The sequence below is a fragment of the Pelodiscus sinensis genome, chromosome 27 (assembly GCF_052426305.1).
Source record: "Pelodiscus sinensis isolate ZL-2025 chromosome 27, ASM5242630v1, whole genome shotgun sequence".
Taxonomy (NCBI): domain Eukaryota; kingdom Metazoa; phylum Chordata; order Testudines; family Trionychidae; genus Pelodiscus; species Pelodiscus sinensis.
Genome location: NC_143078.1, coordinates 13,355,033 through 13,615,209, shown reverse-complemented (window position 1 = coordinate 13,615,209; position 260,177 = coordinate 13,355,033). Strand labels below are relative to the sequence as shown.

Here is a 260,177-nt window from a genome sequence, read left to right as displayed (position 1 = left end):
CCTCATATGCTGAGCTGGACAGTGTCCCACTGGAGGTGGGTGTGCTGAAGGAGTACAGCCTGGGGTGTGTGGTCCCCCCCACCCCAGTGTGAAAAAGTGAAGGGCAACCTGGGGCTATGACTCCTAACCTCATATCTTGAGAGGGGTTGGGGTATCCCTTCTCCAGCTTTCTGAAGCTGGGGAGCAGCCTTGTAGGTGAACCCCATTCTCATCTACTGACAGGAAGTATCCTCACACCCTCACAGCTGAAGGGGGGTGTTCCAGCCTGGAGATGTCACTACAATCCCCATATACTGATTGACAGCCTTAGGGTGTGACAAGTTATCTTCCCACATGGCTACCCAACAACCTGGGGTTGTGTCTTCCCACTCCTCTCAAAATATGCTGTCGGGTCAAGCCTGATTTTTGTGCTCTGTGTGCTGACTGCTCAGCTTCCCACGTGCACCTGTTCCCAACCTTTCTGTTTCTTAAGGTTACCTAGATTAAACAAATGGTCCGAACAGTACAATCCACATTTATTTTGTAGCGCAATGTTTATACATTCACCTAAAGTATTGGGGAGTTAACACCAGAACAGCACTGAGAGTAAGAGTAATTAAGGCTTGGGCAAAGGAGAAAATAGGTATTGAGCTGGAAAGTTGGAGAGGTAGACCAAACATTTCTAATATATGGTACGCCCTATAAAAAGTATCCCATGGACACCCTATCACCCAGTAATGATTGTGCATATATTCCATACAGGGATACTAGTTAATAAAATTAACTGAAAAATAGATTGAATTTCAATAAAATAGAAATGAAAATTTTCATGATCCCCCACCCTCCATTTTCTGACCAATTCTGAGTTTTAGCTTTTATTGTGAATTAGCAGTGGAATATGAGTAGCAGCATCTGACATTTAACTTTGCAATGTACTCATGATCCAAGGACCCCAATTTAAGGAAACTGTTTAATGTTATAGAAAAGGATATCCATGATTTAGCGTATCAACTGCAAAATTTAAGCCAACTTTCTTTTCCAAGCCCTGGGTCAATGCATTCTTAAAAAAAAAAAACAGCAACATGCTGGAACTCACAATTCTTCGGTAAAACGCTGGGTTATAAGCTACACTTGGATCAGTGCATCAATGGGAGCTGTGGAAATAAAGGTTACAAAACTATCAATTTTAGTGGAATGACAATGAGCCCAAAATTAACATTTAATGGCCTAATCTTAATAACAAAGCATAGTAGTCTTCACAAAACAAATGTTTAAAATATTGGAAGCAGAGGTGCAGGGTAGAAAAGACTCTTTTATTTACTAGTAAAAAATAAAATCAACTCATTTCCCTATTTTTAAGTTAGAACTTCATTTTCATTCCAGACAAAGGTTTTGGTGTGTGTTTGCATATGTTTAGCATATACAGTGGTGAAACTTGCACTAACCATTTTACTATAGTTTCACTTCTGAGTGTATAGAGCAGTGGTGGGCAATCTGTGGCCCATTGGGGTTCTGTGTGTGACTCACAAGACATTTTGTTTACCATTGCCCGTTCTCAAATTCTTCTGGTTCCATGTAGGTTTTTTCCTAACGATATTACTCAAGTGACATGCAAGTGCACACGAAGTGAAGTGTGTAATGACTGCACACAACATTGACGGTAAGAGCCATGTGCTCCCTCTGCATCCAATCAAAGCGCTGCTACGGTTCAATCAGCACACCCAGAAAAGCTAGGTACACATGAACAATTAGCAAAACTACACTATTCTACTAGCACAGGAGACCATCTTGGTTACAAATATTTTGCAGCCCACCAAGATGGAGGGTCACTTATGTCCCACTCAATAGCCTAGGTTGTCCATCACTGGTTTAGAGTCAGACGCTTAGGCTACTTCTACATCATGTACTGGGGGTGTGAGCCCCAGTTTTCATAACATGCTTTTTCTAGCTCTCTTGTGAGTTAGCACACTAAAAAATAGTAATGGAGCCATGGTAGTATGGACTAGCTTCTCCAAGAGGGGTTCAGGCAAGTTTGTATACAGGGTATCAAGTATTGCTGTTCGCTAGTGCCTATGCTATCACAGCTACACTATTTTAGTGTGCTCAGAGGAGAGTGTGTATGAGTGTGTATTGGAGATGGGACTCACACCCTAGCTCATAGCGTAGATTTAGTGATAGAAATGTAGCCGTGTTAGTCTGGGGTAGCTGAAGCAAAATGCAGGACAATGTAGCACTTTAAAGACTAACAAGATGGTTTATTAGATGATGAGCTTTCGTGGGCCAGACCCACTTCCTCAGATCAAATAGTGGAAGAAAGTAGTCACAACCATATATACCAAAGGATACAATTAAAAAAATGAACACCTATGAAAAGGACAAATCACATTGTGTAGATTTAGTCTGACTTGCACTGAGATTGGTATCTTTACAAGGTTAGGCCCCAATCTTGCACAGATTTACACATCTAATATCAAATTTGTAAATAATCCCATGGAGTGCAGTAAAACTACTCATATGCATAAAGTTAAGCATATCCATAAACTGTTGCAAGATGAGGCCTTGCATTAGCAGGTTCTCCATCATTTAATTTTACAGTGTATATGTGGAACTAATGTGTTATTTTTAAAAACATTCAGACTTATCTCAATGTCCCAGAGGAACACTTTAATTCAATTTAGTCTCTCTATCTGTTTTTGAAGGGTGCAAGTTCAAAACTAATGCTGCTTCTTCAAAGAAAAACGACAGGCAGTGAAGATCAAGCAGAACTGTGCGCCTTCAGTTCCAAATCATAAATTTCTTCAGCTTCATTCTAGCACATTTGTATTCAAACACGAGGAGAGTTACAATTTGGAGTTGAAACTGTGCAGTTACATTGGTAAATAAAAAAACTGAAAATGAATATAAGTAGCAACTACTCAACTAAAATGTGCCATTTTTAAAATGTTCTTAAAACTGCCATTGCTAAAAGCTACCAGCACACATTAATGCTTGATATACAGAGTTGATTAATATACACAGCTCACATTTATGTCCAGCTGAAGATGTGAATGCTCAGTTAAGTTACACTTTTAAAATGACATTCTAAAGGCACTGATCTTGCATGTGCTATCTGAGAATCCACACCCAACAGGGCTTTGCTTATGCATGGAGATCCACCTGCACAGAGCAGTTTACAGGATCAGGGCCTAATTAATTAATGTATATGCCTGTAGACATCTTTTTGACATTAATAGGTACATTTTTATTTTAAACCAAACCTGTTTGTTCTGAGCTTGAATTTGTCTGCAAAAAAAGTCTGAATTTTGTGACTTCCATTTCTAAAATTCTGTAAAAAGGAGTTTGAAGGATTTAGGTCACTTTCATGAAATCAAAAATAGAATAGGGCTAAATACAAGTATGCTAAACTTGCAATAGGATTTAAAGCAGCAGAAATATGACCTTTCAAAATAAAGCAGTCATCAATCAACAGAAATGTTGATGGAATTGAATGTGAAACAGCACTGGCTATGCCATATTAGAAATGTGCAAACTTGACATGCTCAGAAAACGGCCCTTTGAACAAGTATTCTGTTAAAATATTACATCCATGTGTTCATCTGTATATACTGAAACTCTTATCCTGAAATCATGCTGACAGACAATCCTTCTAAATAAAGTGTGCTTAAACCTGTTGTGCAGACATAACCTCAAGTAATTTTCCCCCTTCGTTTGTCTGATTATACCAGTGAACAGATTCTTAACTGTGGACTGCCTCTTAACAGAGGTGTCTCAAAGACACCAGTGATGTGCCATTTATTGTAGCACGACATCCCAGTGGAAAGTATTATTGCATGGAAAATATTAGAGAAGTGTATTTTTAGTTGTCATTAATGCAATAAATATTTCTTTTGGGGGTGGAACTCTCACTGTTTTCCTTTTTTTCTATCCTCCTCTTCCACTTGTTTTGTTCCTTTGAGGTAGAAACAAGCAGAGTCAGTCCCAGTGACTAACTGAACCAGCACAGGCTATTAAGAATATACGAACATCCTTCGAATGTTTAAAGTTTAAATGTGAAAAAAAGATTAATCCTATGGGACAAAATAAAACCCATTTTCCAGGCAACTATATATTTTTTTCCAAAGATCCACATGAAAAGGAAATTAAATGACTTTTAGGTGGTCTCCAAGACAGAGGGAGTTCTGTCTCCCTTCATCCCAATAATGCAGCAGGTCCTTTTGAAAAAAAATTACCCTACACCCTCTTTTCCCAGAATAACAAAGTAACTATTCACAGATCAATTTAGAACAAAGAGTCAGACCAGAGGGCCATCTAGCCTAGTGGTGGGGAACCTTTTTTGGGTTTGGGGCCACTGGCCCATAGAAAAATCAGTTGGGGGCCCACACAAGTGAGAAGGAAAAAAGCCACACTTTCTCTGAATGATAGAGCTGGAAGTGACCTCAGGAGGTCATCAAGTCCAGCCCCTGCCCAAGGCAGGACCAATCCCAATTAAATCAACCCAGACAGGGATTTGTCAAGCCGAGACTTAAACACCTCTAGGGATGGAGATTCCACCACCTCCCTAGGGAACCCATCCCAGCTTCACCACCCTCCTGTGAAATAGTTTTTCCTAATATCCAACCTAGACCTCCCTCCTGCAACTTGAGACCATTGCTCCTTGTTCTACCATCCATCACTACTGTGAACAGCCTCTCTCCATCCTCTTTGGAACCTCCCTTCAGGAAGTGGAAGGCTGCTCTCAAATCCCCCCTCCCTCTTCTGCAGACTAAACAAACCCAAATCCCTCAACCTCTCCTCATAGGTCATGTGCGCCAGCCCCCTAATCATTTTGGTTGCCCTCTGCTGGACCCTCTCCAATGCATCCACATCTTTTCTGTAGTGGGGGGCCCGGAACTGGACACAGTACTCCAGATGTGGCCTCACCAGAGCTGAATAAAGGGGAATACAGCCACTCTCCGAGTTATGAACAAGTTACGGACCAACACTTGGTCCATAACTCGAAGTGTTTGTAACTCAGATCCCATAGAGTTACATGGCGATCGCACTGTTCGTAAGCGCGGATCACCGTTTGTAACTTGGATCCACATTTATGACCGCTTTGGTTGTAAGTGCGGATGGTCATAAGTGGAGGTGGTCGTAACTTGGGGAGCGGCTGTAATCACTTCCCTAGATCTGCTGGCAATGCTCCTCCTAATGCACCCCAATATGCCATCAGCCTTCTTGGCTACAAGGGCACACTGTTGAATCATATCCAGCTTCTCATCCACTGTAACCCCCAGGTCCTTTCCTGCAGAACAGCTTCTTAGCCAGTCATTCCCCAGCCCGTAACAATGCTTGGGATTCTTCCGTCCCAAGTGCAGGACTCTACACTTGTCCTTGTGGAACCTCATCAGATTTCTTTTGGCCCAATCCTCCAATCTGTCTAGGTCACTCTGGACCCGATCTCTGCCCTCCAGCATATCTACCTCTCCCCCTAGCTTTGTGTCATCTGCAAACTTGCTGAGGGTGCAATCCATCCCCTCATCCAGGTCATTAATAAAGATGTTGAACAAAATCGGTCCTAGAACCGATCCTTGGGGAACTCTGCTAAAAACTGACCGCCATCCTGACATCGAGCCATTGATTAGTATCTGCTGGGCCCGACATTGTAACCTGCTTTGACATGGCCCCTGACTGAGAAGGAAAAAGTGTTGGTCCGTAACTTGTTCATAACTCGGGGAGTGGCTGTATTCCCCTTTATTCGGCTCTGGTGAGGCCACATCTGGAGTATTGTGTCCAGTTCCGGGCCCCCCACTACAGAAAAGATGTGGACGCATTGGAGATGATTAGGGGGCTGGAGCACATGACCTATGAGGAGAGGTTGAGGGATTTGGGTTTGTTTAGTCTGCAGAAGAGAAGAATGAGGGGGGATTTGACAGCAACCTTCCACTTCCCATATTCCCTTGCATGCCAGAGCCTAGGGGGGCCCATCTTAGTAGATTTTGGGTGCTCCAGCCCTGTAGTGAGGCAGCAGAAGGCTGGTGGACCATGAACTCGGTGGTTCCCCATCCCTGATACAGCCCAATATTCTGTCTTCTCACAGTGACAGATGCTTCAGACAGAATGAACAGAACAGAGCAATTCATTCTCTGGTTTCCACTTCCCGTTTCTGGCAAGTTGGAAGTTTAGGATTATCAGGAGCCTGGGGTCATGTCCCTGATTTTCAGTAAGGAAAGTATCCGCAGAAAGATCACTTAACATAAAGGCTTCTTTTTTCAAACTAAAAAAAAGTGCTTTCTACTAGACATAAAAATATATGGAGTAGCAACAACCCAATAGGTCCAAACTCAGTATCTCATTATTTCAAGAGTGATGTACTGGGTGAGGGGTCTCTGTGAGAATCTGTACAGCTTTTGCGAACAGGGTTGTAATTTAATCTAAACATATTATTCACTGTTAAAATAGGCTAATAACAAAACATATTAAGGAATTACGAACATCCAGTTTTGTATTTAGCAGTATGTACACCACATCACTGCTGAGAGAGAAAACTAAGAAAACAAATGATATAACACGTAGCTTAAATTGCAACTGTGAAATGTCGAGGAAATCCAATAATACCATATCCAATTCACAACAACAAGTTATTTGTTATTGAAAATGGCACTCAGTAGCCACAGCTCGGAGTTTTCTGTGTGCATTACACAGGTTTCTTTATTTGCGACTGCACAGAAGAATCATAAAGCATCTGCAAGGAGTGAAGAAAGTTTTGAGGAAAGAGTGCTGACTACAAACAGTTGCATGTGACTTCTGAGATCCAGAAAGGCCTTTGAAGTTGGTGAAAGCAAAACTAGCTTTGTGAACAGAAGAGTAAGAAGTAGAACAATGCTAAAGTAAGAGTTCTGAAATAGCTACATAAATAGTGTGGCAACAGTTAAGCAAAACAAGGAGAATAAGACTGAGCAGAGGCATGGACTTAAAAAATGAGATACTGTTGCATCAAAATTATTCCTCTCCTTTCTGGATAAAACTTTCAGAAGCCTTGAATATGTAGAAGACCAAAATTGTGTTTCATATACTCAAGAGGAAATCACAATGAACGTAAAAGAATTTTAAATTATTAAAGAGTGTGTTATCCTAATCCAACTGATATCCGATAATTTTATACTAGGAAGATAAAGTAAATAGAGGATTTAGACTAAGGTTTTGAAGATTCAACAGGATAAGAAAGCAGTTTTTTCGCATCTTTAAAAATGAAGGTTGCCTGTGTCTGTCTTTTGATGGATGCGACATGGAACAAATCAAATGTTCCACAAGTACAAAGATGCCTCAATTGACTGGGAAGAAGAATTGACTATATTTTGTGACTATCTGGTATTTGTTGTGGTTATTTACCTTCAAGATACACTGAAAGCAAGATTGGCTTAGCCTTAGTGAAAATTATTTGGCCAACAGCAATCCTCTGCAGGCCAACCTAAAGCAGTCCTAGAAAACATACATACATACATAAATGTTTAGAAAAAAGGTAAACCAAAGGACTTGGATGAAAAGTGTGAACAGAAGTCTGAGTTATGCAAATTATCAAGTGGCAGAAGAAAACAGATGAACAACAGACTCAGTGTTTAGAAAAGTCTTTGGTCCACCAAGGTGGATAAACTTTGCTCATGACAGGTGAAAGTGACTATCTTGCTAACAGAGTATTCTATATTGATGATGCAACTCTTTAGGTGGCCTACTGAATTGTGAATCATCTATATGAAACTGTTAATGCAGGAAGTTTTTATAATATCCTGACCCATACTCCTAAATGTCCAGATTGTAAACCTTTTACTCATATGGTGTACGTTAGTTACATAAACACTGATGCACTGAAGTCAGTGGCTCTAGTTGTGTGAATAAAGTCTCCTCCATCTGAATGTTAAAGATGGACTTGATGACCTCCGGAGGTCTCTTCCAGCTCTAGGATTCTATGATTCTATGCCAGCCAGCACACACTCCAGAGAGCAAGTCCTTCCCAGCAGGGTCCCTAGTGCCCCCCACAGCCAGGTTTGTTGGATCCCCGCAGAGATGTCCAGGTCCCCACCTGGAGAATTGGGAGCAGACCCCAGCCCTGCCCGCTCGCTCTCCAGCACCCCGCAAGTTTATGCAGAGAGGGAGCAAAGGGTGTGAATGCATCCACTATAGCCCCCCTAGTAAGCATGAGCGGCTCTCTCAGTCTCTTAGGGGGAGGGGAGACTGCTGTGTTGCAGGGGGATGGGTGGGCAGAGCTGGTGGGGAAAGGTGCCTCTCCACCCCACCCCACCCAAGAGGAGCAACCTGATGTCTGGAAGCCCTGGACCTACACACTCAGCGATGGCCTCGCCAAATAGGTAGAGTAGCAGCAGGCAGAAGTGACTAAGGGAGCGGGGGCCATGGCAGTCATGTTGCCCACCATGACCCCAGCAGGTAATTTCTATAAAACCTTTATTACTGTGGAAATGTTAAGTATTTTATAACAAAATCATTTTACAAGTCGCTGTTTCCATTCACAAAAAGCACTTTTTGCGGAAAAGCGTCCGTGGCCAATCTAGATGCGCTTTTCCGCAAAAAAGCCCCGATCGCCATTTTCGCGATCGGGGCTTTTTTGCGGAAAACAGTACTGTGCTGTCAACACTGGCCCTTTTGTGCAAAAGTCTTTCGGAAAAAGACTTTTGCCCAAACGGGAGCAGCATAGTTTTTCCAGAAAAGCACTGATGATTTTACATGAGATCGTCAGTGCTTTTGTGGAAATTCAAGCGGCCAGTGTAGACAGCTGGCAAGTTTTTCCGGAAAAGCTGCTGATTTTCCGGAAAAACTTGCCAGTCTAGACACAGCCAAACAGTTTTATGTGGGTATAAGCTTTCATGGATAAAAAACCACTTGCGTTTAATGTTGCCTCAAACTAAGTGGTTTTTTTGGCATGAAAGCTTATGCCCAGATAAGATGTCCCAGGATTCCTCGTTCCCCTTAGATTTCACAGCTCCAAGAGACCTGATCATGAAAACTGTTGTTTGGGCTGCTTCTGGATCAAAGAAGAAGACCCCTATGCAAAAGATTTCGGTCTCAGGATCAGGTTCCAAGACTGCGGAAGAGACAGTTCCTAAATCATCAGATTTGACTTTGAAGTACTAAGATTTTGTCAGTATCAGCATCCAAGATAAGAGCCAAACCACAAAATGAATCATCAGTTCAGTTCCACCTAGATCAGTTCTGAAAAAGTCTGTAAGTACAAAAAGGCTCTGTAAAGCAGGCTAAATCATATTTATGAGACGTCTTGGGTCTGTCAGAGGAAGAGCCAAGAACAACTAATTCTAAACCAAAACAGCAGTACATCAAAGCACAATAGTATGTGGTAGCAAGGTCTACATCACAATTTAGCTTTCAGCATGCTGGTGTAAACTGTGGTGTAAGCAAGTTTCAGGCTTGCTGAGCACTAAGACTCCACAGAGACACGCCCAAAGAACAGGATCTCAGATGAGAGTACATCGTTGTGTAAAGCTCATTTTCCAGTTCCGAGGATGGATGTGAATCCAACGACATTCTGGAATCAGTGGTAGCTTCTTTGTTATCAGTTTACTCAGCTTCCACTCTTCCCCAAAATTCTGTTATTTCAAAATAAATTTGAAATAATGGACAGCTTATTCCGACTTCTGTAAACCCCATTCCACGAGGAATAACATCTCTTCTGAAATAGCTATTTTGCAATAGCTGTAGTGTGGATGCTCTACTGCTGCTATTTTGAAATAGCTCCTCCCCAGTGCCTCTCTAAATCGAGATAGCATTTCTACATTAGGGAAGCCTGCCTCGGACCAATTTTGAGGCTTCCCTGCAGTGTAGATGTGCTATTTCAAAATAAGCTATTTTGGAGTATTTCTTGCAGAATAGCTTATTTTGAAATAAGTGTGCAGTGTAGACTATATACCAGAGTCTACTGTACACCAGAGTCTACTGTGCTAGTTACCTGTGCTGAGCCAGGAGCACTCATATGCAGTCGAATGGTTATCAAAATTTGACAGAGCAAGACACCTGTCAGGACAACACATCAATCACATTGGTAATTTGACAACAACGTGAAGGCAGAGCATTTCTGCCTGAAGAATAATTCTGTAGCTTTAATCCACGACATGGGTGCTCCGAAGTCCGATCCAAAAAGTAATGCTGCTTCTAGGTCTCATGGCTTCAGCCATACGTCATACCAGGCTCAGAATGAGAACTTGCAGCCTTGGCTAATGTTACATTACAGACCAGGTACAAACAGCATGTTGACAAGGTTAACTATCCTGGAAGAAATGACAACTTCAGTCTTCCCAACCTAAATCTCTTTGCCACCAGACAGAATTCAAAGGGCCCCTGTTTTCATTTGTCCAGATTGGACACTTTGAGTCTGAATTGGGGGAGAGGTCTAGTCTATGCTCCCTCTCTCAACTTTCACTTTCCTTTCCAGAGAGTGATAAAAAGAAGATAACAGAATGGAGCCAAGATAACTCTAGTTGTCCCAACATGGCCTGCACAACCGTGGTAACACAGTCTTTCTTCATCTCTCCATGGGAGTGTACAAACTTCTTGCAGTAGTAGTAGACCACTATCTCAACAAGACAATAGCATTTATCAGTTGGACCCTCTATCACTACAACTGATTGCATGGGCTATACAGCTTTAATGACCTGGGAAAATATTGCCCTTTGGAAGAGCAGCAGGTATTGATTAACTCAAGAAGACGACAAAGTAGAAGGTCTTATCTCAAGTGGGCTAGTTTTGTGAGGCAGGTAAGCAAGAAATAGATCCATCACATGCACCAATTCAATATATTCTGGAGTGTTTGTTCAGTTAATGCTATCAGGATTTTCCATATCTTCTTTAAAAGAACATTTCATGCTATAATAGCACATCGTGCACTCATAGATACCAAATCTGTCTTTGCCCATAATGGAGTTAAGAGCTTAATAAAAGGACTTGCCAATATTTATCCATCAATAAGTCATCTGGTTCCATCATGAGACTCAAGTCCTAAAGCAGCTCACAAAGCCTCTATTTGAACTACGGCAGGTTGTTCTGTTTCGCCTCTCTGTTAAAAAAGTTTTTATAATAGCCATAACATCAGCCAAGTGAGTGAGTCAGAGTGGCACATGTTCATGGCAGCCCCACCCTTCTCTTTCATTAGGATAAAGTCGTACTTTATCCTTCCCAACATTGTATCAGATTTCCACATTAATCGGGCATTTAGCCAGTTTTCTTCCCTATCCCTCACACTCACAAAGGGAAATTAAAGTTGCACACTTAACCTGCTAAGAAATTTTAGATTACTATCGTTATAGTCAGGGTTAGGTTGTATCTTCACAGTCGTTACCTAAATAGACTCTGGATAGAGGAAAGTTGTAAGCTAGTGTCTGTAGCACATTAGTGGCCACATTTCAGTTACTGAGATCTGTAGTGCTGGTTCATGGGGGCTTGACACATATTTATCAGACTTCACTCCTTAGACTAAGCATCTAGATTGGATGCTCACTTTGTTAGGGCAGAACTTTAATCCAAAATCAAGCCTGTGGCTTGCTTAGTACCCCAACCATACATCTTACCCCAACACTGCCTGGCCTGGAGCTCCCTCCCCGAGCCAGAGTCCCCTTCTACACCTCCTCCTGCATCCAGATTTCCTCCCAGAGCTTGCACCTCTCACCCCTTCCCACCCCCAAATCCCTCATTCCCACCCCAGAGCCCACACGTCCTGTGACGGTACGGCTAGACTGCAGGAGTTTTTCAGGATTCTGGAGATATCCCAGAAAAACTCTTCTGCATCCAGGGTTGCGTTTGTTCTTCTGCTTTCTTTAGCAGAAGAGTAAACATGCTCTTTCAGTAACCCCTATATTCCTCTTTCCACGAGGAATAAGGGGGCTTCCAAAAGAAGGGTTTTTTCTGACATTTGATCCAGTCTAGACAAGCCAAATGTTGGAAAAACCTCTTCCTACAGAAGAATTGGGGGGAAAAAGCAGCAGTATAGAAGTTGGGGATAGCAAGTGATGGAGAGGAGGAGAATAGAGAGGGCGGGGCTTCAAGGAAGGGGTGGGGCTTTGGAGAAAGGATGGGGCGGTAGATCTTGGTTTGTTCTGTCATTTAAAAAGTGATCTTGGGTGTACAAAGGTTGGAGACCACTGATCTAGATTTCCCTGACAGGTGTCTGTCTAATCTGCTCCTAAATATCTCCAGCAATAGAGATTCTACAACCCCCCTAGGCAATTCATTCCAGTTCTTAACCACCCTGACAGGAAGTTTTACCTAATGTCCAACCTAAACCTCCCTGGCTGCAATTTAAGACCATTGCTTCTAGTCCTACCATCAGCGGTCAAGGAGAATATTTTTTCGCCTTCCTCCTTGTAACACCCTTTTAAATACTTGAAACCCGTTATGATGTCCCCTCTCAGTCTTCTTTTTTTTAAACTAAACAAGACCAAGTCTTTCAGTTTTCCCTCATAACTCATGTTTTCTAGACCTTTCATCATTTGTGTTGCTCTTCTCTGGACCTTCTCCAATTTCTCCACATCCTTCTTGAAATGTGCTGCCCAGAACTGGACACAAGACTCCAACGGAGGCCTAACCAGCGCAGAGTAGAGCGGAAGAATGACTCCTCGTGTCTTGCGCACAACACAACAGAGATTACTTGTCCAAGAATCACTTCTCATGTCTTGCTCACAACACATGCAGAGATGCATTTAATGTAGGGAACACAGTAGGGACAGAAAAGGAATCCATGGTGGGACCCGTGCAGGGGATCAGAAATGGAAGAAGGGCAGCCTTTTGCTTTGCAATATCCTGGAGGTTGAGTATGAGGCTATCAGAGAGATTCTTCCCCCCCACTCTGTGTCCTAGGACCCTTGGAGGAGAAGGCTACAGATGAAGGAGGGGAAGCTATTAGCTGCTGCCAACCTCCATTTGCTCCACGGAAGCATGACTTCAGTCCCTGGGTTCTCCCTCCTGTCCTCTCACCTGCCGGCTCCTGTGGGAAGGGGGTAAGTTGCACTCTCCTGGTAAGCGGGCTGTGCCGGACACAGATATCTGTCTTCTCTGAATCACACACACAGATGCTGATGCTGACTGAATGTGACCAGAAACCTGGACCTTATGCTGCAATGCTCTGTGCTGCAATGATGCCAGATCACGTTCTGGTGGCTTGGCATGGAAAGGTGGCCTACTCTGGAGGACTGAATAAGTCAGCTTCCCCAGAAACCAGGTGAGAAGGATGAAAGGGTTCCTGTGTGAGAGCTGCATGGAGACATGCAGGGAGGATTCCTGTTCCATCTCCAGACACGTTGACAAGCCCTTGCACAGTGACCATCACAGATCACACCCAATTGCCTTAACCCTCTTATAACTAGATTAAAAAAAGGAGCTCTCCAGAAGCACCCTCCCCGGGATCAGTGCCCAACCGTGAGACATCCTGGGAGGAAGAGGTTGTCTCCAAGGTGATGACAAGTTCTTGGCTCTTGCTACTTTTCTTCCTCCTCCTCCACACTGTCCTCCAAGCTGCTGCCCTGATGAGTGTTTTGGGGGGATTCCCCAGTCTTGGTTGGGAAGCGGGTTGGGTCCCCCCTACTCAGGATCAAATGCAGCTGCTCGTAGAAGCAGCATGTTTGCGGCAATGCTCCAGACCATCTGTTTGCCTCCTTTGTCTTGTGATAGGACTGCGTCGTGCCGTTATTTTCACATGGCACTGCTGGGCATCCCTGGTGGATCCTTTCTCTACTATGGAGTTTGTGATCTTTGCATAGATATGGGTGTTCAGAGCATCGTGAGAATGGATTCCTCTCCTCATACCTCGATGAGGTGCAAGCTTTCCTGCACACTCCATGCTGATGCTCGTCTGTGCCCCTGGGAACTGGAACTCATGGAACTTGAACTCATGGCCACATGTGCTGCTCAGATGTGCTGCAGAGTGTGCTCACCACGCTGCCCACACTGGAAATTAAATTCAAAGTTTCCCGGGACTTTTCCTGTTCACCTGGAGAACAGCAGAGTTGCAAGTCCTGGCCAGAGCTATCACAATGGGGCACTATGGGATGCCTCCTGGAAGCCAGGAACATCGACTTTTGCACTTCTGGGTCCACACTACAGTAAAGTCGAGCGTGCAAGGTTGAACTTAATGTTAGTCCTTCTGAAAAGCAGGAATATCGAAATCGGTTTTAGTGGCCCTTAAAGTCGATGGAATGGGCTTGTTTAGAATATCAATCTTATGCAGCTAAACTTGCCATAACCACCTAGTGCAGACCAGACCTTAGAAAAATATAAAGGTTCCTCATGTTCTAGTGCATCTGGTTTCCACTTATTGTGCAGCCACACCCCTTACTCAGGAGTTCAGATGTTCAAATAGCAATGTCCAATAAGGGTCATGCACGCATACTGTGAGTCCATGCATCTCTTTCCCCAAGATCAGCATGACCCATTCACCCCCCGTGCCTGCTAACTGCCCTTTGGCAGAGAGGCAGAACATTCTGAATATATTTACACATACTGCCCCCCAGCAATGCAGCTCACAGCCTGGGTCAACTGACTTGGGCTTGTCGGGCTCATGCTACTGGGCTAAATATAGATATGGAGGCCACAGAATCTCACCCACCCCCTCCTAGAATAATCTTCTCACCTATATCTCAGATATTGAAGCCTTCAAATAGTTTGAAGACCCCAAGATGCAGAGAATCCTCCAGCTGTGATCTGTACCCCATGCTACAGAGGAAGGCGAAAAACTTCCAGGGCCTCTGCCAATCTACCCTGGAGGAAAATTCCTTCCCGACCCCAAATATGGCGATCAGCTGAACCCTGAGCATGTGGGCAAGACTCACCAGCCAGACACCCAGAAAGTTCTCTATAGTAACTCCTATCATCCCTCCATTGACCTATTTCCCACTGATAATGAATGGTCAATTAGTTACCAAGATCATGTTATCTCATCAAACCATCCCCTTCATAAACCCATCTAGTTTAATCTTGAAGCCAGCTAGATCTTTTGCCCCCACTACTTCCCTTGGAAGGCCGTTCCAGAACGTCACTCCGCTAATAGTTAAAAACCTTCGTCTAAACTCAAGTCTAAACTTCCTACTAGCCAGCTTATATCCATTTGTTCTTGTGTCCACATTGATATTAAGCTTAAATAATTCCTCTCCCTCCCTGGTATTTATCCCTCTAATATATTTAAAGAGAGCAATCGTGTCCCCCCTCAGCCTTCTTTTGGTTAAGGTAAACAAGCCAAGCTCCTTGAGTCTCCTTTCATAAGACAGGTTTTCCATTCCTCCGATCATCCTAGTGGCCCTTCTTTGTACCTGTTCCAGTTTGAATTCATCCTTCTTAAACCTGGGAGACCAGAACTGCACAGCTGCGTCACTGCAGCGTTTGTCATGTAGACAAGCACACATGGATACGTTGGCCAGCAGAACCCACTGCCTGATGGCATGGTTGGATACATATGTGCAGGCCCTTTGGACACAGTGAAAAGTGTTAAGCATGGAGGAGTCATTGCCCAATCTTGGCTTGGGCTTTCCTTTGAGCAGTGTTATATCAAGTAATTTGTAATCTAGTCATGGGAATATTAGATTCCATACAGGCAAACTCTAATCACCTGCATTTGCCAACAAAGGTAAAGAAAAGTGTCTAGTTAGAGTCACACTTTATGGATGACTCTGCATTTGTAGCCAATTAAGAGCAAAACCTGCAGACTAAATCTTTTTTGCAGTGCTCTCTGTAAACTTTGGCGTAACAATTTGCATTTCCAAGATTGTCGTTATTATCCATGATTGAATCTGAAGGATGCGTGTGACATATTCAGGGGACCCTGATGCTTATTTGGTGATTTTGTGTAGGAGTTAAATACATTCATGTTGCAAAGAGGCAGAAATAAATGGCTGTCAGGGAAAATCTATGCTGCAGAATTGCAGAGGGAGATACATAGCCCTAAGGTCCTGTTGCATGTAGGAAGCCTTGGCAATCAACTATTTAGCATATTGCTTGGAAGTTGTCAAGGAGAAAAAAAAAGAGAAAAGTCTTTATATCTCCCAGATACAAGCTAGAGTTTTTTAATCACATCAGTCACATCAGAGAGTCATGATGTTGGCCAAACCAGAACAGTTATGTTACCTTAGAATAAGCTAAGTAAGCATATATGAGATCTATTTCAAGAGACTTAATGAGGACAAGCATCTACAATATCATAAAAGAGTCTCATTTTCGAAACGTAAGCCTATAGATTCTTGTGTCATATTTAAATGTAGGCTATAATGGACACCAGCGTAGGAACCTGGATAGGTACACGTGCTAGCACTGTGCTCACTTTTGGTTTCCATTGACTACTTTTATTTTTGTAGCTGTTTTCCCCTTATTTCTTTCTGGCAGTTATTAATAACCAGACATAGGTTGTAAATACTATGGCTCCAGATATTGTGGTTTGATGTGATGATCCAAAACAAAAACCTGTATGTAATCTCATAAGATCACAAGGCACCACATCTTCGTGGCCCACAATGCTTTGGGCCAATCACAGTATCTGCAAGGCCAAAGTGGTGAATCCAAGCTTCCTCTAGGACATATGGGTCGCCATTACATTTCAAGAGGGTGACCAGCTGTCTCCCCAGGTGGCTCTTAAGGAGCCAGTCACACATTTTTTGAATTGCCCTGGGTCACTAAGTCTTCCTGAATTGTCTAAATGGGTTCCCATCTGGAAAAGGCTGGGAACCGCTGCTCTAGGAAAGGGATTTGAGTGGTGGGAGAGTTAGCTGTACACCAAACAATGTGTGTTCAGTCATCTCTATTGTTCTCATCACCATGCTATCTCTGAGCTTCTCACACAGTTACTTAAATCCAGACAAGTGTTCAGTTACCAAGAACTTTCTCTTCTTTCTCTTATCCAAAACCAGAAAGGTTTTAACATTTACTTACTCCCAGATAAAAACCCTAGTCCGCTGCAGAGAAGATTGTGGGCCAGAGAATACCAGAACCCTCCAGAGTGTATGGACCCTGTGTATGCCATGCCAGTGTGCATTGTGCCGCCCTGAGTACTAGGAACTGAAAATTGCAATCAAGAGACACCAGCAACATTCCCTCTAGTCTTTTCCGTGCATGTGGAGAATACATTTGCATGTGAACCGAAGCATGTGCTAATCTGCATTACCAGTAGAACCAAAACCTAGCTGTGGGTGCTCTGCTAATCAGATGGATGACGTGAATCTCCTCTGACCGGCTGCACAAGCATCCAGCTCACAGGGAACACTGGATCTCAGGCAGGCGTGGCCCGAGGCGGGCTGCGGCAGCTGGTACCTCAGGCGGAACGTGTGATCGGCACCCCCGCCTGCATGGCAGTCAATGGTGTGACGTCATCATCGGGTGCCCCAGGCGCCCCGTGATGTCATCATCGGGTGCTCTGTTGAAGGCGGCGTCCTAGGCAACAGTCAAGTTGACCTATACTCATGGGCCGCCCCTGCCCTTAGGGTGCATATGAAATCCAGTTTGCCAACACACTTGCTCCACCTGAGCCCCCAAGAGAAACTCTGTTCTCATCCCATCCAGGCATTGTAACTCGTAAAGCAGGCAATGCATTGCAGCTGCCAAGCGTTGTTTGGCAAACGGAATGTATTTGAATTTATTTATACTAATGAGAAACACAAAACCCTACAGGAAAGTGCAGTTAAGGGAATCTACAAAGCTTTAACCCATTCAAGGGAGAGGAAAACACAGACTGTGCTTTTTATGTGGCATATTTTTCTTATCGTAAGCTTTTCTACAATGCAATTTTTAAAAAAAGATACTGGATGAGACACAAGGAGTCCTGAGGCACCTTATAGACTAACAGATGTATTGGAGCATAAGCTTTCGTGGGCAAAGACCCACTTCATCATGGATGGGAGAGTTAATTGAATACTAAGAAACTAAAAGGATCATTTACTTCATGCCCCTGTGTCAACTGGATTATTCATGCAATCTAGAACTTTATTCCCAAATGGTAGAATTTCCATTGCTTCCCTTGGAAGCCTATTCCACAGCCTAACACATCTGGCTGTCCAGAAGTGTTTCCTGATATTTGGCTTAAATTTTCCTTAGTGTCACAGGATGAGCTGTATCCTTACGAGGACTGAGGTTCAGCCTCAGCCCTTCTCGCCAGGTGGATAGAATGAGAATCCAAGGTTCATGGGGTAGGCGCATTTGTATGCATCTCTCAGCCAGTCCTGCTGGGTCAGAAGGCAGCTGGCAGGCAGGCAGGGGAAAGACTCTGGGATGGAGTGAATCCAGTTGTTTAGGATTTCAGGGCTGAGATCCCATAGCACTGGGTGAATGTGGGTTTCCTCATATTGCCAGCTTGTGAGGCACTACACTAGTGCCATTAGTCTGAGGCAGAACGGACTGATCAGAGCACAGGAAGGCCAGAAGCTGAACTAAAGAGATGGGCTAAAGATTGTCATAGGGGAGGAGACGCAGGTCCAGCAACAAAGACAAAGGGACAGTTGTCCAGAGGCCTGGTGTTTTAAACGAACCCGGAACTGCCAGCCACTGAATTCCCGGCCCCTTTGAATTGCCGCTGGAGTACCGTACTGTGCCAGGCACTCCAGGCAGCTTTGAGGGCGGAAGGGGGAGCCCAGCACCACACTCCAAATGGCGCTAAGGGATGACTGCCCTCAGCCCTACCCCTTCCAGGAGTATGGAGACCCCCCACACACACCTTGCTCCTGGGCCTTCAGTGGCTTTTGGCTGCACTGAGGACAGGCACTGAGATGAATGACTGCGCGGCTCGTCTGAGCCAGAAGATTTGGTTGGTTGTTTCCTTTGGAGGATTTTGATAAACTTTATGAAGGGATGGAATCCCATGACTTAGCTGGAGGACAAAGTTGTCTCAGTGACATCACTGCAATGGAAGCTGGTGGTCTCCCACCTGAGAGAGGAAACTGAGGCAATGGACGGGCCTCAGACCATGTGATCCCTGCTTAATGGAATGACTCCTCTTTGTAGCATTCTTGTACCTCACTAAATAATTGAATTTCTTTCTTGATAGCCTACACGGAGAATATCTAGTAAACTTTCCATATCGATTGTCAATAAGTCTCAGAATCCTGAGGAAGTTTCCGAAGAATGCGAACGTGCCAATTTTTAAGAAGAGTCAACAGGTTGACCTGAGTAATTATACATCTGCCAGCCTGACATCGATCCCAGACATGAATAGAGCTACAGCTATGGGAATCAGTTAGCAAAGAATTAAATGTCAGCAATGTAATTAATGGAAATCTATTTGGGTTTATGGAAAATAGATCCCGTCAGACTAACTTGGATCTATTTTTTTTTTTTTTTTTTTAAATGAGATAAGTTTGGTTTGGCGTCAGCTTCTAACCTTCTAACCACTGGATCATGTTAGACTTTTCACTGCTAGATTGTTCCTCAAGATTCCCATAGACTAATCAAATCACCCTTTACATTCTTTTTGTTAAACTAAATAGATTGAGCTCTTGGAACTTACACTTTAAGGCAGGCATGTCAAACTCGAAGCCTACTGAGGGCTGATAGCTTTCAGGGCCACCTAGGGTTCCCCGATAGTTTGTCGAGAAAAAAAAAAGGTACCAATACCGGTCACAGGGACACTTCGTCAAAAAGTAGTAGTTATTTATTATTATAGATTATGTTTTAGGTATATTTTATAATATTACAATATTGATGTGTAAAATTGTTATTTGCTCATATTAAATCATTTTAAAATTAATTTTACATCATTTTTAATTTAAATATACATATAAGGTACTTTTAAATGTTGCATATGATACGTAACTTGTTTTGTTGAAATAAAAACAAGGATAGACCATGGTTAATCAATTAGAACAGGCTTCTGTGCAAATTTCTGATACTTTGTAAGTTTGAGATTATGCATAAAGATATAATTATTCATGTACTTGCAAAAATTGACATATTTATTGATATAAAATTAATATACATTTTGTGATTTTTATTTGGGAATAAATAAACAAACAAAATAACCCCTTCCTCTCCGCCAGAGCTAGGCACTCCCATACCCCCATTCTAACCCAATCCCTCTCCACTCCCCCAGAGCCCCAACCGAATGCCTCCTTCCTCCCCCAGAGCCAGGCCCCCCCTCAACCTAATGCCTCCACCCCACCCCCAAAGCCAGGCTCTCCCAGCCTCCCCTAACCTAATGCCTCTCCCCTTCCCCAGAGCCAGCCCCCCCAACCTAATACCTGGGTCCTGGAGTCGACGTTGCCACCTGAGGCGTTGGGGCTGCATGAGCACAGTGGCTAGCTGTGAGCGCCCAACGCAGAGCACCCAGCCGGCTGTGAGCGCGTGCACAGAGCAGACCAGCCAGCCGTGAGCAGGCCCTCAGCCATGTGCTCCGAGCGGCCAGCGGGCCGCACTTCATTCTTTTATAAAAATGTTCTTGGGGGGGGGTCTCACAAAATTTAAATCGGGCTGCGTGCGGCCCCCCAAACATCAGTTTGACATGCCTGCTTTAAGCAATGGTTATTCCCCGAGCTGCCTTCAGCTCCTCTGCAGCTGTTCCAAACCCCTCATTATTTTAGTTGCCCATTTCTGAATTTTCCAATTCATTTTCCAATACCAAGATATTTTTTGAGATGAGGCAACCACACCTGTATGCAGTATTCAAGATGTGGACGTACCATGGATTTATATAGAGGGGACAAGATACTTTCTGTTTTATTCTCTATCCCTTTTTAAAGCATTCCTAGTTTTCTGTTTGCTTTTTTGACTGCCGCTGCACACTGAGTGGGTGTTTTCAGAGAACTATCCACATGACTCCAAGATCTCTCTCTTGGGCAGTAATAGCTAATTTAGTCTCCATCATTTTGTATGTATAGACACGGGTGGACACGGTGGAGGACTTTGCCTACGGCGGCTCCATCCTGGTAAGCCACACGGACCAGTTGGGATGATGTTTTCCCAGATGTATTACTTTGCATTTATCAACATTAAAATTCATCTGCCGTTTTTCAGGACCAAGGGTGGTCCCCTGCCATTGGCGTCCCAACCTGCCTCCCCTCATGGCCATGTTGACCTGGGGCTAGGGCCCTGGCCCCATCTACCCTGCCTCCTGCCTAGCTGGGGCCCCCCAGGACTGGCCGACTGTCGCCGAGGCTGCAGGGCCCTGACTGGGCCCAGCCCCCTGGCCAGGCTCAGAGCTGGGGGCCGGAGCTGGACTGATGCTCCAAAGCCGCAGGGAGCCAGAACTTCCTACTACACTGCCCACCCCCAACAACACCTGGATCCTGGCTGAGGTGCCAGTTCCCACTGCCAGACCTCCCTGTCCAGCATGGGGCCAGATCAGAGAGTCCCCACTGAGGGAGGTACAACCTGCATCTTGAGCAGTTTTGTATCATCTTCAGATTTTGCCACCTCACTACTCAGCCCATTCTCCAGATCATTCATGAAGACATTGAATAGGCTTGGTCCTAGTTCGGACCCCTGAGGACACTAGTTACCGCTCCACATTCTGAAAACGGACCATTTATTCCTACCCTGGGTTCCAGTCTCTACCAATCTTTAAGGGGGCCTTCCCCCTTATCCCATGACAGCGTACTTTGATTAAGAACCTTTGGTGAGGCACCTTGTCAAAGGCTTTCTGGATCCTCCTTGTCCACATGCTTGTGGACCCCTTCAAACAATTCTAGCAGATGAGTAAGGCATGATTTCTCTTTACAGCAGGAGTCGGCAACCTATGGCTTGGAAGCCAGATATGGCTCTTCTGGAGCCGCAGCTCCCTCCACAGCAAGGAGTCCACACTGGTGCTACGGCCTTATGGTCCCCCACAAGATTGGGATGCCAGCAGGCGGCGAAAACCCCGATCCTCCCCACCACATCCAGCGTGCAGGGATAAGTAGAGCCAAAAATAGCTCCGCGTGCATTGCCCTTTTCCTTCCCCCGGGACATACTTCCTGGAGGCTTCCTTCTGGCAAATGGGAGCAGTGGGAGGCTATGTTATATGGTCCCCTTGTTCCTGCTCTCTCCTTCTTGCCAGACACCTTACTCCCAGCCTGCTCGTGCATCCTCCCCTCCTGCCCAGACCTCACCCTCTCCTATACCCCACCTCCTGCCCAGTTCCTGCACCCCCCCATCCCTATTCCATTCACTGGCAGCCCTGTCATACTCACTTAACCCCTCATTTTTGGCCCCACCCCAGAACCTGGAAGGGGGCCACAAAATCCACTAACCCTGGAACCACAGAAGAGTAAATCTGGCCTGAGGCCTTGAAGCTCGTCTTCCCTGCCCCTTCCCACACCTTGTGGCTGGAGCATCAGGGGTGTGAGGTGTTTCAGTCGGGGGCCACATCAGTGAAGGTCGAGGGGTTTTTGAGGTTTTTTTTTTTTGCTTCTCACTTGTGTGGTCCCTGACTGATTTTTCTGTGGGTCAATGGCCCCTGACCCAAAAAAGGTTCCCCACAAATAAAGACAATAATGAAACCTTTTGTGTTGGACATAACATTTTACTTTATTTAAAAATGAAGCCTGGCCAACAAGCCCCCAACTGGGGCCCAGCCCCGCTCTGGATGTAGCATCATAACACTCCTGCACCCCAACCCTGAGCCCATCATACATCTGAACCCCCTGCCCCGAGTCTCTCATACCCCCCACATCTCCAAACTCCTGCACCCTCATATCCCCAGTGCCCTGCCATAACAATCCAGCACCTCCCACACACTCTTTTGAAAAAGAGCATCTAGACTACAACCAGTACTTTCGAAAAAGCAAGCCGCTTTTTCGAAAGAGAGCACCCAGGCAGTCTGGATGCTCTCTTTCGAAAAAGCACAGTTTGCATTACATAGGCCCTTTTTTTGAAAGAGCACTTTCGAAAAAAGTCACTCTTCCTCATAAAACGAGGTTTTCCGCGGTCGAAAAAACTGCCGCATTCTTTTGATTTATCATGTAAACCTGGCCTGACAAAGCTAAGAAGATACCTCCAGATTGCCAACTGCATGAATTTCTAAAAAAAATGTATTTTGAATTTCTTTCCAACTCTGGTGTAAAAAAGATTCAAATATATAACAACTCAATACATGCATTTTGTCAGTTTTTGTCTTTATACCTATATATTACATCATTTTAAAGCACAAAATGTACTTTTACAGCTGTTACAGAATCATTGATGGGAGACAAAACTTTTTTTGTACTTATTGATTACATTTTTTTAAGCTGATCTTGGAGCACTTCTGAATGTAAGGCCACTTTGAATTTGCTGCCTACATGAAAACACCCAAATTCAAAAAAGTTGGCTAAGATGTTTGAAGTTGGAAACAAAAGAATAGAGGGACCTAACATTAGAGGCCACTTTTGAAAACACCGTCGGTCCTAAGGACCTTGCCAACATTCACATAATGAGTTTGTGGTAGAGCCTGTTGGTTCTGACTTCCTGTCTCAATATCTATCTAGTAAATCTGCTGGTTGGCCTCTCATAAAAACTCTTTTCCTGCTTGACTCATTGTAATGCCACCTGCAAGGTCCTAATTGCTCTTCTGAGGAACTGGTAAAGGCACAAACAGGATATAGAACAGGGGAGGGCAATAATTTTCACAGGGGGGCCAGTTAATGAATTTCGGTACAGGTATGGTTGCCAGATAGTTTAACCAAATTCCCCCTCCCCACCCACACACACACAAAAAACGCCGGGAAAAAAATTTTGTTGAGAGAAAAAAAGGGGGAGACCAACGATGTTGAGCCAAAAAAAAAAATCAGCATGGCCTTTTAAGAAAAGGCTTTTTTGCCGGTGGCCATTTTGTTTTTCTGTTCCAGCCACAAGACAAGAACCAGGTAAACAGGAGGATGGGGGGGAAGGGGCATCTGGGAGAGCCTGGCAGAGGGACTGGGGGGGGGACCAGGGGCGGGGCCCGGTTGCTGAGTGTGTCGTAGGGTTGCCAGATGTCTGGTATTTTCGCCTCCTGGCCAGGGGGTGGGGAACCAGAAAATACCGGACATTTCAGTCCCCGGAAATATCATGGAGGCGATCCTCAAGGAATCCATTTTGAAGCATTTGGAAGAGGGGAAAGCGATCAGGAATAGTCAACATGGATTCATGAAGGGCAAGTCTTGACTAACCAATCTGATTAGCTTCTATGATGAGGTAACTGGCTCTGTGGACATGGGGAAGTCAGGGGATGTGATATACCCTGACTTTAGCAAAGCTTTTGATACGGTCTCCCACAATATTCTTGCCAGCAAGTTAAGGGAGTATGGATTAGATAAATGGATTGTAAGATGGATAGAAAGCTGGCCTGACTGTCGGGCGCAACGGGTAGTGATCAACGGCTCGATGTCAGGTTGGCAGTTGGTTTCTAGCGGAGTGCCCCAGCAATCGGTTCTTGGACCAGTTTTGTTCAACATCTTTCTTAATGACCTGAATGAGGGGATGGATTGGACCCTCAACAAGTTTGCAGATGACACTAAGCTAGGGGGAGATGTAGATACGCTGGAGGGCAGGGATAGGGTCCAGAGTGACCTAGACAGATTAGAGGATTGGGCCAAAAGAAATCTGATGAGGTTCAACAAGGACAAGTGCAGAGTCCTGCCCTTGGGATGGAAGAATCCCAAGCATTGTTACAGGCTGGGGACTGACTGGCTAAGTAGTAGTTCTGCAGAAAAGGACCTGGGGACTGCAGTGGATGAGAAGCTGGATATGAGTCAACAGGGCGCCCTTGTAGCCAAGAATGCTGATGGCATATTAGGGTGCATTAGGAGGAGCATTGCCAGCAGATCTAGAGATGTCATTATTCCCCTTTATTCGGCTCTGGTGAGACCACATCTGGAGTATTGTGGCCAGTTCTGGGCCCCCCACTCTAGAAAGGATGTGGACGCATTGGAGAGGGTCCAGCAGAGGGCGACCAAAATGATTAGGGGGCTGGAGCACATGACCTATGAAGAGAGGCTGAGGGATTTGGGTTTGTTCAGTCTGCAGAAGAGAAGAGTGAGGGGGGATTTGAGAGCAGCCTTCAACTTCCTGAAGGGAGGTTCCAAAGAGGATGGAGAGAGGCTGTTCTCAGTAGTGACAGATGGCAGAACAAGGAGCAATGGTCTCAAGTTGCAGTGGGGGAGGTCTAGATTGGCTATTAGGAAAAACTATTTCACTAGGAGAATGGTGAAGAACTGGGATGGGTTCCCTAGGGAGGGGGTGGAATTTCCATCCCTAAAGATGTTTAAGTCTCAGCTTGACAAATCCCCAGCTGAGTTGATTGAGTTGGGGTGGGTCTTGCCTTGGGCAGGGGGCTGGACTTGATGACCTCCTGAGGTCTCTTCCAGCCCCAGATTCTTTGATTCTATGAGGCAAAAATACCGGACTGTCCGGGACAATACTGGACACCTGGCAACCTTAGGTACAGAGTCATGGGCCAGCTCCACCCCTGGAAGGGGTGGGGCTGGGGCAGAAGGGGCGGGGCTGGGAATAGCCTCCCCCTACAGTTGTCTGGCCAGAGGCTTTGAATTAAAAACACTGGACGAGAGTGACACTGTACATCAGCAACACGGTGCTGGAGGCAGCCTACAGGCACACGGGTGACATCAGGCGTACTCAGCACATGTCTACTATGGGTGTGATGAAGTGGGGGATTTGTTGGGTTTTCCAACAGTTTGCCTGCAGAGAAAAGGGCTCGTGTCTCCTGGCCCCGCTGCTACTGTGTTGTATGGCAGCTGCGCATGTTGCTGTGGTAATTTTAAGAGCTCTCCGCTCCAGCCCCTGCCAAGGCAGCACTGTGACTGGGAGCCAGGAGCCATTTAAATAGCTGGAAATGTGTGGCACGGGAAGCAGATTATAAACAGAAGGCAGCCAGATGCAGCCCGTGGGCCAGATCAAAGTGTTAGGCAGGTTGGATTCAGTCCTGGCCCGGATATAGAAGGAACAGTAAGAAAGACCTACTGAAACACCAGGACACTTGCAACCAAGTTGAGAGTCATTAAAACCTGGTTCAGATGAGTAAGAAAATGAAGAAACACCAGGTAAAAGTCTACCACTCGGGGCTTTAATGAGAAATACATTCATCTTTGGCACTGATAGCGGTTTCTAGTGCCGTTTCCTCAAACAGGACAAAGTCCAACCCCCTTGTGTATCCATCCTTGTGTTCCTCTCACACCCACAGGAGTTCCACACGCCCGCGTTGATCAATCTCTAGTCTTGGTGTGGTCTGAATCCTGCGAGGCATCCTCTTTTGTGATGCAGCATGGGGAGTGAGCCCCTACCTTGGCCAGCCCAGCCACTACAATGACATACCGCTGCGCCTCTTGGAGTCCTTCCGGACAATCGGACTGAAGGCCTGAATCTCATTGTAAGTGTGCCCTTGAAAATAAACAACACGATAATGCATATCATTAGCGTATTGAAAATAATACTGTCGCGTTTCTCTAGGGTGCTAAAGAGAGTGTGATCAGAGTGTGATCTAGTCCACCTCAGCTGGGACTAGATTTCAGATGCAGGGACACACAACACGAGGCTGTGAAGAGGAGAAAGGAGCGAATCCAGCTGAGTGATGGGAAGATGAGGGAAGATGGTCTCTTCAGTGCGTGCTTAGAGACCAGGGAAGAGGGCAGGGGGGACACTGTACATCAGCAACATGGTGCAGGAGGCAGCCTACAGGCACGAGGGTGACATCAGCCACTCAGCACATGTGTACAGGTGTGATGAAGAGGGGGATTTGTTGGGTTTTCCAAGAGTTTGCCTGCAGAGCAGGTGGAACTCAGAGTCCTTGGGCGTTACTGGTCTAGCAAGGTGAGGGGAGAAGGGAGTTTGTTGCTACCGAGGGCCAGCACAGAACTTGGGACCCCAGCCTGTGGCCTGGAGAATGGAGACCTGGAGACTCAGCTCGGATGGCACAGCCGGTTCTGGCCAGTGGGAGGACCAGGGGCTTCAGGAGAGGACCCCAGTGACCTGATCAATTGGTTCCATCCAGGTGGAACAAAGGACGGAGGAGAGGAGAGGTGGAGAATAGAGGGGTCCCGGTGACCCTGTTTTCCTGGACAGAAGACAAAGGGGAGGAGCTGCTGGGAAAGGATATGGAAGCTGGGAAGGAAGGAGAGAGCTGGCAGGGCCCACCTAGCTGCAAGAGAGACTCAGATGTGCTGGGCTAGAGAACAGGGCTGCATTGTTCCCGCTGGGAGTGCAGGCCCTGGGGGTCAAAAGCGCGGGGACTCCCTGAGGGGCCCATAGTGAGAGACAGGGGTGCTGGCGATTCAGAGAGGTGTGGTCCCAGGACGTGAGGAAGCTTAAATCCCAAGAGTGTGAGGCCCCCCGAGAAGGGCTGTTGCACTGAAGGGGGTTCCTTCCAGGGACCGTATGGACATGACCTGTGAGTCTGGGACAATAGACAGTTGGAGGGGCTGGGAAGTTCCACCCAAACACTGACAGACTGAGGGCAACCCATAGAAATTCAACATCTTACGTCTCCACTCATCTATGGAAAGCTTCTCATGATCCAAGGAATCGTCATAGGACTGCTGGGCCTCAGTTTCTTCCTCAATGTCTCGGAATTGGTCGAAGTATGGGTGGGCCAGAGCGTCTGTGGCTGTGAGACGCTTTTCCACGTCCAGCTGCAGCATCTTGTCGAGCAAGTCCACAGCTGCGGACAAAGGAACACTCTGCGAGGTGAGTGAAACAATGATATTTAGGCTGTCCTGCACAAAGCCCTGCGGTTCAAGCTCTTAACCCCCAAGAATAGATTGGATTTCTACCAGGGAGGCATGCCCAACCGTCAAATCAAAAGGCCAACATCACCTAGTTCCTACCTCAAACTTCACTTTTGTTTCAAAGAATGGAAAGAGAAAGGGATACACAGGGGCGGATGAGAGTTTTGCGGGGCCCAGGGCAGCACAATTTCGCGGGGCCCCCCTTTGGAGAAAAACTAGAAAAAAGGCGTCCCCCCTGTGCCCACTCCTCCAGTAGCCCCACTCTGATCATGTGAGCTACCCCTCCTCATCCCCTCTCCTAACACCTCACTCGCCTCTCTCCTCTGGTGCTGGTCCCTCCTCTGTAGGTGTCTGCCCTTCTGCTTCACCCCAGAATCCCCCGGCACCAGCACCTTCCCTTCGCCCTGCACCCTCCTGATACCTCCCCTTCTCTCACTGCCCCTGCGCCCTTTGCCTTCTTTTTCCCTGATGATCACCCCCTCACCACCCTCTGCCCCCATTCGCCTCATGCCCCTGTGCCCTCACACATGCCTTGCTACATCCCCACCTTCTTCATGCCTACTCCTTCTTTCAAGCCTTCTCCCAGCACCTCCCCCTCCCCACTTTAGCCCCCAATGCCCTTACCCTCTCCTCTCCCAGCATCACCCTGTCCCCCTCCTACTGACACCTCCCCTCCTGCCCTTTTCCTCATTGTCTCCACTTGGCCCCCTGGCATTTGCCTCTCCTCCACGCTGTCCCTTGGTGCCTTCCCCTTTCTTCTCCTGACTTGTCCCCCTCCCCTCAGCACAAGCCCCTTCCTCTGCCATCCACCTTCTGCCTTCCAGTTTGCAGCCCAGGCTCCAGACCATGTGCCGAACCAAGTGGTGCAATGCTGGGCCGCGCGGTTTTAAAGTCCCGGGCCGTGACATCATGCCACTCCCGGGTGTCTCCCCTCTCAGCTGTTGTGCGCCCTTTCAGCATGCTGCACGTGCGCTCCCTCGGCCCCACCTGGCCCGTACTGGCCGGCGCTGGGGAATTTCAAGTGCAGGGCTGCGGTGCCCTGTCACAATCCCCCTCCTCCTCCAGCAGCCACCAGCCAGCATTTCGGCGGACGGCCCATTGGGGAAATTCCCGGTATCCCGCCAGGCCAGTCAGCCCTTGGCGCTGGCGCGGGGCCTATTGAAGTGCGGGGCCCGGGGCAGCTGCCCTGCTCACCCTGCCCTATATCGCCGCTGGGGATACAAAAACAAAGAGTGGAAATATTTCACCGTTTCATGGGGGTTTTTCTGTCATTTGAACCTTCCCCTGCAGTGTCACGAGCACAAACATAACAATGTCTTGTTAGTCTTGAAGGTGCTACTAGACCAGGGCTACTCAACACACGGGCCACATGCAGCCCGTTTGTTTGCAGCCCACAGTGCAGTTTGGGTTTACACAGAGCTCAACAAGTGGCCAAAACAAAAAAGTCAGTATAACGGTCTTCGGTTGATGTGTGTTTTCGTAGTTAAATTCCTGGACTGTCATTGCTCATTAAAAGTGCTGTCATATGGACGGAAATCGGGTAAATGTTGCATTTTATTAATATCTGCAGAACTGACTTAAACAGGGCCTGTGTGTTGTGTAGTCTCGCCTTAATCTTTGTATTCGTGCTCGTCAGCATGAAAGAAGCTATTTGCATATATTTGCATGTGTATGGAACCACACTTAAACTGCGGCCCTCAGCATGTGCTGTGAATATCATTGTGGCCCCTGGGGCTTCCCAAAGTTGAATAGTCCTGTCCTAGACTATTCGTTGTTTAAGTTTCTCCTGTTACAGACTAACTTGGCTCCCCCTTCTGAAGCTTTATAACAATGTTGTACGAATTATTGAAAATTAGGGAGGGAAAACGTAAAACGGGCCCAAAAGTGCTCCCTATGAGAAGAGAATCAGAAGAGAATCAGATTCAGCTGATTAGCAGACCACCCCAGATAGGTTTTGTTTCTACTGGTGGTGCACATACACACATGGCTCGGTGCACATAAAATTATTCTGCACTTGGATGGGAAAGACCAGTGGGAACACTGCCCATCAAACTTCAACTGTTGAAGCCAACTGTGCTTGAAGGACATAAATAGTGAGAAGCGACTTCAAATTTAACATTCTTTCAGTTCTGATCTAAGTCGTGGGGCTCTCTGCAGTATTTACAAAGCCACCCATCTAATCTATAGCAGACTCTGTAAACAGGAAGGCAGGAAATGCTGAAGTCAGGCTGATTTTCTTCTTGGCTTTACTGCCTTAATGCTTCCGATTTTGGAAGATCTCTGCTTACCCTCACTTGTGGCCTAGGAGGGGAAATGGTTCATTGTAGGCGGCTTGTTTTTACCATGAGCGAGTCAACAAATTTGAGTTACCAACTTAGTATCAAACTGTGCAGACCCTTGATATGTTATTGGGAAGTGGTTCATGTGTGTTCCCCGGTAAAAAGTGGCCTAAACAGAGAATGCAACTCTGTGCTCCTTGTCAGAGATCACACTGCCTTGGGTCTGGAAAAACAACAAAGGAAGCAGGGGGTTGGTTGGGTTAAACACAACTAATGTGGATACTACCTGCTTTGCTCTACTTGCTCCTGGAAGCCCGTTGTGGACACCATACAGCCAACTGGCCAAACGGGGCCCAGAGAGCTCTGTGGTGCCTCCACTCCATACGTGGGGGAGGGCAGCCGGCTCTCCGGCTTCCATTATGCTGCGTTCTCTCTATAGACAAGAAGCCATGCTGCTTGGCTTACCAGGGAGCACCCCGTGCTGTGAGAGAGCATTAACTGGAGGGGCTGGTGGCATCTGCTCCATGTGAAACAAATTAGATGTGGCCCTCAAGCTCCTAACAAAAAGCAACTGTAGCCTTCAGCATGGGCGTCTGGTGAAAGCCCCGCTGGGGAAGGCAAGATCCAGCTCTGCCCCTTCCACCTTTGCCCCTGCACCTGGAGCCAAGCCCCGCCCACCCTCAGCCCGATCCTTCCTGGCCATGTGGAGAGCTGGGGCTATGGTCATGCCCCCAGCCTGGCCCTCCCCAGCAGCCAACCACGCTGCCCCACCGCAGTTCTCAGCCTTCCCTGGCAGCAGCTCCAGCCTCAGGCAGTCGGGCGTGTAGGCGGTTTTGGGAAGGCTGTGCCTCCCCTCGCCTACATTGCCGCCAGCCCATGGCCTTCAGCTCAGTAACCCTACTGACCTCTGGATTCTGGGAAATCAAAGCTCATGATCCCATCGACATGTTTTGTGAGTCTATAAAGTGCTACCAGACCTTCGCTTGCTGTTTTTTTCTGTAACAGACTAACTCAGCTACCCCTGAAGCTCCTGGACTTGCATAGGCCTGTCTCCTTCCCCAGGCGCGTCTCTGTCCTGTCCTCACAAGTGTGTAAGACCAGACGTTTCCTTTGCTAAACCGGCTAATAGAATTGGAGTCCTTTGACTGCAGGAAAAAGTGAGTTTGGAAGAGGCTTGACAGAAATCTCCGGACCGACTATTTTACCAGTTAATTGGGATCCCACGGCAGGGAGCTGCTCCGGCCGGGCCGAGCCCACCATGTCACACCATGGACGGGGGCCTGTTCCAGCCTGGGTGGGCCCATCGTATCACACTATGGACAGAGACTGTGGCTATTCAAGTTGAGCCAGCAGGGCTGCAGGCAGATGAGCTGGACTGAACCAATCCTGCCACATGGCGCGGGAAGGCAGCTCTAACTGGACCAGGCAGAGACGGCGGCACTGCGCAGCAGGCGGGGGATGCTCCAGCCAGGCCACCGGTTAACTGGGAACCGCAGAAAGCATGCCAGTATGGGCAAGGCTAAGGCTTACTGGGTAACCAGTTAACCCTTTACATCCCTAAAACAGACGCGAAGTGGCGTGAGAGGAACACTGAAGAGGACTCACCCAGAGGGTTGGCTTTGGGGAAAAGCACAGATAAATCCATTTTGGGAATCTTGGGAAGGGACTGGATATACTTCTTAGCCTGGAAGAGACACAACAATGTACAAGACACAGACTTGCTGCAGGCAGGCAAAGGGGACCCCAGAAAAGTCCATTGGGTCTTCGTCTAGATGGCAGGGTAGCCGTAAATGATGGAAAATGCCACATTTCTACGGCCGCTTTCCTGGGAGGGACTGGGTTACAGGACAGCCCCCAACCCCCAGCAAGGTGCAAACATCTTGCAGACGGCCCCCCTGGGTTGCAGAGAGGTGGAATGGTCTGTCCAGGGTCACAGAGAGATCCGCTGGCTGCATCTGACCTAGATCTGAGGAGTCCTGACTCCTGTCTCCGGTATTCATCATCCCCCTACTTGGACTCATTGGTAAATGGACTTTCTTTCGAAGCCAGATACTTTGGAGGTACCCCTGTCAGGGACAGATGCCAAGGGCGCTGCCTTGCTGGGATGGTTTAGGGTACTAAAAGCCAAGCACATGCACATGGCAAAGACAATATAAAAATAACCAATTTTCATGTGATTTCCACTGCAAGGCATTCGGAAGTCCAGCCCTCGGCTGAATGTTTTCCTTACCGCTTTGTCCTCCAGTTTCTGCACAAACTCCTCTCCTGGGAGTCCGGTTATTTTCAAGATCTGGGTCAGCTGATCTAGATCTGGCAGGCTGAGTTAAAGGTTATTTAGGGCCAAAGCTTGGATCGAGCCAGCAACCAGGGTCAACTCATCCATTAGGCACAGTCGGCACAGTGCCTAGGGCCCACGATACTTTTAGGGGCCCATGCAAATGTTTTAATGTCTTTTAAAATCAGACGGGAAAAAAATGAACTTTTAGGGTCGAAGACAATGTTTTCATTTTTTTCTCACATCAGAAAAAAACGAAACTTTTAGGGCCCAGGAAAATCTATTACATTTTGCCTCAAACAGAAAAAAAAAAATGTTGAAGTATTTAAAGTTATATCAAAAATAATGTTTAATATTGATATTATTCGGGTGGGAGGGGCCCACGAAGCAAAAGTGCCTAGGGCCCACGGAAGTCATAATGCGGCCCTGACAGCAGCCCAAATATGTTGGCAGTGGCCTAGGAAGGCCTTTGGGGATTAAGGAGAATGAATCTTTACCCCCAAGTGGCTCCAGGACTCCTAATGCAATAGCTGTGGCTTCCCGAGGAAGGCTGTGTGGGATGGATCTGTGCAGCTGTAGATCCACAAGGGCTGCAAGCAGCCCTCACATTGCTGAGTTCTGCAGTGGGCCTGGGGCACTGTGTGTTAACCTCAGTTCCTCTCCTCAGCACACAATGCTCTCTGGTCAGGGAGCAAGTGGGCGCTGGGGCTGAATTTACCTCAGTGGGCCACTTTAACACCCTCCTTCCCTAGCATCCCTCCCCTCACATACCTGCATAAATGCCCAGTCACAAATACCCAGAGCATCCATTTTAGGCACAGTTAGAGAGTTCTCTCTCTCTCTCTCTCTCACTCACTCATTCACTCACTCACACACACTCACACTCACACTCACTCACTCACTCACTCACTCACTCACTCACTCACTCACTCACTCACTCACTCACTCACTCACTCACTCACTCACTCACACACACACACACACACACACACACACACACACACACACACACACACACACACACACACACACACACACACACACACACACACACCCCGAAGAGCCTACACCAGTTTGAAAGGATACAGTCCTTTCCTTTAAACAAGGTTTTCCCAGTCAGCATTTCTGCCATGATGCAGCCAACAGACCAGATGTCCACTGTGTGAGAAGAAACCAAGAGGAGCATGAGAAAGGAACAGGGCAGCGCAACAGCTTCAGTGGGCCTGGACAAGGTGGGGGGCCGGCTCCGTGCCCCTGGAAGGGGTGGGTCCTCAGTTCGAAGGGGTAGAGATGGGGCAGCCAGGCTTCAGTGCTGCCCCATGGTGCTAGAGCCTCCCCCCAGTTCTCAGCACCACGAGGAGTGGCGCTCTAGAGGAGATTTAAAAAGCCCGGGGCTCCGGCTGCTAGGCACTAGTAGCAACTGTGGCACCCAGCCCCCTTTGTATTGCTAGGCCCGAGGGCAGCTGCCCCCGTCTGTGGGCCTGCAAAGGAGCAAGGCTGGGAACGGGAGCAAACACACAGTTCTGGGGCATGCATGGTGGGCGGAGCCTGGGCTGGGGGATGCAGGCCCCGCCCCCTCCACTGAGGCCCCACCCCTATTGAGTGGAGGAGGCGGGGCAGCGTGCAGAGCGTGCTTGCGGCGAGGGAAAGAGCACATGTGCCCCAGTCTCCCCGGAGCACCAGGGAGGAAAAAGGCTGCGCAGCCCAACCTCCCCCAGCCCCTGGAGCACGGGGAGTGCAGGTAGCATGTGTCCACAGCTTCCCTGGCCTGGAGCGCAGGGAGGGCGGGCACCAGAGGGCAGCAACATACTGCCCCAGACCACCTAGAGCAGGCACTCTGGGGGCGGAGTGTGGGCGGGGCCATGCCTGGCGGTTTGGGAAAGCAAACCCGGATGCTCACGTTCTGGGGCCCTGTCGTGCTTTGGAAGCCCACAGTAACATTTGCTGAGTCCTTTAGTCATTGGCTTGGCTTTCCTCCCACTTTTAAACCCTCCCCCTCTCGCTACCAGGTGTAGTTCCTGGGTTACTACATGCTTGGGGTTCCTCTCTCCCCATGGTGATAGACTTGGGTGGAGCTATCTCCTGATGCTTGATCAGCATAACTGCTGCGGGAGAGGAGTGCTTTTATTCTTCCTCAACTTCACAGCCAACGGAGGAAGGCTGTGTGTGATCCTAGAATCCTGGGGCTGGAAGAGACCTCAGGAGGTCATCAAGTCCAGCCCCCTGCCCAAAGCAGGACCAATCCCAACTAAATCAACCCAACCAGGGATTTGTCAAGCTGAGACTTAAACATCTCCAGGGATGGAGATTCCACCCTCTCCCTAGGGAACCCATCCCAGTGCTTCCCCACCCTCCTAGTGGTCCATACTAACCTTCCTGAGGGCATCGCAGTGGTGGTCCCAAGAGAGCCGGAGGAAGCAATTTAACTCACCAGTTTGGTTGTAATGCATCCAGTTCAGAATGACTTCTGGGGCTCTGTACCAGCGCGTCACAACATAGCCAGTCATCTCAGCGTCCGTTTGTCTCGCCAAGCCAAAGTCCAGGATCTATAGATCAACAGGGCAGGGAGATGGTGAGGGAAGGAAAAGAGAGATCCTGAAAGTAGAAGAGAATCTGTTCCCCTCAGGAAACCATCAGCTACAGCTTTACCGCTACAGCAGAGCCATCCCAACCGCTTTGTCTTGGGCTATGTCTAGACTGCAAGCCTCTTTCGAAAAAGAGCGTCTAGACTGAAAGCAGTACTTTCGAAAAAGCAAGCCGCTTTTTCGAAAGAAAGCAGCGAGTGAGTCTGGATGCTCTCTTTCTAAAAAGCCCTATTGGCATTCAAGAACGCCTTTTTTCGAAAGCGCACTTTCGAAAAAAGGCGTTCTTCCTCGGGAAATGAGGTTTACCACCGTCGAAAGAAAAGCCGCGTTCTTTTGATTTCATTTCGAAAGAACGCAGCTGCAGTCTAGACGCAGGTGAAGTTTTTTCGAAAAAAGGCTACTTTTTTCGAAAAAACCCCTGAGTCTGGGCACAGCCTTGGTGTCCCTGGCCTCTGTTTGTCAGAGACTGGAGAAGGATGGCAGGAGACAAATCACTTGATCATTATCTTCGGTCCACCCTCTCTGGGGCACCTGGTGCTGGCCACTGTGGGCAGACAGGCTACTGGGCTAGATGGACCTTTGGTCTGACCCAGTATGGCCGTTCTTATGTCTTAACTGCACTGTGAATTACAGCCAGGCTGGATAGCCCATGTGGCCTGAAGACCCACAGGAGGAATCAGGAGTATGTGTGATGTGTAGGGTCACCCCCTTCTCTGAAACTCATGGTCTTATTTTTCACAGGACCTTTCCGTGCCATAGAAGCCATATACCTAAGCCATATATAGCTGGCTCCAAGGCCAGCTAGTGCCCACCTCTCCCACGAAAAACTAACAATGTTCCATTTGATCCCACCTTCAGCCGAGACAGGGCCAAAGTACTTTAAATACTTCCCAGGAAACAGGCCCTTCCTTCCCCCAGGGCTCTAAGAAGCCTTTTCTACCCTGAAAATGGCTTTGTCTGTAATACGGCTTCAACTCTAGCTGAGGCACGCCCAGGCAAGCTGTCGCTGCTCACAGTTATCAGCCTTGCAGGATCTCCCCAATGTAGATGTGACCCTAGGCTTTTGCATGTTTGCAGGGTGTTGAATTTGTTCTGCACCAGCACCAGGATATTCACTCCCGCCTCGGGCCCTGGTTCAGCAAGGTACTGATGCAGGACCTGCCTTCAAGCACATGATGCTACAGACAGGTGCTGAAATACCTTGCTGAACTGGGACCTCAAGAGGCAATAGCAACCTTGCTATCCGGATTCAGGCACTCAGAGCAGTTCACCAGTGGCTCAACCCGCTGCCCAGCTCACAAGCCGTGAAGTGGCACCTTCATCCCTACCTTTAGTTCGCAGTCTTCATTCACAGCCAGATTGCCTGGCTTCAGGTCCTGCGGCAGACGAAAGCAGATCAATCAGGACACAAGCAAATTACAATTCCACCCTGGAAATCTCCATCAAATTTCAGCGTGGCCTGTGCTGGGTTGGAACATTGCACCCTGAATCCACAGCAGCGAAGACAACGAGCCTGTTACATTTCAGACCAGTACTCGGATTATTTCCTTTTCCAAAGCATCTTCCATTCGGGAAGCATCCCCAGATGCTTCACAGTCTGTTGCAAAGTATCACGTTGCCCACCGAGCAAATCCAGCCCCACACAGGTAGGAAGGGAGCGAGGCAGCGAAAGAGAAGTGGGCTTAAGTTAGGGAGAGCTAAAGGCCAAAGCCTTTAGTGAGTGATGGTCAAGGATACGGGAGATGCAGGGAACTTTCTCGCTGAGCTGTTTCTCTTGGACTACAAGCAAATTAACAGTGCACATGAACTTACCCGGTGAATGATTCCAGCAGAATGAATGTACTGCAATGAAAAGGGAAGCCACAGTGTGAGCACCCACAAGCCAATTTTTCACTTCCCCAGAGGAGAAACATGTTAGCAACTGAGCCTGTCTGAGACCAAAGCAGCCTGGATTCTTCCTCTGTAAAATCCTTGCTCCCAACTCAATGACTTGACAGCTTATGTCACAAATAGGAAGAAATTTGCAGCTAAAAACTCAAGGGAACCCCCCTTCATACTTTACATTCCTTACAAGAGCTGGAATTAGAACACTCCTGAATTGGCATAGCTGATATGGCGTGAAAGTTACTTAAACCAGAAGCCTCAAACTTATCTAGGGAGCAGGTAAGAGCTCGTTGTAAGAAGAAACGTAATCACGAAGTTGCAGGAGTTGTGGTTATTCTGCCTGACAAGTCATATAGGAAGGAAACAGGCCGGTGGCTAAAGCACATGATTAGGAGCTGTAATAAAGGTTCTTGCCAAACCTCTCCCTAGGTTCGCAATGTGATTTTGGGCAAGTCTTTGAACCTCTTTTGTTCATCGGTTTTCCCTATCTGAGTTTCATAGTGATCTGGGGAAAGAGTTGTTGTGGCGCTTAAGTCCCTAATGCTTGTAAAGCATTGTGAGAATTGTAGCGGGAGGACAGTCTGGTGTGAAGTATTATTGACCATTAGTTGTACAGTTCAGTGTTCGACATGTTAGAAGGAGTTGCCTTATACCATTCCCCTGCATCCCTGTCAGTTTAAAAACTGACATTCTTGGCTCGTGGGAACTGAGAAAATTGCATTCCATGTGTTTTCTCTCAAAGCAGATGGAATCAGGAGATGGAACCAACAGACATGTCACTTCCTAAAAGCCTCATGCCACCCTTAATAATCATGCTATGGTGAGCTGAGCACAGCGAGCGAAGTGCTCCCCTAGCAAGAAATTGCATCACCTAGAACGGATTGAATTGGTTAAGTCGCCTGCTGACCAATATAAAAAACCAAAGCCACCTCGGACACCTCTCGGATACGTACTTTCCAAGAAAACAGGTCAGGGATTTTTTCAGTTAGTCGTTTTTGATTTGTTCAGAAAATCCACAAATTGTCAACACAAAAATGGCTCTGGGGGAGCAAATCAGCTTTCAATTAAACTTCTATCAGCAAACGTTTCTCAGGATAGGAAACTGGAGAGATTGATCCTTGAATAGCCAACCACTCAATGGTGAGAGCTATTAGCTAGGTCGGGTGGAGTTCCCTCTCTGGTTTTCCATGAAATAAACTTCGAAAAAAATCTCAGTTTCATCCCACTGCAGAACTGGAAAACGCTTCATCTCAGCATGTCAAGGGACATGATGACCACTTCCTGCCCACCTCTACTTCGGATTGATACATGGTAGATCCAATTAGTTCAGCAGGAAAAATGAATTTTGAATGAATAAGCATAAGACGTGAATTGTGTTATAAGGACGATGATCCCTCAGGTTAATCTGTCCCTGATTTAAGGATTCACTCAGATAATATTGAGCAAAATCTACTCTTAAGGGAGACCTGGTGAGTCAGTGTGTAAATCGGTCAGAAGCCTGTGGCTAGTCCAGGTTCACCTACCTTTAACCCTTTCAGCATTTGGTAGACGAGGTACTGGATCTTTTCATCACTGAACTCATGCCCCATGATCTTTTGTAAATCTGTCCGCATGTATGGCATCACCAGGTAGCTAAAAGGCAGTAAGACAAGTCCCTGAGTCTAGGAGAGAAACATAAGGAGCCACGCTAGCCTTGTCTCGCTCTGAAGAACAGCAGAGTTTAAGTATGTCACTGGATTAGTAGGACAACCAGCGAGGAAATTCAAGTTGCTACCTGCTCTGGAAAGTGCCATTTCTACTCCCTCCACCTTGGAAAAAAATCTGCCCTACTCCTGGGACCCATCGCAAGATACCAGAGATGAGAGAGAGAGCACGCTGCTCACAGCTGGACAGTCTTAGACCATCACCAACGTGCAAACGAGAGGTCTGAAATATTTCATGGATTTTTAAATGCGACACTGCTGTCTCAGGTCCCAGACTTATCCCCTCACAGCCTCTACCCTGGCCAGTCTAGCTGTTCCCTCTAAGCGGAAGATAATGCCCAGCTCCTGCCCCTAAAATCGACATAAAAGGCAAAAAAAAAAAAAAGATTTTTGAAAGTTTCATTTTTAGTAGTCTAGGACCGGACAATTTGCTATTGGTCCTCTGCCCCCTTAATACACCAAGATTACATTTAAAACACTGCACAAGCAGCCCTAGGTGGCAGGAACAATAGGCCAGGGCAGGCTAAGCCTTCCCTGAAGCAGCTTCCATTGCCTGACCCCGGGCCATGGTGTTCCTGCCGCATCCCCTCCCTGCTCTGCCCCTGCCGCCTGCTACAGCTGTGCTGCCTGGTGAGTTTTCCTCCTCCCCTCCACTCCTCTCCGGAGAGACCCACCGCTCACTGCATTCCTCCTCTCCCACACCTCATACTCTCAGTGCAGGGGCGAGGAGGGACGTGGCAGGCTGTGGGTAAGGAGGCAAGTGGTGGGGTCTCATGGCAGGCGAGGGGTGAACAGCGGTGGGGATGCTGTGGTGGAGCTACAAGTGGAAGAGACAGGACGAGGAGCTTGCTAGCTCCTAGGCAAGCTTCACCTGCCGCCTAGGCTAACAGGCATCGCTCGGTCTTAGGAGTATCTAAGGTGCCCATCACCATTCATCTGGGTGCCAGCACCTGGTGTGCTATTGACAGGATATAAATCAATACGTCTGATACATGCGCCTAGAACATGATGTGTGAGAGCCACTTGCCTCTATGTCTTTTGGGGATTTTAGCAACCAGGGATTTTAGTGATCTGTGCTTCTTGCCTCCTAATATACATTTATTTGGGGATCTCTGGCTTTAGAATCATAGAATCATAGAATAATAGGACTGGAAGGGACCTCAAGAGGTCATCGAGTCCAGCCCCCCACCCTCAAGGCAGGACCAAGCTCCGTCTACACCATCCCTTTAGATTGGCCCCTTTCCAAATCAACTCATGGGATTGCTTCTCAACAGGTCAAACTTCCGTCTTCAAGCTCTAAATCTGCAAACGTCCCAGGCAATCGCTGAGCCAATAGGGAATGCTAAACACTTGGTAAAACTCCACGAAACTTACAAGTCCTGGAATGCGGAGAAGGAGGTGGCCGAGGTGAAGACATCTAGCAAGCCAATGACCTGCAGGGGAAGCGGGGAAAGGTCAGACCGGAAGAGCAGTATTCTAACAGCTTGCAACTCCAGAGTCATGTGACCCTGTTGGATACCTTGCGAGGGTTTTAGAGCCTTGTCGTGGGGCTTTAAGGCTAGCTCCCCTCTTACAAACTGGACATTTGTCTGTGCTGCAAGTCCAACACCACGCTTGGAGCAGTGGCAGAGGCAGCATTAAAGACCCCCTCCCCCGAACAAACATGGAAACTGAATTGCCCTTTAATTCCCAGAGGGAGTGTGGTACCCCTACATCAGAATGGCCATTTCCAATGCAGCAGCTTCAGGAGAAACATCATGGCTTTGTCCCTGCATCACCACCACCTGACCTTACTCTGCAGCCCTCTTTCCACACGTCCGCGTACTCACATTCTCATGTTGCATGTGCTTCAGCAGCATCAGCTCCCTGTACGATCTCTTGGCAAAGATCTCTGACTGGAATGGTCGGCACAGCTTCTTGATGGCCACTTTCTCCCCTGTCTTCTTATCTATGGCCGAACTGCGACAAACAAACACAACCAATTCTGAGTTAGGAAAGGCCTTTTCAATCGTCGTCCAACAAGTGGCCTGACAAGGGAAGGATGGATGCAGGGGTCCAGAGCGGATCAAGGAAAAGGGGTCCTTTCCCCTGGATCTTTTTACACGCTGTGTGGAATGCAGTTGTAGATGCCAGCATTGTACTGCGATGTTCTCACGTCCTCTCTGGTGTGAGCAAGCTACTACCAATATTTTTACCAGCTCTAGCTGCTCTGAAGGAGATTAGATGACATGGAGGTCCATATGACCTATGAGGAGAAATTGAGGGAGTTGGGTCTGTTTAGTCTGCAGAAGCGAAGAGTGAGGGGGGATTTGAGAGCAGCCTTCAACTTCTGGAAGGGAGGTTCCAAAGAGGCTGGACAAAGGCTGTTCTCGGTGGTGACAGATGGCAGAGCAAGGAGCAATGGTCTCAAGTTACAGTGCGGGAGGTCCAGGTTGGATATGAGGAAAAACTATTTCCCTAGGAGAGTGGTGAAGCACTGGGATGGGTTACCTAGGGAGGTGATGGAGTCTCCATCCCTAGAGGTGTTTAAGTCTCGGCTTGACAAAGCCCTGTTCTGGTTGATTTAGCTGGAATTGGTCCTGCCTAGAGCAGGGGGCTGGACTTGATGATCTTCTGAGGTCTCTTCCAGCTCTATGATTCTAAGCCCACAAACTGGGTGGGCAATTGCACCAGGGCCCGGTGTTTCAAAGGGACCCAGAGCTCCTGGACGCTGCTTCTATGATGCTGGAACCCCAGGGCCTTCTGAATTCGCACCAGAATCGCCCTACCAGGTGCTCCATGAGGCTCTGAGTGCTGGAGGGGCATTGAGGGCTGGCTGCCCCGGCTCCACCTGAGGCCCAGCCCCTTCCAGGGATGCAGAGCCAGGCTCCCACACCTTGCCCGTGGGCCCATGCTGGTCCCACTGTGGAGGTTGCAATGCTCATGCTGTGGCACAGCCCCGTTGCTCCAGCCAATGAAGATGTGTTAGTGCTAAAGAAATGCCCTGTAATGTGAAGACAAAGGCTTGGCAGTCAGGGCTAACCCATCTCCTGCACCCGCACACAGGGCCCTTCCACTGGGTCTTGGAGATCCACTTCTTCCTTTCCTTCTGAGCTAACTGGCTTTTGGGAACCCTGCTGGCTGCTCTGAACCTCTCCTCCTGTACCCTTGCCCTCGTCTTGCCTGCTCAGGATTTCTGACATTTGGGGACGGTGTTTGTGGGAGAGGAGATCTACAGATAACAAATGATGTTTTCCTCCCTCTCCGTGAATGGTCCAGGATGCTCTTATTGCCTGGGAGAGAGTCATCCCTGGGGGGCATGGATCAGCACTCCCCAGCAGGACTCCGACCGGGCCAGGGAGGCTAATGAACCAGCCAGTGTACCAAATTCAGTGAAGAATCCTAGTCACATGCCACCTGAGGCACGTTGCACATATGCAGAGAAGAAGGGTCAGCACTGTGGAGCTATATAGGGGAAGGGCAAGAATCCACGAACATCCCCTTTTGGAAAGGATATGTTGCTTGAGTTGATTTCCCAGGATGCTGGATCTTGGGAGCGACAAGTATTTCTCAAGAAAGCCAGCACACAGCCTGTAGGTCAGACACAGAGCACACCAGGCCTAGCTGAGACAAGGTCAAGCTGGGTGTGTTTTCTAGTGCTTAGACTACAGGATGCGGGAATCCGAAGTGCTGTGTTCCTAGCTCTGCACTGACTCACAGCTTGACCTTCTTTATGAGCCATTTCATCTCTGTCTTAGTTCTGTGACCTGTATTCAAAATGCATTTTTTAAAATCAGGAAATGCCTATTCATCAACATCGATGTTTTTCTGGGTTGTGAACATTTTTGACATTTTGACTGTTCATCCTGATTCCAGAAGGGAACATTTTTTGCAATCTGTAATTTTCAGAGGATAGAAACATTTCCTACCCAGCTCTATTAATGCCTGTCTACTTCCAAGGACTGAGCACTCAAGTAAGTTAATTAACCACTGGAACAACTTATTTGGGGATGTGGCAGATTGTGTCTCATTTAATGTCTCAAAATGGAAATCAAGACTTGGATGGCTCTCTAACATATACACTTAAGCTCAAACAGAATGGATGGGCTTGATGCAGAAATTACTCGATGGAATTCTCTAGCCTGTGTTATGCAGGTGGTCAGACTAGATGGTCAATACAGAATCATAGAATATTACAACTGGAAGGGTCATCAAGTCCAGTCCCCTGCCCTCATGGCAAGACCAAGCACCAGCTGTTTGTCTAAACTGTTCTCCAGTGATGGAGATTCTACAATCTCCCTATAGGCAATTTATTCCAGTGCTTAACCACCCTGACTATTGGGAAGTTGTTTCTAATGTCCAACCTAAACCTCCCTTGCTGCAATTTAAGCCCATTGCTTTTTGTCCTATCCTCAGAAACCAAGGAGAACAATTTTCTCCCCTCCTCATTGTAACACCCTTTTAGATACTTGAAAACCACTATCATGTCTCCTCTCAGTCTTCTCTTTTCCAAACTAAACAAGCCCAATTCTTCCAGTCTTTCCTCATAGCTCGTGTTCTCTAGACCTTTCATCATTCTTGTTGCTCTTCTCTGGACCTTCTCCAATTTCTCCACATCTTTCCTGAAATGTGGAGCCCAGAACTGGATGCACTACTCCAACCGAGGCCTAATATAGTCTCCCAGGACCTTACACATCCATGAATTAATTTGATAATGTTTGTAAACTGTACTGCACATGAAAGTATTTTGTGCTGCACATTAATGGTGTATACAGTTTAAGACAGTGAATTTTATTGAACACTTGAAAGTGCTTTTCACTGTCAGAAATGTATCAATATTAGTAAATGATGTTTGCAATAAACCGACAAAGGTGATATTATCCCTGTTCGGTTAGTATGAAACTGATGCAACAAGGGCAGCCGAGGGACCCAGTGTCTGAAGCAGGATTAGCACTTTGGAGCCCTTGGCTGTTAGCCCCTCACTTTCAAAAGTAGCACAAGAGAGCCCCCCCCCATTCATGTTGGCTACTTATTTCTCCATATGAAACAATTCGGTAACCCCTCTTCTCTCAATGTTTCGTAGCCCAGTTGCAAAGAAGGCAGGCCCTCAATTTAACCAGCCACAGGAGGGAAAGAAAAGCCACGCAGGCTGCCAGACACTACAACGATGGAAGCATTTGAAGAGGAACCTCCATAATGAATTGCATCAGACCTCCCTGAGCCAGTCAGCCCTGGTCAGTTGTGAAAGGCTGCCTGTGTTCTACGGCTGACAGCTTCCAGCTGCTGCTTCTTGAAGGGCGAGAAGGCAGCAGGACTTTCCCGCCCAAGCCTCCTTGCTAGGCTGTGCACTTCCTGCCGTTTTGCAATTCACTCTCTCAATTAGTTAAACTGGAGAGCTGTAAATCACCTTGTATTTCCTGCTGTGATGGCTGGTGGTACAGCCTGACCAAACCCACATGAATTTCAGTGTTATCACATTGCACACTCCAGCCTATCCCCCTCCTGTTTGAAACCAGATGGTCCCTTTCCTTGTCTTATCGCCTTTGGAAGTAAAGAGTGGCTCCCCACCACTCATTCACAGACACAAAGGAGCTCCAGCTCCTACTCTGTCCCAGGTGACCAGTAGTGACTCTAGAATTTCCAAGGGTGATTGCAAATGAACTGCTTATAAACTACAATAGTCTGCCAGCAATGCCCCTCTGCCATGTACATTGGACAAGGTGGACTGTCTCTATGCAACAGAATAAATGGACACAAATCAGACATTAAGAATGGTAACATACACAAAACAGCGGGAGAACATTTAACTTCCCTGGACACAGTATTAAACTTGAAAGTTGCCATCTTCAAGCAAAAAAGCTTCAAAACCAGGCTGCAATGTGAAATCGCTGAGCTGGAATTCATGTGCAAATTTGACACAATCAGAGTGGGTCTGAATAGGGACTGGGAATAGCTCTCTCACTACAGTAAGTAACTTTCCACTTTAGATATTCTCCTCACCTTCTTATCCACATCCACTCTGAGTGAATTAGCTCTGATGTAACATTCCCATCTCTTAAAAAACAACGAATAGTCTAGTAGCACCTTAAAGACTAACAAAACATGTAGATGTGATCATGAGCTTCCGTGGGTACAGAGCACTTCTTCAGATGTGTATCTCATCTCTGTATCTGCTTCTTTTTTCCCTCACTCCATGCATCTGATGAAATGAATTGCAACTCACAAAACCTTGTGCCATAATAAAACTATTAGTCCTTAAGGTGACACAAGGCTCCTTGTTTTTATGATAACTAATGGTTCAGACAAGAGATTTTCCAAGATGTTGGCTGACTTGCTAAGTTAGTCAGTAACATTTTCATTCAGTCTGTCTCGGACCTCCTATGGATGCATCAATATCAGAATTACTCAGTTCCGAATCATTATCAATCATTGCTGTTCATTGAGACTTTTCAGGAAAGGAAGAGTGAAAAAAGCATGCCCCAGCAGCCATGGTACAAGCAGAATAACAAATATGCTTGTCAATGCATGGATTCTGTGAAAGAGCATTGGGTTCCACTGATTTACGTTAACTGGCACTGAAATGTGCTCAAACTTTCTTGCCACTTTCAGCTCCTTTGCCGGCACTAAATAGAGACAATGGGCCAGATTTGTAAGTGTATTTAAGTAGCCAAAGATGCAGATCAGTGTTCTGCAAATCCCATTAGGCACCTGTCTGCATCTCTGTCTGCCCAAGTACCTTAGTGATCTTGGCTCTAGTTCTCTACCATCAGATAAACACTCTACAACAGGCATGGCAAACTCAGAGCCTACTAAAGGCCACACAAATGAAAACAGATAGCTTTCAGGGCCTCCAATGTACTTCTATCGGAAAGTCGTAATTATTTATTATTATAGATTATACTTTAGGTATAATATTTTGTCAGGTCTTGTTTGAATATAATACAATAATTTGATGTGTAAAATTGTTATTTGCTCATATAATATTTTTTATATTTTTTAAATATAAATTTAAGGTACTTTTATCTTTTTTTATATGATACATAACTTGTTTTGTTGAAATAAAAACAAGTATAGACCAAAACAATAAAGGAGAGACTACATACTTCAGAATAATTGCTTCAGCCTGGCAAACAATAGTCTTTTAATTTTCTTTCAAGAAACACACTGTAAACAAGATACATGCTGATTCTTTTTTTGGCCTGGAATTTAAATATGACATCTGTGTTAGCTGTATTATTCTGCATCCATACCCTCCTCCACCGCCTGCTATAAGTGTCTATGTATCCCCAGAAGGATTACCAAAACGAATCGAGTGGCTTGCAAAGCTGGCCGTTATGCTATCCTTAGGATTTCTTAAACTTTGCACTTTCAAGATACATGTAATATTCTTACACAAATAATCCATGCAAGACTAACAAGTTAATTGCCCTTTGGCTGACAGATGTACAAGTGTACTTAGGCAGTAAAGCTGTAAAGCTTCCTGTTGATTCCAAGCATCCATACATGGAAGAAACAGCAAACAATGGCTACAATAATGCTCTGCCTACAGTGTCAAATGGTGTTTTCTGCTTGGCAACAAGCTTGAAGCGTTTGTCCTATACCCCCTCATTTTGACGCAATTCTCAAATGCTGTTATACCTCACTGGTAGGTACAAGTCAATCAGTTGTGGTCCCTGTTCCCTCTACCCCTTTCCATTCATATGCAGAATACATTTTTATACGCACAGAGGCAAGTGCCATGTGCACCCCCAGTAGAAACAAAACCAAGCTGTGGGCGCTCTGCCGATCAGCAGGGCGCCACTGGAATCTGTCCTGAGTGGCTGCACAGGCGCCCAGCTGTGGTGCTCTGGAGCCCAGTCTGATCGCTGTGCCTTGCCCAAGAATGCTAATTCTAATCTGTAAAGTAGGAAGGAGAATAATCGCACTGCCCTGTGTTCATTATTTGTGAATAAAACAGCATCAGTAGCTGGCTAACTGTCAGTAAATATCTGCTTGCAGTGCTGTGGTCATCTTCGTCCCAGGATATCAGACACACAAGGTGGGCGAGGCCAACTTCTTGCTGGACCAACTTCTGATGGTGAAGGAGATGAGCTTTGGCGTTACATAGAGCTCTTCTTTGGGTCAGTAAATATATGGAACTACTCACAGCGTGTCATCCTAAATAACAGAGCCATTTATTTGCTGCCTTTTACTCCCAGACGGGTTGCTCTTTTTGCTGGTTTACTGATGAATGCAATTTAACGTCACTGGATTCACTAGTCACCACATATAGGGATCTACCCAGTAAACAAACAGCGCTACTAGGAGCTCACTGCAAATAAGCACCTAGCCTCCTGCGTGTTGCACTAGCTCAATCGCAGCCCCAAGCCATAAGGTCATAGATATCCACCCCTACCGTTTCAGCTCAGTGTCTCTGCTGTGTTGCATCCAAGCCCACATGGAATTTTGTAAGTTTTTCTCTGAGGCTGCATTATGTCAGTACCTTCAGCAAAGGGTCAATTGTTCCTTGCAACTGTTGTCAGAGGTTTCATCTGCAAACCACAGTTAAGAAATGCCCCAACAATTCAAAGTTTTCTAGTGTCACTTCTTACCCAATACACTCCAGTAGATTAATAGCTGTGCTTGTGTACGTTGCAATTTTTGAACCAGATTTGAGAGGTTCTCTTATCAGCAGTGTCAACTGCTAGACAGGAAATCTCATTCAAGGTTTGATGATGCTGAGCTGGGCTAGTCTCTGACAGGACTATCATTGTCTGAAATGATGTGCCGCAGCACCACAGGGAGGAAGTGGCCACGTGGTTTGGTATGGTTTTGCTCTGCTAATCTGACTGTAAATATGGGAATTAATGATTAATGCCCATCATAAAGTTCTTTCTGAGCTGGGTGTGTGAGACGTTGATTTGCTGTGCTCTAAGACTATACCTTGCACTTCACTGAACTGTTAAAAGTTTGCATCAGGATCCCTGACTTTTGAGTCATAATCATCCAAAAAAAAACACTGCCCCAAAATGCTTGCAGAAGACTCCTTTCTGCACATCTGAGTAAAACGCCCAGAAAGATGTTCTTGCTGAAGGGACTCTCATTGTAAGACAACATATTTGATGGAGTAAGACACAAGACTGCTACAATCTGTGTGTGCAGGAGAACACCTGTCCCTAGTCAATGTGTTCAAGAACTCAACTCTCTTGAGAACACTACCCACTTGAATGCTGGCTCATCATTTGTCCATTTTAATCCAGTTCTGATGCAGTTGTAGATGGCAAGTGAGTAGCAAATAACGTGGTCAAGGAAGATGTAGGAAGCGTTGAAAAGATGCATCATTCCTGAAGATGGGATAACTCAGGAGAGCAATGTATGTCTTGGAAGGGACAGTTTTGATATGACAAGTGCAATGAGACAAGCACTATGGTATGGACATTCTACATGCCCTACCTTATCTACCTGCTTGCTTGCTATTGAGAGGTGACATTTGTCTGCAGTGAAGTGAACTGAAGAAAAAACTCAATCAACCAGCAGGAACAAATCAAGTCTTCTACTTCCCATTGAAAAAATGTTGGCAATGGTTTCTCTTTAAAAATTGAAAACCTTGGTTACAAACTAGAGTGCTTTCCTTTGAAAAAGGAAATAAATTGGTAGAACCAGCCATATCATGAATTGAAAAACATGCTAGGGAAACAAACAAAATTTCCCTCGGAAAAATGTAACTGTTTATGTCAATTCAAACAGATATCAGCTGGTCCCAAAACTGTCTCTTGTTTTCAAGGGAAAGGGAAAGCAATTCTTTAGAAAGGGGAGTGTGCTCGCAATATAAAGTAGTAAGAACATGGCAATATGATCAAAACTAACCATAAAGATATGTGAAATCTGCTATAGAAATGATTAAACAAATATTTTAACAAAGGAATTCGTTTTTCAGGGCCAATTGGGGACGCTTTGGTAACTTGCTATATTTGCTTCCATAACAGCACATAGAGTTTTAAAGAGACCCAGATATATGGACTATTGTAGAAAGAACCATGCCAGTGGTTCCCAGCAGAGGACAGCAAATCCTAATTCCACAAGCTTCCACTTGTACTTCACCCAGGAATCAGCACCAAAACCAGCAAGCATGCGTCATCCATGGAGTTCTGGCATAATTTAGGGCAAACAAGCTGCTGTGTTTTAATTGGAGAGTTTCCACATCAGCTGAGCTAGAGATTGGTTTCCTTTAAAAGGAGCAGTAAAGGGTTTATTCTGTGTTTTCCTTATTGCTTTAGGATGTATAAAGAAGGTCTGGAAGGATCATTTCTTTCTCTAGTCTTTTGCTCATCCCCTTTTAATTTTTTTTTAACCTTTATAATGTCAAGAATAAAAAATCTGGGTTTCTCTGTTTTCGCTGGAGATGCCTATTTAGGAGCATGCACATAGTACATGAAGGAGCAAATGTGTCGAATCATTAACAAAAAAATGAATATTTTGGAGAAACTGTTGGCTATTGAAGTTAAATAGATATGACCCAAAATACAATTTCAAACCCTAAGAGTGACTGTCTCTTGCTGCCATAATTCTACTCCATCTCCAGGGACCAGATGTCTTTTAAAGTCAACAAAATCTACTCCATCTCCAGGGACCCGATGTCTTTTAAAGTCAACAAAATCTACTCCATCTCCAGGGACCTGATGTCTTTTAAAGTCAACAAAATCTCTATGTATAATGTGAAGAACAAGTAGAGAAAACATGTCTTTCGGACTTTACGCACCAAAAAGCAGCCTACCAAGGCGCAAGTCCTATGGTCCCAGGGCTATGAATGGGATATGTTACATGATCTTTTTAATGACAATCAGGCAGGATATTTCCTGTGGAATACCGAGTGCAGTGAATAAGTCTCTCTTTTGCCTTCGAGTATTTGTGCAAGGGATAGATTCTGATCTCGTAAGGACATAAACTGGAAGTAACTCCTTAAAGTTACACACATGCAACTGAGCAGAATCTGACCCTATTCATTCATTTTATACTGGTTGCCTTTGCTCAGATGTTGGGACTCAACGACTATGGATTATTTTTCCATTTGTCCAGTCCCTTCTTTGGCTCAGATTTCATCATTAAAATGGCAGTAGGTTCCAGTCTGTCCTATTTAAACCAGGATATTAGTAGAGGACTAGCAGCAGAATCTGTCTTTTTTCAGGGGAAGAAGCAGGCTGTACAAGGCCCAGGAATCTTTGGCGGAGGAGTAACAATCTCACTCACTCCTATGAAAAAAGATTATTTTTCTGCTAAGCTCGGCTTAGTTCTTCCCGCTGAGATAGACGATCGTTCATCATTAACCGAGAGGAAACCCATGGACTGAACAAATAAAACCAGACAGAACAGGTGAGCCTCTAGTCCCTTGTCACCTGGAGGGCAATCCATACAGAAGCAACCTCTTCCCAAAATGTAGTACATTTAGGTTTAGGGAGGCCCAGCTTTTCAGGCAGTTAACACCCACTTTCAGCACAAGCAGATGTTTTGCTGTGACTTTAGTTATGGCAGGATGAAAACAAACCCTCCTCCAACATGCAAATTTCATAATGGAGGACAGCTAAGAGGCACCTCCCCTGTTTTCTTCCCATAAGCCATGCTTCAAATACCACCTATTCCTCCCTGCTAGGACCCTTGACAGAAGGAAGGCCAAAACCCACTCACCAGACAGAGCCATACGCCCCGGATCCCACTGGATTGAGGGAAGTATATCTTCTGGGCAGCTCCCAGACGGTTTTGTTTACGTCTTGCCTGTAAAAACCTTTGCGCCAGGTTAAGCTCATTTTCTCTTGGCTCTGGATTGACTCCTCCAGAGCACAAGGGTAGGACGAGACTTAAGGGGAAAGTGCTGAAAAGACTCCCCTTTTTCCTTTCTTCAGCCACGGAAGTAAGTCCTGGACAGTTTCTCTCTCTCTCTTCATTAGCTGTGTACACGAAGGAACATGTCCTTCCTCCCTCTTCCTCCCTCCACCCCCACATCAGTTTAAGAATGAGGCATCAGATTTCAGTCTTGACACACCCCTACCTCACACAGGTACCTATGAGACAGCTCTACCGGAAGCAGGGAACACAGTCCTCTGTTGTCCAAGGAGCTAACTAGTAAGAGACTCACCTGGAAAAACGCAGTCCTGGAAATTGCTGCTAAAACTAGGGAATACCATGTCTCTGGCTTCCTACAAAGAGAGATTACTGGAGCCACTCTAGTGCACCAATGCACATTTTCTTCATTTTAAAATCGTGTAGTTCAATGGGTCTTGTAAAAGGAGCTGTACTTTGGTAGATGAGGATTATTTTGAATCAGGAAATCCAGATTCTATTCCCAGCTCTAGCACTAGACCTCAGTGACTTTGATCAAATCACTTTGATTCCCTTCCCTTCCCCTGCTGCAAGTGTATGTAAAGAGCAGCAGTGAAAATAACTCAAAATAGCTTACAGGTGCTGCCCTATTGCAACTGGTCCCGGACAGCCCTTTCTACAGCTCCCTGCTGGCTTTCGCTGCAGCTCAGACAGCATCAGCGCGCCCCCGCTTCTGTTCACCTTGGTAAAGAGGATAAAACTGACCTACCTTACAGCTAACGAGGCTCACACTCGCATTAGTATTTGAGAGCCTTACGTGGAAGGAATTATGTACAATATTGATATTAAACCTGCCTGTCCTCCTCAGCAGACCCATTTCTGTTTGGGAAGGCTTGATCACGATAGAGAAGAACTAAGAGAGAGGGAGGGTTTGAACTCCTAATATTGAAGAGAATAGGGCAGCTGATTCTGCCCTCAAAAACCATGAAGTAATTTCCCCGCTAACTGAAAAGAAAAAAAAAAAAAAAAAAAAAAAAAAAGGACTATGTAGCTCTTTAAAGACTAACAAGATGGTTTATTAGGTGATGAGCTTTCGTGGGCCAGACCCACTTCCTCAGATCCAATAGTGGAAGAAAATTGGCATGGCCATATATACCAAAGGGATACAAACAAAAAAAGTGAACACATAAAAAGGACAAATCACATTTCAGAACAGAGGGGGAATGAGGGGGGGAGGTTAGTGTCTGTGAGCTAATGATATTAGAGGTGATAATTGGGGAAGCTATCTTTGTAATGGGTAAGGTAATTAGCATCTTTGTTGAGACCCAGGCCTAAAGTGTCCAATTTAAGCATGAATGACAGTTCAGAGGTTTCTCTTTCAAGTCTGGTGTTAAAATGTCTTTGAAGCAGGATGCAGGTAGTAAGGTCGTTGAGACAATGTCCTTTCTGGTTGAAATGGCAAGAAACTGTTTTTTCTTTGTGATCCTGTCTGATATCTGTTTTGTGTGCATGGATTCTTTGGCAACGTGTCTGAGACGTTTGTCCGATGTACATCGCAGACGGACACTGTCGGCACATAATAGCATAAATTATATTTCTGGATGAGCAGGAATATGTGTTCTTGATCTTATAACTCAATTGGTTAGGTCCAATAATGGTGTCAGCAGAGCAAATATGTGGACAAAGCTGGCAACGGGGTTTGTTGCAAGGGAAAGTTCCAAGGTGGTATTAGGAAGGGAGCCTGGGAGATACAAGGCCATCGGGCGGATATCCACCCCAATGTAAAGTTCCCACAGGTGAATCACCTCAAAGCACAGGCAAGGGGAACAGGCCCACTTTGCTTGTTTATGTACGCCACCGCTGTCGTATTGTCCAATAGGATGAGGACAGACTTGCCCCTGAGGTGGGGAAGGAAAACCACACAAGCCAGTCAGACTGCCTGGAGCTCCCGGATGTTGATATGCAGGGAGATCTCGTCCGCAGACCACATACCTTGCATGTGAAGGTTTCCCAGGTGGGCTCCCCAGCCAGTGTCCGACGCATCTGTGACGAGTCAGGTGGATGGTCCCGGCTTGGAAAATGGTACCCCCGTGGAGACCTCTGCCTGGTTGGCCCACCAGTTCAGCGCGAGGAGGACGGAAGTGGGGACCGTCACCACTCTGTTCCATGAATGGATGACCGGGTTGTGGGCTTGCAATAGCCACATCTGTAGTGGGCGCATGCACAGCCTGGCGTGTTGCACTATGTAAGTGCAGGCGGCCATGAGACCCAGGAAGCACATGCAAGTCCGTGCGGTGGTCACTGGAAAGCTCCCTGACCGCTGCCTGTACCGCGATAGACCAGGAGTTGGGTAGGGAGGCTCTGGCCAAGGTAGAGTCCAGGGTGGCTCCCACAAACTCTATTATCGGAGTGGGCGTTATGGATGACTTGTCCAGGTTTAACAAAAGATCTAGATCGTCAAAGAGTGCGCGCACTACGGTGATGTGTGTTCGCACCTGTGACTCCGAGCTCCCCTTCAGGAGCCAGTCATCTAGATAGGGGAACACCTGGATACCCTTTTTCTGAGTGCAGCGGTTATTACTGCCATACACTTAGTGAAGACCCGAGGGGCTGTGGAAATACCAAATGGGAGGGCCATGAATTGGGAGTGGTCCGGGCCCACAGTAAATCTGAGGCATTTGCGGTGGTGGGGGTCAATGGAAATGTGAAAAGAAGCGTCTTTCAAGTCGAGGGCAGCGTACCAGTCTCCGGGGGCTAGTGAGGGAATTATGGACGCCAATGTTACCATTTTGCGCAAAAGGGCCAGTGTAGACAGCTCAATTTGTTTTGCGCAAAAAAGCCCCGATTGCGAAAATGGCGATCGGGGCTTTTTTGTGCAAAAGTGCATCTAGATTGGCACGGACGCTTTTCCGCAAAAGCACTTTTTGCGGAGAAGCGTCTGTGCTAATCTAGACGCTCTTTTCCGCAAATGCTTTTAACGGAAAACTTTTCCGTTAAAAGCATTTGCGGAAAATCATGCCAGTCTAGACGCAGCCCACAGTTTTAGACAATAATAATGAGCTTTCCTTAGGAGTGTCTGACATCGAGATAACAGGTTAATATGTGCCTCAGAAGAAGCCAAAAGAGATGAGAGCGAGTTGACTATCTAATGGGGCTACAAACGGAGAGCTTGAAGGTCAGAGCTAGACTCACTGTATTTGGAATGGAGTGGCTTCAGCAGCCAGCCTCAGATACATCCCTAGGAGGACTGTAAAGCTGCTAGACCCATGGTATCCAACATGCCAGCCACTAGCCACATGTGGCTATTTGACCAGTTGAGTGTGACTAGTTGGCTTGAACAATGTGGCTGTTTGGCCAGTTGAGTGTAGCTCGTTCGCTATAGCAATAGCCACGGTAGTGGCTACTGCTTCAGAACTGGTTGGACACCACGGTGCTATCCATAGGCTTCTTTACACCTTGCACAAACAGGAACATACTACAGTGTTTGAGACAGCGGGCAACGTGCAGCCCATCAGAGTTCTATGCGTGGGCAGCAAGACATTTTGATCACTGTTGCCCACGTGCAAGATCATCTTCAGATTCCACTGGTTTCCATCTACATCGGGGTGGGCAAAAGGGCCACCGCGGGCCGGATCCAGCCCACCAAGCAGGTGGATCCGGCTAGAGGACTGTCAGTAGAAGTCACCAGGACCAGAAAAGATTCATTCAAGGAACTGTTATATGAAACTGCAGCACTACTAAATGTAGTATGTAACCTATCATTTAAATCAGTCTCTCTACCAGATGGCTGGAGGATAGCTAATGTGATACTTTTTAAAAAAAGGTTCTAGAGATGATCCTGTAAATTATAGGCGAGTAAGCTTGACTTCAGTACCTGGTAAATTGGTTGAAATTGTAGCAAACAAAATGATCAGACAAATAGATAACACAATTTGTTGGAGAAGAATCAACACTGTTTTTATTACTGCACAATCTATTTCAATTCTTTTAGGAGGGGTCAAGACTGATTGAGTGACAATAATGTACGTAGGCTTTCAGAAAGCCTTTGACAAGGTTCTTCACCAAAGGCTCTTCTTAAGCAAAGTAAGCAGTCATGGGACAAGAGCAGGGGTAGGCAAAAGGGCCTCCATGGGCCGGATGTGGCCCGCCAAGTGGGTTGATCCAGTCTGCAGAGGTCCTGCTGTTCCCCCATCCCCAGGCCAGTCAGGGCCTAAGGATGGGGAGCGCATAGCACTTAAGAGTCAACCCTGGCAGCTGACTAAGCACCGCATATTGGAGAGCAGGGAGAGAGAGACTTCGTGCTCCCCGCTCCCAAACCAATCAGGGCCTGGAGGCGGGGAAAATACGCAAAGTCTCCTCCCACCCTACCCCTGCTCTGCAAGGAGTGGGCGGTGCTTAGAAGTGCTGCACACTCCTTGCAGGATGGGGGCAGAGCTGGAGGAGACTTCGCACACTCCCCTCGCCTCCAAGCCCTGCTTGGCCTGGGGGCAGGAGGGAGCATGAACAAAGTCTCCTTCCGCCCTGCAAGGGGTTTGGGTGCCTATTGGGAACTGCCAGCTGTTCAGAACAGCTGGCAGTTCTCTCTGGGGGAGTGCAGGGGCAAAGACTTCATGCGCTCCCCCAACCCCAAACCAAATAGGGTCTGCAGGTGGGGACGCACACAAGTGTCCTGGCCCTGCCCAGTTTGAAAATTTCTGAATTGGCCCCTGGTGAAAAATTATTGCCCACCCCGGGGTAAGAGGGAAGGTTCTCTTCTGGATCAGTAACTGGTTAAAAAAAGACGAGAAACGAAAGGGTAGGAAAAATCAGTATTCAGAATGGAGAGAGCTAAGTACTGGTATCCACCAGGGATCTGTAACGAGACCTGTGCTGTTCAACATACAGCCTCTTCCCAACTTACGAACCAGTTACGGACCGAGCAATTGGTCGTCACTCAGGTCATTCGTAAGTCGGACCCCATTGAGTTACACGTGACTGCGCTGTTCGTAATCGCGGATCGCGTTCATAACTTGGGGTCCACCATTTACACAGCTTTGGTTGTAACTGCGAACGGTCGTAAGCTGACCGTTGGCAACTCAGGGACCGGCTGTACTCATAAATAATCTGGAAAAAGGAAGAGAGAGAGTTTGCAAAATTTGCAGAAGATACAAAATTACTAAAAGAAAGTCCAAAGCTAACAGCAAAAAGTTACAAAGGGCTCTCACTAAACTGGATGTATAGGCAAGAAAATGGCAGACAACATTCAATTCTGCTAAATTCAAACTAATGTTCATTGGAAAACATAATCCCAATTATACATACAAAATGATGAGATCTAAATTATCTGTTCCATTCAAGGAAGATCTTGGAGTGATTGTGGATAGTTCTCTGAAAATATCTGCTCACTGGGCAGCAACAACAACAAAAAAGATAACAATGCTAGGAACTACTAGGAAAGGGATGGATAAGAAGACAGAAAAATAAGAACATAAGAACAGCCATAGTGGGTCAGACCAAAGGTCCATCCAGCCCAGTATCCTGTCTGCCGACAGTGGCCAATACCAGATGCCTCAGAGGAAGGGATCACAACAGGCAATCCTCACGTGATCCCTCCCCTATCACCCACCTCCAGAGAAACAGAGGCTAGGGACACCATTCCTAACCATCCTGGCTAATAGTCATGGAGGTTAGGTCCATCACTGGCTATCTAGCTCTTTTTTAACCCTGTTGAAGTCCTAGCCTTCACTGCATCCTCTGGCAAGGAGTTCCACAGGTTGACTGTGCGCTGAGTGAAGGAAAACTTCCTTTTGTTTGTGTTAAACCTGCTGCCTATTAATTTCATTTAGTGATCCCTAGTTCTTATATTGTGGGAATAAGTAAATAACTTTTTCTTATTCACTTTTTCCACACCAGTCATGATTTTATAGACCTCTATCATATCCCCCCTTAGATTCCTCTTTTCAAAGCTGAAAAGTTCAAATCTTTTTCATCTCTCTTTATATTGCAGCCATTCCAAACCCCTAATAATTTTTGTTGACCTTTTCTAAATTTTTTCCAATGCCAAGATATCATTTTTGAGATGAGGTGACCACATCTATTCGCAGTATTCAAGATGTGGGTGTACCATGGTTTTTTATAGAGGCATTAACATATTTTCTGTCTTATTTTCTATCCTTTTAATTATTCCTAACGTTCTATTTACTTTGACTGCCGCTATACACTGAGTGGATGTTTTCAGAGAACCATCCACAATGACTCCAAGATCTCTCTCGAGTAGTTGTAGCCAAATTAGCCCCCATCATATTGTACATATAGTTGGGATTATTTTTCCCAATGTGCATCACTTTACATTTATCAACATTAAATTTCATTTGCCATTTTGTTGCCCAATCACTTAGTTTGGGGAGATCTTTTTGAAGCTCTTCACAGTCTGCTTTGGTCTTAACTATCTGGAGCAGTTTGGTATCATCCACAAATTTTGCCACTTCACTATTTACCCCTTTCTCTAGATCATTTATAAATAAGTTGAATAGGATGGGTCCTTTGGGGGACCCCACTAGTTACCTCTCTCCACTCTGAAAACTTACCATTTTATCCCTACCCTTTTTTTCCTGTATTTTAAGCAGCTATCAATCCATGAAAGGACCTTCCCTCTTATCCCGTGATAACTTACTTTACTTAAGAGCCTTTGGTGAGAGACCTTGTCAAAGGCTTTCTGGAACTCTAAGTATACTATATCTACTAGATCCCATATCATAATGACACTATATACACATCAATCACACCTTGAATACACTGTGCAGTTTTGGTCACTACAGCTCAAAAGAGAAGTATGAATTGGAAAAAGTACAGAGAAGTGCAACAAAAATGATTCCATACAAGGAGACATTAAAAAGCCCGAGACTTTTCAGCTTGGAAAAGAGATGGCCACAATATGGGACAATATGATAGAAGTCTATAAAATCATGAATGATGTGCAGAAAACAAGTGTTATTTACCCTTTCATGTAACACAAGAAGCAGGGGTCACCCAATGAAATAAATAAGCAGCAGGTTTAACACAATCAGAAGGATGTACTTCTTCACAAGTCAACTTGTGGAACTCATTGCTAGGGGATTCTGAAAGCCAAAACTATTATTGGGTTAAAAAAAAAAGATCCTAAAGGACAAGTCTACCCATGGCTATTATCCAAGGTGGTCAAGGATACAACCACATGCTCTGGGTGTTCCTAGCCTGATTGCCAGAAGCTGGGCTTCCAGATGGATAACTGCCTGTTCTGTACAGTCTCTCTGGGGTACCTGGCATTGGCCTATGTGCAAAGACAGGATACTGGGCTAGCTGGACCATTGGTATGAATCACTATGGCCATTACTATGTTTTATTTAAGCGGATACAACATATGTGTAAGGTTGAGAGAGCGTGAGGCATGGATCACCTACTGGAGGATTCTCTGCATCTTGGGGTCTTTAAAACATTGTTTGAGGACTTCAATATCTGAGATATAGATAAAAGGATTATTCTAGGAGTTGGTGGGTAAAATTTTGTGGCCTGCATTGTGCAGAGGGTCAGACTATATGATAATGGTGGTCCCTTCTGACCTTAAAGTCTATGAGAGAGGGAAATACGCGGAACACTGGTTGTATAAATACACAGGTGAGTAAAGAAGTTATTACAAAATATAAAAGATTGCTTGTGCGTGCAAGTCCCCAGCTTGCATACCTAAGCAAAACTAGACAACTCTCAAGCAATCGTGTGTAGATATGGGTTGCTAGGTACGTGATTAGGACTTTACAAATGTCTACCATGTTTCACGATTACAGGATTTTGTTGTTGAGCCTGTTTGGTCTAGGGATAGGTCCTAATTTGTCTAATTATTTTCTAGTTAGTAAGTGTACCTCTCTGTAACAGATATGCCTACTCAGTGATTTCAGCTAATCTCAATAGCTTCTGCCCTTTCAACACCAGAGAATTACAGCACCTGAGATGCCACCCATTTTCCTACAGTTGTATAATCAGTTCTCAATGAATGAGAAGGCATAATATTTCAAGGGAATTTCCTGAAATTGATTAGTCTCAAAACAATTTGGACCATTTAATTTGAATACTGCAGTATTTTAAAAAGAATGTCTGCTCACAAAGATATGGCGGCCAGAGGAACAGACTGTCCCTTTAACATATGGGGTCTCCACTCGCAATGATGTTCCTGGAAGCCTCCTCAGAACCTGGGCTGTGAAGTATCCCTGCTCTGATAATGGAATAGATCTTAGAGACTTTATATGCTGAACAGGATTTTCAGTCATTCTTTTTGCAAGTTTCAGCAAGAGCCACCCTTAGCATCTGCCCCAGACTGCATCTTACTGCAGTCCATACATGCAGTGATTTTTCAGTGATAGTTGCAATCCAGGCACTAGTTCTACTAGAAACAAACCTACTAAACTGATCTGTCCACAGAAAGTAAATAAAAAGTATAAAATCCAAGATATTTAATCACTGAAAGGCAAGTCTTCGGGGCTGACCTCATTCATGAAGTAGCTGCCTGGAGAAGACGCTGCAGCTTTAAAGCCAAACTGGTCTGCCTTACAAACGTATATGCTCTTCTTTATACTCAATAGCGCAAAAGCACCTTTAGTCTCTTAGATGGACCAGACTACAAATCTCTCAGAAGGGTATAGATAGCACCTTAGAGACTAAAAATTATAGACAGATATTAACAAAAAATCTATCCTAAGGTGCTACAGACAAGAAATGACAGAAATATTTGAAATGGGAGGTCTTATGCTACTGTGGCTGGCCAGAATGGAGCATCCATTGAAGGTTGGAAGAATGTCTCAAGGAGAGTTGATGGCTTTGAAAATTCTTTGTAGCGACCCCTTTTTCCATTAATTCTGAGACCAGACTCCAGCAGCTTCCACTACAATGGCCTTTTCACTTGCTTTTCAGAGAATCCCACTTTGGAAATGGTTAGAACCTTTTTATGGCTAGTTGGATTTTGCAGCTTCTAGCAACACATGTATGCACTGAGCAGATTTGTTAAAAATTAAATTACAATAGTAGACTTGGTGTTCAAAATACTTCATATGCTGTAATGCATATGAGCGTACCACGGTGCAGCAACAGTAGAAACTGTAGTCAAGGGCCAGGCTTTGACCACTGTTATTCTAAGCCAGGAACACATAACACTATAATAAAAATACCTGAGCCCTGTCTATACTACTGCTGCCTTCTTGTCACCAAAAGGACAGCTATGAAATTTTCTAGTGTAGAAAAATATGAGGACTGACCATGGAAATCTTTTATCCAGTACAGACAATTCCCCAACTTGTCGTTCCATTTGATTTGGTACAGGTAAGCTCTAACAGTAGGTCTGTCCACCTGTCAGTTCACCTAACCTATTCCTGTACAGGTCAACTGTCCCATACAGTTCATTCTTCAGTACTTTGGGATACATTTGTTTGTTTGCATAGAGCATCTATTGAATGAGTTTGCTCTTTACATTTGTGTAATAAAATTTCCCCATGAAGTGTTCTGTTTAGTAATAGCCAGATATTGTGAAGCTCTTACTAGAGATTTCCAAAAATGTAGTTTGATTTGATAAACTCCTCTGCAAAAGTGACATTCTAGGAAACCTTGTATCCTACAATTATAGGAGCAGCAAGACTATGCTCCCATGATTCCTTGCAGTAAATCAGCAGTATCTAAATGACAATGTAAGAACCAGAGAACACTTTTACTTCTAAACAGCAAGAAAACAAAACGAAAATCAGATCTACTGAGGAGAGGGGCAGGTTTAAGGCAGAAATGTCAGTTCTGGAACAGAGGTAAAACTGAACTATCATACTGGACAAACACTTTTAAAGTTTCCACTAACAGAGCTGCTTGTAGACTTTTCACTGCCAGATGACATTCATGGTCAACTCTAAAACGGTCTTTGTGTCATGTAGAGAAGACAGGTCAAAGGAATGTGGACACCGATTTCAGAGTTTGTGGAGGAAAGGAAGGCATTCTCAGGCTTTATATCTCTTAGGATCCAGTATGAGACTGAACATTATGCAATCTGTTGGAAAAGCCAAATTCATGTAAATGAAATACTTAACATTACAAGTTTGTAAGCACCAGCAGCCAGTAAATCTGAAAAATAGGTTTTATTTTAAATCAGTGGTATTGTGTGACATCCTATATGGCATAACCGATTACAGCAAAGTTCATGGATACAAACAAAATAGCAGAATTTCTTTTTTGAAGTGTGTACTTCTGTTTAAGCAGCAGCATAGCACTGCTCTGAAAACGGAGTGCATGCCCCACGGGCTCCCATTAGAGTCTAGACTTGGAAACATTTCCACTCATACATGCGATGTCTATAGTTAAAAAATCTTTAGCAATATTTCTGCATGAAATCACACTGTAGCATCTGCACATAACATGGCTGATAAAAATAGTCTTGCTGTAGGTTTACAGATTATATCTACATTTCCATTTAAATACCTGGACTGTAAATCCAGCAGAGGAAGAGATTTTCTACTGTCAATTTCATTTGGTCATGGGGAGAGTTCTGTACCCAAGGCATGAAAGAATTACTCTCCCCACACCATCCCAGGCTTCTCTAAGAGGGTCTGACCTGAAGAGAGATCGCCGAAAAGTGTACTAGGAAAAAATGATGGCTTTGTCATCCACCTCCCAACTCTTTTGTGCTGCCTCTTTATGCATATAGGAATAAATACATTAAAACAGCCGCTCTCCACTCCTACATCAAAGGAGTGGAGATCCACCAGAATACAAAATACTGCAAAAGCCCAGCTCTTCCCACACAGGAGATGCCTGCAATACATGAACTTATGAAAATGCCTTTTCCCCTATAGCCTAAAAAAAGGCATCTGAGCCACACCGGACAGCTGCAATATACAAAATACTGAAAGACACTTTCCTCCCACCCAGTCCCTGAAGTTGGCCATTTCATTCACACAGGCTCCCTGTCAAATAAAAAATATTTTAATCAACTTTATCTTGAAACATACTCCCTTTTTCTGTTTCCTCAGGCAGAAATCAACCCACTAAAATAGCCAAAAAGCTCTTTTCCAGGAGCGTAAAAAATAACCTTATTAACGTTTTAATTATACACACATACAGATACAGACCGCAAAAGGGAGGTTCTGACTTCATGCGTGCTTATTCTTTGTTTTGGACTCCAAGCATTTCTTTTTGGGGGCAAAATAACTTCTAAGTTTGGACAATTAAATTGTCTCGTGTTCAGCTGCTCCTTTGAAAGACTTTAGCCTTTACTGTATAAATACACAAATATTTTGAAAACAAAAAGACCAGGACAAAGAAATATGTGCATGTTTATCTATCCCATATATTTTATCCTTTTTTTATCAAAGCACCTTGAATGGCAGATATGTTCACAATGAGTTGTGCTACAAGAGGGAGGATTCTGTGATTTTTCTACAGAAAAACTCAGTACAGTACTTCACTGGCAGCCTTAAAGCCCCAGTGCTCTCCTCCAAGATAATGAAACAAAAGTAGGTGTACATGCTCATATAGCTACAACATGCAAAAAATACCTCATCTTGTTTGGAATAAAGTATATAAGCACATAGACACAGCATGAATCCTCTCCAGCCTCTGCCTGTACCAACTGGCCGTGAATGACAGGAAGCCTCAGAAGGAGAGGAACAGGAGACATGGTGATTGCCAATCCGGGGGCAAAGAGGCTGTTCCCTGGATATACTTTCTGGTTATAGTGTTCATGCCTGGCTACCTGCAACCCATGGAAAACAATGGGCCCAGAATTCCATTCAAGAATGTTAACTCCAGACTCACTTTTGCTTTTTTCATTCATTTAAGGCACAAAACATATTTACATTGTCAGACAAATTCTTCTCGTGTTTCAAGAACCAAACAGATATTCAGACTTTTTGCTGGTATACAATACTGGAAAGAGGCAAAGACATCCCTCGCCCCAAATCTGTTGCTGTAGAAAGCTGTTCAAGTATACAGCTACTTTCCATTATCTGGAGAGTCACTTCCTCATAGGAAAACCATTTTAATGGCAAAAAAATGTGACTTGAGAATTAACTGAGCTTCCTTGCATGATGTCTGCCTTACCCCAGCAGCAGTGAAAATTGGCTGCTGTTACTCTGGAAGGGCTAAAAAAAACGTGAGTCACAATTAGGTATTCAGAGGCTTGCCATAAGCTGTACACAGAATACAAGATAGCATGCAGCATGTTTACATACAGTCAGCCTTCCTCCCTCCCCCCATTCAATACACACACAAACACACACCCACACACCACCCTTCCACCAAGGAGAATATCTTTGTGACAAGAGGCACTTGAATGATATTTGGAGAGTTCCTATGAAAAGGCCTTCCCCTCACAGTGAAGTGGGACAAACAGAAGAGAGACAGTTTCTCAGGACTCCATCTCCTCTTGGTCAAGCGGGGGTGGCACAAAGCTGACTACTTCATCATAGGTCAGACCTGCAAGGGGAAAGAATGACAGAGATTTAATACTGCAAGAGAACTACAGTTTTATAACACAGCCCCTGTTGGAGTCTAACCCTCAAAGCCCTATTTCAAGGAGAGAACATGCTATAGATGTGCTGAGCAAACAAAAGCCTATGGCTTGGTATGCTAAATGAGTCTAACATCATAATGGTACTTCCAGAATGCCAGAAAGGTATACTTTAGAAGTCTCCAAAGTGTTGAAGTCTCCATAATTTGTCTGCATGAGCTGATATTTGTATAACCAGCTAGCAGAAGACTGTATTCATTCTGCACAAAGTAAGTCACCAGAACAATTCAAGGTATTTCCAATGAATGAAGAGGAACAAACTAATGAGACCTTTTGTCAGCGCACACATTTCCAGCAGCTCCATCTCGTGCTCTCCACCTCCAAAAGTTTACTTCAACCAACCATAAAAGCTGTTGTTCAATGTTAGCGTGTGGCATCTGCCTTTAGAAATGCAGTTTGCCTCAGTGACTCCACCTTTCACTGGACTCACTTTTCCATTCCTCAATCTCGAGTTCTCTGCTTTCAAAAGACTGGTCATAGGGGTCTGCCACTGGTTCGTCATCTGGGTCATGGTACTGAGAGAAATAGCCATGGGCCAATGCCTCAGCTGCAGTAATTCGCTTGTCTGTGTCCAGCACCAGCATCTTCTCCAGCAAGTCCACAGCTGTCAAAGCCCAGAGACAGAAAAGAAAGGTTTTTACACACATGGTGAGCCAGCATAATACTAAGGCTCAAGTTTATATAAGCACCACCTATGGAATTTGGTAGTTTTTCAGGAACCTCCCTCCTCAACTATTTTAAGGTCTGAGGCATCACCATATTCAACTACTCTGTAGTCAAAAACAAAACATGAGTGAACAAGTATCAGTATTCTAAGACACGCCAGAACTGAGCTTCACACTTCCTCAATATAAGATTTTATAGCCAGCAGGAGAGAGAGAGCCTAAAATAGCAATAAAAAAATACATAGCAGTGGATTCTAGTTTTAATATAGACGCCACAAGGTAGCTTGGTGGGGCAATGCCAAAAACAAGGTTTTTCTCCCTCTCCTGAGCAATTACTCTGGATTACAATTAAGATCTGTAGTAACAAAATAAAGAAGCAGCTTCCTGGAAGTCAATGCCAAGCAGCTAGTTAAAATATTAACTGGTAAGGCTCCCAAAAGTACCAAGGACTTTAAATTTTATATTTAATCAGTGAGTTATACCAGGGATTATTAATATTGCTTGCAGGTTGCAATGCTTATTTCATACCCCTAACTGTAGGAAAAACTTAAAAACAACAACAAATAATCTGGTAGCACTTTAAAGACTAACAAAATATGTAGATGCTATCATGAGCTTTTGTGGGCATAGCCCACTTCTTCAGAAGTTCATAATGGTCTATTAGAATGGTAAAGAGAAGGCTGTCTCATTCACTTCTACTTCAACACCAAAAACCCACCTAAATATAAATCCATCCTCACACTAACCCGAAGGGAAAATCCCAAGTCTTCAAATCAATGAGCAAGACCTAATAACATCTTCCACAAAATGCCCTACCCAGAAATGCTGCAAGTCTTACCCAGTGGATTGGCACCAATAAACACATTTTCAAAATTCATCTTTGGCATGTAGGACAAAGACTGGATGTAGTTTCTTGCCTGTGGAAAAAAATGTTTTGTTAAAGAACGTCTCCCAGCCACCAGGATATGGAGTGCACCTCAATTTGTTGGAAGTATTTTGTTGTGTACACACTGCTTGCCTACTTTGGTTCTCTTGCTCTCATCAGGCTCATCAATTTTCCTACTAACCATCTATGGTGGGGGAGGAAAGAAAGGATATGGATAATGACAATCAAGATTTGCTCCATGGTTTGTGCAAAAGTGGAAACACAAAATACAGCCCAGAAATCCGTTGGAAAAGCTTACTGCCTCCTCTACGAGGCATGAGAAGCATGTCATATACTGCTATGGTATATAAACATCTTCATGATGACCAGGTAAATTATTCAACTGTTAAGTGATACTCTAAAAACAACTCATTCAGGTTCTCCTATGTCCCAGAGGCCAACAGTTTAGTGTGCACTGTTCTAATTTGATATTTGCTTTAGACTTGTTTAAAAATCTGGGGTGCAGCAGGCAGTTATTAAGTGCCCATCCCATGCCTCATGCAAGCAGTTAGCGAACCCAAGAAGCGGTGACCTGAATTGCAAACCTCTGTACATCCTGTCAGGTCTCACCTCATGACTGGGCATCCTGTTAATCAGATATGCAGGGGGTGTTCCTGTCAGACGCATGATCTGCTGAAGCTGGTTAATATCTTAGGTGCCTAGTCAAGGGCTTTGTTAAGATCAGTGCAAAAAAATTTTTTTTAAACATAAAAACACAGCTGCACACAAACCATTTCTTCTGTCTACCACAAAGCACAGATCAAATAAGCAAGTACCACTCAATCTGTCAGACATACTTGTGGGGTTTAGTGATGTGGACTAGTGAGCAGTTAAAGCAAATTGATTCCTAATTCTCAATTGTGAACAGCCTGTCAGCACAAACAGGCACATATTTAATAGCCAAACTCAAACTTAATTTACAGATTTGTCTTCTTGAAACTTCTCAACAGTTTTCCCAGGCAGCTACATTCACATATGGCTTCTGAACAAACTGATTCTCTGAACTGGCTTTTGAGAGCATAGCTTTACTGACTTACTGCACAGGAAGCAGTTAAGACCCTTGTGGCCTAGATGCTGGTGATATTAGCTCCGCCTGGCACCTTCCTTCTGAATAGCTATGAGGGGAGTGTGATATGTGGGTGCGGAGATGAAAGACGACAAACGCAGGGCTAGCAAGACATTAACATTGCACAAAATATTAGCGGATGTCATTGCACAGAAGTGAGAGACTTTAATGGCAACTAAAATGAGGCAGAAAACTTTGCATGGGACAAGTAAAAAGAAAAAAAGCAACTCTAGAGCTTGTAATAGGATCATCATCATTGCCCCACACCTAAATAGAAGTATTTCTTTTAAAATACTTTCCAGTATTTTATAAGGGATTCTTAATGAGGACTTAGCCTCTACCACACCAAATTCTCTCAAGCTATTGGCACCGAGGGTAGCATCACAATTTTCAAACCATGCCTCCTCCATCCCATTTTCTTCCTTCCCAAATACGGCTTGCTGTGTTTAACCAGAACATTAGAGACAAGGTGAGTGAGGTAATCTCTTTTATTGGAGTTGGTCGAAGAAAAACAAGGATATTACCTCATCCATCTGGTCTTTCCAATATCTGTCACTTTCTCTTAATGCGCTCTCTAAATCTAAAATTCAGGGCTTTTTCACAAGGCAACTTAGTTCACAGCAACTTCATATGTGTCAATCTATCATGCATTAAGCTTCCACTGACAACTGTCCATGAAGACCCCACTGAGGTCCATTAATAGTTGGTTAATGAGCTCTGATCTAGTTCTCATTGAAACAGGACTGATCAAAGTACATTAACAAACTATTAGTGTGCATCAGCAATATCCATGCAGAGAGTCAAGTCTATGGCAGATTAAAATTTTACCTTGCTGCATATTAATCCTGAATTGTTCACCTAATCTTTCCTTCCTTCATCTTGCATCCAGCTTCTCAGCCTGCAGGCAATAGTTTCAATGACAGCCAAAATATTCTCTTCCACTTGGCACTTTTAATGTCTCCTGGTGGTAACCCCAAACAAAATCAACCACCTTATTGGCCAGATCAGTAATTTCTCCAGCAAGATTGACTTTAGTCTTCGATGAATTCTCCAGTTCACTAAAAACTTCCCTCTTTTCCACACTTCAATAGCTGTCACCTCAAGTATCCTATACTTTCTGCACTTTGGGTCAAATCCTACCCCTGGGTTCTTGCTGTCCCAAACTGCCCCAGCACAGAAATCTACAATAAGCTACTTTGACAATCTAGGTACACAGTCTACCTAGGGATGTTAAATATCGGTTAATTGAATAGTCGAGTAACCTCATGAATCCTTGTTAATTGACTATTCTATAATTCCCAGGAGAGGGGCCAGCAGTCAGTACACTCCCGAGGAACCCCCTGCCACTGGTGCCAGACAGGAGCTGGACTGCAAGGGGGGGCCAGTCTAAAAACCAGCTCCCACCGTGGACCGGCTGCCTGTTGCCCTGCACTGCTGCCTCTGACAAGAAGGCAGCAGCGCAGGGAGGCAGCAGCTCCTGTCTGAGTAGGGGCTGATCTTCCATCCCTAAATCTCCCCAATCATAAATTTGAGTATAACATTAAACTTCAACCCTGCAGGACTGAGGTCATAAACAGGGGAATTATTGATTCACCAAACAAAAAAAAAAGTTGTAGTTTAGTTTAGTGAGAGGTTTGGAAAGGCCACTTAGACCTACAAGACCCTGACTAACCTGCAACATTCTAATCATTCTGCAATTTCTCAAGTCATCGAAAATCCTCACTCTTCAATGCTCTCATTGCATACCTTCATTTACCTGCCTCCTATGAAGAGTTAGATATTTTCCTCCATGTAAACAGCAGCCATTCATAGAATCATAGAATAATAGGACTGGAAGGGACCTCAAGAGGTCATCGAGTCCAGCCCCCCGTCCTCAAGGCAGGACCAAGCTCAATCACATCTCAATCATATCTAGCCTCCTAACTTTATTTCTCTTCAAGTAGCTCTACCAGAAGGAAATATGGGGATAATTAGTTGAACCCAAGAGTTCTCTTGCATGAAGTTCAGCAGGATCCTAAAATCTATTACCTCTCTTATTCAACATTTATGTGAGACTGATGAAGAAGCTAGCGAGATGTCAATGGGTTGCAACCCACATACTACATCCTTGAAATTTAGCTCCACATCATTCATCAGTTCTAGAAAGTTCAATCGCACTGCTATTTTAGTGTCTGGCTGAGAAACACAGCTAACAGGGTAAAATCCATTCCAAATACTTCTGAGGGGATAATAGTAGTTGGAAGAAAACTATCAAAGGAAATAAAGAAGATGATATTTCAGCTGAGTGGGACGATCCAACCATGTTGTGTTAGATTTGCTTAGATTTGTTACCAAGGATCCTTATTCGATCCTGGGCTGCTTCTACATATTCAGATATGCAAGCATATCCAAACAGGCTTCATCTCATGTCAGAGGTGAAATTTTTGAGTGGCCAGTCTGTAAATGAGAGGCCAGGAGCTGGTGACTATGGAGGGCCTTCAAGCTTGGAATTCAAGTCTTTGATGTAGCCCTGGCTAAACTATGAAGAGAGTTTTGTTTAAAAATGTGTTAGATTTTTAAACACGAAGAAATTAAGGTGGACAATGATAAAGTAACACGTTTTAAAAGTATAAAATCTTGTCTAAACTGTTTTAAATCATGTTAACACCTAATGTATTTAAAAACAACCTATTTCTGTAGTCTAGACAAGGCTAGTGTTTTTAATTAATGATCCTCTCAAGATCCTAAAAGGTACATGTATTCAAGCGTTTTCTGGAGGGCCATTTTCATGCCATTTTCCCCACATATTCATTTAAGCTGTGATGTAGTTTTTAAATTCCACCCAGGTCCTACCAAAATTGCCAGTATCTCCCTACCAAAACTGCTTACTCTAAGATAGCCATTTCTACTCGATACATACCTTTACATTCCTTCATCACTCCCATAAGCAGAGCTATCCCTGTCATGCTAAAAATCATCTATCGTATCACAAATAAAGCCACCAAATCAAATAGTTATTTACTATCTCAGCACAATACTAGAGAAAAATCTCTCTTCTATAGCTTCACCATGTAAGGCATCCTTGAATGCCAGTAGGTTACTGCACCTTTCCTTCAGTCTTCAACCATAATGTGATGTTTGATACTTCTGACCATACTATGTTCCTAGAACACTATATCTGGTATATCTGCCTCCCAGCCTTCCTTCAGTTAGTTTTGCTTTGCTCAAAGAAGACAATACTACACCCCGTATTTATGGTATAGGACCCCATAAAGCTTTGTTCTCAACCCTTTCCCTCTCCATCTAGCACCCCTTATTAGTATTCAGCATTTCATAAACACTCCAGTACTATTTGTATGTTAAGGTCAGTGAAAACTTGAGCAAAGAGTCCCTTCTCAATTTACACTCTGCCTACCTGCTCAAACACATTATTCAACTCTAGCTTAATTTACTTGAATCACCATAAAAGATGGCTATTATCTTACTTGACATGGGGATACCATTACTTACATCTCAATTCTGAACACAAGTTCACTTCTTGGATTTGGAATACTGTAGTCACTCAGATAGATTTTCTTTGCACCTCAAACTGCTACAACTCTTAAGTATTGCAACTTCTTAAAAAAAAATCACAGCTACGGTGACATTCATTCTATGAATAGCTCATCGATTTCATGCCTTATTGTAGGTCCTGTTATATCCTCCCCCAAATTTGCCCATACCCAGTGTTCTGTAGATTCACAATGTTTCAGCCCACTATATCTTTAGGACATGTCTTGGCCACCCAGTTCTAGCTATCACTATACCTGATGTGCTCATCTGCTCATTCTGGCCCCATCTGACTTCTTACATGTCTGACAGATATCACGCTGCTCCCACACCAGGTATCTGACATAGTCTACTGATTCTCCAATTTTTTAACAAGTACCTCATTTTACTGCAGCATGGAACTACATACAGGCAGTCCCCGGGTTACATGGATCCAACTTACATCGGATCCCTACTTACAAACAGGGTGAGGCAACCCCGCACTAGTTGCTTCCCCTCAGCAGACCAGGGAGACACGAAGCTAGCGCCCCCACTCCCCCAGCAGACCAGGGAGACGCGGAGCTGCTTTTCTCAGCAGACACCTCAGCTTGAGAATAAAGGACTGAGGGAAGTGAGGTGTGGGAGAATAAAACTGAGCTCTGGAGAAATGTTTGGCTAGAGTTTCCCCTACAATATGTACCAGTTCCGACTTACATACAAATTCAACTTAAGAACAAACCTACATTCCCTATCTTGTACGTAACCAGGGGACTGCCTGCACCTGTAAGCCAGTTCATTACATCAATACTTACTATGCATTAGTGACTCATTTGCTTCTGCTGCTCCCTCCTTTCCCCATATAACCGTTTTTGTTGTTGTTGTATTCCTTGATATAACTTCTGTGTATTTTAATTATGTGAAGAGGTAAAATTGATTCTAATTTATTTTATACTTTGCCTTCCTAAAGAGGTTCACAATTCAGGAACAAACATTTTTATATGACAAAGGTGGTAGAAAAGACTGAAGAAATTAGTCACCATTTAAATAGGAATCTGTCTAAATCAAGCTTCAGTGGTCATAGATAACACATGCTGGCAAAAGTACAGTGCAAATTAACACACATTAGCACAGCATGATCATTTGAAGTAGCTAGATTGGCTGCGTACTACTACCATGGTGGCTCTCTCTTTCATAATTTAGCCACTACAATGCAATTTTTGTTTTCAGAATATAAAACCCAGGAGTCTCAGTGGTGGCAGCAGCCGTAACTCATTCTGCTGTCATAGGAGAGACTGCTTTAGGAAGAATACACAAACTCCCCTAGAGAAATTGCACATTTTAATGTCATGTTCATTATTGGACGAGATCTTTTGCTCCAGAGTCCTTGCACAGGCAATCTAGAGAAACAGTGATTGGTGTAAGTCCCAAAATCCCAACCATAAGAGGTGCTTCTCCAGTAGTGTCTGCCTGTGTGATCCTTTGTGAAGTACAGACCCGTAAAAAGAAGTCAGGAAAACATAAAATGGGATGGCAAAGGGGCGTTCACGCCGTAGAGCAAGAGGAAGAGATAGCAGGCAAAATATGAACTCAAAGATACCCCAAGAGAGAAAACTGAAAAAGGAAGAGACCAAAAACCCAGAAAAAAGATTAAAGTACAGCCAAACTATAAGTGGGCAGAACAGAGGCAGAAAACACGCTGACTCCGAAAAGGGCAGATATTACAATCAAAGTATAAACTCACAGACTCTGAGGAGATTTTCTTCAAAAGCTCAGGACCTGGGGTTCCAACGAGTCTCAAAATGAGCTTCAACTGATCAATATCTAATGGTGAACCATAAAGGAAAATGCTGGGACAAATCAAAATGAAAAAAAAAAAAAAATCAGAGCATCAGCCTAATGAAGCTGGAAAGTTAAGGTCTAACAAGACCTTGCCTGAACAGTCATTTTAAGCAAACTTTATACACTCCTTCTGTATAAAGTTAAACATCCCCACACAATGCTGTTGTGTCTAAATCATTCATATTAAAACAACTGGACCACAAGTGTGCACACATGGATTGAGCATAGTTGATCACTTACGCTGTGCACTTGACTGACATGAACAATGCACAACAGACATGAAGACAAATTTTTGTCTCACCGGCAAGGCTTAGTTCACATGCTCCCTCCACCCTTCAACCTCCAACCAGAGCTTTAGTAGCTAGCAGTATTTAGCACATTAGTAACAGATGCAGTAAAGCAGAAGGCTGGCAAGTGTAGGTGCTAGTATGCAACAATACATGGCCATTTGTAACACACTGCTGAGACTGTTTGACCAGTTATGACAAACTCCAGATGTCACAGAATGATGGGAACTTGCTTGCTGTCTAGAGTTATTCTAACAAAACTAAAAACTGAGTACACCCTTCTTCCACTCCCCATGCTGCACGCTAAATGGAGAACCATTTAAGTGGCCAATATAATCAGCAGAGGATGCTTATTTCCTACTGACTTCTTTTAGAAAATAAGAAGTGGACTATATCTTTTTGCTTTTACATTGCTGGCAAAATAAAACAAAAACAGGCCGAAAAGAAGCTTGCAAAAAAAACAAAAACAAAAAACCCAGGGTTTGAAAGCCCCCAAGCTGTATATTTGTATGATGAAAACCTTTATACTTCCAATGGGACAGTTAATCTAGAATAGACACAATGTCCAGTCCAAAATGGAACTACCATTAGGTCATTTAGACAACTGAGCTGCTCTCTTCAAAAAGGCAGAGAGAAAAGAAAAATCTTTAAGAAATCTGAAAAAACGTACAATGAGAAATCTGTTAAAAGCCTGATTGTCACAAGAACAAAAAAACAGACTAGAAGTCAACTTTTTAAAAAATTGGGGAGAAATCTTATTCAATCCCTAAATTGCTCTAATATGCTGCAGTTCATATCCCATTAGTGATTTCAGACTACATCATTCAAGCTTGTTTCTGGAACCCCTGGTACTCTTAAATTAAATTAACATAGTTACGTGGCTTCCTTTAAATACAAAATATTTCTAGACAACATTGCTCACGTCCAGGGAAAACAATGCCACCCTGATCACATAAATGCAGTTACAATTGTATCTTACTACAAGGCATCTTTTTACTCAAATGCCATAATCCATACATAACTGAGTATTCGTACTATATGCATTTTGTGTACATATTAGAGTACAATTCTTACTACAAAAGTCTTCAAGTAGTGCAAACATTTCAATGAAATTTTGCCCATGCCCAGGGGCTGTTTTTCAAATACCCAAAATGCATCTGCACAACCAATTGTACTTGTTAAAGCTGTGTTTAGATTAAAGTTTGATTTATAATAAATTATTCTATAATGGACAAAAAACCCCAATGCGATAGTTTACTTTGACAGGCAAACGGAGTTGACATTTCATTCAAAAAATCCACATTTTGAATAAACTTATTAAATCTGAATCAAAACATGCACTCTTACATTACAGCTAGAAAGACTGACTATAATCACTGAACTGCAAACTCTCGGGCACCAAAGCTCATAACGGAATCAGACATTTCTGTGATATAATTCACAGTAGTCAGCTGTAAATTAGGGATGTAAAACTGGCTAACTGGTTCAACATCTTGTTTAACCAATTAACTGATTAAAAGGGCTGAGAGCCAGGGCGCTCTCCCCTACCCACTGCTGCGCTGGAACACACTCCCTCTCCGCCACATGCAGGGGCTGCTCCAGCTCAGCCAGAGCAGCCCCTGCCTGTGCCTCCTTCCTCCTCCGGCAGGGGCTGCACCAGCTGGTATACTGGAGTAGCCCCTGCCTGCAGCGGGCTGGCCTACAGAGCACCCAATTCCATAGGCAGGCAGGGGTTGCGCTGGAGCAGTTCCCCTGTTCCGTAGCCCCCAGCAGCTGTTCCAGCCCAACCAGTTAACCTTAACCAGTAAGCCTAACCTGTTAAGGTCAAAATGTCAGAAGTATTCTGAAAGATCTAAATATTTTCTGAAGTTTTAGCTGAGCACTTCACTTTTTGTCCTAAAGTGCTGGAGCACTGCTGTGCTCTGGTGGTTGGAAGTGAAGATATCCATGTATAATACCGGGCATGTCCATTTAAGAAAAGTTCCCACTGACCTATGCAGTTATCCCTAGTTTAGATAAGCTCCCAAGTGTTTTGGAATTTAAATCTGAATAGAAATGTGAAATATTTATGTTAAATTTGCCCAGTATTATTTTAAGACACTAAAAGAGTTTGCTTATTAATGTGAAACAACTGAACTAAAATGAGAGTCAGAAGCATTTTTTATTTTGGTGTTATATTCCTTAAAAATTCACTACATAAAAATTTGGCACTTACAAAATTGTATGATCTATTTTATTAAAAACAGAGCCAGTATATAAATATTACCAGATGCAGAAGAGATTATCCGAAAACACCCTTGCAATAGTTTTAGAGAGTCTGCACTCCTTAATGGAATTACCTATTCACAAAAAACTCAGGAGTGCTGGCTTTGAGCACATGTATAAACACAGTTGTGCGGATGGTGCTATTGCACACAGCATGCTGGCTGTCCTGCCAACCCTATTCTCAGGAGACAGCAAGGTATTAGAAGTTACTAGAAAGTTCCCAAGTGTAATACACTTCAAGTACTCTGCTAGCTCCTGAAAGCAAAACTAGCATGCAGATTGGATGTTGCCCTATACAAACCTGTGAACCCAACCAGAAGTACTGCATCTAGTTTTAGACCTCAACTGTATTCCACAGAATTGCAAGCGTAGCCTTCACTCTGGAACCAATTGCCCCATTAGTTAAGTGAACTCTGAACAGTTAAACACCAAACTAACAAAGTTAGTAAACATACAAAGCAAAGGGAAAACAAAAACAAAAAAAAACTCAAGAAGAAAAGTATATGGAAAGGGAAAGCAGAGCATGCAAACCTCAAAAGGATCGCCACAGGCTCTCCGAGGATTCAAGTCCCAGTGATTCTGAAATGCAGAAAACAATCAATCTTCCATCACCATTAGCAGCACAAGATTACAGGAGCTTATCGAGGCATAGCAAGTCCAAAGAATACTTGCAAGGCTAGACAAGCAGAAAAACATGTACCAGGAAACCAAGTAATTTCCAAATGGTTCATTTTCCACATGAAACTTCTGTAGAACAGCATGTGACTGGACAGCAAAAAAAAAAAAAATAACAGAATTTAAAGAGACACGATCAACTAAACAGTCATTGTTAAGTATTTCTTACAACTATATCCAAGATTGTAAATAGGAAAATACATGTTTGTTTCCTTTTGCATGATGCTATACTTTGTACAGGGAAAACAGAAAATCAGCTTTCTCTGTTATTTCTATGGATCACTCACACTGAAAAAGCGGTGACAAGTTTTTTATCAATGGAAAAATATTCTTGTAAAAGCACAAATATTAATAGTAAAAATAAGAGAAAATTATAGATATCTGAAGTCACATAATTCATTTTCTGAAGATGACTGAATTTCAAGAGGATGGCGAATGATTAATCTAACTGTGTGAGTGTGGCAGGGAGAAATTCAGGTTTTCAATTACCGTCCTACATCTTATTTCCATCACTCCAAAATTTTCTGCATCTGTTGATTATACCTCTACACTCTTCCTCTCATCAAAAAAGATTTTACTAACTTTAGAACCTCACAGTTGATCTATGAGCTTCACCCCAGAGTTAACCAAGACAAATATAACAGTAGAGAGTTAATTCCCCATCTGTGCAGATTAATTATAGAAACATGTGGCTTATTACTTGAATAATAAACACCCAGTGCTGGGAGCTTGGGGCACTGATCTTAAAAATGCAGAAAAATCTGAGTGTGTCACTACCTTTAGTTCCTTCTTGCTATCTATGCGGGTCTCAAAGGACTGAATGGGGGAGGGGTTGGCCCACTTTTATATCTTTGGCATGAGGTGTAAAGAGATAGTTAAGAGTCATACCCAGTGCCCACAGACGCTGGTTTCCAGAATGTGCCCAACTCACATGCAGAGGATGTGTGTGTCACTTAAGGTGGAGGATCTATGTAGGAAATGCTCAAAGAACTACTAAAAGATTTCTTTACCTGTGGAGGAGGTATGGGAAGGGCCTGAATACGTCTACATATATTTACTCCTGGGGGAATTCTGTGCCAACGTGCAACACAGAACTTGACAGAGTTCCCTGTTTCCCCTGCAGAATTGTGGCTACAAGAGCTACTAGCTGCTACTAGGGGTTGCTGAACTCTGCAGAGCCTAGCTCACTGTGAGCAGAATGCCCAGGTTGGCTGGGTTGGAGACTGCATGCTGTGCTTGATCCTTATTCTCCTGAAATGGGAGAGAGCCCTGGAAACATAGCTATGACAAAGGGTGAGGAAGGGCAGGGCTCAACATGATATCATGATAACATCTCTCTCCCAGTGGGACACAAAAGAAGCTGAGAGGGAACTAGAGGCTCTGGGAGTGCTGGTGACTGGGCAGAGGGTGCCCCACGGCTGGGATTATGTGTGTGTGAATCCTACAGCAAGGCTCTATGGGGTGGGGGATGCTGATATCTGGGCCAGAGGTGTACCCTGCAATGGGACTGTGGGGCGATGGGTGTGCAGGTGTCTGGTCTCTAACAGAGTATTCCCGGAGTATAAAATCAAGCACTGATTAGGAGAAAAACATCACAATGTGACAAATTATGAACACATTAAAGAATGCAAGCATTCAAGACAATCATCAATATCTGCAGGAAATATGTAAATTAGTAAAGCATCTTAGCATGACATGGGAAAGGACAGGATTTCTTAAAATCAAATTTGATTTTCATAGTAGTTATATGCCTAAAATGCATATTTTAAGAAGTCAAAAGAAAGTCTTTCAGACTTGGAAGGAGAGATTTATCTTTTCTGCTCAGTGCAATGAAGTACACACAAAAGCATTTCCTGGCATTTAACAAAACATTTAACTTTTTTACAGCACTTTCCTAAGTATGTTAAATTTAGATTAATCAACTAATCGAATAGTCAATGTAACTTGCATCGACTATTTGATTAGTCAATAAGGGCGCCTCTGCCTTTGAAATGTAGCAAGAGCCCTGCTGGCTCCTGCTACATTTCAAAGGCAGAAGCGCCTTGGGGAGCATGGCCAGTGGGGGACTCAAGCAGTCCCCTGCTGGCCCTGCGCTCCCTGCTTCTGAAATTACAAGAGCCCTTGTACATTCCAGAATCAGAGAGCCCAGGACCAGCAGGGCACTGTTTGAGTCCCCAGCTCACCCCAGGCTCCCTGCAGTGATTCAGCTTTTGAAATGTAGCAAGAACTTTGCTCTTGCTACATCGCACTGGTGGAAATGCCACCAGTTCCCTGCTGTACCCCTGCCCCTTCTTCCCACTTGGACAGTGCTGGGGTTCCCCGCTGGCTATGCTCCTCCCTACACCGGATCCTGCTCCCCCCTTTGCTGCCTCTCCCTGATAGAGGCAGCAAGGGGGGAGGAGAGGGAGAAAGCAGCTAGTCGAGTCACTAGTCGACACTCCAATAAGCATTTGCTTATCAGAGAGTTGACTAGTCGCTTACATCCCTACACTTTCCATCAGTAGATTTCAAAGCACTTTATAAAGGAAGTCAATATTATCTCCAATATAAAGACAGGGAAAATGAGGCATAGGGAGCTGAAGTTACTTGCCCAAGTTCACCCAGAAGGCCAAGGGCAGCCCCGGATTCCCTGAGTTCCAATGCAGTGTTCTATTCAATAAACTACATTACTTTCTTACACTGCAAATCCTATTTGAAACACTGAATTACACTTTAGCATTTTTTGTTACACTGCACAAAAGAAACATCATCTGAAGCACATGAAGTATAGACAACTTTTGTTAGAGACCCTGAATCGGTGTTCTTCGGTTTAGATTCTGGATTCAGGATGCTAGTGCTTCCAGGGTCAAAAGTCAATAGCAGTGATACTTTTTCTGCAGCATAAAACGAAGCACCTAAGACAGACCACATGTTAAATTGGTCGCCAGCTTTTAGGTAGTCAAAATGGGGAGACGGCAGTATTTGTCTATTTCTCTCTTCTGGATCCCAAGAAAGGAAGAGAATAGGAGAGAAAGAAACAGATCTGAAGTTCAAGTAGCCCAACTGGAACTGGAAAAAGAGAAGAGAGGAGTGGAGATAACTGAGGTTGAAAGAGCATAGTTAGCAAATCCAGATGGATGAGTGGTGGTATGAATTTATAGGTAGCATGGAAGGAAAGGAAACAGATAATGCAATACAAGGAGAGCAAGAAGGATGGAATAGTAAGACACTGAAGGAAAAGAAAACATACAACAGAAAATGGCATAAGTGTAATGAAAGGAACAAAGCAATTAGTGTTTTTTTAAGGTCTAGGAAAGAGCTTTCCAAAGATATATTTAATAGTAAGTTAACATATTACACATTACTAGGAAACAGAAACTGATGCAAATGTTAGTGCTTATGCAGACAAACTATAATTGAGTGTATGGAGTGGGGAAGCTTTGGTGGAAGGTGGCTAATCTCTGACAAAATCCATCCCTATATTTAGATGTTAACTCAATCGTGTCTGCCTGGAATTATTTTTATCCCTAGTTGTTCAATGGCTGACTAAAGTTTTGTTTTTTTCTTTGAAATACACCAATTTGCTCCAAATAGCAGATTTTATTCCAATTCTTTGAGGAAAATATTCCTAGATGCTTCTGCAAGGAATTAATTTCCCCCTTCACAAAATTACCCTCTCTTCTAGGCTTGCCAAAAGATCTCGCCCAGGTCACTTTGATGCTACCAAAACGATCATGATACAAGTCTTATCAGAGCCTGAGCCCTTATGTCAGCACAAGTATACGCTGAAACAGGGAGTGAAACCCATCTGATTAAAATTAATAAGCATCTGACAAGCATCTGGGTATTTTGGAACAAATTGGCAAGGAGTCCCTGGCCTAACACATGAGAATAGCTGCTTTAATAACAACACATTTAAACAAGAAAGAAGGTCAACTTTTTGAGAAATAAGGGATGTTTTATACTTATAAGGAATCTGCACTAAGATCAAGAAAGATGCAATAAGGGGTATGGGTCATTTTGTGCCACTGACCAAACCTAAAAGCCAATAATTTAGCCAGACAGACAAGCAAGGGACTCCCAGAAACTGTCAACAAGTGAATAGTTCAAGTGATGGCAGCTGCCAGTGAAGAGGAAGAGTGCTGGCTCCTTTTGCACAGTAATGAGTTCTCAGGTAGGGCATACCTAGCCATGTCTGGAGCACAAGAAGTCATTCGCTGAAAATTTTATTTCCTTGTGAAATGTATGACAGTGAAATGCTCTAATTTACATTTCAAAAAATAAAATAAAGTTTTTAAAGGATACGGTCTGTACCAGGAAACAATGTTCGTCCAGTCAACAGCTCAGCCATAATGCACCCCACTGACCAAATATCAACTGAACAAAAAAAAAAAAAAAAAAAAAAGATAAATGTAGTATAGGAAATAATAAAATGTCAACAGAATTATCTTGTTCAATAAGAAGAAATAACTCAATCCTTTGGTGTTAAAAACAACTTATACCATAAGTCCCAGGCCAGCCAACAATCTTCTGTCACTCTCAGCTGACTCTTGACAAAGCAAACCTAATACTAAATTAGATGACCCCAGCTGGGCACAATGTCCATCAGGCATAGAAGTCCACAGAGGAAGAGGGGAAAGCCTGTTCAAGGCAGGCAGATGTCTGTGGGATGCATTTGCACAGCTGCAAAAGGGCCTGGTCTTACACCTATCATACCCAAATGGAAACAGATGGAAAAGGAAGGCAAAAAAGCCAAAAAAGCCAAACAAACAAACAAACCCCTCTCCCACACACACACACACACACACACACACACACACATAAAAGGTATGAAATCAAAGGAGCACATTTATATTATCTATCTCCATAGGAGGTCATGACCTTTGAAAATGAGAGGAATGGATGAGAATGAATATTTTGCTCATTATAACCCTGAGAATTGTAAATGTTTTATTTAAATTAAATCCTGAAAATGCAAACGTAATGATACTCAAACTCTGGCCATGAACAGCTGGCTGGCCATATAATGCTGGCTCTTCCCTTCAGCTTTACTTAAATACAGTTGCTATAGTTGCCCTACTTGTACAGGCAGTCCCCGGGTTACATGGATCCGACTTATATCAGATCCCTACTTACAAACGGGGTGAGGCAACCCCGCACTAACTGCGCCCCCCCCCCCCCAGCAGACCACTGAGACGCACCGCGGTCCCGCCGCCTGCGTCCTCCGCGGCGAGAAAAGCCGCTCCGCATCTCCCTGGTCTGCAGGACTGAGGGAAGTGAGGTGTGGGAGAATAAAACTGAGCTCTGGAGAAATGTTTGGCTAGAGTTTCCCCTACAATATGTACCAGTTCTGACTTACATACAAATTCAACTTAAGAACAAACCTATAGTCCCTATCTTGTACATAACCTGGGGACTTCTGTATTCTTAAAAATGGAAGGAAGGGTGTCTATAAGACAATCCTTACCAGGAGGAGAGCTACATTATTAAATGTTTGAGAACCTCTTTGCTAATGTACCTGTCTGGTTGTAATGCATCCAGTTCAGCATAATCTCAGGAGCCCTGTACCACCTGGTAGCCACATATCCAGTCATCTCATCATCTGTGTGCCGGGCCAAACCAAAATCCAGAATCTGCAGAAGAGAGAGAGGGAGAGCGCACTGCACATTATTGCCACAGAAAAATAAAACCATCCAAACACTTTAGAACAAATCAGGTAGTTTTGAGACTGGATGGAGAAAGAACTGAATGGGAACAATGAAAAAAGTAGACTATGGAACATCAATTATGGCACTAGCCTAGACAAAAAATAGAATAGGCTACAGATATCACGACTGGGGCATAACCTGCTTCTAACTGTACTCTGCTCAATTCCAGGCAAAACTGTGGTAGCCTTTACTCTTATGTAGGTATGTAAGCAACTAGTTGCTTTCTCCCTCTTCCTGCTGCCTTTACCAGAGAGAGAGGCAGCGAGAGAGCAGGAGCTGGTGTTGGGGGGAGCCATCTTAAAAGCCGGTTCCCCCCCAGCAGCACCATCTTGGGAGGGGGGGGGGGAAGAGGCGTAGGCGTAGGCGCGAGTCGGAAATCAGCTGACTCCCAGCTTGCGCCTGCTTCCCCACACTGTGCTTGTGCTTTTAAATACATTTAAAAGGCAGAGCTGCAGTGGGGTTAGCTCCCGGGGCTAACCCTGCTGCAGCTCTGCAGTTTCCCTCACTTAACAACTAATTGACTAGTCAATGGAAATTTCATCAACTAGTCTATTCGCTGATTTATACACCATTTAGCATCCTTACTCTCATGAACACTAAATTCACTCCACATATAAAAGTTAAATTGGAGTTTAGCACAAACTTCCTTTCAGCCTCTTGAAAACATACAACTGGTGAGGACTAAAGTATTCCAGGCATATTCAAATGAACTATTAAGAAGCTGATTTTCTTAAGTCCTGCATCTTTAAAATCCACCATGTGACTATTCAAATCACAAGTCAAATTAAGTGCACATTATCCCCAGATTACCTTCAGCTCACAGTCTTCATTTACAGCTAGGTTACTAGGCTTTAAGTCCTAAAAAGGAAAAAAAAAAATCAGCAGTCTTGCATAATATATTAGTTGCAGCTATGACAGAGTCTAGGATAATTTGGCATTTGGCATTAACAACTATTTAGTTCGGAACGCAACTCTTTGTAGTGGGGAGAAGTCTAATTTTAGAATACATTTTTACTGAGTTTTCTGCAGTTCTAAAAGGCCTTCTGTATAGGCAGCAGCTAGCTTTCTCAACCTTCTCTCACTAAAGGCTAATTAATTACCTTCATAAAGGTATTGAGGTTTAAGAGGCAAGTAATGCAATTTACCCAAAGACAAAGCAAGTCAAAGCAGAACTGGGAACAGAACCCAGGAATTTTAACATTCATTTCTCATCCTTTACTTCTAGACCACTTCCTTCAATATCCCCCAACAGCTTTCATCCCAGTTCTACTGTTGCTGTGATGAACAGATTCTAAGTCACACCATTTAAAAATAGTGAATTCAGTACATTTTAAACAGTTACCCTAATACCAATACTCACTCTGTGTATTATATCAGCCGAATGGATGTACTGTAATACAAGATGACAGATATTTTACAGATCCATATAATAAACATCCTCTCATGCTCTTATTTATAGAGCATAACACACCCTCGTCCCCCACATAATTCACTTGCAGTGGGAATGAAGTGGGACTTAAGCGGTGCATAGAGCTTCCATGGGTCATGTGCACAAAGGGTGTTTCATACTTAAGTCTGTCTCCTTTCAAACACTGAAGAATTCACTCTTACCAACAATGAAATGGAAATAATGAGACAAATTGATGGGATAATAGAACCACTATGATAGCGTATGGAATAGCTCTTATTCATAGCCTTGCAGGCTCAGCCCATCACTATACACAATGTGAGAATGTATTCACATTGTGTGTTTCTGTGGAGTACTATAACAATACTGAATCATTAAGCTGACAGGAGAAAGAACAACAGAGGGTTTCCCTAGATGCACTAAGAAAATAAATATACTCTACTATCCATTTATGTTAATCTCTAATTGTATACTTCAGGACTTTCCATTTCTTCAAGCTGAATGTTCAGCATTTTGATAGGACTGGTGCATGTACCTTCAGTCCCCGAAGAATTTGGTATATAAGAAACTGTACATGGTCATCTGTGAGCTTCTGACATTTCACAATGTTGTTTAGATCAGCCCCCATGAGGTGGGTCACGAGGTACCTAGCAGGGCAGGAAAAAAAAAGTAGGACAGATAAAGCCACCAGGCAATAAATACCCCATTTTCCCCACGAGAGACAATTTCTAAGCAAACTAGCACTCTTGGTCCTGAATGAAGCTTTGCTTCACATGGAACAGGATGGTAGACTAACGGACCACTAAGGAGACATCCTTCCTGTTCCTCAATACAATCCTGAATAAAGCATTTTCTTATTCAATATAGATGACTAAAAGGCAGAACCATTCCTGTTTTCTTTCCATAATTCTTCCTCAACTAAGAAATGTCTGGAGTAGCATAACAATTTTCTTCACTTGCATGGCATTGAGAACATAGATTTTGCCAGTCCAGGTGAATGGCCAAACCACTGCTTCCCTGGAAAGTACAATACCCTGGCTGAACAATCTTCTACGGAATGGAATAATGGATGGCGTGAGAAACTCCTTCCTCTCCCCAGTGGCAATGTCAGCTGATGCCTTGAACCACAACACTGAATGCCAGTTTTCTTCTGCGATATGAAACACTCCTCTTTTCAAAATTACACATCCATACACACAAGCAAAAACACTGATTTGCAAACCCTGCACTACATTACTTCATCCCCATGTGTTCAGTGAGAAAAATAAGTTGCTGCTAATGTAGACTTAGTGTATTTGCTGATATAGCTATTCTGGCAAACCTTTTCTAACGTGGATGTGGCCCAACCAAATGTAAAATGATAGGTCAAGGATTTACTCAGTTATGACACCATAACAATAAATGTGTTCAGAGTCCATACAAACTGCTGTTTTCCCCCCACTTTGTAACAGCAACAACCACCAGAGATTAAAAGCCAAGAAATAGTACTTTAAACCCCAACAATAATCTCTATTAAGATTTTACTCTGTTGCAAGCGGCTTTCAAGAATAAACGCAACTTAGTAATGGTATTCCAATGATACAATCATCCATCCAAACATAAATCCACAAGAAAAACCACGGTCAATTTTTTATTTTAGCATTGTTCCAGATGAAAGAATGATGCATGCTAGCACAACTAGAAGCCTGGCCCCCGCACATTCTTACTATACTTTCATACTGAGTTGGTCTTCTTTTTCCATTAGTACAAACAGGAAGAATTGTGTTGGAAAGAGTACCATTTCTAGATCTTTTAAATATACGCCACAAAGACACAATTCAGTACATCCAAGAGGAAGAGCAGATTGTGAAAGGCCATTTGCAATGTTTCACATAAGGAAGCCCAAACCCACATAACTTCAGAAGTTCAATATTTTTCAAAAAAATCTAACAACATACTGAATGTTTTTAAAATTTCAATGTAATTTAGAATTGTGTAAGCAATCTTGTCTCTCGATTCCCACAGTACTTCAAAGAAGATATTCTGGACACTGCTGATTCTGTATTGCTTCTTCTAATAAACATTAAAACCCCCCACAAAGAACATAACAATATTTTTCTATGAAGCAGTGTAAAAGCAGACAAATTTCAGTATATTCTCCCCATTCCCTCTGGTACCAAAGTCCTTGATCAAGCTTAGAAGCAAGGGTTTTGTTGTCCAAATAGTTTTAAGTCTGACTGGCATAGGTTTTGTTTGCAGTGCTAAGGATGGCAAGGGCCAATTATATTAAACTCTCACTATAAAGTAGTACATAAAACTTGGAGATCTCTCCCATCAGAAGTCTATGGTCACGTCTACGAGACAGAAACCACCCCACAATTCAGCAGTGAGTCTCAAAGCCCAGGTCAAGGGCCTTGGGTTCACATTATGGGGCCAAAAACAGCAGTGCAGACATTCCTGTTCTGAAACTCAAGGGGGATGAATCTCAGACAATTAGGAGTCATGCGTAGGTGCAAAGGCAGCATGTGTTTGTATTATGGCATCAAGAGTACCTAAATAAAGACCAGAAACCACATTTTAAAGAGATATGACGTTCTACTTTCAAAAGTGTGCCATTTAAATTTCGTAAGTTCCAAGTCACTTTTGAAAATTTTACCCCAAGAATTTTAAATGGACTTGCCTATACCCTCTGAAGAAATTAAGTTTTGGGAGAGAATCTAAAAATTGGAGAACAAGTAGTCCTGTAGCATCTTAAGAGACTAACAAAATATATATATATATATATATATATATATATATATATATATATAGTATCATGAGCTTCCATGGGTAAGATCCACTTCATCAGATGAGTTATTTCCACTCTAACAGAATCCAAGATACAAATAAATAACAGCAAAAGAAGTACCTGTCAATTGTAAGACTCATGTTAATGAAGCTAATTAAATGGGCTGGGTGTGTCCCATTCATAGCTTTTCATGTCAAAATTGGAAAACTGTCTTCTATAGCTCAGTTTTGTTCTTATTTATGCAAACCAGGACTTTCACATTGGAAACCTTTCCTCACTGAAGGCAAACCACCATCTAAAATCATGGGCATCGCACCATTGGCAGTTTTCCTTGTTGCTACTTTAACATCTGACCCTTATGGGAAAGATGAGAAATGCTATGTTGGACACTCTGGCTACGTCTACACTGGCCCCTTTTCCGAAAGGGGCATGCTAATTTCACAGGTCGTAATAGGGAAATCCGCGGGGGATTTAAATATCCCTCGTGGCATTTAAATAAAAATGTCCGCCGCTTTTTTCCGGCTTTTAGAAAAGCCGGAAAAGAGCGAATACACTGGCCCCGATCCTCCGGAAAAAAGCCCTTTTCCGGAGGATCTCTTATTCCTACTTTGAAGTGTAGACGCTGGCCCCGATCCTCCGGAAAAAAGCCCTTTTCCGGAGGATCTCTTATTCCTACTTCAAAGTAGGAATAAGAGATCCTCTGGAAAAGGGCTTTTTTCCGGAGGATCGGGGCCAGTGTAGACGCTCTTTTCCGGCTTTTCTAAAAGCCGGAAAAAAGCGGCGGACATTTTTATTTAAATGCCGCGAGGGATATTTAAATCCCCCGTGGATTTCCCTATTACGACCTGTGAAATTAGCATGCCCCTTTCGGAAAAGGGGCCAGTGTAGGTGAGCCCTCTGTGTTGGTAACTGATAGCTTTAATTCAATTTCTGGGGAGATTTGCAATTTTCTGAAAAATCTTCAGGCTCATTAAGCTACATGGACAGAACATGGATTTTGTTACCTTTGAATCATAGAACTGGAAGGGACCTTGAGAGGTCACTGAGTCCAGTCCCCTGACCTTATGGCAGGACCAAACAATATCTAGATCAGCCGTTCCCAAACTTTTCCAGATGGGGATCCATTTTGACAATTCAGGAAGACTTGGTGACCCAAGGAAATTAAAAAAAATGTGTGAATGGCTCCTTAAGAGCCACCGGTGGAAATACCTGCCAACCCTTTTGAAATGTAATGGGGACCCATATTTGGGTCCCGACCCATAGGTTGGGAAACCCTGGTCTAGATCATCCCTGAAAGGTGTCTGTCTAACCTCCTCTTAAATATCTCCAGTGATGAAGATTCCATAACCCCCTTAGGAATTTATTCCAGTGCTTAACCACCCTGACAGTTAGGAAGCTTTTCCTAATGTCCAACCTAAACCTCCCTTGTTGCAATTTAAGCCCATTGCTTCTTGTCCTATCCTCAGAGGCCAAGCAGAACAATTGTCTCCCTCCTCTTTGTAATGCCCTTTTAGATACTTGAAAACTGCTGTCATGTCCCCCTTAGTCTTTTTTATAAACTAAACAAGCCCAATTCTTTCCGTCTTCCCTCATAGGTCATGTCTTCTAGATCTTTAATCATTTTTGTTGCTCTTCTCTGGACCTTCTCCAATTTTTCCACATCTTTCTTCAAATGTGGTGCCCAGAACTGGACACAATATTCCAACTGAGGCTTAATCAGCACTGAGTAGAGAGGAAGAATGACTTCTCATTTCTTGCTCACAACACTCCTGTTAATGAATCTCAGAATCACATTTGCTTTTTTATTTTTGCAACAGTGTCACACTGTTGACTCATGTTTAACTTGTCATCCACTATGATACCTATATCCCTTTCAGCAGTACTCCTTCCTACACAATCACTTCCCATTCTGTATATGAGAAACTGACTGTTCCTTCCTAAGTGGAGTGCTTTGCATTTGTCCTTATTAAACTTCATCCCGTTTACCTCAGACTATTTCTCTAGTTTGTCCAGATCATTTTGAATTATGACCCTACCCTCCAAAGCACTTGCAGCCCCTCCCAGCTTGGGATCAACTGCAAACTTAATTATCGTACGTTCCATGCCATCATCTAGACCACTGATGAAGATATCGAACAGCACTGGTCCCAAAACAGACCCCTGCAGAACCCCATTTGTGGTGCCCTTCTAGCAGGACTGTGAACCATTAATAACTACTCTCCAGGAATGGTTGTCCAGCCAATTATGCATCCACCTTATAGAAGGTCATGCAAGACTGTGTCAAATGCCTTACTAAAGTCTAGGTATAGCACATTCACCGCTTCTCCCTTATCCACAAGACTCGTTATGCTATCAAAGAAAGCTATCAGATTGGTTTGACATGATTTGTTCTTTACAAATCAATATTGGCTGTTCCCTATCACCTTACTACCTTCCAAGTGTTTGCAGATGATTTCCTCCATTATTTGGTCTATTATCTTTCCTGGCACAGAAATTCAACTAACTGGTCTGTAGTTTCCTGGGTTGTTCTTATTTCCCTTTTTATAGATGGGCACTATATTTCCCTTTTTCCAGTCTTCTGGAATTTCTCCTGACTTACATGATTTTTCAGAGATGACAGCTAAAGTCTCAGATACCTCCTCTATCAGCTCCTTGAGTATTCTAGGATGTATTTAACTAGGCCCTGGTAACTTGCAGGCATCTAACTTTTCTAAGTAATTTTTAATTTGTTCTTTTATTTTAACTTCTAAAACTACCCCATTTACACTAGCATTCTCTATGTTAGGCATCCTGTCACCATCCATCTTCTTGGAAACAAAAACCGAAACAAAGAATCAGAGTGGTAGCTGTGTTAGTCTGAATCTGCAAAAGCGGCAAGAAGTCCTGTGGCACCTTATAGACTAACTGAAGTGTTGGCGCATAAGCTTTCGTGGGCAAAGACCCACTTCGTCAGATGCATGTCACACATGCATCTGACGAAGTGGGTCTTTGCCCACGAAAGCTTATGCGCCAACACTTTGGTTAGTCTATAAGGTGCCACAGGACTCCTCACCGCTTTTGTGAAACAAAGAAGCAAACCATAATCATCCTCTTCATTTCATGTGGAGAGCAAGGAGTGTTGTGTCAATGCTTCAGGTCCTCGGACACTGACAAACACAGCTTCCAATATCACTAGTTACACCTAGTACTTATTGCTTTTCATCCATTTCAATCACATTGTTTTATAAAAAGGTGATTAAACTACTACCATCTTCTACAGATCAAAAGAGTGAGACAGAGAGAAGATACGTTCATATCTTCTCACATGAATTGCAGCAGTGCCAATATGATGGAACAAAGAATGTGATAGGAGATAAACAGGTATTCATGTATCACTGATGTGGGGATATGATCCATCAACACCAACATTTTTACATCAGGACTTGTGCAGATATACTGCCGTAACACTTGAGTGAAAGTGCTCCTATGCTGATGCGACAGCCTCTCCCACTGACATGGTTAATCCACCTCAAGAGGCAGTAGCTATGGCCAGTGGCAAAAGCTCTCCCATCGATGTAGTGTTGTGTATGTGGGGCGCTAGATCAGTATAACTACAGCGGTCAGGAATGTGGACTTTTCACTCACCCCCCAAGTGACAAAGTTATATTAATAGAGATTTTCAGTGTAGACATGGGCTGAATTCCCTGAGGCTTTGAAGAATCTGGACCAAAAGCAGCTGCAGAATGATTTCAGGAGCTAAGCATGATCTGTCTGTGTTTCTAGCTATACTTAGAGCAGTTGTCTCCAACATTTTTGTGCCCAAGATTACTTTTTTTAATTGAAGGGCAACCCGGAAAGGGACATTACCCTCATCTTGTGCAGTAATGACAGTTCTCTGAGATGTGAGTGCTGCGCTGTCGGTGTTGGGAGTTTTTCCTAGCAGTGGCCAGCTGGGTAGTGAACACACACTAGATGCCTCATGCCATTTGCGCCCTGCACTTTGCGCCTGCAGCCCAGCCAGTCCTCTTCAGTTCCTCATATAGGCTCACGTATCTGAAAAACGGGAGAGGAACAGAAACTCCGAAAAAGGGGAAGAGAGTGGGTAGTGGAGCACCCGCAGGGACAAACATCTTGAAGAACTGTTGTTACTGCACAAGGTGAGTAACTTCCCTTTCTTCTTTGAGTGATGTCCCCATGGGTGCTCCACTGTAGGTGACTTTGTAGCAGTGATAGGAAAAAAAAGGTAGGCAGGTTTTGGAGTCACCGTTTTATTAGCGGTTGAGAATACTACAGCAGTTACTTAAGTACTGCTGTCAAGATGCTGAAGCATGATAATATTCATCAAGGTATGGTTTGAAGACCATGTAGCAGCAAGGCAAATGTCCCAGAGGGGAATACCCTGGAGGAAGGCTGTGATGTTGACACTGCCCATGTGGAGCATGCTCTTGGGAGAACAGGAAGTGACTTGTTTTGTATGGATTAGCATTGAGTGATGCAGGATATAAAAATTCTTGATATGCGTTGTGATGAAATAAGTGCCCCCTTGGAGCGTTCTGCTATCAAACCAAATGGGCACTGTGATGTATGGAAGGACCAGGTTCTAGCCATATAAAAAGAGCATCTAAGGTATGCAGGTGAGCATCCTGTTGAGATGAATGAGCTTGAGATAGAAGAAAGGGAAAACTATCACTTCGTTGACAAGAAAGTTGGAGCACACCTTTGGCATAAAGGAAAGATGAGGGTGCAATATTACACGGTCTCTAATGAAGGTACTGTAGGGTAGCATCACCATAAGGGCTGCAAGTTCACTCACCCTATGGGCAGATGTTTTAGTCAGTAAGATGACAACTTTCATGGTCATCAGAGAAAGTGGGCATGTTGCCAATGGCTCAAATTGGGTGAGAGTGTCCAGCACTATCTTGAGGTTCCATGATGACAGCGGGGGCTTATGTGATGGGTTAACATTGTGTAAACCCCTGATGAATCTTCTCATGGTACAGTGTGCAAAAATGAAATAACTGTCAATCCTAGGGTAGAAGGCAGTAATGGCAGCAAGATGAACTCTGAGGGAAGCCACAGATAACCCACAGTGCTTTAGGTCAAGAATGTAGTCTAAAATTAAGTGTAGTGGCATTGCATATGGGTCAAATTTGTTCTGGGTACACCATGTCACAAACCTGTGCCATTTTTAGAGGTAAGTAGTGTGTGTTATGATCTGCCATCTACTATGCATTAGGACTTCTTTTACTCAATCTGAACAGAGTGTTTTGGATTCTTGGAACCAGCCAAGCCGTCAGGTGCAGGATCTGAAGTTGTGGGGGCAGTAGTATTCCCCCATTCTGGGTCAACAGATTGTGGCAGTTCAGAGGGTATTGGGGGGGGGGGAGAGGCTGGAGAAACAGTCTAGAGAAATAAGGAAACCATGTCTGACTGGACCAGGAGGGGACAATGAGGATTATTAGAGTCCCATCCCTGCTGACCACCTTGAGGATTTTCAGAATGAGAGGGATTGGCAAATATGCATAAAATAGCAGGCCACGCCACTTGATTGGGAAGGTATTTCCCAACGATCCATGTTTCACACCCACTCTGGAACAATACTGCAGGCATCTGACATTGTCACAGGAAGCAAATAGGTCTACATGGGGAAATCCTCATCAACAGAAAATGGACTGGAGCACTTGGTGATGAATTTCCCACTCGTGGTCTATGGCAAAGTGCCTGCTCGGAGCATCTGCTGTAGTATTGTTGATGCTGGGTAGGTACGATGCAATTACAGTTAAGTTGTTGCAGATGCACCAGTTCAATAACCAAATCACTTCGGCACAGTGGAATCAAGATCAGGCTCCCCGCTGCAGACTGATATAGTACATTGTTGCCATGTTGTCAGTAAGTATTCCGACAGTGCGCTTGTAAATGTGTGCATGGAAGTACTTGCAAGTGTTGACCACCGCTCGTAATTCCAAGAGATTGATACGGAGAATTGTTTTGCAGTTGCATCATCAACCCCATTCAAGTGAGGAGGCATCTGTAGTGATTTGCACTGATGGCTGATCACGGTGGAATGGAACCCTCCACCAGAAGATAGTCTGGGTTGGTCCACCACTTGAGGGAAGCAACCACATTGGGTGGAAGAGACTTGTTCGTGAATACAGCACTAGGAAGGGACGCATACTGATGCCAGCCAATGATGATGAAGACAACGAAGGTGCAGCTGTGCATGGTACATGGCGTAGGTTGTTGCTGCCATGCGGCCCATAAGCTGGACATAGGTAAATAATGGTATGGTGGGGTCATGGTAACGGTCATGACAAGGTCCTGTATAGACTGGAATCTTTGCATCGGTAAACAGGCACAGGCAGTAGTGTACTCCAGCCATGCGTCTATAAAGTCCAAAGTCTGTGGAGCCTGAAACATGGACTTTTGCTCACTGATAATGAGTCCAAGCGACCTGAATATATTTCTGGTCATGTCTATCATATTGTGTGTTTCCATGTAAGATGGACCATTTATAAAGACAATCAGACACAGGGGAAAATCATAATGCCCCATTAATGTAGATATGCTGCAACTACTGCGAGTGTCTTTGGAAACACTCTGGCTGTGTCTAGACTGGCAAGATCTTGCTGCCTGTCTACACTGGCCGCGAGTATTTGTGCAAGAACACAGACTTTGTACTGTAGAAAATCAGTGGTTCTTGCGCAAATACTTTGACGCTCCCGCTCAGGGATAAGCTGTCTTGCGCAAGTATTCTTGTGCCAGAGGGCCAGTGTAGACAGCCAAGTTAATTTCTTGCGCAAGAAAGCCCGATGGCTAAAATGGCCATCGGAGCTTTCTTGCGCAAATACTTTTAACGTAAAAACTTTTCCGGGAAACAAAGAACAACAAAATGGAGGCAGGAAAACTAAAATGGTAATACAAGATAAATGAGAAAGGCACAACAATCAAATTCTATTTTATTAAACTGAACTATTAGGCTTAGTATTATTAAACCAAAAGAGCAATACAAACAAGTAGTCATTTAAAAACAACATAGTGATTGTGGTTCTGTTTAGCTAGTGCATAGTAATCACGGGAAACAAGAGATCCTGGCCTGTTTAGCAGGATTGGAATAAGTGAACCAAGTACTGTACTGTCTTTCAGGATTCCCCTAGGTAAAATCCATTACCAGAGTAGAGTTCAGACTCAACCGGAGAGGGATTTATTTTAAGATATGCCTTTGAAGAAAATACAAATACCCCATTTGTCAAATGCTACTCTCTGCAAGCCAGCAAAGAGGTCTCCGTCCCCAGAGACCTAGCGATAAGGCAGACGTGGATGACTAATATGAAGTGCTCTTACAACTGTTAGAGTAGTGCCACAGACTTGCATTAACACTATGGTGACCATATTTCCTGAACCAAAAATGAGGACACATGATGTAAGGGCCCTACCATCAGTCAAACGTTAGTCATGCCCCCTGCTCTCTTAGGCCCCACCCACCTGCCACAGGAAGTCCCACCCCTAGGGGGAGTACTTCTGGGGTCAAGATGGACACACGACCAGAAATAAAGGGCACTATGGGCAAGATGTGTGTGATAGTGTTGTACATAGGGGCAGGATATAGGAGTAGGCTCTGGTGGCACAACAGGTTGTAGGGGGAACTGGGTGTGGGACTGTGGGCAAGAGCAGGGTGTGGACAGAGGCAAAGTGTGTCTGGTGGCATTGGGCAGGAGGGACTGAGCAATGCGGAGCTGGGGTGGATGCTGAGCTCCTGTCACTCAGGAGCGCTCAGGGCCAGGGGGAAGGCACCCACCTACGTCGCCTTGTGGCATTAGCCCAAGTTTCGGCGGGGGCAGGATGGGCTTGTGGACTCAGCAAGGGTCCTTGAGCCAGCGGTGCCACAGGTCGTACAGCTGCTGCAGTCATAGCTTCTCCCCGAGGGTGTACAGGTCACACATTTTAGTATGAGCTCTGGTCCATACAGCCCCCCGATCTTTCCTCTACTCTGTATTACAGGTCAGTGCTAAAAGCTCATGCTGCAAAGGGTCTAAAACATTTGTTGCTTAAATATGAAAATAACCTGCAGTTTGGTGTTAGCTGTGTCAAGCCAGGCCGTGAAGACGATCTGTCCCCTGCTCCACCAGGGACAGGACCGGCGGTTGTTCTTCCAGCCCCTCAGCCACGCTGAAATGCAGCGCAGTGACCATCCCACCATGTAGCCTGCCAGGCTGAGCCCCTTCCCCTACTCCACCCCGCACCGCTCACCCACTCAGCAGTCGATGCAGGAAGTGCAGCACATTCAAGGCACCGCTGGCCTTGGCCACTCCCATGCTGCTGTTGCCTGGCTTGGCTGCCCCACTTGAGCTCCCATGCCCTTTGACACCGCGCCTTAGCAGGGGTCCAGGCCTGGGCTGGAGCCACTGCCAGGTCCACCCTGCCCGGAGGCCACGGGGGAAGAGCCAGGTCAGACACTTCTGGCCACACCAGGGGCTCCAGCTGGAGGCCCTCAGCCCTGGGCTTTCAGGGACATTTCACAGCTTTATGGGGACATTGGGACAGGAGATTCCGATTTAGGACTATCCCGGAAAATCCGGGATATATGGTTGGCCTAATTAACAGAGCATTTGCTGTCTTATCCTTTATGCTGCAAAGTCACACTTGTGAGGAATCCAAGAACAACTTACGGGTCTAGATATCCATTTATCCACTTCCCCTTTGTATCACCCTACAGCTGTTAGGATCTAAGACTGTATTTATACAGCTCACAACAATGCCTTGCAACAGCTCACAGCTGTATCCTGTTACAAGCCATTCCCAGGCACATCACAAGTACCGAAATATTAACCTGTTCCAGTAGGGGCTGGAATTTAGTGATAAACTATAACAGTTTTGGAGTCACTAATGTAACCAAAAAAGACTGCTTTTGTATTTCCTTTCCAGGTTAATTTCAAGCTATAGGCGTAGACTCACTGTTTCTCAAAGTTAATTGGCTTCAGCTTTAATCCAACATAAACCACAAATTATCTACTGGATCAGTCCTTTCAAAAATGTATGAATGGCCTCATTCCAAATAAGGTAAATGCGAATTTCCCAACCCAGTCAATCTTTTCCAAAGTACTCATACCCACCAAGCCTCATACTGACTGCATTGCCTGAGTAGCACAGAGCACCATATATATTGTGGCTTAAAAGAACTCATGAATGCACTGCCTCTTTCCTGCTTTTTTGTCAGTTAGAAAGGGAGATTATTCTACGTCATTAGATAAGACTAATGGGGCTAAATTGGGGATTTTCAAAAGGCACTAAAGGAAACTGGGTGCCTTTGAACATCCCAGTCTGAATATGTATGGGTTGGCTCGGCAGTAAACAGTGATACAAGGAACACAAAGGATATCTACTAATACTTGAGGGTGTTAATATAAAATAGGGAACGAGTTGTTTATGGCAGAGCAAGGAGATATAATTAGAAAGGTGAGTTTCTGGACAAGAATCATCATTAAGGCATTGAAATAATCTTACATGGGATATAGCAGAAGTCCCATCGCTTCAGAGATTTAAAACTAAACTAGACAAGGTTCTACCAAAAGGAAAAAAATCCTACACTGGCAGGAGGAAGGATGAGAACTAACAAGAGATTAAAGATAGAAAAGGCCTTTGATTCTAAAACAATGTGTAACTCATAAACCTTCCAAATTCTAGCCACATACCAAAGATACTCAGTGGTATGTGGCTGGATAACCCCACTCTTGTGTCCCAGTACCCTGCTCAGCCCTTAATCTGGCAGTTTCAATACTGCACTTAGCCCTTGGCAGCATTTGAGCTCTGGTCCCTCAGCTACAAAGGGCATTGGGGCAAGTGCCCTGGGATCAGCCTGGGCTGTGAAAACAGTTCTCTCCAGCTCCCAGCTGGGTTCTCAGGCTGCCTGGAAAAGGAGTGCCTGAAACCCGGGTTTGGAGCTCCTCCCCTCCCCTTTGCTGTCTCTGGCAATGTTGCCGTTACCTTTCTTAGTTTCTTGTTCTCTTCCTATCTGCTCTGGTCTCCTCTCACTCCACTTCCTCTCCCACTCTCTCTCCCTGCAAGGAAAGCTTCCTTTTAAAAAGCAAGGGAGTTTTCGGTTAGATATTAGGAAAAGCTTGCTAACTATAAGGACAATCAACCTCTGGAATATACTTCCAAGGGAGACTGTGGAGTCCCAATAATTGGAAGTTCTTAGAAACAGGTTGGACAAAAACCTGTCAGGGATGGTTTAGCAATAGACAAGTGGCTGAATTAGATTTCTAAAGGTTCATTCTAGCCTATGTTTCAATAATCATATGGTTGGGTTTCAGTTTTCAAAGCTGTTACCTACACATCATTGAATTCTTCCAGTGACTTAGCAGGTGTGAACACATCCAACAGACCAATCACCTACAAAGAAAAAAAAAAGGCAAAAAATGAGAAAACTGGTAAATATATTTGATAATATATTTGTAAGTGTTTTTAGTTCCTGAACTGGAGTAGAAAAGATTCATTCCAATTAACTTTTTTCTTCAAAACACACCAACAGGTCAGGGGAGGAGGGAAGAAATTAGTTTTCATGATCCTGAATACAGGTTATGTTCTTGTGGGGAAAAAAATTCTGAAGTTGTAATACATAAGGTTACCATTTTTACTACAACCAACCATTCAAAGAATCAAGTAGGGAAGGTTAAAAAAAAATCAAGTAAGGCAAATTAATACTGTTGCTTAACACAACTGCTAAATTCAGAGGTGAAAGTAAGCCAGTACGGGCCAGTACAGCATACTGGTAAGAAAGTGGCCAAAGTAGCTATGGCACTGCTTTAACTTGGCTGTGTAGTTGTAAGCTTCAGCACTAGGGAGAACTGTCTCAGAGCTATAATAAAATCACCTCCACAAGGGGAATGGCTCCCAGGGTGTGTCTAGGCTACAGGGGTTTTTTTTTGAAAAAGGGGGCCTTTTTTCGAAAAAATTTCCTCTGCGTCTAGACTGCTGCCACATTCTTTCAAAAGTAAATCAAAAGAACGTGGCAGTTTTTTCGACCGTGGAAAACCTCGTTTTACGAGGAAGAACGTCTTTTTTTGAAAGTGTTCTTTCGAAAAAAGGCGCTATGTAATGCAAACTGTGCTTTTTCAAAAGTACCGGATGTAGTCTAGATGCTCTTTTTCAAAAGAGGCTTTTTCAAAAATATCTTTCGAAAAGCCTTTTGAAAGAGGCTTGCAGTCTAGACGTAGGCCCAGTGCTGTAGTACTGTCTACACTGCCGCTTTACTGTGCTAGAACTTGAATCAGTTGGGGGAGGGGTGTTTCTTTATACCCCTGAGCAAAGAAAGTTTCATCACTGTGAGTGGCAGTGTAGACAAGCTCTCTATATCAAAGTCATTCAAAAGGATCCATGAAGTTAAGCATGGAGGTAGGAAAGGGGGTTGCAATACGACCCTACCAGTCAAATTTAAATTAAAGTGACTTTCATCTCAGCTATATTCAGTGTTGGTGTAGTCACATTGGTCCCAGGATACTACGAGACAAGGTGGGTGTGATAATACCTGTTACTGGGGAGAGAGAATTTTTCACGCTTACACAGAGCTCTTCTTCAGGTTTAGGAAAGATACTCAAATTGTCACTGCTAAATACAAAGTGGAACGGGTAGCATAAGAAACTGACACATATGGCAAGGGACTATTCAAGGTGAAACTGACAATTAAAAACCCCTCCATGTCACAGGGAGGAAAAGGGAAAGCAGCAAATGGGGTAGAGGTTTGTTAATGGGTTACAGATTTTTATAGTAACCCATAAATCCCATGTCTCTATTCAGTCCACGATTTTTGGTGTCTAGCAAAGTTATGAATTTAAGCTCCCTGGGTCATCTTTTGAAAGTGTTGTGCAAGTTTAAAATGCTACCTGAAATACTGGACAATCTGTTAGGGAGGAGGAAAAGAAAACAGCAGATAACAAAGTCTAATTACAAAACAAAATGCTTTTGAAGACCGCATAATTGAGAAAACACGTAAGTGTTGTTTTAAAAATCAAAATAAATTGAATTGAGAAGTACCGATACTTTCCTCCTAAATTAAGTTATTGGTGGAAATAATTCTAATATTATTTTGATCCAAAACACATTTAAGATGCCAGACACCAAGATGGTATTGTTGAAAAACTAGATATCAAATGTGGCATAACTAAAACACATACAGGTATGGACTTATCTTTGTTAACTATTTGTTAATTATTGGCTGTGTCACTCCATGATGTTTTATTATAATGCCTGATTATTTATGTTATTTGCTATCTGCATATAAAGAATGGTAGTAATTTTGTATTTTTAACTATATTTAAAGTGTGTACAACAGGATGTCGTTAGGTTTTTTTTTTAAATAAAATAATCCAAGTCAGAGTCTGTAAAACATTCTTCAAGTCCAGTGTTCATTCTACTCTATGGCCTATACAAGGATTTTAATACAGAAGTTCTTTGCCCTAATAGGGATGTAATAGCGTAGTCAATTAGCCTATTAACTAATAGGCAAAAGCTTATAAGACAATGCTATAGACTACACACATTTCCCCATTTTCTCCCCCCACCAGTAAATATTTTAGCAGGCTGGTCAGCAGCCCAGCTCAGTCCTGGCTTGCAACTGGTCCAGGATCTATCCTGCTGTGTCTCTGCATTTAAAGTGTATTAGGAACCAGGTGGGCAGAAAACGTGGCTCAGTTCTGGCCGGCACCAGATCTGGGAGCTCAGACCTCCGCCTGGACTGGGTCTGTATTAGAGACAGTAGCATGGGGCAACAGGCAGCAAGCCGGTCCATGAGGAGAGCCGGTTTTTAAACTGGCTCCCCTTGAGGACCAACTACTGCCTGGCACCCCACGTTGCTGCCTCTGATACAGAGAGAGTAGCGCAAGTGGCAGGGGTCTCCTCGGGAATGAGGCCAGAATGCACTGGCTGCCAGCCTGCCCCCAAGTACTATAGAATAGTCAAATAACCAATAAGAATTCATGAGGTTTATTGACTATCCAACTAGTTCTCAGAATTGAGGTTCATGGTTTCCCATAGGCCAGATTTACTTTTCTGGAGTTCCAGAGTTAGTGGATTTTGTGGACTCCCTTAGGCTCTGGGGTAGGAACAAAAATGAGGCGCTCACTGTGAGGACAGAGCTGCCAGCGAGTGGGATAGGGATGCAGGATCTGGGTGGAAGGTGGGGTGCAGGGTTTGGAAGGGAGTTTAGCAGCAGGAGAGAGTGTGGGGTGGGGGTATGAGAGGGATTTTGGGAGCAGGAGAGGTTGGGGGAATAACGCAGAAAAGGTGAGAGGATGAGAATGTAGCCAAATAGCTAATTGGGGAAAAGAGGCAAAGAAGGGGGGAGTAAAGGAAAGTGCAGCTTCTGCAGAGTAAAATTGTATCCCATCCCTCCCCCAACATCTTCCCTCTGCTCCAGCCTCGCTCCCCTCGGCCCCATGATTCCCACCAGCCTGATCCCCTGCATTGCCCCATGTGCCTAAGTGCAACCTCTGCCCCCTCCCATCCTGCCCCCCGGCATCCTTCTTCACCCTCTCCCCTTCTGTCACCACATCCCTGTGCTCCCAGCGCACTCACCGGCAGGACAGCAGCGCTGGGACTCGCAGCCTCCGGGGAGCAGCACTGGGGGGAGGAGGGGTAGAGGACGGAGTCTCTTCCCTGACTGGCCCAGCCCTTTGCTTATAAGTTGAGAGATGAAAACTAGCCCCCTTGTTTCACCACTGGAATAATAGGGTGAGGGTCACCTTTGTTAATGTACTAGTTAAGAGCTCTAAGATCAAGGATTTGATGCCATCCTCCACTTTTCTTCTCTGTGAGAAATGAGAATAGAACCTCTTTCCTATGTATTGGGTTGGAACAGGTTCTATAGCTTCAAACTGGTGGAGGTGCTGGCTCTCCTGGTGAAGCAACTTGTGAGAGAGGTCCCTGAAGAGTGATGGGGTAGGAGGCTGGTTAGAGGATAGACAGGTAAAGGGGATGGTATTATCCTAAACATATTGTCTGCCCATTTGTCTGAGGTGGTAAATATGGTCACCGTCTCCTCCTGTTTTACCATAATTGGAAAAAATTAAGTTTAAAAAGGGAAAAGTGCTCTAGGATTACTATCTAAGTAACCAGGAAAAACAACTACTTATCTAGCTAAAACCTTGACAAAGAGAAGTTTTCTTTAGGAACACTGCAGGGTTCCATCTCTGGCTGGGAACGGTACAGAAGGAACTAGGGAAGGGGAGAGGAGTGTGCATGAGCAACATCACGACACCAAAGGCATGTGGGCCAGACATCATGCCTACGCAGGCCGCAAGGGAACTGTTCTAAAAGACTTCGATCAGTTGCGCAGGAGCTCACCAACTTTGGAGCCTCTGACAGGCGATCCTGACTGGTTTGGCTGGGAAGCTGTCAAGTGCTGGCACTTCAGTTGCCCCTCAACCCACTGTCCTGCTGCTCCTGCCCTCTGCCTTGGAGCAGCCCCTAGGGAGCCTCCTGCTCACTGTGCATGGTGTGGGAGAGAGAAGGGGGTGTGGGGTGCTGATGTCAGGGTGTCTCCCCTCCCCCCACTCCTGTACTCTGTCTCCACACAGAGAGAAGGAGATGGAGGGAGCTTGGCAACACAAATCTGTCACACTCACACTGTGTGTGTGTGTGTCATTCTCATAAACACACACTGTCCTTCCTTCTCCTCTCCTTACCCAACACATACACAGCTGGGGGGGGGGGGGGGGACGTTGTTACTACTTTTACTGCTTGCAAAGTGGATTCTGAAAGAATTACTGAAAGAATGTGGACACATTAGAGAAAGTCTAATGGATAGCAACAAAATTGATACTAGGCGAGGCTGAGGGATCCGAGCTTATTTACAGAAGAGATGAGTGAGGGGGGATTTAATAGGAGCCGTTAACTACCTCAAGGGGGATTCCAAAGAGGATGGAAAGAGGCTGTTCTCAGTAGTGACAGATGACAGAATGAGGAACAATGGTCTCAAGTTGCAATGGGGGAGGTCTATGTTGGATATTTGGAAAAACTATTTCCCTAGGAGGGTGGTGAAGCACTGGAATGGATTACCTAGGGAGGTGATGGAATCTCCATCCCTAGAAGTTTTTTAGTCCTGGCTTGGCAAAACGCTGGCTGGGATGATTTAGTTGAGATTGGTTCTGCTTTTATCAGGGGGTTGGACTCTATGACCTCCTGAGGTCTCTTCCAACACTATGATTCTTGAGTCTATGATTAGATCTACTGCATATCCCTGGTTTCAAGAATAAGTTATCAAAGAAAGATACCAATTTAGTCTGGCAAGATATTCTTTTCTTCCAAATTTATTCTAAAGATTTGCATAGTATTGAGATCAGACTAACTGATCTATAGTTGTGTGCATCTTTCTACCCTATCAACATTCTTAAAGATAAATACTATGCATTTACTGTTTTCCAGTAATATGGTATCAAACTTATTAAAATGTTTGTAACTGTACTTGTTCTCTCAGTGTTTTGGGATGGAAATTATCTTGTTCCCCTGATTTGAGTATACAGCCACTCTCCGACTTACGAACACACCAACTTATGACCATCCGTACTTACGACCAACCTCCCATTAACCCCATTATAATATTTTCGAGTTGAGAACCAAGTACTCAAGTTTTTCAAGCAGCGCGTTTTAAGGGTATTTCTGACTTACGACCAACTCAAGTTACGACCAGGTGTTAGTTACACATGTACAATTAAACTTCATTGGAATTACAGGGGTGTGAATGTAGACAGAACTCAGCAAAGAGTTTGCAAAGGCAGGAAAGGTACAAGTGAGGGTATAAAACTTTTTAAAAAGTCTACCTATTGAGAGGGAAGTATAAGCCAGCTGGCAAAAATCAGAGTAACCTTACAAAATCCCGATAAATGAATTAACCCTCAGTGTATCTGAGAGCTCTTAGTTTTATGACCAGGTAAATAGATATTGTTTCCAGGAACTAATGCAAGTGTATTTCTTTGCTCTGCATTTATGGGAATGAGGATGTTTTGTATCAGTAAAACGAAGATGAGGATGGAGGTTTGCAAAGGCAGGAAAGGTACAAGTGAGGGTATAAAACTGAGCTGTTTTTGGAGACTGGCTCCAGCTTGAATTTACTAGAAAGTAAATTCAAGCTGCTTTAAATCTCACAAAGAGAAATTAAAACAAATAAAAAGTTCTTCAGCTATAAGTAGCTAAGCATTCCTGCATTTTTAGTTCAATTTCTCTTTGCTGTGTTCTGTCTACATTCACACCCTTGTATTTCCAATGAAGTTTAATTGTACATGTGTAACTAAAGGTGGAATTTAGTTCTCCCACTTACAAAGATGTACCTAACAGCAGAATTTGGCCAAGTTAACTTTAAGATGATTTCAAGGGCACACGTTTTGAGAAGCCAAAATTATGCTTTTGGAAAGGATATATTTAGAGAGAAAAAAATGGAACAAGTCACATTCTGAGCTTCCTGAAATCTGCCCTATACTGAATCCCAATGATTACTCAACTTCTACTCTGTAATAATACATTATTAGATAGATTGGTTCCTATCATCTGTTCACCTTTACTGTGTTATTTCATTTTCAAGAAACAACAAATTCACCTTCTGAATAGTGCAAGGGACGAAGAACTATAAAAGACATCACACACCTGTAAGGCTTTTTCAATTAGTATTTCCATTAATGAGAATTAATCTGCCAAATCAATGCATCAATCTCTAGTTTAGCAAAAGGCAGTACTTGCCTTTTCCATTCTAACTGACCATATCATTTTGAATCTGCACATTTTAATATGAAAAGATACAGTCTATCCTTACCTTTTGTCAGAGAAGTTACACCCACCTATTATCTACAACACTCCATATGCACCTTCTGCAGTGCATCATTATTGCAATTCTGAGGAAATTTAATCACCACTACATTCAGGGCCCCAATCTGATGATGTACACAAACTGGTTAAAGAACAAAGCAGAGCGTGAAATGCTCCAGTGTCCAATTATATAACCAGTTATTTGTAACACAGATATTTCACAGCAGGATATGCTCAGTGAAAGCAGCTTTTCCTATAGTCAATGATTGCAATCTCACATAGTGGCTGTTTAGGAAAACAGTTATGATCTCAAATTACATTTCTGCTTCCAATTATGTAACCCTATGCAAACAACCTCAAAGAAACCAAAATCCAATCAGAGCATATAAGTATCATGGTACCCATATGTGATTCATTTTATAAAATATTTCACAGATTAAGCTATGTGAAACAAAATTACCAAAATACGGATTTATAATTCCATTTTAGAACACTAATATTATGGATATGATATTTCAGGTTCAGCAGTTAAAGCTCAGTTCAGTATTACACTTCAACCGTTTTTATGCACGAGGAATGCAACGTTCTGAAAATGATAGTACTACTGAGTACTTAATGGATTTGCTGAGAAGTAAATCTATATAGCATTAGAAGTTTGATATGCTTTACCAATATATGACATTTATTTTCTACTCAAAAGAATTTATAGTCTTGAGACCAGACAGGGTAATAGTTCAGAGGAGCAATGATATGGAGATTACTGATAAGGAGGATTTGCTTGAAAAAATGTATTGGAAAGAGGGTACCTGGCAGATCAGAACAGGAAGAATATTCCAAGCACAGGGGTTAGAATGAGAGACTGAGAATGTAGATGAAGACTGCAATGAAAACAAGAGAACTGGGAAGAGCAAATGCAGCAGTACACAATGATAAACAGTTAGTGATAAAATCTCTACTCTAATTTTCACTACTTATTCCTACTAACATCTTAATATGTGACTGCTAGTTAAATAAAATGCTTATCCCAAGGTAAAGTTTCCATCATAGTTTGGGGAACAACGACAAAAAAATCCCAAAAAGTTTTAAGAGAATCTTGATAGGTGTGTCTCTCCATTAGAGCTGGAGCAGGGAACCTTTTTTCCATTAGTGCGGGGGGAGGGATAGCTCAGTGGTTTTTGAGCATTGGCCTGCTAAACCCAGGGTTGTGAGGTTCAATCCCTGCGGGGGCCATTTAGGGATTTGGGGAAAATCTGTCAGGGATGATACTTGGTCCTGCTGTGAAGGCAGGGGACTGGACTCAATGACCTTTTAAGGTTCCTTCCAGTTTTATGAGATAGGTAAATCTCCATATTATTATTTTTGGGTCAGGGACTGCTGACCCACAGAAAAAAAAAATCAGTTGGGAACCACACACAAGTGAGAAGCAGAAAAGCAAAAAAACAACCTCACAAACCCTCACTGATGTGATCCCACAACTGATGTGAAGGAGAAAGACACTCCCCACATTCTCTCCCCACATTCCTTTCACACACAAGAGCCTAGAGGAGACTAGGCTAATAGATTTTGTGTGCTCCAGGCCTGCGGAACTGCAGTGCTAGCATGGGTTCCCCAATGCTGCAGGAGGAATCCCAAACCTCAGGGGCCGAATCCAGGCAAGCCTGGGGACCACATCTGGCTCCCAGGCCTTAGGTTCCCCACCCCTGCATTAGAGCAATACCATCAACTTTAGAGCTTTACCCTTATGAACTAGGTGCTGTTGGAATATTCTTCATAATAGGCAGGTGTTTTAAAAGTTCCACTTATATTAGCAACACCAAGAAGACTGCTGAAGCATCACAGCCTTGGGCAATACCAGCAGCTGAGTAAGGTGGCTGGTGGCCGACTACACATACTAGAATGAAAAACAACATGAGAAATTCAAGTAAAAAAAGCACAAGAGAATTCATGAATTAAGTTGTCTGGTGATGTTAATTCTTCACTAGATAAAAGACAATGCAATTGGAATTGGGTTGGACTCAGCTTACTGCCAAAATTTCAGGAATTCTCTTCATGTCAACTTAAAAGCTCATATAAAATATACATTTGAATTCTCCCTCTTAACATTCTGACAGCTGTACAAAAAGCTGGAGAACGTTCAACCATGTGATTTTGCTGCCTCAAAATAGCGTACAGCGCTGATGCTGCAGTGAATGAGAATTAGTCACCCAAAACCAGACCTTGTACTGGGACAATATAGAAATTACACACATTTCCAGGATGCCAAGAATGTATTCTGAACAAGTCAGAACTATATCCATTTTTGTTACTAGTTGGGGGAGTTCATGGCATAACTTGATGAGAAAATAAAATAATCCATAACATATACATACTGCACAAATGAGAGTATTAATCAAGACATGCAGTATTTGAAGTTCAACACAGATTGGGATAATTGTTTACATTTAACTTTCCAACTTGCTAAGACTTGCTGCATCCTATTCAGAGAAGTTACATTACAGAAGTTGGAAAGTATTTTTGCAAAGGATATTAAGGTTGCAAGAAACATCTGATACTACCTGATCCACCCTTCCAGAGTACCAAATTTCAGGCTTCTCGTACAACACAAGAAATTAGAGAGAGTAGAAATACTGCTATTTATTTTCTTCAAAAATTGTATCTAGCTTCAAAAATAATGTACCTTATTGATTATCAACAGCACACTCCGGCTACGTCTAGACAGCAGGGCTATGTCAGGATACTGGAAGTATCTTGAAACAGCAATTCCGCATCTTTAAACGGGCCCATTAAGTCTAAATATATTTCAGAATAACGGGAGCGCTATTCAGCATCCCTGTAACCCTCATTCTATGAGCATTAAAGGGATTTATCAGGATAGCTCTTTGTTTTGACATTTGGCTCTGCGTAAACAATGCCAAATTTTCAAATAAGCTATTTCAAAATAACCTTGAAATAATCTATGCAATTTGCAATTGCATACCACAAATTGCATAGCTTATTTCAAGGTAAGGGTGCTGTGTACACACCCCCTAAGTGATGCACAATATAGTAAGGGCAGGCCTACACCACAAACTTACAATCAACATGGCTGTGCCGCTTCTGGTTATGACTCTCTAAACCAGGGCTGCGCAAGATGTGGTCCGCCTTACATTTTGATTGGGCCCACAGACTGCTTCCGGCCACTTTCTATTTACATCCAGCTGCCCATGCCATCGAATTTCCAGATGGTGGCTCAGGCAGCAGGATCCTATTTAAACGGCTCCCAGTCATGGTGTTACCCTGGGATAGGCTGGAGCCGTGAGCCCTTTAAACAGAAGCAATTTAAAAGGCTCACGGTGCTGCCACTACTGCATTGCCTGGCAGCTGTCCAGGGTTGCTGCCGCTATTTAAAGGACTCCTGGTTGTGGCACTACCCCGACATGGGCTGGAGACATGAGCCCTTTAAATAGCCACCACAGCCCCAGGCAGCTGCTAGGCAACACCGGGAGCTGCAAGTCCTTGCTGTGTTTTAATTCAAAGCCTCTGGCCCTAGACAACCCAGGGGAGAGGGGAAACTAGTCCTCAGCCCCACCCCAGACCCCACCCCTTCCAGGGTTTGAGTCAGCCCATTCCCATATACCAAAATTCATTAAGTGCCGCCCCCCGCACCCCACCCCGTGAAAATTATTGCCCACCCCTACTCTAAACTGACAGCTGAGAGTTCGTCCATCATCTTAAGCACTCCAACTCTATAGAGGCAGTAGCTATGTCAGGAGAACCTCTCATGCCAACACAGCACTGTCTATACAAGGAGTTAAAGTTGATATAACTATGTCACTCAGCAGTGTGGATTTTTCACCCCGTGTGATGTACTTGTACTGAAGTATTTAATGTAGACCTGGCCTCAGACAACGTCTCTGTCAAAAGGAGCTTACAATCACATACTTTTTTTTTAAACTAACGCAACAGATCACCAATGATCAGGGTAGATCAATTTATCACATACTAGTGCAAATAAATCTTTTTATAATAGATACACAACAGCACTATTAAGATTTCCAAGGGAGCCAAAAGAAAGTAGATGTTTGGCACAGTGGCTTGGCAGAAATTCTGTGCAGAAAGGACAGCATGACAAGAGGCACAGTGATGAAAGTGGAAAAGGCAATAAGACAGATGGTGTGGCCAAAGCAGAGGAAAAAAGGAAGAAAGCAAGAAGAGAAGAAATTAAATGAAGTGGAGTTGTGCAGAGCCTTAAACACGAAGATGACCTGATCTTGATACAGAGGCAATGGAAAACCAATGAAGGGATTTGAAGATGCAGGAAATGGAATGAAGTGCAGTGCGTATTAGGGATGTTAAGGGCTTCCTTCCCCCCCCCCCCACCCTTACTGTCTTTATCAGACAGAGGGAGCAAGGGGGACGGACCTGGGCTTTGCGCTGCGCTGCGCTGCCCCTTTGAAATACTGCCGTGGAGTCCCCAGCTGACCCCAGGCGCCATGCAGCACTGCTGCTTTGAAACACTGTGGCAGCAATTCCACGGGACAGCGCCACGTAGAGCCCACAATCAGCTGTGTGATGCTGCCCCTTTGAAATGCTGCTGTGGCGTTTCAAAGGGGCAGTGCCGCCCTATCAACTAATCAAATAGTCGATGCAAAAATGCATTGACTACTTGATTAGTTGATTACACGATACTTAACATCCTTAGTGCATATGAAAGATAGTGTTTATATTCTCTCAGTTTCATGGTCTAGGTACCAAGAAAGAAAATGGGGAGGGGAGGAATTCCCCTCATGCTATAGTCCAAAGGTTACGCTTTTCTCCCTTAAGCTAGAGTCTGAGCTCTCTGAAAAAAGAGCAAAACTGGAGGTTATGGTTCCTACAATGGCCATGATCCTTGACTCACACCTGCTGTAATACAAATAATGAAGTCAGGCCAAAGACAGTCTACATCAGTGAAGAATGCAACAGCTGAACAGGCACAGAATTCACAATAAAACCTACCCAGGGGGACCACAATAAAACAAACAGCCTCTTCCTGATCCTAGCATCATGGAAGATAAGTCATCATGTCTCAAGTAGGGATGTAAGCAACTATTCAACTAGTCGTTGCTCCCTCCTCCCCCACTTGCTGCTTCTATCATAAAGAGGCAGCAAGTTGGGGGGAGAAGAGGAGAGGGTGTTGGGGGAAGCTGCCTTAAAGGCCGGTTCCCTTCAGCTCCATGGGAGGGAGCAAGGGCGCACTGACAGCATTCCACCTTTGAAATGTACAAGAGTCCCTGCTGGGGCTCTTGTACATTTCAAAGTGGAAGCATGGCATGTAGCCTGGGTCCAGCAAGGGGAACAGGGAGTCCCCCGCTGGCCCCAGGCTCCATGAGGCATTTCAATCTTTGAAATGCACAAGAGTCCCTGATGGGGGCTTGTCTTTATTTCAAAGGCGGAACATGGCATGGCACTTCTGCCTCTGAAATGTAGAAACAGCCGGGCAGACTCTTGCTACATTTCAAAGTGGAAGCACCCTTATCAACTAATTGAATAGTCAATGGAAATTCCATCAACCATTTGATTAGTTGATTAATCTAATTTTAACATCCCTAGTCTCAAGACACGAAACCTGCATCTATCTTTGCAAGAGCAGTGACAATTAATGCTAAAATGAGCATTTGGAGCCACCAGTGTTCAGTAGTACTATTGAAACCCTGATTAGAACAGGCAAAGCAAGAGGAAAGTGAAGTGTCATTTAATTTTCCTCACAAGAAAAGTCTGACACAGCAGTAGAAGAAACCAAGCATCATAGAATACTGTAACATGTTAAAAGCACAAAAGTTAAAGAGGAACAGACACCAATTAGGCTCATCTTAATACCTGTGTATATTACTGTAAAATACTGCATTAAGTTGAGGCTTTACTATGAAACAGTTACACTGAAAGTCTTGCTTCATCACTGAAAGTTAGAGCTCTCAAAATGCCTTAACAGTTAACTTTCACTGAGTTACTGGAATCTAGATCAATTTGTTACTATTAAGGATCTTCTATAAACCTACTAAAATATACTTAGCACTCAAAATCAACTACAAATAATCAGGAACTTCTTCCATCTTCTGTTTTCAATCAGGTTAGTCTGAGGAGATATGGTCGCTTTCAAAAGCATGTACACTGTTGCCCTCTCCCTCCGTCCTCCTTCCCAACACCTACTAAACATCCTACAAATCAGCAAAACGAAAAAGACTTGTAGCAGAATTTGACCAATTTTATACTAAAAACATATCCATTCTTCTGACATCTCATTTTCTCAAAGTACTAAAAACATTTTACTTGATACCCAAAGTCTTCTAGTACAAGACTTTTAATGTAGTCATTCTGAAAGTTAGTTTCTCTGTTACTGGATCATCTGAATTTGATCAATATTCAGTTCCCCACATACTGCATGTCTCTGGGCATCTCCTAGAACTTACATTTTCATGTTTCATATGTTTAAGTAACCGTAGTTCTCTGTAGGTCCTTTTGGCGTGAATGATGGACTGAAATGGTCTAGACAGTTTTTTCACAGCCACTCGCAACCCAGTTTTTCTGTCAAAGGCAGAGCTACAATTAAAAAAATAAAATAAAGTTACCAAATATACTATAAAAATACTTTAAAAAGTAGTAACCACATAGTGAGACCAAAATAACCCACTTTCCACTCTTCCCATTGAAATTAATTCATTAAATACCCTGTGCCACATTTTAAAAAGCCACGTTTCCACACCTATGTTTTGTTTCAAAGGAAAAGTGGAAAATCACAAGGTGAACCCTTTGCATCAGGATTAGTGGCAGGGAAAGGGGTTTTGAAGAAGAGAGGAGTACACTGTACTTTAAGAAAACCATCTGTTGCATATCCTAAAAGCATTTGTACATAACATTTTAATGTACTTGGAATTAAGATGTGACAATCACAAATGCAGTCTCATTTTTTAAAAAAAATCAATATTCCAAGAGATAATCAAAGTCTTCAAGTCTTTTTTAGCTGCAGAGTCTGGGCTTGTAAAAACTAGTAATTTAGAAGGAAGCATTCTACAAGCTTCCTCGAGCATTTCAGAGAATGACGACAAATCTTTTCGGAAACTTCATTTCAGTTTAATTCAACTAGTTCAGGTCAATTACTAGCTCAAAGTTAAGAAACAGATTGAGAACTGAAAAAGCAGGAGAGCTTTTTTTTCCCCCACTTACAATCTCTAGTTCTAAAATCTTGAAGGATATTGTAAACAGATAAAGTCAATTCAATAACTATGTAGGCTACTTTTTTAAATAAAAGTTTATTTTAAATGAAAAATACATTTTGATAAATTCTTCATATGTATCAGCACATTTAAAGCAATTTTATTTCACTAATCAAAGCATAACTCTTTTGGTCATTTTAAATAAATTTCAGCTTCCATCCAAATAGAACTTGACATGAATCAAGAATAAAAAGTTAATTTACAAATTAAAAAAATACATCATTCACCATTGTTAACAAAATAAAACAAATAAAAATTGAAGAGTCTCAGTGTCTGTTAAGCTATATAACAGTTTAAAAATGTGTCCAGATGTAATGTATCTTCCTGCTTAGCAAAAAACAGTACCAAATGTATGTAAAGACTATACCTTAGTTGTAAATACATGTTTTAATGGTTATCAATTAATGCGATTCATCTTCTCTTCAGGGAAAAAAAGGTACAAATGCAAAACAAGATTAAAACTGATTATTTACAATCAAGATTTCATGCCAGCTGTTTTAATTCACTTTTGATTTCGATCAATCCATCCTGAATGTCATCACAAAAGATATTTACATATATGAAAAGCATTATTCTATTAAACCTACAATACATCCCTACACAAATATTCCAGAGCCCTGAGAATTTTGGAATCTAGGCACCAACAAAAGATGGCTATTTACTATGAACAACTAAATTTCCCTTTCCCTTTTTGATTATGTCTGAATCTAGCTTCTTCTGCTTTATTAAAAAAAGAGAAAGAAAATGTGAAACTGATGATTTTATACTCAACGGTAAAATAATGGAGAAAGGGTGCAGAAAGTAGAAGAGATGCCAGGAGTATTGGGAAATCATTTGTTCATTTCATAGAACTTTTATTCAAACCGGCCTGCCTCTCATTTCTACATGAAATCCATACAAACCATTTCCCTTCATAATCATGAAAAGGAAGGGAAAGCTCAAGTTTACAAGTTCAAAGAGGGAAGCAAGGTCAGTAATGGAAAGTCCATCACCACATCCTACAGAAGAGAAGTCTCAGGAGAAAAACATATGCATACTAAAGTCAGAAATAAAAATTAAATATAACTCACTTCCAAACATAGTGTATTTATCTTCTATAAAATGAAGTCACAATACTTAGTGTAACCTGCTACATTTCATTTATGAAAAATACCCCTATTAAAATCCATGCATACTTTCTACTCCAAGTGCTAAAAAGAAGATTATGAAAAACTGGGCAACTATGCAGCCAAACACCTAACTTTTTTTTCATGCAGCAAAGATAGTCTTCTATACATTCTCTATTTTGTATTACCGTGATATGAAAGGAGTACTTTCAGTCTTCCTCTGTAGAAGAGCAGTAGCCCTGTCTGCAGCTCACAGGAAGAAATATGGAAATAGAGCTGGAAAAGTCTACAGGAGATCACAGAATCCTCAGACTGCTGTAGTTGAATTACTAACATTGCTTTGGGTTATTCAAAATGTGTTTGAAATGTACTATGCTCTTCATCATTTATGTGTATTAATGTACTTCCTACACTTCACTAACCGGACAGTCAAAATAAACCAGTAATGGTTTCATTTTGTTTTGATTCATTTCATCTCAAGTTCTCATGCACAATTACGATGCATCAATATTGAAGTAGCAAACCCTGCAAAGGAATATTTCAAATACCATTTTCATTTTACAGTTCCATGAAAACTTTAAAAATAGAAAAAAAATTAATTCAAAATCTATACACAGGAGTATCAATTTAATGAGGGATGAAGTGTTTTCCAAATATACTTCACAGCTCCAAAATAAAATCTTAGCCATCGTAATTCAACCTAGAACCAAACTAACGATCCTGTCCCAAACTAACGTCCCTACGCTCTAAATATTTCTTTTCAATATGCTCCTCCAACTGAAAAATATTTTATCCTAAAAACACTTCTATATTGTTCTCTACAATTAGGCTCCTTTATGGAAAAGAGCAGTAAGCTAGAAAGCTTTAAAGAAAGATCTCACCCAGGCTTTGTTTTAGCTGTTTAGGCTATAAGAACACTACAGAGCTTAGAGTACTGTATTACAGGTGCCATGATGTAGCCATGCTATTGTGAGCTCTCTAGTGTACCCCCTCTAAGCCAACAGGAGAGAATGCTCTCCCATCAACTTAATTAATCTACTCGCAACGAGCAGCCGCAACGATTTCTACAGAAGAAGATCTACTGCTGACACAGCTCTAGACCCAGGCGCTTAGGTCAGTGTAATTATGCTGCTCAGGGGCCTGGCTTATTCATACCCTTGAGTGACATAAGTTATATCAACTAAGTGATAGTGTAGACATAGTCCTAGATAGTTCCCTCTCTGAAGAGCTTACATTTATTAGGGCTGTGGTCCCCAAACTTATCATGGTTATGCTCAGGGCTCGCCAAACCGCAGTGAGCCCTGCTTGCCAGCCGCGCTGTCCGGCGATCTACTCATGGACAGATTGTTCTGCGCATGCGCAGATCGCCCGAACCCGGCTCTTGCGGGTTGTAATCTACTCGCCACAGGCGAGTAGACTGCATTATTTGTCGAGCCCTGGTTATGCTCCCCTTACCTACATTTATATCCTTCCCCAAGAGCAGGAGCCATGTCTTGCCCCTCTGAACATTTCTCTGCACTCCACAGGGGAGCACAACCCAGTTTTACATCCACGGGCTGCCTCGCCTGCCAGGGAAGCTAGAGGCTTCTGATTTAGAGCAAGGCTGGGGAAAGGAGGCGGACAGTCCGTGGTGGAGAAGGAACAGGTTAAGAACTATTTAGAAAAGTTAGATATGCACAAATCCACGGGACCGGATTTAATACATCTGAGGGAGGTAGCAGATGTGACTGCAGAGCCTTTGGCCATTATCTGTGAAAACTCATGGAGATCGGGGGAGGTCCCAGACAATTGCAAAAAGGCAAATGTGGTGCCCATCTATAAAAAAGGGAAGAAGAATAATCTAGAGAACTTCAGAGCAGTCAGTCTCACCTCAGTTCTCAGAAAAATCATGGAGGGGATCCTCACGGAATCTATTTTGAAGCACTTGGAAGAAAGGAATAGTCAACATGGATTCACCAAGAGCAAGTTATATCTGACCAACCTGATTGCCTTCTATGAGGAGGTAACTGGCTCTGTGGACATAGGGAAGGTGGTGGACATGATATACCTTGACTTTAGTAAAGCTTCTGATATGGTCTCCCACAGTATTTTTGCCAGCAAGTTAAGGAAGTATGGACTGGATAAATGGACTGTAAGGGTATGTCTACACTGCCACCTTAGTTCGAACTAGGGTGGCTAATGTAGGCATTTGAACTTGCAAATGAAGCCTGGGATTTAAAGATTCCGGGCTTCATTTGCATGTTCCTGGGTGGGCGCCATTTTTAAATGCCCCTAGTTCGAACTACCTGCCCACGGCTACACACGGCATGGACTAGGTAGTTCGAATTAAAGCACCTAATTTGAACTACCGTTAAACCTCCTTACAGGAGGAATAATTGACTATTCGATTAATCAATTACTTGATATTTTACATCCCTAGTTGGTGGTCAGTTTCAAGCAGAGTGCCCCAAGGATTGGTTCTGGGGCTGGTTTTGTTCAACATCTTTATTAAAGACCTGCATGAGGGGAAGGATTGCACCCTCAGCAAGGATTGCATCAAGCTGGGGGAGAGGTAGCTACACTGGAGGGTAGGGATAGGGTCCAGAGTGACCTAGACAAATTGAAGGATTGGTCCAAAAGAAATCTGATGAGGTTCAACAAAGACAAGTACAGCATCCTGCAAGTGGGATGGAAGAATCCCAAGCACTGTTACAGACTGGGGACCAACTGACTAAGCATCAGTTCAGCAGTAAAAGATCTGGGGATTACTGTGGAAGAGAAGCTGGATATGAGTCAACAGTGTGCCCTTGTAGCCAAGAAGGCTAATGGCATATTGGGGTGCATTAGGAGGAGCACTGCCAGCAGATCTAGAGAAGTGATTATTCCCCCTCATCCAGCATTAGTAAGGCCACCTCTGCAGTATTGTATCCAATTCTGAGTGTGGGGGCACTGCGGCAGGACAGTACCCAAAGGGGAGGATGCTATGGTCTGGGAGGGATGTGCATCCTAACACAGGGGTAGAGGGAAAAATAGATAGCAGGTGAGACACCAGTTAAAAGGGGGTGCTCCAGAGCTGAAAAGCTAATTCCCAGAGTGTCCAGCGGGAGGTGCCCATTGTGTTGTTACCACCGTGTTATACACAGCCTTAAAATGCAGTATATTTCAGCTGAAAAAGATGGTTGAAGAAGAGAACCTCCTTACACAAAACAGACATTTCAAATCCTATGTTTTAGAAAGAAACATGAGTTTAGTATTTACATATCTATCTTGAATCACAGTTTCTAAGATTCACAATTTCTAAGATGCAATTCAGGAAATTGCTTCATTACTTTCTAACTTACCAGATTACATATCACTTTTGAGTTGTGACTGTATGTCACTTAAACCCTTGAAAAACAACTACAAAACAAATCGAGAGAACTACTGTGTCAAAGTTTTTTCAGGGGTCCGATATAAAGAACTGGCAACTCAGGTAGAGTTTGTTTAGAAATTGGATAACCAATTATCATTCTCAAGTTTAGCTACCAATAAGGTTGTTCTGATTATCACTAGCGGCTATGCAAGCAAACATGCCAGCAAACATGCTACTCTACTGACCAAGTTTTAGCAGTAGCCTCTTTTTTGTCTTGAAGATAACTGGTCATTTTTTAAAGACTAACAACCCCATTGTGCAAACAGGAAATCTAAGGCCCTCAAAATGTCTGAGAGTCCTGTTTATATATTACTAAAACCACAGTCACTCACAAGTGCAGTCACTGTATGTTTGGCAATTAACACACATTCAGCGCTTAGCTATAAAAAGGCATTTATTTCAGCACCTCTTCCCAGACTGTGTTTGATCATATTAAGTTAGCACCAGTTTGCAAAAAGCTACAATACCAGATTACCCATAAATATTACTTTGCTTTACACTAGGTACTTCAGGATGAGAAATGACTCACTCTACACTTCTTAAAATTCAAGTTCAAACTCCTTGACCTCATTGTCAAGACTCTGCCCACCTCCTCCCCATGTGTATGACTTGTCTTCTGCCACTACACCCTTATTTGCATGCCACCAGCCTTACTAAAATATTTTCAGGCTCCTCCCACTGAACTCTATGGCTCCTTTCATGCCACACCCCTCACCTGAAACACTCTTCTCCCCCAATGAAATAAACAATCTTGCTCTCTTCAAAGTCCCTCCCATACTCATTTCTTTTGGCTAATCTTTCACAGTTTAACATGCAATCCCCACATGGATACTTCACCCTATAAACTAATGAAGCTATTTCTCCTTCAGGTTGGAAAGGTAAAAAGAATAATTTCCATTTTATTATTGTTTTTATTTGAAAGGCACTCAGATACCTTGGTGATGGATTGGCGAGAGTGAAGATGGATGCTATTCCAAAAATACTTAAGTAGCAATGATTTTGCAAACTATTTGGTAAGACATTTGAGGTTTTTACTTAATTTCCCCTTATAAATTTTCCATTTACACTTCCTTAAATTTGCAGTAGTTTTTTTTTCTTTATAGCTAAAGAGAACTTGCTATGTATGTAAAGAAACTCAGAGTCGGGATCTGATACTTTATCAGTTGTCAAAAATTAGTCAAAAATCAAACTCAGTATTGTACACATAATTTATAAAATTATTTCCCAAACTAAGTATGGCCTTTAAGAGGACATTTATGGATTAAGGCCCTGTATACATTAGGTATTTTAACCATCTGGTATTTGTGTAAATGTGTAACTGCTTGAAATCAGGGATGTAATATAATAGTCAATTAATAGGGATGTGAACAACTAGTCAACTATCCAATAAGCAAATGCTTATCGGATAGTGACACACTAATTGACTAGTAGCTTCCCCTCCCCCCCACCTTTGCTGCCTCTATCAGAAAGAGGTAGGGGGGAAAAGAAAGGGGTGATTCAAAGCTGCAGCACCACGTGGAATCCAGAGTCCTGGGCTCCATGCGGCACTGCTGATTTGAAATGCCGTGGGGAGCATGAGGTCAGTGGGACTGCTTGAGTCCCCCGCTGGTCCCATGCTCCTGGCAACACTTTCACATTTGATAAACAAAAGCTTACAAGTTAATACTATATACTACACACATTACCCCTACCTTCCCGCCAGTAAATTTTTTGCAGGCTAGCCAGCAGCCCATCTCAGTCCTGGCTTGGGCTGGGTCCAGGACCTACCTCCACTGCGGCTCTGCATTTTAAGTATATTAGGAGCCAGGCAGCCTCAGTTCCGGCTCGTGCTGGGTCCAGGAGCTCACACCCCATTCTGGACAAGGGCTGCTGCCACTCTGCACTGCTGCCTCTGTATCAGAGGCAACAGCACAGGATGACAGGCTGCCGGTCTGTGAGGGGACCTGGTTTTTAAACTGGCTCCCATTGCAGACCAGCTCCCGCCTGGCACCCCATACTGCTGCCTCTGATACAGAGGCAGCACAAAGTGGCATAGGGCTCCTCAGGAGTGGGGTGGGAGCACACTGGCTGCTGGTCCTGCCCCCAGGGACTAGAGAACAGTTGAGGAACCAATAAGAATTCATGAGGTTAATCAACTATTCAATTAACTGATATTTAACATCCCTCCTTGAAATTCTAGCAGTTACATATTTACACATGGGGCAGGGGAGGGTGCAGACAGCTCTGCAAGAGCTGATATGCATGCAGAGCTGGCATAAAAGCTGCTTCCTACATGTATTTGCTCCTGTCTGCCCCTCCCGTCCTCGCTGCTTCTCTGAGAGGCAGCAAAAGGGAGGGCAGACAGTTCCACAGAGCCAGCACATATGGAGAGCCATCTTAAAAGCTGGCTCTCTGTGCATGCCAGCTCCTACCTGCCCCCTCATGCTCCAGCCTCAGTGGGAGGTGGCAGGAGGAGGGCAGGCAGCTCTGCAGGAGCCAGCACATGAGGGGAGCCAGCTTAAAAGCCACAATGGCTCCATCTCCGTGCCCCCCAACTCGATGTCTCTGATACAGAGAGGCAGCAGGGGGAGAAGGGGGGGGAGATGCATGTAGTTGATAGGATAAACCCAGGCTTATCCATTAATCAGGTAGTCGACTACACATTGACATCCCTAGAATACATTTGTAAAAACACATTGCTTGGAACACCTTTTGCAGTGCTGTAAAACACTTCATATCTACACACAACAGATGTTCAACACATTGTAGAAGCCAATCAAGATGCTGAAACATCAGTGACAGTTTTTAGTTTGGATCTATTTCTCCCCAATATGGTCAGGAAGTCACAAGAGTTGCATCAGCATCATTTAGTCACTTTTCCCCAATTCCTTTCTCCAGTGAAATACCTTACATTTGGAACCATAATATCCTATACCTACAACCATGAAGAGGCATTCTAAAATGGGGTTTCAGGAGCCCCAGAAGGCACCAATGCCAACATGTTTGTAGCTTGCACTTCATGGGAGTGCATAAGAAGAAATCAAACAGCTAGGTTACATAAAAAAGCTAAATTGTTGCAGGAGTAGGCAGCATAAACATTTCACACAACAGGTGTTACTGACATGGTTTCATAATTTTGTGTAGGCAACTTCACTGACTACATCACTGCTTCCTAGACTTTTGAAAATTGATCTGTCCATCTTGTATCTCCAAATCTTAAGTACACATCTTCCATCTATTCTTTAAGTCAAAGATGAGACGTAAGAACAACTGTGCCCTATAATTTAGGGAACAGTAATCCAGCAGTTCCCAACCACTGCTCCGTAGACTGATGTCGGGCTACAGCACACTGCCAGGCTCCACCTATGCTGGCTGCTCCAGGCCAACGTGGTGGGCGGCTGCCACAGCTGAAGCCAGCTGTTCGTGTCGGCTCAGCAGGCCGGGGCTGGGGTACATTTTGGCAGACTAGGAACATTTTATTTGCATACTCATTTGCATCATGAATATGCAAGAATGCAAATAAATGTTACTGGTCCATCAAAAGTTTGTAAATGGTTTTTCCGCTCCAAGATCTAAAAAGGTTTGGGAACCACTATACAATTCTACCTGACAGTTCAGTTACTTATGTTTGGGAAAGAGTCTTCTCAATAACAATCAAGACATTCATCTTGTTTAACCCCCTCACTGTCGTATGCACATAGTGACGGGTGATAATACATTTCATCTCTATCACTGTGCGGGGAGTTTTCGGGCTTGAGGATGTTAATCACACTAAAATCATAATCCTGTATTTGCAATGAAAATTAATTTGATGCTTCAGTCAACACAGGGACTTTATACTAGGATCAGGAAGGAAAAGATGTGCCACACTGGAGCAAATCCTTTTGTGAATTCAATAAACTTTGATAATCAGCAACTATCAGCTACATGTTTGAAGCTGCTTCCAACAGAAAATACAGCTTACTCTGCTACTAATGCAATTGCACAATCTCTGAAGGTTCCGACACTCTGAAACAGGAAGTTAATGATGCAAATCCTTATGTTATATGGGTAATGGAAGGAAATATTTTTAAGTAATGCAAGCATTTTTTTTTTGAAAGCACAATGGGGGTTTGGAAGTAGGAGGAGATCTTGCTCATTATATTTCTAGTGTTGACCCTGCTGCAAGGCACTGAGCACCCTCAACTCATCATCTCAGGAAATAATCATCAACCAGCAAGGTCAAGCTCTTATCTTAGTACAGTACAGGCAGTCCCCGGGTTACGTACAAGATAGGGACTGTAGGTTTGTTCTTAAGTTGAATTTGTATGTAAGTCGGAACTGGTACATATTGTAGGGGAAACTCTAGCCAAACATTTCTCCAGAGCTCAGTTTTATTCTCCCACACCTCACTTCCCTCAATCCTTTATTCTCAAGCTGAGGTGTCTGCTGAGAAAAGCCGCTCCGCATCTCCCTGATCTGCTGGGGGGGCGGGGCTAGCTTCGCGTCTCCCTGGTCTGCTGGGGGGGAAGCAGCTAGTGCGGGGTTGCCTCACCCCATTTGTAAGTAGGGATCCGATGTAAGTCGGATCCATGTAACCCGGGGACTGCCTGTACTACAATTACACTTAGCATTTCTATACCAAAAATTTAGGGGGAATGCATTCGGTTAGTCAGCTGTCATACCAATTATTCATGCTGCTAGAACCTGTTTAACCTTTATACAAAGTATAAAAGACAAATGCTTAATATACTTTACTACAAACAAAGCAGTTTTAATAGATCTTATTTAAATGGAACAATATTGTAGAATATAATCAGCCTTTTTTAAAAGCAAACATCTGACAGGTTTTTTTAAAGCTACAATATATACATAGCAATTACTTTTCTTCATTCATATTTACTGTGAGCCCTGCACTATAGGTATAAATTTACAAATTGCATATAACTTCATTAATGCATGCTCACATCACAAATTAGGAGACCATTGTGTGGAAGCACTATTACAAAATCTTTATCGGGGTTTGACATAGTGGGTGAAAATCTTTAGACACTAAATGTGTTCATACAGCATTAATGTATCTTTTAAAAAACGGTAAAGACACCTAAAAAAGCTTTCATGCATCACTGTGATTTGACAACACCACTGAGGATAGTCAAGTAGATCAACTCATTTCTTTTTTTATATTATTGAAGAACAAAACTAATAAGTACTGTTGCATTAGCAAATGAGCAAAAATACTTGATATACCATGGGAGCTCAGCATCTTTGATTATGCTGCTGTAATTACAAGCAATTCAAACTATAGATACACGTCTTGTGTGTATTGGTTATACACATCTTATCTGTATTAGTTTAACTAAGGATTAAAGACCAGAATATTTTTCTTTGGGGTTATGTCCACGCTTTCACAGATCTGACAGCAGGACTAATGCCTAATTTTCTCAATCAGGAAAGACCACAAAATTTCCCCTCTGTTAACCTCCCATGCCCAATTGTTACCTGTAAAAGCACTGCTGGCAAGGCAAAAAAGAGAACCTCACAACCTTTTCCACCATCTCATTGTCACATAACAACCAATCACTCTTTAAAGTTACCCCAAATGCAACTTGTTCTGCAGCTCCAAGATGAAACTGTCATCCTGTTCTACAAAGCAAATTGCAGGGATTTGGCACACTCCACCTTTCAGTAACTCAAGTGGGGGAGGAGGAAAGTTTGTGCATTAATATCCTGGAGGAAAAGGGGGACAAGAGGAGTGTTCCCTGTAAACTGTACTAAAGAGATTCAATGCCAATGAGCTGATTAACAGTGCTTACAGCTAGGTTTTGTTTCCAATGATGTGGTGGGGACTTAGGGACCTAGAGAGGGGACAGGTCTGCACCTCCCCTCAAGGGACCTCGGGCCGCCTCCGAGCTCCCTCACCACTTCTACATGTCTTGGTTCACATACAAATTTATTCAGCCCATGGTTAGAAAAAATGGTACATGAACAGAAAAGACTAGAGGGAATATTAGACAAGACTCTGAAATTGCGTTTACCAGCCCCTGTCATGCGGTGCCATCTGGGGCACAGCACCAGCCAGACACTAGTTCTGCAGCGGTTTCTCCACTAACCCAGGGATGAAAATCCCCCGTGGGCAAGGCCGATTCAATCAGATCGGGGGCAGAAGGCGGGGAATGAACCCCAGCGAGCTGAGGGGTGTCCCCAGCGAGCTGAGGGGGTCCCCCCCCGAGCTGAGGGGGTCCCCCCCCCAGCTCCCCTTCAACTCATTCAGCGCCCTGCACGTGCACCGCCCGCCGGCATGTAGGAGCGGGGGAGAAGCCAGGCCAGACTCCCCCCCCCCCAGCCCGAGAGCGGAGCCCGCTGAGGAAGGGGTGCAGCTCAGGCTGGCAGCCCCCCCCCCCCACACTCACCAGACGGAGCCGTAGGCCCCGGAGCCCACCGGGGACAGGTTCTGGTAGCGCTCGGGCACCTCCCAGACCGTCTTGTTCAGCTCCTGCCGGTAGAACTTGGGCCGCTCCAGAGACATCGCGGCTCCGCGGCCCGCCCCGCCCGGCCAGGCGGGAGGGGGGACTCCGCCAGCGGCCCCAGCAGGGACGCCTCCTCCCCTGCCCCCTAGAGAGGGGACAGGTCTGCACCTCTCCTCCCCCCCCCCGCTCCGAGCTCCCTCAGCACGGCCCGGGCCGGGCCCCGTTGGCAGCCTCCGCGCGCCCCGGGCCGGGGGGTGTCTCGTGCAGCGGCGCCCGGGGCTGTCTCGCGCTGGCTGGGCTGGGATTCTCCTCACGCGCCCCGCGGCGCTGTCACCCCACGGGGCGGGACAGCGCGTGGACGGGAGGAAGGGGGGGGGGAGGGTCCTTAAAGGCACCAGATGTGAGTTGGTGGCGGGGGGGGGACTCCTCTCACAAACAGACCAGGGCAGGCGACGCGGGCGATGCCGGAGTGACCTCCCCCTCCCGGCCCAGTGGCACTGCCCAGGCTGCGTCAGGCGGCGCCGCCTGCGCCTCCCGGAGCGCAGACCAATCGATCGCGCCCCCTCCCCTGGCCCCGCCTCGCGAGAGCCTAGGCGCGAAGAGCGGCCATGACCCAATATGGAACCAGCGGCCGGGCGCTCCTGTCTCGCGAGAGCGACCTGCGACCCGGCGGGGGGCGGAGCGAGGCGGAGCCGCGCGGCCTGGCCGCAGGGGAGGACGCTGGCACGGGGCCCGGCCTGGCTGCCCAGCCCTGGCGGCTGGCCACGTCCCCGCGGCCGTGCAGAGCCAGTGCCCGCCCCTGCCCCAGTGTGTCTGCCGCGTCCCCTCCCGCCCCTGCCTCTGCCTGGGGGGGGCACTGTGCCCCTGCCTCTGCCTGGGGGGGGCACTGTGCCCCTGCCTGGGGGGGGGACACGTCCCCGCCCGCCCCTGCCTGGGGGGGCACTCTGCCCCTGCCTGGGGGGGGCACTGTGCCCCTGCCTCTGCCCGGGGGGGGCACTGTGCCCCTGCCTCTGCCCGGGGGGGGCACTGTGCCCCTGCCTCTGCCGGGGGGGGCACTGTGCCCCTGCCTCTGCCGGGGGGGGCACTGTGCCCCTGCCTGGGGGGGCACTGTGCCCCTGCCTCTGCCGGGGGGGGCACTGTGCCCCTGCCTGGGGGGGACACGTCCCCGCCCGCCCCTGCCTGGGGGGGCACTCTGCCCCTGCCTGGGGGGGCACTGTGCCCCTGCCCCTGCCTGGGGAGGGCACTGTGCCCCTGCCTGGGGGGGGCACTGTGCCCCTGCCTCTGCCTGGGGGGGGTACTGCCCCTGCCCCAGTGTTCTGCCGCGTCCCCTCCCGCCCGCCTCTGCCGGGGGGGGCACTGTGCCCCTGCCTGGGGGGGGGGTACTCTGCCTCTGCCTGGGGGGGGACACGTCCCCGCCCCTGCCTCTGCCTGGGGGGCGTACTGCCCCTGCCCCAGTGTGTCTGCCGCCTCCCGCCCGCCCCTGCCTTGGGGGGGCACTGTGCCCCTGCTTCTGCCTGGGGGGGCACTGCCACTGCCCCAGTGTGTCTGCCGTGTCCCCTTCTGGGCACTGTGCCCCTGCCTTGGGGGGGGGCAGTTCTCACGCCCGCACCTTGCTACGGGCTGGGCTGCAGGCCCCAGTTCAAGTCAGTGGGGCTTCGGCCTGTGCTGAGAACAGGCCCGCGCTCAGTCAGGCACCAGCGGGGGGACTGTCACGGGCCCAGGCTGCCGGTCACGGGCGGGGGCCTCGCCTGGACCCCGCTGGATTTCCCTGGGCAGGCGGGGAGGACGCTTAGAGGCGCTGTTGCCCCAGACGGACGCGCCTCCCTGGACGGCCCCGCAGCGGCTGAGCGCAGCGCCCCCTTGGTTGGACTCGGGGGGCGGGGGGGGGTGCAGTCCCCGTTCCTGTGTTTCTCTCGTGCACGTTTCCCCGGGTGGCTGGGCCCCGCAGTCACCCCGCGGCTTGGAAAAGGGGGGGGGTGCAGCCGACACCCACGACCTGCGTTGCGAGGGGGCATTAAAACACCGGCTGGGGGGTGGCTGGTTGGTGCGTTACGCGCCGCGGCGTGCAGCGGGTACGTGTCCATTCATCCTCCAGCTACCCAGTGCACAGCCCCGAGGGGGGGGTCAGACCGGGCTCCCCGTGGGGCTGGGGAGAGCGGAGCCGGGCGCTCCATGGGGGGGGGTCTGGCCGCCGCGGAGGAGCGGGGGGAGTATCCCGAGCACCGCGCGCCCCGCCCCGGGGTTGGCAGTTGGCCAGGCCCGGCGTGTCTCGAAGCTCAGGCTGCCGCAGGTGAGCGCGGGGGTCCCCTGTTCCCGGCAGCATGCGCGGAGTTTGTCCCCGCCCAGGGCCGGGCCAGTGGGGGGGGGGGGGGGCCGGCAGGGAGCCGGGGTCAGTGCCCCCCAGTCCCTTTGTAGAGCTGCCCGGCCACAGGGATCTGTGGACAGGAGTCCTGTGACCCCCAATGAAGTGGCCCTGGGGGCTGCAACAGCAGAGGGGGAGCTAACACCACTGCCACTTATGCCACCATTGCTCCGTGGACAGAGGACCTCCCGGCCACACTGCCCTGGCATGACACCCGCGGCGTGGGTGCACAAGTGCTGGTGATGCTGCACCGCCAGGTTTGAAGTGGTGGCCATTACAGGCGTCACAGTGTGGTTCAATGGCTCTCAGAAGAACCCCCCCCCCCCCTTGTACAAATTGTTTCAGCACCCTTCTCAGATGGAGTTACATCAGAGATGGATTTTTCCCTGGGCTTAGTCATTTAAACATTTCTTTTCAATGGGACACTCCAGTTCAATGACCCTCCTTTTTATCTTCAGTGTCATGGGTAATGTCAGTGGCTTTGATTCCTTCCTCTTGCCTTCATTATTCCTGTGTTTTTGACTGTCCATGATCAGGGTGACTGCATGGAGCCAGATGCTGAGACTGTCAGTGCTCCCAGGCAGCTAGGGAAGTACAAAATCAAGAGAGGCATATACACTGAGGAGCACTTTCAAAAGAACTATGAGAGAAACACACCCTCCCTAAGGAACAGGGACTTCATATTCCCCCGAGTCCAACGAAGGGTACACTGCCGGTGAGTAATATGCCAGGAATTATTTAGCAGATATGAAGAAGCTGAGGAGCCTGGTCAGGTACCAATCTAAACGCAACTACTGACCCTCCTGCTGCCCACAGCTCAGTACAAAAACACAGAGGGGACTGATACAAACCGAATCAAAGTGCCAAACCAGTGCTCTGTGTTTGGAGCAGCTAAGCAGAGACTGCTGTATGTGTTTGCCACCCAAGATGGAAAATGTTTTTGTGGCCCTCCAAACAACCAAGCAAAACAAAACAAAAGTCATCAAGCAAAAGTGTTGAGAAAAACACATACACCAAACAAGGATATGTGACTTCTGAATGGAAGATTTAGTGCCCACAAATCAGGGGTGGGGAACCTGGGGGCAGGATGCAGCCCCCAGATTGTATGAATCCAGCCCCCTTGGCTCATGACTCCCTTCCTGCCCCCAGCACTGGGGTGACCACACTAGCACTCTACCCCTGCCTCCCCCCCCCCATCCCTACCACCTCACCACAGGGCTTGAGCACACAAAATCTACTAGCCTGGACCCCCCTTAGGCTCTGGCGTGTGAGGAGGATGTGGGGAGTGTCTTTCTGCTTCTCATTTGGGGGCCATGTCAGTGAGAGTTGGGTGGAGATTTGCACTTTTCACCCACTAAATTTTCTGTAGGTCACCAGCCCCCGACCCAAAAAAGGTTCCTCACCCCTACCCCAAATGATAGTGTGCAGGGGGTCACCCACGTCTAAGGCCATGTGAGTCAAGCTTACCACAGCACTGGGAGAGTCGCTTCCAACAAACCACAATAGTCTGTTCATTTCACCGTTGTGATAATGGAGTACCTCTGCATAGTGTGGATGGATTCTGCTAATTGTTTCAGACTCCTCTGCACCTTCCTTCAATCCTAGCTGGCAGCCACAGACAAAAAGTTACACTGGTTTTTTTCTGGCAATTGTGTTTGCTATTTTGTTTAAATTCTCTCAAGTACCACGTTCAGTTCCCGACTAGAGATAAGATTTCCTAAGAGTATGGCAGAACTTGTACTACCTTCCTTCTGCCTTACTCTGTAGCTGTGTTGCTGCACTGTGATATTCCTGCTAGGATGGGTAAGGTGAGTATGCACATTCAGTATCAGTTAATATAACCCCAGCCTGTTCTTCCCATTCCGGACTTATATGCCACCTGGGCGCTCCAGTGGCGATTTAAAGCGTCCAGGGCTCTGGATGCTGCTGTGGCAGCGGTGGCTGGAAGTCCCAGGCTCTTTTGAATCACTGGGCCTGAGAGCAGTTGCCCTTTGCTGCCACCACCACCACTCGACAGCAGACCTACTTGGTTCTGTTCACTCCTTCCAAAGCATCTAGCACTGATTACTGTTAGAGGACAAGGTATTAGGTTTACATGGACTAGGGATGTTAAATATCGGTTAATTGAATAGTCGAGTAACCTCATGAATTCTTATCGGGTAGTCAACTAGTCAATAGTCCCCTTGCTGGCGGGGCTGGCAACCTCTGTATCAGAGGCAGCAGCACGAGGTGCCAGGCAGGAACTGGTCCACAGCAGCTTGGGGTAGCAGCAGACCCTATCTAGGGGGGTCGGAGCGCCTGGACACAGCACAAGCCAGAACTAAGTTGGGCTGCCTGACTCGTAATATACTTTAAATGAAGAGCCACAGGAGGGTTAGGTCCCGGACCCGGCGTGAGCCAGGACTGAGCTGGGCTGCTGGCCAGCCTGCTAAAATATTTACTTGCAAGGGAATGGGAGAGGGAAATGCGTGTAGTCTATAGCATTAATCTGTAAGCTTGTGCTTATTGATTAATCGGTTAATCGACTACACTATTACATCCCTAACCTGGACCATTAGTCTAATCCTAGTATGGCTGTACTTACATTCTTAAGAACATTAAGTCTGACATCCATTAGTCTGCCATTCCCATATTACAGAACATAGTACAGGAAACACATTGGACTGTTCCCTTGATAGATGGACTAGGTGACTAAAATTGTTTTTTGCCCCAGTTTTCAAGGATTTTACGATGTTCAGATTTCTACTTTCATCAGAATAGCAAGAATCAAAGCACTATCATCCTGTGACGGGGCATCCGAGCCCCGCACTCCCGCTGAAGCGCCACCGTCTCAGGGAGGAGGGCGAGCAGCACGACAGTGGCCCGACAGTGCGTGCGCCAGCACTCTGGGCCACTCGGACATGGCTGCAGGGAGTACGTGTGGGGTGGGGTGGGGTGAGAGGAGGTGTCTGCCGTGCGGCACGCTCGGCATCCTCTGTGGTGTGGCATTTAAAAATGGCACGCCGCATGAGCAAGGGGAGAGGAAGGAGGACAGCTGCGGGGAAGAGAGTCCCAGCAGCAAGGACCAAGAGGTGGAGGGTGGCTGCGGGGAAGGAAGTCCTGGCAGCAACGGCTGGAGGAGGGTAAGGGTGGAAGCCCTGAGCAAAAGCCTTCCAAGACTGGACCGTGAAGGAGCTGAGGACTTGGGCGACCAGCATGGCCTCTTGGAAAAGCCTGCGAGTTGATGTGTTACAGGCGGCATCCCCGTCAACCAAAGGGGGGAGTGCAGTTTTCTACCCCTCATGGCCCTGGGTCGGGTCCTGCTGGAGGTTTTGTTGGCAGTGTGCCAACTGAGGCACTGCAGAGGTGAATAGAGGCACCCTGAGGTGAATAAGGATATGATACTCAAAGAATATCGATTCGGCTGAGGGTACTAGGACCGCGGGTCTCAGGGCGAACCGCATGGAACACTGGTGAAACGGGTGGAGGGAACATAGCCAAATTGCAAGGACGGTGGAGGAAAACACCATCGAGTGCCCCTCCTTGGGGTAGGGGCTACAGAAAAGAGGGAGGTGCATGCTCTGTTCCCTGAGCACACCCCTACACTTCCACTTACTATCTGTGGTAACCAAGTAATTGGTGTGTTCAAAGTTACGGGATCTTAATTCAAAGACAAATGTGTACTAACCTTCTAATGGGTACATAAAATGCCTGCTATTGATTTGAATGGAATATAAGGGAATCAGACATAGGGATCACTATGTTGCATTCATATTATATTTCTACAGGGCCTGAAAATGATTAATCATGGCTCTATGAGTTCTGGGCATAAAAAGGACAAAGGCCTGGTAAGGAGCCACAGAGCTGGAAATACTGAACAACAGCATACACAGAACTCATTCGGTTCGTTTCAGATTCTCCTGGGCACGATTCAGGAAGATCATAGTCAAGATGTTTCCTGTCCTGAACTGGTTGTGTGCTTATCGAGTCAGAGAGTGGTTCCTGAGTGACATACATGCCGGCCTAAGTGTGGGGATGGTCCAGATTCCACAAGGTAAGCAAAGAAAATATTCTTCCCGATTACATGGTTTTTTCTATTTTTATTTATATCCCATTTTTCCTTCTTTCTCCCTAGGTTAATCAGAAATTTTTCTCTAGTCATTTAAGGTCCTAAAGTGGATAGAGTTTGTATATGTATGCTTTTGTGTATATGCAAGTGAAAGTATTTTTTTCAAGTTTGCATCTTGCATATATTCACACACTGATGTGGATAAACATGTTTGTACATGTGCAGGCTTAGCTTTAGGGGAAGAATTTAAAAGTCGCTTTTTCAGCTCGCATAGGTATGCTTGTGTAAATTTCCATATTCTTACCCGAGTATGGAAGCATGGCTCATGGTTCAGTAGTTAAGCTTGAGTTTGTTTGCTTCTTTATTTGCTTAAAGTAGGGATTCAATCTCTTTGTTATGTATGAAGAAAACAATGTATTCTCCCTAAAATTACAGCTTACAGAATACATTTTCTGAAAATTTACAATTAATGAGCTGAAATACACTTTTTTAAACAACAGATCCTTTGAGAGGGAGAAAAACCTAATCAATCTCTAAAAATTACTTCAATTAATTTGGGTTCAAAATTACTTTAATTAATTTGGTAATCAAAATCATAGGGCCATTGAATGATTTCATGAGATTGGTTGGATGCCCTGACTTTGTTTCCATTCCTTTATATGTTGGGAGGGTGGGGGTTAATTTAATCTGTACTCTGAATTGCTAGGATTTATAATGCTTGGTTCTGGGATAATTGTAACATCCCTGTAATAAATGTTACCCTAAATTACTGGCACCTATTCTCAGATTTTAGCCTCATTTTAACATAGTTTTTATTGGAGATTATACAATGGGCTCCAAGTTGACATCAAATATCCTTAACTGAATTTATAATTTGCTATGTACAGGCCTATACACATCTGCATACATATATCTGTGCGTGTATTCACTTGGGATGTCAACGTGTAGTCAACTACATGATTAACTGATAAGCCTGGGCTTACTGGTTAATTCTATTGACTACATGCACTTCCCCCTGCACCCCGTTGCTGCCTCTGTATCAGAGGCAGCAGGGGCGGAGAAAGCAGGCGCCAATACATTTGGGGAGCTGGCTTTTAAGACAGCTCGTGCAGAGCCGCCTGCACTCCTCCTGCCACCTCCCACGGAGGCAGAAACACGGGGCGGCAGACAGCAGCTGGCATGCATGGGAAGCTAGATTTTAAGCCGTCTCTCCGCACTTGCTAACTCCGCGGAGCAGTCTGCCCCCCCCTTGCTGCTTCCCACAGAGGCAGCGGGGGAGGAGGGTGCAAGGTGGGAGCACGTATCAGCTCCCACGGAGCTGCTTGCCCTCTGCACTGCTGCCTCTTTATCAGAGGCAGAGGGGGCAGGGGACAGGCAGGAGCCGGTGCTCATGGGGAGTCGGCTTAAAAGCTGGCTCCCTATGAGCATCAGCTCCCACCTGCCCTCCCTGCATGGAAACTTGTAACTGCTAGAATTTCAAGCTGTTACACATTTACACAAATACCTGATAGTTAACATCTCTAGTCTTCAGCATATACTTTCAAGCACAATATTGGATATACACAGAAACATACATGGGCTCCCAAACACGTATGCATACACCATGGACACCTTCTAAGGTTTAGTATTCTATTAGTGTCCTTTGTGACAATGAGGTTTACAGCTCATCTACAGGTGCCAATAATGTTGATCAGGACCTGCGGACCTTCATGAATGACTTAGCTCCAACTTCAAGAGCTAAAACTGAAACGAGACTATTTAGAAAATTTTTTATTGGTCAACACCCTTTAATTTGAATATATTAGAACCCTCATAGAATCCATCTTATGTTTCTAGTTTTTGGGTCATATCTAGAATCAGAAAGGACTTAATTATATTCAGATGTGTCTGAAATACCATGAGAACAGCTTACTTTTCAAAATTTCCATCCATTGGGGCTAAAATCTCAAAAACAATTCTCAGACTTCACTTTTAGAATAGTGATAGAAATGTAGCCGTGTTAGTCTGGGGTAGCTGAAGCAAAATGCAGGACAATGTAGCACTTTAAAGACTAACAAGATGGTTTATTAGATGATGAACTTTCGTGGGCCAGACCCACTTCCTCAGATCAAATAGTGGAAGAAAATAGTCACAACCATATATACCAAAGGATATATATTGTGTTCATTTTTTTAATTGTATCCCTTGGTATATATGGTTGTGACTATTTTCTTCCACTATTTGATCTGAGGAAGTGGGTCTGGCCCACGAAAGCTCATCATCTAATAAACCATCTTGTTAGTCTTTAAAGTGCTACATTGTCCTGCATTTTACTTCACTTTTAGTCATTCTGAACCGGAACCTAAGCTCTGATCTGGCCTCAAACCTAATCCTCATTTTAAATCTAACTCGGAGCTATATTTGAACACCTCCTCACCCATCTATAATTTACTAAATGAGTTGCAAAGAGAATTTGGTAGTCATCTCCTTTTGTAGAGCGGCTTGCTTCCAGTGAGCAGGAGCAAAACATCAGATTGCTGTGAACTGTATTTTTTTATACCCATCAGGGCAATTTAGCATCTGATTACCATTAAGGGGCCTAAGTGAAAGGAGTTTGTGGTTCCAAGTCCAGTTTCTCGTTAACACGGGTTCATGTCACAAAGCCACCGCTAGGTTTGGCACAAACAGTCCCCCTAGTTGTTAGTTTCAATTCTTGACGTTGCTGCAGAATGGATTATCAAGGCCAAACTGTCCTGTCACATCTGGAGGTGCTTTCTCCAGACGTAGATTTAGACGGTGAAGGGGCAGTGTGAGGGAACTGTGCATTGCTGCTTGCTGCCTGTGTTGTGTCTGTTCTAATGTAAAATACAGAGCTTCATTCTCCAAGGCTATCAGGCTGGCACTTTTCACCAGCAGAATTCCACTTCAAAAATAAAAAATAAATTAGAAGATAACGTCTCTCCAGGTATGCTTTGCTTTTAGAAATGTATGTTTTTCTCCAGGACTGTCAGGAGTTTTGTTAACACAGTTACCACTACCAATTGTCAATGGCTTCTATTCTGCATTTTGCTGCTCGTTGACTTATGTCATATTTGGGACCTCGCGCCATATCTCCATTGGTAAGTTTTACTCCTCTCTGTGAATTGGGTCTCCGGGACTTATGGGGTCATGTGCAGAGTTGTCATTAGAGCGTGTGGGAGGTGCCTATACCTATCTTTGTCTCATCTCATCTTACTTGTCAGTATGGTCTTGTCCAGTCACCTGCGTAGGTTTTGGTTCCAGTTCTGTACTGACTTGTGTGATCTTGAGCACATCACTTAGGATTCAACTGTGCACTACTGTGTTTGCCAGTCAGGGGCAACCTAGGCTAGTGAGTGGGTCGCATGAGGGGCCTCCCTTCATCTCAGTGGACTGCAAGATTGTCAAAACCAAGACGCTGTCTCAGGAATAGGGTAGTTTTGCTCACAGCACTTGAGCACCTAGAATTTGTGAGGGTGTGCCAATTGAACCATAGCAGCACTTTGAATGGATGCAGAGCTAGCGTGCGGCTCTGACAGTCAGCGTTGTGTGCAACCAGCACCCACCTCACTTCATGTGCTCTTGCTTTAAGTGCGTGTCATTTCAGTAATGCTGGTAGGAAAAAATTACGCGGAGAAAAACCAGCAGAATCGGGCAACCTCGTGCGTGGACAAGGGTAAACAAAATGTTTCACAGGCCACACACAGAACCCTGATGGGTCTCATGCAGTGGGGACTGACAGCTTCCATGGGCCTGCAGGCAAGGTCTGGGGGGGAGCTGGCTCTGCGCCCTGGAAGGGACAGGGCCTTAGGTGAAACGGGTGGGGCTGGGGCAGCCAGCCTTCAGCACTGACTGGATCATGGCACTGGATCCCCACCCCCAGCCCTCAGAGCTGTGCGGAGCGTGTGGTGATGCGCTCTGGTGATGATTTAAAGGGCTCGGGTTGTTGATGTTGCTGCTGCATCAGTAGCAGCAGCAGCAGCTGGGAGCCCTGGGCCCCTTTGAATCACCAGGCCCTGGAGAAAGTGCCCCCTTTCCCTGTTGGGCTGCAGGTTGCCCAACACTGTTTTATACCCACACAAGGTGTCTACTTGCTCCTTTGCTTGGGCTATCTGCATCACAGATACCTACACAAAGGAGAGAGCAAGAATGCCATGGCAGAGTAATCAGCAATAGGACTCACACAGAACACTCTTCCCTCCTCTCCCCTGTCGTCCCTGAAAGCGAATGTGGAACCAGACTGTGACCGAGTCAACATTTGGCTTCTGTTCTGCTTGTGGGGTCACGCAGCTGCCTGCCACTATTGCATTCTTAATGGTTCTACACTCTTCCTGAATGCATATGCAGGCCACCACATGGGAAAGAGAGCATTGAACAAAGAGATCAACACATGGATTGAAGATAGAAATCTGTGAGCCGATTTATTTTTGGCACTGGTTCTCATCCCAGATCTCTTTGTTTTCCCTTCCTTTCAGGCATTCAGCTAGATCTCAGTATACCATCTAGATGCAGTAATTATTTCTCGGTGATATAATTCTGAGATTACATTTTTTAGTAACAGATAAGTGATTTTGGGGTCTGGTTGTTCTGGTTTCTAAACATTTTCCCTTTAAGTGGATACAAAATGGACACCTGAATTACCTACACATTGCTCCTGCCAGCAAATGATCACCTTCTTAGAGTTGACATGGTGACTGAGTGTGTGGGGTGGAGCAGGGAATGAGGTGTCAGGCCTCTGCTATCTTCTTTTCCTGGCTTGGCCATTGCCACTGACTCATTGTGGCCTTTAACAAGTCATTTAAAATTTCTATGCCTCTGTTTCCTCATCAGTAAAATAGGCACAATAATATTTAAGTTCCTCATGAGCGTGTTTTGAGAATGAACTAATATTTGTGATCCACTGAGAATGGCACCCATCTAAGAGGAAAATCTTTCTTCGTGATGTTGTGTTGGTTCTACAGATCCCTGCTGTGTGATTGTTTGTCATGTAATATGACAACAGAACCAGTTTCAAAGTGATTAGCTAGTGAGAGAATGTGCACATGCTCTTATAGTGATAGAAATGTAGCCGTGTTAGTCTCCATTGGTAAGTTTTACTCCTCTCTATGAATTGGGTCTCCGGGACTTATGGGGTCATGTGCAGAGTTGTCATTAGAGCGTGTGGGAGGTGCCTATACCTATCTTTGTCTCATCTCATCTTACTTGTCAGTATGGTCTTGTCCAGTCACCTGCGTAGGTTTTGGTTCCAGTTCTGTACTGACTTGTGTGATCTTGAGCACATCACTTAGGATTCAACTGTGCACTACTGTGTTTGCCAGTCAGGGGCAACCTAGGCTAGTGAGTGGGTCTCATGAGGGGCCTTCCTTCATCTCAGTGGACTGCAAGATTGTCAAAACCAAGACGCTGTCTCAGGAATAGGGTAGTTTTGCTCACAGCACTTGAGCACCTAGAATTTGTAAGGGTGTGCCAACTGAACCGCTTTTACACCCTTGGCGCCTTGAAGAGGCAGCGCGTGAGGAGTCTGGGATCAGCTGGAATACCCAGCTGTTCCCCAGCTCTGCGTTACGCTGCCCCTTTGAAGTGCCAATCCGGCGCTTCAAAGGAGCAGCAGAACCTGAAGCTGGGGATCAGCTGGGCACTCCAGCTGATCCCTGGCTCCTAATGCGCTGCCCCTTTGAAGCACCGGAGTGGCACTTCAAAGGGGCAGTGCAGCATTAATGCCTGCAGTTAACACATTAAAAAATTAATGCATTAATCCTGCGTTGCGTTAAACGGGGGTGTTATCGCAGATCAGTTGACAGCCCTAGTCTAGTAGTAAGTTCATAGGGTTTCCTCACATAGTTTGGTTTTGAGTTTAGACTATGAATCTTAGATCTTTTGTTTCTCCCTTTAATCAGATGAGGGAGAAAAGAGTCAGGATTCAGGATTTCTTACCCAGACTAAATATTACTATGAAGAAGGTTTCTCTGGATCTTGACCTAAGAAAGAATCCTTTGATCTTTTGGAAAAAGATTCTGTTTCTGTTATGCCAAGCAGCTCTTTCAGATTCCTACCTATGAAGTCCTTGAATCCAAGAGAAAAGGATTATATCACATGATTATTGGAGGTTTTCCTGGAATTGAACTTGGCCATAGATCTTTCAACCCTGAGGACAAGAAGTCTGAGTTCCTTGTGAATAAAGCACTTAGGTTCTCTAGAAGACCTGGGCACTCATTAGATTCACTTCTACTTCTGACAAGAAGACAACCCAGTAAATGGGAAAAGTAGCATCCAGAATTTGTGCACGACTATCCTGAATATGTAGAGATTAGGCAAAAGATTGTTTTGATTATGTCTCTGTGCAGACAGCACCATGGAGTTTATGGGTTGAGAGGTCCTACAGATTCCTCAGATCCTTTGATTTAGATCCCAGGAATCTGAGTTTGATGACTGTGATAGACTTCCATATTTGGGATTTGTAGGGAAAACAACATGGACAATGTTCCCTTTAATCTTTTCCATCCATGTGCAGAATACATTTTTATGTGCACTGAGGCATATGCAAATGTGCACCACCAACAGAAACACAAACCTAGCTGTGGGGGCTCTGCTAATCAGCTGAGCAGCATTTGAATTTCTCCTGAGCAGCTGCAGAGCACCCATCTTGCAAAGAACACTGGAAGAAGAAAAAGGGGTTATTTACAAAAGTAGCTTTCGATCTCTTACATGCTGCTTGTGCAAAGCTACACAACTCACTTTCTTCCACCTCCCCTTGAAACTAGAGATGAACTGTGAGGTCAACAGGGAATGGTTCTAAAATAATAGAGTAGCGGGAAGGGCACACAGACACACACACTCTTGAAGGCTGACTGCTTTGAAATGGACATCTCTGTCTGAGTGGCAGGACAGGCCACCTCCAAGTGGCTTGACAGAGGCAATATATTTGAAGATCAGCAGTTAATTTGGGTAATAAGTAACCTCTTTTTACTCCTTTTCTCTGCTGGGGATTTCTCCTTTGAGATTTCTCCTAGCTGATTGTTTGTGGATAGAAGTCTCTCTACTGAATCCAGAAGCTGGAATACTACAAGTAAAGACTGAGCAGAAACCAGTGAACCCATTATATTACAAAGGGCAAACTGGACATGAACCATTGCCCCATTGGTCAAAGGCCTAAGGGTCTTTGGTCAGAGACAAGTCTGCCGTAATGTAAATGGTAAAATGGTGAATAGCCACTGGATCGCAGTAAGTGGGTAAAGGGTGCCCTCTAGCTTTTGAGCCAGAACTACACTTCCTTCTTCTGCTAACTTCTTTCACATTCACTCTTCAGTCTGTATGACCGTGGGGTGAGCACCCATTTAAAGTCTGTATTGAAATAATCTTTAGTCGTGCATCTGGGCAACTTGATAGATCATGTGAGGTGGAGCAGATGGAGTCTGCTCTTGGTTGATCATCATATATTTGGGAATTTAGAGTGAGTGAGACAGAGTGGATCGATTTAAATCAAGGCCATTTAAATCACCAAAAATCATTGATTTAAATCAAATTACCAAAAAAGCTAAAACTGACTTGCAATTAATTTTGGAGTAAGCTCCATTGAACTTACTGGCACGTCTGTTTTTTGAGAAAACAAGTATAGAATGGGGTTCCCTTGGAAAAGTTTAGTTATGCTGAAATAAAATAAGGAATAGACTTATGGCATCACTATTATGGTCTGTGGCCATGATGTTCCAAAATAAGGGACACGTATAATGCAATATAAGAAAATGACACTCAGTGGCAACTGTCAGCTCTACATTTCTCTTACTGCTGCTTTCTGTATTGTATGCTTAAGGGGCAGATTATAAACTTTGTTAACTAATTAATCAAGTCATAAGGATTAGATAAGCTAAACTTTTTTTTTGGCTACATGCAACACAGCAAGCAACTTGGGAATTTACTTTTAAAATCACACTTATACTAAAAGGCATAGAGAAAGTTTTGAAGAACGAATGATACAGTGCAAAGTGAACTATTTAAGTTATTAACCAATTGATCCACTCAACCACATCCACATCTTCGTCTACATCAGGGGTGGGCAATAATTTTTGAAGGGGGGGGGGCACTCCAAGAATTTGGAAAGTGGTTGAGGGCCATGTTCTTCCATATTAATGGAGGAGGTTCGGGGTATGGGCTGGAGGCTGGGTGCAGAAGGGAGTTTGGGGTAAGGGACTGGGGTACAGGAGGGCCTGTGGGGCTGGGAGGGAGTTTGGGTGAAGAAGGCAGTTGTGACCTGGGTTAGGGGATTAGGGTGCAGGGGTTCGGGTTGTGACTTTGGGCAAAAGACAGCTGTGACCTGGGGAAGGGGACTAGGGGGGTGGAGAGTTTGGGTTTGGGGACCTAGGGCAGGGGACTGGGTTGCAGGGGTTTGGGTTGTGACCTGCGGCATGGGATTGGGGTGCAAGATCTGAGAGGGGCTATGGGGGAAAGAAGGGAGCAAAGAGTTTGGGTTGTGACCTGGGGCAGGGTATGGAGTACAGAGTCTGGGAGGGGAAATGGGGACAGAAGGGGAACAGAGGGTTTGGGTTATGTGGGGAAGGAGGGCAAAGGGTTGGAGTGTCAGAAACAGGCTGTGACTGGGGGACTTATCTGCTTGACTCCCAGCCAGCAGCCTTCCCAAGCAGACTCTCTGCCTGCCCTTTCCCGCCCCGGCTGCAAGGGCCATGTGGTGTTTGAACAGTTACGAACATGAGGGAAGGGTTCTTCCTAAGCTGCCTGTTGACAACAGCCGCATTTCTCAGAAGGCATGAAGGGCAGGCAGGGAATCTGCCCGAGTTTCCCCACTGCATCTGCAGGCCAGATCTGGTGGCTTGGTGGGCCGAATCCGGCCCGTGGGAGGGTATTTTTCCCAGGCCCGATCCCATCATTTTCTCCCAATAAGCAGCTTTTCTTGTGATGTTTCCTTCTTGCAACTAGGGGTATGTCTACACTACAAAGTTAGTTCGAACTAACGGACGTTAGTTCGAACTAACTTTAATAGGCGCTACACTAGCGCTCCGCTAGTTCGAATTTGAATCGAACTAGCGGAGCGCTTAGTTCGAACTAGGAAAACCTCATTTTACGAGGACTAACGCCTAGTTCGAACTAGCTAGTTCGAACTAAGGGCTGTGTAGCCCTTTAGTTCGAACTAGTGGGAGGCTAGCCCTCCCCAGGTTTCCCTGGTGGCCACTCTGGCCAACACCAGGGAAACTCTATGCCCCCCTCCCGGCCCCGGACCCCTTAAAGGGGCACGGGCTGGCTACGGTGCCCGTGCCAGGTGCAAGCCTGCCAGCACCCAGCTAGCAGACCCTGCACCTGGCACGGCACAGAGCCACCCACCCGATGCCCCCCAGCCCACCCCCTCTTGCCGGGACCAGGCTGGCGGCTCCCGGGAGCTTGCCCTGGACCGCAAGAGGCGGGCACCTTCCTGGGCTAGTGCGGACATCGTGGACCTCGTCCACGATCTCCTCACTAGGCACAGGAAAGTGGCCGTCTAGGGCAGGAGAGCTGCCAGCCTGGCCACCCAGGACCAGGTGTGCATGAAAATCAAGGGGGTCCACTGAGACCCCCGACCCTGAGCCCTGAGCTTACAATGGCCGTACTGGGTCAGACCAAAGGTCCATCTAGCCCAGTAGCCTGTCTGCCAACAGCGGCCAACCCTAGGGACCCTGGAGGGGATGGACCGAAGACAATGACCAAGCCATTTGTCTCGTGCCATCCCTCTCCAGCCTTCCACAAACTTTGGGCAGGGACACCACTCCTACCCTCTGGCTAATACCACTCCATGGACCCAACCTCCATCACTTTATCTCACTTCCCTTTAAACTCTGTTCTAGTTGTAGCCTTCACAGCCTCCTGCAGCAAGGAGTTCCACAGGTTAACTATTTGCTTTGGGAAGAAGAACAACTTTCTCTTACTAGTTTCAAGCCTGCTACCCATTCCTTTCCTTTGGTGTCCTCTAGTCCTTCTTTATGGGAACTAATGAAGAACTTTTCTGTATGCACCCTCTCCACCCAACTCCTGCTTTTAGAGCCCTCTATCCTGTCCCCCCTCCGTCTCCTCTTTTCTAAGCTGAGAAGTCCCAGTCTCTGTAGCCTCTCTTCATATGGGACCTGTTCCCAACCCCTGATCATGTTAGTTGCCCTCCCCTCTCCCAGCCTTTCTCTTCCCCTCTCCCACCTCCTTTTCCCAGTCTCCCCCAGTTTTTTTTCAATAAAGACAGAGTCAATGTTGGAAGAAACGTTATCTTTATTTTGTACATCAATAAGAAGGGGGGCTAAGGAAGGGTAAGTGGAAGGAGGTGAGGGAGGAATGGGGTACGAGCCCCCGATGGGGAGGACTGGGCTGGCTCTGCGGGCTTCTGGGGGTGGAAGCTCTCCTGCAGCCCCCCAATTACTCCCTCTCCGCAGATGGCAGCCTGCGGCAAGTGCAGCCGGGCTGATGGCCGAGTGGTGTGATGTGCCCAGTGTGGGCACTCAGGGCACTCCAAGCCAGAACTTCTTTGCAAGCGGGGCACCCCTTAGAACTGTGTGTCCGGGGTGGGGGTCGGGACCCTTTAAGCGCAGCCCTCGGCTAGCCTGAGACAGCATCTCCATGCTCTAAGTCCTCCTTTTATGCCCTGCCGGCACTGCTTCCGGCCATCCTTAAGCCCTGTTCAGAGTCCACTCAATGTGGACTTACTAGTTCGAACTAGCAAAACGCTAGTTCGAACTAGTTTTTAGTTCTAGATGCGTTAGTTCGAACTAGCTTAGTTCGAATTAACTAATTCGAACTAAGTTAGTTCGAACTAGCGCTGTAGTGTAGACGTACCCTAGGTCCTGCATCTTCTTCTGGCACTGCTCACACTTGACACATTTTCCTTTTTTACCCAGGGAATGAATTTCTTCACAATATTCCCAGATAGGACTCTGATGCCCAGAAGCCATGACAGTTTTTCTGTGGCAAAAGTGTTGGGGAATATAGGAAGCTGCGTGTGTGCTGAATAATGCCTTCCCCTTTTCTTTCCAGTCCACCCCATTGTTCCTTTCTAGTCTGCCTCCATCCTTTCCTATATACTGTCTCTCTGACTTTAAGACAGTGTCTTAACTAACTCCTCTGCTGTGCTTGGCCAACGTCCATCACCACATAAGCACAGAACAAAAACAATCCTATCAAGAATGTGTCTCTGCACATTACTGTTTCGTCTGCTGAGGAACTGAAATTGGAAGCCCAGAACCTTGAAGAAGCAAGAGCTAGTAGTTAGTTTGGACAGACTTGAGCCACTAATTCCTTTTTATGAGACTGTAAGTGTATGTATAGCATTTTTGTGATACAGTTAATCATAACTGTAATTTTTAAATACAAATTAGTATTTTACTGATGTTTTTAAAAAATAAAAAACAGATTTAAATAAAAAACAATTTAAATACAATCCCCTTTTTTATTCAAAAAAAATCATTGATTTTTATCCATTCTGGAGTGAGAATCAGTATTTGAGACTTGATTCAACACACGATTTTATACAACTTTTAAAAGGTGTATGTTTGTGAGTGTATATACATCCACACGTACATATACATGGTCTTCTAGTGAATGGGTGAGAGTGAAAGATGGACTTGTGGCTGCAGGAAATCATGCAACCTTCATTTTCTGTTCTCTGGTCACAGGTTCATTTAGCATCCTGAATGCAATGGTGGCAGATGTTCTGAAGACTTTGAATTTCAGCCCTGTATTGATGGCTAATGGTACCTTTGCCAATTTCTCAGATGCAAATTTTATGAAGAGTTACATGGAAGCCTTGACACTTACTGCATCAACAACATTTCTGACTGGTATCATCCAGGTATGAGTTGTATTCATTTTAGCTCCCTATGGATATGGCCCACCTCACTAGTGGTGAGAAAGTTTAACCTCTTGGTAGCTCTAGTTCTCTGGTTTGTACCATGTCCACCTTGAACCAGAGAACTAGAGCTTGTTTGGAAGAGATCTTCCAGAAAAGCTTATTTTGAAAGAGAGCATCCACATGCAAAAAGCACAACACAATTGCGATGTGCTATTTTGAAAGATAGCGTCCACACGGATTGGATGCGATCTCGCACTTAAGGCCACCCAGAACCAGTTCAGGCAGGGCATTGGGGAGGGGGGGGCTATTGATGGAACTCACATGCCCATTCAGCTTGTGGCACAGTTTACGGATATCTTCGTTGGCTGGTCAGAGAAGATGCACAACGCCCATGTCTTCCACAACTCCAGGCTGTACCACAAGCTGGAAGCCAGCACTTTCTTCCCTGAGCGCAACATCGCGGTCAGGGAGGTTGAGATACCACTGTGCATTGTGGGGGACATGCCCTACTGCCATTGCTTATTCTGAAGCCATATACCAGCCACCTGGACCAGACCAAGGACCACTTCAGTGGCTGCCTGGGCAGGGCCCGCATGAATGCGCCTTCAGGCCCAGACGACAGGCACCGTGAGCTGCACTGTGGCTGGAGGCTCTGAGGGATGGCTTTCTGCAACAAGCCCTGTTCCCTGTGTCTGCAACTTTAAGAGCTGCCAGGGAACAGGAATATAGAGTTGTGATGAGTGTGGATGGAGTGGCCAGCAGGGCACCTGTAAGATTTCCTGGAGGCCTCTTTTTTCGAAATAACTCCCTATTCTGCATCCACACACGTCCTCTTCCAGAAAAGGGCTTATTCCTTGTGCCAGATTCCCACCACCTTCTATTTACAGAGCTTAAGTTTTTCCAGCAGCAAATTCAGCTACCTGCTTGGGGAGCACACACAGCTACTCTCTAGATCCTCTCCTTCACTTCCCCCTGGCTGCCTTATCTAGCCCGCTGGCTAATGAGGCCTACGGCTGCTTCCCATTAGCCTTTCAGGCCTGGGCTTGCTCAGCTAGCTGTAAGTGGCCTTTTCAGCCAGGCTGTAGTGGCAGAGCTCTGGTGTAGCCAGCAGTCTGTCACGCTGTACAAAGTGGGTGAGAAATGCCTAGCAGGCTGTTTTGTAGCATTTACATGCATTGTGCAACAAGTACAACTAAGCACACAGAGTGTAAGGCAGGGGAGAGTCTGGTGTTTGGAGAGGCTCCAAAGGAGCGGATCACTTTGGTGACTGGGCTCACTCCTTTTCATGCCACCTCTCCTCATTCCATGCTTGTCTTCCTTACAGTTGCTTTTAGGCTGCTTCTGCCTGGGATTTGTCACAACTTATCTGCCACAGACCCTCATTGATGCTTACCTTACTGCAGCAGCGCTGCACGTCATCGTTTCCCAGTTCTCCTTCATCTTTGGGATCGTGATCAACTTCCATATGGGCCCCCTGGCCATTTTTTACGTGAGTAAGCTGAAAGCTTGGTTCAGAGAAGTGCCTGCCTCTTGGAGGGGAAGGGGATGAACAGCTTCTGAAATTAAGACCGTTTCAGGATAAGTACTGAGAAACGCATGCCTCAATAATAGCTATGTTCACCCTTCCTGGGAGGGTGCATTATACAGGGTGTACGGATTTTTTGGAAGCTTGTAGAAGAATAGAGCTGGACAAAATATATTGTCCTCTACTCACTTTAGAAAATACGGTGAGAAGCATAAAGCTATACTTGTGCTGCTGTTTTCTGTATTGCTGTCTATAGAAAACGTGTGTACAATTTTGCTGTGTTCTCAGTAGCTCTCTCTCTCCTCCTATTAAAGGGCCTATCTGTTCAGATTCAAGTCATTCATTATCATCCTGTTAGACACTTATCAATGTGAAAAAGTTACAATATCTCCTTCTCATCCACTCTGTGATGTTTCCCTTTCAGAACCTGTTTCAGTACTGCATTGCGCTGCCGAAGGCTAATTCCACCAGTATATTGCTATTTCTGGTTGGCCTAGTCATGCTGAGGGTCAGCAATTGTATCAAAATAACTTACAAGCACAGCCCTGTTGCATTCCCTATGGAATTTCTCCTGGTAAGTGTTCTCCATATGTCCACTATGATAACTAAAATTAACAGAAACCAGCAAAGTCTCTCTATATGAAAAACACCTTGTTCTGGTGGTTAGGGCATGGAGCTGTGAGCCAGGAACTCTCATGTCCCATTATCTGCTCCGCCTCTAATTTGCTTTGAATAATTCACTTAATTTCTGTTTCAGTTCCTCCTGTGCCTCTCCCCATGATATAAAATACCCTTACCTTTCATTTACTTTTTATCTTTCTCTTTTTCTTCTCCCGCATCTTTTTATTAATGATCAAAAATATTAAATGTAAAAATTAGTTCAGAAAAGCCTGAAAGTAATACTGGCCATTTTGTTGGGCCAGGAGTCTGAAAGTTCAGTGGTTCAAAGGTACTTTCTCCAAAGAATATGGTACATAGAGTCCAACTCCAATTCACTTCATTGGAAGTGGAGGCTGTTCAGCACCTTGTAGAACAGAGTCCATTTCCAACCCAGGGAAATGACTGTAAACCCAGGGTCAGAGACTGTAAACTAGTTTCTATCCTGGTGAAAAAAAATGTTAACACTTTAGTGTTCCAAAATTACCAAGTAGGTAAGAAAATTGATTGTAATACCTACATTGATTGTAATGCCACAGCACAATCAGAGTCACTTGTAAGAAGCTCAGGCGTGCCTGTAGAAATATATTTTATTTAAAAGAACATTTTACAGGTTATTTCATGGTTCTCTCATATTTCCACTCAGAGAAAAAAAATCTGTCGATAGCGCCTGTAATTATTCCTGTGTAATTTTGAACACTCCTTGTTAAATTATGATAGAATTGTTTAAGAGCAAGTGTTTGGCTTTCTCCTCATCTTCCATTACCACAAACTAGAAATTGCTTTTCTTACAGAATATTTCTTAAGAAAGCATTTTGTAACATTTATGAATAGACATGTATGACTATTTTGCTCCTCCAAAATGTTACTCTTTATAAGTTTCCTGTTTTCTTTCCCAGATTATCACAATCACCATTATTGCTAACCATGTGCATCTGCATGCCGAATCCAGTATGGTTGTGGCCAAAATGGTTCCACACAGGTAGGCAATCTACAGTTATGAATGAGAGTTTAATGATATATATCTTTCAGTCTCCTGAAATCTGACTTTAGATGGTGACTTAAAAATGAAGATTCCTTTAGCCCATTGCCAACAATACTGTGGATGGCCCTGTAAGGAACACTGTTAATTCAAATTCATCATCTAAATCAGTGGTGTGCAGCCACTGGAGTTCTGTGTGTGACATTTTATTTACCAGGGCCCACACGAAGGGTTGCCAGATTCTGCTGGTTTTCATCCACATAGTGTTTTTTCCTACCAGTATTACAAAGTAAGAAGCACGTAACTTAGGGTACATGAAGTGAGGTGCGTGCATGCTGACTGCACACGAGATTGAGAGCCATGTGCTCCCTGTGCAACCAATCACAGCACTGCTACACTTCAATCAACACAACTTGCTTATTCTAGCTACACAAGTACAATGATCAAAACTGCCTTATTTCAGGAGACTGTCTTGGTTATAACAATCTTGTGATCTAGTCACTCATGCAGCCCATTTACTAGCCATTCATCAAGGAATTCTCATGAGATGGCAGTGAGCACCCCAACAAGATTCAGAGCATCCCCTGAAGGGTGCTAAATGTCATCAGCTGAGGTCCTGAACAAGGGGCCTGTACATCAGGCGCAGAAGAAGATTAAGACAGTTTATTCTCTGCTATTCCAGGTTTCTGCCTCCTACGCTTCCAGACTTATCAAATTTAAGCAGCATTGTAGCCCATGCCTTCTCCCTGGCTATTGTAAGCTATTTCCTTCTCATTTTTGTGGGAAAGAAGTATGCTTGTATTCACAACTACAACATCTCCAGCAACCAGGTAAAAAGACATGCTTCCTAGAACATCCAAACTGGAATGACTCATCACTAACCAAAACCACTAACTAGCTGGGAGTGTGGTGGGAGTCCTAGGGGCAGAGCAGAAATGCAGCATCTGAAGAAAGATAAATGTGAATAGTGGGAGGGAGGGGGGAGGTAAGGCTGGGCTAAAATAACTTCTACAACCTGACCTCTGTATATTCCTGGTTGAGGATGCACCCCCAACTTATGCCAGTGAATTTTGGAACCTGTTCAGAGAGCTGTGCCTACTGATAAGGCTCCACAGCATCCAAACATTAATAGCTAAGGTTATAAAAAAGGCAGAAAAGCCACATTTCCTTCCTTTCTGTAGCCACCTGTTGGTGTAAGGATCTTTTCTGTCTGGAGTGATGAGACAGGAAATCTTTGACCCCAAACTCCATTATTTCTAGTGCACTATAGCTGGTAACTAACAACTTTGTGCCATTTCAAATTCACCTTGTTATGGAGGCATTAAGATTTCATTAGGATGGAACTAAGGCAGTTAGGAAGTCAGGGTGACTTCTTGTAGCTTTCAGGGATGAATACAAATGGAATGTCACTTGCACCCAGGGTTTGCATAGGTGCATTTGCTGTGCATGTTAACTGGGGTGTCATTCAGGGTGCTAGAGTTCATGCTCAGAGGACTCTTTTAGAAGAAGGAATAAAAGTTGTTGAGGCCAGAGCATCACGTATGGACATGTGGTACCATGAAAGGGAACACCCTCACAAGCACTGCTTTCCAGACAGTTCCCAAAGCTTAGCAGTGCAGGGGGACATCCAATAAGTGGGAACATAATGAAATATCATTCCTAAAAAAGCCACAGTTCCTATGATCAGTAATGAGTTTGGGGGTTGTGTGGTTTTTGCTTTGTTTGTGTTTTACAGGAACTCATGGCTGTGGGGCTATGCAATGTCTTCAGTTCATTTTTCAAAAGCTTTGCCATCAGCTGTGCTATTTCTGGGACTGTCATTCAGGAGAAGACAGGTGGAAAAACACAGGCAAGTTGGGTTGGTTTTATGAGCTGCAACACTTGATCATAAGGTCAAGCTTCCAGATTCTCATCTAGGATCAGTATAATTCCATTAAGACATGATTTTCCTCTCAACAATTTACAGATTTCTGTAAACACCACATTTCACAGTTATGCCTGTGCAATGTTAATTCCATCCCCTGAAGCCCCTGTAAAGTTGTTAATTATATAATCACATACTACTGTATTTGTCACAGTATCTCTAGCCATCTGCACAAACATCTACATTTGCTGCTTCTACTATGCTAAGACATGTTAGTGATGGTCTTGCAATCAGAGGCATAGGGTTTCCTTTGTCCTTTCCTTACTTGAAGGAGGTCTCAAATCTTGCTGCTTTTGTACCCTTTGTAGGCAAACAGTCCTGCAGCTGAAAAGGCGAATATGTCTGAGTGGTATGCAATGTCACCAAACTCTTTCCAAATCTTATGAGTGGGATGAAGCCAGTGGTCTCCAACCTTTTAAAGCACGAGATCGCTTTTTGAATTTAAGTGCAATCCAGGATCTACCTCAAATATAAATACCCTGGCCCCGCCTCCTTCCCTCCCCGTCTCCGAGGTCACACCCCTGTTCACTCCATTCTCCCTCTCTTGCCCATCCTCACTCACTTTCATCAGGCTGGGGCAGAGGGTTGGGGCGCAGGCTCTGGTCTTGGATTTAAGGGATCTGAAGTGTGAGAGGGGCTCTGAGCTGCTCTTGGGGCAGGCAGTTGGGCTGTAGGAGGGGTTCTAGGAGCAGGCTCAGGGATGGTGTTTGGATGCAGGGATGCTCGGGGCTTGGAGAGTAGGAGGGGGTTCATGACTGGGGTAGGAGTTCGGAATGTGGGCTCCAGCTGGACACTGCTAACCTCAGGTGGCTCCTGGTTGGTGATGCAGTGGGGCTAAGGCAGGCTTACCCCTGCCCTGGCCCTGCACCACTCCCTAAAGTAGCCAGCACACTCCATCCCAAGTCCTGTTGGGCCCCTTCTCTGCTTTGTGGATACAGAGTGGGGAGAGGGCACCCTGACATCAGCACCCCCCCTCTTCTCCCTTCCCTGCCCTGCACAGAAAGCAGGAGGTTCCCCAAGGGAGGGGCAGCTAAAAGGCAAAGGGCAGGAGATGAGCAGCTGTGGTGGGAGGGGCAGCTGAAGTGCCGGCACTTGATCACCTCTTGGCCAAACCGGTCAGGATCCCCTGTCAGAGGCTCCAAGATCTACCAGTAGATCCCGATCGACTGGTTGATGACCGCTGGATTAGGCCAAGGGGATGAGAAGCACAAGAAAAGCTGGATCTTTCAGGGTACAGGGTGTGACACAGTAATAGGACTTTTGAAGTCCTGTGTCCCATTGTAGCATGAAATCCAGCATTAGTATCTTTCCTCAGTCAGATGTGCTGCTGGTGGCTGTACAACCTTTGATATTTCCGAGGAACTCAGCGGAGGAGCAAGACATGGTCAGCTCTGGAATGCATCTCTTAACGCAATATTTCTGTTCAGTTTGCAGCACTAATTGGAGCATCCATCATGTTAGTGGTTGTGCTGAAACTAGGACACTTTTTCCAATCTCTGCCTAATGTAAGTGAATGTGAAACAGTGTAAGTAGACTGCTCCCATAATGAAGCATAATACAGAAGTTTTCCAGAATGCATCCAGTATTACACTACAGTTAATGGTTTCAAAGCAAAATCACAGATCAAAATCCCTAAAATATATGGGGCTGAAAATCCAGATAGAAAATTTTGTATCTTTGGCCCATTTCTGGATGTTTAGAAAGAGTTTTATCTCTACCTCACGCATAAAAGAAACTTCATAGCTAGAATCTGTCATTTAAAAAAAAGATTTCACTTTGTTATCTTAGTCACCTATCTTGGAAGCTCTTAGAGCTTGTCTACACTATGGGTACGTGTACACTAGCCCCCTAGTTCGCACTAGGGAGGCTAATGAGGGCGACCAAAATTGCTAATGAAGCGCAGGATTTAAATATCCTGCGCTTGATTAGCATATTCCTGGCCGGTCGCCATTTTGGAAACTGACTAGTCCAAAGTAACTGCCTGCATCTACACGTGGCAGAGAAGCGCGATTCCAAGATAAACCCCTAAGTTCGAATTAACAGTTAAACCTCAATGAGGTAACACGGGCAGTTACTTCTCCCCCAGTCATGCAACACAGTCCTTTTAACAGCAGATTTTCTGTGGGGTCGGTGTGGCCCTCCCTTAGTGTTTCAAGATGCATAAGGCTATTTGCAGTGGTTTATTAAAGAGTACTGCAGTGGAAGGGAACACACAGCATTTCGACAGACAGTGCAGTTACTTTTGCAAACATTCCTGTGAAACTAGACAAGAGATTATACACAAATTCAATAGGGATTTACAGATCAGAAGAAAATTATTAGCCATATGCAGTCATGGTAGTGATTGAAATCTAGGTATTTTAACACCTTAACTTAGCAATTTATCTAGCTATGGTCAAGGTATCCATTGCATAGTATGTTTAGATTCCAATAAAGAATTAACAGGAGAATAAATACTATTTTTCTTTGAGTCTCATAGGCTGTACTTGCTGCTATTGTAATGGTCAACATGTTCCCATTTCTTGAGAAATTTATGGACATCCCCACCCTGTGGAGACAGGATAAGTCTCATTTTGTAAGTGTGATAGACTCACACAGAGTCTGGGGGGGGTGCTTTTCCAGGAGATTACAGAGCAAATAATTAAGCTGCTCTTGGATAGATGGTTCCCCGGTCCACAGGTTGCAGCTGTTTGATTCAGCAAAACAATTTTACAAATTAACTTGCAGCTACTTCAGTATGAGCAGAATTGCTTATTGGCTCAAAACGTTAGCGGAGGCAAACTGATGTACTATGTGGGTGACTTCAGGTTAGCAGAGCTGGATGTTTACAAGCGCTCTTAGCAAAACAGTTCTCACCCAAACCAGCCCATGCCCTGTTTCACGGCTACATTGCTCTGTATGTTTTTTTAAAAAGAACAAATCTATTTAAGAAAGTTTCTCCCAAAACAGAATATCTTTAATGGAAAGCAAGAAAAAAATCAACAAACGAAAAACAAAAATTGAGTTAACCACCTGAGCAATGCTGGGTCAGTCGTCTAATGATAATATAATAATACATCCAGTCTGATACTGCTGCCCAGAAGAGTTCAACTGAAAAGCCAATAGGGCCTGTACCTTAGGTCTGCCAAAGGGAAACCATCTCAGGTCCAGCCATCAGTCCCAGATGCAGCTGAATTATTGGTTTGATTGAGTGAATGCTGCTGTCTTTGGTGACTGAGATAGAGCAGGTTACATGGGTTCACTGTTTGTGTTCCTCGTGTTTGTGCTTTTCAGTAGTTAATATTGTCCTCCCTGTCTTTTATTCAAAGGTTATTTGGATTGTGACTTTTGCAGCCGTTTTGTGTCTTGGTCTTGATATTGGCTTGGCCATCTCAATGGGATTCACCTTCTTCATCATCACCGTTAGGTCTCACAGGTACTGGGTCTTGCTACCCTTGAAGCAGGGCATAAAGTTTACTTTAAAGGTATTGTTTTGGGGCTAGCAGTCTGTCTCAGGCCAGTACAGAAGTGGTTTTGAGCTTGTGAGGTAAACCCTTCAATCAATGTTTTCCTGAGGTCTAATGATTTGCCATCTGTGCGTGAACTGGTACATTTTGGGGAGTTTTAACCTCCTGGCTTAACTGATGGACTGTCCATTTGACCCTCTGGAAAGGGTGCCCTCTGTCATCAGATTGAGGACCATTCATGGTGATAACATCAGGCAGGCAAGTCAGCAACCTGCTTGCTTTAATCACCTACCCTCTTTACACAGTCTTCTATAAGAATAAGGTGGTAAATTGTGTCTTTATTCCAAAATTATCCCTAAGGGGGTCATTGATATTTCTGACTCAACGTATCTTCTCAATATATGCATTTATTTCCGGGGGAGGTCAGCTTATTCAAGATCAACACTAAAGGGACCCTTCTCTATTATTGCAACAGAACAAAACTCTTCTGTAAAACCTTCATGCCCCCATTTATTAAAGATTTACACGGATAGACTTCTGTAGAGGTGAGGATGGAATGGACCATCAATTCATTGAGTATGACATCCTGTATATCACAGCCACTAAATATCATCCAGCACCCTCTTACCAAGCTAACAACCAGAAAGAGTGAAGTATTACAGCCCTCAGTTGACTTGATCCTAGGTGGTTCCTAAGACTTTCCTTCAGAAGGTCACAATGATGAAACTATTTCAAGTTGAAACTTAGCTTACACTTTTGTGCAGCATGGTTTTCTTGACCTAGCCTTTGAATTGGATGAGTAGTTGAGAGAGTAGTTCTGGATAACTGTTCATTTAAATATGCTCTCCACTAATGTGAGTGGTTTGTTACTGCTTGTGAATTTGCCAAAAGTGGGAATGCGTACTAACAACATTCTAAAGAATGAGAAAAGTTTCCAGGAAATGGATTTCTTTGAGTACAGGGTAATTACACACAAACTCTAGCTTCAGGGTTAGCATTAATTTTCTCTGGCTGGGACCATTCCATTAATTTTGTTAGCTGTCATTTCTTACTAATGAATCTAGGGGGCTGCCCACTGCTCACTGCGCTCGCCAACCCAGGGCCGGCCCACAACATTTTGGCACCTGAACCGGGGAGCTCAAACGATGCCCCCATGACCCCTCGCTTGGGCCAAAACTTTGAAAGGTCTTAATTCTCTGGGTCCTAGTGACGCCCCCTGTTCCCCCCCACCCCCCAGTCTGGCACCTCAGTTCGCCTCATAGTAAAGCCAACCCTGCACCAACCCCCTGCTCTCAGGCCACAAAACCCCCCTGGTAGGGCCTGATGACATCATTCTGTCACATGGTAGGAAAAACATTTTTATATATATGGAGAGAGATTACGTCCCCTCCATTGCAGGGCTGAGCAAGATCTGGCCGCAGGCTGCATCCATCCTGCTAACAATGTGATCTGGCCCACAGGCTGCATCTGGCCACTTACTATTTATGTCCTGCTGCTGGTGCCACAGAATTTCTAGGAGGTGGCTCAGGCAGTAGGGCCCTCTTTAAAGAGCTTGCAGCCAGGCTTGTTGCTGCCATTTAAAAGGCTCATAGCTCCAGCTGCTGCCAGGATAGTGCTGTGAAAGGGAGCTGCAAGCCCTTTAAGTAGGCTTCTCCTGGAAGTTTCCCTCCTAGAAATTCTGTGGCACTGACAGCAGGACATAAATAGTAAGCAGCCCGATGCAGTCTGCGGGCTGGATCAAATTATTAGGGAGATCACATCCAGCTCCTGGGCCTTACTTGCCCAGCCCTGCTCTAGCTATACTGTAGCTCAGGGCTACTCCACCTGCAACTAGTGGGCCACATGCCGCCCGTGGTCCATTTGTTTGTGACCTGCAATGCTGTTTGGGTTTACGCGGGGCTCAACATGCGGCCCATGGGTGGGATCCTTTGAATATGGCCTCCTCTGGGAACACGCTCCACATTGCGAGGCGTCTCCCAGGTGGGATGAGCACTGAAAGACGCAAGCGGACAGGCTGGCTGGAACAGATGGGTGCAGGGTGTCGGCATTTCTAGCCCCCTCGGAGGAGGTGCAGGGAGCGCCAGGGCATTGTGTGAAAGAAGCTATTTGTATAAACAACCACATTTAAGTTGCAGTGCTTGACATGTGCTGTGAGTATCAATTTGGCCCCCGGGGCTTCCAAAGTTGAGTAGTCCTGGAGTAGCTCTTCCTTCCCCTCTTCTTTGGCAGAATATATTGGATTCGGAGGAGGGAGAGACTAAATGCTTTCTTACATACCCTTGCCTGGAGTATTCCATGCCTTGAAAGAGATCTTTCTAGAGGTTTCAAGGTTTGAGGTGAAGGTACTTCTGTGTGTCACCCCCTAAACCACAGCTGGTGTACCCAATAAAGAAGATAGGAATGGTAACAAAAATATTAGATGGTGCTGGTGTTTCTCTCTACTCTAAGGAAACCTAATAAACATCTCATTTCAGAATGAAGATTGTGATGCTGGGCCACATTCCAAACACAGATATATACAGAAGTTTATCTGACTACAAAGCAGTAAGAGAAAAAACCCAATACTCAGTCCCTCTCTGTAATCCAGCTTCATCTCTTGGGGTATGTCTAGATTGCATGCCTCTACTGACAGAGGCATGTAAAATGGGCTACCTGACATAGTCAATGAAGCAGGGATTTAAATATCCCTGGCTTCATTAAAATAAAAATGACCTCTGCGCTGTGCCGGCTCAGCTGATCATCAACACAGCATGCGAGTCAAGACGCAGATCGGTCGACAGGGGAAGCCTTTGTCGACCGCTCCTGTAAACCTCATTCCACGAGGCATAACGGAGCAGTTGACAAAGGCTTCCCCTGTCGACCGATCCACGTCTTGACGGCCGTGCTGTGCCGGCGATCAGCTGAGCCGGCACAGCGCAGCAGCCATTTTTATTTTAATGAAGCCGGGAATATTTAAATCCCCGCTTCACTGACTATGCTGGGTAGCCTATTTTACATGCCTCTGTCGGCAGAGGCATGTAGTCTAGACATACCCTTGGATACCTATGAGTGACCCATCACTTCATTTACTTCAAGCCTTGAAAAGCTGGAAGAGTCTTTGAACAGTCACAGCGAAGAGTGATACAGATTTCCCCAGAAAGGGAAATGGGTCTGACTTGTTACTTTGGGAGCTCATTCTGTTGATACAGGCTACCCCTGCAATGAAAAACTTGCTCCCTGTCATTGTTAGAACGATGCAGAATTTATTGCTGACCTGCTGCCCTCATCTGTGCTAGGAAAATGACACATTTTTTCACAACAGATGTCAATAATGGCTATGTCTGTAGAAGACTTTCTTAAAAATTCTCCCAGCAGGGGTAGCAACAGCAGGGCATTTTTACCATAATTTTGCTAACCTTGCTCTGTGCAGATCTGGATAATGCTGCTATTAACAGTTTACATTTACCCTCCTTATTGTTAAATTCATGAGGCTGCAAAAAAAGGGAAAATTGAAGTAACAAAGGCTGGTGCAAAGAAGGGGAAGGGTGTTTTCAGTGATGAGTTTTGAAAAGAGTGTGGCTTTGTCTACACTATTGCAGCCAAAATGTTTTCAGTCCTGCTAAGAGGAAGAGCCATTGTGAATGTCAGCATTGGATCATTTTTCTAGCATAAGCACAAAACTCATGTTTTATCTTCCAGGTAGCAGAAATTGAAGGTGTTAAAATCTTCCAGTGTTGTTCCTCCATCTCGTTTGCAAATATGAGACATTTCAAAAGCTACTTGTTACGTAAGGTAAACACCACTTTTCCATTCACCGTCTGCTTCTAACCTCCTCCGCTGGAAACACAATCATATCTGATAAACTGTCTGTCTTTTTGCAGATGGATATGAAAGCAGTGCCCCTCGATGAAAACGAAATGAGAGCTTTAATCTCAGTTAGTCTGTCTAGCACGGAAATGGAGAGAAAGGATTTGAACTGTGCCTGTGTTTGTGATCCACCTGAACCATTACCCAGGGTCAGCTACCTTACCTAACACCCAGACTTTATGACACTGAAGGACATGTCATTAACTAGCCAGAAACCTGAAAGCCATACCTAATTACATATAAATTTGCATACATTTGCAAACCAGAAATAACAAGAACAAGCCTTATATTTGCTCACAACCCTTAGTATGTTTATATTTCCATGATGGATCAATTTAAAGTTTACTTGTTGATTGACTTGACCAGCAGTGAGGAAACCCACCATCTTTACCTTCCTTTCTGGGGCTGAAAGGACTTAGGTGCCTTGCCAGGGACTTACTTTCCTTTCTCAATGAACGTCCATGGCAATCTGAATTCTAGACACTCCTAATCCGAGATCCCGGCCACTGCGTGGCCACTAAATACTTTAAATCCTGCCAGCCACAATCTCCATCATCAGAGGATTTTTTTTATCCATATTACAAGCTCACTGGCTATTTATACCTTCTGTTGTCAGAAGCACACTCCATAGTCTGAATTTGACAGTGTCAGAGTCAACAGTGTGGTGCTGTTGCAAAAAAAGCAAACATGATTCTGGGATGCATTCACAGAGAAGTCATTCTTCCGCTCTACTCTGTGCTGATTAGGCCTCGGAGTATTGTGTCCAGTTCTGGGTACCACATTTCAAGAAAGATGTGGAGAAATTGGAGACGGTCCAGAGAAGAGCAAGAAGAATGAGGAAAGGTTTAGAGAACGTGAGCTATGCGGGAAGACTGAAAGAATTGGGCTTGTTTAGTTTGGAAAGGAGAAGACTGAAAGGAGACACGATAGTGGTTGTCAGGTATTTAAAAGGATGTCACAAGGAGGAGGGAGAAAAATTGTTCTCCTTAGCCTCTGAGGATAGGACAAGCAGCAATGGGCTTAAACTGCAGCAAAGGAGGTTTAGGTTGGACATTAGGAAAAACTTCCTAACTGTCAGGGTGGTGAAACACTGGAATAAGTTGCCTGGGGAGGTTGTGGAATCTCCATCACTGGAGATATTTCAGAGCAGGTTAGATAGACATCTATCAGGGATGGTCTAGACGGTACTGAGTCCTGCCATGAGGGCAGGGGACTGGACTCGATGATCTCTCGAGGTCCCTTCCAGTTCTCGTGTTCTATGATAGGCAAATGTATGAGATTTCAGGGCAATATTTTTTCTCTGAACTATGTGTGGTACTTTGTAAAAGAGAACAAATACCCCTTGTGTGGAAGAGGGATGGAGGACAGCAATAGGGGGTGAATGAGCTGCTGAAGGATGTCAGTGATGGCTTTGAACTGCCATCTTCTTCCAAAGTGCCAAGTTGCCGCGTGTGAACCTGTCAGCTGCTTTTAACTCTTTTGCTAGTGTAAGGGCCAAACTTGGAGCTATTCAGTATTACAAACTTGACCTTTTTCAAAAAAGGAATTGTGTTAAAATTGTTGGCTGGGTAACTAGACTTAGAAGGGGTTGGGGATGGGGAGACAAAGGAACCATAACAAGGATTGGACTTAAAAATTAAACCACAGAAGCATATATTCAAACTATTAAGGGAAAAATGATAACCCTGTCTCCATTATCTCATTGCTTTATCTGACAGGGGAAGAATACGCTGCATAAAATTTTGTAAACCTGCTTCTGTTTTTTAAAAATGGAACATAAAATTAGTGGCCCACGTTCAATGATAATAAGCAACTTCAAGGTATGCAGGACTAGGCTAACACAGCACTTCTAGGGTAGCTGAAGGTACTGTACTCGGCTGAACACAACCAAGGCTTCCGTCTATCTCCTAGTGACGCATATACTGGTGTTGCTTAGTGCTCTATTTACCATCATTACAAAGGTATTTCTCCCATGAGAGAGGAAATATATCAAATGACTGGCAATGCTGCCACAGCTACAACAAGAGAAATTCTAGACAGAGGTTCTCAAACTTCATTGCACCGTGACCTTCTTCGGACAACGAAAATTGCTATCGGACCCCAGGAAGGGGGACCAAAGACGGGGCCGGCCTGAGCTCCACTGCCCCAGGTGCGGGGGCCAAAGTCCAAGTGGTTCAGCCCTGGTGGGGGGGCCTGTAATCTGAGCACCACTGCCCAGGGCTGAAGACCTCAGCCTGCAGCTACAGCCCCAGACAGTGGGGCTCAGGCTTCAGCTTCAGCCCCATATGGTGGGGCTCAGGCCTTGGCTTCAGCCCTGGACCCCAGCAAGTCTAAAGCCAGCCCTGGCAATCCCTTCAAATGGAATTGCAAGCAGCCACCCACTTCGGGGTCTCCCGACATACAGGTTGAGAACCGCTGCTCTAGACACAATTCTCCTAACGGTCTTTGACTCCACTTTCCCATTCTAGATACCCTATACTGAGAAACTGGTGAAGCGACTTCACAGGGATAATGAGTCTTCATCATCTTCCCTGAATTTGATCCGGTGGTCAAAGTTTGAAAGCAAGCGCAGTTCTGGGACTCTCACCACTGGACTGTCGCAGCCACCGCATGTTCAGCCCCCAGCCATCAGGCTCAGGGCAGCGAGACCTGAGAGTGGGAAGAAAAAGGATGAAGGGCAGAGAACATGGCATTCTTCAGACCCCGGGGTAGATACTTCCACAACACTCTTGTGTCAGGAAGCAGTACAGATGCAGTCCCAGGAGTTCTCAACATGTCCAATCCACACCATCATCTTAGACTTCAGCATGGTGCAGTTTGTGGATTTGCAAGCTTCAGATTTACTGAGACAGGCAAGTAACTTGAGTGCATGCGAAAGCCGAAACTGAAGTTTGCTCAAACTCAGTTGCTTTCTGTTACCCTAAAGTTACCTATTATGTAAGCACCCACATCAGTTCCTATTGACTTTAATGGGATGGGTCTGTTTTTACAAATGTGTAATTTCCAAGACCCACACAAATTCTCTGGCTATAGTTTCAAAGCATATTGTCAATCTGAAAGGCAGATGCAACAATGTCCTTACCTGTGTCACTAATAATACCTGAGATTATTTCAACTCAAATCCCTTTACATTTCTCACGTATCCCCCTCCCGCTCATTTCTGCTCATTATTTTTTGCCCTTTACACAGCAAACTGGGCACTTTGGCATATTTCTTTAGCCCTTGGGCCTGTTGTTTTGGAACTTCAGGGCTTTGTACTTCATGATAGCCTCCAGGAGGCAATCCTGTTTGGGACACTCCAAGTGCTGAATCTCGTTTCCAAAGTGGGAGAGACCTAATCCATTCCCTAGGATGTTTTATTGACTGTTGGAATATGCCTTATTGTAAGTTAACCTGTTCTTCCTTAAGTCTGTGTCCATATCGTTGCTGTCTCTAGCACACCTGAGCATTTTTGGTTTTTCTGGATATTTAAAAGTTATCTTACTCCAATAGTCCGAGAGAGAGAGCAAATTCAAAAATGCTGCTCTTTCAGTTGGCATTGGTTCATTATTGTTTTCCTTGCAGCTTTATCTACTTTTCCTTTGGTACATTTCTTTAGCTTTTTAGTCTTCAGGTGAGAACCCTGGCAGTCTCTCTAGAGAAAATACAGTACCTGCAGCTGTACTTCTCTGCAGATGCCATGGCAATGGGATTCTCACCGATTCCCCTAAAATATTAAAGATGATCTTTGGTTTTTCAGAAGCAACTAATGATTTTAAGAACCTCAATTAGAAAGGGACCTGATTTTCAGGGAGTAATGAGCACCTAATCTGTTTTTAAAATTAAGGTGTCTCAAGATGGGCACCCAAAACCAGGCACTCAACATTACTGATTATGTTTGAAGATGCAGGTCCTCATTTCCATTGCTTACTGTGGGGCATATTTTGTATGTGTGCACATGTGTGTGGGCAGTGGGCAATGAATCATTTCCAACTAGCTTTGTATCATGGGAGCTTCACTTCTTGTACAACCAAAGGAACTGATTTGAATACTGGCAAAGCTAGCTTTCTATCCTGCAGACTGTGGTACTTGATGTACAGTATGGGACCTGGCTCTTTGAAGTCATAATTCCTTGAGCTGTGAGAGTTCTGCTGCTCTTGGGCTGATCTAAGAGCCAGGACTGTCTTCCAGAAGAGTAAAAACTTAAAAAACAACAAATGGTCTGGTAGCACTTTATAATAGTCTAACAAAACATATAGATGGTATCATGAGCTTTCGTGGGCATAGCCCACTACCCATCTGAAAAAGTGGGCTGTGCCCACGAAAGCTCATGATACCGTCTACATGTTTTGTTAGTCTGTACAGGATAAACTTTAAAAACAACAAATGGTCTGCTAGCACTTTATAGACTAACTCAGCTACCCCCTGAAGTTCCAGAATAGTGGGATCTTCAGAGGAAAGTTATAAGCAAAAGCTTTTGTTCCTTTTTATGTCATGTCTTCTGGTGCCAGGCCCAATCCTGCATGACTGTCACTAATATTGATATGGGATTCTCTCTACAGATATTCCATATGTTTCAGAATATTGGCATTTCAGTCTTGATAGCCAGCTGCCACAGTGAGTATAGTATTGGTTCTGCTGTAGTTAACCGGTTTTTGTAAGAAAAAGATAAGTTTTAAAGCTCAGTGAAATGCTGTAATCGTGTCCTTCACGTGACCCTGTCTGCACTGGTTGTTGTTTCTTTCACAGTCTCTGTAATAGCAATCTTTGAGAAGAATGATTTCTTTGACAGTTGTGTCACCAAAGCCCAGTTCTTTCTAACACTGCACGATGCTGTGCTGGCTGCATTGGAACAGAATCAAAGGCCAGAGACGGTGGAACTCAGCATTGGAGAGCCTGAACAAGAGTTAGATGAACGGCTGATAGAAGAACACAAGGTGAGCTACTCAGTTTAGTTCTGGATGCTGCCTCGTGATCCTGTTGCATTAACTGATATTTGTGAAGCAGTTCAGAAGGTGTATAGTGCTGTGACCAGGTGCCATTCTCAATTTGCTTTAAAACAAATTCTACACACTGGCTACGTCTACACTGGCCCCTTTTGGAAGGGGCATGCTAATTTTGAAAGTGGGAATAGGGAAATCCACGGGGGATTTAAATATCCCCCGCGGATTTAAATAAACATGTCCGCCGCTTTTTTTCCGGCTTGGGGAAAAGCCGGAAAAAAAGCGTCTAGACTGGCCCGATCCTCCGGAATAAAGCCCTATTCCGGAGGATCTCTTATTCCTACTTTGAAGTAGGACACCTCAGCTTGAGAATAAAGGACTGAGGGAAGTGAGGTGTGGGAGAATAAAACTGAGCTCTGGAGAAATGTTTGGCTAGAGTTTCCCCTACAATATGTACCAGTTCCGACTTACATACAAATTCAACTTAAGAACAAACCTACAGTCCCTATCTTGTATGTAACCTGGGGACTGCCTGAATTTTGTTGCAATGAAAACCACTCGTATTTAGGGAAAATACCCTGGCACTTCTAAAAAATCAAGGAACTAATCCTATCATCCTTATCTACTTAGATAAATTCAGCCTCCCTACTACAATTTCAAATACACACAGCATTTTTTCCCACTTCCCTTCCTAAACTGTTGTATACTGTTGCTGCGTGTTGATAGACAACTATTCCTGGCTCTCTACTACAGAATTACTTTGGAATAATTGTGTCATATGGGCATGTAAATAATTTTTGTCCCTAGCACTGAGTGATGTAGCTTACACAGCACTCTGTCAATGAGAGAGCTTCCCCCACCAACAGAGCTACTGCCTCTCACAGAGCTGGATTAATTAAGCTGATGGGATAGCACTGTCCTTCAGTGTAGAACTTCTCCATGAAAGTGCTACAGTGGCACAGCTTTTTAAGTATAGACTTGCCCTCACTCCAGAAGAGATTGCTGCACTTCATTGGTTGGTAACGTGACCATTATGTGCATATAGTTTGTGGTGCCACTTTGAGATCATTTTGGATGAAATTACACTGGAAATTTAAGAAGATATTATAGGGCAAAATGCATCATTTTTGTGTATGTTAGCAAGGGATGTATCAGGATGTGAGTTATAGCAAAGATGATCTTGCTGGCGACATAATTTTAATGCATCTCCACTTAGCTGATAGATCAAGGAATCTGCATGGGCAATTCAGAAGTTTTATTTTTTTCTAAATTATTCTGGATCACTTCAGTCTTTTCAGGGGAAGTGCAAGGGAGTAGGGTGTGTGTGGGGGGGGTTGGTGGCGAGGCTTTTAATTCCAGTATCTTGGCATTGGGCAACTCATGAAAGGACATTGCTTGTTTGTTTCAGGAGAGAAGTCTGCACTCTGATAACAACAAAGATATTTCCTCTTTAAGGATTACCAGTAGTGAAATTTTAAATGAAGAGCCGATATCAGATCTCTTCCGCACATACTCACTCCAAAGTGAAGCAGATATGAGCGAATTTCAGCAGTATGAGGCACCACCCATTAAGCCGGGTGACAGAGATAAGGAGTGGGAACAGAAGTGGAAATATGCCAGTGATCCCTAAATTATAAGGCATGCACAAAAGCTAACAGGGAATCCTAGTTCAGTACATGGGAAGAGGTGCCGATATTACACAGTTCACATAGTTCTTGCGTGCATTTTCTTATGGGTTTTTTGCCTTTGTCTCTTTCAAAGTTATTGAAATAGTCAACTAGCCAATCTGTCCAATGATGCTGATGGTTTAAGGGAACTAGCAATGCTTATAAAAGTTACTCTTCAGTACTTTCAGATAGAGGGACTACTCAGCAGCTGTTTTAACCTTTGTATCCATTAAATGGATTTTCACAGGTTTTTGAAATTCTGTGTAGTTTTTTAAATGACCTCGAACATGGCATATCCTTTGCATTTTGTTTTTCTAGTGACTAAATCTCATTTAAAGTCTATTTTTCAGCAGATTGCTCACATGCTATTTCATTTGTCTCAGATGCATGCAAACGTAGGTGACACTCTCTAGAACTTTTCAAACTTTTTGGGCTCTGGAGCCCTTTACATACGTAAAAATGTATGCGGAACCCCAGCGATCCACTGATTGTATGTGTTGTAACTATCGATATTTCTAGTTTGTCAACCTCACGGAGCCCCTGGAGATGTCTCGGGAAGCCCTGGGGTTCCGGGTAACACAGTTTGAGAAACACTGCTCTAGAACAATGTTTCTCAACCTTTTTGATACCTGGGCTTGCTGCCTTCCTAAATTGTGTCAGGGAACTCTCGGGGACTGTTCATAGAATCATAGAATACTAGGACTGGAAGGGACCTCAAGAGGTCATCGAGTCCAGTCCCCGGCCTTCATGGCAGGACCAATACTGACTAGACCATCCCTGACAGACATTTATCTCACCTACTCTTAAGTATCTCCAAATATGGAGATTCCACAACCTCCCTGGGCAATTTATTCCAGTATTTGACCACCCTGACAGTTAGGAACTTTTTCCTAATGTCCAACCTAAACCTCCCTTGCTGCAGTTTAAGCCCATTGCTTCTTGTTCTATCCTCAGAGGCCAAGATGAACAAGTTTTCTCCCTCCTCCTTATGACACCCTTTTAGATACCTGAAAACTGCTATCATGTCCCCCCTCAGTCTTCTCTTTTCCAAACTAAACAAACCCAATTCTTTCAGCTTTCCTTCATAGGTCATGTTCTCTAGACCTTTAATCATTCTTGTTGCTCTTCTCTGGACCCTCTCCAATTTCTCCACATCTTTCTTGAAATGCGGTGCCCAGAACTAGACACAATAGGGCCTGACAACTGAGGCCTAACCAGCGCAGAGTAGAGCGGAAGAATGACTTCTCATGTCTTGCTCACAACACACCTGTTAATGCATCCCAGAATCATGTTTGCTTTTTTTGCAACAGCATCACACCGTTGACTCGTATTTAGCTTGTGGTCCACTATAACCCCTAGATCCCTTTCTGCCATACTCCTTCCTAGACAGTCGCTTCCCATTCTGTATGTGTGAAACTGACTGTTCCTTCCTAAGTGAAGCACTTTGCATTTGTCTTTATTAAACTTAATCCTGTTTACCTCAGACCATTTCTCCAATTTGTCCAGATCATTTTGAATTATGACCCTATCCTCCAAAGCAGTCGCAACCCCTCCTAGCTTGGTATCATCTGCAAACTTAATAAGCGTACTTTCTATGCCAATAGCTAAATCGTTGATGAAGATATTGAACAGAGCCGGTCCCAAAACAGACCCCTGCGGAACCCCACTTGTTATACCTTTCCAGCAGGATTGAGAACCATTAATAACTACTCTCTGACTACGGTTATCCAGCCAGTTATGCACCCACCTTATAGTAGCTCCATCTAAGTTGTATTTGCCTAGTTTATTGATAAGAATATCATGCGAGACCGCATCAAATGCCTTACTAAAGACTAGGTATACCACATCCACTGCGTCTCCCTTATCCACAAGACTCGTTATCCTATCAAAGAAAGCTATCAGATTGGTTTGACATGATTTGTTCTTTACAAATCCATGCTGGCTGTTCTCTATCACCTTACTACTTTCCAAATGTTTGCAGATGATTTCCTTAATTACCTGCTCCATTATCTTCCCTGGCACAGAAGTTAAACTAACCGGTCTGTAGTTTCCTGGGTTGTTCTTATTTCCCTTTTTATAGACAGGCACTATATTTGCCCTTTTCCAGTCTTCTGGAATCTCTCCTGTCTCCCATGATTTTCCAAAGGTGATAGCTAGAGGCTCAGCTACCTCCTGTATCAGCTCCTCGAGTGTTCTAGGGTGCATTTCATCAGGCCCTGGTGACTTGCAGGCATCTAATCTTTCTAGGTGATTTTTAGCTTGTTCTTTTTTAATTTTATCTTCTAAACCTACCCCCTTCCCACTAGCATTCACTATGTTAGGCATTCCTTCATCATACTTCTCGGTGAAGACCGAAACAAAGAAGTCATTAAGCATCTCTGCCATTTCCAAGTTTCCTGTTACTGTTTCACCCTCCTCACTGAGCCAGTGGGCCTACCCTGTCCTTGGTCTTCCTCTTGCTTCTAATGTATTTATAAAAAGTCTTCTTGTTTCCCTTTATTCCTATAGCCAGTTTGAGCTCATTTTGTGCCTTTGCCTTTCTAATCTTGTCCCTGCATTCCTGTGTTGTTTGCCTATATTCATCCTTTGTAATTTGTCCTAGTTTCCAACTTTTATAGGACTCCATTTTTATTTTTAGATCATGCAAGATCTCGTGGTTAAGCCAAGGCGGTCTTTTGCTATATTTTCTATCTTTCCTACGCAGCGGAATAGCTTGCTTTTGGGCCCTTAATAATGTCCCTTTGAAAAACTGTCAACTCTCCTCAGTTGTTTTTCCCCTCAGTCTTGATTCCCATGGGACCTTACCTATCAGCTCTCTGAGCTTACCAAAATCTGCCTTCCTGAAATCCATTGTCTCTATTTTGCTGTTCTCCCTTCTACCCTTCTTTAGAATTGTGAACTCTATAATTTCATGATCACTTTCACCCAACCTGCCTTCCACTTTCAAATTTTCAACCAGTTCCTCCCTATGTGTTAAAATCAAATCTAGAACAGCTTCCCCCCTGGTAGCTTTTTCAACCTTCTGAAATAAAAAGTTGTCTCCAATGCAGTCCAAGAACTTATTGGATAGTCGGTGCCCTGCTGTGTTATTTTCCCAGCATATATCTGGATAGTTGAATTCCCCCATCACCATCAAATCTCGGGCTTTGAATGATTTTGTTAGTTGTTTAACAAAAGCCTCATCCACCTCTTCCACCTGGGTAGGTGGCCTGTAGTAGACTCCTAGCATGACATCACCCTTGTTTTTTTACCCCTTTTAGCCTAACCCAGAGACTCTCAACACTTCCGTCTCCTATGTCCCATCTCCACCTGCATTCAAGTGTGTACATTTTTAATATATAAGGCAACACCTCCTCCCTTTTTTCCCTGTCTCTCCTTCCTGAGCAAGCTGTACCCTTCCATACCAACATTCCAATCATATGTATTATCCCACCAAGTTTCTGTGATGCCAACAATGTCATAGTTGTATTTATTTATTAGCACTTCCAGTTCTTCCTGCTTATTACCCATACGCCTCGCATTTGTATATAGGCATCTAAGATACTGATTTGATCTTGCCTCCCAGTTTTGCCCTGACCCTCCTTTCTCTCTGCCATTATAGCCCATGCTCCCTCCCATTTCTGACCCATCTCCCAGGTCACCATGTTCTCCACTTACCTGTGGGCTTTGCTCACCTGTCCCCGTCGCACCTAGTTTAAAGCCCTCCCCAATAGGTTAGCCAGTCTCTGTCCAAATAGGGTCTTCCCGCTCCTGGAAAGGTGAACGCCATCCCTGCCTAGCAGTCCTTCCTGGAATAGCATCCCGTGTTTGAGGAAGCCAAAGCCCTCCTGGCGACACCATCTTCACAGCCAGGCATTCACCTCCAGGATGCACCTGTCTCTGCCTGGACCCCTACCTTCGACAGGAAGGATTGAAGAGAATACCACCTGCGCTCCAAACTCCTTTACCTGTACTCCCAGAGCCCTGTAGTCACTCTTGATCCACTCAGTGTCATACCTCACGGTATCATTTGTGCCCACGTGGATGAGTAGCATGGGGTAGTAGTCAGAGGGCCGGATAATCCTCGACAATGCCTCCGTAACATCTCGGATACGGGCCCCCAGCAGGCAGCATACCTCCCGAGATTAAATGTCAGGGCAACAGGTGGGTGCCTCCGTCCCCCTCAGAAGTGGTGGCAGCAGACTTCCCAGCCATAGGGGTATGAGGCTTCTCCCGTTGTAGGGGGTGATTCCTTATCTCCTGCATCAAGAAGAGCATAATGGTTTCCTAGTACCACGGCGGGAGGGTTCGGAGCAGGGGTGGAGGGCTGCCTGCTGCCAGAAGTAACCAGCTGCCAGTGTCCACTCTGAGCCGTCTCCTCCTCTATGAGTGGTGTGTCCTCAGTCCTGTGTACTGGGACAGCTACCTCAGCTGTCTTCTCATGAACACTCTTCAGGAATTGCTCGTGGATTCGGATGCTCCTCAACCTAGCCACCTCCTCCTGTAGCTCTCCCACCTGCTGTAGCTCTCCCACCCGTTGCTGCTGTAGCCACCTCCTCCTGTAGCTCTCCCACCCGCTGTAGCTCTCCCACCCGTTGCTGCTGTAGTCACCTCCTCCTGTAGCTCTCCTACCCGCTGTAGCTCTCCCACCCGTTGCTGCTGTAGCCACTTCCTCCTGTAGCTCTCCCACCCGCTGTAGTTCTCCCACCTGCTGTAGCTCTCCCACTTGTTGCTAGTCCATGGACATTGTCACTGAGAAACCTTGCCCTAGAACAGGGGTGGCCAACCCATTTAACAAGGAGAGCCAAAACAGCGGTGGAAAAAATGCGAAGAGACGCACCAGAATTGTCAAGCAAAAAAAGAACCCCCCCCCCCCCCAAAACAGAATTGTTGAGCAAAAACAAAAAAAATCATTTTTGTTTTAAAAAGGAGGCTGCTCCTTTAAGCCATTTTTAAAACCCCACAGCTCCGACCTGGTAAGCACAGGGAGGCCGGGGAAGGGGAGGCCAGCGGGGGCCATTTGGGAGAGGGCAGGAGCAGCTTCGCGAGCTGCACTTTTGAGGGGCGTGAGCCGCAGGTTGGCCATGGCTGCTCTAGAAGAAAGCATTTCATCACTCGTACTTTGCTAAAATTGCCTAATGTGTTCAGTACAAACTCAATGCTTTGACTTTTCCAGTCCCTTTCGCCCTGCTGTAACCTCCTGCCAGTGAATTATGATATTTGCTTCTCTTTTTGGTAGACATTAATGGAAACAGCAACAAATGGAGACATTTCATTCAGCTGCATTATTAAGAGCTGAGAAAATGGCTGCTTTAGAATAAGATATAGGTGGCAAATGGAAAAAACAAAACTTCGCATTTGTGTAATCTCAGTACAAGTTGAACCTCTCTTGTCCAGCACCCTCAGGACCTGACCAGAGAATTTGCCAAGCCATGGGAGATGCATTAGTAAATTGCATTAGTAAATTATCTAGCAGCATGACCAATACTTACACTGCTTATTGAGCCCTTAGAAGATATGTAGGGCTAAAATCACAGCACAGAACACTGAGAGCCAGGGCTGGTGGCTGTAAACAAACTTTATGGGACCCAAGGAAACTTCACCACACCCATGATACATGGACATCTGGCTAACTAACATCATGGACCAGATGTTGCCGGACCAGAGAGTACTGAATTAGAGCCGTTCAGTCTGTGTCAGCCTCATACTTAATAGATTTTGATAAAACTGTGCACATCCCAAAAACCTATTGTGTACCCATTCAGGAAGTTCTTCCCAGGTCTCGATACTAAGGCTGTGTAGGCAAAGGGAAATGAAGCGGCGATTTAAATAATCGCAGCTTCATTTAAATTTAAATGGCTGCCACGCTGAGCCGATAAACAGCTGATCAGCTGTTTGTCGGCTCAGCGCGGTAGTCTGGACGCTCAGTGGTTGACATCAAAACCCTTCGTCGACCGCCCCGTTATTCCTCGTGGGATGAGGTTTACCAGGGCGGTCGACAAAGGGCTTTGATGTCGACCACGGAGTGTCTAGACTAGCGTGTTGAGCCAACAAACAGCTGATCAGCTGTTTGTCAGCTCAGCGTGGCAGCCATTTAAATTTAAATGAAGCTGCAATTATTTAAATCGCCGCTTCATTTCCCTTTGCCCAATAAACAAATCTACATGGCTCCATCAACGGAGCCATGTAGTCTAGACATACCGTAAGAGTGAGGACTGAGGGTGAAAGTCATCAGCATAAGATCCATATACCATTTAAGCCCTTTTGTGAGAGCATAATTTTTATAATCCCACTACTGGCCCTGTGCCCCAGCATGAGTTTCACTCTGTGTGAGTATCTCCAGCCTCTGCTGTGTGCATGATGTGGTTTCCCCATGTGGAGCAGTAGGAGGGAGACTAAATAGGACACCTCTGTTGCTGAGCTGTTCCTGGCAGTTCTGTTTTAACTCTACGTGGATGAACAGAGATGTTACAATTTAATTATTTGTAATTTCACTTGTAAATCCTCAAGACTTTTAAAATTTAAATTCTTACTGTGCCCTGGGAGTTTCTGGAGGAAAGATGTGTGAGGCAAACCGAGAAAAGGTTTTAAAAGAATACATGTGCACCATGTGCATTGTTACAGTGGAAGAAACCTTGAATGTCCCAACTCTGGCACTTGCAAATGGAGCTTCCAGTTCTTCCTGTCTTTCTATCAGTGTTGAGTAACCCTCTCCCACTACACAGTCACCGCTTGTGGTGTTTCTGTCTGATGGCTTCAAGCCAACTTCCTTCCTGAGTGGCAGTTCCTATCACAACAGAGCTAAGCAAAATTACAACAAACACAGCCTTAATGTTCAGAGCCTACTAGGGGGCTGCACCCCATGCTCACTATGCTCGCCAAACCCCCCCTCCCCAGCTGCTTTCGCAGCCAGAGAGCCTGTTAATCTTGCACTGATTATATAGAAAAGTGAACAAACGAAGCTCAATAGAAAAAAAACTGTTAATTGCTCATGTACTATATGTTACAGACGGTCAACAAAAAGATCTCAATTTCATAGTTGGTTCTGGTTGAAGTGCAAGTTAGCGAGATGCTGAGACTCCACTTTCAAGTAGGTTGATGACATTCTGTTGCGTGGCAGGCAAAACTTTTTTATACAGAGAGAGAAATATGCTGTATTGTGGCATCCCGGAGTTACGATGAAAATGATGCTATTTACCCTTTGCAATGCAAAGAGCCTTCCCCATTGCAACTTTGGGAGGAGTATCATGGCCTTACAAAGAATAAACAATACCAGCAGCAAAGTGCAACTATACCCTTTCCACTCCACAACAGATGTATGAATTTCAAACACCAATATGATTTTAAAACTGTTCTAAAATATGAGTATTAATTGTGACAAGTACTTCTCAGTCAGTAGGTGCAGGCACCTTGTTATTGCCTGATCATTTTCCTGTCTAGTCATTGCAAAGCCATAACACCAATACCAAAACTGCGCACAAGGTACCTTTATTTAACCAAGGCACAGAGCCCTTGGTGCAGAGTTCTGTGGTGTGAGAAAGATGTACCTTGCACCAAAAGACTCCACCTAGACCACTTAAAAGGCAGGACAATGAAAGTCAGGGTCCAAAGATCCGTCTACACAATTATGTGTTTGTAACCAGGTTGTGACAGTCTCATCATCCAACCCAGTTACAATAAACAAGGTCATGTTTCGTCGACACAGTAATATTTTCACACCATCGCCATGAATTGGATATGTGCTACCATGCTGGGGAAGTCTGGGCAGTTATCTCATGGCACTTAAATAGGAGATTCAGGTCCTAATTTTCCGTTGCCTTGTACACATAGTCCAATGCAAAGAGGGTGTCAAATGCCGGCAGAGCAGAATAAATGGAATGAATGACTACACAAGTAAATAGGCAACACAGAAGCCACACAGTGTTAAGGGGACATGCACAGAGAGTGACAGCTGTAAAATGGAAAAATGCGAGCTAGTATGTCATACTGCAGAGGGAGCTGGGAGGAAAGAGGAGCAATTAAACCAGATACACATAGACATAGCTAGAGGGGCTTCTACACTGTTTATAAAAATCACTGCCAAACTGGATGCAGAAAAAACCCCATGTCTTCAACTAGGCTTCTGGAAATGTGAAATAAAGATGGCTACTATGGTTGCTAATGGAGTACTGATCCAGTTGTGTATGAGCACACGTTTAGAACCAAGTGAGCCAGTCACTGGCTACAAATTAAGGAACAGCAAACCCCATTGCTGAAGCAGGTCCTCAGTGTGCCATCAGATATACAGCGTGCTATAGAGATTAAAGAGAGCAAGATATATGTTTATTTAATGGCCCGGGAGCTAAATTTTTGTAAGGAAATAGATCTGGGATCTCATGAGCTTGTAATGAGCAGCAACAAAACAATAATTTAAACAGTGAAAAGTATTTTAACTGTGGTCTTAAAGCTACATCACTACATAACCATGGACTCTAAATTTGCCTTACCGTGAAAATTTGTAAAATCTAATCTAATGCTCTGCTCCTACAATGGTTTGTAGGTTTGGGTTGCTTTTAAAATTTTGTTGCCTAGAAACAAAAACAAAATGCATGTTGCTTTTTATGCAGATTTGATCAAACTAATGTTTGAACTCCCTCTGCTGGTCCAGTAGCTGAAAGTACAGTGAACCCTCGCTACTTCGCGGTTCGACCATCGCGGATTCACGACTTCGCGGACTTTTTCATTACATTATGTATATACGTGAATCCGCGATGGTCGAACCGCGAAGTAGCGAGGGTTCACTGTACTGTGAACATAAAATTGATCCTTACCAAAACTTTAAAAAGCCTCGGGGGAAGCCGGCGGGGGGGCATCCCAGGCGCGCCTGGGCTGCTCCCCCGCCGGAGCCCCTCCACGGCTTTCAAAGCCTCGGGGGAAGCCGGCGGGGGGGCATCCCAGGCGCGCCTGGGCTGCTCCCCCGCCGGAGCCCCTCCGCGGCTTTCAAAGCCTCCGGGGAAGCCGGCGGGGGGGCATCCCAGGCGCGCCTGGGCTGCTCCCCCGCCGGAGCCCCTCCGCGGCGCGCCTGGGATGCCCCCCCGCCGGCTTCCCCCGAGGCTTTGAAAGTCGCGGAGGGGCTCCGGCGGGGGAGCAGCCCAGGCGCGCCTGGGATGCCCCCGGCCGGCTTCCCCCGAGGCTTTGAGGATCCTACTTCGCGGATTTTCAGCTATCGCGGTCGGGTTTGGAACCTATCTACCGCGATAAACGAGGGTTCACTGTAGTTCTCTACCTTGCTGGAGCTGTGGTGATGGCATCAGTGTATAAACAGGAGGAAAAGCCCAAACTACAGTCTTCATTTTGTCAGAGACAAGGATGAGAATGCATCATAGTTTTAAAACAAGATTCTACAATGATGGGCTGAGTAGAGACACTGGATTTATAACTTGTTCCAACAATCTAATCCACTAGCAGCTCTCCCACCAAGCTGTCTTTCCCCCTCCATATTTCATTTGCCCCTGGAAGGGTATGTCTACACTACCCCGCTAGTTCGAACTAGCGGGGGTAATGTAGTCATCCGCAATTGCAAATGAAGCCCGGGATTTGAATTTCCCAGGCTTCATTTGCATGAAGCCGGTCTGCGCCATTTTTAAATGCCAGCTAGTTCGAACCCTGTGCCGCGCGGCTACACGCGGCACGGAGTAGCTAGTTCGAATTAGGCTTCCTAATCCGAACTAGCTGTACTCCACATTCCACGAGGGTTCGAACTAGCCGGCATTGCCTTGAGGTCTAGGGTGTGCAGGGTTTGGGGTGTGCACAGTGCCTTGAGGGTTAGGGGGTGCAGGGTTTGGGGTGTGCACAGTGCCTTGTGGGCTGGGGGTGCAGGGTTTGGGGTGTGCACAGTGCCTTGAGGGCTAGGGGGTGCAGGGTTTGGGGTGTGCACAGTGCCTTGAGGGCTAGGGGGTGCAGGGTTTGGGGTGTGCACAGTGCCTTGAGGGCTAGGGGGTGCAGGGTTTGGGGTGTGCACAGTGCCTTGTGGGCTGGGGGTGCAGGGTTTGGGGTGTGCACAGTGCCTTGAGGGCTAGGGGGTGCAGGGTTTGGGGTGTGCACAGTGCCTTGAGGGCTAGGGAGTGCAGGGTTTGGGGTGTGCACGGTGCCTTGAGGGCTAGGGGGTGCAGGGTTTGGGGTGTGCACGGTGCCTTGAGGGCTAGGGGGTGCAGGGTTTGGGGTGTGCACGGTGCCTTGAGGGCTGGGGGTGCAGGGTTTGGGGTGTGCACGGTGCCTTGAGGGCTAGGGGGTGCAGGGTTTGGGGTGTGCACGGTGCCTTGAGGGCTAGGGGGTGCAGGGTTTGGGGTGTGCACGGTGCCTTGAGGGCTAGGGGGTGCAGGGTTTGGGGTGTGCACGGTGCCTTGAGGGTTAGGGGGTGCAGGGTTTGGGGTGTGCACGGTGCCTTGAGGGTTAGGGGGTGCAGGGTTTGGGGTGTGCACGGTGCCTTGAGGGTTAGGGGGTGCAGGGTTTGGGGTGTGCACGGTGCCTTGAGGGTTAGGGGGTGCAGGGTTTGGGGTGTGCACGGTGCCTTGAGGGCTAGGGGGTGCAGGGTTTGGGGTGTGCACGGTGCCTTGAGGGCTGGGGGTGCAGGGTTTGGGGTGTGCACGGTGCCTTGAGGGCTAGGGGGTGCAGGGTTTGGGGTGTGCACGGTGCCTTGAGGGCTAGGGGGTGCAGGGTTTGGGGTGTGCACAGTGCCTTGTGGGCTGGGGGGTGCAGGGTTTGGGGTGTGCACGGTGCCTTGAGGGTTAGGGGGTGCAGGGTTTGGGGTGTGCACGGTGCCTTGAGGGTTAGGGGGTGCAGGGTTTGGGGTGTGCACGGTGCCTTGAGGGTTAGGGGGTGCAGGGTTTGGGGTGTGCACGGTGCCTTGAGGGCTAGGGGGTGCAGGGTTTGGGGTGTGCACGGTGCCTTGAGGGCTGGGGGTGCAGGGTTTGGGGTGTGCACGGTGCCTTGAGGGCTAGGGGGTGCAGGGTTTGGGGTGTGCACGGTGCCTTGAGGGCTGGGGGTGCAGGGTTTGGGGTGTGCACGGTGCCTTGAGGGCTAGGGGGTGCAGGGTTTGGGGTGTGCACGGTGCCTTGAGGGCTAGGGGGTGCAGGGTTTGGGGTGTGCACAGTGCCTTGAGGGCTAGGGGGTGCAGAGTTTGGGGTGTGCACGGTGCCTTCAGGGCTAGGGGGTGCAGGGTTTGGGGTGTGCACGGTGCCTTGAGGGCTAGGGGGTGCAGGGTTTGGGGTGTGCACGGTGCCTTGAGGGCTAGGGGGTGCAGGGTTTGGGGTGTGCACAGTGCCTTGAGGGCTAGGGGGTGCAGGGTTTGGGGTGTGCACAGTGCCTTCAGGGCTAGGGGGTGCAGGGTGCATTGTACTCGCTGGGGTGTGTGCATTGCCTTGTGGGCTATGTGCGCTCTGGGGCGGACGCAGGAGTCAGTGGGGTGCACGCAGTGCATTGTGGGCGGGGGGCTGTCCCATCCCGTGCCTGCAGTTCAAGTTGCGCGGCGCGGAGGCAGGGGGCGGTCCACTCCCGGCTTTGCGTCACACTCAGCGCTTCGCTCACAGACAGGCGCACGCATGCGCCGTCTACCCTCCCCCTTCACGCCCCCCTCAGTCGGCCGGACTCCTCCCCACCGCGAGGTTGCGCGTGCGCTCAGGGCCATGGAGCGGTTGGAGGCGGGGCCGGGCTCAGGGGAGGAGCCTACCCGGCGGTCCCCGCTCCTCCTTCTCCGCCGGAGGGGGCGTTGCCGGACGCGCTCGGCAGAGCCAGGGGGCGTGGCCTTGCTGACGAGCTCGAGCTCGAGCGGCAGCAGCGGGAGCGAGGAGGAGGCGGAGATCTGGTGGCGCGCGCAGCGGCGCGCGAAGGTGCCCAAAGTGCGCACGCTTCGCCCGGCGCGGCCTAGCTCTGCGCAGGCGCAAAAGCAGGCGGATGGTGTAGAGCGCACGCGCGGAGAGCCGTGGGGGCTACCGGCTCTCGCCGCCATGGAGCGGAAAGGTGAGTGGCGGGCGCTCTCTCCCGGCCCGGCGGGCCGCCTCCTCCCCCCTCCCGCCGATACATGCGCGCGCGACCGCCCCTATCTCCCTCAGAGCAGCGCCCTCCGCCCCCTGGCCTGCCTGGCGCCCCCCCCCCCCAGCCTTGCCCCTGAGGGGGTGTCGCCTGCCCCCCCCCCGCCGGCCGCGCGCCCCCCCTTCCGCCCCCGCTCACCCGCCTGCGTTTCTCTCCCCCAGTTCTGGCCTTGCAGGCCCGCAAGAAGCGGACCAAAGCCAAGAAGGACAAGGCCCAGAAAAAGTGAGTCAGACCCCTTGGACAGTCGCGGGGGGGGGGGGGTCGATGTGGGGCGCGGGGGGCGCCCCCCCAGCCTGGACCGCTGAGTTTAGGCGATGCCTGGATGGATCCATGCGGTGATGGGTTCCCCTTGGGACTGTGGGTGCGTGACATGCCCTCGGGCTATGGCTCTGGAGCATCCTCGCAGCTTCATCTGCTAACCTCGCCGCTGCCTTCCCTGACCCCTGCATAAGGTGCTTGAAATAACACCCCTGTCTTTCTGCCTCGATCCCTTTCCTAGGCATCGCGTAGGCTGCGCCTCAGTTTAACTCAAGTGCATTTTTAAAACTGATGTGGTTAAAGCAGTCTTCCTGTCTTAGAAAAAACAAAAGACAGGACTATGTAGCACTTTAAAGACTAACGAGATGGTTTATTAGGTGATGAGCTTAGTCCTGTGTTTTGTTTCAGCTACACCAGACTAACATGGCTACATTTCAATCACTATTCTTGTCTTAGGAAACTATGTGTTGACTTTGATTTTTATTTGCTTAGGTTTAAGTACCCATTCTCCAGATACTTGATGCTCTGTCTCCCACCCCCCTCCCTTGTTCTTTCTCTCCCCCCTCCCTTTCCCCTCCTATTTATTTCAAGTTTTTATATCCCCAACTCATAACTCCGATTCTCTCAAGAAGTGGGCTGTACCCATGAAAGCTCATGGTACCACCTACATGTTTTGTTAGTCTATAAAGTGATACCAGACCATTTGTTGTTGTTTTTTCTGAAGCCCCTAATGTAGATGCACTTAAGATGACAGATAGGTTTTTTCAATATGTTTTCAGCTATTAGAGTACTTTTCTGGTACAGATGAGGCCTTTGAATTGGTCTATGTTTGCACCCTTTGCAGGTGTTCCTGGCCCACACCGAGCTCTAGTCACTCTGTCTCCCCAAGTGGACTTCTTTGAAGGTCTCTTACATAGCTAGGCTCTGATTCTCTCTCTGGCTATCAGAGGGAGATGTGGTGGGCCTCTTACAGAAAATGGATTCCATCGTAGGAATAGAACTTCATCATTAGTATGTAATGAGCACCTTGCATCTTATGACATTTGATGGTAGGAGTCTTTGCCACCCTACTACCCAGTTTCTTCCAGGTGTAACAGCCTCTCCTTAGCACTAGCACCAGCACCTTCATCCCTCAGTCAGTCACATGACTTGTGTATTTGGAGGTGGTAAGGTTGCCATGGAACCTCTTTCACTGAGTCAAGGAACAGAAGGTTCTTCTAAACAGTTTGATTACTTAAGTTTTCCCTTTCACCATCTCTTTCTGTAGTTTACCTTTTATTTTTATGATTACGTTACAGTGTGTTTACCTTACTCTGTAGCTTTGACATCTTTCTGTGGTTTCTGTACCCATGTCAGGAATTTCATAAATAAATTGCCTTCATGATAAACTTTTGGATGGGTGTAAAGACTCTCTAAATCTGTGGTGTCCAGCTAGTTATGAAGCAGTAGCTATTATAGTGGCTACTGCTATAGCGAACTAGTGACACTCAATTAGCTAAATAGTCACATGTGGTTAGTAGCTAGTGTGTTGGATACCACAGCTCTTAATGATTCATATGCTAAACTTTCTATTTCAATCCAGTGTGTTAAGTCGTGTAGTGACATTAATGCATTGTGGTTAATTTCATTTTTGTTGACGATGGTCTGTCCTTGTAGTGTTAGCTGGAATGACCATCCCTTGTTTGGAGTAAGGATGTAAAAGACTAGTCAACTATCTGATAAGCATATTAGAGGCAGCAAAGGAGGGGGGAGGAAGGAGTACTTTAAAGATCAGTTGCATGGCAGGCTGCCACTTTAAAATGCTGCATCTGCAGTGATTCAAAGGGGCAGCCATGGAGCCCGGGCTCCCTGCGGCATTTCTCCAGAACCTGGGATCAGCTGGGGAGTCCCCAGCTGACCCTGGGCTCCTAGTGGCATGTAGTATAGCATGGAGCCCAGGGTCAACGGGGGACTGAGAGTCCCCTGCTGACCCTGGGCTTCATGGCTTTGAAAAGCACAAGAGCCCCCCACTGGGGATTCTTGTGCATTTCAAAGCAGGCACCCGCCTGCAGCCAGAGTTAACAGGACTTCCCTCTGGCCCTGGCCTGTGGTTCTGCATTCCTCCTCTTGAAATATACAAGAGCACCAGGAGGGGCTCTTGCACGTTTCAGAGGAAGAATGCGGAAGTGCCTATCGACTAGTCAATGGAAATTTAATCAACTAGTTGACTAGTTAGTTAACCTTATTTTAACATCCTTAGTCTGGAGAGCTGCTGGTGAGCACAAAACTCTGTTCCTAAGAGTCTGTTGAAATACATCATCTGTAATTGGGCTCTCTTTCAGTGTTCCATGAAGTTCTGGCTTTGTTAGTGCTTAAGAATTGTAATGAAATTAAGTAAGAAAATGTTACCTGATAGAAATTTATCTTGGCATTTTCTATAATCACTTTTTCTTCTGCTTTTCTGATTTCCTGCTCAAAATGAGCATTTCTTTCCTTTTTGTGAAGATACACTGAAATTAAAAATTTAGTTTTTAGTTGTATGGCGTCAGTGCTTTTCTATTTGCATGGTCCAGATTCTTAAGTAGCTTGCCCTTTCCTTTTCATGTATATAATAGTGTTATAACTACTTCAGAGGACATTGCTGCCAAAAGGTAATTTTGGATCTTGGCTAGCTGAACACAGTCATGTGATGCAATAAATTTCTGATATCTTATAAATGAATGGTATTCAGGACTGGGACACTATCAGCCTATTAGATGAAGTATGCAAATAATCAGGGTTTGACAAAAATACAATCTACTTGCCCATGGCAAGTAGATTTCAGTTGCGCGCCCCATTCATTCGTGGCGTGCGCATGCGTATTGTGGCTCTTGCGCATGCGCAGTACGGGGCTGATGAGCAGTTTTCGCCGCCGTTCATCAAGCCCTGCAAATAAGTATTCTGATGGATTTGCAGATTAATAATGCTTTTCATTAAATTTACTGAACTCATCAAAAAGATGTTTCTCTAAAGTGTTCAGAATATATTCCATACACTCAGTGTGGATTCAGGGGAGAGGGATCTACAAATCTTGTTTGTTTCTACAAAAGGCTAAATTTTAAGTAGCTCTAGGAATTCTGCTAACTTTAAAATATGGAAGTAGTTCTTATAATTGTTACATAGAAATATATTTTGATAACAGCTACTGTAAGGTGAATTCATTCAGTCATGTATTAATAGCTACCTTAGAAATTAAAAATTCTAAACTGTAATTGTCTTGTATTTGGAATCATGAACTACTTCAAGGGGGTTATTTGTGGAACTGAAAATATCTTATTGGTTTTTAATGGAGGTGAGTATGGATGATGTGGCGTGTCGGATAATGAGCATTTTCCCTTTTTATTCATCTTCCTAAAACATCTTGGGGTATCTGCTGCTATTAGGAAAATGGTCCAATGCTGTTTTAGAGTTTATAATTAGAAATGACATTTTGGAATGTATCAATCTGTCAGATACAACTTTAAAAGGTAGTTGTGCATATGTTATGCATCCCCTGCATCTGCTGTATAGTTGAAAACAGTGTGGTTCCCAGCCATTTTTATACTGCGGACTGGCAAACCCATTCACAAACTTTTGGCGAAACAGTAACATTTTATTTGCATATATGTGTATTTGTCATCTGCATACTGAAATAAAATGTTACCAGTCGGCCAAAAGTCCCGGCTGCCAGAGCATCCCAGTGCCAGCCCTAATCCCTAGAGCCCTCTACTACCCCACAGCGCCAGTCATTGACCCTAGAATCCCCTGCACCTAGCCCCCCTAGTGCCAGGCCCTTGCTCCTTAGAGCCCACCACCAGCAGACCCCCAGTGCCAGCTTCCTGTTTCCAGAGCCCCACTGCACCCAAACCCCCAGAATTGCCCTATTGCCAACCCCCAGTCCCAAATATTAGCTATGCCCCCAGAGCCCAGCAGTGCCAACTCCCCACCCCAGGTGCTCCAGTGCTCCCCAGTGTCAGCCACCTGCCTCTTATAGCTTCCCACCCCTAGAGCAATGCAGCACTAGCCCCGTTCCTGCCCCGCCATCCTCACCTAGCCCTGCGCTGCCTCCCAGCCACCAGCTGAGTGCTGCTGCGTGGATCACGTCTGCTCTAACGCTGCCATGCCGGGCTCTGTGCTGCTCTCCTGCTGCGTAGCGAATCGCTCTTCTATGTCTGGGAGGAGACCCCGCCCCTGTCCAGAGCTGGTTGGCTGAGAGGCGGGCAGGAGGGGAGGCGCTGGATTAGGTGAGGGAAGTGGGGCAGGCACGGGGATAGTGCTGGGGACTCGTGAGGTGGGGGGGCCATAAGAGGAAGGGGGCTGACACTGCCCCAGAGCCGCAGCCAGTGGTTCGTGGCCTGGCAATTGGGAACTGCTGATTTAAAACAAAGACATTGAGCTGAAACTATACAGAGGGTTTTTTAATGCAAATTGGGAGAAATTCAAAGTAATGCTTTTGTGAATGGTACAAGAAAGAAATGCGGACTCACTGACATCTGATTCTTGAGCCATTATCCATTAGTCATTATATGTTCTTGCTTTCAGTTCTGTAAAAACTCTGACATCCATCTTTTAGACAGAATATAATGTGGCGTCCACAGAGGTCTGTCTGTTGCAGTGGCTCTCAAACTGGGATCTGCACAAACCTTGCAGTTGGTCTGTGACTTGAGCTCAGCTCGCCCCACAACAGGGAGCCCCCCCACTGGCGCTCTAGCCTCAGAGCACCCCCATCTGCCAAAGTTGGCACGCTAGTATGGCTTCCTGCTGGGGTGAGAGGAGAAAGTCCTGAACCTCCCTGCTGGATCTGCTTTGTGGTGAAGAAGTGGAGCCAGTAACAACTCCCGCTCCCCCAAGTGGAGAAACAGCAGTGCATAGACATGCTGCCTGGAGGTCTTCCCCACTGCACCCATTGGCCAGAATCTGGCCAATGGGAGCAGTGGGAGGCCATATCTGGGACACAGTGCCTGGGAGCAGTCCAGGGTGCGAAAGCAAGTACATGCCTCCTCATGCTAGATCCTGCATGTCCACACCTCTCATATCCTCTTTCTCTTCTCTCTCCCCCCCCGCCCCCCCCCGCCCCGGCCAAGATACCACACCCCATTCTTCCTGGCAGACATCCTCCTACTCCCAGCCTGTTCCTGCACCCTATCTCCCACATAGACCTCACCCCCTCCTGCACTGCATCTCCCACCCAGATCCTGCATCCTTACTGGCATATTGGCAGCCCTGTCCTACACACTGAACCCCTCATTTTTTAATCCCACCCTTGAGCCGGGAGGGGGGGTCTACAAAATCCACTAACCCTGGAACCTCACAAGAGTTTATCTGGCCTATGGGAAGCCCTGTACCTCAGTCCTCCCTTTCCCTCCCCCAGCCCCATGGGGCTGGAGTGCCGAGGGAATGAGGTGACTCAGTTGGGGCCACATCGGGGGGGGGGGGAGGAGATTGGAGGGTTTTTTTGCCTCTTGTGTGGCCCCCAACCCAAAAAAGGTTCCCAACTCCTCCCATAAATAGAGACAATGTTGAAAGCTTTTGTGTTTGACATAAACTAATATTTTACTTTATTTAAAATGAAGTTTGGTAAACTAGCATAAGAAAGTTAAAGCACTTAATCTGTTTAATAATTTTGATTAATATTTTCTTTCTTACTAGTTAAATTAAACCATTCTCCCTAGCTGCAGCAAAATGGCAAGTTTCCATTAACAGCTGGTGGTCCACGGTAAGGTTTGCTTTGAGCTGGTTGGGCTGGGGGCCAAAAATTTTGAGAACTACTTGTCTATTGTATCTACAAAGACTGTGATCACTAAATGTCTACAAAATAGCTATATCACTTTCATTATACTTCTGAGTTGATTTGCAGAGCTCTTGAGTCTGTATCTCGCTTTCGTTACTTAATGTTTTCAGAGAAGAAATTAAACAAAACTATTGTCTGACTGGGAAAACCTGCGCATCAAATAACTAATTTTTTATTTGTACACATTTATAATAAGTTTGAGATACTATAGAAAGAATTTTCAGGATGTGACCACATCTTTTCAGCTGGACTTAGCTCATTATGCAGTATCTTCAAATGGATTTTTTTGGGTCTGGTTGTCAGAAATGGAGCAGACAGCAGCTTGCTTGTTTAAAAGGATTACTAAACCATCTGGAGCCCACCATTAGAAAGCAAACATTGTATCAAGGCTAGAAGGAACCTCAAGAGGTCATTATGTCTTGCTCCCTGTGCTGAGGAGGTGGGGTCGGCGGAATCAGGGATCTACATAGACTATTTTCAGTTATGGGCATGTTTTCTTTCTCAAGCATTGACTTCAGTTCAACAAGTACTTAATCAGATCTGTAAATTGCATGGTAATAGATTGTTAGGGTTTAAGAACTTTTAGATAAAAGTTAAAGTAAATACCAGTTTGACTTGCAAATAGAAATTTAAGGGTTAAATGCAGAAAGCCCTCGCCCCCCCAGGACATTGCTTAGTCCTGTATTTGTCATGGTTTTGAAACAGATGATCAGCCACTTGGGTTTTTTTTGCCCACTAATATGGATACTTTTTTTCCTTTCTTGGAGGAGGTGGGATTTTCAGTAACTTGTGCTTGTTTAAGTCATGACCATACCTTAGAGCAGTTTTTCCAAGTTTATTTGGCCATGGAACCCTTTTAAACGAGAGAGAATTTTGTAGAACCCTTAATAACAGTCTTATATATGGAGCTGAAAAAGTAGACCACAAATAAGAATAATAAACAAATGCTAAACAAGGTCATGAAATCAACACCTAGTTTAATTACACATTTAAAAACAAATATCACATTTAATGGTGTACAAAAAATAAAGCAACTGGTTTGACAGCTGAAGCTTCGACTTTGTCTGACGTGGCACTAGTATATTCGTATTCAGTCAACCACATGATCCATGATCCCTGAGAGTGAGTACAGGGATTGACGGTGGTATATAACAGGCAATCTCGCTACTGACTCTGCGCACAGCGCTGAGTAGTGACATCATCGTCCCTACTCTCGGGCTAAGCTGGCATTACGCAGGGACACGTAGCGTGTCAAACACAAATGAAAATTGTTTTCAATAAAATTCATAAATGCTTAAATATTATTCTTTTAAATCATAAAATGTAATTGTAATGGAATTTTTTCGCAGAACCCTTATTTTCACTTTGCGGAACCCCAGGGTTCTGTGGAACACCATTTGGGAAACACTGCTTTAGAGACCAAGGAAAGGAGGAGCTCAGGCTTAAGTCACTAGACCCAATTTCTAGTCGTATCCTTGCCTTAGACAGTGGGGCAAGTGGTAACGAGTACCTACTTTTTTATAAAATGCTTAGGGAAAAATTAAGTGCAAAGTATTGCTTTTAAAAAGTTGCAGAGTAAATAAGTGATAGTTATTAATAATACCCAAGCCTCTTGCGAGCTCACTACTCTGGATTCTAAAATGTTTTATGCAGATATTGAGTACATATTCTGCCATGGCACGTGGCTTGTTTACTGAATTTAATTGAATGCCGAGGCATGGTCTTTGGATCTGTTGTATAAAGTTCTACATTTTTAACAGATGTAGTGATTTAAATAAAATGCCTGAAGAGGCACTAGTAAAATATGAGGTCCTCTAAAGTGTTTTTCCCCCTGACTGTATTTTATTTGGCATAACATCACATGAAAAAGGATTTTCTTCTTGGACTTGTCCTGCTTATTGGTGAAGGGAACGTAGAAGGGAACATTTCTGGCCCAGCTGGTAGGGCTGCATAGTGGCTGGCTGCCCTGTGTCCTTTCTCTTGTGGGCCGTGTGTTTGGGACCAGGGAGTGGAACCTTCACAGCCATGAGTGTCCCAAGGAGTATGAGGTTAGAGGCCCCGGAGAGCCGTGCTGGGTAGCTGCATTTTCCGCCCCTCCTGTGGCAGGGCCCAGTTTCCCCTATGGGGTCTCCCCTGCCTGTTCCTGGTCAGAGTTATGCAGGGAGGAGCCGGGCTCCCTGACTCAACCCAGCGGAGGACAGGGGGGCTACTACCACCCTGACTGTCATGTGGGTCCCACGAGCCCAAGATATGCATGGGCTGAGTGACCCTGCACTTCTAGGCCCTGAAGGAGGGAGGAACTCTCGAGCCACCAGAAATTTGTGCCTCTCCCTGTCGCCTGTGCTGCAGATGCCACCAATCCCGTGCGTGTGTCGCAGGCTGGGCTGTCACCAGGCCTGGCAGGGCAGGGGTGGAGTCTCTTCCCAGCTGCATAATGAATATACAAATATGCGTATGTTACCAGTCTGCAAGAGTTTGTGAAGGGGTTTGCCTGTCCCTTGTATCAAAAGTTTGGGAACTTACATGCCCTAGTGGACATCACATAAGATTTGGAACATTTGCAATAAACTGGCATGAAAGAATAATTGATTCATTACTCCAGATAATGCTCCTACGTGAGTGATATTGATGGATGTAACTCATTAACTACCAAACCTTGCAGGATACGAAAATGAGGATATGTGGAAAGGAAAAATTATCTTGGAGGGATTATTATGGTTGCCAGTTCATAGATAATTTGCTAATCGCCTCTCAGAAGAATTGAGGCTTGCAACAGTAAAGGATCTCGCTGTTCGGAGGTTAAATGTTACCACTGAATGACTGTAGTATCACTTTCAATAACAGTTCAGCGTCCACATTCAACAGCCTGCTTTGTATAAATACAGTAACTGTTACTTACATTTGTTCTTGGTTTTCTATCCTTGCCTATCCAGTAAGGTCAGGTAATTAGTAAGGAGGAGAGACAAAAGGCCTATGGAAACAAATGTTTTTACTTTAGAGGGAACACAGCTACTCCCAGAAGTGGAAGGACAAATTGGGATTCATCCAAAAACACTGTAATTTGGTGGGATACGTGTTCCTATCCTTACTCTGGAAGGATTATGGCTCTTGTTTGATTAGCAGCTTTTGATCTTCTGGCTAAGCAGCTTTAACTCTAAAAGCATTTTCCTATACAGTTGATTAACATGCCATGTTATACTTCTTCTCTAGCTAAAAAGAGTGGATGACATGGCTAATGATTTGGTTTGTCACTCATGTTAATGAAATAGCAGTAAATATATTGTTGTAATGTCTTAAATGGTGGAATGTGGATTCTACTTAGCAGAACAATTAGTGAGGTATATGGCAACAAGCCATATTATAGAATTCACAGTATCCTCTGTAACTTTTACCTGTTGCTCCAAGTAATCATGAAGCGGAAATAATTTCTATTGTGTATTTCCTGCGTGTTTAAGAGGAGCAAAAGGGCATAGGCGGGTGTTGTCCAATGGTGGTGCTATACAGTAAAACTCCATTGGTCCGGCATCCAATGCTCTGGCACTCCTGATGGTCCAGCACCATCGGGAACCCGGAAGTGCTCCAGGCAGCCGGACAATTGGAGCTGCTCTGCCCCCGGCTTCCCCAATTCAGCCGCTGCTGAAACTGACCAGCAGCTGAATCGAGGAAGCTGGGGGCAGAGCAGCTGGGGTGCTGCCGGGTTGGTCCCGCGCGGTGCTACAGGACCAACCCGGCATGCGTCCCTGATTCAGCCACTGCTGAAACTGACCAGCAGCTGCTGAATCGGGGATGCCTGGGGTAGAGATGGACTATCGGAATGGGGGGCTATGAGAGGTCTGGGATGGCATCCCCTCACCCCACCCTAGACCCCTCATAGCCCCCTCTTCCGATAGTCCGGCATATCTGATAATCCAGCACCCCCGGGTCCTAAAGGTGCCGGATTATCGGAAGTTTTCTGTACATAGTTAGGGTGAAACAGGAGGTAACTTGTACAAGCCATGTAAATTGTAATTGTCCACAAGGTGGCCATTTCTTGCTTTTTACAAATAATTTGAATTTTTTTAACTACCTTTCCCCCCAGGGCTTGCTTTTTAACTTTTCGACTAGGATATATAAAATGGGGTGTAAAAGCTTAACTGATAAGCATCATCCTAAATGAGGAATGCTCTCCTCCTGCCAGTGCTCCAGCCCCAGTGCCTGCCACGGACAGGGGCTGCTCTTGTCCGGAGCATCCTCTGTCTTGCAGGTAGCCTGGGCACCCCTCAGGGAAGGGCGTCGCAAGCAGCCTCTATCCACAGGGAGTTGGCACCAGCCACAGCATGGGGGCTGGGATCTGGCACAGCCAGTGGCAGCCCCAGCTGCCGGCGAGATGCCGGGTGGTGGAACTCATCTGGGCTGCGGGGGGAAGGGAGGCGGTGTTGGGCCTGAAGCTCAGCTGGGCTGCGGGGAGGGGCGGGAATGCCATGTGCGGGGCTCAGCTGGGCTGTAGGAGGGGGAAGGTGCTAGGTGCGGGGCTCAGCTGGGCTGCAGGAGTGGGAAGGTGCTAGATGCGGGGCTCAGCTGGGCTGCAGGAGTGGGAAGGTGCTAGATGCGGGGCTCAGCTGGGCTGCAGGAGTGGGAAGGTGCTGGGAATCCAGGGGCTGGACTCAAGGGAAGAGCAGGGAACCAGTGCTGGGCTCAGTGGGTTTGTGGGAAAGAGAAGGAAAATGGTGCTCAGCTGTGCTGTGGGGAGGCTAGCAGGGAACCATTGTGGACTCAACTGGGCTGAGGGGGATGGGGGAGGCAGGGAACAGGGCAGCTCATCTGGGCTAGAGCAGGGAACTGGTGCTGGTCTCTGCTGGGTTGTGCAGGAGTGGCTTTTGGGGAAGGTGCAGGGAACCGGGGGGGGGGGGGGGGCAGCTCAGCTGGATTTCAGGGGAGGGAGGTACAAAGATGTCTAGAGGGGAGGGGACAGCGGCAGGAGGCCTGAAATGACCTCCCCTGGTCCAAAAAAAATCCTTCATTTGGGACCAGTCAAGTCCAGAGGGTGCCAGACCAGGGAGGTCCAACCCTTACCCAAGTCCCCTCCTTGCACCCTCCCTCCTAGCCAGACACCCTACCCCCATCCACTTCTGCTCCCTCCCCCTGGCCAGACACCCTACTCCCTCCCAAACTTAGCAACCTCCCTCCCGTCTGACCTCCACCTCCCTCCCACATCCTGCATCCCATTCCTATCCCACTCATTGGCAGCCTTCTCACACACACTGAACCCCTTATTTTTGTCCCCACCTTAGAACCTAAGGGGGTCCATAATATTCCTCAGAAAAGCAAATCTAGCCTGTGGGAAGCCCTGAACCTCAGTCCTCCCTGTCCTTTTCCCTCATCCTGTGGAGTGCCAGAGGAGTGATGTCTCAGCTGGGAGCCACTCAGTGAGGGTTGGGGTTTTGGGAGGAGTTTTTGTTTCTACTGTGTGCGGTCCCCATCTGATTTTTCTGTGGTTAAGGGATCCCTGACCCAAAAAAGGTTGCGTACCCCTGCCATAAATAAAGAAAACATTGAAGCCTTTTGTATTGGACATAAATTAATATTTTACTTTATTTAAAATGAAGTTTGATAAAGTAACATGAGAAAGTTAAAGCATTTTCCCTAGCTGCAGAACTAGCAAAATGGCTTGGGCACAATTGTGTAATTCAAGGTGAGTTTCCATTAGCGACTGGTTGTCCGCAAAAAGGTTTATACGGGGTCCATGGGACAAAAAGTTTGAGAACCACTGAAATAGAGGCACCTTCAGCCTCTCCCCCCAAGAGGCCGCTGTAGGCTACCTGCTGCTTCACAAGAGCCCACCGGGAGATCAGGTCTGTTACCACGGCGGTGAAATCACCATGTTGTTCCAGTGTGGATGATGGACAGACTCTTTGAGTCTTCCTCATTCAAACAGTTGATTTAAACAGCATGGTAAGAAAGATGCCACATGAAAACACTTGGTGCATCCACAGAGAGGCAGAATGTATGGTATCTCTCCAGAGAGAGTTGTCATGATTTGTGTCTCTGGGCGAATAAGACCTTTGAGCTTTCTGAAGAGGTGAGATGTTTTGATTTCCTGTTTCGAGGGATTTGTTCTTTTGTCTTTGGGCTGCACGTTGCTTTGACCTGAATGGAGTTAACTGTGACGACACATTTCTGAGGTATTCTGACACACAGTGAAACCTGTGCTGAAGACCCCACATTCAGTGAGAGAAAGTGCTGCTGTCAGAAGTAAATTCAAAGTCTCTCCAATTTTCTTCAGAGATCGCTTCTACCAGGCAGTGGGGCTTTTACTAATTGGTCCCTTATATAAGAGTGACTAAATGTTATCTGGATCTTTTTGGGTCATATCAACAGATTGCTTTGGGCTCAATCCTAGCTTAAAATTTAAATTGGATCAGGCCCTTTGTAAGCAGTTTGGGAAGTGGTCTCACTTGGCAATTATTTGGTATTTACATAATATATGCATTGCCATCATGGTATTGACATATACATTTCTCAGTAGCTTTACATATAAAAGAGCCCAGCCCCATTGGCATCTATGGGCAATGTAAGCAGTGGTGGTGAGGATTAGTGACGTGGTTTTCTCCACCCTGTAGTTGTCATGGTTAGTTCACTGTTGTCATTCTGGCTTGTGGAAATGGAGGACACTTGATAATTTTGCCGTAACTTCAAAAAATGCAGTTGCAGTCCATCTCCTTAGGGATGTAAGTTCCCATTCATCAGTTAACCAGTTAATGTTGGGTCACTCCAGGGCTGCCTCTGGCGCCCAGTTATCCAGCCAGTTATGCACCCACCTTATAGTAGCCCCATCTAAGTTGTATTTGCCTAGTTTATTGATAAGAATATCACGTGAAACCATATCAAATGCCTTACTAAAGTTTAGGTATACCTCATCCACCGCTTCTCCTTTATCCACAAGACTCGTTATCCGATCAAAGAAAGCTATCAGATTGGTTTGACAGGATTTGTTCTTTACAAATCTATGCTGGCTGTTGCCTATCACCTTACTGCCTTTCCCAGTGTTTGCAGATGATTTCCTTAGCTACCTTTATTAGACATAAAACCCTACAGAGCTAAAAGGGAATAACACTCAATTGTAACAAAAAGAGCCATCTTAAGAGCTGGTTTCCCCCCAGTACCATCTCCGTGGGGGGCAGAGGAAACAGAGGCTCAGGTTCCACTGCAGGTGCTTCTGCTTTTGAAAGGTCCCTGGTCGCCCCGTGCTCCCTGTGGTGTCCCCCCCCTCACTGCCTCAACGAGCCTGTGCTGTGGGGAGCCGGCTTAAAAGCAGAGTTCCCCTGCGCACGGGGCGGCTCCTCCGGCACCATCCTCTGTTCACAGCAGCCAAGGATGTTTGCTGCAAACAGAGGCCGCTGGACTTAGCGAAGCCAGGACCAAGCAGTCATGGCTCACGCGAACACTGCACCTGTGCATTTTAAATGCAGTAACCATCTGCCTGTGCTACAACTTTGCATACGGCTCCCTGCAAGATTGGAGCATCAGCTTCCTAGATGGGGAGTGTCATGGGGAAGCAGAACAAAAAAAAATGTCGGGGTGCGCTGCTCTTTTCTTTCCCTCCACATGAGGGAAACAAGCAGCCAAAATGGCTCCATGCTCATTGTCCATTTTCATTCCTCTTGGAAACATTTTCCTGGAAGCTTCCCCTATGAATTCTTAGAGGTTTCTGGGAAATGGGAGTAGCAGGTGTTACATGTTTTTACGCTGCATGGCAAGCACCAAGTGTCCCCCTGACCCTTTCATGCCCAGATCCCCACCCCCTCACTCACTCCACCTGGCCAGACAGCCCCTGCCTCCCTGGCCAAAATCCCCCCCCCCCCCCACAAGCCCCTTGACCAGAATCCCCTCCTCTTCCCCTCCCTTGCTGCCTCTTTCTTTTGAGGCAGCATGGGCCGGGGGGAGGGAGGAGGGCTTTCACATCTCTAGCCAGTGGCCAATCAATTCTAGTGCTTCTACTGTTGCTTGCATCAACGGAGTAGCAGCAAGAGCAGAATAAGGCTATGTCTATACTGGGAAGGTTTGGCGCGACAAGTGCTATCAACATGTAAAAGTTGCCAAAAGTGGAAACCAGTCACGCTGGTTTTTTGTTCTCTCATTGTCGGCCACATTGCTTTGCTACATCTGTCTACAGGGTGCTTGCAACGTGGGCAAGGATCGCACAGTGCAGTGTTGTGAAAAGGCAGAGCTGATCCCTGCACATCTTGGAATTCCCTTGTAGCTCTGTGAGCTCTCCATGCTAAGGAATGTCAAAGCAGCTCAGCTGTCCCTCCAGCCCTCCCACTGCAGCACCAGTTTTCCTGCTGCTATGTTCCTAGCAGGGCAGAACAGGAACATTCCAGTGATTTGTTCTTCGGTCCCCAAATGGAGCAGCTCACTCAGCTGTCAGATACTTCAGGGAGCTTTGAAAAGGGAGGGGGCACATGCCTGGAAGGCAGCGGGGATCACAAAACATGGAGCACATCAGGGCAGACATTGTGGGATACTGGCAGAAGCCAGTTCTCTGGACAAAAACACTGGCTTTTGGTCAATAATAAAGGGAAGGGAAAAGAGAAAAGTTTCTTATAGGGGTAGAAGTTTTTTGTTGCCAAAACTTTTTCCCTACAAAAGTGACATTTCATGAAGAAGTGGGTTGTGCCCACGAAAGCTACATGTTCTGTTAGTCTCTAAGGTGCTGCAAGACTGTTTGTTGTTTTTCCAGTTACAGACTATGTTGGCTACCCCTCTGAAGCTTTCTCTCTGTCACCAAAAGCCAGTTTTTGGTGACAAAATGTGCCAATGTAGATAAGGCCTAAGAAAGGGCTCCATACAGGCAGGGTGTCGGATATTCTAGTTGCCTTTATCTTCTCTTTAAATCTCTGTTTTGGTTAGTTTAAGCAGTTGGAGAGCAAGTGAAGGGATATCTCTTGGCCTTCTCTCACCAGAAGACCAAGCCTGAATTCCCATTCTAGTAGATTTCCATCAAAAGCTAAGGAGACAGAACTTTTGTGTTTCCAGTGTTGAATATAAATTGAATATTGATAAATGCCCAATCATTCTGTCCTTACTGTGTGAAAATCTTCCATTAATTTGAGATTTGCCTCAGTAAGAACTAGACAATACCATAGTTTATCATTGTCTATTGAAATATTAATTGCCCAAAATCTCTGAAAGTGTACATTAATGTCACACTGCTGCTGATCTGTTTTCCCTTGAGTTCTGGGAAGATAAAGATGTGCCAAAAATCTAATATATAAAGGAGAATGTTTGTATGTTTGTGCGCTAATAACTTAGGCACTATAAGAGCTACCGCAAACAAACTGTGCATGGGGTAACCTTTCCTCCAGGAGATGATTTTAAAGTACTTTTGGCAGTATGGGGAGAAGTGGCTTCCCGGGGGAAGTGGAGGCACGAGGGGAGGGGCAGCGTTCTGAGTGGCAGCTGCCCGACTCGCCTCTCCCAGGCCGTTCTACTGCGCAAGCGCCTCTGGGGCGGGAGAGCCCCCTTCTCCCTCCCGCCCGTGATGTCATTCGGCCCAGGCCCCTTCCCTCCGGCAGCAGCCAAGGGTTGCCGAGTGGCAAGCTGGAGCGCGCGGCTGCCACTAGGGGACGGTTGCAGGCACAGCGGGGAGGCGACGGCAGCACTGGGAGCGGCCCGGGGTCCGGCACAGCTTCCTGGTCACATGGCAGGGAGCCTGGCACCTGCACAGCGCAGCCCGTGGGAGAGGGGAGTCCCTGGCGCGGCCCCGTGGTGCAGCAGGTAATGGGGCGAAAGTTTTGGCGTGGGCGGTGGGGTCGTTGCTCCCTGCAGCCCTGGGCGTATGCTTGCCCACTCTAGGTCCCTTGCTTGCCCCCTCCTGCCTGCCCCGAGCAATGCCGGGTAATTCCAGCTAGTATCTAGAAATACCTTTTTTGGCATCCAAGAAAGATGCTGAACACCTTGCATTAGTGAAACAATTTAATTAATATGCTTACATCTTTTTGTGATTTAACAAAGAATGAGAAGTTCTTTTTGTCACCACAGCACTTGGTGTTTAAAATAAAGGTAAGAAACATTTCTAGAAGTTAACACCCTCCATTTCCCACTTTATTATCCTGGGGTTTTTATTTCAAAAGGTTTAGACTATGGAAGCTGTGAATCTAGCGTATTGTTGAATATGCAGTACTATAGCCATGTCTATCCCAGGATGATAGACAGGGTGGGTGAGGTAATATATGTGATTGAGCCAACAACTTTTGTTGGTGAAAGAGACAAACTTTCAAGCTTCCACAGAGTTATTCTTCATCTCTGTATAAGCTCAAAAGCTTTTCTTTCTCTCTCTCTCTAACAGAAGTTGGTTGATGAAAAGGCTGTTGAATGGGGAGATAGATAAATTCAGTTCAGAAAGATAAAACTGAAAATCTGACTGAATTCAGCATTTCCTCAGGGGAAGACTGTAGAAGCAAGTAAATATAAAAGAGGTGTGGTGAATCTGTTTTAACCTAGGGAATGATTAAATCTGCAGAAAGGTTAGCTGAGAGCAGCCCTGTCAGTGTTGCTGCAAGGCCCTTTACCTGCAATGCAGTGCTATGCATCTGCAGCTAGGTGGTGGAGACAAATCCTTTTTCTCCCTCCCTGTCACACACAGCTTGGCTGCTTTCAAAAGCCAACACTGTTCAGGCAGCAGAGGTGCACACGCTGCTGCTGCTGGTAGTTGTTTTTTTAATGGCTCTTTCGAAAACTGTTTGTCCATCTTCAGGGGTATCTTTATCAATGGGAGTCCGTGCTTCGTGCAGGTAGGCTTTCCTTTGTCTCCAGCGAACTGCTGCTTTTCTTAAGGGTCTTCCTTAGAAGAAAGGACTTTTGGGTTCCTAGATGAAGACTTTGGTAGATGAAAGCTGTCTCACGTTTGCTTTAGAATACTGCAACTTGACGTCATCTTTTCTTCTTCCTTAAAATATTACCTGATCATGTGATTGCAGAGGAATGATGCAAATCTAGTTAAATCTTCTGATTAATTAGGAGGTAGAAGGAACAGATATAAAATTTTTCATCTGAATGCATTTTATTGTAGCAGTGAACATGGTAGTTATAAAAATTGCAAACTATAAATTCTGCTGAGTAGCTATAAATCACCCAGATGTTGCTTCTTTTGAAGCATCTGTTAGCATTTTTGCAATACTGACAGCTATCTGCTTCTTACGCCAGCATGTTATATAGGCAATGGAGTAGTTGTTGTCTCCAGCAACCCCTCTCTGCCTCTTTGTAGGCTATACTGTTCGAGTGAATGATGCAGACAGGGTGGATGTTATGAGGTTTTTGTGTGTGAATATTTGGGGGTTTGGTTTGACTCAATTCTTGTTCCCTATTTAGTGGAGAGTTTAATCTTAAGTACTTGAACCATATTAGTATACCCTTTTGATCTGGCTCTGCAGTTGGCATTTTACAAGTCAGACTATTACAGGGAGTCTGCCTTCAAATGAATTTGAATAGTAGAGCAAAGGTGATTTGGAGGAGAGCTTAATTTTTAATGGTACTATGAAGATTTTTCTGAGAGAGACTAATAGGGGGGAAAAAACTAACTGTAGTGTGAAACTGTGATGTCTTGTGAGACTGAATCTGAGAGCTGTGGGATAGTGAGATGCAAAACTGTAGGGTGCATCAATCACCAGATAGTCAATAGCATGACTTAGTGGCTCCAGTTAGGAGGGCGGAGGTCGTAAATTTCCAGCATGGCCTGAGTGGTTTCTGATAACATCCTTGATGCAGGAAGAACATTGCAAAGTACCTCAGAGGTTTCAAGCATTTTGATGTAGACCTTTTAAGATGGCTCTTTTTGTGGCCCCACTTTCTCATCTCATTCCACACCTTCTCTGAAGCAGCTATTTAGTACTTGGTTACAGGAAGAAGAAAAATCTTGGCGGCATTGAGGACACTGAATGAAAATTAACTCTGAATGAGGTGGGTGTGACTGTTGGATTTAAATTCCCTTGTCTGCTCTTTTTCCCCTCCGTAGGTGTATAGAGGATATTTATTAGCACCCCCTTTTTTAATTGCTTCAAGCTCACAAAGCTCTCCTCATAGCACATCTGGACTACTGAAACATCTTTTTCTCTGGCCTTGACTGTGCAGTCTTGCCCCATTTGCAAGGCTGCGGCAGAGACAATTTTCCTAGCCTGTTGGTATGGTCATCTTATCCGTCTTTGTATCCTTCCACTGGCTCCCCCTTCTCTAGCACATGAAACGTAAGCAACTTCTCTTCACAGCCTATCCCTATTCCACTTGTCATGTATCATTCTGTATCGAGAAATTCGCTTCCCCTTTAACTAGCTCAGGATGCCAGCCTCCATCCCAGCCACTTGTGAAGTTTTCAGAGACACCCTTCAGAGAAGCAACATCCTTAAAAGCCCTTCAGTGTTCTTAATCCCTCCTTAAATCTCCACTTTGCTATAGCTACAAAAATATTTGAGGACAAGCTAGACTGCTAGTTCTACTGACCAATATTGTTTCCTTGTACTCCCCCCTATCTCTGTATCCATCCCTGTCTTGTCTTGGGGCAGGACCCACCTTTTTCTTCAGTGTTTATATAGCACCTACCGTAGGGATGATCTGTTTCTACTGTGTACAGTACTTAGCACAACGGGTGGCCATTCTTGGTTAGTCTTTTAGTACTACCAAAAGCAACATAATTGATGTAGAGACTGCATGTTTTCTTATGCATTAATATACAAGATGTGAATTTCCTACAAAAAGATTGCTAGGATAACTCTGAAGGAGATTGATTAGCTCTGTAGGGTTTTATGTCTAATAAAGGTTTGATTTGCTTTGAAACAGCTAGTTTTATTGTGTGGCTTTGAAACTGTCATACACTCAATTTTTAACTTTACTATTTGGGGGATTTAAACATCCCCTTATCGCAGTGGAAGCCAAAATGTTTTGCTGATGCATGTGAACGAGATAACACTGACCAACTTAACTGTGTTCCTGCAATCAACCTAGTACAGCATATATAATTAAAAGGTTGTGACATTTTCATCTGTAGACATAGCAGTTTTTAGCGAAAGGAAGGATTTATTAAATGTCTTTCATCTTCTGTATTGGACTATAAAAGGTACAGGTTTTAAAATGGCAGCCCCTTATTTTTTTTAAAAGATCAAGTTTTAACTCCTTTTTCCTTATAAGGGATCCTTTCAGCTCCTAAGATATGTTTTACACCAACCCTTTCTCCAAGCAGATGGGGAAAGGGCTGAAGTGTCCAATAAATGTCACTGAATCCTCTTACTCGGGGACAGTTTCATATAATAGGCATGACATCAGTCTCAAATGAGTGAAAAATGTTAGTTAATGTTCAATTTCAAGATAAGTAGAGCGCCAACATATAAATTGCTACATCTCACTAACTTGAAATCTTTAGTATAAAAAGAAACTGGAAGAACTCCTGAGGGCAGTAACTTATCTCAAGGGGATCAACTGAGTCTTTTAATTCACTGTAAAAATTATGCACACTTCTTGTTCTGATTATGAAAAATGCCTCTAGAAAATAATCAGTTGCATTTCTCAGGTATGAAGGGCTGCTATGTACATGTCACTTGGCATTTTTAACCTGGGGATAAAGGCTTTTAAATGTGAGTAGGTTTTCTGAAGGCCACTTACTATCATTCTTCTCTCCTTTCCCCTCCCAGTCTGACCTGAAAGAAAGTGAAAGCTGTTGAATTAAAACCTAATGTGTCTTCACCTTTTATGTTCATGCTCTTTCTCAGGCCTGAAACTCAAAATCGAGGCCCTACTACTCATTCAGAGAACGATCTTCCTGAACAAGAGGAGGAGATCCTGGGGTCAGATGATGATGAACAGGAGGATCCAAATGATTATTGTAAAGGTGAGAGCTTGCCTCTTTACATTGTGCCAGTATAGTTTGGTGTCCTTTTCTCCCCCTTCACGCTGTGGGCATTAAGACTGTAGTGTCTAATCTGGTCAGCTCTACAACTATAGACCTGTGTTGGTATAACTGTGACTCCAGGGTGTTAAAATCCACATCCAGTCAGTGACATAGTTGCAGCAGACTAATCCCCAGGTGGGGATTAATCCTCAGCTGGGCGGGCAGGGGAGCGGACTGTGCCGGGGTCTCAGGCGCTGGGCAAGCGGTATCTCCTCCCAGGAGGGCAGGAAGCTCCGCAAGGCCGGGCTGGCGGCAGTGCCCTAGGGCACCCCAAGCACCACCCTCCCTTTGCCCCTCCAACTGCAGCCACCACCCCGGTTCTATGCTCCGGGGACCCGGCAGCGGGTCGCGTGTTGCCTCCGCCACTCCCCGGGGGGCAGATCCCTGGGGAACTCATGGCCAGCTGAGCCCGAGGCGGACCCTGGGAGCAGCTGACATTGCCCGGAGCCACGAATCACCCGGCCAGGCCACGCCTCGGGGCTGCCCGTGCAGAGCTCCCAGCACCCCGGAGCCAGGCACAGGCTCCGAGCAGTAGGGCGCAGGGCTCCCTGCCTGCCTGCTCCTCCTGCAGGCCGGAATGCACAGTGGAACAGTGCCCCAGGCCGGGCTCTGCCAGTGCCTCAGCTCCCTGCCACGGCTCCCTCCACCTACTCCCACCCCACCACTAGGGCCACGCGAGCAGCGCACCTCCCTGGGGGCAAACACATGCCAACGGGAGGGGGCAGCGCTGGGAAATGTGGATAGCCTCTACAGCCAGTTTCTTCCGCCCACTGGGACCTGAGAACAAGAGTGAGTGTGGAGTGCTGCTCCCTCCTGCCCCCAGTCCCACTCCTCTCATGCCTCTGGGGGGGGGGGGGGCAGGAGGGGGAAGGGAGGTGGCAAAAACATTCTTTGCTTGGGGTATTCTATAACAGCCTTTATGATCTAAGGTTTAAGATTTTGCCACTGTTATTTTTAGTAAAAGGCACAGATAGTTTGCTAAAAGTAACTGGGATAAAATGGAGAGAGTTGTCCCAGCACCCAGGGCTCCTGCGACTCCAGGAGTACCCCGGAGGCTCCTGCTCCATGGCTGAAACAGAAAATGTCTCCGATTCTGTGACTTAACCTTAGTTAAGGACTTAGTTCGGATTAATTTCTGACTGCCACGCGTGTAGCAGTCAGTTCAAACTAAGGGGATTTAAAATGACGCCCGCCCGGGAACATGCAAATGAAGCCTGGGATATTTAAATCCCGGGCTTCATTTGCAAGTTCGAATGCCTACATTAGCCTCCCTAGTTCGAACTAGGGGGCTAGTGTAGACATACCCTTAGATACAACCACATCTGCTCCAATCCCAGTGACAGAGACCATAAACTTCAAGATCTCTACCAAGTATTTGTAAAACTCAATTACCCAGCAGGGGAAATGAAAAAAAAAAACAAATTGAAAGGGCCAGATGAATACCCAGAAACCATCTACTTCTAGATAGGCCCAAGAAAACCAACAATAGAACACCACTTGTCATCAACTATAGCCCCCAACTTAAACCCCTCCAAAGCATTATCAATAACCTACAACCTATACTGGAACAGGATACTACACTCCGAGAGGCTCTGGGTGACGGACCTATGCTCTCCTATAGACAACCACCTAACCTCAGGAAGATTTACTAACAACCACAGGGCATACATACCACATTAAAACTAACTCTGGAACTTTCCCTTGCAACAAACCCTGTTGCCAACTTTGTCCACATATTTACTCTGGAGACACCATCACTGGACCTAACCATGTCAGTTATATGATTAAGGGCTCATATTCCTGTACATCCAGCAGTGTGATATATGCTATCATGTGCCAGCAATGTCCCTCTGCGATGTATATTGGATAAACTGCTCAGTCATTTCACCGAAGAATTAATGCCCACAAATCAGGCATCTCCACAAAGAAAAAACTGTTAGTCAACATTTTTAATCTAACTGGCCATTTCCTTAAAGACCTGAAAACATGCTTCTTACTTCAAAGAAACTTTAACACCAGATTACAGAGGGAGACTTCAGAAATTGTATTTATGCTTAAATTCCACAGGTTGCAATTGGACCTTAATAAAGATGCTAATTACGTTACACATTACAAAGACAGCCTCCCCACCTTTTGATATTCGTAGTAACTCCAGATTAGCCACTTACTGACTTACAATAAGCTATTTTCTCTTTCCTTGTCTCTTCCTTGCCCCTTCCTCCCTCACCTTCTGTTCTAGTAGCTGATTTGTTAGTTTATAATCTGTTTACTTTCTTCATTGTATTCCTTTGTTATATATGGTTATGCCAATTCACTTTCAGACTATGATCTGGCAAAGCCTCAGAAGCGCGGGTTTGCTCCCGGTGCCCCTGGTCTGCTGGGGACCGTCTCCAGCAAACCAGGGGCACCGGGAGCAAAGCGGTCCGGCGCCAGAGCAAAGCCTCAGAGGCGAGGCACACCCCACCCCCCCCCCCGCTGCCGCTTTGCTCCTTGTGTCCCTGGTCTGCTGGGGGGGTGCAGCTAGTGTGCCCCCCCCAGCAGACCAGGCTTTTGTTGTGGACCCTGGGGCAGAGCAGCTGGGGCGCTGCCGGTTGGTCCCGCAGCGCCGCTCTGGGCACTACTGGACCAACTCGGCAGCACCCCAACTGCTCTGCCCCAGGCGTCCTGATTCAGCCGCTGCTGGTCAGTTTCAGCAGCAGCTGAATCAGGACTCCTGGGGCAGAGCAGCTGGGGTGCTTCTGGGTTGGTCCAGTAGCGCCGAGGAGCGGTGCTACTGGAGCAACCCAGCAGCACCCCAGCTGCTCTGCCCCAGACGTCCCCAAGTCAGCCGTTGCTGAAACTGACCAGCGCTAACTACAGGAAGCCGGAGGCACAGTTGCTCTGCCAAGGGCTTCCTGGAATCAGCTGCTGATCAGTTTCAGCAGCAGCTGACTTGAGGTTCTTAAGTTGAATCTGTATGTAAGTCAGAACTGGCGGTCAGTTTCAGCAGCGGCTGAATCTGGACGCCAGTTCCGACTTACATACAGATTCAACTTAAGAACAAACCTACAGTCCCTATCTTGTACGTAACCCAGGGACTGCCTTATCTGATTTGTGTCCATTAATCCTTTGTCATAGAGACTGTCCAGGGGGGCATTTCTGGCACTTGAGGGCATATATCACATTAGTGGATGTGCAGTTGTATGAGCCTCTGATGGAAGCTTATGAGGTGAGGTGGTGGCTTAAGAGGTTAGGTCCTGTGATGTCACTTGTGTAGATGTGTGGACAGAATTGGCACTGGGGTTTATTGCAGGGGTAGCTTCTTGAGTGAGTATGATGGAGGTGTGCTGCATGGTTTCTGGAAATAATTAGTTTCAGGTTAGGGGGTTGTCTGTAAGCAAGGATTGGCCTGTTCCCCAAGCCCGTGAGTGAGGGGTCATTTTCCAGGACAGGCTGTAGATTGTTAATGATGCCCTGGAGAGGTTTAAGTTGGGGGCTGTAGGTGATCACCAGTGGTGTTCTGTTGTTTTGTTTGTTGAGCCAATCTTGAAGAAGCTGATGCCCGGGTACTTGTCTGGCTCTCTCAATTTGCTTTTTCACTTCTTTTTTCCACCATTGTGTGGAATGTTGGTGTAAACAGATTCTACATTCATGGTGACCAGGATGGTGTTTTCAGAAAGATTACTGATGTTCTGTAGTTTCCTCAGGAAGTTGGTGGTGTCTCAAAGTTGTAATAGTATGTTGTAATGGTTACAGAGATCCCTCTGCCCCTCTCCCCTCCAGCCTTCCTTAGTTCCCCAATCCATAGCTTTTCATTTATCTGCATATTTCAGTGATGCTACTTTATTCTCCCATACTGCACTGCCTAAACATCAGGAGGGAGGACATCTGGAATACAGGAAAAGACAACGTCCTTGCTTTCAGTTCTGGTGTCTGATGCTACAGCTCCCTCTAGCAATCAAGAGGAGCAATTTCAGGGACCTATCTACACCTGGAATGAATCCTCCTAATTTTACTGATAAGCATGGTACACGTGCTGTCCAGCCTACCCAGGAGCTGTGTGTGGCTAGAGCATGCTCAGTGCATCTGAAAGCTTCAGAAACGTTAGCTGATAAGTTCTTAAACTTCTGCTGAGCGTTGACAAAACAGTTTTCAGAGGCTTATCTTTTGGTCCAGTTCAGAAATTTTTTTCCAACTGAGATAGAAAGACATTCATCCCTTATACCAGCATGACCACTCCCTTTCTTTGCTTTAAAAAAAAAAGTACCTTCATATATAATCATTGAAGTTCAGCTTTAATTGGGACATATTTATTTTCATATAAACTTAGGTTTTTTACAAAATACCAAGGAAGAAGCAGTGAGACTATTCACATGGAGAAAACACTCATGTGCCTATTATGTTTAACCAGCCTATCAAAATGTATTGTGTGAGTGAATTTTTCCTAAGCTTGAGTTCTTGTTCCACCTGTCTGTTCTTTGACTTCCATGTGATGGTTTGAACTGACAACTTCCCATTTGCTTTTTCCAGGTGGTTATCATCTTGTGAAAATAGGAGATCTATTCAATGGGCGATACCATGTGATTCGGAAGCTTGGATGGGGACACTTTTCCACGGTTTGGCTATCTTGGGACATTCAGTAAGGTTTTTGTTCTTTTGCTGGCATTTTTGCCAAGAATCTAGAATAGATGGCCTGTGCACAGATTCTTACTATCTTTCATGGACTGTGCATACGTCATAAAAGATTATTGCAGTAGTATGGGCACAAGTATTCATATTTATATTGCATGCATGTTAGTGGACAGAATGGCCACTCAAGCTATAGTTTGTCCTAAATATGTAGGGCAAAGGAAACTAATTGGGTTTTATAGGCACTCTAGAGACAGTTTTCTCATGAGTAAATTAGCACTTATCTTCCATGTTATTAAGAAAGCAATCCTTTAATAACCAGGTCTTGGATGCAAGTGAAACAAGCGAATTCTAGAGACTACCTCTTTGAATAGGTCAACTTATCACTAACTTGTTATGTCTGTTTTAGGGGGAAAAGGTTTGTCGCTATGAAAGTAGTGAAGAGTGCTGAGCATTACACAGAAACAGCACTGGATGAAATCAAACTGCTGAAATCAGTGAGTGTCTGAAGGCAGAAAGCTGTTTTCAGCTTTCTCCATTTTCAGAGTTAATACCCCATTCCATTTGGAAGATAGATTCTTGTACTTAGGGGTCACCTCTGGGTTCCACAGTACATGAGAGGGGTAAGTTACAGACCCAAGCAACCAGTTGAGTCTTTGGATGGGTTCTATCTTTGATCTAAAAATGGATAAGAATAAGTAAAGCTGACAAACTGACTTATAGAACACCATTCAACACGTTTTAATCTCTTTTCCAAGGTGGCACTTATCTCCTCCATGGGAACTGCTCATAACCAATATGGATGGTAGCTTCTGATCATCATACAATAATTGAGACTCCTTGCCCCCTAATCTCTACTTTACGTCACGTAGAGCTAGTGTTTTTGTTTTTCGTGCAAGTTTTATTGGTCTGATGATAAAATGTTCATGTTACATGCTGTTTAATGGATTGTTGGGAAGGTTGAAGGAGGTATACACCATTCTAGGTACTACTAGCACTGCTTAGCACAGCTCCTGCTTTCCCCCTTTCCTGTTACACCCCACTGATGTCTAGTCTAGGAGTTCTGTTCAATGATTTATCTCATGTTACTTGTCTTCCTCCATGCAGGTCCGTAACACTGACCCCAACGATCCAAATAGAGAGATGGTGGTTCAGTTACTAGACGACTTCAAGATCTCAGGAGTCAATGGCTCCCGTATCCTTTTATAGACTATATGACAAGGCACAGAATTGAGTTTGTGTGGGAGTTTCCTGTGCAGCTCTCTTGCCAGCGGGGGGTGACCAATGTCTCTTTCAGCTGTTTTACTGTCCAAACCAAATCTCCAATAAAACAGTCCCCTCCTAGTGGGCCTTATAGTTGCATGCAGAGCATAGGCCTAGAATAATCTATCCGCAACTCTGTGACCATATACATAGGGTGAAAAGGACAGTCCTGCTGAGTCGTGCTGTAATCTTTAAGGTAGCATGACTGAACTTGATTAGAAATAAATAGCCCAGTATCTTGGGGTTTTCCTCTTTTAACCTTGAACAAGCCATCTGCAGTATTTCATTAAAAACCTGTTTAAAAAAAAAAAAAAAGGTATTGTGCAATATCAGAGATTAATCTGATAGTGCTGAGTCTAAATTAGAGGCTTATAATTTAGCAGCACAGATAGGTTTCTAAGTAAGGATGTCTGTTTTGGCAGCCTTACAGGCCCAGTATCGTTTCTAAAGCACAACCTTATGACCTGCTTAGAAACTCTTTAATACTGGATCAAAAAGGTCCTGTGTATCTTTGTAATATCAAGAACAAAGGCAGACTCTGATAAGCGTTCTGCTTGACATGAAGTACTTTACTGGGTTCTTTGTAACTTGTGGTCTAGAAATTTTGTTCCCAGAACTGTCTTTGCACCATATCTCCCTCTGTTGCAGAATGAGTGACTTCCATTTAGGGATGTGAAGGACTAGTCGATGATAAGCAAATGCTTATCAGATAGTCAACATGGTAATTGACTAGTCCGTCTCTCTCCCCCCCCTCCCCCCTTTTCTGCCTCTACCAGAAAGTGGTACTTCAAAGTAGCAGCGCTGCTTTATTTTCAGTGTTGTTTAAGACTTCCGGGCTCTCTTTGGTTCAGTGTGTCCCTCTTTCTCCTTGACTCTGCTGCAGACATCTGTATGGTGTTTGAAGTTCTAGGGCATCATCTCCTGAAGTGGATCATCAAGTCAAATTATCAGGGCCTTCCACTCCCCTGTGTGAAAAGAATCATCCAACAGGCATGTTCCAACTTTCACTGTAGTAATACCCAGACCCCAGTGAGAACTGTGTTTTGGGACTCTAATTGCTCTTCCATCAAATGAATGAAATGAAAGTTGAAGACATTTATAATAATATATTCACGTAAAATAACTACAGATAAGTGGCTTCAGCAGTCGGTCTCTGCCGTCTGTTTAGCTGCTTTGAATAGTGACTGTGCATAATATAAATCCCTGTATGCTAACAGCAAAAACAGGCTGCCTAGACTTTTCATCCCCTGGTCCCCACCAAATGTTGTTACTCCTGAAGGGAAGGAAGTCCCCTCCTCTTTCCCTCAATGACTAGTTTCCTTTACAGGTTTTTATAAGCTCACTCTTTTGTTGAGTACAGTACCTGTTTATGGGTGATTAGGGGCCTTATACTCTTCTCTCGTACATCACTAAAAGGCAAAAATACTGGTAGGTTGAGGAATAGAGGTGAAGATAGCATTATATTCTTATTACCTAGTTAAAATAGTATACAAAGTTCCTTTTAACTTGTAGTAACTACCCCACGGTAGCCCTGGTGTTTAACTTGAAAATACCTGTTCATTACCTAGATAACTATTGAACTTTGATTATTTTCTCATCCTTTCACATCTGATATACTCAATGTGTGCATCTCATGAATGTTTGTTTTCTTCTCTACTATGCACAGGTTCTGCAGGGTCTGGATTACTTACACACCAAGTGTCGAATCATCCATACAGATATTAAACCTGAGAACATTCTCCTGTGCGTTAATGAGCAATACATCCGCAGGCTGGCCGCAGAAGCAACAGAATGGCAGAGATCTGGGGCACCCCCTCCGTCTGGCTCTGCAGGTGCCTTTACTACGGAAAACTGGCAGAGTCCAAAAAGATTGTAACTGATTTGACAAGGAAAAATTCTCTAGTTCTTGTCTTGGCATTGCCAAGTAAAGGAATAACATTTCAAACCATTTCTATAAAGCCAGTCATAAACTGCAGTACTAGTTATGTGTCCCCACAAGAAACTAGTCAGTCTAAAAACAGCGTACATGGTCATTGACATTTGCTTTTAGTATTACTCTGACATAGACTAGGTGGTAAAATAATCATTTGTAAAGCATTCTGAAAGACTCCTACAGAAAGCACTATATAAATGTCAAATTGGTATTTTCTTAAGCACTGTTTTGAGTGCGTGTGAATGTGTTCTATAAAAACTTACCTCCTTGTAACCTCCAGAAAGCGGAAAATTCCTTTCCTTGTGCAATTCTGTGGACGTATTTTGGCAAACTTTTGATGAAATGACATCAGTACTACACATTTGGCTTCTTGCAGGGCCAGCCTGAAAGGGGATTAAACCAACACAAGCTGTTTCCCTGTTGTGTGAACGCAATATCTGATTTCTATGGCAAAGGCCAGGCTTCATTATTTGAAGTCTACACCTATACTCTCAACACTCTTCCTTAACATCTCCATATGTGCCAGTGCACAGTCCCCAGGACCTGTTGGTCACTGCCAGTCTATACAATATGTAAAGTGCAGGTTTTGGCTGAGGCCAGTTCTGCACAGCTTGGGCCAGCTAAGCTAATAGGCTCCCTCAGAGTTTGTGTGTTCTGGTGCCAGGATCCCAGTTGACAGCTTGGCTTAAGCAAAATGTACAACACATGAAGCAAGTATCCTACCATGCTGTTACACAATTTAAGTCCCTGTTTCCTGGTCACCAGTGAAGTGAGTCTGGCTAATTAGAGCTTGACTCGTCTAATAGAATATGCTGCAGATCGTTTCTTTCTGGCAGATGCTTCTGTCCCTCTTTTGAGGTTTGAAGCTTTCATAATTGGAGGATGCACTTGAGTTCTTTGGGATAAGGAAGCAATCCCTTTTTTTCTTTCAGTGCAGCTTACATTTCAAGAGTACAGGGAAACACAGTGGGGCTCTGAAAAATGTTCCTGATTTACAGTAGTTAAATCTACTTTTTGCTTATGTTATATTTTTTTCCTGTAATGTGATTGCAATCTATAATACAAGTACACTAACTTATTTCTCTCTTTCTTCCAGTGAGTACTGCACCACAGCCCAAACCAGTAAGTGTAGTAACTTTTTTGTCTGCCTGTAAGTGTAAATGTGTGCTGTCTACATACATTCAGGTGTACAGCTTGTTTAGAATTGTTCTGTGGTTTTGTTCTATAATGCGGTAAGTGGAAGCCTACTTTGAAAACCTAGCAAAAGGAGCTTGAAGTGTTCAGTGCGTGGCTTTTTGGCCAACACTTAGGTGAGCATGTAAATTCCTGTTATAGGTACAGCTAGTCACCGAATGATGTCCAGTAACAGTAGTTGTGCAAGATCAGCTTCCCAAGATCACTAGCATTTTCCAGAGCTCAGCTGTGTGCCATTGCAGTGGCCCAAAATGCGGGGGGCAGAGAGGAGCTTTGAAAAGCCAAAGTGATCTTTGGTAATGTCAGTTCTTTTGCAGATTTGAATCTGTTTCATGTACTGCAACAAAGCTGTTCCTATCTAATGGGGGTCTGGCCTGTGAAAGAGAGGCTGCATTATCAGAGTGTATATCTCAAAAATACCACCAGAATTGACGCTTGTCATGGCATTCCCAGTGACATAGGTTATGGTGCTTGAAGTGTGAACTCTGTTCCCTCCTATCAGGGCTGAAGCCCGTTAGCTTGGCAGTAGGTGTAGGCCTTCCTAACTGCTGCATTTGTTCTGTGTATGGGAGAGGACTTTTCAGTCTTCCGGGTTGTCTGAAAAATTCACTAAAAACTAAAACCTGATTAAGTAGGGGTTTTATTGGAATAAATACCAAGTCAGCTGTGAGAGTGTCTGCCATTTCCATGCAGGCTGACAAAATGTCAAAGAATAAGAAAAAAAAATTAAAGAAAAAGCAGAAACGACAGGCGGAGCTTCTGGAGAAGCGAATGCAGGAGATCGAGGAGATGGAGAAGGAGGCAAGCCCTGTACACAAACAGCCTGAAGAGCAGGAAGAAACTCAGAACTCTCTCGAGATGCTCTTAAAAGAGAGCCCACCTGATGAAGGGGTACCAGAAAAGCTGGGTATGCATCTAGAATGTCACGTGGGTTGCACACAAGGGTGTTTAAACAAGCACAGTAACATTCCATCAGCCACACTGGTAGAGCTGTATTGTACCTCTCTGCAGCATGTGGTGAACAGGTCTCGAATGCTGTCCAAGAGCCTTGTGAGTGCTGGCTGCTGAACTTTAATTTAATTGCTACCATATTCCACTCATGCTGTAGCTATGCTGTGGATAGTATGTCTACATTGCATGTGCTGCAGTTGTGCCCCTGTAGAGTGACACCTACCATGACAAAAGGCATTTTTCTGTCCCGTAGTAAATCCACCCCCTCGAGACTGTAGTAAGATCAACAGAGGAATTCTTCCACTGTCTTTCCTGTGCCCTATAGTGGGTTTAGGTCAACCTAACTACACCACACAATGCATGACATTTTTCACAGGCTTGAGCAGTATAGCAAGGGTGACCTAAGTTTTCAGATGCAGTCCTGGTGAGGCTTGTAGTAGCAGGGCCAGGGCCTCAGCATCCCGGTGGTGGTAGTGGGGCAGAGGCAGCCCGCAACCCAGCCAGAGGCAGAGCAGTCTGTGTGTGCTGGCCCAGCAGCGGGACTGGTGCCACAGAGGCCGATTGGGGCTGTGTGCTGGCCTGGCAGCAAGGGGCAGAGCTGCAGCAGCCTGGCTGGCAGTAAGGCAGGGTCGTGGCAGCCCATCAGGGGAAGCCAGTCGGGAGCTGCGGTAGCAGAGCCGGGACCATGACAACTCAGCTGGGCCTGAGGCAGCCTGATCAGGGGTGCATGCCAGCCAGCAGTGGAACTGGTGCTGTCACGGCCCCAGCTGGGAACAGGGCAGCTCAGCCAGGGCTGGTGCTGTGGCAGCAGGGCCAAGGCTGCTGTGCTGGCAGTGAGGCTGGAGCAGCCCTGCCGCCCAGCTGGCAGCGGGGCTGAAGGAGCCAGTGACAGGAAGGGGTGGCAGGGTGAGAGGGCTGGTAGCAGGGCTCCTTTCCTGGTCTGGCAAATTCCTTCATCTGGGACTGTTCAGTGCTGGGCTAGGGAGGTCCAATCTGTAGCTTTTGGGGCTCTTTCAGCGTCTTGCTGTAGGTATTACTCCATGTTTAAGTTTCCCTGTCCCTTTTGAGTTTTCTGATGCTTTTTTTTCTTTTAGATGAAGATGCCCATGTGCAAGAGCAAATTATCCTAATGGAAGGCAGCATGGAAAAGTGCATGCCAGAAATCAACTGCAATGGGATGGTACAAATGACTGCCTTCTCAGACTCCAACCAAGGGTCTGAGACGCTTGAGGAGGACCTTCATAATGCCAATAACTGTGATGAGCACGCCCTAGCAAAGGATGGTTTCCACACTTGTAATTACATCCAGCATAATGGAGATGCAGAGAACCGGTCACAAGAAGAAATGTCGGACTCACGTGTGCCCTTAATTTCTGAGGTTCTCGATTCCATGGTATATCAGCCCACTTCTAGTGAAGAGCAGTCGTTCAATGAGCAGGAGATAAGCCAGTTGCAAGAGAGTATACGGGCAGAAATACCCTCAGAGGATGAGAATGAAAATAATGGCACATCTGAGAATAAAGGTACCAGAGGAACCCTCCCTATTAGGGGATCTGTCCTATGGAGGCTTTATGTGGGCTGACTTGACTCTACCTGAAGCCATATCCACTCTGAGGATCTGTCTGTGGGGTTACAGCCTTGGATTGATAAGCAGTTGTGCCTTTATGATGGATTCCAGTGTGTGTAAAATGCTATAATGCACACTCATATAATTCATTCTGCCCTTCCCGTCTTTAAAAAGCACCAGTAACATTCTTTTCCAAGTATGTTTGTTTATGATCAGGATTATGCCTCAAATGGGAACATTCCCTCAGTTTTCTGACTCTAGTTCAGACATCCTTGCTTTTTAAAATCAAGAACTGGGTGGAAGTATAGGGTAGCACAGTGGAGTTCGTGAACGCAAAGACACAACTGCTTTTTAACCTTGGCGTGCGAGAGATGCCTGGACTAGAGTGAGGGAGAAGAGGACTGGCAGAATATAGGGCAATATAGGAAGGCTTGTACTGACATCCCAATTTTTACGGTGGCAGGATCCAAAAGTAACTTTTCTCACAAAGTATTAAAAGTAGCCGGGCTTTACTTTTCTATCCTGATTTCCTTAAGCGATATTCCATTACAGAATGAAAAATGCATTTCAACCAGAAGTGTAAATGGGCAGAGGAAGTTTTTTTTGCTCGTAAAGAGAAAAGACTTCAAGTTGGTTTATAGGGTTGGTTGTAACAAGAGATAACAAACTACAAAACTCATTTGATGTCAAAATCTGTATGATGGAGAAACAAAACTCTTTTGAGACATACCCAAAGATGTACTTGGTATCATTTAAACTCGATTAAACTACTGTTCATTTGAGTCAGACAAATCGAGTTTCAAAATAACAAACTGAGAACAATCCCTGCACTTTGTCAACTAAATTGTATTGTAGGATTAACTCCTTAAAATGCTATCAAGGAAACTTAAGGGAATGTAAGAGCTAAAAAGAAATTTAACAAAGTATCCAAACTCCGCTTGTATTGAGTCTGTTGATGACTCTGCTAGAGTACTAGACACACCTCATTTGTCAGAACTGCTTTCCCACTGCACTTAGGAATCCTTACTAGATGCAGTTTAATGATTTCCCCCACTCTTTGTTTCCAGCATATCCATCCCTGTTCTAACTGTACACTTTAGACCTTGCAGCCATCTGCATTGTTGCTATGGGTAGTGGTGCTGTCATCTTTGGAATTTAACCCTTGTAACTTTAAAGAAGGCTTCCTTAGGGTTCAGGCTCTTGTAGGCCTTAACAGTGCTGCAGAAAGTGTTTTAAAATTCTGCTGGTGTCGGCCCTGTCAAAGAGCCGGTTTGCATGTAAACAAATTAATTTTTAAAAGGCCAAGCTAGCAGAGCTCAAACACAGCCATTTTCCTTCCCTTGCACATGCTCTGTTCTGCTAATATTTCAGTGTCTTCATTGTGCAGCACAGGGGGGAGGAGCTCTTGCATACATGTGTACTGAGCAGAAAGTGCTAGTTGGGTCAATTTTACAATCAAAATCCCCCTTGCTTGTGGTATTAAAAAGATATGGACTGGAGGTTGGTGGTTAGTAGCTAGTTTGCGGGAGGAGGGGAGTTGTGGTAATTGACCTATATCTTTCCTGTGGGGTTTGGGTGGCAGATGGTGGTCCTGTCCCTGCAGATTTAATCAGCTGTTGTGCATATTGCATTTAGGGAAATCCACTGCTGGGAATTTTCTCCTTAATCCCCTTGAGCCCAAGAATGCAGATAAGCTCAAAGTGAAGATAGCTGATCTAGGAAATGCCTGCTGGGTGGTAAGTGTAAAACCTTTCAGTGTTGAGTTACCAAAGTTGCTAATTGTTCCCAATTGACTGGGCTTGATGGGGACTGTATTTACTTAAAAATAAAAGGTGTAAAACATTTGTGGTTCACCTTCAGTGTCCTGAGGGATAACTTAATCCTTAACAAAACAACAAATGGTCTGGTCGCACTTTATAGACTAACAAAACATGGAGATGGGATCATGAGCTTTCGTGAGCACAGCCCACTTCTTCAGATGAACAGAGTTGATCTCTGAAGAATTGGGCTGTGCCCACGAAAGCTCATGATCCAATCTACATGTTTTGTTAGTCTATAAAGTACGATCAGACCATTTGTTGTTTTTTCCTTTACAGACTAACTCGGCTACCACCTGAAGCTTCTTAATCCTTAATATTTAAGTTTTCAGAGAGTCCTCCTGATGTTTTACTGATGTGCCTTATTGCAGCCTATCAGATCATGCACTCTAAGGACCATTTCATTTGTGACTCCTGAGCATGCAAGATAAACTGGAAATAGTTTTGGCTTTTAAAGGCTTTATTGTGCAGCAAAGAACATCTATTTACATTATTTCAAATAGCAAAATGGTTTGGAACAGTCTTAGTCCCTTGAAAAATCTTAAATTCAGGATTCTCTGTTTGAATTGCAACTATTGATGAGACAATGTCCTATAAGGCCGTGTTTCTCAAACTGTGGGTCCCAACACACCCTCTTCTCCCTACCCCCCTCACCCCCCCGGGGGGAGGTGGGGTCACAAGCAACTTAGATGGGGGTTGCGGTTTCAAAGTTTGAGAACCTCTGCTATAAGGGCTTTCTTTCTCTGCCTTAGGTGGTTTTGCCACATCCCTTCTAGTAAAGGAGAAGGTTGGACTAAGGTGCCACCAGACTTGTTTTTTGCTTCTTGGTAGTGATTAAAATAGAAATGTATCTTTCTGGGTATTTTAGTATAGGTTAACCTTTATTTAAAATGTGTTTGCAAAAGCTTTGTTGTTCACTTAATTTTGTGGTGGTATGATTTAGTGATCCGCGTTCTCGGAATTCACGAGCATTAGCACACAAACTAATAGCTATGAAATACATCTAATAAGCATGGTTCCTAATGTGTAGACTGCACGTCTTCATGTTTGACAGAAGCCTTTGGCATCTGGCAGATGTAAAATAGGTTACCTGTCACAGTCACTTGATAACATTCGTCAAATTGTTGTTCAACTTTGAAACTGGTATTCTCACCTGTTCTTTCTACTCTTTGCTGTCATCTGAATTGTTAGGCTATTTTATCTATGAAAAGTGCCTCTAGTAAGGGCATTTTAATCATTTGAAAGTTAAGAAACTGTTTAATTAAAATGTCTGTCATGTTTCATCTTCAAGATCTCTCGGAAAATAGCATATCTCTGGTACTAATTCTCTTCCTTTTGAGAACTCAACAGCATCCCTTTTCTTTCTTTAGCACAAGCACTTCACTGAGGACATTCAGACAAGGCAATACCGGTCCCTGGAGGTGCTGATAGGGTCCGGGTATAACACTCCTGCTGATATTTGGAGCACAGCCTGTATGGTGAGTTTGGTCATGCAGCGTGTATCTTCAGTAGTCAGTGGCTGCAGAGAATTCTGGGAAATTTCAGCACAGAGTGTACTCTGTGGACCACAGAATGATTTCTGGCTCCAACAAAAGAGCCAGGGTTTAAAGGAAAGCAACCAGGCAGTTTCTAGGTTTGGTAAATCCCATGTGCTCATTCCTCAGGCAAACACTCTTAAAACACCTAGGAGTGGTGCAGATATGTGATTTTCTGTTGTGCAGAGCGTAGTTACTGCTCTTTGGAATTCATCATCCTATTGCTGGATAGACCAAAGTTGTTATGCATATCCTGTCTCTGATTTGTGATTGTATTGCATGACGTAGAAATACAATTCGAGAAGACAACCTAACATTTTCTCTCTTCTGCTGCTTTTACATCTGCCTTTCTTGGCCTCCGGGTTTCTCTAATGCCTCTGGCTTTAGCAATCAATATTTTGTATAGATGAGACACTCACACATCCCAAGCCTTGTTAGGAATCATCCCACATTCTGTGAATAAGATTGAAGTGAAAAAGGGCTGTTCTTAGGATGACTGGCAAATGTTGAATATAGTTTTTTTTCTCTCTAAACAAGTGCGTTTGAGATCTAGCCATTGATTACAAATTACACTATATCTCCTTGATCTTGGGTTTTTTTTGGCTCCCTTCAGTATTTAATTTTATTCAGAGCTCATTTTGTATTGGCAAGCTTAGCAAATATGATTGCATGGCCTCATTCCTGCCATGGAGAAGTCAAGCTGTGCTTCTGATAAATGAAACAAAATAGAATGCAATGTCATTGTTCCCTGTGCAGCGCTTGTGATCAATAAAACAACACAGATGTGACTTAGGAACTTGAATTAGATCGTTTCTAGCTATAATGGCATTTTAAAGAATATTCATTTTTCCCCTCTTTTTCAGGGTCTGCTTTTTTATTTGTCTATCTTACAGTGACCAGGCACTACATGATTTGGGTTGGCATCTGATTTCATTCCTCATGAGAACACTGATCTATAGAGAACTCCCTTGTTGTATATCCAACATTGTTTAAGGGGCTATAGCCAAGTCACCATGTCCTTTGCAGCACATTAGACTTAAATTTGGTAGGAACCTCAGAATTTTCAGAAGTACCCTTCTAAATTTTCCCTCTGCAGCCCACAACCTGAGCTGTTTCAGTAGTGTGTCTATTTGTTTTGAATTCCTATTTTATACTGCCTCAGGACTTTAGCCTTTCAGTATAATGTAAATTCTTGTACTGAGGCTTGACACACACAATTGAAAAGTAGCTGGAGGCTGTGGTAGCTTGCCAAGTGGGACCTCAGAGTGTTGGCGATTTGAGATTGTAGGATGAGCTCACTATATGCGAATGCCCTTTTTAAAGCAATTGATGGTGATGGTTTAAAAAATTGTTGTAATATTCCAGATTTAATACCCAAGTTTTTAATTCAGTAAGTCTATTGCAGATTTTCTGCAGACTCAGGAGGAAGATGGTTAGTTTGCACTTTGTTTTGAGACATCTTTGCAGCCATCAGAACTATAGTGTAACATTACTTGTAAATAAAAGCTAAAGTGGCAGAGAACAGTCTGTGGGCAAGAGGTGGATGTTTCACAATCAGAGTATAGATGACCCTCGGTTCTGTTTCTTAAATACTGTAAACAAGCTCTGTAGAAAATGCAGCTTTGTTCTAAATCAGCAAAAGTCTTCAACATATCAAAAATCTAAGTATTGGAAGCAGCATAAAATAAACAGAATTTGTCATCAGGACACCCAAGAAACACTTATTTCAGTGGCTCACATTGTGGGCTGTATAGGGAAGATTTAGAAGATACAGGGCTACGTAATTCTGTGTCTCCAAATCTAGAAGTGAAGAATTGGAGAAAATGTGCTTGGAAGGTGGTTGAACTTGTGAAAAATGGCCTTTTTGGAGGAAGCTTCATGGAAACTGCTTTTAAGCCAAGGTGTGCTGCATGGTGTTGATCGCTAACCAAAACAAAGTCTAGTTTGGGGGTCAAGCTGGTGAATCCTTGGTTTTGTACAATGTTTTAATAGTTGAACTTCATCTCAGTTACACTCATTTTTCCATGATCCAAATTTTCTCAGTGAGATGATCTTTTGAAATACATTAATAGATCTGCCGTAATGGCCGTGGGCCTTCATCACAACTTATTAGAATAGATCTATATGTCTTTTGAGGTTTGTTTACAAGTAATTGTTTCCTCCTCACATCCAAAATGCTACATCTGCTCTTCAATGCTAATATGTCTAATAGTGACAACTTAAAAACAATTGAGCACATTAATTTTTCTTGTATAGGCCTTTGAACTAGCCACAGGAGACTACTTGTTTGAGCCCCACTCTGGAGAAGACTACTCGCGGGATGAAGGTGAGTGTGTGTCTGTGTTTACTCTTCTAAAATGGGATATTAGCAAAGGGGTTAGCTGAATGGGGGGCCAGGGGAGCTTTCTGTTATGAGTCACTGAAGTAGAGGTTCCTTGTTTGGATACGTATCTGCGTGCTTGAGTAAAGAAGCCCAGGTTAGTAGTATTGGAGGGGGACTTATGTGCTCCTGAGGCTGCATTTTTCGTTACTAAGCAGTAAAGGCTCAGTTTTTGTTGCTTAATACCTAACAAACATTCCCTTGTCTCTTACTGCTATCTTTTCCATATTAGTGTTAATGTGATTCTTCTTCATGCTCAAAATGAATACAAATCTAAATCTCTTTAATCATTTCTCTCTGTTCCTGATTTGAATCTTAAGTCTTGTAGAATATATACATAATCTCAGATTTAAGATTCCATATTCCAAATGTGCATAATTAAGCCAGGGTATGTAATACTGAAAATGCCATCCCTCTGAGTCTGCATTAGGCATAGGGAGAAAGACCTAGTAGTACCTCCACAAACACAATGACACCATACTATTTATAATATATACACCTCTTAAGTAGAGCTTTGGTCTGTGGATCTCCGTGTGTAAACAACTTTATCCTCAATTATTGATGGAAAATTGAGAAAGTTGCATGAGTTTCCCAATATCATACAGCAGAGCAAGGAATAGAATATTTGTTGTCTGAGCTCCAGGCAGGTGTTCTCACCACAGGATCAAGTTGTCTCAAAAAGATAGTGACAGTCTCAAAATGCTAGAAACATGCTATAGCAACAAGTGAAAAATTTCCCTATAAATATGCAGTGTAACGAACACTTTCGCTAATAGCTAATCAGAGTGTAGCCTTTCCTAGTGTTGTCTTAACTACCTCCTGCCCATTTTAGAATACAGATGATTGATTTGTTGGAGTAGCAAGCTTATAACAGTGCCCATTTCAAAGATCTGAATTTTGAGCAGACAATATAAAGGCATTGTTCAGAAGAAATACAAATGTTTTGTAAATGCAGTTTTACCTAGTATGTTGCTCAGCAACACACCTATAGCATTAATCATGGCTCTTTTCATTGACGGAGCCGTTGGCTTTGTTTCACACTTTAAACAGACCTTACGTGAGCAGTGAAATTAGCTAACATTTATTCCATTTTCCAGTAGCTTAATCATAGAGAACGTTTCTAGGCCTCAACCACTTGGCCCGCCTACAGTTATTGTACATGTCTAGAAAATCAAATCAGTAGTAGAGAAGTGGTATTCCTCAAGCTTTTGTTCTCAAAAGGCAGGTTTTAATTTGAAGATGTACGTTAGTAGATAATGTAGCTGAAGGGGGAGTTGCTTCCAACTCACTAGGATCTTTTTGTATCTCTGTAGCCATTTGGTCTGTACTGCACATGCTAAAGAAATAATTCAATTTATGTAACTTGGTCACTTTTTTTCTCACAAGGGACTTGTCAAGAATTCTACACCACTGGTGTAGTTCCTATTTCTGTCACTTTCTTACATATTAGACTACTCTATATGAGTAGTAATTTCTTGAAAATCCATGGTTTTCTTGAAAATCCTAATGTCTCTGAATTGTTCCAGAGGTGTCTAATTGCATCAGTTAATTCCCTTGATACTCATAATTGGTGCAGTTTGTGTTACTCCAAATTTCACTGGAGACCTCCCCACTCATCTGTATTTATTAAATGAGGAATTAAGAATTCACTATAGAGTTAAACTCAAGGAGAACGAACACACACACTCACACTGTCTCTCATGCCCTCAGGCACACTTACACGGGCAAAGAGGTTGCAGAGAGAGAAAATCAAGGCATAGTATGTCCGGAGCGTCTGCCTGCAGTCATGGATCCCAGCAAGCTAATCATAAAAAGAAGGCTTCTGCCACATGTTCTCTCCTTTTTATTGGAATTGAGTGGCTCCTGTCACACTCAGGGTCCTTCCTCCATGTTTGTCAGCGAAGAGTGTGCCACATCTCTCTTGATCAGGGTCCTTCGTTTGCTTAGCACAGCGGTGTCCCATGATTGCTTTAATTAGTCATCATCTGGCTCCACATTCTTAACCTTGCTGTTTTCCTCACCCCAAACACGCTCCAGTCTCCATTCACACACACTCTTATCACAGCATGGAATGCGGCTTAGAGTAAGTTACAGAAATTAAAAACTCCAGTCATCGGAGGAAGTGGACTGTGCCCATGAAAGCTCATGATCCCATCTCCATGTTTTGTTAGTCTGTAAAGTTCTACCAGACCATTTGTTGTTTTTTTCTGTATCAGACTAACTCGGCTACCCCCTGAACCTTCAGAAATTAAAAAGTGACTTAGAAAGGAACTGCTCTGCCTCAAACAGTGTTCTCAGCAATGCAGTTAGCAGCAGGTTTTGTCATTCTCTAAGTCATGTGTTGGTAGGACCTTACAGTTAGTTGTATTTCCAGAAAATTTATGTGTAAATCAAGTAACTCGAATTTAATAGCTCGGGTGGAGGCTTTACACAGCATTTCATATATTAAAAAGCACAGTCACATTACACAGCTGATGTGTGAAATATATGAAAATTCTAGGGCTTTCAAGCGATTTTAAAAAATGTAATTGTGGGATTAATTGCGCAATTAATCACGTGTGCCTCCCCTTTGAAACACCGCCACAGCATTTTAACGGGGCGGTGCTGCATGGAGCCTGGGGTTAGCTAGAGACCCCAGCTGACCCTTGGCTTCATGCAGCGCTGCCCTTTTGAAGCGCCGTGGTGATGCATCAAAGGGGCAGCACAACACAGAGCCCAGGATTAGCTGGAGTGCCCAGCTGATCCCAGACTCCACGGCTGCCCCTTTAAAATGCTGCCTCTGGCTTTTCAAGGGGGCAGCTGCCGTGGAGCCCAAGGTCAGCTGGGGACTGCCCAACTGACCCTGGGCTCTGGGGAAATTCTGCACAGAGCCTGGGATCAACTGGGGACTCCCCAGCTGACCCCAGGCTCCAGGCTGCCCCTTTAAAATGCCACCTCCACATGTTTCAAAGGGGCAGTAGAGCTAGGGGTCAGCTGGGAACTCCCCAGCTGATCCTGGGCTCCGTGTGGCATTTCCCCAGAACCTGGGGTCAGCTGGGGAGTCCCTAGCTGACTCCGGGTTCCATAGGACTCCCCAGCTGATCTCGGGTTCCCTGACTTAGCTGTGAGGCACTGGCCCTTTGAAACATCACCTTTGTGTGTTTCAAAGTGGCAGTGGAGCCCGGGGTCAGATGTGGAGTCCCCAGCTGATCCCAGGCTCCGCATTGTGCTGCCCCTTTGAAGTGCCACAGCAACACTTCAGAGGGGCAGCGCAGCATTAATGCCTGCGATTAATCTGTTAATTTTTTAAACACGTTAATTCTTGACTGCGTTAATCGCAGGCGTTAACGTGTATCAATTGACAGCCCTAGTAAATTCCTCTGGGTTAGGAGTCTCTGAACAGCCTTAGTAGGCATTGGAAAAATGCCATATCTGCTTCAATGACAGGGAACCTCTTCCAGACATTTCAAAGCACTAAAAATAATTTTCCAGGCAGGAGAGTTTGCTTGATTCAAATTGAAGAATACAGACACCACAGCGTATGCAGTTGTATATATCTTAAGCTGGTGATCTTCAGAAATTAGAATCTCTGCATTTAGATAGCGTGTGCAACCACAGCTAATGAATCCCCACCAGCACTGCCGTGTCCTATAGGAAGTTAGATTACTTATTGTCTAATTTGAAACACACATCAAATGGAACAGAAAGCTACAAGATAGGTGTAGATGTACAATCCATGCAACACAGGTCAAAGTGACATCTCAGTAAGAGAGCTTTGGAGTCCTCTCCTGGGGTAGCCTTTGATTGTAGCATGTTTCAGAGATCTCCAGTCTTATATATAGATTTGTAATCCTGGTGTATTGGCAACCTTGAGAATTTGTGCATCTTGTATATCTACTTGGAGCATTTCAGTAATTGCATGTCTTTTACAGTGACATCTAGTTCCCCCTTCAGCTGAATTTGTAAGTGCAAGAGTTCAAGAATGGTATGGAAAATCCTAAAGCTAAGGAAGAATTACAGGACTGAAATCTGAGCAGTGTGAACTGAAAGTATTTCAGTTCCTGTTTAAAAATTGGTTTTAGTTCAAATTTAAAACTTTGAAGAAAAGCAGTCTATTTTCCACCCACCCCTGGAATATAATTCTTTGGACTCCAGGATAACTAAGACAGACCAAACAGGATATTCCTAATATTTCTCAAGTGTAAAGCATTTACCCTGTATACATAATAAACCTGAAATTGCTTCCCCCTTCAGCAGATCACCTTTAAACAGCTACTCTGTCCCACAAGTTTGTTGTTGAAATAAGCCTTTTACAGCCACTTTTCCATTCTCCCATCTTTCTGTCCCTTTTGTTTTATTCTTCTTCCCCTTCTGTTTTAGACCACATTGCGCATATTGTAGAGCTGCTAGGCAGAATTCCAAGGCACTTTGCCCTCTGTGGGAAATATTCACAGGAGTTCTTCGATCACAGAGGTAGTATTTTTTTCCCCCACCCTTTCCTCCTCCAGGCACCAGGGATGCAGACAATCAGGAGACGGAGCATCCACACCAGTTTTTTGTTCCACGTCAGCCCACATACCAATGGAGTATAGGCTTCCCTAGGTCCCAGAGTTCCTAGAGTACTAGGAACTACAATCCAAGGATTCTCCTAGTAGGGGATTTGAAGTCTGGACTTGATCCATTTCTTCCCAGTTAGTGAAGAAAACAAGAATGAAAAGTTTTCCAAATGGAGGTGTGCATGCTGCTCTCTCTGTCGGTGTCCAGAGCTGTTGCTCTGTGTGGAGTGCCTTGTATTGATATCTGCTATGTATGTCTCTCTTCTTTCTGAAATGTTTTGGAACATGCAGATCACATTGCATTGATCATAGAACTTCTGGGGAAAATACCTCGCAAGCTCATTGTGGCAGGAAAATATTCCAAGGAGTTTTTCACCAAAAAAGGTAAAAGTAAACCACAATTTTTCTAGGAGAGCCCTAATGCCTGTTGCTGAAGCCTACCAGGTAACTATAAACCACATCAAAGCCATGATCTTAAGTTTTCTGGCTGCTGTACCACCGGTTGCTGAGGATCAAGGTGCTGCTCTGTACATGGGTTCTTACCTGGCTACTGAGTGCATACCAGTGCTCCCATCTCAGCACATACCAACCACAAGCAGATGGCGAACACTGCTGTGATCAGTATGTTGGCTTTGTGGGCTGATTTGGCATGCAGTCAGTTTTTATCAACTAATGGCTTTAATGTGCTGTTGAGTTCCTTTATCTAGGCAACCTTGCTCATCTCCTGGCCTACTAATTTAATTCTATCAGAGCAGCGGTACCCTATGGAAGTGAATATTGAGAGGTGCTGTTTCAAATCCCAAGTTTGTTCTTCTGTAGAGTCCTGAAATAATTCAACTCTATTTGAGGAAGCAATATTCTGCTGAGCTGTAGGAAGCTGGCAGAATTGTATTAGCCAGGCCAAGAATCTCTTAATGAGGGTAATACTTTTCTGTCATGAGGGCTTCTTAACACTAGCTCCTAGTTAAAATGCATCTGTCTTCTCTCCTTTGGGCAGAGCATGAGGACTGAAGTGTTTTGTGTTCTGATGTCCAGTAATCTTCAGATTTAGAAGTCTGAATAGGAAACACCTGTCTATGTGCAGAACCTCTCCTCTCAGACTGGTTCTGTGTATCTGCAAGTCAGGACAGGTAGCGGGTGCTCTTGTGTTAATGTCTATATTTTTCAGTTATAGTGACTAATCTTGTATTAAGACTGAAGCAGAAGGAGAGAGAAATTAGTCTTGCAAGTATCTCTTCTATAACTGGTTGACTTGCAAAGGCAGCTTTATAAAAAGTGAAGCTTGAGTTGTTAAAATTCAACCCTTTATGCCCCCAGACATCATTTACCAAAGCAACACTTGAGTCCTGATGCCACCCCTAAGTAACTTGGTAAGCCACTCTGGTACTGTTTGTGACTTGCTGTTGACGTGTCTGATTTGGTTTTCAGGTGATCTGAAACACATCACCAAACTGAAGCCCTGGGGCCTTTTTGAAGTTCTGGTGGAGAAATATGAGTGGTCCCAAGATGAGGCAGCTGCATTCACAGACTTCTTATTACCTATGTTGGAGCTGATTCCAGAGAAACGGGCTACGGCAGCTGAGTGTCTCAGGCACCCCTGGCTTAACTCCTAGGGCTTCAACCCTACACCACAGTTCTACGGTCTGGTTTACAACATACCCAGTTGTTCCAACTGCCCCTCCCCAGATCCATTTTTTTTCCTTATTTCTTTTCAGCATGAAGCTCTTCCTTCAGGGCTTCTGAGATTTTAGATAAATTTAACCTGTTCACCTGAGTTTGCTTATTTGATTAAGCCGAGACTCTTCTCAGCCAGTGGGCATCCTGTGAGCTTTGCCTTGTCTGGGCTTTGCCAAAGATTGACTGACTGGAATACAAAGTTGCCTCTGAGTCTCTTACCTGTTAATGTAGGCATGAGCTGATCTGCATTCATATGTGCTCCTTTAACTAAATTACACCAAGGAAGGGGGATATGAAGATCTGTGAATCCATTCTTAGCTCCCTGACTCAAGTCAATTTTCCACTGCACGTCCAGTAGCTAGCAGGAGGATGAGAAATGACAGATTGGTACCTGGGTGATAACTCAAAATCCTTCACCCACCCCTTGGTGTCTGTTGTTTCTTGGGTGACTTGTCATGTTCTTATCAGTCAAATAATTTTTCTTTAGTTTTAGCCACTGAATCCTATGAAAAGCTGTATTTAAAAACAATTTTTAGTCCTATTATTTTCCCTTAGTGTTGAGGTTAGTTTCTGAATTCAGTGAAACCTGCTATACACTCAAACACCTGAGCCTAGGACTAAAACTTCACATGGGAATTAAAAAGGGGGGGGAAAAGTTGGAACTGGTTAAACGCACAATCTTCAGAATAGACGTGTGCATGCTTGGAGAGCGGAGAGGCAGTTGGGGGCTGCAGGTGACTCTTCCTAGACATTTGAGTGAGCTGTCAGTGTGTGTTGCTCGTACTGGCACTTCCATTGCCTTTCCTGAAGTTGTCATTGCACCAGTGAGCAGTTGGCATTCAGTCTAGAAAGAGGGAATGTACTTTGACCATTGAGTTACAATGAGAGGGTGGTGGCATCTGTGTCACGGCCACACCACGTTCCTTGACTTTAAAATACCACATTTCCAAAGGTTAATGTAAAGGTTGCTACTGTTAGCTTGCTGTAGGTGCTGGCCTTTAGAAGTAACTTTCCCAAAGGGATTGCCTTTCATTTTCAGAGGCAATTGAGTACCTGGGGATGAGCCTGAGGAGAACTGAACTAGGTGGTTTGGTGTCTTTTTCCTGTAGACAGAGTCAGCTTCTGTTTCCAAGAATCACCCCAAATATGGTTGCCCAGTAGAATATTATATAAGCTTTTAAACTTCTCAGAAAGGTTTGCGGGGGCAGTGATTTTAATTCAGAGTTAAAGCATTGTAGGGTTTGGTAGTTTTACAGTGGGTCTCTCCTAGGCTTGCCTAAGCTATTAGATTCATTGCATCCTACTCTAAAGCAAGGTTTTGGCAGGGTAGTTATTAGCAGCCCTTTCTCACCGTGGACCAAACAGGCCTTTGGGATCAAAAGGACAAACTCAGAGAACAAACTGGCCACAGGATTCGAATTCCCAGAAGGCCAAGGAGGCACTATTAGAGATGGTAACACCAAAGCTATCAGTAAGATACATGTCAGTCTTCTCTGTGTGTTTGAAATCTCAGTTCATAACATCCATCCACAAAAGATGGTGTCCTTATTTAATCCATTTTGAAGATATAACCATCTTGCCCTATATTTTCTTGCTTGTCCAATCGAACACCGACTGGGCTGTTAATGAAATTCATGCTGCATGTTCATTTAGGGGTTCTTAAGCCAGGTTCTCTATGCATAATCTTAAGATTAAAGGAAATAAATATACCAAAACAGTTTAAAACTGCTGAGCAATTTTCCTGGAATCTGGAATTCCTTCTCCAAGAATAATTTTGTTTCTGTTGTAAAGGGGTTACAGACAAGACTGGACTGTATTAACCTTCTGTTTAAATACTGTGAAGACTTTTTGGCAGGGTGATTGGAACTTCTGGTGGCATCACTCAAGCTCACCTCAGCCTGTGCACTTCTGCAACATGGCTGACCTGAAGGAATGAGATACCCATAATGGGGTCTGCACATCAGGTTCTGAGGTATCCATTCCCCCATCACAGCCAGACCAGACGAGGGCTTATCCTCTATCTCAGTAAAAGAGCCAGCTTGTGGGTTAACACACAGAGGCAGCTGTCGGCATTCAGTCTTGTCCCTTGTGCTCGCTCATTTGGGGTTCGTTAAACTTCCAAATTGCCATAAAGTGCTCACTAAAGGATTTGTACTTGCTATGTTCGTCTAAAACCTGAAGGAAAATACATTTTTATTCTTTCTACTTGAGTGCATTCTTTTCTTTGTAAATGCAGTACAATAAAACAGATTATTTAATAACCCACACTTATTCTATTCCTGATATGTTCCCTCTAACTTGTTTGTTATTCTGATAGAGTAGGGGACAGGGTTAACGCATATAGTCTTGAGACCCCATTCACATGTAGTATTGTGTAATCTAGGTAGATAAAATCCCAAATATTAGCAAAATCTTTATTTTGCTTGCTACTAAAATAGAAACTAAGAAGATACAACTTTGCTATAAAGTTGTCCTCTTTAAATAGCCATGTGCCAAACTTTGCCACTTAATAGTCCCTTCCTTTATCTGTCTCTTCTGCCTTCCCTAATAGGGAGCCATCCTTAATTGTAAAGTGGATGTTCAGGGTGCAGCCTGGCTGGAACTGACCTGCTTTCTAGCAACTATTAGGCCATAAACACTAAGTTCTACTTTGCTATGTAGATTGTTGGATTGAGAGCTGGTAGTGCTACCTTTAAGGTCCCCAAATCAGAAGTGGTTGCATTCCTGTGCAATCTGCATTCTTACGTTCCACAGAAGACTGCTGTAGGTGGGCGTTCATAGGGTGTGTCTAGACTACAGGGTTTTTTTCCGAAAAAAGTAGCCTTTTTTGAAAAAACTTCCCCTGCATCTAGCCTGCTGCTGCGTTCTTTCTAAAGTAAATCAAAAGAATGTGGCAGTTTTTTCGACTATGGAAAATGTCGTTTTACGAGGAAGAATGCCTATTTTTAAAGTGCTCTTTCGAAAAAAGATGCCATGTAATGCAAACTGTGATATTTGGAAAAGAGCATCCAGACTGCCTGGGTGCTCTTTCAAAAAAGCACTGATTGTAGTCTAGATGCTCTTTTTCGAAAGAGGCTTGCAGTCTAAATGTAGCCTTAGTCTATGGGGAACTGGTAACTAAACAATGCAGCCAGTGATAGTGTGAATTGAGCTGACTTGAGTGACACTATCTGCTCCATTGAACAGAATCTCAGTTCCCTGCTATGTCATGCTGGAGCCCAGCAGATGAGTGCCAGAAAAGAGGCTTCATCATGCTTTGCCTTGAATGTTGCTCAGTACGGTGAAAGAGGAGTTGTGTAGCCTGGTGAGTTCTAAGGCTGACTTTTTTCACTGCCCCATTAATTCAGCAAGTAGCTGGATTCTTTATACTAACTGGACTATGGCTTTGTTTGATCTTTGTCCCCATGGGTAATTTCAAGAGCCAGCATTATTTAAAAAAAAAAAAATGTGCCCATTGTGCACCTTGTTGGAATGTGGGTGTTGAATGGCTTTTCCTGTAAAACAATGCTCAGGATTGCTCATGTAGGAGAAGCTAGGTGAGTACGCTTTCCAAGGACAGTAGCACAAAATCAAAACACTGCCATTTTGTGTTTTATTCAGCTATTTTTTTCCTGAAACAGGCCAGTACAAAATGTGACTCTGTAAATAAAGCACACAATGCCCCTGGCTCACCACTGCCTAAGGTGGTAGCTTCATCAAATGTTGAGCTGTCCCACTCCATAACTGATTGTGTCCTGTCCAAATAAACTCTATGGGGATTCCCTTCGCATGGAATCTTTTCAAGACAGTTTGTAGTGAGAATAGAGGTCCTTCAACATGACTTCTCCAAGAAAAGCATCAAGTTTCAGGTGATTACCTGGAGGGGGCGAGAAGAGAATGGGACTGTGACAAAATTGTAATTGAAAATAAATCAATGCAAGTTTTCTCTTTAATTCCCTTGTGTGCCGTGTGCCATTAGGTAAAAGTAGAGTTTGGTAGTTTTACATTAAATATATAAAAGAAATGGGAATAAAGGGTACTGAAATCCAAATATTACCACTGATCTTTCACTTGGAAACAAGTTTAGAAGTAGCATCAAATTAGGGTTACTTACAGGGATGTTCAGGTTCTTCAGGCATGGTCCTCCTCTGTAAAAACAAATTACCTTTATATTAAGGTGAGTGGGAGTAAAGCACAAGAGCAGCCATCTACAACAGTAGCCCTAGTTTCATATGTTAAGGGAAAAAGTGTCCTCAGTGAGAGGGCAGCTGAGTGAGAAGGCACTGTCTCGTCCCCTGCTGCATGCTGATCATGGACCTCAGACTGTATCTGTTCACTAATGCAGTCTCCTTTCAGTTCAGAGGTATGCAAGTGGACTAGCACTTGCTTGAGGGTTGCCTTAACCTTTGCATAATTATGGTGACCATATTTTTCTGAACCAAAATTAGGGATATGTTAGCCACACCCCCTGCCACAAGAAGTCCCACCCCTGGAGGTAGTGCCCCTGGCATCAAGATGGACACATGACCACAAGTTAAAGGGTGTCATGTGACCCCTCTAAGAACTCCTCCCACTGTCCTACCAATAAGGATGGGTTTGGCCCCCACAGGACCCCTCCCCCATGCAACTATCCTGCAATTGCATTAACCCAATTTGCATATCATTAACTCGGGGGAGAGGCTGGGGGAAGTGTTCCGTTTAAGATTTTCCTCCCATGAGTGGAGTGAGTTTTGTCTTATGCACCAGTATTTAATTCACATGCACTTGTTCAGATGGGTGCCACTGTGGCACCCAAATTATTAATAAATATCTTATAAACTTCTCCCTTTTCCCATCTGCTCCCCTGGTTCCTGCTATCCCTCACCCTCCTCTGCTGTCCTGACTCCTGCCCTTCTTGCCACAGCTCTCCTGGGACCTGCTGCCCTTCTCTTCCCGCTGTGTCCACTCCTCTAGCCCCACTCTGATCATCTGTAGCTACCCATCCCCTCTCCTAACACCTCCTATCCACTTGACCTGCCTCTCTCTGGTACCCATCCTTCTCCACGTGTCTGCCCTTCTGCTTCACCCCCCCCCAATTCCCTGGCACCTTACCCCTGCGCCTCACTGCCCCTGCCCTCCTTGCCTCTTTCTCCCTGGTGCCCATCCCCTCACCACTCTGCCCCAGTTCTCCTCATGCCCCTCTGCGCGCACTCCAGCATGACTTGCTCCATCCCCTGCCTTCCTCATGCCCACCCCTCTTTTCAACCTTTCTTCTCCCTGCACCCACTGCTCCCGTCTCCTCTTCCTCCGTCTTGCCTCATTGTCCCTCCCCTTTCCTCTCCCAGCATCATCCTGTCCCCTCCCTTCCCACCCACACTGATATCGTTCCTCCCCTCCCTCCTGCTGCTCTTTTCTTCATTGTCTCCTCTTGTCCACCTGGCATTTGTCTCTCCTTCCACCCTGCTCCTTGGTGCCTTCCCCTTTCTTCTCCTGCCCTGCCCTGCCCCCCCCCCCCCACAGCACAAGCCCCTTCCTCTCCTCCCCCCACCTCCCACTTAGTTCTCCTCCTGCCCCTTCCCTCACCACCTGCCTTCGACATGGGAAGCAGTTTGCAGGGCTGGACCTGCGATGCTATTTTTATTACCACGGTCCAGCCCTAGCTGCTGCCGGGGCAGGTCCATGTGCTGGGACTGGAGCAGAGGCTGCCCACTGCTATTTTTAGTACTGGCTCCAGCTGGAGTCAAGGGGCAGCCGCATGAGGCCTGTTCTGGTGAGGCTGCTCCAGCTGGAATATGCCTTCTGTGGCTGCCCCTTAACTCCAGCTGGAGCCGCCTGTGGGGACCTGGCCCACAGTACTAAAAATAGCACCATGAGCTGCTTCTGCTACAGTCCTGGCACCTGCTGAGTCCGAGCATGCCCTGCCCCACAGTGCCCCAGCCAGGCTCTATGCAGCTACTGCTGGGGCTCCAAGGCGGCCTGGAGGAAGAAGCCTGGGAGGACCAGGACCCCGTGCAGCAGAAGCAGTCCCACGAGGATTGGGATGGGCCACATGCCACCAGAAGCCAGCACGGCTACCCTACGCACCCTGCTGGGGCAGAGGGGGAGGAGGCTGCTGCACTGTGTGAGGAGCAATGGCACCGTGCCATTTTTTGTTTCTTCCCATAAGCCAGTGTCCCCATCAAGTAGTAAAATGTCCGGTGGGACTTTCTGGGACATTTCACTACTTGCCAGGGCACTGGGACAGAGTGTTTAGATTCAGGGCTGTCCTGGAAGAATCCGGACATTATGGTCAGTGTATGCATCATACACAACGCTTGTGGGCTTCAGAAACCAAATGCTGCTCATAGGAGGGATAGTAAAAACCATTACTAAATGCTTTTAACACACCAAATGGTGTGTCAAGTCAGATATTTCATCTCATTAGGGATGAGTGTGCTACAACTCTTCCCCCCCCCAACTAATTCTTCCCTTGACAAAATGAAATTATTCTCTGCCATCCCTGATGTTACATAACAGAGTGGGTCAGACCAAAGGTCTCTTCTGACAGTGGCCAAGGCCAGGTACCCCAAAGGGAATGAACAGGATACATAATTAAGTGATCCACCTGCTCTTCCTCATTCCCACCTTCTGACAAACACAGGGTTCAGATGCCATTGATGGACCTAACCTCCAAGAATTTATCTAGTTCTTGTTTGAATCCTGTTAAAGTCCTGGTCTTCACAACATCCTCTGGCAAGGAGTTCCACAGGTTGACTGTACATTGTATGAAGAAGTATTTCCTTTTGTTTGTTTTAAGCCTGCCTATTTTCATTTGGTGACCCCTAGTTCTTGTGTTATGGGAACAAGTAAATAACTTTTCCTTATTTATTTTCTTTGCATGAGCCATGGTTTCATAGACCGCTATCATATCTCTCTTTCGTTTCCTCTTTTCTAAGCTGAAAAGTCCCAGTCTCACTAATTGCTTCTCAAATGGCAGCAGTTCCATAGCCCCATGGGCATTGGGTGAAAGCCCAGCTGGGGAGGGCAAGATTCAGCCCTGCCCCTAGAGCCAAGCCCCGCCCACCCCCCAGCTGCATCCTGCCTGGACATGTGGAGAGCTGGGGCTATCATGATGCCCCCAGCCCAACCCTCCCCAACGGCAGGGGAAGGCTGTGCTGCCCTACCATGGCCCCGTTTCCCCCCACCAAGCTGCTGAGCTGGACTGCCTTGCCCAGAGCCTGGGGGGATCAGGGCTACCATGCCGCCGTTCTAGCCTTCCCCGGCGGTAGCCCCAGCCTTAGGCAGTTGGTCATGTTGGCGGTTTTGGGAAAGCTGTGCCTTCCTTTGCCTCCATTACTGACTTCCCGTTCATACCCGTAATCATTTTTGTTGCCCTTTTCTGAACTTTTTCCAATGTCAAGAAGAGGCAACCACATCTTTACACAGATGTGGGCATACCATGGATTTATGTAGAGGCAATAAAATATTCTCTCTTTTTTTTTTTATACCTTTTAAAAATATTCCTAACAGTCTGTTTGCTTTTTTGACTGCTGCAGAACATCAAGCGGTTGTTTTCAGAGAACTATCCACAGTGACTCCAAGATCTCTCTCTCAAGTGGAAAGAACTAATTTTCGTCCCCATCATTTTGTATGTATAGTTGGCATTATAGTTTCCCATATGCATTACTTTGCATTTATCATCAGTAAAATGCATCTGCCATTGTGTTGCCCAATCACCTAGTTTTGTGAGATCCTTTTAAAGTTTTTGCAGTCTGCTTTGGACGTAACTATCTTGAACACTTTGAGATCTGCAATTTTTGCCACCTCACAGTTTATCCTTTTCTCTGGATCATTTATGAATATATTAAATAGGATTGACCGCAGTACGGACCCCTCTGGGACACCATTTTTGAGAACTGACCATTTATTCCTACCCTTATCAAAGGCTTTCTGGAAATCTAAGTACACGATCTTCTCTTCTGTCGATTGCCATGTCTGCATCAATGTCTACCCAGGGTAGCTCACTGAGTGACGTCTGTCATCCCCCACCGGAGTGGCTTAGAGACCTTTAGTGCTGGGGAAGTACTAGTTTTTAGAAAGCAATTAGCTGGCTAGCCACAATGAGTAGACAGAAGACTGCTCTGGCCAATACTGCTGGAACCTCATCTTGTTAATATCTCTTCCCCAGCACTGTCCCGGTCTCTGTACACCTAGGCCCCAACTGGAACTTGCTTTATCAATGGCAGTGACCTGTCAAGGGTTTTGATGTTCCTGTAAGAGATGAGCAATAGTTGCCAGGAGAGAGAACAAAGTGGGTCTTTGCCCTAGACAGTTACCTTTATTTTCTACTTTGAAATCGTCGGGGAGTAGGTTGTCTTGCCGGTTCCCTAGAACAAAGGCCAGGAAGGAGAGGAGGAGTGCATCCAGGATCCCGATGATGCAGAGGATGAAGGCCCAACGCACGGTGCATGCTCCTAGTGTGTATTTGTCTGTCTTGTCCCCACACATGCGCTTCACTTCATTGGAATCCCAGCCATCAGGGTAGATCAGGCAGCCTATCATTAGGCCAGCTGCTGTAGGGGGGAAAAACTTGAGGTGTTAACAAGTGGCACAGTGATACTGCACTGCTGTCTTGAGTGGATGGGGTGAAAAGCAGGGAACAGAAAAGTCCTTGAATGCTAATTAGCCTTTTTTTTTTTTTTAAAGAAGTCATTATGTGTGTCCCCCGCTCCTTTCCACAATGGCTCAGCAGCTGATTGTGCAAAATAAAGCGTAGCCTTTCACAGCACTAGGTGCATTTTCTGTGAGCATCTTGTCCCAGAATCTGGGACATCAGCATCATCCAGCACCTGAGATTGTATCAGGAAGAGAACAGCACAGCTAGTGCTATAGACCATGACCATGGATCTGACCATGCTTGGAATAGAACCAGCACTGTCATGTGCCTATGACTACAAACCACCAGCTCAAAGAGCAAGCTGTGGACTAAATGAAAATTGCAAAATGTGTCACTGACTAATGAATAAATGTCAGAAATCCATTTAAACTGCTCTGTGCCTCGCTTCTCCGCAGGCTGGTGAAACAAAGAGGGAAGTTGCTTCTGTAAAGTTCTTGTTTCTTGGCTGATAAATGCCCTACAAAGCTATTTCTACATCCTCACATCAGTATCAGAAACATAATCAAAGACCGAGTTGTGCCAAATAACGTGCTTGTTTAAATGGTTTAGCTCTGGTCTCCGTCTCGCTCAGTTAGAATCAGGTAGTTCAGACTCTTCCATTAATAATCGCATTGCACTTTTCTATTGTCAATTTCAAAGGGCTTCAACTCAGGTGGGTATTTATCCTCCCTGTCTTACAGATGGAAAATTGAGGCACTGTGCTGGAACGAGTAAGAATCCAAGCTCTAGCTAGAACTAAGATTTGTGTGTGTGAGGTGCAATCGGGTAACCCACAGTAACTAGTTTGGCATCTAGTGAGCAGTGTTTGATGCAGTCTCACTGCCCTGGAGCCTAGTTATGTGTGAGCAAGGGCAGATCTAAAGAGCAAAGTTATCCAAGCCGAGCTAAAATAGTGGAATTGACATGGTACAATATCCACCCCATGTCTCCCTGGTGAGGATGAAGTAAGGGCAAGAGAAAAGTGCCTTTCTACCAGTATAGTTTATTTCCACGGGGGGAGGGAAGGAAGCTATCTTCAGAGCAGTGTAACTCCACATTTGGGGTTGTACCAGTATAACTCTTTTGGTTAATACTGCACCCTTCAATAACTCAGTCCTACCGGTACCCAAACAGGCCAGGTTGCACGCTGCCAGTATAGCTACACTGAGCAGAGGGGTGCAGCACACTGGGATCTGAGACTGGCCTTGCAGGCAGCCAGCAGAAGAGCCTGTCTAGATAGTCTGGTTTCGCTCGTGGAGGCCCGAATAAGTGGTAGTACCAAAAGCATGGCTTTGCTGGGATAAGCAGGCTAGGTCTTCTGGTACAGCTATGCCAGCAAAGGGCTCTTGGCACAGCCTAGCCTAACGTTTTCATGTAACCTGAGGATTATCCACATGCGCATCTCACTCACTTCTCTCAGCTGCTGAGAGTGATCAGGGAGAGATTTGTAACCCACATGGCCGTGCCTTCTAGCTATCTCTCGGGGACAGCGGCTGTGCCTCCAGGAGCACAATGCTCATGGCGGAAGGAAATGCTGCAGCAAAATCTCCCTTTAACTTGGTCACCGTGGCAACACCCTTCCATTCCTGCCTGAGTATGCAACAGCATCCCGTGAAAGGCGCCCTCACTTGCTAGGAACGGTCTCGAAGCAGATTGTCAGTGGACGTGTTTGAGCTGGGGAAACTTGTACGGCTATTTATTTAACCAGGGTTGGGCCAACTTCTAGTGTATTTTATTGCATCCTAAGCAGTTGACACCCAGGTTAATTCTGGTGCAGTGTCAGCTGGAATCCCACACAAGGTCAACTCCTTTTGTAAACATTTAGATAGCCTACCTCCAGGAGTGTACACAACCTCGTCTGATCCGTACCTGGCTCCAAGCTGCTTTCACTCACGTGCCGTACCTGTACCATGCGATGCCTTTCCTGCTGCTGTTAGAGCAAATGCAGTTTTCAGCCAGGTAGCTTGTCTTCCAGTCTCAAAAGTATTTGGGCTGCTAAATACAATACTTTCTATACTTTCTGAAGAGTCATTATGGGTGATTCGTGGGTGCTAGTCCTACGACTAAGGTGCCTAACGGCTAGTCCCAGTTTGCCACTCACTGGTTGTAAAGTAATGGTTGCGGGGGGAGGGCACGAGATACTGGAAGGAACATCAAGAGGTCACCAGGTCCAGTCCCCTGTACTGACAGCAGGACCAAGCACCATCTAGACCGGGGTAGGCAAATACTGGTCCACAAATGGCTGCTGGCAGGCCTCCACCATTGTATTTACCTGTAGGGCCACAGGTACCAGTCATTGCAGCCAATGGGAGCTGCAGGAAGCAGTATACCAGTCCGCACCACTTCCTGCTGCTCCCTTTAACTGGGATCCACAGCCAACGGGAGCCACAATCGCCGGTACCTGAGGCAATACATGTAGCAGTGGGAGGGCCTGCCAGGAGCTAACCCGGTGAACCACTGCTGTGTTATTGCCCACCCCCATCTAGACCATCCTTGATAGGTGTCTAATCAGCTTTTTTAAATCCTCATTGATGGAGATTCCACAACCTCCCTGGTCAACTTATTCCAGTGTTTAACCAGCCTGACAGGCAGGAAGCTTTTCCTAAAGTCCAACCTAAACCTCCCTTGCTGCGGTTTAAGCCCGTTGCTTCTTGTCCTGTCCTCAGAGGCTGGCGAGAATAAGTATGCAACAAGGCCCTTGCTATGGATAAATTAGTCAATGCACTTCAGATTCAGAGCAGGGATTCTCTTTCCAGCTGTAGTGTGCGTGGGGCCTAGCAGAGCGATGGAGTTGGCGCGCGCAGGCTAGCCTCAGCCAATGAATTCTTCAGAAAGTCCACGGAAGGCGCCTAGCAAACGTTTTAAAGAGCAACTTCCTGAGCAGCTTTGACTTCCCTGCTCTTCACCCCCCCCCCCCCCCCAAGCTCTCTGGGTTGGGGCCAATGTTATGTTCGCACAATCTCTGGCACAGAGAACTGTGCAGCCTACAGTGCAATTGTAAGCTCCATCATAAATCCACACCCTCTCTAACATACATGCAGGTCCTTCAGCCGGAAACATGCTCTTCCCTCCTACGCCACAAAAATGTGACCGCACCTAGAGGTCTGGAGCGAGAGACTATTGATCTCCACCATGCACGTCTTCTCTCCTCCGGCACCCGGCAACTGGCATGCTGAAGCAGCTGAATGCTCATGGTTAGTTGCTCTTTGAAACACTGTTTTAGAGAGACAGCTCTCAGGGATGGTCTAGACTGTGCTTGGTCCTACCATGAGGGAGGGGTCCCAGTGTTCTATGAGTTGGATGCATCAGGTACCAGCAGATTAGCAACAGCACGCTCTGTCCCTCTTGTTATGCAGAGGTGTAACAATGCTGCCGTTGCCACATTTCTAACCACACTCACGCACACGCACACACATACACCACACTTTCCTTGCGGCCAGCTTTTCTCTCTGTCCCTAGGAAGCCGTAGGCCAGAGACGGCTTTCAGGCCTGTCGATAGCTGCTGCCTGGCAACAGGGTTTTTCGAAGGCTCATGGGAAGGACAGCAGCAAGGGCGCTGTGTGCCTTACTGGCGTTCCATAACCATCTTTCTTCATTTGGAAGCTACGCCTTCCCGTACACTTAATGACCTTCCTCTGCAGCTCACCACGGTGGATGAGGGAGGTAGGTGGAACGCTTCAGAGGAATACCTACATCTTGGACTGAGGTGTGATCCTGATACAAATAAAACAGGGGCACCTGGCTTTTTTCAGCCCCCCCACCTCCCCACCCCTCCCAACACTTATGCTTTTAAAATAACTAGCCTGCTCAAGCAGAACACAACGACCACACTGGATTAGCCCAGTTGTCCATCTGGCCCAGCATCCTGTCTCTGATAGTGGCCAGTGCCAGATGCTTCAGAGAGACTAAGCAGAACAAGACAATTAATGCGTGATCCATTCTCTGTTGTTCAGTCCCAGCTTCTGGCCGTCAGAGGCTTAGGGACACCCAGAGGATGGACTGGCACCCCTGACTATCATGGCTAAAAGCCATTGATTGACCTATCCCTCCATACACTTTCATCTAAATCACTATTGAACCCAATTATACTTTTGGTCATCACAATATCCCCTAGCAAGGAGTTCCACAGGTTGACTGCATATGAGGAAGTACAGGTTGGACTTCCCTGATCCAGCACCCTCGGGACCGGACTGTTGGAGGGAGTTTGCTGGGCCAGGAGAACTCAATGCTGGCCTCTCTTCCAACCAACACCAGGCTCTGCTGGGGTCCATCAGCAGACCTGACCCAGCTCCCCTCCCAGCCACTGGGATCCCCTGCCCCATGGCCAGTCCCAGGCTGCCACTGGGTTCTGCCAGGCTCTGTGGCCGACCTGATGGCTGCTGGTCTCCATTGCCGCAAGTATGCCGGGCAAGCCCTGGGCCACTTGAGCTCCACCACCCTGGTGCATGGAGCTCCACAGTCAATCTGGGGCTATTGGGTTCCACGACCTCAAGCTTCCATGGAGCTCTGCCACTCCCAGGCCGACAATCTCACAGCTCCCTGACCAGCCCCTGTCTCTGGGCTCCTGGCTTCTCTCCCTGCCACCAGCTTCCTGATGCTCTCTGGTCCAGGGGCTCTCCAGTCCAGCAACATCTATAGTCCTCCTGGCTCTCAGATATACAGGAGGAACAGGTACGCAGCTTAGGAGTTCTCCTGGACCCTTTCCTAACATTTGAGAACTCGATTTCCTTGGTGGCTGGAGTGCTTTTGGGCAGCTCCAGCTGATCCATCAGCTGCATCTTTCCTGGCTACTTGCTATACAGAGCACATTATGCCAGTACTCTAGCAGCTGCACTGGCTTCCCGTATATTTCTGGGCCCAGTTCAAGGTCCTGCTTATGACCTATAAAGTGCTAAATGGTTTGGGACCGGGGTATTTGACAGACGGTCTCCTCCCATATGAATCTGCCCAGGGATGGAGGTCAGCTGGGGAAGCTCTGCTCTGTGTTGCTCCACATGTGGAGATAAGGCTGATATCTACGCGGAACTTCTCAGCCTTTGCTATGGAATTCTCTCCCCCTGGACATCCACCTGGCACCAATGCTGGCACTGTTTCTGTGCCAGGCCAAAGCCACCCTTTTTACCCGCGCTTTTATTAGTGTTTGAGTTTGTATGTGTGTGTGTGTCCCTCCTCTCAAGGGGTCTTAGTAGGTTTTATGCCCGCCCCCTTAAGTCTTGTATTTTACTATATATAGAGAGAGGTGGGGTAAAATATTTTTAAATAAAAAAACAGATGTTGTCAGACCAGAGTCCTGGACCAGAGAGGTTCAGCCTGTACTTTCTTAGGTTTGTTTTAATCCTGTTCCCCATTCATTTTATAGTGACCCCGGGTTCTTGTGTTCTGTGAAGGTAAATAACGCTTTCTTATTTGCTTTTTTCACATCAGTCAAGACCTTATAGACCACTGTCATAGCCTCGGTTTGTCATACTTCGGTTTGTCTCTTCCCAGCTAAACAGTCTGGCTGAGTCTAGATTGGCAAGTTTTTCCGCAAAAACACCTGCTTTTGCAGAAAAACTTGCCAGCTGTCTTCACTGGCCACTTGAATTTCTGCAAGAACACTGACAATCTCATGTAAGAAATCAGTGCTTCTTGCAGAAATACTGTGCTGCTCCCGTTCGGACAAAAGTCCTTTTGCGCAAAGCTTTTGCGCAAAAGGGCCAGTGTAGACAGCTCAGATTTGTTTTGCGCAAAAAAGCCCCGATTGTGAAAATGGCGATCGGGACTTTTTTGCGCAAAAGTGCGTCTAGATTGGCACGGACGCTTTTCCGGAAAAAGTGCTTTTGCGGAAAAGTGTCTGTGCCAATCTAGACGCTCTTTTCCGCAAATGCTTTTAACTGAAAACTTTTCCGTTAAAAGCATTTCCGGAAAATCATGACAGTCTAGACATAGCCTCCCAGTCTTTTTACTATCTTGTTATACGAACATTCTTCTGAGCTCGTAATCGCTTTTGTTGCCCTCCTCTGTACCTTTTCCAATTCTAATGTATCTTTTTTGAGCGTGGGAAACCTGAACTGCAGGCTGTATTCAAGTGTGGGCTTGCTAGTGATGTACATAGTGAGGGTATGATATTTACTGACATTATTCAGCTCTTTCCTTGTAGTTCCTAGCATTCTATTTGTTTTTTTGACTGCCACTGTTCACTGAGCTGATGTTTTCAGAGGAGTCGCCTTGATGACTCAAAGATCTCCCTCTTGAGCGGTAACATAATTTAGACCCATCATTTTGTATGTGTCGTTAGGATTATACTTTACAACGTGCATTACTTTGCCTTTATCAACGCTGAATTTCATCTGCCATTTTCTTGCCTAGTAAGTAGTCTTCTGTGAGACCCCTTTGTAACTCTGTAGTCAGCTTTGAACTTAATGGCTGCATCTAGACTGGCAAGTTTTTCCACAAAAGCGGCTGCTTTTGCGGAAAAACTTGCCAGCTGTCTACACTGGCCGCTTGAATTTGCGCAAGAACACTGATGATCTAATGTAAGATTGTCAGTGATTCTTGCGCAAATACTATGATGCTCCCACTCAGGGATAAGCCCTCTTGCGCAAATGCTTTTGCACAAGAGGGCCAGTGTAGACAGGTAAAAACTGTTTTGCACAAAAAAGCCCCGATGGCGAAAATGGCGATCGGGGCTTTCTTGCACAAAATCGCGTCTAGATTGGCACGGACGCTTTTCCGTAAAAAGTGCTTTTGCGCAAAAGCGTCCGTGCCAATCTAGGCGCTCTTTTCCGCAAATGCTTTTAACGGAAAAACTTTTCCGTTAAAAGCATTTGCAGAAAATCATGCCAGTCTGGACGCAGCCAATGAGTTTAAGCAATTTGGAAACATCTGCAACCTTTGCCACCTCATTCCGTACCTGTTCTTCCAGATTATTTATGAATATGTTGAGCAGCACTGGTCCCAGTGCTGAGCCCTGGGGTTCCCTGCTATTTTCCTCTCTCTGCTGTGGAAACCGACCATTTATTCCTACCCTTTGTTTTTTGTCTTTTAACCAGTTTCTGATCCACAAGAGGACCATTTCTCTGGTCCCACAGCTGCTCAATTTGCTTAAGAGTCTTTGGTGAAGCTCTCCAAAAGTCCAAATGCACTATACCCCCTGGGTCATCCTTGTCCACGTTTGTTAACCCTCCTCAAAGAATTCTAGTCATTGCTGAGGCATGTTTTCCCATTACCAAAGGTGTGTTCATTCTCCCTCAATATATTGGGATCATCTATTTGATTATTCTCTTCTTTATTAATATTTCAACCAATTCGAAGTTGGATTTTCTGGCCTGTAATGGCCAGGGTCACCACTGGAGTTGTTTTGGGTTTTTTGTTTTGTTTTTAAAAATCCACATTCCCAGTCATCTGGGTCAAAGGCTGATTTGAGTGATGGGTGACATACCTCAGCTAGTAATTCTGCAATTTCATATGTGAGTGCCTTCGGAACTCTAGGATAAATACATCCTGGTCCAATTATTACTGTTAAATGTATCAATTTGTTCCAGTTTGTTTATTCTTCTATCAACAAACACCTCAGATTTGTCTTCAAAAAAGAATGGCTCCAGCATGAACTTCTGCAAAGCAGTCTAGTGCAGGAAACCATCTGCATTTCTAATGCATCTGCCACGCTGGGTAGCAGAGAGCAGTCACTTTCAAACAGGAACAGCTGCTCCAAAATCGGTGGAATTTGTTCTACTCTTCATACACATGACGCTATCCTTGATCTCAAAGAGCAATGTGCACGCAAAGGGGCGTTTGTGCCTCTCACAAAGGGCGACATTACCGAGTTATGCAAAAAGTCACGTTAAAGTTGCGGCTGCTGCTCACCGCTGTGAAAAAAGGCCCCACAATTTGGCCTTATGCAGCTCCAGGCAAGTCCACCAACTCGTCGCTTGATTCGCTTCCTGGAAATAGTTTATTCCACCCTAAGGTCTTGTTAATTTTGATGGGGTGATCTAATTGTGGTTCAACCACTTGCCTTTTATGCTGTTCTGACCACATTTAACTAGCATCTGTGCACAGAAGAGAGGTTGGAGAAAGGAAGGAAATTAAATGAGTAAGGCACCATGGATGCTAACAGAGGCTGCTGAGAGAGCTGCATGCAGTAGCTATTATGTGTGCCGTTACATGACCCAGCTGGTTCCCATGTCAAAGGCTGTTATTGGGCCAACAGCCACAGCTCTTAGGGTACATCTACCCAGCAAGGCTGAACTCAAACTAAGCGACGCAATGTGAGCGACGTCAATTGTGTCGTTTATTTCGAAATTGGGAGCATCTGCACAGCACTTATTTCGAAATGGAGCCCTCTTCCTCCAACTTCCCTTACTCCTCATGCAATGAGGGTTGCAGGAGTCTGAGTAAGAAGTCCTCCAGCTCGACAGGAGACGGAGGGGGTATATGATAGAGGTCTATAAAATCATGAGTAGTGTGGAGAGGGCCGATAAAGAAAAGTTATTTATTAGTTCCCTAAATAGAAGAACTAGAGGACACCAAATTAAATTAATGGGTAGCAAGTTTAAAACTAATAAAAGAAAGTTCTTCTTCACACAGCGTGTAGTCAACCTGTGGAACTCCTTGCCAGAGGAGGCTGTGAAGGCTAGGACTATAATAGAGTTTAAAGAGAAGCTAGATAATTTCATGGAGGTTAGGTCCATAAAAGGCTATTAGCCAGGGGATAAAATGGTGTCCTTGGCCTCTGTTTGTCAGAGGCTGGAGAGAGATGGCAGGAGACAAATCGCTTGATCATTGTCTTCGGTCCACCCTCTCTGGGGCACCTGGTGCTGGCCACTGTCGGTAGACAGGATACTGGGCTAGATGGACCTTTGGTCTGACCCAGTACTGCCGTTCTTATGTTCTTATGACAGTATTTTGACACTATTTTGAAATAACTGCCTGCTGTGTAGACGTGGACTAAGTTATTTGGAAATAATGCTGCTGTATAGACTTACCCTTCGAGACTTTAAGGCCAGAAGGTACCATCATGATGGTCTAGTCCAGGCAATAAGCAGCTTGTAGTCCAGTCACAGTTCACCAGAGTCAGTCCCTGCAGAATATGTTTTATGTGCACCAAGGCATGTTTTATGTGCACCAAGGCATGTTTTGATGTGCACCACCAGTAGAAACCCATGCTGCCCGCTGCCAGCACTTTGCTAATCATCTGGGCAGATCTGAATCTCTCCTGAGTGGCTTCCCAAGTGCTTAGCTTACAGGGAACACCGGTCCAGAGCTCTTGAAATCACAGAACGGTGGACCCTTCCGCCACAGAGCTAATGTCTGTGAGGACAGTACAGGCGAGGAATGTGTTTGGGCAAAGACTGTAACTTGCTGAAATCCAGTTTGTGTCAGAAGCACTTGTTTACTTTGTTTGCTCATTGCCATTTGTGTCTTTATTCCTGATACCTCGCCTCATTCCACGCCTGGTGGATTTGACGTTTCGTAATAACAGCACAGAGCTGTGACTCCAATGAGCCACTGTCAAACCCACTAGCTTAACGAGCTGCTGTGTACTGTCTCTTTAAACTTCACTTCTGGGAATGTTCCAGGAGAGGGTGGTGCACTGCAGGGCAGATGGTTTGCGGAGATTTGGGAGTCACCCGGAAAAGCCAGGCTGTGACCATGCTTGCTGGCTGGCTGTTGTCAGGGCAGAGAGCCACAGCGATACCACTTAAGGCACCCAAAGTTGCATGGCAGGTGGTGACACAAGCCCTTACTAGCCGGGATTGAACCCCAAGGGTCACAACAAATCACTTAGAGTTTGTGACAATCCCAGAATGGAGCCCAGATCACCTGAGTCTTTGCTTTCACCACTAGGCAACCCTTCCTCCCAGCCCACCAGCTGCCACTGGAGCCCTTGCTTTCCCTCCCTCCCAGCTTTGCCATGGGACAGGGAAATCTGAGAAGCGCCAGGCTCTGTCCATGGTGCTAACACCATCTGCCTTTGTCTGCTACAGGGCTGGAGAGCACCTGACATAAGATGGGCCAGCAATGCCTCCGGAGCGGATCAGGCCAGCTACTGCTGGAGCTGCACGTCAGACCTGCTTGTGACTTAGGTGGCAGAGAAAGCAGAGGCTGGGGCAAGACTGAGGTGGTTTGGAGGCAGGCGTATGTCTCAGGAGAGCTGACAGCACGAGCTGTTAGGAGTGGAAGGATGGCTGTGTGGTTAAATCACTTAGACAATATTGATTCCTTTCCCAAACTGCCACAGCCTGCCTGCTTGCCCTGGGCAAATCACTGAGGCAAAGATTTTCAGAAGTGCTATGTGCTTGTGTGTGCCTAACCTGAGACAGCGGGAAGAACCCTGGTTTTCAGTAAGCGTGAAGCCACCCGTCCTCTAGCAACCCAACCCCTTAGAAGTGTCTCATGTTGGGCACCCAGTGCCACTCACCTCTTTTGAAAATCCTTTTCTCTGTGGGCCTCAGTTTGCTACCTGTAAAATGGGCATAGTCATGCTCCCTTGCCTGCTTCAGCTGCAATCTCATCAGGGGGATTGTCTTGTTGTCTGGTTGCAAGGAACCAAGGGATATGTGAGTCTTTTTGAGGCTGTAGACTAGTTTGCCATGGGACTTGGAGGAAGCTGCATGGTTTGCTATATTTAAAACTAGACTTGGCAAAGCCCTAAAGGTACAGACTCTCAAGACCAGTTCTACCCAGGCCAGAGGGTGGTGGTGAGAGTTGGATTGGACAATTATTATGGCTTCCTTGAAGCTTCGCTCCTCTTGCACATGTATGAGTTTGGTGTGCGTCTGGCTAGAGATCCCCGCGGCAGGAAATCTGTTGGTGGGTTTGAGCCAGACTCCCTGTGGTGGCAGGACCTCTCTGGGGCAGGCTGTGCTGCTCATTCGCTAGCAGCCGCTCAGTCCCAGCCTAAAACCCTTTCTTCACCATGGGATGTCCAACGTCCATCCCCAAATGATCCATCAAAGCCACCAGCTCCAGTGCACGAGTGTGCCGGCCCCTCTTGCAGGGAGCTGAAAGCAAAGGCCTCCCAGCTGACTGTCCTCTGTCTAATGGGTGGACATTCACTGGGAGGGAAAGGTAACAGCGTTGGGCCTCCACGTTTCCTCTTCGATGGTGTGTAGGAGGAAGGAGGCTGGCTGTTAGTCAAACCCAGACCTCCTGCACCCTGATCGGGTGAATGCTTTATTTTCCTAAGCAGATTGAGCATCCCTGCCACGTTTCCCTCTAAAAACCAAGTGTCATCGGAACGCAGCAGAGCTCTTCACCCTCCCTCTCCAATCTGTTTGCCTCCAGGGGCAAGAGATGGTGAGAGGGGGCCAAGACTTTGCTGCTTCCTTTAGAAAAGCAGGCTCCTTGCTGTGTGCCGCATTGTTCCTCCCGGATGCCTTCTGAGGCAGGGCTTGCTCATGCCCCCAGTGCAAGATGCAGCCGTTTCTCCCAGAGACTGAGTGACTCTGTCACGGTGCGGAAGGATCTCAGACCTGGCGCTGCCTCCGGGGCTCCTGCAGCAGCACCCAGCACCCCCAGCCCTCGCACTACTTTTCTGTTTCCAGCGTGCGAGGGGTTTCACACCAGCACATCATGCCTGTCAGGGCAGGGGCTGGAAACTCGCAGAGCCCCACCTGCCCCTAACTTTTGCACTCAGATGTCTCCTGAAGGAGAGTTGCTCATTTGCTGATGGATTTCCATTTGCTGATGGGGCTGCTTGTCCCTTCAGCATCTGATCCCTCCCCACCAAACAGCCGCTAGCCTGAATTCTGGCCTCAGTGCAAGCCTAGCAGCCTTGGCCTGAGCCTGGCCTCCGAGGGCTAGGGAGCTGTGCACGCGTGCAGACTCCGCACATGTTTCTGCTAATTCCCCTCATGCCCTAGGGACCAGCCACTCTGCTGTTGTCACAGTGAGTCTCCCGGGGACTCCCACTCGGTGTACCTTAGGGCCAGGGCCAATCCTCAAATCCTCCCCCTGAGCCAGTGGGCACCTTCCAATGGGGTATCCCCACGTGTCTCCCGGCCTCACCTGCTCCCCCTCCCGGGTGTGCCCGGCCCTGCCTGCCACCCCATCAATTTAGCAGAGTTTAGCAAAGCAGTGACCCAGCTGGGAGAGGGCAGTGGAGCAGACCAAAGGCTGCTGCGTCGCCCTGCTTCCCTGCAGCTCCTGCTGCCGCAGTGAGCACGGGGGAGCCCAAGTCCTGCTGCCATCCTGCATCAGGCCCCCCAGCAACCCTGAGGCTGCATGCCAGGGGAAGGGGCCTCGAGCGAAAGGGTGCACTGCCAGGAGAGGGCAGAGCAAAGGCTGGTTGGGGGGAAGGTGCAGACACCTCCACCCCACGGCCACAGGGACTCGTGCCGGTAGCCACACGAGGGCTGGTTTGTGGAACTGCTCAGGTTATAGAAAGCCCCCAGGCTGTGAGTTTGACCCCTGAGATAGAGGCTGCTTGTGCTGCTGGCTCTTAGCAGGAGGGAGCATGTTGTGTGCCCACATGGACACAGGAACGTCACCATTTTCATGGGAGACGTCCGCCAGCCTGTGAAGGTGGGGAGAGGGGGTAAGACTAGTGCCTTCCCATTGTGCTCATTCTCTTTGAACAACAGCTTCCCATCTCGCAATTGCTACACCAGCCCTCTGGGGCAACGCACTTTTGGTTGTTCCGGTTCCTTGGACTTTTGACCTGCTTCCAAGCCTCTTATCTTAATCTTTGAGTTGGTTTCCTGAAGGCCAGTGAGAATTAGCTGATAATCTCAGCCCTGCTGCAGTTTCCATTGCCTGCCCGGCCTTTCCACCAGTAACGCTCTCTGTTGCCATGGCATTTTCACCACCAGCAAGGCCCGCTGAGCCAGGAGGGAGTGTAACAGGAGGCTACCTTCCTCTTTGACATCAATATTTCAGGAGGCTGAGGATTGGATTGGATTTCAGCAGCTTCTCGCGGCGACAGGGAAAGCACACAGCCTTCACCTTGCTCGGAGAACTAGCTGTGCTGGCAGCTGTAATTCCACCCGGTAAGACTCAGGCTAAGCTGAATGGGTCGGGTAGCCTGGAAAGTCATTATCCATCTCTGGCCTGAGTGCACCAACAAGATACCTGCCCTACTTTGTGAGGTGCTGCGTAAACAAAGCAAGCAACACCCAACAGAGGCCGTAAATTGCTTCTCCATGTTAGCCTGCTCACAGTTACCTGCTATCAGCCCTGGCATTGCTTGGCCTGTGGTCACTCCCCCTGGGTTCACTCCGTGGATAATCTCATGCCCAAAAATGCTGCATTACTGCATGGTAATCCAACCCCGTACCTCAGAGCACCAGGTGACTGCCATAGGAGCTGGGAGGGAATTTTTCCCTCAAGAACAGAATTGCGCCTCCAACTGAGTTTCTAGGGCTATGTCTACACTGGTGGGTTGTTGCGCCAGAAGTATGCAAATGAGGCTAAGCATGGAATATCGCCAAGCCTCATTTGCATACCTAATGAGCTGCCATTTTTGCGGAAGAGGTTTGTGCTAGAAGGAGCATCTACAATGCCCCTTCTTGCACAAGGAAAACCCTCTTGCTCAATGCCATTACACTGATTCTATTCACTATGGGGATAGCTGAAATCCCCCACTACTACTGAGTTTTTTATTTTGATAGCCTCTCTAATCTCCCTTAGCATTTCATAGTCACTATCACTGTCCTGATCAGGTGGTTGATAATATATCCCTTCTGCTATATTCTTATTATTGGCGCATGGAATTTCTATCCATAGAGATTCTATGGAACATTTTGGCTGATTTCAGATTTTTACTTCATTTGATTCTACATTTTCTTTCATGTATAGTGCCACTCCCCCACCAGCACGACCCGTTCTGTCCTTCTGATATATTTTGTACCCTGGTGTGACTGTGTCCCATTGATTGTCCACATTCCACCAAGTTTCCATGATGCCTATTATGGGCTGCTGGGAGTGAGCCACATCCATTCTGGCTGCATTGGCCTCATTAACCTTGGTCCTACGCTTTTGATATAGTTGTGTGCATTTAGCTCCCTGCCTCTGGACTTCCACTCCAATGCATCTGATGAAGAGGGTTTTACCCATGAAAGCGTATGCCCAAATAAATGCTAGTCTTTGAGGTGCCCCAGGATTCCTGGTTTTTGCAGACCCAGATTAACATGGATACCCCTATGAGACAAAAAGGAATGAACTGCTTCTACACCCTGGGTGCATTTCTGCCCTGGACTGGATATACCCCCTGGGACTCCAGGAGCTACTCACCTGCTGCCAGCTGCATCCAGGCACAGACTTTGTAGACAGTGGCCGAGTTGCAGAAGAAGAACATGCTGAAGCAGAGGATGCAGCCGATGATGAGGAAGGTGGAGATGCCCACGAAGAACATGGCTGTTTTGAAGGCGCTGGAGGGGATGGTGCCGAAGTCCAGGGGGCTGCCCTTGCAGATGAGCTCGCCGGTCAGGGCGTTGCCAATGCAGTAGGAGAAGAGGCCGAAGTAGCCGGCTTGCGGGGTGTCGATGCTGTCCCCGATCCAGTAGGGCTGGATGAAGCTCACCACCATGATGATGGCGAAGCAGAGGGTGAAGAGGGCCCACAGCACTCCCATGGCCCGCGCGTTGCGCACGTAGTTGGTGTGGTAGATCCGGGCTGCTTCTTGCGCGGGCAGCATCTTCCCCATGGTGCGGCTGGGTGAGCGGCTTTCGGCTCGCCTGGGGCTGGGTCAGGGACTCCCGTGCTGGGGCTGCCTCCTTGTGGGCCCCAGGCCCGGGGGCAGCGGGCTGCGCCCAGGGAAGTCAGTGGGGCTGGAGGGCGCCCGGCCCCACACACACCACCCCCAGGGCCTCCCTGCGACCCAGCCCAAAGCCCCGTGGCCAGGGTCCGGCTCTGGCGATCAGGCTCCGTGTCCAGCTCCTGGGCGCCAGCCCCACTCGTCTGCCCCCCGGCTCCGTGTCCGGGCCGGGGTGAGGTGCCCGGCTCCCAGCCGCGCTCCCGGGGGGCCAGCCGCTTCTCCGGCCCCTCCCAGCCCCGCGGCTCCCGGCGCCCGCTGCCTCCTCCCCCGCGTCCGCCGCGCCCGCCCCCGCCGGCCCCTTCCTTACCTAGCCCAGCCTCCGGCCTGGCCCCGGGCTCGACCCCTGCGCGCCCTGCGCCCCTGGCCCAGAGCCCCGGGGCCATTGCGCTGCGCTGCGCTCCGGCTGGCTGGGGAGCGCGGTTCAGCACCGCGGAGAGCGCCCGCTGGGAGCCACCCGGCCCGGGGAAAGGCGCAGCCGGCGGCTCCTCGCCTTGGGTGGGGGCAGGACGCTGCCCGAGGGGGGGAGAGGCTGCGCTGGAGGGGACCTTCGTGAACCCGCCATGTCTGCCCCCCCTCCTTACTGCCCCCCGAGCATTACCCGGGGGCGGCGGTGGAGAGATGTAGGGTGAGAACAAGCCGAGACACACGTCCCTGCCCCCGTCTGTCCCCCGCTCCCTGCGCCACCCCCGCCCCAGCCAAGCCCCCACCTCCCAGGCGAGCTCTTCCTCCATCTGTCATCACTGCCCAGGCTGAGCAACGTCTACGAGACTAGCCCCTTCATGGGGGCAGGAGGCTGGCCCTAAAGCAAAGGACAGGAAAGGTGAGGACCCAGCCAACCAGGCTACAGGGCTCGTGGGGGGCGGACAATGTGGTTATAGGGCCAGATCTTCTGCTGGGAGAAATCACTGCAGCTCCCTTGAAGTTAATGGTTCATTTGGCCCAGCTGGGGGTCTGGCCCTAGAGTCAGAGAAGTGACCGGATGTACTGCCCCATTTGTATGCAGGGGCACAGGGACCCTTTGTGTAGCTGGGTCTGAGAGCCATCGAAGCACACTGGGAACCCTGGGTCTAACAGGATCCGCTTCAAGGCAGGGTGGTGCAGCTCCAGCACCCGTTGTTATCTTGATGTCAGCACTGGATGGGGAGGGAGTCCTATTGATCCACAGATCCAATACAATTCAGGCAACTCCAGCCAGTTTTCCCCTTCTTAGGCAACCCTGGGGCTTCTTACATGGCTGTATCTACACTGGCAATTTTGGCTTCAATAGCGGTAGCATTACATGGCCACTGGGATGATGGGAGGCTTAGTGTGGAGACAGGACATGCCTGGCTCATCTAATCCTGCTCTGACATAGCAAAGCAGCCTTAACCTCATCTGTGTGGCTGCTCCAGGTGGAGCTGTTGTTGTTACTTTGCATTGCCATACATGGGAGCCATAGTCTTAGACCAGTGGTGGGCAACTTGCAGCCATGGACTGCGTGTGGCCCCATTGGGTGCTCTGCATGGCCATGAGGCATCCGTTTACCATGCCCAGACACAGGGTTGCCAGATTCTGCTGGTTTCTGTCCATGCAATTGTTTCCTTCTGGTGTTACTAAAGTGACAGGCACAGAAAGCCAGGGCACAAGAAGTGAGGGGCAGGCTGGTTGCACACAGCACTGACTGTGAGAGCCAGGTGTTCCCTCTGCAGCCAATCACAGCGCAGTAACAGTTCAATTGCACCCCCACAAGCATAGGGAGCAAAGCTGCCGTATCCTGGAAGAGCATCTGGGTTACAACAACCTTGTGACCCACTGCGATGAAGGAGGCCGCTCATGCAGCCCACTTGCCGGCCTCAGTTGTCCATTGCTGTCTTGTGCCAGGTGCAGTGCAAACCGAATACATGCCCCAAAGAGCCTCCAATCAAAGTACAGGGCAACAGAGAGAGATTGCCCAACTATGTTGTTGCTTTCCTGGGAGGAGGGATTTAATCGATACCTTGTTAGCTTTCGATATTGTCTGAACTCCTTTAAAAAGGAAGAACACCCAGTATGAGCTGGGAGGTAATATTTGGGTGCCCAGTTCATTTAGGAAGGGTAATTTCACTGTTATCTGATGAGATTGTATTGATCTGGAGGTTTTTCAGCGGACAAGGAAGAGGGTTGTATTAGAAATGTTTTTGACCCCATGGGATCACCTTTTGGGTTTCCAAATGGGAAGCAGGATGATGGGCAAGGTACGTGTTGGGATGGTGCTGAATGATTCTGAATTGCTATGGTTGATATGAGTCCAATAAGGTTTGTTACATCTGAATTTGCTAAAGGATCCTGGACTTCTTAGTATCAGCTAGAATGCTGAAATTGCCCTTGAATGCTGATAGAACTATGGATTATGAATAGTTAACCAGAGGTGGTGGTATGTGTATTTTAACTGAAACTTTGATCATGGGCCAGCTCGCTAAGTAAATGCACAAAAAACACATGAACGACGAGCTGGTATTAACTGGCTCAGGTCAAGCTGACCCTTTAGGTTGGCACCATATTGAGAGCTCAGGTGAATGATTGATTAGAAAAACAAGTAAGGAAATGCCCACAGGACCTGTTTCAAAGCCATGTAACTCCTTCGAGAGCAAGGGGGAGAAGTACTAAGATTATCCTAGGGGCAGGTCCGGTTCCCCAATTAATATCTGAAGAAGTCTGACCTATAGGACAGGGGCTCAACACCCTGCTACAGGGGACATTTGACAGATCACGTACTTGAGAAGAGATCTTCCTGGAACTGGAAGCTGTACCTCCTTTGCTTGCCTGTCAGGGAGTTGTGGAGGGCCAGCATGTTTATGCTTGGGAAACTGAGGCTTATTAAGAAGACGTATTGTAAGCTGCTGGGCATTGAGCAGACTGTATCTGAATTTTCACAGGTACTGGTAACAGTACTGGTAACAGCCATAGGCTGTTATAGATCTGGCTGTAGAAATGCAGTTGCTGCTGGCCATCTGTTATCACCCAGCTAAAACAAAGCCTGCACGTGGAGTGGGTAGCAAACGAGTTAATCATTGTTAAAAGTGGACAAATTGTAACTGTTATGACTCCTGTGCCATTCCCGGCTGGTTTCCTTTTATCATCTAGTCAACCCGAAGTCCTGAAATATTTTGAAAGCAAACATCTCTCAGAACAGGTGCTGCTGGCTGGATCCTTCTGGAGGCTCAGTGCTGCCAAGTGATTATCGGTAACACTACGGAGCAGCAGCAGACACTTTTCTGGAGTGCAACTGGCCTGACTGAGGAGAGAGGGTGGGCTGGATTGTACAGGGTTTTGTCACTGCACCCTGCTTCATTGATATTTAGATGCTTTGAAATAGTTCTAATGAGGCCAGTTGCTCACTCCCGTGGAACACCCACGCTTTTACATACATCTGGCTGTACTGGGAAAATAAGCTTCCGACCACCTTGTATTTGGCACTGAAGGGGTTAAGCGGATTCGATTTACTGATACGGGTTTGCAGAGCAGCGGAATCCTGTTTCATTTTATTCGTGAACCTTTTCAAGCCAGGAAATAAGGGCAAGAGGATTGTCGTGGCTCAGCCAACTAAGTCACCTTGTCGTCGCTTTACCTCTTTGTGACTCGGGTTCTCCTCCTGTAAAATGGGGTGACACTAGGTCCCTAAGTCCTTTACCTCCAGGAGCGAATTCAGGCCAAGTGCACGAAGGTCCTTGGAAGAGCGGTCCAGGAGTACAACCCTCAAGCAATGACTTCCAGTGTATCCACCCATTAGACCGTCCACGGGTGGGCGATAAACGGCCTGCAGGCCAGACGTGGTTCCCCAAGGCTAGATGCTGGAGGACCACCAGGCACTTTATTTACCTGCATGTCCACAGATATGGCTGCTCGCCCATTGGCCACGGTTTGCCACTCTCAGCCAATGGGAGCTGCGGGAAGTAGTGCAGCCAGGACACAGCTCTATGCAACCCTTATAGGAAGGGCAAACCGCAGCCAACAGAAGCAGTTCCCAGGTAAATAACCCTAATGAGCCGCGTCTGGCTCGTAAGCTGCTTATGGCCTACCCCTGCCCTAGACACCACTCCTGCCTCGCCGAAGAGGACTCAGTGGGTAGCAACGGTAGCACCTGGGAACCATTCTGTGATGTTAAATTGTCTCTTTTTTGATAAGCCCTTTGGGTTCTATTTGTGCTACAGGCTGGACCTCCCAGATCCAGCACCCTCGGGTCCTGAACAAGGGAGTTTGCAAGACATGGGGAGGTCAGTCCTGGCCCCGTGCTGTCGGGGGGCTGCCAGCCTCCCCGCCACTGGACTCCCCTCCCAAGGGCGCTCCCAACCCTGCACCCAGCTGCAAGCTGTACTCCCCATACCTGCCATTGGCCCCCAGTCCCTGCCACTAGCCCTAGCTACTGACTGTGCTCCTTAGTCTGGCCCATCCACTGGCCACCAGCCCTGGCACCGACTGCTAGCTCCCAGAATCCCAGTAGCCCCCCCCCCACTGCCTTTCTGGTCCGGATTACAGATGTTGCTGGACCAGAGAGCCCCAGATCCCTCTCGCTCATGTGGGCCCTTTTCCTATTTCTTCATGCTGTCCAGCAGGCATGGCTTAATCGCTCATGTGCATATTTGCTTAGCTCACTTGGCTTCTTTCTTGCCAGTGAGTATGAAAGTGGAAAATGGAATGCTGCCTCTGGAACACCCTAAAAATGAAAATACGCGGAGGTGGATACTCAGCTGAGCTCTGGGTACAAACTCCATCTATTGATCAAGAGCTGAACCAAACGCATGGCTCCCTAGAAAGTCTGCAGTTTGTAGGCCTGGGTGTCAATCCTGGAAAATCAGACCTTCTCTGAAAAAAAAAAGCTGTAAAATCTGTTTGATGAAGATATGAGCAGCTTCTGATTCTGGTCACAAACTATTTCCCCTGTCACAGGCAGGAGCAGCCCAAGGCCGGCTGCAGCAGCTGGCACCCTAAGCGGGGCAGTGCAATCGGCGCCCCTGCCTGCATGGTTGTGATGTCATCACGGGGCACCCCGGTATCCTGTGATGTCATCATCGAGCGCCCGGGCCAGAGGTGCCCTAGACAGCTGCCTAGCTCACCTAGGCTCACGGGCCGCCCCGGTCACAGGAAAGTGTTGCCAAGTTTTCCTCAACTAGTCTGCTGTTTGGATCATGGCTACAGCAGAAGGTCCTTGATCAAATTCAGACAAAAATCATTGCAATGGCAAGTTTAGGCTAGAAAAAGGCTATTTAATTCCCTAGCAAAATGTTTCTCTTAATTCCCTTTGTTCGTAGGCCAAAATGGGCTTTCATGGGGCTGCTTGTTGTCTGTACTGACAGCTGGGGTTCAGGGCCATGATTTTCCAGGGTTCTTTGCATGCACAGCTCCCAGACAGAGCCATGCTGACTCCATCAGAGCCCAACAGGGTGAAATCATTCTCCACTTTGGGTTTTTCATGATCTTGCTGACAGCCTGGGAGGGAGAAGCAGGTGCAGGAAATACACTCTACTGCCCTTGAGTGATCAGAACAAGTCGAGTGCTTCTCAACGGTGCAGGGACCTTGAGGCGGAGCCCAGCAGAGAAATGCTCTGATCATTCTTGCACTCCTCCCTCGGGCAATACTCCCATTAACCATTAGTGGGCCTTGAGCCTAAGGAAGGACTTCAGGAACAGGCTCTAAAAAGCCATTGTACCAGGAGGCGTATGTGGAGATGGGGGTGAGTGAATTCGGATTGCAGCTACCTGTGGAAGAACTACAGGATTGGGGCCTTTCTTTGTTACTCTTCATTCTTCCCTTCTATCTTCTGCCTCCAATATTTCAGACCCGGACAGAATTCCTGGTCTGGTCCGGCCTTATCTACAGAGAGTGTTGTACATCTGTGATTGGGAGAGGGCTGGTGACGTGATGGCAGACCTGCTTTATAGCTCTGCTATAAAGACTGCTGCGTCTGTTCCTGCCCTGAAAGCCCCAGCTGGGATCTTGGCTGCCCCACGGCGAGATGGCAAGCCCCCTGCTCCTTCTGCTCTTGCTCATCCTTGCCTCAGCCCAGGGAGGCCTTATCTTCAATTTGGTAAGTAGAGGCGGGAAGGGCACAGAAGGGAAGTAGCTGCTCGGTGGACTTGCAGGCTGTAGTGCAAAATCCCCCCTACTTCCTTTTGATGTGCAGTCAGCTTCTTTGGGAATTTCCTGTGGTAGAGGAGAGAGGGTTTCAAAGGCACCTTGGTGCTTGATTTCAAATTATTTCATGGAGGTTTCTGTGACCTCTCCCCATGCTCGTATGGGAATGACCCCCAACCCCAATGGATTAATTCTCACTGCCCTCCCAAAGGACAAGGAGTTCTCATTTGCCCCATTTTACATATGGGAAAACTGAGGCACAGTTGACCACCTGATTTGCAGTGGTGTCAGGCAATGCTGTCTCCCTTTGAAGCCAAGGTGAGGGGCAGGATCTCAGCGTCTCTGAAAATCAAGCAATTAGTATGTGTCATGGCCAACAGGGAAGCTTATGGCAGAGCCAAGAACAAAAGTTTCTGGTGTCCCAGTCCAGGACTTGCCACACCGTGTCTCACCCACAACCAATTCTTTGGGACTGTGACAAAAGGTGATGTCACCAGTCGGAACGGGAAGCCCTTTGTGGAATTCAGTGGGAAATGTCAGGTTTTCAGACTAGAACGCTGGACTGGGACATGCGTGGGCTAGTCACATCCCAGCTGTGAAATGGCATTTTACCCTTAGCTGGCAATGGCGGACTTGGAGTGTGTGCGTGCAAGTGTCAACTACACACCTATTGGGTGTGGTTCACTTTCCCATAGAGAGGGAATTCCTAGTGAGAATAGTGACTCTGCTCTTCAGCCTTAGGTCAGAGCCCGCTGGCTGTTAGCTCAAGTAGTAGCAGCTTGGGCCCTTAGCTCCAAAGGGCCCAGGTTGGGTTCTGCTTGTTGGTGTTACACAAGCATGCACAGTGACCTCACTTATAGGAAGTGAGTCTGCTATCCCTGCTTGTGATTTATTCAGGGCATACACTCACTGACCTCACTGGGGCTACGTCTACACTGCAGGCTTTTTGTGCAAGAACGGCTGTTCTTGTGCAAAAACTTGTGGAGCGTCTACACTGCACGCGTGTTCTTGCACAAGTACATTTACAGTAAAGCGTTGGAAAAGAGGGCTCCTTGAGCAAGGGTTATTCCTCTCCCCACAAAGAGTAAGCCTTCTTGCACAAAAGTTTTTGCGTGAGAGGGCAGTGTGGACGGGCAATAGGAGTCTCTTGTGCAAGAAACCCCTAGCCATCAGAGCTGTCTTGCACAAGAGAGCATCCACACTGCCACGGACGTACTTGCACAAAAACACATGGCAGTGTGGACGCGCTCTTGTGCAATAATTTTTGCACAGAAACTCTTGTGCAAAACAGTTCTTGTGCAAGAAGCTTGCAGCGTAGATGTAGCCTAGGAGTCTTACTGGAGCCAGGCTTGGCGCAAAACTGCAGGATTTGGGCTAGAGAGAGAATGGGATGAAAATAAAACTTCCCTTAGGCCGTAGGGGGGGATGTCCTGACAATTCCACATCAGGTGTGCATGCCCATAAATGTGCGACACTGAGATACACTCATAAGAAACCACCTCGCTAGAGCCATTTCTTCCAGAGTCATTTAATTCCAAGTGGGACTCACGTTCCCACCTGCCGAGGCTCCCCCCCAGGCGGGGCCCGGCATGCGTGCGGCGCTCCCAGCCCGTGGTAGGAAGAGGTGCAGACCTGGGGCCCTGGAATCCATGCATCTGCTCTCGTTGTGCTTTCCTTTCAGGACAATGGGGAGCTGTGCCTGCAGAGCGCTCAGTGCAAAAGCAGCTGCTGCCACAGGACTAGCGGGTTAAGCCTGGCTCGTTGTGCAAACCAAGCAGCCGAGAATCAGGAGTGTTCCCCGAAGGTACCTGGCTGTGCCCACGGGTCTCCTGGCACGTTAGCTCTGGCTCATGCTCCCGCAGATCTGCCTCTCCGATCCCTTCCCCCTTAGGCAGCGGGTAAAGCAGCAGAGATGTGGAAATGCAGGCCGGTGGCAGAGACCCATGTGTGCAAACTGTCTGGCTCATAGCAATGGGGAGGGGATCCCAGCTGAACCTTTGGGGCCCCTATTCTGTGACCTGCCACTTGTCCATAGTGCTGCTCTTCCTCCTTGTGATACCCCTCCAAAGATCTTGGGTAACCCAGCACCTTCCGACCAGCCAGGGCAGGTTCATGATCCTCTCCCCTTCTGGAGACACCTCCCTCCAAGGTAGCTCCATTCCCCACAACACAGCCCAGCTGCTAGAGCATTGCCTCTACACGGCCGGCACCAACAGCCTCTCCCCGTGCCGTTACTGGCTGGCGGGTGCCTGCCGGCGTGGTGGTGGACATGGGGTTGGAAGGGAAGGTGGTGGCTTTGTGGATCTGCTCAGGGTGGGGGTCCCACAGCAGAGAGCTCCATGCAATGTGCCGTGTGTTACCCAGGCCTCTGTGTCCCCTGCAGAGCATCTATGGGGTTTACTACAAGTGTCCCTGTGAGAATGGCTTAACCTGCGAGGCTGATAAGAGCATCGTGGGATCCATCACCAATACCAACTACGGCATCTGCCAGGATCCTGGGCGCTCGTCCAAGTAAAAATGGAACAGCAGCATGGGAAATGTACCCCTTCCCACGCCATGCCCCACAGCTGTCACCTCTTCCCATACCAGGCCCCACAGCCGTCACCCCTTCCCACACCGTGCCCCACAGCCGTCAACCCTTCCCACACCGTGCCCCACAGCTGTCACCCCTTCCCACACCGCGCCCCACAGCCGTCACCTCTTCCCACACCGTGCCCCACAGCCGTCATCCCTTCCCACACCGCGCCCCACAGCCGTCACCTCTTCCCATACCATGCCCCACAGCCGTCACCCCTTCCCACACCGCGCCCCACAGCTTCACCCCTTCCCACATCGCGCCCCACAGCCATCACCCCTTCCCATACCACGCCCCACAGCCGTCACCTCTTCCCACACCGTGCCCCACAGCCGTCACCCCTTCCCACACCGCGCCCCACGGCTGTCACCCCTTCCCATACTCCTCCCCACGGCCGTCACCCCTTCCCACGCATGCACCCCACAGATGTCACCTCTTCCTACACAGCTCCCTATAGCCGTCACCCCTTCCCAAGCATGCACCCCACAGCCATCACCCCTTCCCCTGCACGCGCTACACAACCATCACCCCTTCCCACACATGCACCCCACAGCTGTCATCCCTTCCCACAAATATAACCCTCTTTTTCAACATAACTACTGGGCACACCAAGCACTCCTTCCATGTTCCTTCCCCTCTCCCCTCACCTCATAGATACTCGCCTAGTTCCGTCCTTATCTCCCATACAAAACATCCCCCTTCCACCCACCCCCACTGATCCCTCGTGCTGTCACTGACACCTGCACCTGTCCCTCCACATAGACCACCTGTGCTCTGCGCTGCCGGAGTCACACGGCACGGCCTGTGAGCAGCAGGAGTCCCTCTGTGCTGGATCTAACGATTCAAGCCGCCCTTCCGCTCTGTCTGGCTGAAACACGAATGCATTTGCTCACTACTCTTCAAGAGCCGTTCTTTTCTCTCCCACCCGCACGCCTGCCGCACGCCTGCCTGCCTCTACCACGCTCGCTCGTCAGCTGCCGCTTACAAACGGGGCAGCAGACTCCTCCCTGGTGCCCCCCGAAATCCTGTCGGGTGTAAGCAGTGCTGCCCTCACCTAGCCTTGCTCCCCCACTTCTCACTGGCGATGGCATTGTCTCGCTTCCTGCAATAACTGAGTGGCAGCTCCATGGAGCTGCAGGAATTCTTGTGCTCATCCATGTCACCCTGACCAGATCCAGCCTGGGGGGGAAATCTCGTCTTGGACTTTCCCATAAAACATGTCTTCTCCAGAGGTAATGTGAGCTCAGGCATTGGTCCCCACCTCCTCCAGTTTCTGCAGTAGTGGCTGGAAGGCTGAGGTTGGGTGGTAAGTAGGGTAGATAGGACTTCACAACACGCAGAGAAGACTCGTGCCTTGGGCAGAACAAGGTTGGAGAGGGAGTTCCTCTCTCCGGGTGAAATCCACTCCTGCACAGTAGCTACTTCAGATGCTGCAAAAGCCCTTGTCCAGGGGTGAATTAATCTTGTAGAGCGATCCTTGCTCAATATTAGTGCTGTGCATTCAACTGCCATCAGTACAGAGGCTGGCGAGTTCAGCAACTCCTCTTTCCTGAGGAGTGTCCGGGACAGGTTGCAAATTCCTCAGATTGAACCAATCCCTGAAAACTTGCAGCTAGCACAGCGATGGGCAACCCAGGCTAGTGAGTGAGCCACACGTGGCCTTCCTGCATCTCCGTGGCCACAAGGTTGTCCTAATCAAGACAGTCTCCCAGAATGGGGCAGTTTTGCTAACTGTGCGTACTGAGAATTTGCGGGGGGACCAACTGAAGCGCTGTGATTGGCTGCAGAGGGAACGCGTGGCCCTCAGTCAGTGGTGTGTGCAACCAGCCTGCACCCCACTTCCCGTGTCCCGGCTTTAAGTGCGTGTCACTTTAGAAACACCCGTAGGAGAAAAGCTACGCAGATGGAAACCAGTGGACTCCAGCAACCCTGCACGTGGGCAATGGTTAACAAATGTCTCGTGGGCCACACACAGACCCCCAAAGGGCTGCAGTTTGCCCCCCGCTGTACTAGCAGCTTTCTTTTCTCTCCAGACAGACCTCATCTCCCATGATGCACTGTGGCCATACAGTCCACACCCACCCTCATGAATGGAAATCAGGCAGCATTGAGGAAGACTTAGTCCAGGCAGGGAGTGTGGTCTATGGAGATGAATGGGAGGCACCCAAACTGCAGTTCCCATGAGGTGCAGCAGCAGCCTCTCAGACTTGAACTATTCTGGCTTTCAGCCAAAATATTTTAGACTTTGGGGGGTTTTTTGGTCTTTCCAAAAGTCAAATTTTTAGCAGGGAAAACCCCCATTTTTGACCAGCTCTGTCCACACAACAGCAGAAGGAAGGTGTGATGGGGGGAGCACTGAAGGGCTGGGAGTAGCCCAGGCCCAGCTGGCTGAAAGAGCCCCGCCCCTCCAGCCCTGGTGGGCGTGTGTCCAGCAGAGCCAGCATATAAAGGCAGAGGGAGCCCTGCAGAAGAGGAGGCAGCTGGAGGGTAGTAGGGCCCAGGCTACAACCCTAGTGGTCCTGCAGCAGCTGAGGCTAGAGCGAGGGCCAGCATCGGATGCCGGGAGTGCAGCCAGCAGTCAACTCCGCCTGAGGAACCAGGCCACCTAAACTGCTGGCCCCGGTAAGGACTGCTGCCAAGGCAGACAGACTATAGGGTGCCAGGAAGTAGACCAGGGCAAGGGATTGCTAGCACCACTTGGTATGTATTGGCTGGATTTCCACCGAGCAGGCAGGAGCAAGAGTCCCTGCCTACAGGGCCCTGGGCTGGGCCCCGGGGGAGGGCCCAGGTCCCCCTACCACCCCTTTCTGCACCCGGAGCAATCACCCCTGGCCAGGAGAGGCTTTTCCTGGGGCTAGGCCTCAAGCACCCTATATGATGGGGGGCCTGGATATTGTATTGGGACTGCTAGTACCGTATATGCCCTGATAGGGGGGCCTGAACTTTGTATTGGGACTGCTAGTACCGTATATGCCCTGATAGGGGGGGCCTGGACTCTGTATTGGGACTGCTAGTACTGTATATGCCCTGATAGGGGGACTGGATTTTGTATTGGGACTGCTAGTACCGTATATGCCCTGATAGGGGGGGGCCTGGACTCTGTATTGGGACTGCTAGTACCGTATATGCCCTGATAGGGGGACTGGATTTTGTATTGGGACTGCTAGTACTGTATATGCCCTGATAGGGGGGAGGCCTGGATTTTGTATTGGGACTGCTAGTACCATATATGCCCTGGTAGAGGGGCCGGGATTGGGGCAACAGGACCTTAGGGAGATGCACCCACATCAGGGGCGTACCCCCCAACAAAGGGTTTCCAGAGAGCTCTATGAATGTGCATATAAACCGTAACTCTGTGTAAATAATCAGGAGCTAAGTGGCAAGTGCAGTCATAATTTCTGGGGTTTGCAGGACTGACGACACTTGTTCGCACCGTGCATTGCAAATAGCTTTCTTAGTGCCAGCTCTTTACAACCGCTGTTACTCTGGTGTGAGGACAGGCGTTGTTCTGCCCTGGCTCCTCTGTGTGTCACTCTAGTGATGACCATGAACCTCGTTGCCTGGTGTGTTGTTTTGCTTTTCTGAAAAAGGGTGCAGTTGTATGAGAATAGGGTGGTTTCACTCTAATTAGTGTGTCCTTGAGGGCTCCAAGCACAGCAATGGTGTCCATGTGCAGTTAACCTTTGTTACTCAGCATCAATCAATGGGATTAGGTAGATCCCACCATGCCCCGTGGTTCTTTCATATTTACTGTGTAAAGAGCAAGACACAAGAAAGGGAAACTAAGGCACCAAAAAGGACTTGTTCAAGGACACCCAGCAGATCAGTATCAGGGCCATGAATCTAGAGCCCTGCTCTCCTGTTCCAGTTAACCACTAAGCCATCCTGCCTTTTGTGGCTTATTTATTTGCCTTGCCCTACTATGTGTATTTGCCTTGCTCAGCCTGTATTTGCTCTAGTATGACCAAGTGCCTTCCAGGTGTCCTTGAACTGACCCGCCACTTTCAAAATCTCATGCTTTTGGCAAGAGGAGTACTAGTCAGTACCTTATCCTCACTCATCACCTGAGCACCACGGTTGGGCATTGACTGGGGTGACTATGCCTGGCACCCCAGAGAGACAGAGCTGGAAGAGGGATCTGCAGGGGATTGCATTTGCCTTTTTCTAGCAATCTGGGGGTTCCTTTCTGGTGGATTGTTTCCATTCAAAGCCTGGTTGGACCTAGCCATGTGTCCCAGAGGTGTTGGCAGCTTGTGCCAGGTGCAATTTCCAGGAACACTGTTTCTGATGGCAGGTGGATTTTATTCATCATCCCCCACAGTTCCCCCTGCCTGACTGCACCTGCTGCGTGATTGGTCAGTCAGTGTACAAGGGCGCCTCTACCTTGAGAGGTTATGGGAATACTGCATTCTGGCCTGGCCAGCGTGTGTCCTGTCCATCTCCAGACTGCCACTTCCAGCCCTCCACATGGCTGTCCTCAAAGACCCTGAGCTGGATGCCAAAATTCCTGGATATTGGAAGGAAGCATTTTCTTTTTCACTCCAGTGCTTCATCTTTGCCCTTCCTAATGCATCTGGGTCCATCCCCGGCAGGTGGGACAGAGGGGTGCAGCCCAGGACCGGCTCTCAGCATATTGAAATAGGAGCAAATTCTGTAGGACACCCAGCAATAGGGGGAGAAGGGGCCCAGGTGGCTTTTCTTGCATTTGCTCCCAGGAGCTGTAGGGCCGGCGGCATGGAGTGTGGGCATAATGTCTCCCTTATCCATCTGCTCAGCATTCCTTCTGTCCTGTTGAAACCCAGGCCCTGCCACCTCCTTATAGAGCTCCCTGCTGGCTCTTGGGTGCACCTCTTCCTTGGGTGCACCTGCTTCCTTTCACCTCTGTTTACACCCCAACTAAGCCCGCACTGGGGCTCAGACCCTGCTTCCCTCCTTGTCCCAGTCGGTCTGACTTGGCCAGCACTAAGCACTCAGGCTATGTCTATGCTGCAGATTATTTTCAGAAAAAGGTACGCAAATTGCAAAGCTCAAATTGTGTACCTTTTTCCGCTTCTTTTTTCGGAAGAGGCTTTTCCAACATTTGGACTGTCTACACAGGGCCACATGTGGGGAAAAACCTCCCCTTTTCGGAAGAGCCCTTATGCCTCATAAAATGAGGAATACAGGGCTTCCGAAAGAGTGCACCCACTTTTTCGGAAACTGATCCCTGGATGTGTTCCCTGGACGCGGCAGAGGAAAAACTCTGTAGTGTAGACAGCCTTAGGCCCTAGGGCCTGGCTAGGAGGTGGTTCAGAGCTCATGTCTCACCGTGACTCAGGGCCAAGCCCCTGCTGCAGTGTGGATGCAGCTCAAGACGCAGAGCTGTGGCAGAAGGTCTGCACAGTGCAGTATGGAAGCGGCCCCGGGCCCAGCAACTCGCAGGCCAGCTTTACTCAACTGTGGATGGGAACATCATGTCCACGCTCAGATCCCACTGCTCTGGCCTTTGTGCACAGTGCGGACATGCCCTGTAAGGCCTTGTCTGCCCTGAGGGCTTGCCCCCATTCCAGCCACCCATGTAGCTGCACCAACATGGCTTCCTAATACAGATGGGGCAAAGTCACAGCTTACGCTTGCCCCAGATTCAAGCAGCATGAGCCGCTGGCCCAGTGCAAACAGCAGCTTTCCTGTCTGCATTGAGGGGTTGCACAGGGAGGCTGGAATCAGGGCAGATCCCCAGCCTAGCTGAGGCTGAAGTTAGTTACCAAGGAGGGGCACTGGGGATATCTCCAAGGGCCGCTGTGCTGAGCCAGGAGCCACGCTCCCTGGAGGTTCCCAGTGAGACACATGGCAATGACCCCACGCTCCTGAACTCTTTTATTAGCCTCTGATGATACTTCTGATCTCCTCTGGTTACCCCTGCCCCGGCGCCAGCCAGCTCAGGAGTTCTCCTCGTCGAAGTAGGAGCAGTCGATGCGATGGCTGCTGGCTTTGGTCTCCTCCTCCTTGCAGAGCTGGAGGCTCAGGATAACCTTGCAGGCCTGGATCTGCACCTCCTCCTCAGGGTGGATGATGAGGGAGAGCAGGCGGTCGGCCAGACGGGAGTCCTCTCCAAAGAGCGCTGCGTGGAGGGACAGCTCGTTGTACTCCCAGTGCACCGACTGGTACTGCGGGGTCAGGCGCCCCTCGCTCAGCTTCTCCACGAACACCAGCATCTCGTAGAGCAGGTTGCCGGGCAACGAGGAGTGGAAGAGGTTCAGGAAGTCGGGGTGCACCTGGGGACACAAGGAAGGTGCTGCTATGTTCATTGCCCCTCCATGCCACTGCTCCCAGCTCTGCCAGGTGGGAATGGGGGACAGAGGAGGCATGGGAGAACCTGCCCCAAAGCCAGTGCCCAGGGTCTGGAGGGGATTATGACCTACCCTTCAAGACCCTTTCTCTCTGCTTGTCCTTCCCAGCCTCGAAAGGAGCAGCAAGAGCAGCCGTTTCTCCGAGCTTAGGAGGTGTCTATGAACTCAGGGCCTGGAGCCGGGAGTGGGGGGAGAAGGAAGCGCTTTGCTGCCTCACCCCACATTAACAGCCAGTGTTTGCAGGTGCAGGGAGAGCGCATTTGGGTTTGACAGGTTGGATTTTTGTCCCCCTCCGCAAGGGTACACAAAGCGGCTAATTAGAACCACAACTTCCAAGTGTGCTGAGCCTGAGGCACAGCCCAGCTGGGAACGTCAGCCTAGGCAGCTCACAACAATCTTATAATGGGAAATGTCAGTCCCTACCTCGGCCACCTCTGAGAGGATCCCAAGCACCCCGGCATTGCCTCCCCTTGTACACCCTGCTCCCCTGTGCCTCAGGCCTGGCTCTTCAAGACTCTCCCAGCCCTGGTAGCAGGCTGGCCCTTACCTGGCAGTTCATGATGTCGTACAGAAGGTCTTCTTTCTGGGCCAGGTCGCTCAGCAGCTTGAGAACCTGCACCTAAGGAAACAGGGCGGCGAGGCTCATCAGGGGACTCGGAGGGGAATGTCACGCCAGGCCCCACCACTTCTGAAGCAAAAGTCAGTGGGGGGGGGGGGGAATGAGGTGGGAGAGTGTTGCTACTTGCACCAGCCCCAGCCTCTCCCAGTAGGGGAGTGCTGCTGGAAATGGGGCCAGGAGCACTGACTGTGGGGAGCTCCCAGCTACTCCAGTCCTGGACTCTCCCAGCAGGGGGTGCTGCAGGGAATGGGGCCAGGAGAAGGGATTATTTGGGGTTCCCAGCTACTCCAATGCAAATGCCTCCCAGCAGGGGGCACTGTAGGGAATGGGGTGGGAACACTGGCTCTGAGAAGCCCCTGGCTACTCCAGTGCCAGCCTCTCCCAGCAGGGGGCGCTGTAGGACATGCAGCAGCCTCTCCCAGCAGGGGGCGCCGTAGGACATGCAGCAGGAGCCCCCTGCTGGGGGCGCCGTAGGAGACTGTTCTGAGCACAGATTGGGCGCCCAGGTCGCCTGCCTTCCAAGCTGAGCTGGGACACTGTGGGTACGTCTACACAGCAGCATGATTTTGGAATAACTGACTTGATTCCGAAATAACAAAGAGCGCATCTGCACCCCACTACTTTATTTCAATGGTGTCCAACCTTTTTAAACCACAATTTCAATGCAATGTAAGATCTACCTCAAACCCAAATACCCCTGCCCGGCTTCCTTCCCCTCCTTTTCTGAGGCCCCGCCCCTGCTCCACCCATTCTCCAAGGCCTCACCCTGCTCACTCCATCCCCCTCCCTCCCCGAATCTCATTCACTTTCACCCAGCTGGGGTAGGGGGTTGGGGTGCAGGCTCTGGTCTTGGGCCAAGGGGTTTGGAGTGTGGGAGAGGACATGCTGAAGGTAGGGAGGTGGGGTGGGTTCTGGAGTGGACGAGGGGCTAGGGCCCCCCACCCCTGGGGAGTGTGGAGTGGTGGGTTGGAGTTCTGCCCCACCTTGGCAGCTCATGTCATGTCCCCCACATCCCCGCACCCAACCTGGGAGTGCCCTAACAGCCAACACAGGTAAAGGGACCCTCTGAAGGTAGGGTAGGGGGGCTCTGGAGCACCCCAGGGGATCAGTGCTTGGAGCACAGGGTGGTAGACTGGAGCCCCCACTCCACCCACCCAGGTAGCCTCTGGGAAGCCAACACTGGATGCCCCAGGGATCCACCAGGTTCCTGCATTAGGAAAGCAAGCTAAGGGAGCTGCTGCAGGCAGGGGGCTGGGGTGGGTTCTTAAGTGGACTAGAATATAAGGCAGTTGCCTGGGAGCACAGAGCGCTTAAGTCCTGCTCCCCCACCCTGGGAGCAGCCAACACAGCTGGCTCCCATATTAGGAAGGCAGGATAAGGGACCCTCTGAAGGCAGGCAGGAAGGTGAGGTGGGTTCTGCAGTAGTGTGTTACATGCATCAGTGTGTGCAGCACAGGTGGGTGGACTCGCATTCCTCCTGCCCTCACTCCACCCACCAGGGTAGCAGCCAACACCAGTTGCCCCAGAGATGGACCTGGTTCCTGTATTAGGAAGGCAGGATACGGGATCTGCTGGAGGAGGGGTGGATGGGCTCTTGAGTGGAGTAGGGGATAGGGCAGTGGCCTGGATTGGGTTGTGGGTTTAAGTCCCACCCACCCTGGGAGTGGCTGAACAGCTGTGCCAGGGATGGAGCAGTGGGGTTAAGACAGGCTTACTCCTGCCCTGCCTGCCCTGCTTACTCCTGCACCACTCCTGAGAGCAGCTGGCATGTACAGCAATGGCACCATGTGCTGCTCCTCCTCTACAGGCACCCACCCACAGCTTCTGCTGGCCACGATTCCCCATTACTGATCAATGGGAGCTGCAGGGGCGGTGTCTGCAGGCAAGGAAAGGGCAGGGCAGCATGTAGCAACCCCCCCCCCCGGCCCACTCTGACTTTCTCAGGGGCTGCAGGAACATGCCAGCCACCTCCAGGAGCACAATGACCACAGGGATAATTACTGCAGATATGACAGGTCAGGCATGTTAGAACGCACTGCTCAAAGGATTAAATTGTAGCATGAGAGAGATGAAAGTGAGGAAATCCACAGACCCGTCAAACACCAAAACTAACCCACTTTGCAAGCAGTAAAAGGAGTAACAACCCCCATGTATGTGTTGGGTCGGGAACTGAGAGGGAAGGGCTGTGTGTGTGTGTGTGAGAGTGACAGAGACACACACTGTGTGTGTGTGTGTGTGTGTGTGTGTGTGTGGCAGAGATTTGCATTACCAAGCTCCCTCCATCCCCTTCTCTCTGTGTGGAGACAGGGTACAGGCAGGAGCGGCCCGAGGCTGGCTTCCGCAGCTGGCCCCCAGGTGGAAGGCGTGATCGGCGCCCCCGCCTGCACGGCCGTCAATGGCCATGATGTCATCGTGGGGTGCTCTGGCACCCCGTGACGTCATCATTGGGTGCCCGGGCTGGCGGCGCCCTAGGCAACTGCCTAGTTTGCCTAGGCTCACAGGCCGCCCCTGGATACAGGAGTGGGGGGAAGAGAGAAACCTTGACATCAGCCCCCCCCCCCCTCGTCCTCCCTCACAGTAAGCAGGCGGCTCCCAAGGGGCAACTCAAGGCAGAGGGCAGGAGCAGCATGACAGCAGGTGGGATCACCTGTCCGGGGTTCCAAGATCTACTGGCAGATCCCCATCTACTGGCTGGTGACCGCTGCTTTATTCCGACATAATGTTGAGCTGGAGGGCGACTTACGACTTACTCGGACTTATGGTAATGCTCGTTTCATGAGGAATAAGGGCTGTCGGAGGAAGAGTGCTGTTCCTCAGACGTCCTGCTGGGCAAACTGAGCCATAAGCTGAGGTAAGCTATTTCAGCGAAAGCTACACCATTAACGTAGCTGAAGTTGCGTGGCTCATTCCGACGTTAGCCCTGGTGTTGACGTACCCTGTGGCTGTGTCTAGACAGGCAAGTTTTTCCGCAAAATCATCTGCTTTTGTGGAAAAACTTGCCAGCTGTCTACACCGGCCGCTTGAATTTCCGCAAAAGCACTGACGATCTCATGTAAGATTGTCGGTGCTTTTGCGGAAATGCTATGCTGCTCCCGTTTGGGCAAAAGTCTTTTTCCGAAAAACTTTTGCGCAAAAGGGCCAGTGTAGGCAGCAGAGATTTGTTTTCTGCAAAAAAAGCACCGATTGCGAAAATGGCGATCGGGGCTTTTTTGCGGAAAAGCGTCCTGCCAATCTAGACGCGCTTTTCCGAAAATGCTTTTAACGGAAAAGTTTTCCGTTAAAAGCATTTTCGGAAATTCATGCCAGTGTAGACGTAGCCTGTGAGTTTAGACAGATCCCAGTTTCCTGGTGTGAGGGGCGCGGCGAGTGGGGTTAATTAGTGCTCGTAAGGCACAAAGAGGACCAGTGCTGTGTGCTGCTGGCAGTGTGGCAGATTCACCCAGTGCCCCCTTAGGGAAGAGCTGGAGGGCAGGGTGGGGAAGGCACCCAGACAGGGACACCCCATCCATAATGGTGTCGGAGCTCCTGGCTGGAAGAAAGAGGCGCACCCCACTTTCTATACCTGGGCCAAAGTGGTCCCAGCCTGCAGGATCTCTATCAGGGTAGGTATCGTCCGTCTCAGGAGCGGGTGGGTGTGATCCGGCAAGGGCAAGCCATTCAGCAGCCTCAGGCCAGCAATGTGCAGCTCCGTGTCCCAGATCGTGCTGATCAGCTCCAAGATCTTGGGCACAAACTCCTGCGTGGGAAGACAGAGCAAGAGCTGATCACCTGACCCCACAGGCCTGGAGCAAGTGCAGCCCCTAGCAATGGCCTCATGGGGTAACGGCTACTGTACTTCGTGTGACTCCTAAGGCAGGACCCCACATGTTCCCCTTGAGAGAGGGAGATCACCTCCGTCAGGGGATGGATGCAGTGGCTGCAAGGGGCTGGGAGGTAGCGTGAGAGCCAGAGGAGGCCAGACGTAGAGGCAGAGAGGGGAGCAATTACCTGGATTTTAATTCTAAACTTCCGGATCCCAGCAAATGCCTTGAGGGCGTTTAACGCTTGGATTTTGATGCCTTTGTCTTTGTCATCCAAGGCTGCTGCCACCTGTCTGATGTCTTCATAGGTACAGGCTGCAGCCTGGAGAGGAAGATGAGTTGAACTCAAGTGCACACAGAAGCATCTCCCTCTGAATAATTATGTATGTGCCCGGGGGACCAGGAGCCGTATAAGTACCTGCAAGGGGTGGGGAGCAGTGGAGCCCCATTGGCAGGCGATGCTGTGAAGCCCAGGCAGAGCACCAGCAAGTCCAGGACAGGAGTCCTGTTGCTGTTTCTTAAAGCTGGTCATGTCCCAGTCCAGGGACCAGCCTGCCGTGCGAGGGCTCCATTTGCCCACTATGTCCCTCCAAAGCACATGGGCAAGGACCTGGAGGCCCCACCCCAGTGTTCCCTGTCAGCTGTGTGCCTGTGCGGCCACTCAGGAGAGATTCCGGTGCAGCCCCGCTGAATAAGAGCACCACAGCTAGGGTACGTGTGCCTATGGGTGGTGCACATTCACACATGCCTCAGTGCACATAAAAATTTATTCTGCACATGGATGGAAAAAATCCTCTCACGGATGGACCCGATTAGAGGGAACATTGGTCCCATGTCTGTCACTCTCCTGGGAGCATTAGGTGTGTTCAATTTGTACAGATCATAGACCTAGCACTGGTTTTACTCAAGCCCCCACTAGCTTGTCTCATTCCCTGGCTTTGCTGAGGCCCAAACCATCCTATTTGCCAGGCCACCTCGACCTGCTGTGTGGGACCTGCTGTGGGGAGTGAGATGTCTGCGAGTCCCCTGCTTTTCTCTGCAGCTGGGCCAGTGCCACCACAGAGGAGAGCTAGGAGGCGTGATACATGCACAGACACAAGGTCATCTTTGCAGCAGAGGGAATCCTGAGCTTCGACTCAGCTGATGCTGGTATCCAAGAGGGGCTGCCCAGAGACAGAGAAATGCCATTCTAAGAAATCAGCCTTGCCCTGTAAAAATGAGAACGGGGATCTGTCCAAATCCTCTGCTCTTTCAAATCCACTCTGTCCAGCGCCGGCTTTACAGCTTGTTTCTTCTCTCCTTAGGCTGCTTCTTAGCCCCCTCTTTGGGATCGTGGGACAACAAGCAGAGTCCCCTGAAAACTCATTGGGTGTGTTTACACAGCGGTGCTTTTTCGGGATAACATCCGTTATCCCAAAATAGCGTTCTCCACATCATAGCACGCCCGTTATTTCAAAATACCGGGCGTCATATTCCCGCTTCCTGTAAACCTTGTTGCATGAGGAATAAGGAACATGCTGGAATAGCGCTCAATTTCGAAATAGGCTTTCTTGATATGAGCTAGGCAATTTGCATAGCTCTACCTGCGCAGCTTATTTCAAGCTATGCACGACAATGTAGCTCAGAAACTGCACCCCATTACTTCTTTCTGCCCTCCACCTTGCCCCCGGCCCAGAACCTCTCTGGGCCCCGCACCCAGCAGGTTTGGAAGGAATCCTGCTTGAAATGACCAACTTTGCTTTGCCCTCACCTCTGACTCTAGCAGGTAAACGCAGCGGGTGATGCTGTGTAACATCATGCTCTTGGCGTAATCATCCTGCTTCTGGCTCAGGGAAGCCAGGATCCTTCTCAGCTCTCCAGAATCCTTCCCAGCGAAACTCCCCTGCTCTACGGCAAGTCCTAGGAACAATCAGCCGGCACTGTCACGCTGCTGGTGTGAAGCCACCCAGCCTGCAAGCCCCGCTCCAAGAGGAGAGCAGCTGGTGGAGGCTTTTACTTCAATTTTTTTTTATTGAAATGACTGTTTGAAATAAAGCTTGACATGGCAGACAGGGAAAGTAAAAATATCTGTACATCGAGGTGCCATGGATTATCTACAATTCAAAGTTGTGCTTAAAGTCCCGTGGTACATACAGCATGTAATCAGCAAAAGCGACAAGGAGTCCTGTAGCACTTTGTAGACTAACAGCTGTATTGGAGCATAAGCTTTCGTGGGCAAAGGCCCACTTCAGCATTGCACCAGAATTAGGTGTGCAGGTTAGTGGCATAGTTGAGGTATGAATGGGCAAATAGTTGGGTATATCACTCATGGAAAGTTTGACGGAGTTCATATCTGGAAATCCACTATGCTAATGAGTGGAGATAGCCTACCCCAATTACTGACAGACCGAGAGACAGTCTGTTGGAAAATACAGTCTGCCAAGGAAGTGGCAGGGTTACTTTCCTGACTGTGGCCTTAGCCTATAAAGCAATGTTGCCTAATGGCAAAAGCACTGGATGGGGGTCCCAGGACAGCTGGGTTTTATTCTGGTTTCTGCTGCTGGGTGACCTGGCGCATGTCATTTTTCTGTTTCGTGCCTCAGTTTCCACATCTATAAAATGGGGCCAATGAAACCGCTCTCCTTTGTAAAGCACTGAGAGTTCTGCCGCAGAGGGTGCTTTTGGGATGCAACAGACAGCCAGTTCCTTGCTCCGTTCTTGGGCCAGATGTGACAAAACCCAAACCCAGCTGAGGCCAACATGCCTGGTTACAAACTCCAGATTAGGGTAGGTTTGCCAGAGGCTCCGCTGGGGTCCTGGACAGGTCAGGTAACCTCAGCTGAGTTCCACATGAACTCCCAGGATTTCGTACCTGTCCCAGACCTTGCAATATGCTGTGCTCCTGGCTGAGTTTCGTGCTGAGTTTCCAGGCTGGCTCTGGGTGCAAAGACCACAGGACCCAGGTCCCATAAACCAAAGCTTTGACTACCCCAAATGAGCTGAAGCATCCTACTCGCTGTGGGTGGAGAGGGCAAGCAGGCATCCCTGTTCACCAAGCCGCTCGTCCCTTTCCTTGGGAACTGATTTTATCCCACCAGCAGCCGCTTACTCTGTGTGGCTCTGCTGAGATGGGCAGGATTCAAATTCTTTTGCACGCCTGCACAGGAGTGCACCCTAGAGAAAGCTTAGATCACGATTCTACCAGGCAATTTACAGCTCCATGCTCCAGAAGCCAGCAAAACTCGTCCTAAGAGCCTCAGGATCCCCTGAGGAAAGGGGGCAAGAGAGACAGGCCTGGCTGCAGCGTTAGCTCTGGATCTGAACTCCCCAGAGGCTGTTTACATACAGGATTTTGGCTTGGACTCCTCTCCAACCAGCGGGGGAAACTGAGGCACGGCGCACGGAAGCGACTTGTCTGTGGGTCAGCCGGCAGCAGAGCTGGGATTAGCATGTGGGGGTGCCAGTTTGCTCAAGTTCCCTTTGAATTCCCACCAGCAGGCCCGACATGAGGCTCACAGGGTATCAGCAACAAGGAGAACTGCGAGGGAGAGCTGCAGCCGAGGAGCCTGCTGCACCACGATCTCCCAGAAGCGGGAAACTGCTCCCTACTCACTGGCTATGCTGACAGGCTCCTGGCTGAAGGGGGGGCTATTCATTCCAGCTCGGACGGTCTTGTAGAGCAGGTAGAGGGCCCCGGCTCCTGTGGCCACGCTGAGCATGTTTTTACGGGTGCACATCTCTAAGTACTCCATCTTCCTGCCTGGCGGTATCGGAGGGAGACACCGAGAACCCGCTGAGGGGGGAGCAAGTGATGCTCTAGAACCGGAACTCCCAGGAATCCAGAACAGTGACTCCAGACAGGCCCCCAGCTGGAAATACTCAGCTGCTCATCACATGGTTTGTGATGTCACCGGAGTCCATCGTGGCATTTGTGGCACTGCAGCGGGAGGGGAGGGTGTCTTTTATTGGCTAGAGGAGCCGTGGGAGGAACAACTCCTGGGGTCTGTTTCCAACTGGCTCAGCTTAGGCAAATCACTCCCCCTCCACCCTCCCCATGTGTAAAATGGGAACCGTGATATTCCCCTTCCCTGGGAAAGTGCTTTGAAATCCACACACAAGTGCTGGGAATGTACAATGACTAGGAATTGGCCAAGTCTAGTTTTAAACATAGCTCCCACCTCTTCCTTTGAGAGGCTATTCCACAGCCAGGTCTCGCTCCCAGGAGGTGTTCTGATGTCCGACCAGTTGGTCCCATTGCTCTTCGCGATACCTCCCTTTACCGGGATTAAATTATTCCTCCTCTCCTTGGCGTCTGAACCTGTCTGCTGTTTGTAGCAGGCAGGGGCTCTCTGCTCAGCTGTCTCAGACCCAAACACCTAGATTCTGGGTAAGTTCAGGTCTGCAGCTGAGTCAGTATCCAGACTTTGCAGTTACCAAGCCACGACCTATGTAAGGGGGCAGGTGTTGCCTAGAGCACTCTGGGAAGCTGGGTCTATTCCTGTTGCTGGCCTGCCGAGTGACCTTGGGTGAGTCATTGCAGCACACCATGCCTCAGTTTCCCCATCTGTAAAATGGGATTGTGCTACTGCCCGCCTTTGCGGTGGGTGGATGAACAGCACCGCGCTGGAGAAAGCGGCGAGGAGTCCTGTGGCACCTTATAGACTAACTGAAGTGTTGGAGCATAAGCTTTCGTGGGCAAAGACCCACTTCGTCAGATGCATGTAGTGGAAATTTCCAGAGGCAGGTATAAATAGGCAGGCCAGAATCAGGCTAGAGATGACGAGGTGGATCCAATCAGGGAGGATGAGGCCCACTTCCAGTAGCTGATCTGGAGGTGTGAATACCAAGAGAGGAGAAGCTGCTTTTGTAGTTAGCTAGCCAGTCACAGTCTTCATTTAATCCTGAGCTGATTGTGTCAAACTTGAAGATGAACTGTACCTCAGCAGTTTCTCTTTGAAGTCTGGTCTTGAAGTTTTTTTGCTGCAGGATGGCTCCCTTTAGATCTGCAATTGTGTGTCCAGGGAGACTGATGAATAGATAACTAAAAGAAGAACTCCCCCAAACAGTAGAACCTTTCTCTCACAGGGTCCCCCCATCTCCAGAGAGGCCATGCCTATCGTGACACCCCGAGCAACTTAAGCAAAGCAAATGAGTCCAGGGAGAGCTCCGTGGCGCCGCTGCCTCCAGCAGGCGTAAAGATAAAAGGGAAGAAGGGACATGAAGAAAACAAAAGCGGGGGGAGGGGTGGGGGAAAAAAGAGAAGAAAAAAAATAAAAATACGAGGAAAAAGAAAAAAAAAATCAGCTCACATCCACTATATAAAACATAACAAGCAGCACAAAAACAGTGCTGCTGTAGATTCAGACTAACACGGCAACCCCTCTTAACACTTGACACCATGCTGGAGAAAGGTGTCAGTATTGTTCACAGGATGATATAGTCACTAGCAGCCAGCACCTGCATAATAAGTGTGAATGTGCTACTGCCCCATCTCCATCACCTTGAAGTGGGCACAGGATTGTGAGCATCCGGGAACCCAAGGGCTACATCTAGACTGGCATGATTTCCGCAAATGCTTTTAACAGAAAAGTTTTCCGTTAAAAGCATTTGCGGAAAAGCGCGTCTAGATTGGCACGGACACTTTTCCGCAAAAGCACTTTTTGTGGAAAAGCATCCGTGCCCATCTAGACGCGCTTTTGCGCAAAGAAGCCCCGATCGCCATTTTTGCCATCGGGGCTTTTTTGCGCAAAACAGCACTGTGCTGTCTACACTGGCCCTCATGCGCAAATGATTTGCACAAGAGGGCTTTTGCCCGAACGGGAGCAGCACAGTATTTCTGCAAGAAGCACTGATTTCTTACAGTAGGAAGTCAGTGCTTTTCCGGAAATTCAAGCAGCCAGTGTAGACAGCTGGCAAGTTTTTCCGCAAAAGCAGCTGATTTTTGCGGAAAAACTTGCCAGTCTAGACACAGCCAAGGGCTCCAGCTGGCTCTTGCCGCTGGATGCCTTGAGGCAGATCCAGCATGCACCAGTAGAGGGCAGTAAAGTCCTAGAGATGGCTGAAGGGTTTCGACCCGCCTCCCCAGCATGTAGCCTCCAAGGGATCACCCTTTCC

General features: G+C 46.3%; 7 protein-coding genes across 13 annotated transcripts; 3 read left to right on the top strand and 4 right to left on the bottom strand.

Annotated features, from left to right (window-relative positions):
- Nucleotides 1–25,935: 25,935 nt before the first annotated feature.
- Nucleotides 25,936–50,293, bottom strand: MAPK13 (mitogen-activated protein kinase 13). Of its 2 annotated transcripts, XM_006115677.5 has the most exons (12): nt 49,981–50,293; nt 40,170–40,299; nt 39,715–39,773; nt 38,161–38,269; nt 36,566–36,595; nt 36,082–36,129; nt 34,600–34,714; nt 33,255–33,326; nt 32,124–32,203; nt 31,499–31,577; nt 27,371–27,547; nt 25,936–26,271 (listed from the first exon to the last, which is right to left on the bottom strand). In XM_006115677.5, the coding sequence occupies exons 1-12, from the start codon at nt 50,097–50,099 to the stop codon at nt 26,192–26,194; spliced, it is 1,098 nt and encodes a 365-aa protein (XP_006115739.3). In that variant the 5' UTR covers nt 50,100–50,293; the 3' UTR covers nt 25,936–26,191. The 2 variants fall into 2 exon arrangements, with proteins under 2 accessions (XP_006115739.3, XP_006115740.3); XM_006115678.5 differs by lacking the exon at nt 36,566–36,595.
- Nucleotides 50,294–60,218: 9,925 nt separating this feature from the next.
- MAPK14 (mitogen-activated protein kinase 14) lies at nt 60,219–119,212 on the bottom strand. Of its 2 annotated transcripts, none has more exons than XM_075910336.2 (12): nt 118,624–119,212; nt 106,952–107,081; nt 94,063–94,121; nt 81,522–81,633; nt 80,939–80,968; nt 80,389–80,436; nt 79,389–79,503; nt 78,176–78,247; nt 64,823–64,902; nt 64,166–64,244; nt 63,093–63,266; nt 60,219–62,568 (listed from the first exon to the last, which is right to left on the bottom strand). In XM_075910336.2, the coding sequence occupies exons 1-12, from the start codon at nt 118,737–118,739 to the stop codon at nt 62,501–62,503; spliced, it is 1,083 nt and encodes a 360-aa protein (XP_075766451.2). In that variant the 5' UTR covers nt 118,740–119,212; the 3' UTR covers nt 60,219–62,500. The 2 variants fall into 2 exon arrangements, with proteins under 2 accessions (XP_075766451.2, XP_075766450.2); XM_075910335.2 differs by lacking the exon at nt 64,823–64,902 and adding an exon at nt 70,567–70,646 and having other exon boundaries at nt 118,624–119,204.
- Nucleotides 119,213–120,205: 993 nt separating this feature from the next.
- On the top strand, nt 120,206–156,120 carry SLC26A8 (solute carrier family 26 member 8). 2 transcript variants are annotated; one of them, XM_075910171.2, is made up of 20 exons: nt 120,206–120,752; nt 121,579–121,757; nt 124,936–125,075; nt 128,072–128,188; nt 136,727–136,902; nt 138,227–138,391; nt 138,852–139,001; nt 139,984–140,066; nt 140,749–140,896; nt 141,802–141,915; nt 143,418–143,495; nt 144,470–144,565; nt 145,299–145,405; nt 147,911–147,980; nt 149,115–149,207; nt 149,297–149,431; nt 151,751–152,134; nt 153,824–153,878; nt 154,011–154,198; nt 155,613–156,120. In XM_075910171.2, exons 2-20 carry the CDS (start codon nt 121,588–121,590, stop codon nt 155,832–155,834), a joined length of 2,691 nt encoding a protein of 896 aa, XP_075766286.2. In that variant the 5' UTR covers nt 120,206–120,752; nt 121,579–121,587; the 3' UTR covers nt 155,835–156,120. The 2 variants fall into 2 exon arrangements, with proteins under 2 accessions (XP_075766286.2, XP_075766285.2); XM_075910170.2 differs by lacking the exon at nt 120,206–120,752 and adding an exon at nt 120,812–120,970.
- Nucleotides 156,121–167,462: 11,342 nt separating this feature from the next.
- Nucleotides 167,463–213,605, top strand: SRPK1 (SRSF protein kinase 1). 4 transcript variants are annotated; one of them, XM_075910476.2, is made up of 17 exons: nt 167,463–167,847; nt 168,081–168,141; nt 187,702–187,820; nt 192,390–192,498; nt 192,898–192,985; nt 193,596–193,683; nt 194,635–194,741; nt 195,418–195,583; nt 196,781–196,806; nt 197,572–197,785; nt 198,924–199,352; nt 201,032–201,132; nt 202,584–202,691; nt 205,005–205,074; nt 209,488–209,580; nt 209,955–210,047; nt 211,092–213,605. In XM_075910476.2, the coding sequence occupies exons 1-17, from the start codon at nt 167,514–167,516 to the stop codon at nt 211,274–211,276; spliced, it is 2,391 nt and encodes a 796-aa protein (XP_075766591.1). In that variant the 5' UTR covers nt 167,463–167,513; the 3' UTR covers nt 211,277–213,605. The 4 variants fall into 4 exon arrangements, with proteins under 4 accessions (XP_075766591.1, XP_075766593.1, XP_075766594.2 ...); XM_075910478.2 differs by lacking the exon at nt 209,955–210,047; XM_075910477.2 differs by lacking the exon at nt 209,488–209,580 and having other exon boundaries at nt 167,464–167,847.
- Nucleotides 213,606–214,925: 1,320 nt separating this feature from the next.
- LHFPL5 (LHFPL tetraspan subfamily member 5) lies at nt 214,926–234,917 on the bottom strand. The gene is made up of 4 exons (XM_006115674.5): nt 234,148–234,917; nt 219,614–219,850; nt 215,434–215,467; nt 214,926–215,196 (listed from the first exon to the last, which is right to left on the bottom strand). Exons 1-3 carry the CDS (start codon nt 234,557–234,559, stop codon nt 215,451–215,453), a joined length of 666 nt encoding a protein of 221 aa, XP_006115736.1. The 5' UTR covers nt 234,560–234,917; the 3' UTR covers nt 214,926–215,196; nt 215,434–215,450.
- Nucleotides 234,918–240,642: 5,725 nt separating this feature from the next.
- On the top strand, nt 240,643–243,327 carry CLPS (colipase). Its single transcript, XM_006115672.5, has 3 exons — nt 240,643–240,714; nt 242,443–242,565; nt 243,145–243,327. The coding sequence occupies exons 1-3, from the start codon at nt 240,643–240,645 to the stop codon at nt 243,274–243,276; spliced, it is 327 nt and encodes a 108-aa protein (XP_006115734.1). The 3' UTR covers nt 243,277–243,327.
- A 5,848-nt stretch (nt 243,328–249,175) lies between these two features.
- Nucleotides 249,176–257,931, bottom strand: ARMC12 (armadillo repeat containing 12). Its single transcript, XM_006115724.4, has 6 exons — nt 257,677–257,931; nt 255,835–255,983; nt 254,272–254,406; nt 253,847–254,020; nt 250,213–250,284; nt 249,176–249,590 (listed from the first exon to the last, which is right to left on the bottom strand). Exons 1-6 carry the CDS (start codon nt 257,813–257,815, stop codon nt 249,255–249,257), a joined length of 1,005 nt encoding a protein of 334 aa, XP_006115786.2. The 5' UTR covers nt 257,816–257,931; the 3' UTR covers nt 249,176–249,254.
- Between the last annotated feature and the right edge of the window lie 2,246 nt (nt 257,932–260,177).

What these genes read in the sequence shown, in the direction of transcription:
- MAPK13 (XM_006115677.5), bottom strand. Translation starts at nt 50,099, where the DNA reads ATGAGCTTAACCTGGCGCAAAGGTTTTTACAGGCAAGACGTAAACAAA. An exon ending in GATGCATTACAACCAAACTG is followed by an intron (nt 33,327 to 34,599) that starts GTGAGTTAAATT and finishes CTTCTCACACAG; the next exon opens with TGGACATCTGGTCTGTTGGC. An exon ending in TTCCATAGATGAGTGGAGAC is followed by an intron (nt 26,272 to 27,370) that starts GTAAGATGTTGA and finishes TTTATTTTCAAG; the next exon opens with GGCACACTTACAATGAGATT.
- MAPK14 (XM_075910336.2), bottom strand. Translation starts at nt 118,739, where the DNA reads ATGTCTCTGGAGCGGCCCAAGTTCTACCGGCAGGAGCTGAACAAGACG. An exon ending in ACAGGATGCCCAGTCATGAG is followed by an intron (nt 64,245 to 64,822) that starts GTGAGACCTGAC and finishes TTTTTTCCACAG; the next exon opens with GCAAGAAACTACATCCAGTC. An exon ending in TATTGGTGCCAATCCACTGG is followed by an intron (nt 63,267 to 64,165) that starts GTAAGACTTGCA and finishes GGGCTTTGACAG; the next exon opens with CTGTGGACTTGCTGGAGAAG.
- SLC26A8 (XM_075910171.2), top strand. Translation starts at nt 121,588, where the DNA reads ATGGAGCCAGATGCTGAGACTGTCAGTGCTCCCAGGCAGCTAGGGAAG. An exon ending in CAACGAAGGGTACACTGCCG is followed by an intron (nt 121,758 to 124,935) that starts GTGAGTAATATG and finishes GGTTCGTTTCAG; the next exon opens with ATTCTCCTGGGCACGATTCA. An exon ending in TTCTGACTGGTATCATCCAG is followed by an intron (nt 136,903 to 138,226) that starts GTATGAGTTGTA and finishes TCTTCCTTACAG; the next exon opens with TTGCTTTTAGGCTGCTTCTG.
- SRPK1 (XM_075910476.2), top strand. Translation starts at nt 167,514, where the DNA reads ATGGAGCGGTTGGAGGCGGGGCCGGGCTCAGGGGAGGAGCCTACCCGG. An exon ending in AAGGACAAGGCCCAGAAAAA is followed by an intron (nt 168,142 to 187,701) that starts GTGAGTCAGACC and finishes GCTCTTTCTCAG; the next exon opens with GCCTGAAACTCAAAATCGAG. An exon ending in GGAGTTTTTCACCAAAAAAG is followed by an intron (nt 210,048 to 211,091) that starts GTAAAAGTAAAC and finishes TTTGGTTTTCAG; the next exon opens with GTGATCTGAAACACATCACC.
- LHFPL5 (XM_006115674.5), bottom strand. Translation starts at nt 234,559, where the DNA reads ATGGGGAAGATGCTGCCCGCGCAAGAAGCAGCCCGGATCTACCACACC. An exon ending in CTGGATGCAGCTGGCAGCAG is followed by an intron (nt 219,851 to 234,147) that starts GTGAGTAGCTCC and finishes TCCCCCCTACAG; the next exon opens with CAGCTGGCCTAATGATAGGC.
- CLPS (XM_006115672.5), top strand. Translation starts at nt 240,643, where the DNA reads ATGGCAAGCCCCCTGCTCCTTCTGCTCTTGCTCATCCTTGCCTCAGCC. An exon ending in GAGGCCTTATCTTCAATTTG is followed by an intron (nt 240,715 to 242,442) that starts GTAAGTAGAGGC and finishes CTTTCCTTTCAG; the next exon opens with GACAATGGGGAGCTGTGCCT. An exon ending in ATCAGGAGTGTTCCCCGAAG is followed by an intron (nt 242,566 to 243,144) that starts GTACCTGGCTGT and finishes TGTCCCCTGCAG; the next exon opens with AGCATCTATGGGGTTTACTA.
- ARMC12 (XM_006115724.4), bottom strand. Translation starts at nt 257,815, where the DNA reads ATGGAGTACTTAGAGATGTGCACCCGTAAAAACATGCTCAGCGTGGCC. An exon ending in TTTACCTGCTAGAGTCAGAG is followed by an intron (nt 254,407 to 255,834) that starts GTGAGGGCAAAG and finishes CTTCCTCTCCAG; the next exon opens with GCTGCAGCCTGTACCTATGA. An exon ending in AGTTTAGAATTAAAATCCAG is followed by an intron (nt 254,021 to 254,271) that starts GTAATTGCTCCC and finishes CTTCCCACGCAG; the next exon opens with GAGTTTGTGCCCAAGATCTT.